The sequence below is a fragment of the Lissotriton helveticus genome, chromosome 4_1, assembly GCF_964261635.1.
Source record: "Lissotriton helveticus chromosome 4_1, aLisHel1.1, whole genome shotgun sequence".
Lineage (NCBI taxonomy): Eukaryota > Metazoa > Chordata > Amphibia > Caudata > Salamandridae > Lissotriton > Lissotriton helveticus.
Window position 1 is genome coordinate 610,135,521 of NC_136063.1, and position 288,358 is coordinate 610,423,878.

The window sequence follows — 288,358 nt, forward strand, 5'->3', positions numbered from 1 at the left end:
GAAGCCGAAAAGGTAGCGGCTGTCTGAGTGGATGGGGATGGAGAAGAATGCGTTCTTGAGGTCGATTACCGTGAAGGTGGTGCAGTGGAAGGAATCAGGGTCAGAATGGTGGTGATGTCTGAAACTACAGGGTACTGAGGTACAACTACTTTGTTGACTTCTCGTAGGTCGATGATGAAACGGTACGCTCTTTCATCTCCCTCACCCTGCTTCTTTACAATGGGTAGGATAGGGCTGTTGCAAACATTGCTAACTACTTCTTCTACCACACCTGCATCTACCAGGGACTGGATAATTTTTACCAATGCCTTCTCACCTTCGGGCGATATCCGATACTGTGGAAGTTTTGGGAGCACTGCGTCCTGTCGAACAGTTATGTGTACAGGGTCTATCATCATCATCATCATCATCATCAGTGAAGTAGTGTGGCTCACTGGTTAGAGGCGGCAGACCCGAGAGCAGAGGACGGCCCGGGACCAGGGTTCGATTCCCGGCGCGGCAGGTTTCTGGACCAGGGTCAACGGACTCGATAATTCTCTCGCCTCGGTGCCCACTCTGATCAGCGTTCACACTCGGCAACTCTGGGCATTAGCTTGCCTCATCTTCACTAACGGCCCCACCAGACCGCCGGGGATGCCTGGTCTCACCCTGGAGATACCCATTAAGGGACCATCTCTCAGGGAAGCCAGGAAGGGTTTCGCAGCGGTCGAAGCGCCTTGGGACCCTACGGGTAAGTAGTGCGCTATATAAATGCCTATACATACATATCATCATGCGTCCTACGTCCGAGTCAGTCTTTGCCCACAGGTACAGAGGTAGGGTGTCGAGTAGGGACAAGTCAGCGTCAGTGATGGAAAACATGCATCGCGTGCGACAAGATCTGAGCAGCGTTGGGTTGTCGTACAGAATGACTCAAACTCCGTCTTGTGAACACCTAATAGTAGCTCGAAAATGTTTCACCAAGTCAAGTCCCATAATAGCGTTGGGGGTGTTGGAGGAGAGCAAAAACGTCGTGTCAGTGGTGTTATTGTCCAAGTTAAAAGAGATCGGTGTGGACAAGGGATTAGTGGAGGGCGTTCCATCAAAACCTATTGATGTCACATGTGAGCCAGACAAGGGTGCCCTGGGAATCAATCGTTTAGACAACGCACTACGTGTTGCACCAGTATCTACCAGAAATGGAGACTTCGTACCTAGGACCTTAGCGGTGACATAAGGACCTTGCTGGTCAACATAGAGCTCGACTGGATCCCTTCCTTGCCCTTGGCAGTCCTATGCAAAGTCGTAGGCATTGTCGCAGTCAGACTGTTGGCACTGATTCTGTCGGGGACGGTCAAACGTGTTCGGTCTGCCAGGTCTGTCATTGTTGGTGTCGTTTGTGTGCCCTCGTCCCTGTCCTCTATTTCTCGGGCCGCCCGCTACGTCTCTCGTGTCTTTATTCGAGTGCTTCTTGCAGAACTGGACATTGAGACTTCCAATGGCCAAATCCTTTGCAAAACGCACACTGGTTCTCATCGAGGTCTGTTCGTGGAGCGCCGGGTGCGGGTGTGCGGTCTCTAGGGGGTGGATTTCTAGGAGCATTCGACTGGTAGTTCCCTCTGTACTGTTCCCTTCCTATAGTCACCCCTTGCAACTGAGCAATCATCACCCTCTCTTTCAAGTCCTTTTTCTTTTTCTCAGTCGCTCGATCGTTCTCGTTCTTTTGTCGCTCATAGTATTGAGCCATCTGAAGGATAGCTGTGGGCTTGGAGGCCGCCCAACTACTCTCGCTAGTCTGTAGTTTCTGCGAGACTTCTGGTGTCAGGCCTTTCACATAGTTCTGGACAAACAAGTGATGTCCGGTTGCAGTGGTAATGTCCTGGCCGCTGTAATCGGAGAACACCGTTTCAAACCGGGAGAAGTATTCTGATACGTCTTCCTGGGGTTTCTGGCGACAGGCCGTTACTATCGACCAGTCCACCTTCCTTTCTGGGACTAGGGTTTTTAATTTCTGTACGATCTTATCTGGTAGGTCTGGAATGGCTTTCAAAGGTTTCTGTCCCGGCTCTCGCTGTTTGTCTACATCACCGAGTTGTATCCAGGTATGTCCGAACAGCTCAAGGTGGTCGATTTTCCGGATTTGCTTCCACGCATCAGCTGGCAGACATAACCCGAAAAACAAATCGATATCTGCTAGGGTCATGATCGTCGAACCCAAAGCGGTGGCTAATTCTGTATAGAAGGCTGTGGGGTTCTTTCGCAGATCAGGCAAGGACTTTCGGAAAGTCAGGATGTCTTGCCGATCCCATGGTTGGTAAACCCAGTTGTAAACTACCCTCCCTCTCGCATCTTGGTGGTTAATATCGTCGTGTGTTCCCTGTCCTCGTGGGGGGACCCAATAGGGAGCGGCCTCCTTTATGGGCATCATTGTGTCAATTTTTTCTACTCTGGCTTCAGTCGCTACAGGAGTCGTGGTGTTTGTCTCTGGTTTCTGTTCAGTGAGGTGGTGAAAAACTTCAAGCGTACGCGTGAAGAGGTTCGTCACATCACACTCGTCTCCATCTCCGACATCAACTTTCCTATACAGAGTCGTTAGGTTTTCAGGGCCTTTTCCTTGGTATCGGTCCTCATAGGCATTAAGGGTATGGTAACAAAGGCGTACGACAAAGTGTCGTCTGTGGCTATTGGCATATGTATTGTACATATCCGTTACATAATCCTCACTTTCCTTTCGCACCACCAGTGTCTTGGCAATCTTATCGATCCCAGCTCGTTTGTCCTTACTTAATCTATTCGATCTAGCGGGGTCTTTCCTCCCAGCTTCGGGATCGTCTGAAGTCGCTGCTCGCGCTGCGCTGAGTACGAGGGGTTCGGTCGGCGCAGAGGCCATGAGGACCGAGGCTCCGGCACTACTCTCGCCCGTCGTTGGGGGTTGCGGGTGTTGTGCTAAGGGTTGGGAAGGGGCATATGGAGGGGGCATGTAGATGATCGGGGGACCTAGTAGTAAATCATCGTTCGTTCGCTGTTTCGAAGGTAGCTCGGGGTAAAGCGTGGAGGTTGTCCTACCGGGACACTGGCCCGAGGTTTCGGATTCTTGTTTCAGCTTGGCTTCCTCTCTTTCTTTTATTTCTTCCTTCAATTTGTTAGCAGTTAGGTGAGCTGCTTTGCGTAATTCCTTTTCTAACCTGACCTCATTTCTCTTTTTCCGTTGTTCTGTTTCTTTGTGCCACATGCCGAAGCTATCAAGCATAGTGGGTGTTGTCTTATTGTTATAAAGGGCTGTTCCCAGTGCATTTATTTTATCGTTATCAAAGGATCCTATCAGTGGCCACTGATTTTCCCGATCCTTTCTCGTGTATTTATGCCACAGCCTACTATAAGCCACGGTGACTAGTCCATATTTAGTAAACATGTCCTTATTAGGGGTGCCCTCCAGTGGAGCCGGATGGTTCACCTCTAATAAGCGGTCCGGGCTGAACCAACTACCAACAAACGGGGCGAAGATAGGCATGACGGGTTACAAAGGGGATAAAAGTCTGCACTACCTATCCTTCACTATCCGCAAAGACTAAACAGAGTATTGCAACTCTGTGCTTGTTTGTGAATAGAGAATAACCCAAAGAGAACCAATTCCGAGCGATCAATGATCGGATAAACAATCAATCAAATGAGGGATAAAAATAGGCACGACGGATTACAACGGGGGCAAAAGCCTGCGTTACCTATCCTTCACTATCTGCAAAGACTAAACAGAGTATTGCGACTCTGTGCTTGTTTGCAAATAGAGAATGATCCAAAGAGAACCAATTCCAAAACAGTAAATGCTTGGATAACAATCAATCAAATGGAGAGGGAAGCAGGCACGACGGATTACAACGGGGGCAAAGGCCTGCGTTACCTACCCTTCACTATCTGCAAAGAGAGAATACTCCTATCCTTCCCTGTTTGCAGACAGAGAATCTCTCAGAAACAATCAAATGAGTAATACTAGTATTTTCAAACAATCAAACAATCAATTCGCAATTCGTCGTGTTACACGACCTTACCCGGACCGCATGGACAGTTTCTCATCTTCCGCTTCCAGCGCCTGATCGTCCTCTATTCTCCGTAATTGCTGTGGCACTCCTGATGGCTCCCAGTCAGGACCGTAGATCACTCGAGAGAGGTCTGCTCGGAACCGGTGAAGTTCGGATAATCGGCTGCCAGACGAGGGTCTATCGGGCAGGAGCTCTTCCCAATCGTTGCAGTCGTTCACACTGTCGTCAGGACCTCTCCCACTGGATCCACGTGTCGCTGATGGGCCCCACGTTTGGGACGCCAATTGTGGAAAAAGGGATGGCAGGTCAGATCGATTACCCCTTTTTCAAGGTCTGCCCGGCGATAGTCGCCTCTCACCCAACTCAAGGTTACCAAATGAAGAGGCAGGCGCTGGAGACTGGAAGGCAGGAAACAGGAGTTTATTCCGACGGAGCAGAACACGTCAAATCAGACAACAGGGTATCTTCTCGAGGTGCTCTAGCCGCATTTCTGAGGCCTGGCCTCTTATACACAGGTTTATGGCTTTATTACATACATTGCATCCGTAATGTTTCTTTGAAGGACAGAAAAGACATCCTCGGAATCCCCGGTCCAGGCCCGTTCCCACACACATCTACAGTAGAGTTCCCACCCCGATCTCAGCATGTGGTGGTTATCGCGCAGCTGGACATTCCGCTGGGAACGGGGATGTGTGTGATCAGTCGGATCTTCGGGGTGCGAAAGCATTGATTAATCCCCGCTCCTTTGATGTGAGGCGAGGTCCTACTGTAGGGGGCAATAAACTGCGTCTGTTGGGCTAGGTGATGGCCTGGGATCAGGCTGGACAATCGGGCAGGGAGGAAGAGGTTATCAAATAGGAGTGAGATGAAAGGAGTGTGGGGGTTCAGCACGGGATGTGGCTCTGAGACAGGGTCGCGCTGGAGGTGCATTTATGGCTCAGGCAGGAGAGACCGGGGGCTGTCGGGGCGCGGGGAATGCTTGCGAGGCCGGGGAGTGAGGGGGAGAGACGCTCAGGCTATTGGCAGTGGGCAGAGAGGCCAAGGCACACAAAATGGCTGCTGCTTATGTGCATGATGGGGCCTAAAAGGGACAAGATGGCACCGATAATGTTTACGCCACAATCCAGATTTTAACATTTGGGGTCACTATAGCTAAATCATCTGCATATGCCATAATTTTTGTACTTATACCATGTCTAATATAGGCTGGTATCTCAGAGTTGGTCTCTATTTTGTAGATAAGTGGGTTAATGAATAGGGCAAAGAGTAGAGGGGAGCAAGGGCATCCCTGTCTGGTCCCTCTTGTGATTTCTATTGTGTATGTGAGTTTACCATTCACCATAATTTTGGCCCTTGGGTTTCTATACAGTGCCGGGACTGCTTGCATCATAATAGGGCCGAAACCCGCCCTCTTCATGACTTCCCATAAGAAATGCCAAGAGACCCGATCGAATGCCTTCTCGGCATATAGCAATATTAAGGCGATCGGGTCCCCTGCTATCTTTGCGGCGTCAAACAACATAATTGTTCTTCGCACATACTCGGTGGTACCTCTTTTGGGGATGAAGCCATGTTGCCACTTGTAGACCAAGTCCTGTATGTGTAGGTTAATCCTAGTAGCCAATATTTTAGAATTTTTTTAGAGTCCGTGTTGATCAGGGTTATTGGCCTATATGAAGACATTTTATGTGGATTTTTATCTTTTTTCGGAAAGATGACTATCTTGGCAAGGCACCAAGAGAGAGGAGGATGGGTGCCACCAAAAATGGAAAGCACGACTGCAGTGAAAATTTCCTTGATTTGCCCAATAAATGTTTTATAGAACTCGGCCGGGATACCGTCCAGGCCAGTTGCTTTACTATCCGGTAAGGATTTTATTGAATTTTCTATTTCTTCCCAGGAGGGGGGAGTTCCATTAATTCTTGTTTGTCAGGGCTAAGTCTTACGATGGGTGTGGAGTCTAAGTAGTCTGTGATATCAGAGCTCCTGATCGCTAGAGGCCTAGTATCTGTTTCAACATAAAGGTTCGAGTAATATCCTTCAAAGGCCTTGCTAATCTTCCCTGGATCTTTGGTAATTCCCTCAATCTCTGTGTTGATTGCCGTTATTGTATTTATGGTTGATTGCTGTCTAATAGCGAGAGCTAAATGTTGTCCTATTTGGTGACACTACCCAGTCACCTCTTTATACAATTGCAATGTAAATATGATCGCAAATGTACTCTCTATGTTTTAATCCAGCCCTGAAGATTTGCAGTCTGTTTCCCTACGATGAAACACGTGTTGGCCTACCTAAAGGAACAATAAACCGAACTTTTTTCACACCAGCAACGGACTACATTCTAAACCTCTTTCTCTATTTTGTCTCACGATGGTCACCCACTATTGAACGATTTGTATGAATTGGATGTTGTTCTATCTGTTCTTCAAACTGAGCATAAGTGACATTTTAGTATCCAGACACCTCTATAATATTCTGTACAAGTGCAGGGGCATTGTGGCTTTCTTTTGTTCTTGTATGGACCAAGCTTGGTCCATCTTTGAGCGGTTGTGAGGTTCTACCGTTCGCCCTATTGCCTGTACTAACCATTGAATAACCTTCATTTCTACCTTTAAACTTTACGGATACTCTGGCTGTGCGCCTTGTAATTCTGGAACACTCTTAAAAACCTCCTAGTTGTTTGCATACTTCATGATTTCCAGAGAGGGCTGCCCCCCGTATATCACTACAATAACTAACACTACATCTTAACCTTGAACACATCCTCCTGACCAGATCTATCTCACCATGAATAGAGACAAAATAGCAGCAGATTTATTCGAAAATCTAGCAAAAGGCATGCCTACTTACACCGCCACGGCCAATGCCGGTCCCCCTCGTGTAGAGGGTCTAAAAGATAAATGTAAAAAATTAGAAAGATTGAAGAAGCAAGAAAGCTCACGGTGGTGGGATGCCACCACGCTTAAACAATATATGCGACTCAAACAGATACCTAGAGGCTTACGCTCCCAAATCTTTCCAACCTACGACAATTTAGATGCTGATCTTCTAAAAAAATGGGAGGATTCAGTTACCAATAATTCTTTTGTTCTCATGGACATCTTAATAAAGAGCGCGGATCGCAAATCAGTTAAACTACTAGAAGAGATAGCGATCCTGGAAAAAGAGATAAAAGACCTGAATCTACCAGAACCTACCGTAAAAAACTATACCATCCTAGACGAATTCTTAGCCAAACATCAAGATGAAATTAAAGAAAGGAAAGCCAGACAAATAAAGAGAGATGATGGGGATTACCGTAATGGTAGAATTTTCACTTATGATCGTAAATACGATGCGATGATTCGATCAACCAATCCTACTAGACCTAGCGATAACATATCTGCCCCAAGCTCAGTGTCGTCCAGCAACACGTCCCTGAACAGCGCAGGTACAAGCGAACCTGGAACAGAGACAGGTGATATCACAGACACAAACAGCACTCCTTTTTTAGTGGAAATGGAGCGGATCCGAAAAGGGTACAGGGCTCTGCCTCAAAGGAGACCACAAAATCCAAGACCCATAGAGGCAGCAGGGGTGGTCAACGAAGACTACCGAAAAAAACTAAGATCAGGAACGACAAGGAAGTAGGAAATGAAGATAAGGAGGTACAAGTAATTAACCTTTCCTCTTTTCCCCTAACCACTGACATGACCAATCTTCTCTCTAAAGGCCTTAATTTCAACCCATACTCGACAGGCGATATCTGTCAAATCAAAATAGACCTTTTTAAATTTATTCGTAGCCTGAAACTTAAAAAACATTTCTTAGGTAAAACAACTAGCGACAAAAATGTACAAAATATCTCAAATATTGTGGCAAATGATGAGCTTTCAATAAAAGATGTTCAAGCAATTCATCTACTGTTATCAATTACCGAACGGGAAGATAGTCCTATGGAAATGGGACAACTTCTAGAGGAACTGAACATAGAGACTAACCTGGATATGGTTAGCGGTTTGAAAAACAAATCCACCTGGACACCTACCTTACCGGGTGGTAATAGCATCGACACCTTTCATAGACATGTTCTAGAAGATCTGAACAAAATTAATACAAAAAAACACAATGAGACTTTCACTTATAAAGACAATCTGACCAAAGGGGAGCGTCTTGCACTTACCACACTTACAAAAACTCCCACCATCGTCATTCGTGAAGCAGACAAGGGAGGCAATATTGTGGTTATGAACACAGACGACTATAACAATGAAATACTAAATCAACTAGCAGACCAGTCTTGCTACGAACCCATCGCCAACAACCCCATGGGCACTCTGACAATCACCATTAATGACCACCTACGTACATGGAAAGAGAAGGGTCTCTTGAATGACGACGAATACTTATATCTCAAAGTACTCAAACCCACATACCCGTGGCTGTACACTCTACCCAAAATCCACAAAGATCTACCCTTTCCCCCGGGAAGGCCGATCGTCTCGGGTATTGGAGGTCCTACCGAGAGAATTGCTGAGTATGTGGACATGTTTCTAAACCCACTGGTGAAGAACTTGCCCTCTTTTATACAAGATTCTAAGCACATACTAAGTGTTTTGGGAGACCTTGAATGGCAACCGAACAGCATTCTAGTCACCATGGACGTCATCGCACTTTATACCAGCATCAATCCAACTTTAGGTATGAAAGCAATCACCCAAACCTTGTCCAAACGACCTGCGTCTCTTTGGGCACACACACAAATGCTGATTTCCATGATGAATCTCATCCTGAACAATAATTTTTTCATTTTTCACAAAAAATGGTACCAACAAAAACGCGGAGTGGCTATGGGCTCGAAATTTTCCCCATCTTTCGCTAATCTATTTATGGGTGCCTTCGAAGATGACCACATTTGGGGCCCGAAAGGCACTATATACACTGATTCAATCTTATTTTGGGGTCGCTACATAGACGACTGTATTTTAATATGGACAGGAACAGAGGAACTTCTGAATGACTTTTTCACTCATCTCAATCACAACGATTGGGAAATCAAGTTTACTATGAAATCAAGCAGAACTAACATAGAGTTCCTAGACCTGGAGTTCTATGTAGAGAAAAACAAACTCCAAAGTAAACTATATAGGAAACCGACCTCTTGTAATGCTATCCTAAGAGCCGACAGTTTTCATCCGTATCACCAAATCAAATCAATTCCCTTTGGAGAATTCCTCCGCGCCAAGAGGAACTGCAGTGATAACAAGAATCTTGAAACTACCATACACGATATGGAAACCAGATTTGAGAAAAGAGGATACCCTAAAGGCGTTCTCACTCAGGCCAAGAGGAAACTCCATAAAATCAAAAGATCGGATACGCTGATTCCCAAAACTCAACCAGTAGCGAAAGACTCTACAGTGAGATTGATTACTGAATTCAATGCAATGCATCACTCACTCAGACATAGCATGACGAAACATTGGGGTCTGCTTAAAAATGATTCAACCTTGAAAGCTGTAATACCTACAACCCCTCAGATTACCTTTCGAAAGGGGAGAACATTGAGAAACAGACTGAGTCCAACCGTCCCACGAAGTGACATGACAGCAACCTGGTTAACCCAGCGTAGCAATGGTTTCTTCAAATGTGGCTTTTGCACCATGTGCAAATGGGCCAAACACAAAACGAAACACTTTTATGGTCCAGACAAAGAGACTTATGACATAAGAGTCAACATCAATTGCGTCACTAAATATGTCATATATATCATTGAATGCCGATGTGGCAAACTCTACGTAGGAAGCACCATCAGAGCACTAAAAGAGAGAATAGCTGAACACATGAGAGCCATCCAAAAACAGGATCCCAGATATCCGGTGGCTCTACATGTGGCCACGTGTCAGGCCAACACAGAAGATTTTTCGGTTTCTTTCTATGGAATCGAAACCGTACCTGTACACATAAGAGGAGGTAACAGAGAACTGACACTCAGACGCAAAGAAGCCACATGGATAATGCGTCTGCAAAGTATCGAACACGGTTTGAACTATGACCCAGAGATGCAATTTTTCCTAGGAAACTAGCAAACCCAATGGATCAAAAACCCAGTTTTTTGTATTCCGAAAAGTCATACAACTAATAATGAAAGAAAGAAAGAATAGCAATGTATTTTGTGTGCTTTTTACTTTATTTTATTTTTTTTTTAAATTTTTTTGAAACAGGTTGCACATCGGTCCTTAACTTGATTTCATTAAGCGAATCATTCGAAATACTCATCAAAGTGACACAATTTCGTCTTTGTCTAATGTTTAAACTTGTAGATAATGACGTATTGCTAAGAATGTGAGGGCATAACAACCCCCCCCCCCCCCTAAAAATGCTTTGTATAATTATCTGTGGGGACGTTATGTTTGGAAAGTTATGTATATAGAATTTTTTTTTTGTTTCTCTTGCACTTCTTGGATAAATAGAACTATGTATATCAAATAAGCAAATAATAGCAACAACAAGTACTTTATGTAATCGCATTATTGGATCTTTTTACATATCCTTATATAACATATTTATTTTGCGGATTAGATAATCTAACTAGGTTGGACATACATAAATTATACCTTGCTTGTGGGTTCGTAACGTTAATCAGTACACCTCCTGTGCCATTACAATACTATACTGTATGTGAGGAACATTCACAAAAAGATTCCTCCTTCCTCTAATAGCAATCGATAAGCCTCACATATACAACAAAACATTAACAAACAACGAAAGAATTTGTTGTTTATATAATAATTTTACTATCTATGAGCGTCTTTGCACGCATGCTCGCTACATAACTAATTATCCACGTAAAACTAGTACCATAGAACCGCCAAAAAATTAAAAAATTAGCAAATCTCGTTCAACATAGATTTAATTGCACAAGACTTACGAATATTTAAATAAAATAGCCCCTAGGACAAAAGAGAGACCTTAGACAAGTCCACTTAGGCCCACTATTACCAATGTGGACTCGTAGTATTTCTTCTACATTGCCCCTCATTCATACTGGAACTACTTAGGTTAGACGGTCTAGTTGTTGTCAGGACAGGAAACCTCCAGCCGGTATATCTTCAGGCCGGGTTTCCTGTCACGTGACCGTCCTCGGAAAACGGCGCCGGGAAAATCAAGAGGGAGAACTACTGGGAAAAGGTAAGCGACCGGTTCTTGGCGCTCCCTTCCTCCTTTAGAATCGTAATTGCCTTGTCCACTAACCAGACAGGAGCTGAAAGGCTTAACAAACCGCTTTTGCTTTATTTATTTTTCGTGCCATACAAATATAGGTGTACCCGCCTTTTCTTTGTTTATGGACATCGTTACATGATGGGAGTCACCTGTTAATCCTCTCCTCCCGGTTTAAATTTGGGTGCTATACTAATGAGGTAGGTCTGTCGTCCTTTTTCAGTCTCTCACGTGGTTTTTCAACCCACCTGGTTTTACTGCTGAAATGGTCCATGCTACTGAATAATCCACCGGGTTACGTATTTTATTAAATAAAACTCCCGATCTCATCATCCACAGACTTATCAGGTCTTACGGAGTGTGTTCACACACACAGTGAAACTCCGCCTTACAAGATCCCTTTGAACTAATCGAGCCGAGGTGGCCTCCACACCTCAATAAATAGGGTGAGTGTTTACGTGTCCCCTATTTAGTTCTTGAGTATATCCACTGAGCATGCGTTGCACGGTCCGTTTTTTCACTTATTTCCAGACGAATACTGGGACTAATGATCTCGTATACAGACTTTTTAGAACTAAGTAATTTAAGATCTGTCGCTTTTTCAATCTTTGACTTATTCAGATTCAGACGAATGAATGTCTGTAGGGTAGACAGTTGGTACAATCATCGAATAACCCTTACGCAAAAGTATAAGCAAAACATCAAATATATAGCTGGATCTCCAAAACGCATAAATATAAAAATTAAGAAATATTCAGCTATGCAGTTTTGAACAGTTGTGATTGACAATATAAACGAGATAACCCCTGTTTAGAGGATGAGAAATATTCACCAATTACTTCTGTCAGGATATAATTATTTTAGGAGTTATCAGATATGTACGTTTACTCACTATTACAGTCACGCGGGATTTCGTACTATCTTGCCAGACACCTCACTATTGTACACAACCTTTTCACGTATAGCACTATATATGTTTCCACGGCCACTTTTTGTCAACTGTCCACAACGCACCACTAGAAATAATAAGAACAGAAATCACAGATTGGCACTTTGTCACCCCACACAAAAAAATGTCTCCATACACTCAAACACTGAGTCACCTACAGTCACATGTTGGCATGTCTTCCTTTTCACCATTGGTGACACTACCCAGTCACCTCTTTATACAATTGCAATGTAAATATGATCGCAAATGTACTCTCTATGTTTTAATCCAGCCCTGAAGATTCGCAGTCTGTTTCCCTGCGATGAAACACGTGTTGGCCTACCTAAAGGAACAATAAACCGAACTTTTTTCACACCCGCAACGGACTACATTCTAAACCTCTTTCTCTATTTTGTCTCACGATGGTCACCCACTATTGAACGATTTGTATGAATTGGATGTTGTTCTATCTGTTCTTCAAACTGAGCATAAGTGACATTTTAGTATCCAGACACCTCTATAATATTCTGTACAAGTGAAGGGGCATTGTGGCTTTCTTTTGTTCTTGTATGGACCAAGCTTGGTCCATCTTTGAGCGGTTGTGAGGTTCTACCGTTCGCCCTATTGCCTGTACTAACCATTGAATAACCTTCATTTCTACCTTTAAACTTTACGGATACTCTGGCTGTGCGCCTTGTAATTCTGGAACACTCTTAAAAACCTCCTAGTTGTTTGCATATGTATTGTACATATCCGTTACATAATCCTCACTTTCCTTTCCCACCACCAGTGTCTTGGCAATCTTATCGATCCCAGCTCGTTTGTCCTTACTTAATCTATTCGATCTAGCGGGGTCTTTCCTCCCAGCTTCGGGATCGTCTGAAGTCAATGCTCGCGCTGCGCTGAGTACGAGGGGTTCGGTTGGCGCAGAGGCCATGAGGACCGAGGCTCCGGCACTACTCTCGCCCGTCGTTGGGGGTTGCGGGTGTTGTGCTAAGGGTTGGGAAGGGGCATATGGAGGGGGCATGTAGATGATCGGGGGACCTAGTAGTAAATCATCGTTCATTCGCTGTTTCGAAGGTAGCTCGGGGTAAAGCGTGGAGGTTGTCCTACCGGGACACTGGCCCGAGGTTTCGGATTCTTGTTTCAGCTTGGCTTCCTCTCTTTCTTTTATTTCTTCCTTCAATTTGTTAGCAGTTAGGTGAGCTGCTTTGCGTAATTCCTTTTCTAACCTGACCTCATTTCTCTTTTTCCGTTGTTCTGTTTCTTTGTGCCACATGCCGAAGCTATCAAGCATAGTGGGTGTTGTCTTATTGTTATAAAGGGCTGTTCCCAGTGCATTTATTTTATCGTTATCAAAGGATCCTATCAGTGGCCACTGATTTTCCCGGTCCTTTCTCGTGTATTTATGCCACAGCCTACTATAAGCCACGGTGACTAGTCCATATTTAGTAAACATGTCCTTATTAGGGGTGCCCTCCAGTGGAGCCGGATGGTTCACCTCTAATAAGCGGTCCGGGCTGAACCAACTACCAACAAACGGGGCGAAGATAGGCATGACGGGTTACAAAGGGGATAAAAGTCTGCACTACCTATCCTTCACTATCCGCAAAGACTAAACAGAGTATTGCAACTCTGTGCTTGTTTGTGACTAGAGAATAACCCAAAGAGAACCAATTCCGAGCGATCAATGATCGGATAAACAATCAATCAAATGAGGGATAAAAATAGGCACGACGGATTACAACGGGGGCAAAAGCCTGCGTTACCTATCCTTCACTATCTGCAAAGACTAAACAGAGTATTGCGACTCTGTGCTTGTTTGCAAATAGAGAATGATCCAAAGAGAACCAATTCCAAAACAGTAAATGCTTGGATAACAATCAATCAAATGGAGAGGGAAGCAGGCACGACGGATTACAACGGGGGCAAAGGCCTGCGTTACCTACCCTTCACTATCTGCAAAGAGAGAATACTCCTATCCTTCCCTGTTTGCAGACAGAGAATCTCTCAGAAACAATCAAATGAGTAATACTAGTATTTTCAAACAATCAAACAATCAATTCGCAATTCGTCGTGTTACACGACCTTACCCGGACCGCATGGACAGTTTCTCATCTTCCGCTTCCAGCGCCTGATCGTCCTCTATTCTCCGTAATTGCTGTGGCACTCCTGATGGTTCCCAGTCAGGACCGTAGATCACTCGAGAGAGGTCTGCTCGGAACCGGTGAAGTTCGGATAATCGGCTGCCAGACGAGGGTCTATCGGGCAGGAGCTCTTCCCAATCGTTGCAGTCGTTCACACTGTCGTCAGGACCTCTCCCACTGGATCCACGTGTCGCTGATGGGCCCCACGTTTGGGACGCCAATTGTGGAAAAAGGGATGGCAGGTCAGATCGATTACCCCTTTTTCAAGGTCTGCCCGGTGATAGTCGCCTCTCACCCAACTCAAGGTTACCAAATGAAGAGGCAGGCGCTGGAGACTGGAAGGCAGGAAACAGGAGTTTATTCCGACGGAGCAGAACACGTCAAATCAGACAACAGGGTATCTTCTCGAGGTGCTCTAGCCGCATTTCTGAGGCCTGGCCTCTTATACACAGGTTTATGGCTTTATTACATACATTGCATCCGTAATGTTTCTTTGAAGGACAGAAAAGACATCCTCGGAATCCCCGGTCCAGGCCCGTTCCCACACACATCTACAGTAGAGTTCCCACCCCGATCTCAGCATGTGGTGGTTATCGCGCAGCTGGACATTCCGCTGGGAACGGGGATGTGTGTGATCAGTCGGATCTTCGGGGTGCGAAAGCATTGATTAATCCCCGCTCCTTTGATGTGAGGCGAGGTCCTACTGTAGGGGGCAATAAACTGCGTCTGTTGGGCTAGGTGATGGCCTGGGATCAGGCCGGACAATCGGGCAGGGAGGAAGAGGTTATCAAATAGGAGTGAGATGAAAGGAGTGTGGGGGTTCAGCACGGGATGTGGCTCTGAGACAGGGTCGCGCTGGAGGTGCATTTATGGCTCAGGCAGGAGAGACCGGGGGCTGTCGGGGCGCGGGGAATGCTTGCGAGGCCGGGGAGTGAGGGGGAGAGACACTCAGGCTATTGGCAGTGGGCAGAGAGGCCAAGGCACACAAAATGGCTGCTGCTTATGTGCATGATGGGGCCTAAAAGGGACAAGATGGCACCGATAATGTTTACGCCACAATCCAGATTTTAACATTTGGGGTCACTATAGCTAAATCATCTGCATATGCCATAATTTTTGTACTTATACCATGTCTAATATAGGCTGGTATCTCAGAGTTGGTCTCTATTTTGTAGATAAGTGGGTTAATGAATAGGGCAAAGAGTAGAGGGGAGCAAGGGCATCCCTGTCTGGTCCCTCTTGTGATTTCTATTGTGTATGTGAGTTTACCATTCACCATAATTTTGGCCCTTGGGTTTCTATACAGTGCCGGGACTGCTTGCATCATAATAGGGCCGAAACCCGCCCTCTTCATGACTTCCCATAAGAAATGCCAAGAGACCCGATCGAATGCCTTCTCGGCATATAGCAATATTAAGGCGATCGGGTCCCCTGCTATCTTTGCGGCGTCAAACAACATAATTGTTCTTCGCACATACTCGGTGGTACCTCTTTTGGGGATGAAGCCATGTTGCCACTTGTAGACCAAGTCCTGTATGTGTAGGTTAATCCTAGTAGCCAATATTTTAGAATTTTTTTAGAGTCCGTGTTGATCAGGGTTATTGGCCTATATGAAGACATTTTATGTGGATTTTTATCTTTTTTCGGAAAGATGACTATCTTGGCAAGGCACCAAGAGAGAGGAGGATGGGTGCCACCAAAAATGGAAAGCACGACTGCAGTGAAAATTTCCTTGATTTGCCCAATAAATGTTTTATAGAACTCGGCCGGGATACCGTCCAGGCCAGTTGCTTTACTATCCGGTAAGGATTTTATTGAATTTTCTATTTCTTCCCAGGAGGGGGGAGTTCCATTAATTCTTGTTTGTCAGGGCTAAGTCTTACGATGGGTGTGGAGTCTAAGTAGTCTGTGATATCAGAGCTCCTGATCGCTAGAGGCCTAGTATCTGTTTCAACATAAAGGTTCGAGTAATATCCTTCAAAGGCCTTGCTAATCTTCCCTGGATCTTTGGTAATTCCCTCAATCTCTGTGTTGATTGCCGTTATTGTATTTATGGTTGATTGCTGCCTAATAGCGAGAGCTAAATGTTGTCCTATTTGCTCTCCACATTCGTAGATCTTTACGCGAGTTGAGGCCCATTTTGCCGCTATTCTTTCCGCAAATACTGAACCAATTTCAGCTTTTAACTTAGCTATCGATTGCTGAGCTGTCTCAGTTCCCCCACCGGTTTTAATGGCCTGTGTTAATTTGGTTTCTTCTCCCTTTAACCTTTCCTGGAGTATCCGCACCTGCTCCCTTTCAATTCTATTCTTCCTTAGTGAATAACTAATAGTCTCGCCCCTGACTCCAGCTTTGAATGTGTCCCAAACAGTCATAAGAGGAGCAGTTCCCATGTTTGTTTGTAAGAATTCAGAAATCCAGCTCTTCATTTGCGTTTTATAGTTGTCATTTAATAATAATGCTTTTTAAAAGTCCATGTTATGCTTGGAGCTTCTGAATTTATACCTTTCAGAGTTAGTATAATAGGGTTGTGAACTGATAAAAACCGGGGGCGACATTTCCACTTGTGAGGAATCAATCAAACCAGCAGTAATAAAGAAATAGTCCAGTCTAGCAAGTGACCCATGAGGGGCTGAAAAAAACGTATAGCCATCATGCATAGGTCTTAGGTATGCCCAGACGCCCATGTGTTTCAATCAAGTTTAGTATAGCTTGATATACCCTCGGTTTTCTCCCCGTGTATTTCCAATTCCTCTCAGTTTGCCAGTGGCTTGGTAGATTTAAACTTAGATCTCCACATAATATAATAGGAGTTTGCCAATGAGCCTGTTATCCAGTTGATTACCCCCGGGTCGTCTGAATTGCTCCCATAAACGGAGCATATTGTGAATGAGTATTGTGACAGTAGAGAGCATCGGGCGATTACCCATCGTCCCAAACTATCTGATTTGACCTTTTCTATTTTTAGCGGCAGCCTGTGACTTACTAGAATCCCAACTCCTTTCACTCTGACCCCCTGGGTGGTAGCCCCGATTAGTTTGAATCCCATCGAGTTTTTGAGCCCCTTCAATGTGTGTCTCTTGTAAACATATTATATCTGGGCCCATTGTCCGCAATTCAAGTGCAACCTTCTGCCTTTTCTTGATATCATTCAGCCCGCAGATGTTCAGTGTTACTATTTTCAGATTATTTATTCCACTCATTCTTCTTTATTTACTTTTGTCAGCTTAAGTTTCCTAGCCTCAGCTTCTACTAACATCTTCAGTACATACCATAAAGCCCCTGTGTGTGATAATGTTCTTCCTTTCTTTTCCCCTTCTTTAAAACCTAACCTACTGTGTCTAAGTGCTCCCCTTCGTGCCTGATTTTTAGGTGTGCCCACCCCCCTCCCCCCTCCCTTGCTGAGCAGTCAAGATGGTCTTGTATGATGGAAATCATGTGTGGTTTCCAGCCGCCCGCCACTATTTGGTTTGTAGAAGCAAACAACGGTAAATCAGAACCCCAAAACAAAAATAGGCAGCCAATATAGTAAAATAACCACAACAAACAGCAACAAAAAAAAAAGAGAGAAAGAAAAGCAATCCACTAAAAGAAAAAAAAAAAAAAAGACTGGAGTCCTTAATGTCCCGACCAGGAAATCTTAATCTAATTCGTGACTAGACTCAGCTTCTCTGAGACCTCCGTTCAGTAATGTCTTTTAGAAATTCGCCTGCCTTGACTTCTGAGAGAAAAACGTGGGTTTTCTCCTCGTGCAGTACTTTTAGCCTTGCCGGGTTCATGAGGAAAACTTGTGCTCCTTGTTGTTGTAGGGGCGAGATTAATTGGCGAAGTCTCCATCTGCGCTCAACTGTGGCGTGGCAGAAATCAGGTTTAGAGAAGAATTTAACCCCGTTCGCTTCTTTCTGCGCATTTGGTCTTGCCTGGTCCTAGACCTTCTGTCTCAGTAAAAAGTTTGCAAAGAATACTAGGAAGACACGGGGTTTTGTATTGGTATTGGTATGGGTCTCCCCCCTTCTTGCTTTGATGTTGAATGGGAATCTGTGCGCTCTCTGTACTTCGAGATCCCAGTCTCACTTTGTCTCTTCTGGGAATGCGGCTTGAAGTAATCTAACTACATACCCCCTTGGATCATCCCCTTCTACCCCCTCCGGAATACATAGCGGTCGCAAGTTGTTTCCGCGTTGTCTATTTTCCTGATCTTCGAGCTTTGTCATCAAATCGATCAGACACGCTTCGTGAGAGTTTCCCTGTTCCTTGACTTTGGTTACCTCTGCTTCCAGTACCTCCGTCCTGGCTTCCACCATTACCACCCTGTCCCCAATTTCAGTACACGCTTTGTTCAATTTCCTCATACCAGACTGCAATTTCTTAACAGCATTTCTAGCTGTAAGGCTTTCGTTTCGTACCTCTTCTTTTAAATGTTTGATGGATTTAAAGATGGAGGCAAGTGAGGGTGCTTCTATCTCTGGGGTGGGCGTTGTACTAGGTAACTGTGCCATAGCGCCTTCCTCGTTCGGTGCCAACCTAGGAGAATCAGTGTAGTCCCATTTTAGTTGTCTGTGTTTTCTTCTAGACTATCTTTTCCTTCGTACCGTATCCATTGTTTTGCTTTGAGAGGCCTCTTCTTCACTCAAGAGCCCTTCTGTCTGGGGGTCTTCTGAAAACGACGAGCACTCTTGATCGTTTTCGGTTTCAGAACCGTCAGACACTGAGTAAAAATACTCCATGGTAGGGTCTGGGGTTTGGGAAAGCAAGTTGTCTCGGCTGCATGTGAGGGTCTCTCTATTATCATTGTCTCTGCTCCCTTCTCCGGTTGCTCCGACTATGGGTGTCGTTTGCTCCAGATCCCCGGTTGGATTTCCCTCTGCAGTATTGTCTGGCCCTGTCTTTGTGTGTTCATTTAGAGCTCTTGATGGTGGCTGCGTTATCTCCTCAGTTGAGGGATCTTGGGGGGTGTTATCCTGGTGGTTCTGTCTGTCACTCCCACTCTTTTTTGGGTTAGCACCTGCCGTAGGGGTGTTTAACCGCTTGCGTGCGGCCGCGATTTTTGCGCTGTGCGGCTATTTACGAAAAGCCGCGTTACATGAAGAGCTGAGCTCGCCATGAGCATGCGAGCGGCGCAACTCATGACGAGCTCAGCTCGTCATGCGCATGGAAGGGGTTAAAGTGGTTGTGGACTTAGTTCCCAAACTTGAAAAATGTTGGCTAATTGAGGGAGGGTGTCCCGGAGTGTTCACAGTTACCTCCTTAGCAATGTTAGGCTTTACAATAGTCTTTGCATTAGTTGCATTAGTTTTGTCGTGTATTTCTATAGGTTCTGAATCGATCCCCCTATTCCTGACCCTATTCTGGTTAAACTACCTAGCTAGTTAACTAACAGTCAGCCCATGAGGCAAGAAAACCCCCATGATGCAGATACCGTTATCTGACGCAGTCACACTACGGCACAGGAACGTGTTATCTGATTAGGTCATAACGCTTGAGATCTAATTAGACAAGCGACATTCCTCCAGCCCCTGATAAGGCATACGACGTTCTCATAACAAATCAAACCTATGACAACCTGGATAATCCGTGCGGCCATTGTTTTGATTTCACAGAGAACTTTAGTAAAGAATGTGCTAACGAGCAAGTCGTATGACATCTTTATTGACGTACCTATGTCCATCCTTACGTCAATCCCGGCACCTTTAAGGTATAAATATTGCCGACCTTGCCCTATGCAAACACACGCGTGGTGACAAGACGGAGCAGCCATACTTGCCGAAGCCGAGAGCAGAAGCAGACCCCGCAGGCAACAGCCCCGCCTTCCTGACGCGCTGAGAGACGCGCTGCTATCTCAAGCCGAGAGACCCAGCACCGGCGCTTCCGGGTAGCCCTCGCAGGCAGCCTGGAATATCGAGAGCAGAGAAAGAGATACCATTCCTCATTCATCCTAAATTCCAGGTACAGAACTGAATAACCCCTCACAGAGAATTCTTTAGTTATTCACTTGGCAAAAACAAACTTAACTTAAACTGTAACTTTCTATTCCCGCCCACGCATTAGACTTAGGTCAGGTACACGGGGTAGGCGTATTTAGAAACACCAGTTGAGTACGTTTAGTCAAATGTATATGTGTATGTAAATATATTTTAATCATTTTAAACATCATATGGCTCAGAAACCATATCAATGTTTTTACAGTATTATTTTATACTATTGCTTCTAATGTATGCACTTTACTTAACTATAAGTATTGCAATAATATCGATCCATTTCTCTTGTACGAGAAAAGAGACTGATCAATAAATAACATCTTTTATTGAACACGCCCGTCTCTTCCTTTTCTCTACATTCTGATGAGACTAAGAATGCACGTACTGACTGAGTAAAATAATTGCCTTGTGCTCACACGACTCTTGAGATTGACTCTTGATTAGGGGAGAGCAAAGTTGTCATGTTCTATGGTTGTCAGAAACTAAATCCCTTCTTGTCTAATCAGGGGAGTTAATCCTTCCTTGAACATTCGAGAAAGTTTCTAGCGAACTCTGAGCTTAGCTGGCAAACCCAAAAATTAAGTCTAGTATCGACAGTAGTAGACCTAGTTAACGTCTGGCCTAGGCCTTTACTGCTGTAGGTACTATTCCAATGCGCAGAGCCTATTGGGAAAATAGGAACTACACTACATGGCGCCCAACGCGTTTGGAAAGGGCGATAAAACTAACGTAAGACATTTAGAGTAACTCAGTCGTGCTTTCTCACTCAGACCCCTTTTCCCAAATACTCCAAAGACGTCTGGAGTGGGTGAAAGGTTATTATATCCTCCAAAACCTCGCAGGAGGGAACTCCTATGTATGGTTCTTGGTCTAGTCAACGTTGAAGGATAAAACAGTTCCAGAATATTGTGCATCTAATCTCTGATTCCATAAGAAACCTGATCTGCAAACAAAAATAATACCATCCTGTCAGTAAAATGGGAGACAGTGATGGAGAAAGAGAGGCAATTAGATTAGCTACTGAAATAGCAGATGCTGATGCTACCATGCAAACAGCAGACCCGGATATAATACTCATCCAGGTCGCCAAAAGGAGATCTATAACCTTAAAACTTATAGAAAATGGACTGACACCTAGAGGTGGCACAGTCATATTCGTAATTGAGGCACACGAATATCGGCAGACAGAGGTATACTATACATGGATACATTTTCCAGCAGCAAATGCTGTAACAAAGTACTTCCACTATTACAAAGTAGAGGAACCTCCTGAAACGTACACTCCTTTCGAGGAGGTGGAAGTACCACTCAAATTCCAAGAGCATTTGCTCTTATTTGATGGCGCCCTAATACATAACAATCACATTACAAGGCTCGGTCCTTTAGGAAGACCAGGAGCAACGTGGCCGGTCTTAGCCGGATACACACCACATCCAGACATCGAAAGAATGCCTGCAGCAGAGCTGTTAATACAGCTAAAACAACTACTAAAAATTCACAGACAATTAGTTCAGTATGTAATGCGGACTTCAACAATTCAGCCAGCGATTAAACTTCCACAGCTGACCCCTCACCAGGGGAACACAAATAAAATTACACCACAGAACATCCAATCCTGCCTAGGTAAAGTTCCAGCTAAACGGGAACAGATACCATTCTGGTTGGCACAGAAAATTACCCAAATAGAGGCGGTGTTTCCTGACACCACCCCATTAGAAAAACACAGGATTCTGACTATATGTCTCCCAATGGGAATCGCACCACACATTGAGGACTGTGACACTTGGGGTACAGTCTTTGCTTCCATCTATACAAAAACGCACGGTGTTCCATCCATTTCGGTAATACCAGATGTGCTAAAACAAATTCAAGATGAATACGGTCCAGAACCTGCTTTAACTCTTGGTATGAAATTACTGAAAGACTTCAAGCAGGTCTCGGCTATATTATTAGCCAACATAAAAGGTGAAGCAGCAAACGTGGCGATCCGCCAGAGGTTAAAAGAGACAGATATAGCAGACCAACCAGCTGAAATTGCCAGAATCATAGAAAAATCCTATGAAGAACTAGGCAGAGATAGTCTAGGTGGAATACCGGTAAAACCGCAACTGACTACAAGTCCAGAAAAAATATTTTTTAATAATAATAATAATTCACCAAAAAAGAACTGGGATGGAAATAAACAATCCAATCCTAAAGAAAAGAAATTCCAGCCCAGAGGAAGGTCTCCTAGGCGAAGAGAGAAATCTCCAAACCCGAGACAAAGGTCACCCCAGAGTGACCCCTCTGGGAATAGATATAACCTTAGAAATAGGGATAATATTAAAAAACCTGATAGATATCAAGACATTGATACACGTCCCTCTCAATCTTTTCAGAATTCCTCGCAGAAATCGGAAAGAAGAGGACGATCAGAAGAGCACGCCAAGTCCAAAGACAAGGAACCTGCGCAACTGAAAAAGAAATCACAATTTCCAAAAAAGAAGGTAGCCAGTATCAAGGTAGTTAACAATGCCGAGAATACTGAGGACACAACTGAAAAACGGAGAGTGGGCTCAGACAAAGCTAGACAGCGCAGCAGAGGTGAGCATAGCTCGCAAAGTCCTTATGAATCATCTGGAGACAGTGGACACGAATGAATACCTTCAAGTGGAAACTGCAGATACCAGAGTTAGCAAGCCCCACAAAATATACGAGATAACATTACGTATAGAGGGAGATAAGACTAGGAAAATTAGGGGACTATTTTGGGATAACCTCTCCAAAGGCTATGACATCCTTCTAGCTGAAAAAGACTGGCCACCAGAGTTTGTCAGGGAGTGCCCTCATGGCGAAGAAGTAATTATGCCTGCCTTCTCGAATCAAATACCGATTCATAAAAAATATACACTTGCTAGAAAGTGGGCAGTGGCCTTAGCACCTGCTTTATATAAAAATCATGTAGGATGGGATGAGGATTCTCCTCCTCACAAAGTCCAGTTAAAATCACAACCAACTGCACAAAGGCAGTACCCAATTAAGCAAGAAGCTAAAAAACAAGTAAATGAAATACTAGATCAGCTAGAATACCAGGGGGTGATTGAAACTTGCACCTCACAAATGAACAATCCTTTGTTTCCGGTCGCCAAACCAGACAACTCATATCGTCTAGTTTTGGATTACCGACACCTTAACACATGTTGCAAAACCTTTGCAGTGCAAAACTCACACAGTGCTGCACTAATGAATAACATAGTGCGCAAAAAATACAAAACAACCTTGGACATCTCCAATGGATTCTTTTGTCAAAACATAGCACCAGAGAGCAGATATTTAACAGCTTTCTCAGTAAATGGCACTCAAAAACAATTCTGTCGGTTAGCCCAGGGGTACAAGAACAGCCCGGGGGTATTCTCAGCGAGAGTAACAGAATTACTACAACTATATGATGATGAAGCATTATCTTATGTCGATGACATTTACTTAACAGATGATGACTTGGAGACTCACTTGAAAAGAGTGAACACCATAATACTTGGTTTCGCTGCAGAGGGTTACAAATTCAACTTCAAAAAGTCCAGAATTGCCCATCTGACGGTCCTATTCTTAGGATATGAGTTATCAAGTGAAGGTAAAAGCCTGGCAGACAATTTCCTAGAGAAATGTGCCGTAATCCAAGCTCCTAAAACACTAAAAAACCTACAGTCAATTCTAGGCTTCCTAAATTTCGGAAGAACATATATTGCAAATTACGCAGAAAGGGTCAAACCCCTTTATGATCTAATTAAACCAGACTTTAAAAGATCCAGTTGGACTCAAGCACACACAGAAATTTTGAGATCCTTACAAACAGACATGCTAATTAAAACAAAATTAGAAACCCGTGATAATACACGCAACCTTGTGATCCGAGTCATCCCAGGGAGATGCGGATTCACATACCTAACCTCTAATGAGGGAGATAAGGTACCAATTGCATTCAAATCACACTTGTACACTAAGGCTGAAATGAAATTTAGCCCAACGGAAAAAATTCTTACAGCAACACAGACAGCTATAGCAAAAGAACGAGCCCTGGCACAAGGTAAACGAATAGTAATCGTGACACCAATACCAGCCTTAGAGGCGGTAACAAAGGCAAGCATTCCAAATGCTAAAGCACTCCATCCGAGATGGATACAATGGGCTAACTCTCTTGCTGCAACAGACGTGGTGTACGAATTTGATCCTTACTTAAAAACACAAGAATTTCTCCAATATGAATTTGAATGTCCTCCGCCAACCGAAATTCTGCCTCTAGAACACTACGGCTGTATAATATATACAGACGGATCAGCACAACCCGCAGTAGGGGGTAAACAAGCTTACAGTGCTGCGTGCGCGATTGTTAAAGGTCGTTGGCACGAAGGGAAATTTAAACCAACCCTCACTAAAACACAATCTCTAGGAGATTGCACAGCTCAGCGAGCTGAACTACTAGCATTCAAGATGGCGCTTGAAAATACCGATCGAGAATTCCCCACACTTATAGTGTGCGATTCGTATTATTGCGTTCAGTCTTATAATGAATACTTGCAGATCTGGCTTCAGAACGGTTTCAAGGATGCGAAAGGTGGCACAATCAAGCATAAAATGCTCTGGGAACAAGTAGCTCTTTTACAAAAAGAACTACCAAAGACTCACGTGATACATACACTGAGTCATCAACGTGATGGCGTTCACGTTGCAGGGAATTCATTGGCTGATGAGGCCGCGAAAGCAGCTGTGCAAACGGCTTCCGTAGCAGCCGTCACCCGGTCAAAAACAAAAATAGACAGCGAAATATTACAAGCTGTCAGCGCTTCAGAAAAGGATTCGATAGAACCACTCCCTAAAGGCTTTCCAGTAAAATACTCATACATAACTGATGAAAACAATGTTCCTTTTGCTCGAATCCCTGGAGTGGGGGATAGGGCAATTCCAAACATGGAACACAGATTAGGACTAATAATAGCGGCACACGAAGGGCTTGCTTCTACCCATGCTGGCGTTTCAGCCACAGTATCATTATTAAAACAGAGATACTGGTGGCCACAAATGAGAAGACAAACAAGGAACTATGTTCTAGCATGTGAAATATGTCAAAAAATGAAAGTATCAACTGTGAGACGTCCAGCACAGACGCCCCTTCTAATCTCGGATAAACCATTAGCATGTGTTTATCTAGACCACTGCGGTCCCTTACAAAGGGATGGTAACTATAAATATATCTTGGTCGCAGTGGACTCATGCACGAGATTCATATGGATGTGGCCCCAGCGAACGGCTGACGCCAGAACTGTTATAAAAGATTTGCGGGTCTTTATCGGCACATACGCAATTGGCATTCTGCATTCGGACAATGGTCCTGCTTTTAGCTCTCGGGCTTATAAGGAGGCCATGGTCAGCATGGGCGTGCAATTGCGGTACTCTTGTCCATTTCACCCTGAGGGGAACGGAATTGTTGAAAGAAAAAACCGTGACATAAAGCAATCTATAACGGCAAAGGTATTAGGTTCGGGAGCTGGGTGGGTCAAACATCTAATAAGTGTCCAACGTAGTCTAAATAACTTGCCAAGAAATTCTCTGAAGGGATTCAGTCCGTACGAATTATTATTCGGAACTAGGATGTTGATCTCTGACCTTGATAATCAGACTTCAGTGGTAATAGAAAAAACCTTTGATGTCAAAGACCGTTTGGCTATTTTGCAGGACTTAAACAAAACAAGAAAAGACCTGAGCAACATACAGTTGAAACAACAGCCAACGACCACTGAAGATTCACCACCTGTCCCAGCAAGACCTGTCTGGATTCCAAAAGTCGGGGATCTAGTCAGGGAGAAGATCGCGGTAAAGAAGGAATTTGGGCCTTCTTACAGAAAAGCAGTTCCTGTCTTGTCTGTCAACGGGACAAGATCAGTTGTACTACCGCCACTTGCTGGAAAAAAGGAGAACCGAGTTGTATCCATCGACCTGGTAAAACCACAACATGTGGCCGATAACAAACAGTAGGCCAAGTGGACTCCCAATAAGTAGCAGAACACCAAGGTTTGCTACCAGTACAGAGGTCCTATCAAAGAGGCTCATCACATTCGAAACGCCTACAGAAGAACAACAAGGACTATGCAACAATGCAATAGAACTAAGACCTCTGAAAACCCAAATAAAGACATTTAGCAGAGAGACACCAATCTATACTGAAGTACCAAGTGAAAATGCAAAAAACAAAAATCCTGAACCAATTGGAACAATTGACAGAACTGCATCTGGTTACTTCATCAACTTCGATGATTCCTCTGACGGCTTCAGTGAACAAAAGACACAGCCATCATCAAAATCCTTTAAAGACAAAGCAAAGGAACTTTTGAAACAACTAAAAGAAACATATCTGATTTCTCCATGGATTGAATTTTGGGTGGGTTTTGGTGCATTTATCCTCATACTTTGGCTCATCATGGTATTTACCTTGGGACGCTTCATTGAGGGAAAATATGCTAAAATGGACACAGCAAGTCAGAACATCAACTTGGTCCTCAAACCACACACATCTTCACACGTCAAGAAACGAGAACTTTCTTCAGAACTTTCTTCAGCCAACTTCACAGCAATTCCAATACCTGGTGGGGTAGCCTGGGACAACACTGACTATGAAATTTATGGTCCGGTCGAGATCCTGAAATATCCACACCAAATCAAGATCTCCTTGAGTGATTTTGCAAAACCAAACTCATTTGCTGATGATTGGGACTTTGAAAGTATAAATAATATGATGTCTGACTTAGTAATGTCTGCTAAATTTACAAAACATGATTATTTGCAGGGTTCTACAAATTATGATAGTATGTATTGCTATAACCATTATGGTAACCATTTCTTGCATAAATCTGCACAACCTAGAAATGTTTTAAATTATAATCAATGGGAACATTGTGCTACACCTCCAAAAGGGAGCTCTAGAACCGTTTATGACAAATATTCATATTTTTCAGGTTTTAACATAACTATTGCTGAAACATTTTATTACAAATTGTCAAACAAGACAGGGATGAAAACCATGATAACCAACACAAAATTGATTTATTCTGATTCGTTCTTTGAAAAAATGAATACTTTTGGATTTGATTATTGGGACAAAAATGTTGATTTGAAAAGTGTTTGGGGTACAAAAGAATGGCAAGTACAGGGTTTAGAAGCTTTGTTTAGAGCCTGCATGATCCCAGAACAAATGATATTTTTAAATGACACTGTTCAACAAACCACCTGTCTTGGCTTAGCCAAAATCAAAGATTTAAATAACCTGTCTATTCCAAAGCCAACAATGTTTAGCAATAGCTCTGAAACAGATGAAGAAATAGACATAAACCATATACTTAACCAAAACAGAACACATCCTAATTTGAAACAATGGTTGATCTGGCCCACAGATACAAATAACTGTCAAGATAGATTCCTGAATAAAACACAGGGTTTCAAAATGACCAGGCCAGACCCTAGATATCCCCAAAGACATCACCCAGGGATAATAACAACCTACAGTGTGGGCAAATTATGCCTTCAATGGCTACAAACTTCCACACTGCCTGAAATTAAGCAACACCTAACTTTACTTACTGATGGTGCTGACTTGCGTGATTTCATACTGGGACCACGCAAACAGCGTCATAAGCGTTTCATAGCAGCCTCTGTATATGCAGCATACAATGAGGCCTGGAAGGTTACTCAAATTGAGACAGCAGAGAGAATACGTGAAATTGATCGTATTAATTTGGAAAAATCACTTTCTGTAGTGGACAATGGGTTAATGACTCTGTCCTCCAGAATTTTTTCATTGGACAGCATTGTGTCTTCAGCAATCGATATATTATCGCAAGACTTACTGTTATTACAACATGGACAGTCACAATTGCGTTCTATTGTACAGCTTGGCTGGACGTTACAAAATCTGCGTTCAGGCTACGTGCCTTGGCGTTTAATCAACACAACGTCACTATTCCAAATCTTTAACCTTACTGATAGACAAATCGGTATGGCGCAGAAGGGTGCTGATTATACAATCTTGAGCATTGAAAAACTAGAAAGATTACCAATGACAATGTCAGAATGACCTGTCAGTGAATGGCTAATCCACGGAATCATAAATATTCCAATCTCAACCTTCAGGTTTCAATACTGCCAAAAATATATACAGGCTGGCATGTACGAGAAATTGGGAAAGGGGTACCTTAAAACAACTTGGAACCTGCCCTATTCACATGCATGTGTCAGTAACAAAGGACAGAAAGTGTTTCTTAGTGGCAACAATTGTGCTATGTCACTAAGCGGCACGCTTCTGTGTAACGGTATTAGTTTGCACGGAGCCTGTGAAGGGAATTCATACAACCTTTCATGTCACCAGCAAGGCGCACCTGCAACTGAAATAGAACCATTCTTTCAAAGACTCTATAATGGGAGTTACATTCTTATTGTAGACCGCAGATGTTGTAGTCTTATGCCCGGGACTCCTTATCTCGTCACTATGACGGCGAAGGTCAAGTGCTGTGGACGTTCTTTGTTCCCCAGCTCCTTTCCAGACAGGGAGGCAAGGGCATGGCCCGGTTTGAAAATTACTTCTATTCGAATAGATACTTTAAGCAGAATGAAAACAGTGCTTCTTCAGACGCCTACAAGGCTCACGTCATCTAAAGAAACGTATGATCTACAAGTCGCAAGGACGACTGCAGAGATACATACATTATTATCAACTAATTCCCCCGTACATTTCGCGGAAATCCTAAACGAAATCTTAAATATTTCTGATACCACTGGGGTCTCAAAGGTATTTAAGACAGTATTTTCGATGGCATTAACACCATTCAAAGCCATACTGGGTATTTTTCCAGATTTCGTCCATTCGATTTTTGGCGGACTTCCCCTGATCCTGGGACTAATTGCTGGAATCCTATTCCTAGTCCTTATTTTCCGTTATGGCAACCCATGTCACAGATCAAACTCTCGCGACAATGGAAGATACGATCCTAGCCATTGGATACCGGGACCGGATATCAAAAATCCTGGGACTCTCCCGGCTTAGAGACCTAAACATGACTTGGTTTCTATCATTTCGACCAATGTGGCAAAGGTGTGTTTTACCTGTACTAAGGTGTCTGCTATGCGGAGAAGAATGCGTGTTAGACACCTGTCTGACGCTACAATCGGATGCGCCGGTGGATGCAGATACACTGTTGGTTCCTACCAAGGTTCACGCACTGTGCTGCCCTCAAAGGCTGCCAATTCTGATGACGGCATTCCTGGAATCTTCACCACTACGATTGAAGAGTAGTGAAGTTCAAGATGAAAGCAGCATCGAACAGGTACGACCTTCTGTCAGCAATGCAAATCAGAATGTCAATGGAGACAATCATGCGCACGAATGCATGGTTACCCCTATTTCCGACTTAGAGGAACTTTCCCATGAAGCTGTTGACAGTTTTTTCGAAAGCCTGAATGATATGATGTTCTCTCCGGAACAGAAATAGAGACTTTTGAGTAAACTCGCACACGGCGTTCCCTGAATTCGGCCTTCATCTTTAAAAATAAAGTCACATGAACAATTACAATCCAGTTCACGGACAGCAACTTTTTTCAGCAAGCCCTTAAAAAAAAAATTTTTTTTTCTATATATTTTTTCCCCGGGACACTGATCTTCTGCTTAAAGTAAGAAACTATTCCTAGAGAACTAAGATTTCTATTTTTAGATACTTTATATAGACTTTAGCTGCCCGCTGGTATGTTCACAAAATATATTATGTGATGAAATGGTTTCGACTTTTCTTTCTGTATAGCCATATTAAGAGCCATTTCATGTGTATTTCTCATATACCAACAAGCAATAATGCATAAAATGCGTGCTTACTTTTGCATTTAATTCATAGCTTAAGTGCATACAATATATGACTGCAATTTTTCAGTATATTTGAAAATTTCAAAATGCATTTATGTATTTTGGGGTGGTAAGGTATACACTATACTCTATAGTATGTTGTACTATGTTATACTATGCATAGATTAGTAGATATGACCATAGTTAGCGTGGAGTGGGTGTCGTGTATTTCTATAGGTTCTGAATCGATCCCCCTATTCCTGACCCTATTCTGGTTAAACTACCTAGCTAGTTAACTAACAGTCAGCCCATGAGGCAAGAAAACCCCCATGATGCAGATACCGTTATCTGACGCAGTCACACTACGGCACAGGAACGTGTTATCTGATTAGGTCATAACGCTTGAGATCTAATTAGACAAGCGACATTCCTCCAGCCCCTGATAAGGCATACGACGTTCTCATAACAAATCAAACCTATGACAACCTGGATAATCCGTGCGGCCATTGTTTTGATTTCACAGAGAACTTTAGTAAAGAATGTGCTAACGAGCAAGTCGTATGACATCTTTATTGACGTACCTATGTCCATCCTTACGTCAATCCCGGCACCTTTAAGGTATAAATATTGCCGACCTTGCCCTATGCAAACACACGCGTGGTGACAAGACGGAGCAGCCATACTTGCCGAAGCCGAGAGCAGAAGCAGACCCCGCAGGCAACAGCCCCGCCTTCCTGACGCGCTGAGAGACGCGCTGCTATCTCAAGCCGAGAGACCCAGCACCGGCGCTTCCGGGTAGCCCTCGCAGGCAGCCTGGAATATCGAGAGCAGAGAAAGAGATACCATTCCTCATTCATCCTAAATTCCAGGTACAGAACTGAATAACCCCTCACAGAGAATTCTTTAGTTATTCACTTGGCAAAAACAAACTTAACTTAAACTGTAACTTTCTATTCCCGCCCACGCATTAGACTTAGGTCAGGTACACGGGGTAGGCGTATTTAGAAACACCAGTTGAGTACGTTTAGTCAAATGTATATGTGTATGTAAATATATTTTAATCATTTTAAACATCATATGGCTCAGAAACCATATCAATGTTTTTACAGTATTATTTTATACTATTGCTTCTAATGTATGCACTTTACTTAACTATAAGTATTGCAATAATATCGATCCATTTCTCTTGTACGAGAAAAGAGACTGATCAATAAATAACATCTTTTATTGAACACGCCCGTCTCTTCCTTTTCTCTACATTCTGATGAGACTAAGAATGCACGTACTGACTGAGTAAAATAATTGCCTTGTGCTCACACGACTCTTGAGATTGACTCTTGATTAGGGGAGAGCAAAGTTGTCATGTTCTATGGTTGTCAGAAACTAAATCCCTTCTTGTCTAATCAGGGGAGTTAATCCTTCCTTGAACATTCGAGAAAGTTTCTAGCGAACTCTGAGCTTAGCTGGCAAACCCAAAAATTAAGTCTAGTATCGACAGTAGTAGACCTAGTTAACGTCTGGCCTAGGCCTTTACTGCTGTAGGTACTATTCCAATGCGCAGAGCCTATTGGGAAAATAGGAACTACACTACAGTTTTTTTAACTGCCCCCAAGTCCCTTTTACCTTTCAGTGTCATGTCCGACTTCTCTCCTTCGGCCTGTATTACGTTCAGCTTTGTTTTTTGCTGTCTCATCGTCATCCACTTTTCCAGGGCTCTGCTGCTCCCGTCTAGTTGCCAGGAGTGCCGTTTGATCACCGCCGATGATCGAGCGTTTAGGACCGTAGAAATCGCCACTCCAAGGCACCCCCGATGCCGGCGTCTAAAGAGGATTGTCACGTGGAGTATTAGGGTGCCCGCTGCTCCGCTGCGGATCGTCCGGTAATCCTGCAATCCGGTCATGAATCGACTTCCTCGCCGCAGCGCTGCTCTGCTGCCTTGCTGCAGCGCTGAATGACAGACTGTGAAACAATCCAATAGCCGAGCTTCAGGGATTCTCCCAGCATGCAACAGCGGCAAGGCGGCTGGATCGCGGCTCCTCCTCACACGACTTCCATCACTGCTCTCCTAAATATTCCAGTTGCAGTTTCTATGTAAACCAGGAAAATTTCCCTCTGAAACTGCTAGAATAGCCTTAATTATATTCTAACTTGGGAGTACAGCAGCTAATTTGGCTATTCCACTCATTGAAAATAATGGCTGAGTTTTAGATGATTTAGGAAGATATAAAGAGACAATGTGTCATCTCTCTGCTGTGCACACTTTTGTCCAGGCCAGTAATAATGAGTAGCTAAAACCCCGTCAGGTCAGTAAGGGCCTCCTTACCTACATTACTAAGCTAGGTATGGAAACCCAGTTGGCAGAGGAAAATAGGACATTCATATTTAATAGAGGATTATGGGATAAATCGAAGAATTCCTTGGTGCACATTGTAGAATTACCCCCAGATTGTGCAGAGTTCATTAACTTAAATGTCAGGCTTGACAATAGTTTAATGGCACTTCCCTGGGAGTAGCCCAGACTTCCAGTTGGCTGGTCTGAGAATAAAGGGTCAGAGTCTAGGAATCAGGATAACGCAAAACCCCTGCAGATAGGGGGCTTGCGCGGTACTTTGATCGCTGAGGAAAAATAAGAGGAAAAAAATTAAACCTGTGTTGGTATTAGCACTTTTTTGTATAATTACTGGGTCTCTGACCCAATCAATTCAGAAAATTCTGGATTTTGAACTGACCCACTGTCAGGAGGATTGCTGTGCTGCTTCAAGGACTCATCTTTGGAGTACAGATTTTGGAAGGCCTGCTTTTCTCTTGTGTTGCGCTACTGCCTTCTGCTCTCTTACTCTGCTAACGGAGAGCTGGTTTCTGCTTTACCTCCAAGTAACCCCCAAAAGCTTTTTGGCTTGCCACCTGTTGCTTGAGACTCAGGTAAATCAAAGTCTCTACTCCTGCTCTTGTTTATGGCTCACTGGAAGTGGCCCAGATACTTTCAACATGGATTTCAATGCATCTCCTGTGTGTGTGTAGCAGAACCGGCACATCAACACACTTGCGTTTGTAACATCAGTACAATTTATCAGAATCAGCACTTTGCCTCCAGAGATCAATGCATCTAAAAGCATATAGCCACTGCTACAGGTTGGTGAGATCAACGCATCCCCTTGACTGCGTGGAAGAAACTGGCGAATCATTCAACACCTCTCGACTCCGACAACTGTCTTACAACTGATGCATCACCTTCACTGCATGGAGAAGAACAACGTAGCCAGGAAAGGTAGTTATTCACTGGGGCCTGCGGGGGTACTGCAGCCTGCTGGCCCTCCGTTGTGGTCGGCCGGAACTTTGGCTTTGTCCCCGCCCAGCGACCTAAAGAAACCTTTTACCTCTACTTACTTATAAGTACTTTGTTTAATTTATTCTTTTCAAATTCAATATCTCTTTTATACATTGGATATTTGTCACGTTGGTCTTGTTTTGTTTTTAATATTATAACCTGTTTTCATAAGCCTGTGTGGAGTATTTGTGTGGTGCACTCATTGTGTCACTGTGTGTGTGTTGCACAAATACTTTACATATTGCCTCTTTAGATAAGCCTGACTTATCTGTGCCAAACTACCAGAGGGTGAGCATAGGCTATCTTTTAATGTGTACTTAGCTTACCTTGACTAGTATTGTGGTTTCTACTTGGACAGGGTGCATCCCTTTGCCAACTAGAAACCCAATTTCTAACATTGGTGATCAGCAGTGAGGATAAGACTTGTGTTTGTGCAGCGCTATCTACTAACTCGCTGTTCACTACAACTCTATACTTACACCATTTTGATTTTTTAAATTTTCCCTGACTGGCCTATTGATTTTTCTTGCTAAATTGTGTCACAATCTGGAGAAGCTACACCTGCAACTGCAACTTAAAGTTTTGGAGTTTGATCTGGCCAGGTTAGAGTCTTACACTGTGGCTCAGATGAAATTTGTTTGCAAACATTTTCAGGTCTCCATGAGAGGCTTCACTCGGAAGGTGGAGCTGCAGAAAGTCTTAGGGGCTTGAGTAGAGTCCCAAGTAGCAGGGGATGAAAGTCTAGAAGAGGAGCAGAAAATTCCCGAGGAGGAGGATGAGCTGATTCTGGAGTCTGCTGTGGCTCTGAACCTGCCTGTAGAAGGGGCCAACACTTGCCAGGAGCAGTAGTGAGTCCCGGAGCAGAAAGCAGTATTTCCTCCTAGAATCTGTCCCCAGTGGAGCTGGCAATCAATCAATCAAAGTACTTGTACAGCGCGCTACTTACCCATGAGGGTCTCAAGGCGCTGAGGGGAGGGGGGGTGCTGCTACTGCTCGAAGAACTAATTACTAATTACTTCAGGGGACAGAAGGTTGGGGAGAAAAATATTTGAATTTTTTTCTCTGTTCTCGGATTTCTTCCTTTGTTTTGTTGATGCCGTTGAAAATTTGTTGAAAGAGAGCTTTGTATTCGGGTTGTGTGCTGAAGGGTGACCCAACTAGCGCCGCCTTTGACTCATGACTGCTCGTTGTAAGATCATCGGGCTGGGGGGCGCCGCAGGAGTCTTCTGAAGGCGAGTAGGTCTTGGGTCTGCCGTATGTGGGTAGGGAGGGTGTTCCAGGTCTTGGCGGCGAGGCAGGAGAAGGATATGCCGCCGGAGGTCATTCGTTGGATGCGGGGGATAGCGGCAAGGGTGAGGCTGGCGGAGTGGAGCTGGTGGGTGGGGGTGTAGAAGCTGAGTCTGCTGTTAAGGTAGGCCGGTCCGGCGTTGTGGAGTGCTTTGTGTGCATGGGTGAGGAGCTTGAAGGTGATCCTCTTGTCGACGGGGAGCCAGTGTAGGTCTCTCAGGTGGGGAGTGATGTGGCAGCGGCGGGGGACGATGACGATCAGTCGGGTGGAGGCGTTTCGGATGCGTTGTAGTCCTCGTAGGTGTTTGGCTGGGATTCCTGCGTAGAGTGTGTTGCCGTAGTCCGGTCTGCTGCTGACGAGGGCCTGTGTCACCGTTATTTATTTATTTTTAAAAACATTTTATTGTTATTGTATTTTCATTTACATCCACATGAACAATAACAATAAACATCTCCATCTGAAGTTAAGTTGTACATAGCACATCTTATGGCATACACGACAAATACCTCACAGCGTAGAAACGTACACTACAACAGGTGACACTATTCTTATAGCATCCCTCCCATAACCAATATCCTCTAGTCACATCCATAGTTCGGCCTATGTGTTCCTTCTTATGTTCACAGGCTTGCTTCAGGGGTTGAGGCCGTTTGTGGAGGCTCACATATATTCCCCCGTAATTCATTCCACTTTCCCCATATTCTGGACCATTTTTTGGGACACACCCTGTGGGTGTAAACCGCCCTTTCAGCCACCATTGCGACATCCATGTCCCTTTCACATTTTTGATGCGTAGGTAACACCCCAGTGCCCCAGGTCTTGGCTATATTTCGTTTGTGTCACCGTTACTTTTGTTTCGGTTGGGATCCCCTTGTAGATCCTGCGGAGCATGCGGAGGGTGTTGTAGCAGGAGGAGGAGACGGCGTTGACCTGCTTAGCCATGGAGATGGAGGAGTCGAGGATGAATCCTAGGTTGCATGCATGGCCGGTGGGTGTTGGTGCTGTTCCCAGTGTGGTCGGCCACCAGGAGTCGTCCGAGGCTGAGAGTGTTGGTCCGTGGATGAGTACCTCCATCTTGTCCAAGTTCAGCTTCAGACGGTTGCTGCTCATCCAGTCGGCGACGGCAGACAGAAGGGAGGAAAGAAGGTTAAAACTGGAGCTTGCCAAGCTAACAGTAGAGAAGGAACAAGCTCTGGAGGAGAAGAGGATAGCTCTGGAAATAGAGGAAACGTACCCATGAATTCAACCTCAGTGAGCTAGATATTAGGGCCCTGCAAGTATTGTCCAGCAACAGTAATGGTGGCAGCATACTTACAATGTCTTTACATGCGTCAAGGATACCCAAGGATTTGGTGCCTCGCTATGTAGTGGGGGATGAGCTTGACAAACGGTTTGGAGCCTATGAAGTGGCTCTAAGAGTGCACAAGCTCCCAGAGGAGTTTTGGAGTAGTAGTCTATTGAGAGTTGCATGTCCATGGTGGGGAGGGATGCTCTTCTTACACTAGAGGTGGGGGGGCCAGGCATGCTACACAGCTATGAAGGCCATCTTGAGCAGTAAGTTTGGGCTGACAACTGAGAAACACCGACAGAGGTTCAAGGTCAGTCACAAGCTATCCACATAAAGCTGGGTTGACTGCATAGACTATACTGGCAAGGCACTGAACGTTGGGTGAGGCACAACAAAGTAAATGATTATTCAGGGCTGAACAACTTAATTTTAAAGGAGCATATGCTTGATATTTGTTTTACAGAGCTGTGCCAGCACCTAGTGGACAGTAAGCTTACTGACCCAATTAATCTTGCTAATTAGGAGACATATATCTGGCTCAGCACCAGTTAATTGAGAAAGGTACCTGGGGTGACCCAAGAAGGGTGGGTCAAGTTCCTCTCAACAGAGTGAGGGGGGCCCAGAGAGACCTAGACAGGTTCCAGGGGAAGGGGGAAGGAAGAGGTTCTCATATCCCGTCAAAGAAGATAGAGGGAGGTTCTGGTGGGCAGTTGCCCCGGGCGCCCCATTTCCAACACAGCTGCTGTGATTGTTCTCAATTTAGACACAATCAGGGGGATTCTGTAAGTCCAAAGCAACCCCCCACTGTTGGGGACCCTGCAGTTGTAGCCAATGTAGACATACAGGAAAGTAGTCCCCAGGGGCAGGCCGTAGAACTTGTTGTGATCTCCCTCAGCTGGGAGATATATTCTCAGAGAGTGCTTTGATTATCCCTGAGGGCGGGAGTCATCACTTTCATCATGTGAGAGAGAATAAGGTCCCAATCACTGCTCTGAGGGACACTGGGACTAGCAGGTCCATGGTTGTGCAAGAGCTAGTTTCCCAAGAGCAGTAATCCAGCAAGGTGTGTAGAGTGACTCTAGCCCAGAGGCAGGACTTTTTCCACCCTATGGCCCTGGTGCTGCTATAGTGGGGTTGAGAGGTGACACAGAGAAGGTCATAGTTAGTTCCCAGATGCCCATTGACTGATTACTGGGGAAAAAGTTGCCCCCAGTTTTAGGAAGACTAGGAGGGTTGGCCACCACAGGTGCCCTGACAGTTCAGTTTTCTGGGGGAACCACTCCCAAAAGGAGAGTACAGACCCTCAGGGATGGAGGACTCCTGTCCAGCCCCAGTGTATAGCCCCCAGGGTTGGAGGACTCTTTAAGTGGTGTGAGGTGGAGTGGAGAAAGGATGTAAGACACCTGGGTCTACAGCACCCTACTTCGAGAAACCACAAAGGAGAAAGACCCCTTGAAGGCGTGGGGCCTGGCTTTTGACACTGACAGCTGTCAGTGGACTACGTTGGTTGCAATATCCTTGTGGACGGGGTTTTCAATGGGTAGAAGACAGAAGTCAGACCCAATTTGTGGAATAGGTCACATCACTTTTTTGAGCATGGTGTTTCTGTCTACAAATTGGGATGGATCTGTAACCAAATTAAGGTTATACACTGCACCGATACGATAACCAGGTAAAGAGAAGGATTCTCAATGAATTAGCTTAGTGGCCCCAGAACCTATAGACGGGGGGATCAACTGGGTTCAGAGAGGTGTAGAACTGGCAAGTATCCCTGCAGTAGATGGCCATTGTCCATGTTCTATCACTTCACGCAGGATGTCCATCAAACTACTGATTAGGCTACCCTGGCATTGGGCTACGGGGGTCGGGTTGGAAAATGGCACTCTCTGAAGGGTCACCCCAAAAATGTTGCCTTCCTCCCCCTATTTTTCTGACCTTATCTGAGCACTTTACCACTGCTGATCAGTGCTAAAGTGCTTGTGCTTCTTCCCTACACATGTGTGTAATTTGTGTATATCTGAGTGGCCTATTTAATTTACTTGTAAGTCTCTTGTAAGTAGCATACCCTATACCCAGAGGCCTATAAGTTAAATGCACTCATTATTCCACCCACAGAAGTAGCCTTCCAAACCTGACTTAGGGCTGCCCCCGCAGTGCCTGTAAGTACAGTTCACTGCCACTTCGGGAGGCATTTAGAACTACTTGCCAAGCCTTAAACTCCCCTTTTTATTTACTTGTCACTCCTATGGTAGTAGTTTCATGCCTCTCGACTCTGGCACATTTCTTCTGCATTTACACGTTGCCTTCACTGCTTGAAGAAGATCGACTCATCTCATTGTTTGCAACCAGGAGAGGTAGTTGTTCACCAGGGCCTACTTGAGTCCATCGCACTCAGCCCGAACTTTGACTTTGCCCTGGACCAGTGCGACTTAAAGTAACCTTTTAGCCCTACTTACTTATAAGTGCTTTATTGCATTTATTCTTTTAAAATTCAACATCTAAAATTCTATACATTGGGTTTTTTCTTTTTTGTCTTGCTTTGTTTAAAATAAAATGACCTGTATTTATAAACCTGTGTTGAGTCTTTTTGTAGTGTATTCATGGTGTTGTAGTGTGTGTTTCTTGCACAAACACTTTACACATTGCCTCATTAGATAAGCCTTACTGCTCTGTGCCAATCTACCAGAGGGTGAGCACAAGCTATCTTTTAGTGTATAGCTAGCTTACCCTGCCTTGGATTGTGACTTCTGCTTGCACAGTGTGCATACCTCTGCCGACTAGAAACCCAATTTCTAACATGCTGACACAGAGATTTCCTGCCCATTACATCAAAAAATGAGGGTGCACTTTGTTCTTTACACCCTATGCACTCATGCATTCCCCCTTCACAGTCTCATTATCAGGATTTGCAAAACTTGAGCGTCAGAGTCTGATAACAATCCACCCCGTTCCGCATAAGGTAGTCCTGCCCGTTTATGAGTAAGCATGGATAGCAGGAGGGTCAGTCTCTGAAGTGAAAGGGGAATGGGAATGAGGGGTAAAAGCGGCAGTCGGAGCCCACAGGCTTGCAGTAGCAGCTCCTGGAGGGAGTGCTGCGGGCGGTGGGACGGGGCAGGGGAGGGGCAAGGTGGGGACAGTAAACTCTGGCATACGGCCAAATGGAGGTAAGCACATAAATAAATAAAATTAATTACATTGCGCACGCTGCATCGCCATTTGTCATTGCAGCGTGCTCAATGAAATTTGTTATATTTATTTATTTATGTGCTTACCTCCGTTCGGCCATATGCCAGAGTTTATTACCCCCCACCCTCGCCCGCCTCACCTCCCCGCAGCATGTGCTCCAGGAGCCGCTACTGTAGTCTTGTATGGTCTAAATCTCTCAAACTTCAGCAAGCCCACTGCAGTGTTCTCACAGATGTGAAAGACAAACCATACATTCACTATAGTTCCAAGTCAGAAACAATGAATAATAAAGATGGTTTTCATTACCATGCTTACTCGCTTTAGAATGGGGGGCCGCAGCAAGCCTAAGCCAATGTGAAAGAAGCTAGTAGTGGAAATGATGACCACCAGGTTGAAAGCAATCCTACGAAATGGTAAGAGAAAGAAATGAACAAAGCACAGCACACCAAACCAAACCATCTTCCACAAATATGTCAACGTTAAGGCAAGGCAAATGTCAGGAAACAGAGGTAACATCCCAGGAGCAGAGCACAACAATAGACATGAAGGGCTAGTAATATGGTGAACAAACCATCAATAAAAGAGCCAATAGAACACAAGCTGTTGCCAATCACCTTCCCAAGGGAAATGAATGACTTGACAGCTACTTTAAAAAAACAATTCAAAGGATTAATCTTGAAGAACCAAATGTTACAAAATACCAGGGGCCTCATTTATGAGAAATGATGCATCGGTGCGTGAAAGCAGCGATGCTTCACTTCTCAGTGCGCACTCCTTGCGACATACTTGATGCGACATATTTAATGTATGACGCATCACGTCGCAAGGAGTTATAGATACGTCAGTATTTCTGATGTATCTGTAAGCGCAAAAGTGACGCATTGCTGGAGTGTGTCACAAAAGTGACACAACTCCAGCAATGCGTCCTTTCACATGGGGCAAGTCCCATGTGAAAGGGCCTGCGTCAGTCTTACGCCTGCTGTGAGGCAGGCGCAAGATTTTGACGCAGCAGCGTCCTAGAAGTAACACAGTGAAATCTTATAGATTTCACTGCGTCACTTCTACGAGGCTTTTTGCGTCACTTCTAGGAGGCTTCTACAGGTATAATGTAGAGCAGGGGGTTACAAAGTGATGCGTCACTTTTTAAATAGTGTGCAACAGGAGGCATGTTTTACGCCGCAGATGCGTCACCAAAAGTGACTCATCGGAAGCGCAAAACTGATGCAAGGCCTCATAAATGAGATCCCAATTGACTCCCTTAGTAACTCTTACACTTTCTACTTCTGGCCAACCATACTACTACTCATTTTGTGTATTTGTAACCTTTTATTTGTTGTATCAGTTTCTTTTGTGCCAGCTTAATGTCTATGATTAGATGTACAGAGCTCTGATAACGAAGCGGGTTTTAAGATAAGACCTCGGATCCGGAACTACAAACTTATCTGCAGAAATTTGACATCATATCGCTCCAAGAAACATGGAGTGGAGAACCAACTGCACTGCACGGTTTCAACTTGCTCTATCTACCGGCAATAAGAACCTCCAAATTTGGCCACAATAAGGGAAGCCTAGCGACATACAGCTCCTTAAGTAGCATCAATGCAGCAGAATCGCTGCCATATAACTTATCCCCACCCAACGCAATGCAAGTTATTCGAATCACCCCACAGGGGAAAATAAACAAAGAGTTCATAATACTCATAAACTTATATCTGCACCCACGTGATAACATCCGAGGAAGTCAACGGTTGGAGGATGAACTTGTGAAAATAATAACAGAAGAGAAAGCAAATAGTTGGATAATCACAGGGGACTTCAATCTAAACATGCTAAGTAAAAGATCAGATGATATTTACTCAGAAGAGGATCCTTTCGCGTGGGAGGAAATGCCTCAAGACAACAACACCCAGGGTATACCAACAAAAACCTCAATAAATCTACTGGCATTCCATGAACAACTGGGCTCCCGTGCAATAAATGGTAGATTTCCCGGAGATCGGCCACAGACAGCAACATTTAACAGCGCAATAACAAGGACCACAATTGATTATACCTTCTGCTCTCGCTGCATGTTCTCAAAAGTAAAAGTATACTGTATTGGGAGCGTGGATTTCAGTGATCATCTACTCCAGGAATTCACGGTAGAAGAGCCATTAACACGCACATTGCCCCCAGCAATACACTCTGCTTAGAATTCACCAATAACGAGAAAAGAGTCAAATGTAGTACCAAAGACCCCAAAGGCCTCCTTTTCCTTGCAAAACAAGTCTTGGAAGAAGTGTAAACGACCAACCCCGATACAATAGGAGGCATTTACAAAAGCCCTACAGATCAGCTATGGAGATACAAAGGGATGCTCTCGAAATATAACAGCTCGCCCCCGAAACGGTCAAGCTCCAACCGATGGGATAATGCAGAACTAAAAAAGTTAAAGGCACAGATAAAACACACACCTTGGAGGCTGAAGAAGGAACCAACGGCTTTGCAAGAACTGAGGCAGCTAAAAGCCACCCGCAAACAGTTAATCTAGCAAAACAAAAAGGATGCAAACTTCTGCATGATATCAAAAATAACAATAGCGCAAATTCTGGAAAAAGATTAATGCTCTGTTTAATCCACAAGGTCAGTGTATTAACTCCAACTTCACAGAAGGAACATGGATAACTTACTTAGAATCACACTTCAACAAAGACCAGACTCCCCAATTTGGCTTAACTAACTCGGCGACAAATTTGAAATCTCTATCATTACATTTAAACTCCAAAGCAGAACTCGGACAGGACTTTACCATCACGAACACACGTTTATAAAAGAATTTTGAAAGGCAGACTTGAGGGAGCTCCTGGCCCAAACGGTATCCCACCCATACTGTTTAAACAAATCCAGAATTTTGGGCTTCAGTTCTAATGCGATCTTCGACACAATTCTGCAAACGTCAACAGTACCATCATCATGGAGTGGCTCGATAATCTCTCCCATCTACAAAAAAGGCAACAGGAGCGACCCAAAGAGCTACCAGCTGGTAGCCCTTCTGGACAATGAAGCTAAATACTATGCCGGTGTACTCCTCCAAGAATTAACAACATGGGCCACAAAAATCAAAGTAATACCTTACAACAAAACCGGATTCTGCAGAGACATGGGCACTGCCACTAACATCTCCGCCCTCTCATTATTGATAGATGCTGCACTTGTAACCAAACAGCACCTGTACATCTGCTTCATAGATTATAGCTCGGCGTTTGATCACATAAACAGAAATATTCTATGGAAAAAACTAAAAAGGCTAAGTATTCCACCATTGCTCCAAAAACAACTACTCCTTTTGCATAGTAACACCTCGGAACAAGTAAAATTGGGGGCAGGAGACCAATAAGAAAATAAACACAACCTCAGGATTAAAACAAGGCTGTGTTCTTGCCCCTATACTTCTTAATCTCTTCATGGCCGAGCTTTCAGTCCAACTCAATGAAAGCAACTCACATGCGCCGAAGCTAGGAGGGTGTCAGCTATCTAACCTCCTATATGCAGATGACCTGGTATGCATCAGTCAGACACCTATAGGACTACAACGCTTGCTTGACATCACATCTCAATATTCGGAGACCAACAGATTAAGCATTAATCAAGATAAAACAAAAATCATGTGCGTAAATTACTGGAAATAACAAAAAGCACAGCTGGTACCTGACAAAAGTCAAGCTGGAGGTTGTACAAGATTACAAATACCTGGGGGGTATGATTGAAAACAAAGGCAATTACAAAGCACACTGCAAGGCAATAAAAAAGAGGGGACTAATGACAGCGGTGGCATTACGGAACCTGAAAAATATGACCGCGGCACCAAGCCTTCTCCCTCCAATCAGTGTGATGCAGGCCAAACTTATTCCATCAATCACTTATGGAAGTGAAGCCATGAGAGGGAGAGATGCGGAAACATTGAATGGTACCATTGCAAGAGAATTCGGGATGCAAAGACAAGAGCTGGCCCAAAAAGGAGCTTTCATAAAAACCTGGTACAAAATTAAAAAAGGGCAGCCAGAAACCTTAAATTCCTACTTGTGGGGGGAACTAGAAGCCTCTGAAACATGCCAAGCAAGGCATTTCTTGGATACTGCATAAGAACAGCTGGGGTTACGGCAACTATGGGAATCGTCAGGGACCATGGCAAGCTTAAATTTTTTTTTTAAATAACATTGTCAAAAAAGAATCTATCTTACAAGAAAAAGTGGTCCTGACATAACGCACACATGGCTGGCTCACTGTACAATCCTACAGTACAGCGGCTCCTCAAGCATACTTTCTTTCCAATTTCTCCAAAACCACCAAAGATTAGTTTCTGAATCTCCGGTTAGGTTTATTACCATCTGCATACCAGCTGCCCCCATGGCTACGCCCTCCAAAGCCAGCAATTTGCCGTCTTTGCAGGGAAGGAGAGGAGAACATAGTCCACAATAAACCATATTCTGGCAACTGATGCAGGACCGCCGGTCACTGTCTTCAACAGGAAACAAATACCGTTGTGCAGACAAGCGGTGCTTTCAAGCTTCTCTGGTGAAGATATTCAACTAAGCTGCTGCCTGGTAACATTTTTAACTGCTGCTGATTTCCGATTGAAATGGATGCCGCCAGATCATCAGAGAAGTTGCATTGGAACTGGGATGGAGCCGGCCTGTTAACCCTTTGAGTAACAACAGCAACACCGCTTTGTGCACAAAGCATTATGCACTTTTGCACATTTAAGCCCCAAAGAAAAGCATCTACAGGCTAATCTTCGGACATTTTTGCACAAATCAATTTATGTTGATGCAGCACTATGCACTTTAAACGTGCACCAATTTGCCAGCCCTCATTCTGTAGAGAAGACTGACAAGGGGGTTAACTCTATCTCATGAACTGCTGCTAACCTCCACAAACAAAAATGAAGAAGCAGGACTATGGGTCACCAGGGCCTGGGGAGTGGATCTTATCTGTAATTTTAATGTGTGTTCTTAACTCTGGCTATCAGCCTTTTTAAATTGATGTTTTACTGTTTATAAGAGATGGTTAATTTGTGTAAAAGTTTTAATTAACTGTACAATAAACACATTACTTACTTACTTACTATCCCGCCCAGCGGGCCAATCGACCAACACCTCTTAACTCTTTCAGATATCAACTGTGTTAAGAAACTGATGGCACTGAGAAACCCTTAAGGACTAAAAAAAATGTTTGAGGAGCTAACTCCGCCCAATCAGGATAGCTTTGTCACAAAATAACATCGTGGGAGCCATAAAGGGTTATACAAGAAATATTCACTTTTCCTAACATTCTTACTATCGAAAACAGGCGGCTTCTATGAGATCTTTTCCAAGGCCGCCTTATGACTACTCAGTTAGGACATATTAAATGGGTAATGTGCGAGATTTCTGTTAGTAGCAGGGTGCTCTGATGATCTTTTTATGCTTCTCAATAGTTTGCAATGCGTCAAAAGCTTTACTATAGTTCTGATGTAGTTTCTTACCCTCTGTGACAGCTGCTTCAGGAGGGACCTTCACCCTGTGTTTTCAGAAGAACTTCTAATCAATTGCGGTGTCTGCTCACCTTCCTTAATGTGCAATGTAAATCCATCTGTGTGGGGTCTCCTTCCTTGGCTGCAGTCAGGTTTGAGGTACCAATCTGCTCTGCTTGTGGCTCACCAAAATGATGCTTGAACATGAAATACCTTGCAAAAAACAAGAGTCAAGAGAAGTTTGGCAAAACAGGAACAGTTTGTTCAACTAAACAGTGAGGCCGGTAAAACAGTCAAAGGCATGAGGTCTGAGGACTGTCTTAACTTGCAATTGATCTGAAATGGGATTTTATACAATTCATTGAATGACATAAACACTTCTGGTGCTCCTGTTTTGGGAAGGAATGTGAACCGCTGTATTTGGAGTTGTAAATCAATGTATCTGATAGGGAATTCAGTTGGGCCTCGACCTTGTATGGACACACTGCAGCCAGTGTGTAACGTCTCCGGATATCTGGCATGGCGAGTGCGTGATCACTGCATGTACTATGTGTGCTGTGTCCTGACTGGCTATATGTTCCTACCTTTATGTGGCAACTGACTGTATGGTGTTTTTGGAGCTTGCTTACCCCTCTGGCCATGTGTGCATTATTGTGGCCAATCTCCGTGGACCATTGTGATGTTGCTGTGCCTATAAGTTTGATCTGGGATTTCCTATTTGTCTGCTGGCTATGTGCCACTCCACCTGTGACCTGTAAATCAGAGACCTCAGACATGGGTCTCAGTGCCAGTCTAGCTACGTATATCTGAGTAGGGGTTCATAAAGGGCGAATTTGTTAATAAAGATGCCATTTTGTTTTTATACATAAATGTATCGTTATTCATATTGACATCAACTTATATACTCAATATTAAAAGTCTAAACGGATTGCATTCTATCCCACCAAACATACCACGGGAAAAGAACCTACAAAACGAAGTTCAAAATCAGGATGAAGACTGGACAACATCAGGAACCAACCAAACCAAATACCCTTTCTTGTTAGTCCATGTTTTTTACCAATTACTATCAACAAACTGTTTGTAATCAGGTTTTGCTTGCTGTAAAATAAGTAGTTTGCTGACATGAATAGGGGAGATCTGAGATAATAGGGCTGTAACTGATGGGGTTGAAGTGAATGGTGCATTATCAGGAAATAGTTAAGGGTGAAAGCCAAAGGAACAGAATAAGGGAGAGTTTCCTAAAGACGAATGCAGAGATTACTGTACGAAATTCTGCTAATAATAACCACAAGACCGATTGTTCTTTTTGGTTTATGGTGTAACATTATACAAACTGTTCTAGAAACTGATTAATTTATGAAGAAACTGTTCTGGAAACTGATTATTTCACTTAATCGGACTTTCAATCTGGAGTTGATAACTGTTGGATTTTAAATTGTTGGTACCCCACCTACAAATCAGTGTGTTCCAAAGCTTCAAGATATACTGGTAACCTCTGTCAGTGATTATTTCAGAAGACAAATCAAGTAATCATACTACTTCCTTCAAGAAATATATATTTAAACGAGGGACAGTATGGAGCTTATGCAACAAAATGAAATGAGCATACATAGTGAAGCAATCTAACACTAGTAGGCACTACAGCATTTTTATTCGAAGGAGGCAGGTCAGTAATAAACTCCACGCATATATTTTTAAAGTCTCTTTCTTGGATAGTTGAGAGAAGTAGGGTGCCTGAATGCATTTGATAGGAATATTTCATCTATGCACAAATTAGCATTTTTTTCAAATACCTGTTAGTAGGTCACCAAAAATATCTGACCTCCAGATCATAAGTCTTTCTTCATCTGTGATGTCCTGTTAAAGGAATATCATGAGACCAAAAAATTACTTTTCCTCACAGTTCAGAGAAGTGAATAAACAGTTTGTTTTATGATAACACATCCTCTCCATTATGGTGCGGTCATGCTATTCTTCCCTGAATCCATTGCTGTTGATCAAAAGAGCACAAACATAACAAGTAATCCTCTAAATGAGACACATTGAAATTTTGCACAGTCAAAGTAAGAGGTGTTTTCATTTGATGTTTTTCGGGTTCCTGTTGTTGAGACAAAGCTTCAACTAGTCATGCCTTTTTTCTAGTCTTTGGTCTATAAGTGATTAGATACTTGAATCTTACGAAGAACAACATCCATCTTGCAGGCTATACTGTCACTAAATGCAAGAACCCCTCCAGATGATAACAGCAGTGAGCAAAGTCTTCTTTGATTGGTAGTAGTTGTTTGCCATATATGGTGTAATTCTGCTCAGTGGTTGTTAGTGTTCACGGGGAAAAAAGGCTGCAGTGTGCACAAATCAATTTTGAATGTTTTCTTTGAGACTATGCGCCAGAAGTACGAGCGTTAAGAATAGCTACTCGCAAATTGCGTTAAAATGCGACTTGCAATTTGTGAGTCGCTAAATGATACCTACGAACAAAGCAGATCCCATGATTGTGTGTGGCATATGACTTGCATCATTATTTTGAGTTGCGGCTATTTGTGTGTCGGTTAACGCTCGCAAATATGGTACTCCTCAGAAAAGCCCTTTTTGCATACGCAAATAGCGAGCGTGGCAAAAACAAGCCCATATTGCGCATGCAAATTGCGATTGAGGGAAAACATGGAAAACACTTCCTCAGAAAAGCCCTTTTTGCACATGCAAATAGTGAGGGCAGCAAAACAAGCCCATATTGCGGACGCAAATTGTGATTGCGAAAAAAACAGGGAAAACATTTCCTGGTTCAGCTCAAGGACTCCAAAAACAGAAAGTGGTGTCCAAGGATAGTTCTGAGAGATCCCATGATTGTGTGTGGCATATGACTTGCATCATTATTTTGAGTTGCGGCTATTTGCGTGTCGGTTACTGCTCGCAAATATGGTACTCCTCAGAAAAGCCGTTTTTGCATACGCAAATAGCGAGCGTGGCAAAAACAAGCCCATATTGCGCATGCAAATTGCGATTGAGGGAAAACATGGAAAACACTTCCTCAGAAAAGCCCTTTTTGCACATGCAAATAGTGAGGCCAGCAAAACAAGCCCATATTGCGGTGTAGTACTTGAAATTCTGGACCCATGTTATAAACATCATCGTATCATGACGATTTTGATATCAGAAGACCGAGAATGGCTAGTACACAATGCACAAGCATTTTCGCCATATTCGAGTGACGATTTCACCTTGAAATCACAGTTTTCGTCCTGAACCCTCGGGTTCCATTTTGTGTACGGCAGCCATTTTGTGAGTTGCCCTCATATAGGCCAATGATTAAGGCCAAACACGATCCTGAAGGACACGTACACCTTTCCTGACTTCTCTGCGACCTGGGCAAGCTGACTCCACTGCCCAAGGCCAAACCTGTTTGGTCAGTTCCTCTCCCAGTGGCCGAACGAGATAGTATCAAGGCACAACATGCCATAAACCTTTCATCGCACACAAACCACGCCTAATCTTGCACACACCTGTCCCTGTTCCCTACTTTATGACTTGCTTTTCGAGGAGGAGGTGCCCGTTTTTATTGGGGGTCCGTCGATATCTGATGAAAATACTGGGCCTTGCCGGGTAATTGATTGTGGGCTGAACAAACTGAAATGTGGGATTGTCATCATGACTCTGCTTTTCCTTTGTAGTGAAAATATGTGAATGGTCAACTGTAAACTAAAGAATGTTTGCCAAAAGCGTAATATTTTGTATAAAAAGAGAAGGCTGGCTTTGTAAGATTGTCCCTGGCACAGCTGGGTTACCGGTTCGGTACCGGTTCTGAAAAACCCAGTACTTCAGTTTGTGCCCAACGTGGGGCGATATCAGCGGTACCGGTCCAAGCCAGAGGTTCGTGAGGAGCTTCGTGTGAAAATTCTGGAGGAAGGCCGCCACTTCATCGACCCCTGCATGTCGACGTGGTCCGAAAGTCTTTGCTGCGAGGTTCCCCGCTTCCCGACGGCTACGAAGGACTGCTGCCCTGACTATCGCCCTGATTTGGACCCTTGATGTTGGTAGAGCGAAACGATAGACGAGTCTTCTGGTGACATCATCGATACCTCAGTTAAGTATAAGTGGAGCGTCTCCCAGTCCTTACTTGGTTCTTAGTTTGGGTATCCTTTGGGATCTTTGATTTGGAACTTGCAAGTACCAAAGCCGAGGGACTCGTGTATTCACGAGAATATCGTATTCGATAATCCTTTGAAGTTTGAAGCTAGACTAGTGAGCGAAGATGCCTGGTCTTAGCAGACTTGGAAATTTGTTTTGTCTTGGTTGTAATAGGGATTCCCGATTGGAGGACTCGTGTCCGGTTCCTCCGATTGGAACTCCAACATATGAATTGTACGTGAAACATGGCGTAGGCCCCATCACATATAATGAAGTATGGATCCGATACACCAGAAAAGATGGTGTTTTAAAATGGCCCCAATATGGTAGCTTTGACACGGAGGTTTTGGATAATCTTGAGGTGAAACTTTTCAAGAAGAAAGCCCGGCCGGCGATGTTTGACTCTTTCCGCCTATGGCGAAAGAACAAACAGAAAGAAATTAAATTAGAGAAGAAAAATAAAAGAGAAAAGGGTATCTCGATAATGCAAGCTGCTATGCAGTTTAAAGATAACGAAGAGGAACAGATGAGCGAACAGTTGCACAGGCAACGTCAAATGGTCATTGATAAATGTTATCCCGTTTTGCCACCTCTTCAGCAAGATGCAGCAAAAGAACTTGAAAAAGACCCCTAATGTCGCATTTATTGAGTTCGCCACCCCCCTATGCGCAGAGTGCTACTGCACCTCCATAGCCTTTAGTTGTGCAACACCCGATTGTTGTGCCTCAAGTTCTTCCACAACAGCCAGCTCCTTTTCAGTTGGTTCCTATTCCTCCGGTGCAGCCTCCTCAAGGGCCACCGACTTTGACATCTGCTCTGCCTTTACTTCCTACAACTTTGACAACTATATCGACTACCACTCCTGGTATTCAGTACGTTGATGATTTACTTGTTGCTGCAGATACTGAGAAAATCTGTAAAGAAGCCACGTTGTCGTTGTTGCGTCATTTGTCTGATTTGCACCACAAAGTGTCTCTTTCAAAATTGCAATATTGCCGACAAGAAGTGACCTACTTAGGTCATCTCCTATCGAAGGAGGGAAGGAAACTGACTCCAGAAAGAATTCAGGCAATAGCGAAATTGAGTGTGCCAAAGACACAGAGAGAAGTGCGTGCTTTCTTAGGTATTACATCATATTGCAGACAATGGATACCAAATTTTTCTCTGTTGGCCAAACCTTTGGAGGCATTAACCTGTAAAGATACACCGAATCCCCTTCCATGGTCTGAAGAGTGTCAGAAAAGCTTTTCCGAATTCCGCAATGCATTATGTTCGGCTCCTGTGTTGGGTACCCCCGACTACAGTAAGCCCTTTACATTATATGTCCATGAGTAGGAAGGTTGTGCATTATCAGTGTTGACACAGTTGTTCGGAGACAAGCAGCGTCCATGTGCGTATTTTTCGTCGACTTTGGATCCGGTAGCTAAAGCATTGCCGAGTTGCTTAAGAGCCACAGCGGCAGCAGCTGTTTCTATTCGACAGTCTGCTGGTTTAGTGATGAATAATACATTGATTGTGATGGTTCCACATGCAGTGGACACGTTGTTAAACCGGACCAAGACACAGCATTTAACTAGTGCTCGGTTGTCAGGTTACGAGTTGACACTTTTAGCGAGCCATGTGCACATAAAGAGATGCAACACGCTTAATCCAGCTACGTTGTTGCCTATTGTAGCAGAGTTAGATGCTTCTGAACAACATGATTGTTTTCTCAGAACAGAAGAAGAAACGAAAGGGAGAATAGATCTTAGTGACACTCCTCTTGCAAAGTGTGATGGTACCTTATGGGTGGATGGTTCATGCTTCAAGCTTCCGAATTGAGATACGACTGCGGCATATGCTGTTACGACTTTGCATACGATTGTTGAAGCTGCACGTATCCCACACAATTCAGCCCAAGCAGCAGAGTTGATTGCACTTACAAGAGCGTGTGTGTTGTCAAAAGGAATGAAAGTGAACATATATACCGACAGCCAGTATGCGTTTGGTGTGGCTCACAGTTTTGGACGATTGTGGAAAGAACGTGTGTTTCTGACTTCGCATGGGGCTAAGATACAGCATGGTCAGTTGGTGAATGAGCTTCTCAAGTCACTTACCTTGTCGTTGCAAGTTGCCATTGTGAAATGCAGTGCGCACAAGAAGGTTACTGACGATGTTGGTCGTGGAAATGCATTTGCCGACGAAGTCGCAAAAGAAACAGCGAGGGATGTGATGAGTCGAATGTATGTTGCAGGCCCTGCAAGATGGGTTGGTGACGTTGGAATGTGTGAAGACACGATAGAGAGTGTGAAGTCTATTCAAGCTCAAGCTACAGCAAAAGAGTTGAGTGTGTGGAGAGAGAGTATGGGTAAATTGGATGCGAATGGTTGTTGGGTTGAATTATCAGAGCATCAAAGATGGTTGTTACCCGATGCGTATGTGCTTGCAGTGGTTATAATGGCGCATGGAATGGCTCACATCAGTGTGAAAGGGATTTGTAAGTTGTTGGCTCCAGTATGGCAAAATGCTGGAATTCCTAATTGTGCAGAGAATGTGGTCAAGAATTGCATGGTGTGTCTGAAATACAATCCTGGTAGGGGAACCCCAACTCCAGCTGGTCATTTTGCGCCTCCTACATATCCGTTCGAGGTTTTGCAGCTAGATTTCATCCACATGGAAAGGTGCAACAATTTGAAATACGTACTAGTTGTTGTTTGTGCCTTTTCGAGATGGGTAGAAGCATATCCCCTGAAAGACAACACTGCCTTATCCACAGCTAAAGCCCTTGTCAAAGAATTTTTCCCTAGATTTGGAATGCCAAGAATGGTCTGGAGTGACAATGGGAGTGAATTTGTGGGTCAAGTGATGAAGAAAGTATGCGAAGGGCTAGGCATCCAACAGAAATTCCACGTTGCAAATAACCCCCAATCAGCTGGACTAGTAGAATGTTACAATGGCAAGTTAAAACTAAAGTTGGCCAAAATTCAAGCGAGCTCTGGTCTTAAATGGCCTGACGCTCTGCCTTTAGCACTCCTCTCAACCAGAATGACTGTGCATTCGCGAGTGGGACTTAGTTCATATGAGATTGTGTTTGGCCGTCCGGCCAACATATGGGGAGTGCCAAGGCCGACAAAATTCAGTGAGATCGAACACCCTGTCCTGCTTGATTATTTGTATGAATTGACGGCTAAATTGCGTGTTTTACACCAACAGGTTCACGATACTCTGCCTCAGGTCTCTGAAGCTCCAGGTCATCACATCGACCCTGGATCCTGGGTGCTGGTCAAGAACTTCCAGCGAACAAAGAATGACCAGCCCCGGTGGACCGGCCCTCGTCTAGTTCTCCTCCCAACAAGATCAGCCGTTCGAGTGGAGGGGAAGAAGCACTGGTTCCATGGTGTACACTGCAAGAGGGTGCCTTTGCCTCTACTGTACGACCGGTGGGTCCAGGAGGGTATCGCTGACTCAGAGACTGAAACTGTGCCTCGCTTTCTGCCTTTCAATGATGCAAGTGTAAAAGGAACAATTTCTGAAAAAGAAAGTGACAATCTCTTGCAAGAAGCTGTGCCGCCATCAATTCGATTGGACACTACAGAGCCTGAACTCCTGTTTCAAGACCAGACAGTACCTGGGAAGAAACGTAATAATCTGAGGCCGAGAACTATGGACAAATAAATAAAATGTTTTCCTTTTCTTTGCTAAATTTTGAAAGTGCAGCTCTCTCATCTGAGAAACTTTTTTATTTGTGTTTTTCGAACCACCATCCGGGTTCTGCTGTAGGGTCGCGGTTGCCCAAGTCTTTGGGGTGCAGCTGAAGACGTTAGGTCGACAGTTCTGGTTGGTCTAAGGGAGTTGCCCTGGACTGACAGAAGCATTCCTTAGCATAGAACACCCTACCATCGCGAGCAGCATTTTAGAGAGGATGGAGTTTCCCGAGATGGAGAGACCTGCCAAAACAATGAACTTTAAAGCCAGAATATGTAAAATGATGACCACGAAACGCTTTTTGATACTATGCATTTTTATGTTGTTCAGTGTAATGATGTTTTTTATAGGATATGTTTTATTCTCTTTTCAAGTGACATTTACACCCACTACATCGCCCAGACCTCCTTCTACTGTTTCCTCACATTCTTTTCAACCTCTTCCTGAACATGAATCCGCTAGGAGATTAGAGTTTATTAATAACTCCTTAGTTCAGCTTTTGCACCAACACCAACTAGTAATGAACACGACTAACTGTTGGGTGTGTGGTCTTATGCCTCACACAACGGATAAAGGTATCCCTTATCTGGTTCTGCCTTTCAGCCATAATGGTTCTGTGTGGGCATACAGAACAATGTTTATCTACGCACATGAGACCTACCCCCTACGTTCTGTGACAGACAATCCTAAGAATAGTGCTCTAGTTAAGGGTATAGTAGATATGATTAAGGAAGATATTTCCTATGAGACTATCCCGAGAGATGAGACACTAGTATATATAGGATGGAACGTGACCGGATATGGAGTTACTCTGAGTGAGAAACAGCAAGCTAAGAGATCTTCCCCGATTTGGATTGTACCCCATCAGGGTCACTTATGTCTGCAAGGTATTGGCAAGAATCCAGGAGCTCAGTTAGGGAAAAGTATCTGTACTGAGACGTATGTTTTTGCGTCCCAGACTTCCCCTTCGCTCCTAGCAGCTAAGGGTACCTATTTCATCTGCCATGATAGAGCATATACATGGTTGCCCCCTGACTTTTCGGGCACATGCTTTGTTTCGTTCCTGTTGCCTCCCACCTATACAGCTGCAGCAGATTACCATAAGACAAGGATAGTTAGAGGTGTCCTCAGCAAAGAAGACACTGCAGGACAAGAATTTGGAGACTTTGTGAAGGGTTTTCTGCCGTTCTTGGCGCCCATGGTTAACAGCAGGAACATAAGACAATTGACAAGGGTGGTTGAATCCACCGTAGTTGAAACTGCCGGTGCCCTTAGTAACTTGACTGCTGAGCTCCAGTCGGATCGTCTTATGACCCTTCAGAACAGGGTTGCGTTAGACGTCATACTTGCAGACCGAGGTGGGGTATGTAAAGTGATCCAATCAAGTTGCTGTGTTTTCATTCCAGATAACGCTCCAACAGTGTACCAGGCCATTTCCAATCTGCACAAGATCTCTGACTCTATCCACGTAGACAAATGAGATTGGTCGTTAATGGGATGGTTCTGGGAACTGGTATCCGGCTGGGGATGGAAAATTCTGATGGTCATTGGGATGATCTTAGCCATCCTTTTCCTGTTCTGTCTGTGCGTAAAGTGTGCTCCTGCTATATGTGGCCTCTGTGCTACATCGTGTGTAAGGAAGCCTGTATCGAGGGACGAGCTAAGTAATAGGATGATGCTACAGCAACATCTCAATGACTGTACGAATATAGACCTGGACTCAGATTAGCATGAGTATAGGTTATTGCCTATGTAAGGGCAAAAGGAGGGCCTGTAGTACTTGAAATTCTGGACCCGTGTTATAAACATCATCGTATCATGACGATTTTGATATCAGAAGACCGAGAATGGCTAGTACACTATGCACAAGCATTTTCGCCATATTCGAGTGACGATTTCACCTTGAAATCACAGTTTTCGTCCTGAACCCTCGGGTTCCATTTTGTGTACGGCAGCCATTTTGTGAGTTGCCCTCACATAGGCCAATGATTAAGGCCAAACACGATCCTGAAGGACACGTACACCTTTCCTGACTTCTCTGCGACCTGGGCAAGCTGACTCCACTGCCCAAGGCCAAACCTGTTCGGTCAGTTCCTCTCCCAGTGGCCGAACGAGATAGTATCAAGGCACAACATGCCATAAACCTTTCATCGCACACAAACCACGCCTAATCTTGCACACACCTGTCCCTGTTCCCTACTTTATGACTTGCTTTACGAGGAGGAGGTGCCCGTTTTTATTGGGGGGTCCGTCGATATCTGATGAAAATACTGGGCCTTGCCGGGTAATTGATTGTGGGCTGAACAAACTGAAATGTGGGATTGTCATCATGACTCTGCTTTTCCTTTGTAGTGAAAATATGTGAATGGTCAACTGTAAACTAAAAAATGTGTGCCTAAAGCGTAATATTTTGTATAAAAAGAGAAGGCTGGCTTTGTAAGATTGAGCAGTCTCCTGAGAATATACACCGTGTTGTACTTCTAGGACGCCTGTTACTTGGTTGCAGCCAATAAATTCGATCTTTGACTTCACCTAGAAGACTCTGTGTTTCTGTAGTCTGAATCAGGAAGAACCCGAAGTCTTAGGGTGTTGTCCCTGGCACCGCTGGGTTACCGGTTCGGTACCGGTTCTGAAAAACCCAGTACTACAGTGGACGCAAATTGTGATTGCGAAAAAAACAGGGAAACACTTCCTGGTTGAGCTGAAGGACTCCAAAAACAGAAAGTGGTGTCCACGGATAGTTCTGAGCAAAATCTCTAGCACATGGTATGGTCAGGTGCAGCAGCACAGTTCAACACTGCTGTTTGGCTATCACAGAAACCATGAGCAGCAAGGCCAATGGCAAGGGTGGCAAGGAGCGGCTGAGGAAGCTCAAGTTCTCGGAGTAGGAGCTCAACATAATTATCCCAGACTGCTGCAATCATCATGAGGAGCTATTTGGGAGCGTCTCACACAGTGTTCCTGGGAAAAATCAGGAGTGGAATGCAGCAGCCACTATCACAAAAGGGAAAGCTAGGGAGTGAGCCTTTTCTAGCTCCCCTCACAAGTACACTTCAACTCACAACAAGAGGGGCACTAAAATACATAACAGAGAAGACCCTACTCTGAGCAGTTACGTCCGACTGAGGACACGGATTAGCGTGTTTCTGAAACACCGTCACTTGACAAATGTGTGACTACAGGACAATGTCCCCAAGATGATCCCGGGTTAGGAGATCACATTAGGAAACTTAGAGATTAATAGCGAATGTGTTACAGAGAAACAAGTAAGGTTAACTAAACCACTTAGTAACAATTGATAACATAGTGATATATACCAACTCTTTCTAGGGATATATTCACCCTGAAGAAGGCCAGTGACCCAGAAGGGCAATTTTACGATAAACTTTCATTTATACACCAGGTACATTCCGTAGTCTCTGCATCTTTTTTTACTTTGAAAATGATCAGAAAATTGTTACCCTATCTTCCTATAAACACCATAAAAACTTGATCTCCACCTTGTTAATGTCTCGAGTTGACTATTGTAATACCCTTTTACTTAATGCCCAAGAAAAGGTGCTAAACAAGCTTCAGCTGGTGCAGAACGCAGCCGCTAGACTTATCACCAGAACACCGAAATTCAAACCAATTTCAAAAATCATTCGGAAACTCAATTGGCTGCCAATGAGACACAGAATCAAATTTAAGGCTCTGTGCATAGCTGTCAAAACTATTCATGAAAAGGGACCATCCTTTTTAAAGCACTCCCTCTGCCCTTATAGGCCAACTCGCACTCTTCGATCTTCCAGGGCAAATCTTCTTGAGATAGCCAAATCAAAGAAATATTTATAACAAGGGGTGGTGATGGACAGAGTCACTGAATTAAGCAGAATACTCTCACCCAGTCAAGAGATCAGGGCTAGATCCAACACCGTTTTTTAGCTCATTGCACCATCCCAGTTTCAGAACCTGGCTGTATGCAAATTAGTCTGTCCCTGGCCCAGTGCATCATGGGAACAGGGCAGACCAGACTACAAAAGCCAATTCTTACACTGGGAAGGAAACAAGCTTCCGGGGACCGGTTTCTGGCATTTCAGCCGTCTTCGGCCCGGCTTGCTTGAATCCTGATGGTGCAATGAGCAAGGGACTCACATCTGAGTATACCCTTCCACGCTTAGGGTGGACAAAAATATTTATAACAAGGGGTGGTGATGGACAGAGTCTCTGAATTAAGCAGAATACTCTCACCCAGTCAAGAGATCAGGGCTAGATCCAACACCGTTTTTTAGCTCATTGCACCATCCCAGTTTCAGAACCTGGCTGTATGCAAATTAGTCTGTCCCTGGCCCAGTGCATCATGGGAACAGGGCAGACCAGACTACAAAAGCCAATTCTTACACTGGGAAGGAAACAAGCTTCCGGGGACCGGTTTCTGGCATTTCAGCCGTCTTCGGCCCGGCTTGCTTGAATCCTGATGGTGCAATGAGCAAGGGACTCACATCTGAGTATACCCTTCCACGCTTAGGGTGGACAAAAATATTTATACCAAGGGGTGGTGATGGACAGAGTCTCTGAATTAAGCAGAATACTCTCACCCAGTCAAGAGATCAGGGCTAGATCCAACACCGTTTTTTAGCTCATTGCACCATCCCAGTTTCAGAACCTGGCTGTATGCAAATTAGTCTGTCCCTGGCCCAGTGCATCATGGGAACAGGGCAGACCAGACTACAAAAGCCAATTCTTACACTGGGAAGGAAACAAGATTCCGGGGACCGGTTTCTGGCATTTCAGCCGTCTTCGGCCCGGCTTGCTTGAATCCTGATGGTGCAATGAGCAAGGGACTCACATCTGAGTATACCCTTCCACGCTTAGGGTGGACAAAAATATTTATAACAAGGGGTGGTGATGGACAGAGTCTCTGAATTAAGCAGAATACTCTCACCCAGTCAAGAGATCAGGGCTAGATCCAACACCGTTTTTTAGCTCATTGCACCATCCCAGTTTCAGAACCTGGCTGTATGCAAATTAGTCTGTCCCTGGCCCAGTGCATCATGGGAACAGGGCAGACCAGACTACAAAAGCCAATTCTTACACTGGGAAGGAAATAAGCTTCCGGGGACCGGTTTCTGGCATTTCAGCCGTCTTCGGCTCGGCTTGTATGAATCCTGATGGTGCAATGAGCAAGGGACTCACATCTGAGTATACCCTTCCACGCTTAGGGGGGACAAAAATATTTATAACAAGGGGTGGTGATGGACAGAGTCTCTGAATTAAGCAGAATACTCTCACCCAGTCAAGAGATCAGGGCTAGATCCAACACCGTTTTTTAGCTCATTGCACCATCCCAGTTTCAGAACCTGGCTGTATGCAAATTAGTCTGTCCCTGGCCCAGTGCATCATGGGAACAGGGCAGACCAGACTACAAAAGCCAATTCTTACACTGGGAAGGAAACAAGCTTCCGGGGACCGGTTTCTGGCATTTCAGCCGTCTTCGGCCCGGCTTGCTTGAATCCTGATGGTGCAATGAGCAAGGGACTCACATCTGAGTATACCCTTCCACGCTTAGGGTGGACAAAAATATTTATAAAAAGGGGTGGTGATGGACAGAGTCTCTGAATTAAGCAGAATACTCTCACCCAGTCAAGAGATCAGGGCTAGATCCAACACCGTTTTTTAGCTCATTGCACCATCCCAGTTTCAGAACCTGGCTGTATGCGAATTAGTCTGTCCCTGGCCCAGTGCATCATGGGAACAGGGCAGACCAGACTACAAAAGCCAATTCTTACACTGGGAAGGAAACAAGCTTCCGGGGACCAGTTTCTGGCATTTCAGCCGTCAGTTCATCACCACCCCTTTTTCTGAATCTTTTTTGGCCACTATAGGTGTGGCAGGGTATACTCAGACATGAGTCCCTTGCTCACTGCTCCATCAGGATTCAAGCAAGCCGGGCCGACGAGGCTGAAATGCCAGAAACCGGTCCCCGGTAGCTTGTCTCTTTTCTGGTGAAGAATTGGCTTGGTAGTTTGGTCTGCCCTGTTCCCATGATGCACTGGGCCAGGGACAGACTAATTTGCATATAGCCAGGTTCTGAGCTGGGATGGGGCAGTGAGCTAAATAACGGTGATGGATCAAGCCCTGATCTTTGGACTGGGTAAGAGTGGTCTGCTTAATTCAGACACTCTGTTCATCACCACCCCTTTTTCTGAATCGTTTTTGGCCACTATAGGTGTGGCAGGGTATACTCAGACATGAGTCCCTTGCTCACTGCTCCATCAGGATTCAAGCAAGCCGGGCCGACGAGGCTGAAATGCCAGAAACCGGTCCCCGGTAGCTTGTCTCCTTTCTGGTGAAGAATTGGCTTGGTAGTTTGGTCTGCCCTGTTCCCATGATGCACTGGGCCAGGGACAGACTAATTTGCATATAGCCAGGTTCTGAGCTGGGATGGGGCAGTGAGCTAAATAACGGTGATGGATCAAGCCCTGATCTTTGGACTGGGTAAGAGTGGTCTGCTTAATTCAGACACTCTGTTCATCACCACCCCTTTTTCTGAATCGTTTTTGGCCACTATAGGTGTGGCAGGGTATACTCAGACATGAGTCCCTTGCTCACTGCTCCATCAGGATTCAAGCAAGCCGGGCCGACGAGGCTGAAATGCCAGAAACCGGTCCCCGGTAGCTTGTCTCCTTTCTGGTGAAGAATTGGCTTGGTAGTTTGGTCTGCCCTGTTCCCATGATGCACTGGGCCAGGGACAGACTAATTTGCATATAGCCAGGTTCTGAGCTGGGATGAGGCAGTGAGCTAAATAACGGTGATGGATCAAGCCCTGATCTTTGGACTGGGTAAGAGTGGTCTGCTTAATTCAGACACTCTGTTCATCACCACCCCTTTTTCTGAATCGTTTTTGGCCACTATAGGTGTGGCAGGGTATACTCAGACATGAGTCCCTTGCTCACTGCTCCATCAGGATTCAAGCAAGCCGGGCCGACGAGGCTGAAATGCCAGAAACCGGTCCCCGGTAGCTTGTCTCCTTTCTGGTGAAGAATTGGCTTGGTAGTTTGGTCTGCCCTGTTCCCATGATGCACTGGGCCAGGGACAGACTAATTTGCATATAGCCAGGTTCTGAGCTGGGATGGGGCAGTGAGCTAAATAACGGTGATGGATCAAGCCCTGATCTTTGGACTGGGTAAGAGTGGTCTGCTTAATTCAGACACTCTGTTCATCACCACCCCTTTTTCTGAATCAAATCAAAGAAAGTCACTTGGGGCGACAGATCCTTTTTAATTGCCACTGCCAAATTGTGGAATACTCTTCCACATCAAATAATAAGTATTACAACCTTGATACCTTTTCGAAAACAACTAAAAACCTGGTTATTCAATCAACAATAACGCTACTTAATCAAATATCCTACAGCTATTCTTTGATTGTCTGTCTGACCAGCACTGAGACACCTCCCGGTATTCATGTGCTTAACAAGTTTTATAAATAAACTAAATTTGGCCAAAACATGTCGGTCCATAAAGTGGGGGATAAGGAGTGGGAACTCCTCCTATATACCCCGCCTTTTTTAATTTAGGAGGAACCTCCTTAGGCAGGTTTAGCACACTTTTTTATGCACCAGTGTTCCCTCATGAGGGAAACTTTTCCTTCTCTTTTCATTCACCTCACAAAAAAATCAGTGCTTCATCCAGTAAGTTGGTCTGCACCTGGGCGTTGTAAGTGGCCCTCTGATGAAGCATGCCATTAATTAGTGGGTGAGGGCAGTATTCAAAAATCTATTGATTTTCCCTTCTATCTCTTTCTCCCAACCCTCTTTGTTCAGTTTTCTTTAGACAGAGATACAGACATAAATGCTCGGAGTAGGGTTTTCTATGTTATATATTTTAGGCCTTCTCTGTTTGTGAGTAGAACTAGAATGAAGCAGCTTATCAATGCCCTGGGGGTTGTACACTGGTCCCTGGATGACATTAGGAAGCGCTGGTACGACCTGGTCTCCAGGGCCAAGAAGAGGGTGGCAGCACGTCTGCAAGAGGCACAAGGCGCCGAAGGAGGGCCATCCGCTGCATCAGAACCATCTGGAGCTGAGTCCATGGTGTAGAGTACCCTCGAGAGGGCGGCAGTTGCAGGATTTGGGACTATTGACACACTATAGCCAGCACCAATCTCTGGTAAGTGTGAAATGTGTTAGAAATGTTCAAATCACCAATAAAGCCTGTTCGGCGCATGCATACTAATCATCCACAACCAAAAATCCATTGCCACAAAACAAATAACCCAAGTGGTGCATCATGGAAGATCTGACATATAATATGTAGTGAAGGAATAACAAGCTGATAAACATTGCAGCACCACTGAGATAGTGACTAAAGGGAAGCCCGGATCAGGCCAAGATGGAGGAAGGACAGGATGGGGGAGTATCAAGTGGGCCAAGTTGCCCAGAAGGCCCAGCCACAGCTGCAGCAACCATATCCCAGGCTACAGCCAGTGTGACACTAGCTTAACGTCAGTCATCTCCAGCCAGACACTCTCCTGCCACGAGATTGCGGCAAGTGCAACCAACCCAGCAGTCCATACGGCGTCTGCAAAGTCAGTCCCCTGCTGTAGCACCCAGTCAGGTCTTGTTTGGAGGCCTGGAACAGGCGATGGTGAGTAAACAGTGCCTGCAACAGAGGCTAAAGAATATGAAGCTGACACAGGGCTTCCCACAACACAACTGACAAAATGACAGAAAACCAGTGACGGTTGGAAGCCCAATTTGATGCCCTACCAGGCACCATTGCCGATCTAGCCAAAGAATTGTCAGAAGAAAGGGTGCAGCACAGGCGCATGGAGTGCCACTGGAGACACAAATTGGACACTTTGAGCAGGGCCATTGGGAGGCTTGCCCATTCGACAAGTCAACACACCAAACGCACCCTGAAGCTCCAGGTGGAGATGGGCCACTTTAGTGGGGATGTGGCGTGGGGCCTTCAACCTATCACTGCAGCAGTGGAAACACTGCAAACCAATATGTTGGTCAGTGGATGTGCTACGGAGGGAGCAGGCAGTGAGGTGTCAAGCCACAGTAGCATCTCATATACGAAAACACATCTGTTGGAGCAGCAGTTGCCAGGTTGGGATTGGAATTGGCACCTCTGGCCAGTCTGGAGGGAGGGGCAGAAAGTGTTTTTTATAAGGTCACTGCACAATTTATGGGCCATATATCAGTTATGAATTTTGGTGATGTAACCACGAGGTAGTTACTTTTTAGTTCAGGCCTTCATTTGGAGATTGACAAGTTGTCCTGATTTTGTTTGTGCAAGCTTGCACAATAAAGCACCAATTGAAAGTCACTATTTTTCCTGTCTTATGTAGAGGGTAGTGGGTAATTACATTGGACGTACCTTTAAAAATAATGATTGGCCCCTGCGCCTTCTTCCCTCTGCTGCAGAGCTACCATCCCTTTGCTATTGGGCAGGTGGTCCTGGGTCCTCATCCCCGGAATTCGAGTCAGACTCATCCATGGGCAATCCACCCCTGCAGGCCATGTTGTGAAGCATGGTACATGTAGCCACTATTTTGCAGACAGTCTCATGTGCATAATGCAGAGCTATGCCACTCCTGTGGAGGCACCAGAAGCGTGATTTTAGTATTCCAAATGTGCTCTCGATCATGGTCCTGGTGCACCTATGTGCCCTGTTGTACCGCCTTTCTTGTGCATTGTTGGGAGACAGCTACAGTGGGAGAATCCATGGCCTGGTGAAATATATATGAAGGTGAGACAACATGCATGCAGACATAAAAGTGCAAATACGTTTATCTGGGGACCTGAAAAATCTATGAATAGTAAGTATCGTTCATCAAAGTCACATCTTTCTAATTTCTGGTATATGCCAGTGTGTCTGAAAATGTGTGAGTCATGATTGCTTCCAAAATATTTGACATCTAGACCTGTGATGATGTGTTTTGTGTCACAGACAACTTGGATGTTGAGAGAATGTGTGATTTTCTTATTATGGAATATGTATTCTATGCGGGATGTGGTACGTATGGGCAAATGGGTCCCATATATGCACCCCATTAACTGTGGAAACCTTGCTTTTTGTAAAATTCCAGTGTTGTATTTTCAAGTTCCTGATCATCCTTGGGCTGGTAGATGTGTTGATGGATGTGGTGTAGCATGGCATCTAGGAGTTGTGAAGGAAATGCGAAAGTGCACTCTGCAACACATCTCCGGCCACTGCAATGACATCCTGGTAGCTACCAATGGCCAATAGGGGGAGGGAGCACAACACCTGCACATGAGTGGGGATTGCATTGCTGTGCAGGGTTCTGCTTTCCAGTTGTGGGTTCAAGGTGTCTACGAGGTCTAGGATGACAGCGCTACTCGGCCTGTACTCGTCATAAATCTCTTCCTCAGTCTCCTCAAGCAATGTTAGTCTAACTCTGAATATCCTCTCCTGTCTCTGCCTCGTCTGCTGTGCAGCTAGTATCCGCATTCTCCTCGCTATCACACACAGTGCAGACATTGTGGAAAGATTTCTAATGTGTTATGGGCCTGTTTTTATAGGTTGGGACTGGTTACTACATGGTTCTGGTTAGTGGTAAATTGCATGCACAAATGGACCTATTTGCGCAAATTTGCTATTTGCAACTGCTCTGTAATTTGCGACTCGCTATTTGCAATTCACAATTTTTGGATCGCAAAAAGCGGTTACATTTTTGGCGAGTTGGTATTCATTCACATTGCAATTTTGTATTTTGTGAGAGCCTTTTGTACATTGCACAAACCCTTTTTGCATGCGCAAGTCGTTTTGTGAACGATTCTGCGTATGCAAAATGGTCATACATCTGACTCCTAGGGCAAGTGAAAAATCATCAGTTTCTACATTGAAAGGCTGTGTTTGAGCTGCCCGTCTAAGAAAATGGGCCGTTGTGAATGTTAATGTTAATGTTAATGTTAATGTTATGAGTACTTATAGAGCGCAAACTGACACCAGAAGGTGTCCTGGTGCTATGTGAAGAAGCCCTGGGCTGGGGCGGGAGAGAGAGAGAAATACAGCGGATCAATTAGCAAAAAGCCATGTGTTTAGTGCTTTTCTAAATGGCAGAAGCATGGTCATCTTTCGAAGTTCCAGAGGAAGAGCATTCCAAGCTTTGGCTGCATTGACCATAAAACTTCGGCCACCCTAGTTGACTTTTTTTACCCGTGAGCCATTTAAGTTTTGGGTTGGCGGGCCGCAGCATTTTCTTAGGTAAATACCACTCGAACCGTTGTTTGAGGAATTCAGGGCTGATTCCATACAGGGCTTTAAAAACCAAGCAGAGAGGCTCAAATTGAGTTCTTTTTCTGACTGTTAACAAGTGAAGCATTTTTATTTTGGCTTTGATTGACTCATACTTTGGTGTTGCAGTAATGAGTCTAGCCGCTGCACTCTGCAACATCTGTAGTTTGTTTAACGACCCTTTATGGATGGAAAGGTACCAACTATTGCAGTAATCTAATTTGGACATTATGAGAGCAGTGACTACAGTTTGTTGAGAGTCTATCGGCAGAAGAGGCAATATTTTTTTACAAGTTTTGAGGATAAACGATGTTGCAGATACAACATGATTAACCTGATCCCTAAAATGGAGTTTATTGTCAATCAATACTCCTAGGTTCTTCACTTTCTTGATCGGCGTAGGTAGAGGACCCATGTCCTACGGCCAACATTTAGGAATCCGGAAAGTAGGGTTGTTACCAAACAACACCACATCATTTTGCTGGAGTTCAATTTCAGACAGTTTTGGGCCATCCACCCCCTACTGCTTTCATTCAGTTCTGTAGCCTTGACGCGGTCTCGGGAGTAACCCCTGGGAGTAGTGTCACCACTATTTGGGTGTCGTCCACGTAGGATGTTAGTGTAAACCCAAAGTTCTGGATTAGGGGTGCTTAAGACGAGACATAAACATTGAATAGGGTTAGGCTCAGCGAGGAGCCCTGCGGCACCCCACAGGGTAGAGAGAAGGATTCCGCTTCAAATTCCTCCAATGCCACTGTTTGAGTTCTATCAGTGAGGGATATTTAATGAGCTTCAACGCCCTGCCCCTAACTCCTTTCTCGTACAAACGGTCCATCAACAAGGTATGATGGACCGTGTCGAAAGCCGGGGACAGATCCAACATAATTAGAACTGCGTGTCCGCCTTGGTCTAGAATGGTTCTGATTTCTTCAGTAGACTTCAAGAGTGCAGTTTCGGTACTGTTGCCCTCTCTGAACAAGTACTGAGTTGGATCTAGAGCATGGGAGTCCTACAAGAATTTGTTAAGTTGGATATTCAAGTTGCTTTCAATAATTTTAGCTGGAAGAGGTAGCCTGGAGATCGGTCTGAAATTATTGGGATTTCTAGCGTCCAAGTTGTTTTTTTCTAGAAGAGGTAGGATGGATGCATGTTTTCAATATTTAGGAAAGTAACCTTCTTGATACATATTATTGATGATAAGGGTCAGTTGCCGTGAAACTGGCTCGGCCGCCAGTTTTAGTATTGAGATAGGACAGGGATCATATGGGGAGCCTGGTTTCATTTTCTCCAGTAGTTTTTGAGTATCGAAAATGTTCGGGGAGGAAAAGCTATTCAGGATGGGCACCTTTTGGTATAATTTGACCTGATCAAACTCCAAGTTTGAATTGGTATTGGAAACCTGACCTGAAAAGCTTAAGAAAACACTAATAACTTTGTCAAAGAAAAATTTGACAATAGTATCACAGAGCTCTTGACTGGTTGAAAAAGGCGGCGTGAGGGGATGGGCTAATACATTTATAATTCTAAAGAGCTCTTTAGGAGAAATTTTAGCCGTTTTAATTTTGTTACTGAAATATTCTTGTTTAGTATCTTTCAGTAGCTGTTTATAAAGTGCCAAACCTGCTTTGTATTCTTTTTTATCTTTTTCCTTACAGCTCTTTCATCAAATTTCTTTACAAATATTTACAAGTCAAGTTTTGATCCCTCAGTTCCCTCGAACACCATGGAGAGGAGGGCTACTGTCTCGTGTGACTAAGGTGTTTGGTAGGAGCTAGCTTGTCCCATGCGGCCTTTAAACACTTAGGGGTCCATTAGGATGACGGGCGGACTTTGCCTGCCCGTCATCCTATCGTAAATCGGGACCGCCCGCCATAAGGGCGGGGGTCCCGGGGGTGCCATTAGGATGTGCCCGCCACAGTGGCGGGCACATCCTGTATTTTCAGCATTGCGGCGGGCGGTGCTCTCTGGACCGCCCTCCACAATGCTGAAAATGCACTTTCACATTTTCATTTGCAAAGCGGCAGGCACCGCGCGGTGCCTGCCGCTTTGCAAATGAAAATGAAGGGGGGTACCACAGGTACCCCCCATGTGCACACCCCCACCTGTACTTCACTCTGGGGGCCCGCAGGGTGCCCCCAGAGTGAAGACCGCATGCCTTTCCGTGGCGGCAGCGCCGCCGCGAAAGGCACCTAACAATGCCCATTGTAATATGGCTTGCGGTGTCTAATAGACACCGCCACCATATTAAACATTTTCCGCCCCGGCTGCAAGGCGACCGGGGCGGAAAAGAGGCGGGCGGTGTTTTGGTCCACTGCGGTCCCCCTCGCCATTGTAATATGGCGGGGGGGAATTCAGGGAAGGATGTCGGGCAGATTGCCCCCGCCAGGCTGGCGGTAGCCACCGCCAGCCTGGCGGGGGCAATCCACCCGACATCCTAATGGACCCCTAAGTGTATGAGCTGGTAGCCTCATCTAGATTAGTGGGAGTTGGTGTGGAAGAAGAGATTAAGAGGTTGTGAAAGTCCTCTGCCTTAATCTTATTCCTGGCCCTGTTCTCGGAATTATTTGCAATTCATTTCAGCACCATGCAGTCCAGCACACTTTAACCAGTCAAAGACTTCTTGCTGAGATGAACCCACTGAATGCAATACTCTTATGAGTCAATTGGATGCATATGCACTCCTGCAACTAAGCACAAAAAGGATTGAATTCATGAGCGCAGAACTGCTTGTGCTTGTTGGTTTGTTTTCAGATCTTGAGAAAAGATGTTCTCAAGATAAAAAATGACAGATGTGTCCAAGATGTTCCTAAATATGTCATTGAACAGCTGTTGAAAAGAGGCTGGTGGGTTTCGTACACCTAATGGCATGACCTAATATTTGAAGTGAGCATTCCTCATTTTAAAAGCAGTTTTTGTTAAAGTTAATCACCAGCTTTTATTTGAGCAAAATGTATGCTACTCATAAATCATACTTGGTGAACATTTTGATGGTGAGGCTTGATCTATAAATACAGCAATCAATGGCAATGGGAAAACATTCCTTACAGTGAAGTCATTCAAATCTTGTTAATCCATACTTGGCCTCAGAACGCCATTTGACTTTATTATCAAGAAAATAGGCACACCTTCTGGTAATGTGAAATGTCTAATGAAGCCTTTAGCTAAATTTGCATAAACATATTTCTTCAACTGGATATCCTCCTTAACAGTCAGTGGATACATCTGACCATGTGAAATGTTAGCAATCAGAAGCAACTATTTTGCTCAGTTGTACTGCTTATCGGAAGGCAAGGAGTTAATGCCCTTTACGCTGAATACGTACTGGAATTTTACATAAGCTTCCGGAATATGACATCCAGTTTCAGTAGCATTGAAAATGGAGAATCCTGATAATTAATTCATTTTTTAGGACAAATCTCATAGAAAACAATGCTCCTTGCAATATTCTGAGGTAAACTGTAGTTTAGACTGTGTCCAACCCATTGCCAGATTATGTTGGTGTAGTGAAGTTCATAGGACAATGTATCCTCTAAATCAAAACTTATATGTTCACACTGTCCTAAATTGGTGGCCATTAACAATTCTAAAATCTTTTTAAATACCTCACCCAAGGAAAATGCTGCCTATGCCTCTAATGAATTCAAGTTTATGCTTTCTTCTTGTAGGGATAGCGTGTAATTCAGGTACTAAAATGTACATAAATCAGACAGCTCACCGCAAGTGTACTAATTCTCAACATTCAAGAGGGCCAGACAGAGTGAATTCATCACCTTTAACAAAAACATGATCTACTCTTAGCAGAATCTTGTAGAGTTTAATTGCCTGGCCTTGTTAGTGCAGTTCTCGGTTCCCTCCAGCTGCAGGCATTTCATCACAAAATGTCCTACTTTCCCAGAGAATACATAATATGTTTTTCTTTCTCTGATCTATTTCTTATTGGTAGCAAGACTTCTGTGCATTCCTAATTTGAAAGGGCTCTTCAGAACATGTGGCTTGTGCGGTGTCATTAAGTGTAGCTGGAATCCAGTAATGCTGCTAGTGATCAATCTGCAACAGTAAAATAAAAAATTCATTAGACATAATTGGTCACCAGCTAAAGAGCAACTTTAACCCTCACATTTCATGACACAAAGCAGTAACCAAAATTCCATTAGTCCATGTTGCTTATGACTTAAATAGTATGAATTGACTAATGCAGGCAATAATATCTTCACCACCTTATTGTAAAATTAGTAAGCCATAAGTGTGTTGCTTGTATTATCAGTCACTGACTGAAGACCACTAAATTCTGTTCTAAGAAGGTTGTATTGCTTAGGTTAATGACTTTCATTTAAGATGAAGGGCATAGCCAAGATTAGAGCGTCCTTCGACAAATATGATTAAATAACGGTAACTGAAGCATCATCGGAGGGAAACTAGGTAGGTCACATTAAAATGCAGATTTAACTGCATAGAAAGACTAAAAAAGCTGTAGAGTCCTGTGAATTTATTAGGTCATACCATGTTAGCAGTCCCCCTAATGAAGGCTACTGCAGCAAGTGCTGGTTCACATATTGCACAAAACACTCGAAGTAATGAGAAATAGATTACATAAATCTCTTGGAGTGAGAGATATTTGCTTCAAGCAATTTAGTAAATATGTGCATTTATCATTAGTCCTCTTAAATATCAGTAATGGCCTTCATCCCAACTTGCTGCCGTTTGAGATCAGAACTCATGCTGAAGTATGTTACAGCCTGTCACACTGTCAGGATTTGCTGGACTTGAATAGCATGGTCAGATCACAATCTGCCCTCCTCCCCATGATACTGTTCTTCCCGTACAAAAATAAGCATGGATAGTAGGACTAAACTCTGCAGGGATGATGGAATGGGAATAAGAGAGAAAAGAGCCAGCCAGAATCACACACTACTATCTGTTATACGTCTCTCAAACTTCAGGGGACTCATTGTAGTGTTCCGTAGGCTGGTCTGTCAGTGTCTCACAGGGATTTTAGTGCAGATTCTGTTGCGTCTTTTAAAAACAGCAACTTCCTGTCACCATACATCTTTCTTATTCCTAGGACTCTTGCATCTGTTTCTCTGGAGAAATTCCAGGAGGTCAAGAGACAGTTGGAGGAGGGGCATCCAGCCATCTTGCATCACCTTGAGCATGTAGCTGACAACATTACTACACTAAAAGCCCGTCAAGATGCCTAGGCAGCTCAGCTCTACAAACTTGCTTGATGTCTTTATGGACTTGTGCCCTGTCTCTCACTTGTCCAACCTGCTTCTCCTCACCCACTGCCATTGTCAGACACTACTTGTCTACCACCACTTCCCCTTTAACTCACCCTCTGTGCCCTAATATGCAGGAGGTATTGAGTTTCAGCTCTGACAACCACCATGTCTACACTGACTAGGCAATACAAGTGACCTTCACTTCTGACATTGAACATAGTAAAGAGCTCCTGCCTCCAGTCCAGAACATGAATGAGAAGACCGTGCCTAAGTTGGAGAATGGACCATTTTTGACTTTTGTTTTTGATTGACTTTGCCTTTGGACATTTGGCCTGTCGTTGAGACTTTTCATTCGGATGTCTGATTTTTGTTTGAATACCTTCCCCCTTTAGATAATACAAATATTATACATACTTCTCCTGACAATCCCTACATTTATGTATTTTTAAGGTTTCCCAGGTCCTGGAAATATTCTGTCTTGTTATTTCCCACCTTAGGGACAGTTTTCACGGATCCACATGCACCTGGATGTTCCACTTTTTAAAATGTGTTTTCTGTATTCCCTATGAGCATGCCTGTTAATGCAAGCATGTGATTACCTGAAAGTATAGACCACAACAGCCCACACTTTACTTTCCAGTTGTAAAATATTCACATATTTATATTGATGTATATATGGGATGACACATAACAATTGGATGGTTGGAGACATATGTAGAAGTATAATTTGTTCAAATGCGGTAGTCCATTTTGATTTAATTGTTCATGATGGGTGTTGTCCACATATGTTGTCCATGTGTTGATGAGGGTCAGCTTGTCCAAAGTGGCAGCTTAGTTAGGGGACGGGCCCTGCAGGTAATTGTTGACCACAAGTTGCCTGATGCACCTGACATAGAACTGCAGATTGAGATAAGCCCATTGATGCATTACGTCAGCATTGCCTTAGGCATTCTCTTCACTCAAAACCCAAAGAAGATCTAAGTGCAACTCAATGAGGTCCTGCACCCCTTTGTCTACGTTCTTTAAAACTCAGGTCTATCTGTCAATCAATATTTGTATGTACTGCGGTTGATTGATAAAAATCTCAGGTACACATTCCACTCCCCACTTATTTCAAAGATTACACACTGTGCAGAAATAGGAACCTATTGTTCAATAACACATCATTCCAGGTGGCTGTACTTGCCCAGGCATACTCTCTTTTATGCATGACAGTCTCACACTGACAACTGCCTAGTGGTTAAGTAGTCTGGGTTGCCTTCTTGCATGGATCCCACAATGTCCTCAGCCTCTACATTATTGGGGTAGCCAAGATGGTGGTCTTCAGAAGCAATGGGTTTTCTCTCACTATTGCATACTGTCCTCTGCCACTGTCGCCTTCTCATGGATGGATGGTTGTCTGGCTCTCTGTCCTGAGGTGGTACAAAAACTGTTGCCTGGAATATATTCAAGACCTGAGAGAGAGTAGTGTCTTTCCTGTTATTGCCTCTTGCTTGCTATCAGAGATGAACCTGGTATGCAGGTGGCTAACCAATTCTGCTTGAAGGTGGCTGTGGATATTTGTCAGTTGATGTAGCATCTGTCTAAATGAATAATACAAAATGTCATAGTTCTGAAGATGTGACAGAGAACAGCCCTGACAGGTGTGACAACTTGTGTTAATGTTGGTAAATATCAAAGGAGAGCATGACATATTCCTTGCACCTAAACAAATTAATAATCAGACAGACATTTACTCAACATAGAAAACCATGTCAAAAATATTCATTTGGATTTATATTGTAGTGAATGTGCCAGGGTTAAATACTTAGATAAGTGATAAAAGACTGAGAGTCGAATAGCTGATTGCAGCATGTATTCTTATAATAATTAAAGGATGGTCCTTTGTGTGGTGACCAGGGAACTTCAGCACACTGCAGCTGCGAAAAAAGCAAAACTCAGAGTAACACTAACAGTATGTGGCTGTAGGAGCATGCTATCGCTAAGCAGTGAATAAAATCTGCATATCTGTTTCTTGGCTAACAGCTATTCGGACAATGGGACGATTTGTAAACCCTCAATCACATAATGTGTGACAGTGGTAGGTATCGTGACTAAAGATATATCACTCGATGATTGATTGTAATGGGGAGATGAGTACATTGAGGGGGTGAAAGGAAAAATATACATATACTTGCCAATCATGTTGTGAATGTGAAAGGTGCATGTCATGCCCTAAAAACATAGGCATGAGACCTGTTATTTCACCCATTTCCCATGTTGCTAATACCTTATGATAATTTACTTATTCTCATGTCAAAGAGATTGGGCCTTTTTCACAAAGGTAAATTTATACTGCCACTGTTCATTTTCTACTTTTTTTTTCACAAACTATAAGTGTAGTTTTATGTTTAGTATGTGTCCTATCATTTTATGTGCCGAGTTTTCTGCAGTCGTAAAGATACTGCACGCAAAACTATACTTGTTAATTGTGAATAGTAAAAAACTTAGTAAACCTACATAAAAAGTGTAAGCTTGCAACTGTGAACAAGGCTCTTACAGTGTTCTCCCATTTGTGCAAAGGGATAGATGCATAGACTAATAATGATTGAAATGGGTGTTGGCTTACAGGCCAGTCATCTGACTGGTGTGAGAGTCTACCCAAATAACAGAGTATGCTGTGCAACAGCAATAGAAGCGGTAGCAGATGGCAGGGAAGGTGACATTGTGGATATACATGTAGGAGTCTAATATGAAGAATAAAACATTTAAGTCAGTTGTGAGTTGAGAGGATGTAAGGTGGACATACCTGGGTTGATAACAGGGATGTGATTTGATCCCAGTCCTGATTGGGGCTCTGCCACATGATAAGGTGGTGCTGCTGAAAATGTTGCCTACAATGCAGCAGGCATGGAGAACTTAGAACGGAAAGACGGTATGTGTCTCCATAAGTGTATTCAGTCTTCACTCTAGATGTGTGTGGCAGGACAGCCTGGGTGTCAGTGATGTGTTAAACAGTGGAATTTGTGAGATGTCTGTGGATATGTGGGATTTCCTGAAATTTCCTGAAATTGGCAGGACATTCAGTAAGCCAAGGTGTATGGAATGTCCTAATAGTGAATTACCGCCCTTTTCGTTCTTCACTATTGAAGGGCTACCTGTTATCTTAGGCCAAGATGAGCTGCTGGAATTATTACACGCTATAGTACCAGCAGGCTTAGGGAACACGGTGGCACGTCAAGTTTAGAATGCCTGAACTCAGAATAATAAAATACTTCCTTTAGCAAGGTTTATTTTAATATCCTGTGTTTGCAAATACTACTTTTAGAAAGTTAGCATTTGCTCACCTAACTATTTTCAGCCCGCCTCTGCCAGGATGTGTATCCGCTGTCTGGTTTGTGTGAGTGACAGGGCTGGGGGATTCCCGGGGACAATCTGGGCTACCAGGTGGTGAATAGGGTGCTTACACCAGGATGGGTGGGCGGAGTAGTCCTTGACTCTGAATAGGGTTGTGCTCCACCACCATAATGCTGGCTCCACCTCCTGCGGAGCGTCTGATGTCCCTGCCCTGCACCCTGAAAGAAGATGGCAGCTTCCTGTCAACAGAGTGCTCCAAAACCGGGTTGAACTAGGCTCAGGCCCCCTGGCCTGCAAAGACAAAAGAAACTGTGTATAAAAGTAGGAGCCCTGCTCCTAGAAAATCAGATGCAGTTTTGACCACGAAGAGCCTCTGCCTGACTAGAAGGACCAAGAGAAGCTGAAGGACGGAAACCGGTCTGTATCCTGTAAGACTGGCCTGCAGTGGTGCCTTGCTGAGAAAGGAGAGGAAAACACCAGATAGGACTTTGCAGACTTGTGCCTGAAACGATCTCCAAGGGCTTGATCTCGAGCTTGCCCCCTGAACGGAACCCCAGGACCATTGGGTTCTATTCTGCTTGTGCCCTTCTGCTGTTGGGCCTTAGTTCTTATTCCCTCGCCGGAGTTGTGACTCGGGTGCCTTCGCCCCTCCTAAGGTCGTGACAGCTCGGAGCCTGGTCGCCCCGCCGCAGAGAGCCCCGCTCATCCCTGAGCCGCTCTTCGCTTCAGTGCCGGGCCGCCCACTCTCCTGTCACCTCGCCTGCTAACGGAGCGCGTTGTGCGCCTCTCATCTTCTCCCGTCTGAATCTGCACGGAGCGCATTCCATAGCGTGGACGGTCCATACGTCGATACGTACCCGACTGTCTCACTTAGCCCTCCTGCCTGCCAAAGCTCCTCCTGCATCTCAAGAAAGGCCTTCCGTACCGGTACCGGAGGCCCGGTGTTGCACCCGCCTGCCCGAGAACGCGATACCCCTCACAGATCCACAAGCACGACCTGGCGTGCTAAGAAGTAGTACGCCCCGCAGGCCTGAACGGCGCCTTGCCCCGTGAGCTGCATCGACCCCAGATCGCTGCAACCCTCCACAGTCCTGCGCACCCGCCTCGCACCTCGAGGGGTCTCCGAGCTGGAGAGATCCTCTGGAGAACCGTCGGCCTCGTCCCGGGTCCGCCCTCACCAGTAGCCGCGCCTGAAACACCTCGGACATCCACAAGCAAGGTACACGTGAACTCTGTCTCGAGTTCACATCGGATCCAGGGTCCGCAACGTTCTGTTTTCCCTGTCATCGTACCTTACTGAACAACGAACATTTAAAGACTAATTGCCTATTTAAATCTGGTGGCCTCAAATCGCTAAACGTTATATGGTCTTGTGATAATTCTGCACATGAGTATATGTTTTATATAAAGTCTACGTATTTTTGATACAACGTTACGACTGGTGTCCATTTGTGGTGGGTCAGTGGGTTTACTGTGCATGATCATAAATGCTTAACTAACTATCGCCCTGAGGATAAGCCTTGTCTGCTCGCGCCACGCAACCTAGAGGGTGAGCAGGGGTTATTCGAAAGAGTAGTTCCCTTGCCTTGACTAGAGGAGAGGGTCCCTGTTTGTCACAAGTGCATACCTGTACCAGCCAGAGACCTCCGATTCTAACATGTATGATTGTTGATATTAAAATGAATCCTGGTAAAATGTACACACCTGCATTGACACTTATTTTTTTTTTTTATTTGGTGGTGGTGGTTGTGGGTGTTGTGCTTGTGGTGCCTGTGGGTTTACATACTATAGTGTGTGTATGGTGTTGGTGTACTATGTTATTTATTAAAAAAGGCTATTACACCTTACCTACATATACATTTTGACCAAATAACAACAGATATGTGTAGCGACTCAAGAATAAGTAGTACTTAACTGTCTCCAGATCACCAGGGACTCACCCTCTCAGGAATCTGCTGGCAGGACATCGTCTGCACAATAGAGACCTCTAAATCAGTTAGGCACAAATCAGCCTGTTTAATGGCAACTCAGTACTGTTAGCCAGCAGGGAAGGCTACCGGCACGGCAGGAAACAGTCTGTTGATGCTACATCTAAATACACCAGACGGCAAAAGTGTCAGCACGATGGAGTACTTGGAACCGTTGACGCAGTGGGATGACTGAAGTGCTACCATGATCTATATTAAACTATTAACACTCTATTGCTTGAGTGATGTTTTTATTCACATCCTCAGTTGTAGACCAGTTGCGGGTACATTTTCCGAAATTACACACTAATATAATTGCCCAAAAGTGAAGGCGTGCGAAGGAGGGACAGGTGAAAGCGGTATAGTTTTGGTGAGGGTGGTGTAGATATAAAAAGTTTCAAAAGAAATCACATGTGGTCACATAAATACACTTGGAAGTTGACATCACATGGGCATATTCCAATTGCCATCAGAGTATCTCTACACATTTATGCATTCCTATCCCAATAAATTTAACACAGCCAAAAATGATCTGTTGCTTTTGGGTAGGACAAACAAATGGTATGTCGACGTTTCGACCCCAGTAGTGTAGGCTGGCTTGCACCTTACTGCGGGGTCTTCATCAGGACTAGTGAGGACGGGGATTCGGGGAAGTGAGGGAGGGCACCTATAAGTAAAAATATTGGAATCAGATGCAAAGTACCTAGTGATATTCCCTAAAGAGGCTTGAACAAATGCAAATAATTACTAAGAGGGCCACAGTGGAATATGTGGCACCGTCTAGAGAAAGGAATGGGCCCAGGGGCTCCGGACATCAGGGAGAGCTCCAACCTAAAAAGATTTAGGTTACTATCAAAAGGTGGACGACAGTCAAATTCGTCCCACACATATTGTTGCCTAAATGCTTAAAAAGTGCTTGAGAAAAAAAGCATCAGGGTTACCCAGCCGGGTTAAAAATGAAATATTTATCACATAGAAGAGGACCAGATAGCCAGTACACATCAAGTTCAAGATATACATAAAAAATACCAAAATACAGGGTGTTATAAAACCTCCGTAACTCATTATGGAGATGGACATTAATGGCGAGATGTAGGCCCTTTGTAAAACGGCCTATTTCTGTTAAGGTCACCGCATAGTGCGGATGTCCTGGTAGGACATTCTCATGACTCAACAGACAAAGTAAAAAACATACTAGGGCCTTATATACAAGATTGAAAATTACCCGAAGGTTCAAAGCAATCCGACACCTCTTCATGCATCGATATTATTAACAGTAAAAACCATTGTCGATTCCGTGTTATTCATCTAGGTAGGAGGAGAGAAGGGTTCAATCAAAGAACACCAACGTACAACCACTGGTCCTACATGCAGATTAGTACTAGAGGAGGGTTGGCTCATCACAAAAAACTCACCACGAGCATGGCGGCTGACAACCTCGGCCAGATCCGAGCTTCAATCTAGATGGGAAAAAAAGATGGGAAAAAGGGAGGGGTGTTCAGTACGATACTCGTTATTGTGCCTAATGTCAAACAACTTTGCCACAGACCGGCCTACAGTGGTTAACTTACCACGGAAGTTTCGGCTGCTGAACCTCACGCACGCATCATTCAGAGTGAATGCAGGCGGGGCACTAGGTTATACTTAAAGTGGAGACAGTGCGTCATCGGCGTGTGTGCTTGCAGCAGCTAAATGCCTGCCACTCACGTTGCCGGTATCCGTTACTGGCAGAGCCATAGAAGAAAGACTTGCTCAATGTCCATATTTAGGGGAATTGACTGAAATAAACTATTGTATCGTGGATGTCCTGGACATACAACTGGATTTGCAAGGTCCTATTTTATGCATTGAGATAATGTTCAAAAAGGAGAGTATAGGTGGCTGTCAAATTTTGAATATTGATATAACTCCCACAAAACGATAGAAGACATATGCTGGCAGTCAAATCACCTTAACACATATAACACATATAATTTAAAGGTCGAAATAATTTATACATAATCATTACCAATCTATATTATGTGTTCATCTGTGAATGACCTGTAAGGGGTACAAAAAAGGGAGAAACAAGCCAAATAGGTACAGACTTAATTGTTAAAACAGAGACAGTTCTCATCCTATAAATACGGGTTTTTCAACGAAGGCATGCTAATTGGGCATAGCTTGTATCCTGTTTATTAAGCCCATTCTGGATGGTATCCAGACGGGTCATCCATTTACTTTCTCTCACATTGAGGACTGAGCATATGTTACCGCCCCTAGGGCCTAGAGAAACTTTTTCAAGGACCACCCAGTGCAATTCTTCTACTGCATGGCCGGCACTCTTGTCATGATCAACTAATGGTGCCCCTACAACCTCGCCTCTAATCCTGCTCTGGTGCTGAAGAATGCAGGCTTTTATCTTCTGCTGAGTTTGTCCGATATAGGCCAAACCACACGGGCACGTAATATAGTAAATTACACTGTTAGTGTTACAATTTGTAAACATTTTTAGATCTATGATGTGGTGTTTGTAATTAAACTGTTTGGTTTGTATATACATTGGGCAAGCCTTACAGTTACCACACCTATAGTGTCCAATAGTCACAGACAGGTTCCACATAGTTTGTATGGTCGGTGGTTCTGGGGTATCCAAACAGGAGCACACAACATTATCTTTTATGCTCTTGGATTTCTTAAAAGAGTGCATAGGTAACTGGGGTTGTCCAATATCCTCGGCAATCAATGGCCAATGCTTGTTAATGATCTTACGTATGGTGTTGCTTTGTGTGCTGTATGTAGTAACACAGATCATCTTGTCCATACCCTCATCTTCTCTCACATGTGGTGTGAGAAGTTCCTCACGGGGGCGATGCCACGCCCGTTTTTGGGCTCTCTTGATGAGTCGTTGTGGATACCCTCTTTGGCCATTGATTGCAGCACCTACTCCAATGTAATTTAGACTGGAGTGGGAATAGTAAAATAAAAATAATTAGTGTCCAGCACCTACCCCAATTTTATGTAGACTGGAGTGGGAATAGTAAATTTAAATTAATTAGTGTCCAGCACCTACTCCAATGTAATGTAGAATGGAGTGGGAATAGTAAATTATAATTAATTAGTCTCCAGCACCTACCCCAATGTAATTTAGACTGGAGTGGGAATAGTAAAATAAAAATAATTATTGTCCAGCACCTACCCCAATTTTATGTAGACTGGAGTGGGAATAGTAAATTATAATTAATTAGTGTCCAGAACCTACCCCAATGTAATGTAGACTGGAGTGGGAATAGTAAATTATATTAAATTAGTGTCCTGCACCTACTTCAATTTAATGTAGACTGGAGTGGGAATAATAAATTATATTTTATTAGTGTCCAGCACCTACCCCAATTTAATGTAGACTGGAGTGGGAATAGTACATTATAATTAGTTAGTGTCCAGCACCTACCCCAATTTAATGTAGACTGGAGTGGGAATAGTAAATTATTTATGACTATGAATAAATGTATACAATTTTTGTGTAGTTTGAAATTTTTATTTTTTTAATAACATGGAAAAAATGTAGGAAATGTTAGTATTACATTTTTATTTTATACTAATTAATTTTGTTACATATATTTGAGAAAAAATGTCATGTTCATTTTACATTTTTATACTTTTTTCAAATTGTACATTTTATTTAAAATAAAATGTATACAGATGTAAGTTTGGTTAAAAATGATAAAAAACCCTCATACACGTGTTGGAAATTTTCGATGTTTTAGCGGTATATCTTGGTTCTCCGCTATCCCTCACACGTGTTCGCATAATCATGGGGTTTAGTGGTTTATGCGACCTCCATCCAGGAGGTATTACCCTTGTTAAAAACAGTAGTGATCAGAAATCGTGATTGTGACGTGAAGTAGTGAAATCATAATGAAAATAACAATAAAAAAAGCTCTCTAAGCCAGACAATTATTTTAATGGTTCTGATCTTTAGAGGCCCAATTTAAAATTCAAAGTGAGTGAATAAGAGCTATTAGGACTCTTTCACAATAATAACGTGGTATAGGTCGACATGTTTCAGCCCTCCAGTCGCCAATAGGTCGATGGGGCTTTCATCAGGACCACAGTGCTCAAGTGAATAGAGACCTCTCACGTCTATATATGTAATGAAAGAATTCAATAGAACATATCGTTGCGTTGTTCTTTGACAGAGGTAGCGGCGTTACAGCGATAAGCGTAATGTACCTTTTGTTTTGTTTTAAAATCAGCCACTAAACAACTACTTGTTGTCGTAGCGTACCTCCCTGACCCGGCTGGATCCTGTTGAGGTGTATTACAACCACGAGACAAGGTACTCTCTGACCCTGTCAAAGAACAACGTATTCCTATTCTCCCCCATCACTGACTTTGGTTAAAAATGATAATAGAAAAGTAAAAAATTTTCACATAATATATAACATTTTTATATTGTTATACATGTTGGTTGTACATATAGTTTTTAAATTAATATTAATATTTACATTATTAATATTTAGGGGTCCATTAGGATGGCGGGTGGACTTTGTCCGCCCGCCACCCTAACGGAGATCGGGACCGCCCGCCTAAAGGGCAGGGGTCCTGACATTTGCATTAGGATGCGCCCGCCACAGTGGCAGGCGCATTCCTCAAGTTAACATTGTGGCGGGCGGTGCTCACTGCACTGCCCGCCACAATGTTCGAAACAAATGCACGCATTTGCATAATCGAAGCTGCAGGCACCGCGCGGTGCCTGCCGCTGCGAATATGCAAATGCAGGGGGGTACCACAGGTACCCCCCCATGTGCCACCCCCTTTGGCCATCACTCTGGGGGCCCACAGGGGCCCCCCAGCATGAACACCGCATGCCTTTTCCGCCACGGAAAAGCATTGCACAATGCCCATTGTAATATGGCTGGTGGTGTCTCATAGACACCGCCACCATATCCAACATTTTCCGCCCCGGCCGCAAGGTGACCGGGGCGGAAAAGTGGCGGGCGGTGTTTTCTTCCGCCGTGGTCCCCCCGCCATACTAATATGGCGGGGGGAATTCAGGGAAGGATGTTGGGCGGATTGCCCCCGCCAGGCTGGCGGGGGCAATCCGCCCGACATCCTAATGGACCCCTAATTTTTTAAACAATATATTGAAATGAAATTAACATTTTAACACAGGTATATTTATAAACAAAATTTAATTTTGACTCACAAAATGTTTAACAATTTTTCAACGTTTTAATAATTATAATATTAAATATTATGTATTTTATAATATTTATTTTTATAATTTTACACAATATATACATTTTGTAAAGTATTTTAACACCTTGACTGCTGCAGCAATTCCCTCTCTGTGCTGACATTTGCATGATCCCATTGTTCATGACGAGCTCAGCTCATCATAAGCACACGAGCAGTGTACTGCATGGCGAGCTGAGCTCGTCATGAGCATGGAAGGGGTTAATACAAATTACAAAAACAGATTTTTTTTTTACCTTGTATTTATTTTTCATTTAGTAAAGGAATATTTTTGAAAATTAAATTATATGTTTGTAAGGTTAATCTATTTTATTAGTTTTGGGTGTTTTATTTTGTAACCGCTTTAGGTCGTTTTGTGTCATTTGGATGAAGACTAGCTCGCGGTTGGGAGACACTTCACGTCGCTAAAGGTAAGGTTTGTTTTGTATGTTTTAAGTGTGTTTTAAACTTATTTTGATAGTAGTGTGGTACTATTTAGTGTTCTTAGAAGTAAATTAGTTATATTAAACTGATTTATATGTTGTATTTACGTATGGTGGATGTACGTATTTTTAGCTTGTTCTAGGCTTCTTTGTATAGTTAGTATTTCGATGTTAAAAGTACATTTAGGTGAAATATAATGTTACTAGTGGTGTTAGTATGTGTTTATGTGTTGTTTTATGTGGGTGGGAATGTATGTTTTTTATATTTTTGTTGCAGGTGTTCGTGATATCGGAAGCAGTCGTTTTTTTTTTTTTAAAGAAGTGTTTGTTAGTTTTATAAGTAATGGATTTTGAACACTTCTTTAAATTTTTCGGGTTTCCTGGAGCGTTTGTTTTATATTAAAAAAGAAATCTGGATTTTTATGGTTACTCGAAGGACATTCGTTGAGTGGATTACTCACTTTTGGGACAGTTGTATTTTTTCATTTTTTGGAGGGCAAATTTTTTCCTAACTGGATTGTTTTGGTCAAGATGGATTCTACAGTACTTGGAATATGGTTGGTAAGTTTTTTAACTTTTATTTATTGTGGGTGGGTAATGTTATTATTATAATTGTTATGTTTTATTTATTTCATATTTAATTAATGTGTGTATATATTTAAAAAAAAATAACATATATTGCACACATTAATTTTGAATGAAATAAAATATATTATTTTTTTATATTGTATTGGTTTTAATTTTTAGGACTGGTTTGTTCTTCACAGTAATTTAGAGTAGTGTTTTGGCTATTATGTTGAGGTATTCAATGCCTTTTGTGCTACGGTACAACTTTACTTTTTGTTCTAGGTATTTGTGCATTTGTTTTGTTTGTTTAGATGTTTTGGGAGTTAGTTCAGTAATAGATTGTTCCATTCTAAACTCTTGATAGCTTTGTTCTTTTTATAGGCATTTTATAAATGTATCTAAACTTGGTTTAGTTCGGCCAGTTGATTGTAGGAAAGAGTTGTGCCAGCCTTCTACAGCATTGTTTGTTTTTGATTCAGCATTAATGGTGCTTCGGTAAACGTTCCACCAGGGTATTAGGAATTTTGGATTTCTTCTGTGGCCAGATCTGTGGAGTCTGCCTACCCAGGTATCTTCAAAGTAGTCTAAAAGTTGACTTAATTTAGCTTTATTTTGTTTATAATAGGTGCTATCAATTAAAAGGTTGTAGTGTTCTACTACCTCAGTTTCTGGAACGTAAGCCAGTGCTGTGAGTTTTTTTATTTGATATGCAAAAGATGAGTTTGTTGCATATTCTATACTTAAAGTTGTCTTTTGTAAATGTCTCCATAGACACTGGTTAAAATGATAATAGCAGCCTTGAATACAGGTATGGGGATGTATTTTTAAAATACTTGAAAGCATTGCTTGTTCAAAATCAAGTATTATTTTTTCAGGGGAATAGTCATTAGTTTTTTGTTTGATTGTGTTTAATAATTCCATATATGTGGAATTAGTTTTATTTGGTAGTAGTGCATAAAGTAGAGGTATGTTGCAGTTTTGGTATAGGCCATGTATTGTATATAATTGGAAAGAAGGTTTGGGACAGATGTTAAAAGTCCCATCCATCATCCAATATTGGCTTTGCTGAAGTTTTCTCAGGTTTATATTTGTGCAAAACATTATGAGTCTTTTATCATTGCTTTCATTGTCGTAAATAACAAATGGTCGTTTGTTTAAAGTTATAGTTTGGTTAGGATTTAAATTCATATCGCTATATGTTCTAGGAGGTGGAGTGGTAGTAGTAGTTGTTCTTTTTGTTTGGGCTATTGTTCTTTTTAGGGAAATAATATTTGGCATTTGAGTAGTTACAGTTTTAGGTTTTTTGGGAATTTGTTCTTTTAAGATGGTGCTTGTTGCTTTTTGAGAACCTGTGCTTGCCTCTTTTATGTTTTCTAATGCTGTTCTAACTTCTATTTCTGTTACGTTTGGTGGGTGATTGTGTTCCCTAGTATAAAGTACTGTTGCTTCTCTAGTTGTTGCCCTTCCGTAACATTTGTTGGAGTAATATTTGCAACATTTCCCATTAACTTTCATCCCAAATTGTTTTTCTTGGGTATAAGTGTAACCCATGTATTAGAGTAATAGTTTTCCTTTCTGGCTGGTAACAAATTCTGCTCCTTCACTCATTTTGTTGTTTGTTGTTCTACAAGAAATATATTTTGTAGTTATTAAAAAAATAATGTCTGTATTTTAAGTTAATTTAATAGAATTTTCTATAGTATATACTTACATTTTTAGAAAATCTGTCTTTGAATTTGATGTACTTGACTGTTTAGTTGTGGCCTTTATTTTCTGTGTTTTCTTGATCTGTTAGGAAAAAAGCATTTATTTGTGTTAATTGTTCAGAGATATTTTTTAGGTTGCAATTACAGTTTTTGTGAAACATTTAGCTTAAACTCAATTTATGTGTTTCAGAAAATGTTAGAATATACTTACTTAGATAGTTTTATCTTGGTTTTCGGAATTTTGTTCTCTGTTATTTGTTAGTAGAGTATTCTGTAGTGGTAGGAGAAAATAAAAAGTAGATATGTTTTAGTGATTTGAGCATGTTTGTAATTTTGAACATTTTAGCAGTCAGTTTAATGTTTGAATATACTTACTTTGTTAGTTGTATCTTGTTTTTTTAGAATTCTGTTCTCTGTTCTCTGTTAGTAGAGTATTCTGCAGTGGTAGGAGAAAATAAAAAGTAGATATGTTTTAGTAATTTGATCATGTTAGTAATTTTTACCATTTTAGCAGTTAGTTTAATGTTTGAATATACTTACTTTGTTAGTTGTATCTTGGTTTTCAGAATTTTGTTGTCTGTTCTTTGTCAGTAGAGTATTCTCTAGTGGTAGGAGAAAATTAAAAGTAAATATGTTTTAGTAATTTGAGCATGTTTGTAATTTTTAACATTTTAGCAGTTACTTTAATGTTTGAATATACTGACTTTGGTAGTTATATCTTGGTTTTCAGAATTCTGTTCTCTGTTCTTTGTTAGTAAAGTATTCTGTAGTGGTAGTCGAAAATAAAAAGTAGATATGCATTAGTAATTTTATCATGTTTGTAATTAATCACATTTTAGTAGTTACTTTTATTTAGTTTATTTTAGTTACTTACTTTTAATCCATAGAATTTTCAGTTCAATCTCGATGTTCTTGTAGGTTTAGTCGAATTTATCCAAAGTGTTTTCTCCTGGTTTTTTTTCTTCAGGTGGTTTGTGTTTAGTGTGGAATTGTTTATACGGTAGTTTGGAGTTAGTAATTAGTTTGCTATTGGTTAATTTATATTTTCAGTGTTTTCATTGGTCAGTTTGTATTTTTGAATATGTTAGTTTTTTTTATATATAAAGCAAAAGTAAATAGTAGGTCTTCTTAATCACCAGCCTTGGTAATTTTACTGCCTCCTTGCCCCGTTTCACGAGTAATTCCCTGAGCCACGCTGTTTACCATTAGCTCCGCGGCTCCACCTATCCCGCTCTGTGGCATCATGCTACCTAACCTCCCTACTGTTTACAAACGGTATCCTAGCTACCGCGAGCACGTCACTGCGCACTGCGAGCCACGCCCCTGACTCAGCCCTGGCCGCGCCCCATCCCGGAAACGGCCAACTCCTTATTACCGCGACTTGCTGCCGGCGTAACCCACTAGCCGAGCAGAGGACGCTAGGAGTAGGTCTGAGCTGATCTTGTTGGCCTGTAACTGTAAGTAGATCTTCTCTGTCAGTGCCCCGGTACACATTTATGTACCGGGCCAACGAGGGAGCCGCCCCCCATTGTCAGGGCTCACTGCGCTGTACAGAGGTTTAAAACGCTCGCGCTTTCTTTAATCTTTCAGAATATGTTACGTGTAAGGCATTTAACCTACGCCCTGCCCGTTGAAGCCCTGTGAGCTCATAATCGAGTAAGCCTCCATTTATACCATTTGAGCTCTAGTTTGTTCCTCATTGTTACGTGTGTGTTCGTTTTGTATGTACACTTATTGTTATTCACTCTCACGTGTGGGTCAGATGCTGTCAAATGATTATAGCACTACCGAGATACCGATATGCCTTATGTCACCCCACTGCATATTCACCAACCATGGCAGAGCTACCGCAGGTATCCTCTATCCTGCTAGGAGCATAGGCATCACGTGATATCCACAATTCAGCTCAAGTTGGCATGCTTTAACCAATACTGGCACTCAAAATACTGAATGATTAGACTCAGATATGCCGTATTCACATCGCATGCAACCCGTGTGTACCATTAATTGGCATAAATGTTGATTAGTATCTCACCCCATCACCACGGTATCAAGATATTTGGAGATCTACCCCTTTTGGCACCATATATTATCCCACTGAGACACTGCACGACGTTACAGGAGAGTAAGTTAACATTGAATCTGATCATTTTTACCCTCCTTTTCTTTCCTTACAGGTCTCTTTTTCACTCTTTCATCTGCTCACTTATTTTAATGAGCAGTATACACCACTGGCCATTTTGCCAGTAGGTACACAGGGGATCAAGGTACGGGTGTGCTTTTTAGGGAGCACACACCCCCTGTCCACCTGTTCTTCTGGTCCTGATGAATACCGGGCGATTGCCCTTAAGGTAGAAACATGTTGACCACTCAACACATATAGAGATCCTTTTGGCCGTAACTTCCCTCCCAGGATCTCGCCAGTATTTTTTAAACATTGTTCAGTTGCTCTACAATTAAAACTATATTTTTGAGTACAACCAGGACAATTTTTAACACTTTTTTTCACATTTACAGTCACAACCCGCTCCACTGTAGTACAGGTGTCGCAGCACACCTTGGTGTCGCTAGGACGCCAAGGTGGACCCCGATGATGAAGCATGTCACCACTAGGTTGGTGAGTGAGGGGTTTTAAACAAAAGGATGAATTTTCTCCTTCTTGCCAAAATCCTGCCCTCCAGATACGTCTGTTCTTCAACTTCATAGGGGATACTCCTCTCATTGTTTTTGACACGTTAACAGATTATCCCAAAGTTTAATTTTTTCAGACTCTATACTATCCTTTGCACCCACTAATGAGTTGTACCAGAGTGCGACCTCCCCTTTCCACCCTTTCCCTCTATTTATTGAGTCTAGGATCTGGATCTCCTCCTCATTCCCCCAACCCTGTCTCCCCCACCAAGAGGACAATTGATAGTATTTGAATCTTGTGAGGGACCCTCCCGTTAAGTTTGAGTTATTACAGAGGTCACCCCATTTCACAAAACCCGCCTCTCTTAGTGGAAGAGCCAGTCGATCTAATAGATGCTCTGGAGTGCCCGGTGAATCCCATATTGGGGCTTGAACATTATAGTATGGAATCCCCAGAATCTTGCATATAGACTGCCAGATCTTGAGTGCCGCCTGTAAAAGCTTCAAGCGGACCTTTTTATAGTATTTTTGGTCCCCGAATTTGTAAAGGAAAAATTCCAGACCTTGTGGCTGGTCTGATAACATTGCTCGAAAGAGACGGCCATGCGAGGAAGAGTCCAACTTGTTAGCCAGGAGTCTAAAATTCTTAAACTGAAAAGCATAACAATAAAAAATCAAATCAGGGAGAGCCAAAGCCCCCAGCTTTAGTCCCCTTCTTAATTTCCTCCATGCTATCCTAGGGGTTTTGGTGGACCAGATAAAGGACCCAATCTTCCCTTGAAGAATGGCGATGTCTTTATGATTAAAAATCAGGGGGATGTTATTAAACAAAAAGGTGATTTTAGGGAGAATAATCATTTTGATTAAGTTAACTCTACCATAAATATTCAAGGGTAGACTACCCCATCTAGTTAACAGCTTACTTATCTCCTTTACCACTATCTGCCAACTGGTTTTTGAAACGTCCGCTAATTTCTGTGTAAGGTATATGCCCAGATATCTAATTTTTTGTTTGGCCCCAGGTACCGGAGTCGGATTATTCCAACTCATTATGTCAGTTTTTTCCTTGTTTATTTTATACCCTGACTCTGTGCCAAATTCTTCTGCTAATTTAAAAAATCTAGGAATGGCCTCAGCGGGGTTGGCAGTATAAAGGAGAAGATCATCAGCACATAATGCTGTCTTTAACTCTAATTCTCCCATTTTAAATGGTGTAATTACAGGATCCAGTCTCCAGCAGCGGTGCGTCCATTGGGGCGTAGGGGCGTAGCCCTACCAGCCCTGCTTGGACCCGCGGCTGCCGTAAAATAATTAAAATAAATGTTTACTCACTCTGTGTGTATTTTAAATATATTAGCCCGATATTTATCCGGCGCCGCCGGGCAGCACCCGACTGAAACGGGAGTGCGGGGGGAGGGGGGGGCGGGCTGGTGTGGTGATTGACAGTGAGTCCTGAGTCGACGACGAGTCTCCAAGTTGTTTTCCCGCATGTATGCTTCGGGCAGCAACTTGCCAGAGCATGCGCATTAAAGTCCCCAGGGCCCCTCAGATAATCCATTAAGGTAGTAGGGGGGGGTGCAGGTTATTGGTGCGGCAGCCCCTGGCAGCAAAAGGGTGACAGGGCGAGCTGTTAATGTGCCCTCCAAGCCAATCCTGGCGCTGATGCAGGGCCAGGATTGGCCGGTCTCCTCGCAGCACAGCAGGGGCAATCCATATTGGATGCCGAGTGTGGGTGTCTCAGCCGCCCTGCACAATGGCCAATCACTGTCTCTGACTTAATGTAGTCATGCAGTGATTGGCCATTTGCGGCACGCGGCGCTGCAGTGTCATTGGATCCGGTTCAGGTTCACTCGCCTCGTGGACTGTGGAGTGGAGACAGACAGTGCCTTTGATTGCCTGACGCCGCCGCCTGTTGCCTTTCTTTCTGGAGTCTCATTCTTCTATAGTGTGATGTGAGTACACTACAGCTCTCCAGTCTCTGTCTTCCTTTTTGTCTCCTATCCTTGACCTTTACCCCTTTCAGTTTCTCTCCTTCGCCTGCTTCTCCCCATTTTCTTCCGGGCCCTTCTCCTCGTTTCTCGACCCACTCTTCATCAGTGCTGACTTCTTCCCTCGAGTTGTAAGTACTGATATCTCCCCTTCCTTTGCAAGTGCTCCGAAGGGACAATGTGTTGTGGCTTCCACTGCTACCTCCGTGACCAGGTGAGGCTAGTTTGTAAAGGCAGTGAGTTAAACACCAGGCCATATCTGCGAGACTGCGACCATGTGGGGTGACCACGGGAGCAGCTCTGACTCCTGTGTACTAGTTTGTATAGTCAATGTATTTTGAACTGAACCCATACCTTGTGGATGTATCATTGTATCGGTGTTATGTTGACTGAAAATCAATAAAGAAAAAAAAGATGAACATTATCTTGGTTGGCTAGTAGTAGTTCTGACATGAACCTTTTGAATGCAACGACAATCCAGGATTGGCATATTATACATGCCAGATGTACATATTTGTATATTATTACATAAGAAGGGATATTGCAATCGTCCCACCCACAAGCAAATATAAATTATGTTTAAATTAACGAGGTGTTCTCACGTCAGAATGTGCCTCCGTTCCTGTAATCAACAATTGGCTAATGTAAGTGAAAAATGAACTGTAAAATGTACTATTAAACCCATTTTGTCAAAATTGTCACAGGTGACAACATTCAATACCACTGCTTTTGCTGTTGACCTTGCAGGCAGTGGCATTAACGAAAGTGGGCGATGCCCACGGAGGAAGTGGGCTGCGTCAATGGGCAAAGTGGGTGGCGGCCTCCTTAGAGATAAACTGTGCACCTGCACTTAAGCTTTTTTACAAATCAAGCACTGACAATGGCCGACGGCAGTAGGCGCTCCCCATTGCCCAATCTATCTTATAGATGTATCTTGCATTGGCAAAGCTGCCTTGCCATTGTTTTAAGCTCTTGCAGACTGGCACAATAACTTATGGCGACAGCGTCTGAGCTGGGCACGTCTCCACCATTGAAGTGTGGCCCGAAGTCCCCGCGGTTCCCCCATGACATATTGTAAACTCTAAATATTAATATTAATAGAGCCCTAAAGGCACGTGAGGGACTGGGAGCCGTGAGCAGCAGCTGATATGAAAGCGCAGCCTTTACCAGCGGCCTGCTCTTGCGTTATTAGGACAGTCAGGCTTCAATACTCCACGCCGCTGAGAAAGAGAAGCCAGCGGTTACAAAATCTCATATTTATATGCAAAGCCTTTTATCCTGGGACAGTGTTTCCCAATTCATGAATATACATTGCACAGGGCTGTTAATTTCTCTTGTCAGACCTCCTCGCTCTTTTAACCACCCAGACATAAATTTCCAACAGGTTCAGGTCTCCAAAACAGTTTCAGTAAGAGTGCCCTAAATTGGGCAATTATTGTTTTCCTATTCTTCTTAGCTCCCTTAAATGACTGACCGAGTTACATGCGGCCATCTCACAGGTTTCTTACTGTCAGCTGTTCTTGAAAGGTAGAAAAATGCCTTCCCATGTCCTTTCTCTAAGTGTGTGCGAAGGGACATTTCTGAAATGGCTCGTACCCCGGGGGCATTAACACTCTCGGCAACATTCGCTGGTATTTCCATCGATTGGAGGCTCTATTAAAATGTATACTTGTAAAATGGCATCAGACATGGAAACTGTTTTCCCCACGGCTAACAATTCTATTAAGGTTGTAGTCTGCACACTCCCAACCCAAGGGATATATGATAGGATCACAGGCAGCAGCATGCAAATTGTCATTGATAAATAGCTAAGAGTCACTGCTGACTAATCACCACCAGATGCTCTTTAAGATTCTGCCAAACTATTGCCACTTCTTGTGCTCTCTCCAGAAGCGCTATTGCGGTTGCCTGGGTTCCATTACGCAGAAGTATCCATAGTGTGTATGGCATGTTTTTTAGTAGGTTTAGCCACTTTCTTCTTTTTAAACTGAGTTTTGGAGGCTGATCACTTCTCTTTCTTTTTTACACTAATCTCAGCTTCGCATCCTGATTCCCCTATTTACTTCAGAGGTGGTAGAATGTACACCATGTTTCCCAAACATTTTAAACAAGCTCAGAGTTTTAGATTGTTGCGGCGTGCAACCTATCGATTTGCACAAAGTATTTGGAAATAATAGTGGAGCCTCGTCAGGTCCCAACAAAGAGTGCATTGCCAAGAGAGAATTTGACTAAAAAATGAATTTCAAAGATTTCTTCCTCATTTTAATCCATTTGATTGCTTCCAGATCTCAGTTTGCAATCAATTTATGTCCATGCGTGATTCAAATATTTTAATCCATATTCAACGAATGCCTATCCAGGCCTTTCTGAACAACGCATGGGGATTCACCCCTCCTTATAGCGTGATGTTAATTTTGTTGTTGGACCCAATGCATTTCGGGCAGAGTCCGCGATCATTGCAGGTCTGCTCTAGTTCAGGGTACAGACTGGCGTGAACTACCGTTTTATTTAAGCCTATTTCTTCCTGACGCCCTTTATTTAGCCCCATACGGTAGATGTGCCTCGTGACTGGTGACGTCTGCCTGTACATTGCAGGCTTGATCTACAAACGTTCTGACTGAGCCCTGCTCTAGAGCTGTGTGACAGCAAAGCATGGAAGCACAAAACAATAATACGCCGCATTTCCCTGCTGTACTAGAGAGCTTGGAGACTGGTTTTGGAAGTCCAGGACCGCCCCTGATGCCTCAGTCACTTTCCACAGCTCACTGATAATAACTGCAGCAAGCACAGGAAGGCTTCAAGACAGAGAGAAAGGGAGGAAGGAAGAGGAAGGTCGGGAGAAAGCAATAAGAGAGAGGGGAAGAGAGAATGGAGAGAGAGAGAGAGAGCATGGATGGATGGAAAGAGAGAGTGGGAACATGAGGTGACATAGGCATTAGATTAGGACTGATTTTAGTATTTTTGTCAGGGATGCTTTTGGTTCCCTAGTCCAGCCCAGATGAAACTATAGCTCACTGAGAGATTGCACGATAGGTCAGAGAATGATCAAAAGAGATAGACGAGAGCAAAACACAGAGTTGTCATAATAGCAGAGCAAGTTTAGGTGCACCACTGGGTCATGCATAGAAAGGCTGGAGCGGGCAGGTGCATTTCATACTAGCGTGACCAGCTCAGCTTTCAAATCCACAACATACTTGCTCAATCCAGCAATAAACATTTCCATTCATTTTCCATGTGTTGATTCTATTAAATAGAATCAACACATTAGTAACAGACGTGGATTGCCTTACAGTGCAAGAGCCAATGTACACGGGTTGGTATTGTATCCGTCCATCTACCGCTCCATACATTCAGATGAATGTGGCACTTGAAAGCGCTGGGTTCCGCAGGCATCTGATCTCTGAGTCCGATAAACACAAGGTTATTTATTGATGTGATGGGGCAGCGGCAGGATTTCACTGAGGCTAGCGGGAGATAAGCACCAAACCAGACGTCAAATGAAATTTAGAGAAGGAGGTTGATTTCTGTAGCTGGGACCCTACTCTTTGTTGCTTTCTCATGCTGAGAAATGTGTGATCCTTTTTCTGGTTTCTTTGTACTGACAAGATGTGTGATTGGCAAATTGCAGACCTGTTTCTGCAAATTGCATAGCTACTGGCTGTGACCTGCTCAACATTTTGTGATGAGGCGGGTATACTAACTAGTCACATCACAAATTGCATATTTGCAGGTGAATGCAACACCTCCTGCCTAAAGAATCTTAAAGCGGCTGGAGTCCTTTGTGAACTTATAAAAGACAGACCTCAATACCTGCGCTTGTATTACTTTAATGTGGATAAGTTTATGTAAAATCAGCCAGTGCCCCTTGAAGGGATACAGGATGCTTTTAAAAGAAAAATAAATCACATAGAGCGAAATACATAATTGGGACAATGCATTGGTGACCACTGTCTGTTCCCACAGAGTCCACCCAATACAATTCACAGCTCCGTCTTTGAACGAGGATGGCCCCTGTGGTGACGTCAGAAGGGAGGGGGACAATGGATGGAATTCAGCTGCCTTTGTACCAAGAAGGTCGTTTCTGACTCGAGCCAGGTGCCACATGCGAGGATACAATTTATTAAAACTTAAAAGTGGTCTTCTTAAAGACTTTTAGCTACGTGGAGCAAATGGTCTCCGTGTAGTGAGTGACTAAGGGTGGGTGCTGTGGATTTCAGTTTTGCTTTTGGCCTGAAACTTCACCCTCCCCAAACGCTACCACCACCAATCCTGGTGAAACATGCATAGTTTGGATGCTTTTAACACAGTGCACTGAACTAGCACCTCAAAGAATTTAACACATAGCATGAATCTTTGATCTAAAATGGGAGCGAGAAACTAAGAATTAACAATGTAGTAGAAGCCAAATTACACGGGCGGCTGGTGGAATGCAAGCAGGTCAGATGATTGGCACGGGCGCAGCCAGGTGAAAAAAAAGTTGAAAGGTACATTAAATCAAGATTTGGACCGTTTAAAAAGACCTCCCGGGCTTGACGGATTTACAGGGAAAGCGCTCGTGCGGACAACACCCTGCAGAGGCATTCGTTGTTCTAATTACGGAGTTTGACTTGTCGAGAATTAATGGCGAAAAGTAGAAGGTTGGCCTTGACCGGGCCTTTGAAATAAAGAGTGTATATTACCTAGAAGTAAAGGCACTGGGTAAGTAATAATGCAACAAACAGAACCGCTTTGAATTCATACACTTTTGCTCCTATGTCATTTAAAAAAATAAATCTGTAAATATTTTCAAACTGTATTTATTTAGCAACGAGTTTGTATAGCTGCGCAATAACCAGTAGTACCTATGTGAGTTAGGTACGGCTTTGGAAGCAGGATTTTCATGGTCCAAGGAAAAATGGCAGCTAGTCGTTTGGGCGCTCCCTTTCCCTGGCAACAAGGCAGTTTTTCAGGCAAACGGTTGTATTCTAGAAACTTCTTGGATTTGCACCATAAATAACACAGCTGCCTACAGTGACATATCTGCAGCACCATACTTTATTCTGTACAATGTTTAAAAGCACATAATTCAACTAAGATACAATAGCAACATAGAAACGTTGTGCTATACAGAGTGGTCAGACCCCCGGCTGGCTTTGATAGGTGCTGCAGTGTGAGTTGCATTTCATGAGAAGGGTGACTTAAAAAAGAGAATTCTGTGTGCTTTACCTTACACTCAGGAAACAGAAAGATGATGGGTGGAATGACTTGGTGATGGGTGAAATTAATCTTTGTTACTTGTAATTATTCAGGGTGCTTTCCACACCATCGGTATTTGATCCACCGTGCCATGGCAGTGGCTTTTTTCACATAAATATGGCTATGCCGCATTTGCCTCATAATCCTTCACCTGCTGCATAATCTACAAATTTTAACAAAAATTGTTTATAGCTCAAACGGATCAAAAGTTAATGAAAACATGACAACGTAGGTTCACAGGCAATGCTTTTGTCAGAGAGATCCTTTTGTTACTGCAGTTTCTAAGTTAAAATCCTAACATACAACAGCGAGCTATTAACTGTCATCTGAGAGCTGGATGCAAACTGCAAGGAAAAAATTGCAGCGTTTTGTTTTTTCCCCACAGTCTTTGTTTCATTACCCTACTGTTTCTAAAATAAATTGTTATCTGATCATTTTCAGCACCTGACAACCTGAAACATTACCGCATTTTGGGGCAATTTTCCAGCAAACAACAAGAGGAATCCAACCTCCTTTGCTGCTCTCACCCGACCCCGGCTACAACCCAGCAAACACCAGTGACCAGTGTTAAAGGTAAGCAAACTGATGCTATATATTTTTTTACATGGGAGTTAGGGCTATGTAGTATGTGGTCACTCTCCAGGCGCTGAAGCAGTGTCTCTTTCAGTGCCTCCAGCAACCACTATGGCACAGAGAGGCAGGAGGCAGTACGGCTGTATTTTAGCAGTCATTTTGTGGGAAGGGGAGCTGTTGGAGATGTATTTGTATTTGTACTGAAATTTCATATTATTGCACTGCACCTTATACGTTGTACTTTGATTATTGACAGGTTTCATTAATATATAATAAGCAGCTACCTATGTTATGCCATCTATTAATGTAATAACTGCACTTTCACAATTGCTTTATTAACCGTCCTGCTTTCTCAAATTTGCTTGAAAATGCACAATTTTTCTTTTTTTCCCCAAAATTTTCTTGGGGGGGTAACCCCCCCGATCCCCCCTTTTGGGGTTCGGGCTCGCTCGCTGCGCTCGCTCGCTACGGTGCTGTATGCTAATTAGTTTGCGCCCCCACCACTTTAAAATCCCACCCACCGCCCCTGCCAGTCTCAAAGAGCAGACGAAGGGCTCGATATATATATCAAAAAGAAGCGGTGAGAGAGGACAGCCCTGCCTCGTACCTCTGGAGATATTAAACCAGTCAGTCAGGCCACCATTTATCAAAACCTTGGCAGGGGGGCTCCTATATAGTGTTTTTATTCCTTCGATAAAGGGAGATGGGAACCCAAACTTTACCATAGTCTCCCATAGGAATACCCAATTGACCTGATCAAATGCTTTTGCAGCATCGATCGCTACAATAGTAAGTGGCAGTCCTTTCTCCTCAGCTATATTGATTGCTCCAATCGCCTGAAATGTAAGCTCATTAAGCTGTCGGCCTGGTATGAATCCCCTCTGGTCTGAGTGAATAATAGTCTTGATCACTTTAGCCAGTCTGGTTGTTAATATTCCAGAAAATATCTTAAGATCCGAATTAGGAAGGGAGATAGGTCTATACGGTTCTATCTTTTTAGGGTCTTTATTTGGTTTTACTATCAAAGCAATGGTGGCTTCTGACCATGAGGGTTGGATATCACCTCCATGTCGAAAAATTCTGTTAAAGAGTGAGAACAATACAGGTAAAATTTCATCTAGATTATCCTTATAGATCTCCATCAGCAGCCCGTCCGGGCCAGCAGCCTTGTTTCTGCTCATCTTATTCACTTGTGCCCTTATCTCCCCCTCTGTAATGTCACTGGCTAAAACGGTCCTATCAGAATCACTCAGTTGGGGTAGGTCCCTCATGTTCCACCACTGCTCCAGTTCCTCAACTCCCAGACTGCTAATTTCTTGGTATAGTTTCTTCATGAAATCCCTTGCTTCTTCCCTGATCTCCTCATCCATCGTTAATAACACCCCCGTATCTCGCTGGATTAAGGAGTTGATGTTATTCCTACTCCTCTCAGATCTTGCTTTCCAGGCCAAAACAGCACCGCACTTTTCTCCATACTCAAAGTTTTTCAACTTGCTGGTCTCCCATCTATTCTTAATACATTTTTCCGCTCTTGCTTTAAATTGTGATTGTAATTCTAAAAGTTCCTTTTCTAATTTCGGAATTTTTTCCCTATTCTCCAGGACAGCTAGCTGTAACTGTTGCTCCTTTTTTTTTTAATGGAATCAAGGTCGTTAATGTCCATTTCCTTGATAAATCTTTTTTTATGAGCAATCTGAGAACCCAAAATCCCTCTCATATAGGTCTTAAATGTTTGCCAGACTATTTGTTCTGTGGCTGTTCCTATGTTAAATAGAAAAAACTCAATAACACTATCCTTGACCTTAACTGTAATTTCCTCATCAAGAAGAAGTGTTCTATCCAGAGTCCATCTACAGTCTAGAGATCTGGCCTTAGAGTTAACCTTTAATTCGACCATGGAATGGTCGGAGAGACCTGCTGGGGTATATGAAATTGAAGCTATGTCTGGCAAAAGTACACGGTCTGCCAAAAAATAATCAATCCTGGAATATTGTCTATATTTTTTACTGTAAAAGGAGTATTCCCTTAAAGCTCCATGCTTGGCTCTCCATGTATCCTGCAAGTTAAAGTCCTTCATAATGTTTTTAAGAGCCGAGAGCGAATTTTTTGGGACATTATACTTAGCTTTGGAGGTACGATCTAGCTGACTGTCAAAAAGTAAAATAAAGTCACCTCCAAATATTACAGGCGCCATGTGCTGTATCAAGGTTCACTCTAACTTTAAGAGGAAGCTGGAATTATCCTCATTAGGACCATAATATACCGTACACGTATAGGATGAACTACCTATAGAAAGGACTGCCACCAACCATCTTCCAGAGTGTTCAGTATCCCAACAATGAACCCTAATCCCCTTATTTGCTTGAACAATTAAGGCAACCCCCCTTGTAATTCCTTCTTGCCTGGAACATAGGACATCCTGAACCCAACTGAGTTTCACAAAAACTTGATTACATAACTCAGCCTCTAGATGTGTTTCCTGTAATAGATAGACATGGGCTTCAGCATTTTTTTAAAATTCACAGACCATTATTTGTTTTTTACGACTCCCCAAACCATTTAAATTCCAGGAGAGAAATGTGTTACTTATTGCCATACTAACAGCCGTTATCTGGCTTGATCCAGCAGATCCGGCAAGTGGCCTCCCTCTGCAGCTTAAACTTCTGACATGACAATTTTGTGACATATGAGTACATTTTTATTTTTTCACCCCCTCCCCCATGACTCCCCCCAACCCCTCCCCTGTTTTTAGTTATGTATAGGATGTCGATATTATTGTGTTCGATATTTTTGAGCCGATATTTATGTAGGTCGATATTGTGTCTATTGATAATATGTCAGTGATTCGTACTGGCTATATGGTCCTCTTCTATGTGATAAATATTTCATTTTTAACCCGGCTGGGTAACCGCATTTAGGCAACAATATGGGGCCCATTAGGATGTCGGGCGGATTGCCCCCGCCAGGCTGGCGGTAGCCAACGCCAGCCTGGCGGGGGCAATCCACCCGACATCCTTCCCTGAATTCCCCCCGCCATATTAGTATGGCGGGGGGGACCATGGTGGAAGAAAACACCGCCCGTCACTTTTCCGCCCCGGTCACCTTGCGGCCGGGGCGGAAAATGTTGAATATGGTGGCGGTGTTTATGAGACACCGCCAGCCATATTACAATGGGCATTGTGCAATGCTTTTCCGTGGCGGCACGGAAAGGCATGCGGTGTTCACGCTGTGGGGCCCCTGTGGGCCCCCAGAGTGACGGCCAAAGGGGGGTGGCACACGGGGGGTACCTGTGGTACCCCCCTGCATTTGCATAATCGCAGCGGCAGGCACCGCGCGGTGCCTGCAGCTTCGTTTATGCAAATGCGTGCATTTGTTTTTAACATTGTGGCGGGCGGTGCAGTGAGCACCGCCCGCCACAATGTTAACTTGAGTAATGCGCCAGGCACTGTGGCGGGCGCATCCTAATGCCAATGTCGGGACCCCCGCCCTTTAGGCAGGCGGTCCCGATCTCCGTTAGGGTGGCGGGCGGACAAAGTCCGCCCACCATCCTAATGGACCCCTATGTGTGGGACGAATTTGACTGTCGTCCACCTTTTGATAGTAACCTAAATCTTTTTAGGTTGGAGCTCTCCCTGATGTCCGGAGCCCCTGGGCCCATTCCTTTCTCTAGACGGTGCCACATAATCCACTGTGGCCCTCTTGGTAATTATTTGCATTTGTTTAAGCCTCTTTAATGAATATCACTAGGTACTTTGCATCTGATTCCAATGTTTTTACTTAGGTGCCCTCCCTCACTTCCCCGAATCCCCGTCCTCACTAGTCTTGATGAAGACCCCGCACGTCGAAACGTCGGCATACCATTTGTTTGTCCTACCCAGATGCAACAGATCATTTTTGGCTGTGTCAAATTAACTGGGATAGGAATGCATAAATGTGTAGAAATACTCTGATGGAAATTGGAATATGCCCATGTGATGTCAACTTCCAAGTGTATTTATGTGACCACATGTGATTTCTTTTGAAACTTTCTTTATATCTACACCACCCTCACCAATACTATACCGCTTTCACCTGTCCCTCCTTCCCACGCCTTCACTTTTGGGCAATTATATAAGTGTGTAATTTCAGAAAATGTACACGTAACTGGTCTACAACTGAGGATGTGAATAAAAACATCACTTAAGCAATAGAGTATTAATAGTTTGATTTTTCTCTTTTGAATTTCTGTCTCTGTGCTCAAGAGATTTTGCAACTGGGACCCCTTTGTAACACTTACTACCCAGGTCCCAGCGCCGTTGGGTTAACCCTTATTCTGTAACGTAACAAGATCTATATTAGGCCCCAAATGTCCCCTTATGTCAGTGTCCAATGCTCACATGACTGTGAACGGCTCTCTTGTGGTGTGTTGTGTATTCCTTCCAGACATGTGGACAAAAGGGCATGTGTGTGGGACAGGGTGTTTCTCTCTTGAGTAGGATGTCCTGGGTTTGTACTCAGCCCTTCCTGAGCTTCAGAAAATAGGCTGAAAACTGTGGCTATCACATTCTTGACTTGTGAGGCTACCTTCTCTGTCACCAACAAATGCATCTGATGTCTGGGCCTGCCAGTCCTTTTTTACCCCAGACAGTTTGTAGCCAAACCCAGGGTAAAGGACAGAACTGACCAAACCAGTTTGGGGTAGACAAAGAAGGGACCCCCACACACACAAGCCAGTACTAGGTATAAAAGTGGCACCATCAACGCCTGTCAATAGAACACTCCTGGACCTGTGGGGCTGGGGAAGACTCAGGACAAGGACTATCCTGTTCTCCTGCGTGCCTTGAACCCAGCATGCTCAGAAGTGACTCCAAAGGTCAGTTGGCTAACCTCCTGTTGAGTTGCAGGCACACACCAAGCTTCCATGGACGTTTCCTACAACTGTCCAGCTGACCAGCACCAACTGGACCCGCCTGAGCCATGCTGCGGAGTTCTGATGGAGTGAGTCATGATCCCCAAAGGGTGCTCCCCAGGTCCTGGATCCTTGGCTAGAATCAGAGTGTACACCTTCCGCTTGAACACTGCAGCCCAAGTGAAAATCCAGAACGTTGTCGGTCTTTGCGATTGTGAGCTAGCTACCTGCATCAGCACCTGAATCAGTGCATCACCCACCAATGCAAAGTTCTGATGACAACCTGCTTTTCCTGCCAAAAAGCTACCTCCTGCATTACTGACCAATGTTAAGCTTGAGCGACGACCTGCGCCGTGCACCGACAATGGCCTCCTGGTGGTGCCTGGCAATGTGAAGTTCAAGCTGAAGCTCCATTCATGGACTTGGACTTTATGAAGTTAAAATCTACAATGGGAAGAACCTGGTCCCTGTGTCTGACCCATGCTTCATCACAGTCAGCCTGGACTTGTGACTATGACCCAGTAAAGTGCTACCAGATACACATGAAAGATGCTTTGTGCTATTTGGTGCTATTTTCATCTGAAACTTTAAAAATGAATAACTGTTGTTCTACTGATTGTTTTTTGTTGTTTTGGTATAATGTTATTTGTTAATATTGATCCTATTTATCTTAATTGGTTTGGGGTTTTTCTGGTGCTGTGTTTACACTTTATTACTGATTCAGTGCTGCATACATACTTTACACATTGCCTCTAAATTAAACCTGACTTCTGTTGTGCCAAGGTTCTAGAGTGTTTAGCACATGTTTATTTAGGGCTGTGAGAAGCAAAGCATTGGTGCCTGGTTGGCTGTTAGAATGTGAGAAGCCTTCGGTGGTTGTTTGTCTCATGGCCATGGATGGGTTGTTGTAAGTCTTGAGTTAGATTGCAAGTTCAACTGTCAACCACATCTCACTTTCAAAGCCAAATATGAGGTGGACAGATGGGTTCTCTATGTGCTGCAATGTATGGCAGATTGTGGCCTGCATAGAGTTGCCTGTTGTAAATATGAACTGGAAATGACTTCTTTGCCAGTCATTGTGATGCTTTCAGGAATCGATGGAGTAAAAGAGTAACGAGAAGACTCATGGCTGAATACTACCTTAAACATGCTATTGATTTATAAACCAGTGTCAAGTTCGACCATCCTGTCTGTGGAGCAGTAGATGTAGTATTATGCAAGCAGTGTGTGCGCACACAAAGGGAGGGCAACTGAGTGTTAATATCCAAGTAATGGCATCTCAATCTTTGAGTTTTCAGGAAACTGAAATTCATCCTATTAACTTTTCTAATGTGTGCTTAAGCATAGAATTGCAAGCAATGTTAATATGCTATGTGAGTTTTGCTGTGTTTATGTGAGAGTGTGTATTGGGTTTGCCTGTTCCTGTTTACTAGAGCATACACAAAAACATAAGACGCAACAATGGAGGAATTCCCACTTTAATAAAGGTAGGATGGTTTTTAACCACAGTTGAAGAATCAGTCATGAAAGGAAAAATATATTTCTTGGGAAAATTCAATAGACCGGTAGGAGAGCTTCACTACTGGAGATACAAATATTGGAAAAATCTTGTAGCAGTACCAAATGGAGTGTTAACAGATATATTGTGTTCCACTCCTGGATTTCAAGTTTCAAGTTTCAAGTTTATTGCATTGATTAATTAAAATCTTAGCAGTCCACACATCAGTATAATATTTGTAAATGAATACATATATAGCTTGATTTAATATTTCCTTAAAAACGTGGTGGATATGTTTTAAAATCGAACAGTTAACTGGTTAAAATACATACAATATGTTTGCGGTAGAGGGGTGAAGTTTGAATAAGGGCTGTGGGTGAGTCCAGATCTGGTGGCGATGCCAGTGCCCATAGATCTGATAGTCTACTGTGTGGTCTTGAACGACTGGACATAGAGTAGGAGTGTGGGGGGAGTTGGGGAGAGTTGCCGGACAAAGGGGCTTGGGCGTGCGCAATTATGCTCAGGCTGCGGCGAAAAGTTTTGTTGGGCAGTTTTCATGAAGCGGACGAAATTGCAGGTTAATTTAACGTTGGCCCCGCTGAAGCAGGTCTTCATTGCCTGTCTACAAGACCAGATATGCATTTCATTTATATGCGGTTTTAACAGCTCTCTCCTCTCCCGGTCTAGGAACTTGCATATGCATAGGAGATGCAGCATATCTTCTTTAGTTTCGCTGCATAATCTGCATAGTGTAGATGCAAATGTACATTTCCAGTGGGGGCATGTGGGGTTTGGCAGGTAGAATCCCCATCCTCAGTGCCAAGAAGCCTTCTTTTAGTGGTCCTCAAAAGCTGGTGCCAAAATACGATTTTGGTGAGCATTTTGGGTAGCTTTGTATCACGAACCAGCTGTGGGCCCTTTTATTTAGGCATTCTTTATCGTTTTCAGTAGAGACGAGCCTTGTCGACTTATTTACCAGATCTTTGATGTTGTTAAATGGAAGTCCTGACTCCCAAATGTTCTCCTGGGCTAACATGCTAATCCCTGATTGAAGGTAGGCTTTGGCCGGTGAGGCGTTATTCCTTGATATTTCCTTCCATCGGAATGAGTTCAGTGAGCCCGCCTCTGCGCGCTTTATTTTATACCAGCTTTTTACACTCCTGGATTTATCATTATCGGGATTCTCCCTAGTCAAAGAACAATGTTTACACCAGTGTAGTTGCAGGGAAAATATAAAATGTGGGGTGTAAGCTATAATTTAGCCGCTGACATATCCTGAACACTGCCACAGTCTGTAATCACTATAGTGTACAATGGTGTGCCGCCAAAACATAAGCCATAAAGTCAAAAATCCTAGATCAGTAGAAATGTCTGGAAGTGCACCCGTTTTTGAAAAAAAGAAGTATCTGATAAGCACAGAAAAATATTTACTCAGTGTGTGTCAGTCCAATTAAAAAAGTGAAAAGTCTTTGCAATGCATGAACACCATTCAAAATTGTGTTAATGTTTCTGTGAGACTTCATGAGGAATGCATCTGAAGGGCTGTTTTAAACAGGTGGGTCTAATTGGACTAAGACGGAACATAAAATGACATCAAGATATCAAAACTCCCACACGCACTCACTTCGGCGCCCAGAAATGGCGTCAGGATGTATGAATACCGCACCAGGCCCGTACTCAAAAATAGCCCTCCGAAATAAATACAGAATAACAATACATCGAGTTGGGGAAAGAGGGATGAGAAGAGAATAGAGCGAGAGAGAGGGTTTCTGCTACGGTGTGCCAAGTCTCACAGTTTGTCAGGGACAGTCACATTGTTTGTAGTTTCTTAATGTTACTTGACTCTGTTAATGACGTTACATCTAGCCTTTCTAATGAATGTCGTAGCACTCCCAGAATCTGTGTCTATTCTGAGATTAATACAGCAAACTCTCCCACAAGCTGCAAGTCAAGATCTTCCAATGATATTAATTATCCTGAAAATGTGAAATAGAACTTCAGTTCAGAAACAAAAAATTCATTCAGCAGTTAAAAAAAACAGCCATAAATGTACAAATTAATAGAACAGAGCAGAAGAACATTCCATTGAAACCTTGTAATATACTCAAAAGTGTACAATACCAAGTTATTTTTAGTACATAAAGCTTAGTCTCCATTTCATAGCTTTCTGAAAAAAAAAGACAACAGCATTTAGTGATTGAGCCTGCCCCTTTCGGACTCACAGTGGACTCTTATATTTGTGAGCCCTGCCAGGGGCGGGGGTATGTGCTGGCATCTGTCACATACGAGATCAGTGACAGGACCGCATTACTTTTGTGAGATTTCTGTATGGGACCTATGCCCGCACCATTCCTGCACCCAGTGTTATGGTTTGGGAAGAGAGCCACGGGTACATTATTTTGACTACCCTGACATCCTGCCATATTACCTGCCTTACCCGGTATGGTTGCAATGAGATTTGTTTGCCATTTTGTGTTTGGTTAATGCAGTATTTTATGAGGTATAACCCTCCCCATCTGTTGTATTTTTTCTCATGACAATCAGACATCTTAATACAGATGTCACTACATAGTGCTGTATCAGATGGGGCACATTCTTGAAGTTTACTAGGTGAGTCTGGGATTGTATACTTCACCACTCCTCACCGAAGCACTAACAATGGCATACTTTGGGTATGTTGCACACCCTCTTCATTGTAAATAGTCCCTTTTCATGGTCCTGAAGAAACGCCACCAGATCCATGGGGCAAATTGGCGTGAAACATGTCGACCAACAAGAAGTAGAGCGCCTTTTGATCCTTGTTAGCTTGTTGTCGCCTCTCCTAATTATTTCCAAGTAAGTAGGGATCCACCTAGAATAAAAATTGCTCTTATGATTCTCCACTTGTTTTACTTTCACTATTTCAGAACATCTACATGCACACTAGGTCCCTCACACCCACAGCACCCAGAAGATCTCCGGCAAAGAGCCCCTTTATGGGTGCCTGTCGGGTATTGTAGCGACGACCCGACGAGGAGCAGACCCATATGATGAAGCATGACACCTAGCTTGCTGGGTGTGTGAGGACCTTAGTTCCGAAAGGAGGATTCCTCCTCCTCCTTGGGTGCCTGGGTCACTACCTGCATGTAGAGGAACTATGTACCTCTTTTTTGCATATAACTTTGATGGGGCTAGTAGGCTGGACCTCTTGAAAAAGCCCTTTGACCCTCCCCCTTTTTTAACACTACATTTAAACATGCCAGATGGTTATTCAGTGCAAGCAAGAACTTGAGGGCTTCTTTATGAGTTTTAGTATTCTGTGCAACAAACAATGGTTTCCAATAGTAACGCCTAAACTGAGTGTAGAATTTGCAATACAGCATAAAGTGCAATGTGATTTGTTTACTAATAACGTCTCATGTACAAGGGGTCTCTTATGAGGGGCAGGACCTCATGACAGGATAAGCAACCAAATAGTGCACAATTCCAAGTCTATACCTGGATAAGATGAAATGGTGCTGAGAGCTGGTAACATGAGGTAAATAGTTTTGGATTCCTTCCTCCAGCTCAAGAGACATGTAAAGCGCTACTGTTGGCTTCAACTTCTCAATACCCACCGGATGTTTAGTTCAATCTTGTTGAAAAACAACCTTAATGCTTTTCTTGGATAGGGATAACACCTGAAGTTGGTTGGACCACACTGTTAAGTTAAACAGAGAGCTAAAAGAAGAATGTATATATACCGACCAAGGAATCTTCTAAAAACACTAATTATCCTGAAAATGTGAAACACGACTTCAGTTATAAATTAAACTTTTTTTCTACGACTCTCCACCTTATCCAGTTCCACCATATGCAGCTCAGTGGCACACTTCGGAATGTTATTTCAAAATCCTCTGTGAATAGTCTCTGTTAGATTTATGAGTAGTTCGAAATAAATATTTTCTGTGCTGGCTCATTTAAATTTCTTGCCTTCTTGTCTTGTCTTTCTTGCTGCCAGAGCCCTGGGAAGCAGACAAAATGAGTAGGGCCCCCTTTGACAAGCTGCATTCCAAAGAAACAGTATTGTCATTGAGTAAATGTGTAACCTGCTTCTCTTGAATTTTATCCACATGTCATCTGAAACGGTTGTCCCTGCAAGAAACAGGGTAAAGGTATTCACACAGAAACCAAAAGGAATCTGGAACCAGCAATCCAGAGATACGATATCATGCGTTGAGAGAATTATGGTAAGATCCTGTTCCCACACCTGTTGCAAAACCTGGCAACCAATGAGTCCTGATTCACAAAGATAACCCACACTTTTGAGCAAGTTTACTATTTTTCAGTATTCACAAGCTGCACTTTTGTAGTAACTTACAGTTTTGAAGTAAGTCCAGTACTACACGTGGCCATCCACTGACACTGCAACACCCTCCCATAGAACTTAAACAAGGTAGGGACTTCCAAGTTAATACAAAGTGCCTTTGTAGGTTTTGGGTGCACCCTTATACAACAACACCCAAGATGGCCACCTAAGCCATGTGACTGTGTGAAGTTAGGCAAAACTTCTTGTGGAACCACTAAGTCACTCCCAATGTTCCTGATGCAAGGAGGGATGGCAAGGCCACTAACTTTCCTGTGGAGGATTACTTGCAGAGACAACGACATGATCTCTCAGGAGAGGTCAGGCTGAAATATAGGCATCCATTACAATATATCTTGAGGGGCAGGGAGGGCAGATGCAGGGGTAGAACACAAAACACAATAGATGCTCTTCTAAACACCTACAGTCAGTAGGTAACAGATCATTCTAAAATAATTACAAATACATTTTAATTCAGTCCTGAATCTAAGAGTTACAGTTAGTCAACATTATCCGAAAAAAAAGTCAATTACATTTTCACAACAAGTCCAAAAGCTAGTTGAGACTACATTATGAAAGCAATGGTTACATCTAGGAAGCCATTATATGTCCCAGAATAAGCGTATGGATTGGTTATTTTTTCCATAGCAAACCCTCACATTTAGCAATCAAATTCTATAAAGCACACTGAAATTCCTAAATGGTAATTTTCCCATGCTTCTCTAAAAATGGCTCCCTATAGGAGCAGCAGATGTTGACCTACAATGAGCTTCCCATTGCTTACCTAGTTAAAAAGAGTGTCTAGCTTGGTGAAGTGATAGATGGCTTTTAGGCTAGTATTATACAATACTTGCTTTATTGCTATTACTCACAGAATTTCCTTTAAAGACCAAAAAAGTCATTGACATTCTAGAGTTTAATAAACACTCTGAACACACAACCTTCTCCCTTCTTTTATTGCTGCTGTTCCCTAAAATAAATGTCAGAACTTTTCCTGTTTGAATGCGCCCTTGCGTATGCTTATTGTTTATAGGAAGTCATTCATGAATCATTGTTTTAGGAATAATATTCTGTTTACTGAGGGACGTGTTTTTTACTGAGTATATGAATTGGTAAACAGAACAGTCAACAGTTTCAGGAAGATTGAGTTTGTAGGATTCGTTTATGTTTTACTACTGCTTTGTAAGCACCCATTTTATTTCCTTCTCCCATGTCTGTGTGCACCTGATGGACTGTAGCTCTTGTCTCTAGTGTGGATGCAACTGGAATAGTAACAACAAGTTCACTCATCAGTCAGTGTTGGACTTTTGTTTTTTACTTTGTTAAAAACAAAAACCAGTCTCCCGTATAATATATATTTTTTAAAGCGCTTACCTGCTGCTGCTCTAATGGCCACCATATACAGATTCCTCTGCGCCCGGCTTGCACACTGCAGGCTCCTAGACACCAATCAGTATGCTGATCTCATCAGAGCAGCACCGTGGTTCACCTGAGCAGGTTTGTTTGACACTCGTACATGTCCAAGGAGCTTGTGCCTCTACTCAGTTCAACACAGCTTGGGTGGAAAGAGATCAGAGTGTGCATGATGGTTTGGACAACCGGCCAAACCGTCATGCGCACTTACAATGTGCACTACTCCTCCCCCTGGTATCATTATGGCCCCTCCCTAGACTTGGCTGTCTTTAGCGGATAGAAAAATAAAATTATTATAAAATGGTTTTACTATCATTTTATTTTTCCCATTTCTATCTGCTGCCTGCCACTCAGGGGCGGATGGTGATGCTCTTCCATCATAGGGGAGGAGCAGCTGTTGCTTTGCACACCTCTATGATCCACTGAAAGGCACTGTGAGTAACTCGCACAGGGTTTTGTCTAAACTTCAGAGCTCTCAATCTTGCCCCCTCATGAACAACTCACAACCTCAACTCACTCAGGTGGCTCATTTCATAGTATAGACTATACAAAAGTCATATGTTGCATGAAAACAATTACTTACCCACACTATATTTGAAAAAGTAAAGTCTTTTATGGAATGCAAGATGAAGTAAAATGTGAAACATTGGAAAAGCACTGGTAGAAGTCCAAGACAACAAAAAGCTTTCCTTAGATAAAGGGGCACTCAGCGATGATAGTGTTATTAGATCTCTATGCAGCATTCAACATCATTTCCCACTTGATCTTAATTCCAAGACTGAAGGAGATAGGTGTCGGTGCGAAGGCCCGGAAATGGCTTAAGAATTTCCTGAATGAGCGCACCCATGCGGTACAGTTGGAGTATTTCTGCTCTCGACTCTAGTCTTGGACAGGGGGGGTGCCACAAGGGTCTTCAGAGAGTCCCATTCTTTTTAATATCTATGTGGGCCCACTGGCACAAGTAATAAAATCATTTGGTTTAGAGGTAATCTCCGATGCACATGACATCTAACCTGCCATTCCAATGGGACATAATCCTGACTCTACCAAATATAGATTCGGTGACTTTATGGATAAGATTACCTCTTGGATGCAGTCCAACTATCTCCAACTAAACGCAAGCAAAACAAATATTGTACTCTTTGGAAAAGCCCATTTTGTGTTCGGCTGACTGGTGGCCTCAGGGTTTGGGCCCAGTTCCCTCCCCAAGAACAACTGTAAGAAACCTGGGAATCTTGGTAAATGAAAACCTTTCCATGATGGAATATGTGAATGCCATTGCAGGCTCCTGGTGTGGAGTAATTTGCCTTCTCTAAAAGGTTTTCCAGAAGCTATAACTGTAGACAAGGAAATCCCCTATTCTAGGCCGTCATTATCAGCCATCTGGGCTATGGTAATGTGCTAATGGTTGCCATGAAGGATGGACTATTTCCAATCTCCAGGTTGCTCAAAATACTGTGGCACGACTAATTGGTCATCTTCCGCCTAGCTCACCCTCAGAACCCATTCTCAGAACCCTTCATTGGTTTTCCATAAAAAGCATGCTGTGTTTTAACTCCTTTGTTTGGCCCATGAAGACCTATGCAGAAGTGGGCCTCCTTATCTGCAGGGTAAACTGCAATGGTATGCCACCATTGGTGTCTTAGATCCAGTGGGAAACTCCATTTACAACCTGTGTGTATTTTCCCCACCAGGTATGTGGGTGTTTATTTTCACGTGTATCATGAACTGGAATCTGCTTCCACTGCATCTACGTCCATGTATGGATTTTAAACAGTTCAAAAAAACTCTTAAGACCTGGCTCCTCTAGTCTCTGATTTTTTTTCTTCACTTTGGGCCTAAAGAACCTTTAGAGCTGCAATAGTGCTGAGAGACCCCATGTAGGGTAAAACATGCGTGTTATAAGCCAGCCTAACATAACAAAATGTGAAAACCTTATCAATTTTTCGAGCCATTATTGAGAAATCAATACGTCTTTTAGCTAATATATTTAAGCGCATAAATATAGAGCCTTATAGGGAGCCATTTTCGACTTAAATCCCTGATTGCAGTTATAACGGCATGCTACATATGTAAGCTTCAAGTGTTGTGTAGTAGACTTATCTTTCACCTGCACAGGGTAATACTCAGAATGCAGTACTCATCCTCTGTTTGTCCAAAACACTGTGACTGTATTTTGATCAGTATTTATCTTCCATTATTGTTTCTAGTACAATACACTCACACCTGAGTAGGTACTGAATTACACTGATTTCAAATATTGTCTTCAATTCTGGCTGTATAGAAACAGAAATGTATATTCTTCTGACTTGTTTTTGCTATCGTATGGTGATCTGTGTGAAACACAGCATGAAAGCAAAAACAACACTGCAGAGTGCATCACCCCAACATCTCTTATTGCTACTCTGTGAAAGGGACAGCAAGACCCTTCTATCATATGTCATTCGATAGTTCATCAAAGCTTAGAGGTCTCTATTGCATTCTAGAGACATGTAACTGTCAAAAATGTGCAGGCAAGCTATTTCATAGTCTCTGCAAAAGCTAGGGTCTCTGTGCTCCCTTGGGCCTTGGGAAATGGTGCATAATTTAGCCAAGATGTGCTAAGCAATCAGTTGGAGTATGTCATTTGATTCTTGGTGCTGCCTTTCTTCTCCCCTATCTATTTTATTTAAAATGCTGCAGATTCTACTTTCAAGTTTGATGTAGAAGAGCGTTAGGAGCTAGATTTGGGAATCTGCCACTTTATTCTGATTCACAGACTCTCTTTCCTCTCCCTCTAACATTTGTAAAACCATCACAATGGCAAGCTCCCTTTTGTAAACCTTATAGATCAAAGTAAATACCTAGGTGAGGAACAGTGGCATGGCAGTGTATGCACACCTCCACTTTTGGTACTGAGTAAACCGATGTAAGAACCTGGCACTGGCTAAACAGATTTAAGAATCTCTTGGTGTGTTGCTACAGGTTGGGACTAGCACGAAGCTTATGGACTTATAGTAACTGAACCATCATAAAGATATGACAATCATTTTATATTTTGCAATACGTTGAAGTGAATTTTATCTGAACCACACTTTGTCACTTTGTCACATGTATGCTTTGTGCCCAGCCTGCTACTCAAAACTGAAAAGCTTGGTAACTGCGAAGAATCCTCTGTTTCATGGGAACTCTGGGAACAAACTTTAAATCTATGGTATTCAGTAGACTAACAGTCCCTACCCTTGAAAGAGTCATATGAAGGATAAGAAAAGACCTCATAGTCACCTTCATCCTCATCTCTCAGCATGAAAATACTTACTGCCACAAATAGTCTGCGTAGCTGATAAGGGAATTTTACAACACTTTCTGCAATTGGGAATGTTTCTGCATGACCTAAAACTGGCATTATTAAATTCATCTTATAAAATATGGTACTAACAGTTCTTTATATCTACCAATTTGCAATAATACTCTACTCAAAGAGCTCATTATGCAAAATTATCAACTTCTAGTTTTTTCTTCAATATCAAAATAGAATTCAGCTTTGGTGGAGCATGGAATTGCTTCAATTGTAAAGGTGGTTAACATCAAAAGTGCTGTATATTGAAGTGGTGTAATTATAACTTTGAGGTGGTCCACATCTTACGCTGCTGTGAGGACATGACTTCATAGGGATACAAGGCAGTGCCATTCACTGAAATGCTTCCTTCCTTAATGACAGAACCCCTATTTCATCCCACTGCGAGAGGCTACCACTTCAATCAGCTTCACTTTCTTCAGATATACCAATGACACTAAATTAGACTACTTCTTGATAAAACAGTGTATACTCCAGAGACTTTTTCGAGGTGATTCAGAAAATACAGAAACTATAGAATGCTCTTTTTAGACTACTGCATAATCTAGTATTCACTTGTGAGTTTCACTTGCCCTCTGTCAGTGTCTATACTGGTTACCTGTAGTTAGGTGAATCACTTTCAAAGAAATGTGTATTATGCTTCATGACATTCACGGAGGTGCGCCTCTTTTCTTTCAGCACAAGCTCTGAAGATACCAACTAACGACAGCTCTACATTGCAATCTGGCCCTATCAGTTTTGATCCCTTCAAAAACTGCTGATGTGGCAAAATCTCTGAGTTCAAACAGCTGAGATATAGAACCCACTCTCCATTAAAATGCAAAAAACATGCATCCATCTCAAATTCCGGAAACATAATAAACATAGTGCTATCCACAATAGTACTTACCTCCTAAATATGAATTATAGAGCATGCCCTACTCCATTTTCTTCAACACACCTGTGCTCTAAATAGAGCACATCCTTAAACCTCACAGACCTCACGCAACATCTCCAATATTGACCTAACCACAAACAACGCCCTGTTGCAACCACTCACTCTTAATCCCTTCCATGCCACAGTGGGTGTGTGCGGAGGACGGCCGGGGGCCATCAGAACCCCCCACTCAATAAGTCACCAGCACCGCGGCGTAATTCGCGAAGCGGTCTAGGTGTTTATGAACTGTGGAATCCTCCAGGGCAGCATCTGGGATTTAGAGTGCTAAATCAATGCTACAGTACAACACAATATAAGACAATGCCAATCTGGAACCTTTGGGACAAAGTATTATTTACCATTCACTGCCCATTTGTTCATTTGCACTGCATGCAGCAATGACTGCACATGGTGGCTGTGTGTATATGCGGGTGTGGGCGGGTGTGTGCGTATGTGTGTGTGTGTGTGTGTGTGATTGGCTGTGTATTCAATTCAATTCAATACAAGAAAAGCTTTATTCGATTGTTGAAGCAATCATAAAAGCATACAAGTAATTCATACAAAGACAATTTCATAAAAAGCCATAATAATAACATTATACATAATGAGACTAAAGGATTACAGTGTGAATCCTAAAATTTGACCACCATTACTGTGCAAAATGAGCATTCAAGTGACCAGAAGTTTCCTTTGGTAAAGCACTTTTTTCAGTAAGGATAAAATTCTTAGCACACATTTTTCATTGGCTAGTAACTGTAAAAGTAACAGTGCCGGGCGACATTGTCGTAATCCAGATCTCTTTAAAAAAGGAACTAGAAACATTTGCCTTTCACTGAAGTACTTTTTGGTACGGCTAAAATGTATTTTAAGAAGGAGTTTTCAGCTGTCTGTAAAGGGGGAAGATCAGCAAACCCCCATATTCCACCCCCATAAAGTGCAGCAGAAACACATTTAGCCTTATATACTTTGATTAATTCTTCTGTTGGTCGCTTGCCGAATTTCCTGGCGAAGATAATAAGTGCAGATGTAGAGAGTAAGAGGGCTAATTTTTTTGCAGCCACTACTTGTACCCAGGAATCATTCTGGGAAAAAAGAATACCAAGATAGGAGAATTTTTTAGTAGCCTCTATCCTTTTACCTTCAATAAAAATATCTTTATTAATCCTAAAGCCATTGCCACAATGAATAATAAAGGATTGGCTGTGTAGATATATATATATATATTCACTAAAAAAACCATAGGTTTCACAATCGTTATAGTTAGGAATTAGCATTTAAAAAACCTTTGAAATTCACTGAAAAAACCATAGGTTTCACACCAGTTATAGTTAGCTGAACATTTTACTCATACAAAACCATTGAAATTCCCACGTTATAGTTAGTTGGACTCACTATAACTCGCGTGCCCGCAATCCACTGCTGATGATGTCACACATTACATCATTCATGGCATGGTCAGTGACATCACTGATGACATCACTGATGACATCTCAAATGACATCACTGAGGTGTAAAACTATAACTACCTAATATATTTTTATATATCCACTGAGAACTTGGAAACTTTTATGCATACATTTGTTTCCTTGTATTTGGCATATGTGACTAAAGAATCATATGAAGATTGCCGAGTGAGAGTAGGTGTGCTTGCTATTTATCTCAGCTGGAATGCCAGAAACCGGTCCTCGGAAGCTTGTTTCCGGTCCAGGAAAGACATGGCTTGGCAGTTCGGGCTGGACTGTTCCCAGGATGTTCCCATGAGGCACAGGGTCAGACTGATTTGCATATAGCCATGGCTGAACTGGGGTGGCAGAGTGGGCTAAAGAACGGTGATGGATTAAACCCAGATCTTTTGACTGGGTGTGAGTGTTTGATTGATTCAGATGCTCCGTCCATCACCACCCCCTTTTGTACTGCTTTTTATCGCAAGCATTCAAATCCCCATATTTATGTAGTAGGTCCCTTCTCTAGTACCATCTCTCAGAATACTCATGTAAGGTAATCCAGGGCAAGGCATGATCCATGTCCTGCAACTATGGATGTTTTACAAGACTGTATGGAAAGTGTAGGCTGGCTAGTTCCAGCAGCATTTCAGTGAATATTAGTAAAGGACTTTCAAATTCAAAAGCTTTATTCAACAGCATTGTCATAAAAGCATTAACGCCCTAACCTATACATCAGTAAATACTATTCTAAAATACAATCACATTTTTAAAACACACATTAAATTCAAAACGCTGATGAATCATGACTAAAAGGAACGCATTTACTTCTAAAAACTCAAGTTCACTACACATGATTAATTATAATCTACATAAAATCACGTTACATTTCCTCTAACACCACTAGCTAAAGTGCGAGCGCGAATGATCCATGCCCATCCCAGGTATTTTGCTACTGCAATTGCTAAAGGAGGGGAGCTGTTTGATTCCAAAATTCTAAGTGCTTCCTGGCACCTACTTGTCCCTAGTTTCTGACACGCTGGTTTTAACCACCCCCTTCTTGGAGAAGCATAAAGAAGACAGACAAACAGAAATTGCGAGATGTCCTCAACCAAGTCTTTGCAATGGTTGCATATATTAACATTGCTAGGCAACCACTTTTGTGTGAAAGCGTTAAGGGGCAAACTACCAGCTCTAAATTGGAAGTACAACTTTCTATCCATAGGTTTTGTAATAAAATCCCAGTATAGTTCACAAAATGGAGTAAATTTGATTTCCAAATACCGGGATGTTAACATGGAATGTGGGTTAGAGGTCAAAACAGATTGCAAAGTCATATCCCAGTAAAAAATTTTCACAATCTCCTTTGATGGAAAGGCAGTTGGGTCAGTATTAGTCCATAAATGGTCTAGATGGAGTTTTGTTAATAGGTTCCGGATCTCGTTGAGCCATGTTATTGTATGGAACCGATCCTTCTTAATAATGTCCATGAGGGCGGAGGCATAATGACCTAGCTCCGGCGTTGACATTATTCGTCTCCAGAATAGTAATGGGCGCAGTCGAGCCAGGTCCTCAATCTTTTTCCTCCCCAGGTCATACAACAGGGGGATTGTTGGTGTGCTCTGTGGAACGCCAACCAGACATCGCAAAAACTTGTTCTCAGCAGTAGACAAAATATTCAAGTTGGCCAAACCCCACAACTCAGAGCCATACAAACAGGCACTTAGCACCTTCATACTATAAATCTCTAACACAGGATGGATAGGTTTGGTTAATGAAGATTTATGTTTAAGTACTAGGGCCCCTGCTAGTTGATGGAACTTTAAAACTGATAAGTCAATATGGGACTTCCATTTCATATTGCCCTGTAGGGAGATACCAAGATAAGTAAAAGCCTCCACCTGTTCTAAGGCAGCCCCATTAAAAGTTATTGTGCCCCTAAATGGCTTTGCTGGATTCGTACTCATAAACTTAGTCTTTGAAGTGTTTAACTCCAAGCCCCGGATCTGGCAGAAATCCCCGAAAGCATTAATTGCCTTCTGGAGGCCACTAGGAGTTCGTAATACCAGCAACGTGTCATCAGCAAACATTAATACTGGTACACGAACCCCGTCCAGTATTGGGGCATCAGTAGGGGATTTCTTCAGGTAGTCCACTATGCCATTGATATATAATGAAAATAAGGTGGGAGCCAGGACGCATCCCTGTCTAACCCCATGCTCTACAGGGAAAGAATCAGTCACCTCGCCCTGGGCCCCCCACCTGATCCTAGCGTAGTTATTTTCATGCATGCGGACTAGCAATGTCAATAGTTCGGGGCTGATACCAATTTCCGCGAGGACACTCCACAATTTTTGTCGCGGGATTAAGTCGAATGCTGACTTTAGGTCAACAAATACAGTATACAATGGACCATTGATCAAGGTCACATTTCTCCAGTATAAAGTTAGAAAATAAAAGACCTGGTCAATAGAACTTGTTAGGGGGCGGAAACCGGCTTGGAAGGGGCAGAGAACATCCTTCTCATCTATCCAAGCTTGTAGTTTGTTTTGTATCAGTCGACCCATCAATTTTTGTGCAGAATCGATAAGACTGATGGGTCTGTAGTTGCTTGGGAGTGTCTTATCACCTTTTTTGAAGACTGGGATGATCTCCGCACCCTTCCATGAATTGGGAATGAAAGCTCCATGGGCGATGGAATTTGCTAGCCAGACAAAGTATTGGCACCATGAAGCCCGGTCGCTTAAGAATACATCGGCCGGTATTCCGTCCATTCCTGGCGCTCTCCCCACAGACACCCCATCCAACGCTATGTTTACATCACCCAAGGTAAACACTTCGCCTTTGAAGGAGACCATCGGGGGAGGTAGGTAATGGCCTGGGTCCAGATTACATGCATATTGTGGCTTAAAGAAGTCTATCCATAAGTTCTTTGCAACGTTGTTTTGTGGACGCTCTGCTACCCCCCGTCCCATTTTACGATTGCCCAAAACTCGTTTTGCTTATTAGCTGCACATGCTGATTTGAGGTCAAGCCAGTGATTTTCGTCCCAGAGCTTTTTCGCTTTGGTTTGTGCTTTTCTGTAGACATCCCTGGCCTTCCTCACTCCTTCACTGTTTTGACTCCTTAACTCAAGACTAAGTTTCTGAGGTGCTCTTCTGCATGTTTGATCATACCACCCCTGTTTAGTGGGTGATTTTACCACTTTTTTTTGGCCTACTGGTTTTAGAAAGAAGCCCTGAATTTTAGAAAAAAACTCAGAGTGTGCCTCCTCCATAAATCTGGAGAAGTTGGGTTCGGTACAATGTTCTTTCATAATGTTAATCTCAGAGACAACTAACTTCCTTAGATCTTCTAACATCTCTGGCTCTCTATCAGTCTACCCCACCTTACATGGCATTGGTTATTTGTGGAGATAATATCCAAAGTCACTGTGCCCCTTCCCGGGCTTGAAGCTGGCACCTCCTGGTTAAATTGTATGCTCAAACATAGTGGGTTATGGTCACTCTCTAATCTAGATGCAATGCTCATATCTACCAGCCTGTGCCAATCCCTCACATCCACTAGGATATAATCTATTCTGCTTTTTGCCCTTCCATTATCGAATGTATGGACACCCCGTCGTTCAGACGGGGTGCGCCCATTAGCTGCTCTTAAGCCCCTTGCTGAGCACAAGCTCTTGATTTGAATTGCTACCTCAGACCATCTCTTGACAAATGACAGGTCCAACTGGGGAATTCCCCGTTTATTGTCCTCTTCTAAGGACATTTCAGCGTCCTCCGAGCCCAAAGGTTCGAAGGTCGTATTCATGTCTCCACCCAACAAGATAGAAAGATGAGATGGAAGGAGGTCAAGATCATTATCAAGTGCTGTTATTACCTCTGAGGTTTTTCCCCCTGCAACTCCCCTAGCATATATGTTATAAATGGCCATCTCTTGGCCATTGGCCCAGGTGATCGTAATTGACAATATGTCACTATTATTGAGGGATCTTTCCTGGATATTACAATGCAAAGATTGGCGCACCCAGATAATCAATCCCCCTGGTGGCCGCCCTTTGGGGTTCTTTTTTGCTGGGACATAAAAATTTAGGAAACCATGCCGATAGACTGGGTTCACTGCCCAGGTTTCCTGAAACATAATTATGTCATGGTGCTCTATGAATTCACACCATTCTGGGGAAATCATTTTGTTAGAGATACCAGCAAGGTTCCATGATAGGAGGTTTAGACTTCTATTATCTGGTATAGCTATATCCTGAGACGGCACTACATTTTGCCTACTGGATACTAGGCCAAAATTAGATAATAACCTGCGTGTCCTGTTGCTACTGGGATTATTAGAAGTAGATTCGAGGATCCCATCAATGTTTTCCGGAACTCTATGCACAGAATGTACATCCGCGTGTCGTTTCTCTTTGCTACCAAGCAGGACAGGCTCATTGGCCCTTTTCTCGACACTACTTGACCTAGTATTTGTGAGGCTGACTGAATTGTAATGAGCTGCAGCTTCTGTCCCATGAAGTCAGTCGCACTCATTGAGATCTGATAGAGCTGAGAATCTATTTTCAAGGGACACACCCCAACTATTTTGTGGACCAATCGTATTTCCCTTTTTTGACACAGTGTTACATTTGGTTCTTAGGATTGTAGGATTCAAGATGTTACCTCGTCTGGCATAGAAAAAATCTAATGTTAAAGGGATGATCTCAGCGGTTCGGCGTTGGGGAGGATATATATTTGACAGAATGTTTGGCAGAACTACCAGATCTGTAAAGTGCAGCACCACGCAGTCCCCCCTGAATTTTTTATGGCCACCCCCAATCCATTCCACTCTCCTTGCCTTCACTATCTCTTCTGCCAACTCATGCATACCCCCGGGTGAGAATGCCATGTTTTGAGATAGCCAGTGCAGGGCCTTACTCATTAGGGAGGGTGTATTTTCTATTTGCCCAGGTTTCAAATAAGGGACATTGGCCAAAACCAACACTAAAGGGGAGGCCTCCACAATTAGCTCTACTGGGCCCTTCTCTGCCCTGAAATCTCCATTCTTGTCCCTTTGGCCTGATCCTGGGGGTACCCTATTTTCTAGATCCTGACCCCCTCCCCCCGAATGAGTAGTCACTGTTGGGAGGGGAGATACATTCTCAGTTTACCCCAGGCAGGAAACTGTTGGGACCTTTTCGGTTTCTACTCTAGATGCTACTTGAGTGGGGGTATTTGCCACCTCTTCTAATGTCTTCTGTAAGAGCCCCCCTAATCTATGCACCTCCTCTGTAAGATGGTCAATTTTTGCCAGGAGAGGTTTTGTAATGGTCTTAATCTTAGTATCTAGGATATTTACTCATTTCTTGAGCTGGTCATCATCCAGGAGTATTTTTCCCCCATTTAGACCCCTTTCATCTACTTCCCTATTGGGGGGTGGGGTATCTAGTCTTTTCTTGCTTGAGCGTAACCCACCACGTTTGGGGAGGCCCTTGTCCCCCCCTCTAGCACCTCTAGGAGCTGGAACCGGTGCCGCGGGCTCGTCCTCTAATAACCCTAACTCTTCTTCATGTGTATTCTCTGTGTCCGACTCTGCTAAGGCCACTATTAACTGTGTTAATGTATTATTATCGTGCTGATCCTGCAAGAAAACCTCATTGCTATCATCTGGCTCGGGTGTTTCGACAAGCATATTTTCTACCATAGACAATGAAGGGGATGAGCTCAAGCCCAGTGAAGATCTTCTATCATTGTTAATTTTGGCAACCACCTGAACGAGATAGTTGACGAGGGTGTTTACTGCTAAGGGGGTTTTTGACTTTGACATGCTACACAAACACAGTAGGTGACCTTTTCCCCAAGTGACACACTAGATAGTAAGCAAAAGAGAAAATGGGACAATGTGTCGCGCTAATGTTAGAGAGCAATACTCCAAGGGTTCCACAATAATAACTAATAGCAACAACGACAACTCACGGCTAATATTTTGGGCAGCGTTCTTGGCCCAGTCCAGTCTCTGCCAGTCTCGGACTGTCTCAGACTGTCCCGCCCTTGTCCCTGGCTTCTCCCGGGCTTCTCCCGCGCGCTCCCGTGCAGCGGGGTGCAGCAGTTCCTAATAACGGAAGGAGGTGGCTGGGGGGCGGGCAAACAGGGAGAGCGTCCAGGTGCAGGTGATGAGCACACAGGGACTCCTGGGAAATGGAGTCCCTGTCCTGGCGCTCGCAGCCCTGCTGCTCTACTCTATGCCCTTAGTCGCCTGGTGTTGTAGCCTCGGTACAATGTTCAATGCCCCAGCAAGATCAGCGATGCGGGACCCGCGCAGCGGGTACCGCGAGGTTCTGAGGTTGTGGAAACGGAAAAGCAGCAGCCAAATGGAACTCTCCACAGCGTCTTTCAGCACAAACGGTAAGGCGTCTCCCAGCAATGCAAGAGCAGGCAAGCACTTTTCACTCGGCGGTCGGGGGGCGGGGCAAACAGGGAGAGCGTCCAGGTGCAGGTGATGAGCACGCAGGGACTCCTGGGAAATGGAGTCCCTGTCCTGGCGCTCGCAGCCCTGCTGCTCTACTCTATGCCCTTAGTCGCCTGGTGTTGTGGCCTCGGTACAATGTTCAATGCCCCAGCAAGATCAGCGATGCGGGACCCGCGCAGCAGGTACCGCGAGGTTCTGAAGTTGTGGAAACGGAAAAGCAGCAGCCAAATGGAACTCTCCACAGCGACTTTCAGCGCAAACGGTAAGGCGTCTCCCAGCAATGCAAGAGCAGGCAAGCACTTTTCACTCGGTGGACGGGGGGCGGGGCAAACAGGGAGAGCGTCCAGGTGCAGGTGATGGGCACGCTGGGACTCCTGGGAAATGGAGTCCCTGTCCTGGCGCTCGCAGCCCTGCTGCTCTACTCTATGCCCTTAGTCGCCAGGTGTTGTAGCCTCGGTACAATGTTCAATGCCCCAGTAAGATCAGCGATGCGGGACCTGCGCAGCGGGTACCGCGAGGTTCTGAGGTTGTGGAAACAGAAAAGCAGCAGCCAAATAGAACTCTCCACAGCGTCTTTCAGCACAAACGGCAAGGCGTCTCCCAAAGGACTTTCACTTCAGGCAGAACATAGATACACCTAATCTAACAACATTTAAAGAATAATTGTTAAGCCTTCTTTCAGTAGAGGTTCTAACATTCAGTCAAATTTATCATGTGTACACTTAACAAGATCCTACAGAAAAATCAAGGACAGAGATTAGACAACCAATGACTTTGCAAGGTCACACTCATCTGGAAACAAAATGATCCCAGTTGTCAAGCACAAGGCCCAATCCAAAGAGGCTACTCAGCTGGGGACTGGCCACTAAGCAGTACGAAAGCCGGACCCTCTCTCCAAGAATCAATCAATCATATAACTTTGATGAGGCTAGTAGGCTGGACCTCTTGAAAAAGCCCTTTGACCCTCCCCCTTTTTTAACACTACATTAAAACATGCCAGATGGTTATTCAGTGCAAGCAAGAACTTGAGAGCTTCTTTATGAGTTTTAGTATTCTGTGCAACAAACAATGGTTTCCAATAGTAACGCCTAAACTGAGAGTAGAATTTGCAATACAGCATAAAGTGCAATGTGATTTGTTTACTAATAACGTCTCATGTACAAGGGGTCTCTTATGAGGGGCAGGACCTCATGATAGGGAAAGCAACCAAATAGTGCACAATTCCAAGTCTATACCTGGATAAGATGAAATGGTGCTGAGAGCTGGTAACATGAGGTAAATAGTTTTGGGTTCCTTCCTCCAGCTCAAGAGACATGTAAAGCGCTACTGTTGGCTTCAACTTCTCAATACCCACCGGATGTTCAGTTCTATCTTGTTGAAAAACAACCTTAATGCTTTTCTTGGATAGGGATAACACCTGAAGTTGGTTGGACCACACTGTTAAGTTAAATAGAGAGCTAAAAGAAGAATGTATATATACTGACAAAGGAATCTTCTAAAAACACTAATTATCCTGAAAATGTGAAACACGACTTCAGTTATAAATTAAACTTTTTTCTACGACTCTCCACCTTATCCAGTTCCACCATATGCAGCTCAGTGGCACACTTCGGAATGTTATTTCACAATCCTGTGTGAATAGTCTCTGTTAGATTTATGAGTAGTTCGAAATAAATATTTTCTGTTCGGGCACTTTTAAATTTCTTGCCTACTTGTCTTGTCCTTCTTGCTGCCAGAGCCCTGGGAAGCTGACAAAATGAGTAGGGCACCCTTTGACAAGCTGCATTCCAAAGAAACAGTATTGTCATTGAGTAAATGTGTAACCTGTTTCTCTTGAATTTTATCCACATGTCATCTGAAACGGTTGTCCCTGCAAGAAACAGGGTAAAGGTATTCACACAGAAACCAAAAGGAATCTGGAACCAGCAATCCAGAGATACGATATCATGCGATGAGAGAATTATGGTAAGATCCTGTTCCCACACCTGTTGCAAAACCTGGCAACCAATGAGTCCTGATTCACAAAGATAACCCACACTTTTGAGCAAGTTTATTATTTTTCAGTATTCACAAGCTGCACTTTTGTAGTAACGTACAGTTTTGAAGTAAGTCCAGTACTACACGTGGCCATCCACTGACACTGCAACACCCTCCCACACAACTTGAAGAAGGTAGGGACTTCCAAGTTAATACAAAGTGCCTTTGTAGGTTTTGGGTGCACCCTTATACAACAACACCCAAGATGGCCACCTAAGCCATGTGACTGTGTGAAGTTAGGCAAAACTTCTTGTGGAACCACTAAGTCACTACCAATGTTCCTGATGCAAGGAGGGATGGCAAGGCCACTAACTTTCCTGTGGAGGATTACTTGCAGAGACAACGACATGATCTCTCAGGAGAGGTCAGGCTGAAATATAGGCATCCATTCCAATATATCTTGAGGGTCAGGGAGGGCAGATGCAGGGGTAGAACACAAAACACAATAGATGCTCTTCTAAACACCTACAGTCAGTAGGTAACAGATCATTCTAAAATAATTACAAATACATTTTAATTCAGTCCTGAATCTAAGAGTTACAGTTAGTCAACATTATCCCAAAACAAAGTCAATTACATTTTCACAACAAGTCCAAAAGCTAGTTGAGACTACATTATGAAAGCAATGGTTACATCTAGGAAGCCATTATATGTCCCAGAATAAGCGTATGGATTGGTTATTTTTCCATAGCAAACCCTCACATTTAGCAATCAAATTCTATAAAGCACACTGAAATTCCTAAATGGTAATTTTCCCATGCTTCTCTAAAAATGGCTCCCTATAGGAGCAGCAGATGTTGACCTACAATGTGCTTCCCATTGCTTACCTAGTTAAAAAGAGTGTCTAGCTTGGTGAAGTGATAGATGGCTTTTAGGCTAGTATTATACAATACTTGCTTTATTGCTATTACTCACAGAATTTCCTTTAAAGACCAAAAAAGTCATTGACATTCTAGAGTTCAATAAACACTCTGAACCCACAGCCTTCTCCCTTCTTTTATTGCTGCTGTTCCCTAAAATAAATGTCAGAACTTTTCCTGTTTGAATGTGCCCTTGTGTATGCTTATTGTTTATAGGAAGTCTTTCATGAATCATTGTTTTAGGAATAATATTCTGTTTACTGAGGGACGTGTTTTTTACTGAGTATATGAATTGGTAAACAAAACAGTCAACAGTTTAAGGAAAATTGAGTTTGTAGGATTCGTTGATGTTTTACTACTGCTTTGTAAGCACCCATTTTATTTCCTTCTCCCATGTCTGTGTGCACCTGATGGACTGTAGCTCTTCTCTCTAGTGTGGATACAACTGAAATAGTAACATAAAGTTCACTCATCAGTCAGTGTTGGACTTTTGTTTTTTACTTTGTTAAAAACAAAAACCAGTCTCCCGTATAATATATATTTTTTAAAGCGCTTACCTGCTGCTGCTCTATTGGCCACCATATACAGATTCCTCTGCGCCCGGCTTGCACACTGCAGGCTCCTAGACACCAATCAATATGTTGATCTCATCAGAGCAGCACCGTGGTTCATCTGAGCAGGTTTGTTTGACACTGGTACATGTCCAAGGAGCTTGTGCCTCTACTCCACCCAGCTGTTCAACACAGCTTGGGTGGAAAGAGATCAGAGTGTGCATGATGGTTTGGACAACCGGCCAAACCGTCATGCGCACTTACAATGTGCACTACTCCTCCCCCTGGTATCATTATGGCCCCTCCCTAGACTTGGCTGTCTTTAGCGGATAGAAAAATAAAATTATTATAAAATGGTTTTACTATCATTTTATTTTTCCCATTTCTATCTGCTGCCTGCCACTCAGCGGCGGATGGTGATTGTCTTCCATCATAGGGGAGGAGCAGCTGTTGCTTTGCACACCTCTATGATCCACTGAAAGGCACTGTGAGTAACTCGCACTGGGTTTTGTCTAAACTTCAGAGCTCTCAATCTTGCCCCCTCATGAACAACTCACAACCTCAACTCACTCAGGTGGCTCATTTCATAGTATAGACTATACAAAAGTCATATGTTGCATGAAAACAATTACTTACCCACACTATATTTGAAAAAGTAATGTCTTTTATGGAATGCAAGATGAAGTAAAATGTGAAACATTGGAAAAGCACTAAGTCCAAGACAACAAAAACTTTCCTTAGATAAAGGGGCACTCAGCGATGATAGTGTTATTAGATCTCTATGCAGCATTCAACATCATCTCCCACTTGATCTTAATTCCAAGACTGAAGGAGATAGGTGTCGGTGCGAAGGCCCGGAAATGGCTTAAGAATTTCCTGAATGAGCGCACCCATGCGGTACAGTTGGAGTATTTCTGCTCTCGAACTCTAGTCTTGGACAGGGGGGGTGCCACAAGGGTCTTCAGAGAGTAATAAAATCATTTGGTTTAGAGGTAATCTCCGATGCACATGACATCTAACCTGCCATTCCAATGGGACATAATCCTGACTCTACCAAATATAGATTCGGTGACTTTATGGATAAGATTACCTCTTGGATGCAGTCCAACTATCTCCAACTAAACGCAAGCAAAACAAAGATTGTACTCTTTGGAAAAGCCCATTTTGTGTTCGGCTGACTGGTGGCCTCAGGGTTTGGGCCTAGTTCCCTCCCCAAGAACAACTGTAAGAAACCTGGGAATCTTGGTAAATGAAAACCTTTCCATGATGGAATATGTGAATGCCATCGCAGGCTCCTGGTGTGGAGTAATTTGCCTTCTCTAAAAGGTTTTCCAGAAGCTATAACTGTAGACAAGGAAATCCCCTATACTAGGCCGTCATTATCAGCCATCTAGACTATGGTAACGTGCTAATGGTTGCCATGAAGGAAGGACTATTTCCAATCTCCAGGTGGCTCAAAATACTGTGGCACGACTAATTGGTCATCTTCCGCCTAGCTCACCCTCATAACCCATTCTCAGAACCCTTCATTGGTTTTCCATAAAAAGCATGCTGTGTTTTAACTCCTTTGTTTGGCCCATGAAGACCTATACAGAAATGGGCCTCCTTATCTGCAGGGTAAACTGCAATGGGATACCACCATTGGTGTCTTAGATCCAGTGGGAAACTCCATTTACAACCTGTGTGTATGTTCACCACCAGGTATGTGGGTGTTTATTTTCACATGTATCATGCACTGGAATCTGCTTCCACTGCATCTACGTCCATGTATGGATTTTAAACAGTTCAAAAAAACTCTTAAGACCTGGCTCTTCTAGTCTCTGATTTTCTTTTTCACTTTGGGCCTATAGAACCTTTAGAGCTGCAATAGTGCTGAGAGACCCCATGTAGGGTAAAGCATGCGTGTTATAAGCCAGCCTAACATTACAAAATGTGAAAACCTTATCAATTTTTTGAGCCATTATTGAGAAATCAATACGTCCTTTAACTAATATATTTAAGCGCATAAATATAGAGCCTTATAGGGAGCCATTTTCAACTTAAATCCCTGATTGCAGTTATAACGGCATGCTACATATGTAAGCTTCAAGTGTTGTGTAGTAGACTTATCTTTCAACTGCACAGGATAATACTCAGAATGCAGTACTCATCATCTGTTTGTCCAAAACACTGTGACGGTATTTTGTTCAGTATTTATCTTCCATTATTGTTTCTAGTACAATACACTCACACCTGAGAAGGTACTGAATTACACTGATTTCAAATATTGTCTTCAATTCTGGCTGTATAGAAACAGAAATGTATATTCTTCTGACTTGTTTTTCCTATCGGATGGTGATCTTTGTGAAACACAGCATGAAAGCAAAAACAACACTGCAGAGTGCATCACCCCAACATCTCTTATTGCTGCTCTGTGAAAGGGACAGCAGGACCCTTCTATCATATGTCATTGAATAGTTCATTAAAGCTTAGAGGTCTCTATTGCATTCTAGAGGCATGCAACTGTCAAAAATGTGCAGGGAAGCTATTTCATAGTCTCTGCAAAAGCTAGGGTCTCTGTGCTCCCTTGTGCCTTGGTAAATGGTGCATAATTTAGCCAAGATGTGCTAAGCAATCAGTTGGAATATGTTATTTGATTCTTGGTGCTGCTTTTCTTCTACCCTATCTATTTTATTTAAAATGCTGCAGATTCTACTTTCAAGTTTGATTTAGAAGAGCGTCAGGAGCTAGATTTGGGAATCTGCCTCTTTATTCTGATTCACAGACTCTCTTTCCTCTCCCTCTAACATTTGTAAAACCATCACAATGGCAAGCTCCCTTTTGTAAACCTTATAGATCAAAGTAAATACCTAGGTGAGGAACAGTGGCATGGCAGTGTATGCACACCTCCACTTTTGGTACTGAGTAAACCGATGTAAGAACCTGGCACTGGCTAAACAGATTAAAGAATCTCTTGGTGTGTTGCTACAGGTTGGGACTATCATCAAGCTTAGGGACTTAAAGTAACTGAACCATCATAAAGATATGACAATCATTTTATATTTTGCAAAACGTTGAAGTGAATTTTATTTGTACCACACTTTGTCACTTTGTCACATGTATGCTTTGTGCCCAGCCTGCTACTCAAAACTGAAAAACTTGGTAACTGCAAAGAATCCTCTGTTTTATGGGAACTCTGGGAACGAACTTTAAATCTATGGTATTCAGTAGACTAACAGTCCCTACCCATGAAAGAGTCATTTGAAGGATAAGAAAATACCTCATAGTCTGGCATTATTAAATTCATCTTATAAAATATGGTACTAACAGTTCTTTATATCTACCAATTTGCAATAATACTCTATTCAAAGAGCTCATTATGCAAAATGATCAACTTCTATTTTTCTTCAATATCAAAATAGAATTCAGCTTTGGTGGAGCATGGAATTGCTTCAATTGCAAAGGTGATTAACATCAAAAGTGCTGTATATTGAAGTGGTGTAATTATAACTTTGAGGTGGTCCACATCTTACCCTGCTGTGAGGACATGACTTCATAGGGATACAAGGCAGTGCCATTCATTGAAATGCTTCCTTCCTTAATGACAGCACCCCTATTTCATCCCACTTCGAGAGGCTATCACTTCATTCAGCTTCACTTTCTTCAGATATACCAATGACACTCAAATTAGACTACTTCTTGATAAAACAGTGTATACTCTAAAGACTTTTTCGAGGTTATTCAGAAAATACAGAAACTATAGAATGCTCTTGTTAGACTACTGCATAATCTAGTATTCACTTGTGAGTTTCGCTTGCATTCTGTCAGTGTCTATACTGGTTACTTGTAGTTAGGTGAATCACTTTCAAAGAAATGTGTATTATGCTTCATGACAATCACGGAGCTGCGCCTCTTTTCTTTCAGCACAAGCTCTGGAGATACCAACTAACGACAGCTCTACAATGCAATCTGGCCCTATCTGTTTTGATCCCTTCAAAAACTTCTGATGTGGCAAAATCTCTCAGTTCAAACAGCTGTGATATAGAACCCACTCTCTGCTAAAATGCTAAAAACTTGCATCCATCTCAAATTCCGGAAACATAAAAAACATAGTGCTATCCACAATAGTACTTACCTCCTAAATATGAATTATAGAGCATGCCCTACTCCATTTTCTTCAACACACCTGTGCTCTAAATAGAGCACATCCTTAAACCTCACAGACCTCACACAACATCCCCAATATTGACCTAACCACAAACAACGCCCTGTTGCAACCACTCACTCTTAACCCCTTCCATGCCACAATGGCCGGGGGCCATCAGAACCCCCCACTCAATAAGTCACCAGCACCGCGGCATAATTCGCTCAGAGGTCTAGGTGTTAATGAACTGTGGAATCCTCCAGGGCAGCATCTGGGATTTAGAGTGCTAAATCAATGCTACAGTACAACACAATATAAGACAATGCCAATCTGGAACCTTTGGGACAAATTATTATTTACCATTCACTGCCCATTTATTCTTTGCACTGCATGCAGCAATGACTGCACATGGTGGCTGTGTGTATATGCGGGTGTGGGCTGGTGTGTGCGTGTGTGTGTGTGTGTGTGTGTGTGTGATTGGCTGTGTATTCAATTCAATTCAATTCAATTCAAGAAAAGCTTTATTCGATTGTTGAAGCAATCATAAAAGCATACAAGTAATTCATGCAAGACAATTTCATAAAAAGCCATAATAATAACATTATACATGATGAGATTAAAAGATTACAGTGTGAATCCTAAAATTTGACCACCATTACTGTGCAAAATGAGCATTCAAGTGACCAGAAGTTTCCTTTGGTAAAGCACGTTTTTCAGAAAGGATAAAATTCTTAGAACACAGTTTTCATTGCCTAGTAACTGTAAAAGTAACAGTGCCGGGCGACATTGTCGTAATCCAGATCTCTTTAAAAAAGGAACTAGAAATATTTGCCTTTCACTGAAGTACTTTTTGGTACAGCTAAAATGTATTTTAAGAAGGAGTTTTCAGCTGTAAAGGGGAAAGATCAGCAAACCCCCAAATTCCACCCCCATAAAGTGCAGCAGAAACACATTTAGCCTTATATACTTTGATTAATTCTTCTGGTGGTCGCTTGCCGAGTTTCCTGGCGAAGATAATAAGTGCAGATGTAGAGAGTAAGAGGGCTAATTTTTTTGCAGCCACTGCTTGCACCCAGGAATCATTCTGGGAAAAAAGATACCCAGATAGGAGAATTTTTTAGTAGCCTCTATCCTTTTACCTTCAATAAAAATATCTTTATTAATCCTAAAGCCATTGCGACAACGAATAATAAAGGATTGGCTGTGTATATATATATATATATATAGAATTGGATAGCAAGGTCCCTAATGGACTCAATACTACGGAGGACCTTTACCATTTTCTATAGGGCTCTATAGAAGATGAGGGGATAGCGTCATTTGAAGAATAGCTTAGGGCAGATTCTCTACATATATTATTCCCTGTTTTTTGAGCCTCCCTTACCCACATTATCTGTATTTTGTGACATTATGTATTTTCATGAATTATCACATTTATCTTATTCTTTAAGAAAAATTATATATATTTTTTCTTTTTCACAATGGGGTAATACAGTTTTGGTTTATTAAAACCGGCTGTATAGGTATTTTTTGACTTTCCTATGGTATACCTTGTGTGTTTTCCATATTTATTTATTATGATTGCCACTATTTCTATTTAATTATTCAATTACAGGGTTGTCCAGGCTCTATGGAAACTTGGGGCTGCCATCTATTATAGATGTCCCCAGCAGTTACAATCAATTGATTATCAATTTCCAATTTGTTCAGCACTTGATTTCATAAGACTTACGTTGTGTGAATCAACCTGTTTACATTGCGATATTTTGCACATTCCATTCATGGAAGTAATAGTTCACAGGAATTATTGTATTTATACTGCTATGCGATAGTTTGCACATCAATTTTTTGCTGCTATATATTCATACTGTGTGTTTTTGATTTATCAAGTACTGTTTGTATTAAGTCTGTTATTACCCGTAGTCATTTAAGGCATTCATGCAGTTATATACATTATCTGTTGGAAGGTATATAATTAGAAACAAATGTGTTCAAATAGTGGTATCAAATTATATATTTATTTATATTATTTCTCTATAGGAATATGGGATTGCTTTTCTTACATGGTATCATGTTCACTTCTGAAGTATCTTTTATGTTTATTAGTCACATGGTGTACCTCACAGCATATAAGAATAAGGCATTTGCATTTAAATTTTATTGTGATCAAGGGCATCCGCCCGAAAGGCGGTTTGCCGTTTGCCGTTCTGAAACTGGTGCAATAAATCATCTTGCCTTACTTTTGGATTCGCTGGTCTTTGTTCGCCACTGGCTGGAGGTTCAAGATCGTGTGTTTGGATCTATATATATATATATATATATATATATATATATATATATTCACTGAAAAAACCATAGGTTATAGACCATATATAGTTAGGAATTAGCATTTACAAAACCTTATTTTACTCACACAAAACCATTGAAATTCGCATATATAGTTAGTTGTACTAACTATATATCGCGCACCCGCAATCCACTGCTGATCATGTCACATATTACATCATTCATGACATGGTCAGTGACATCACTGATGACATCTCAAATGACATCACTGATGACATCACTGATGACTACATCCAGTGACTGTATAATTCTGTAAAGTTAAAATATGTCTTACAAATTGAATAATGAGTGGATTTATAAGTGTCTGGATGAAGGATTTAGTAGGTGCATGACTGACTGTATGAGTGAGTGATTAAATGTGTCTCACTGAGTGCATGGGTTAGTGACTAAACTGTCTTAATTTGTGCATCATTGTGTCTGTTGTTCTGTAATCTGCTGCATGTGTTGATCATTAGCTATATGAGAACCTATATGGGTTATTGATTGGTTGCCCAAGTATTTGTATGGGAGACTGAGTGTGTGTGTGGGTGGCTGGGAGGTGTATGACTCTGTGCATAAATGTGTGAACAGTTGATTCACTAGATGTATGGGTTCAAAAGTGCATGTGGAAACAGCTGTATGGGCGGTTGACTGTGTGCATGAGTGTATTGGTGAGTGAATGGATATCTCAGTGCTACATGTCAAAATAAGTACATATGTAAAACACAGTACATGTGAGAGTTGACATATATAAATAACTGTGCATAAGAGTCAGTGAATGTGTGAGTGGCTGTATGGATCATTGTGAACTTGTATCAGGGATTGTATAAGAGAGTAAATATGTGTTAGTATATGTTTGAATAAGTAAGGTGTGTATAACTGTATAGTTGAGGAAATGGAGGTGTGATTGATTCTTTGCATGACTGACTAGGTGTGTGAGTAACTCCATGGATGAGTGACAGTCTGTGAGTGTCTGTTTACACTGAGTGTATCTAAGGTTATGTTAGAGTCTGAAGAGGTTCATCGTATTATCACATGAATGATGTCATCAGTGATGTGCTCAGTAATGTCATCAGTGATGTCATCAGTGATGTCATTTGAGATGTCATCAGTGATGTCATTTGAGATGTCATCAGTGATGTCATCAGTGATGTCACTGACCATGTCATGAATGATGTAATATGTGACATGATCAGCAGTTGATTGCGGGTGCGCGATATATAGTTAGTACAACTAACTATATATGCGAATTTCAATGGTTTTGTGTGAGTAAAATAAGGTTTTGTAAATGCTAATTCCTAACTATATATGGTCTATAACCTATGGTTTTTTCAGTGAATTTCAATGGTTTTTTAATAGCAAATATCAAAAGCTTTAAAATGTATTCTTCTTTAATTCGAAAAATATATTTTATATGTTTTTAATACACTTTGTTTATGTATTTTTTTATTATTTTTTTTTGTTTCGCTCCCGGTCCGCGAACCGGGTAGCTTCCCGTTAACTCAATTTGGTGCCGCGACCCGGTCCGCGAACCGGTAAACGTTCCGTTTGTGCAACTGCCGCGTTAGAAAACAACATCGTGACGCGTCGCGTAATCGCGACGTATGGCGTTCTCACGTAATGCGTCTTATGATGCGCCGCGTTAGCGCACCCAGAAGTGCTCCGGAGCGCGAACCGAGGCGTGAAGCGCAGCGCCCCGGAAGCGATCCGGGGCGCGGCGCGGAGCGCGTAACGTAAGCGTAACAGGTCATGTGACTTGTTAATAAGACTTTCTATTGGTTCATTTCACTTTTGGTTTGCTAATGATGTAAGGCTAGGTCATGTGACCTAAAAATAACACTTTTCATTGGTTTAGAACATTTTTTTTTCCCAAATGATGAAAGCCCCCACCTTCTTTCCTCACTCTGACTTTCATCTTTGTGAGAGGAAGACCTGTTTTTGCTTATTAAAATAATGGCATCTGTAGTAGCTGCAGCTGGTGGACCCCCACCACCACCACAACCACCTAGGAAGGAAGGACCACCTCCACAGTTCCATCCCAACCCAGAGGAGGAAGAGGAAGAAGAAGAGGAAGAGGAAGTAGAGAGGAGGCAGTTCTTACGTGAAGAGCCCCAGAAATCCCACCACAAAGACAGTTTTATTTGGCAGTTTTATTCTTTTCCTCGAGGCCAAAAAAAAGTGAATGCCCGACATGTGACATGCCTCATTTGTAAAGATGTTTTATCTAGCGGTACAGACAAAAAGTATAGTTATGGTAACTATACTATGCACCGTCATATGCAGAGGTGGCATCCACTGAATTACAGCGTTGCAGAGATGCGTCACCTCCAAGACAACCCACCAACTCCTGTGGCCAGTACATCGGCACAGGTAACTCTGTCGGGACCAGAGGCGAGGGAAACGGTCCCAAACATCCAACAGAATTTTGTGCACATGAAGATAGTGTGCCTTTATTGTGGTGACCTACTCTCATGTGCAAATATGAGTATCAATTTGATAAACAGAGCATTTGAAAACCACAAGTGCTCAAAACGCCCCATAAAAATATATATTTTTTTTTGCTCCTGTTGAGCCCTTTCTAATGCCTGTTTTTCGTTGTTCCCCTCAAAAAAAAATTTTTTTTTAAATCGTTCAAAAAATACAAAAAAAGTAAAAAAATGTTCAGAAAAATAATAAAAAAAATATAAAACAACAAAAATAATAAAAAAAAAAAGTTATTTTCAGAACTACCTCCCCTTTATAAAAAATTGCTAGAATGTTTAGCACTCTGGCAACCTCTATTTCTTTTGATTCGCTTCCCGGTTCGCGCGCCGGTACCGGAACCGGAAGCGAAATAAAAAAAAATGTTTTAAAAAAAGGAAGAGTGAGTATAAGGGAAGGAAACAGAGAGTAATGTTAAAAGAAAGACAGCTAGAGGGACTAACACAGAGATACTGTTTAATACATCTATTTACCAAAGAAAAGATGGAAGAGGGTATAATTGTGAAAAACAAAATAGATAAGGAGTGAAAGAAAAAAAAGAGAGTAGAAGAATAATAAACAAGAGTTTCTTAGAGAATGTGAGTGAATGTTCAAAATAAGAAGAAAAATAGTAAAGGATGTGGAATAAGAGGTAGGGATAGAACCGGACTAAAAGAACAATCCTGAGGGAAAGTGTTAAGAAAACAGTGAGCAAAAGTAAATAGGAATAAAACAAGATGTATGATAGTGACTAAGGTTAAAACATGTGGAATAACAGAGAGAAAAAACAGAAAGCAGAAAAGAAGAAGTGACAGAAAAGGAATGATTGAAACAGCAAAGAAATGTAAATAACATAGGGGCATATTATCAACACAGGCGATAAAATTATCGCTGCTTTTATCGGCAGAAATCTGCCGCTAAAGCCGCTTTTGCAGCAGAAAACTGCCGCTAAAGCCGCTTTTGCGGCAGTTTTCTGCCGATAAAAGTAGCGATAATTTTATCGCCTGTGTTGATAATATGCCCCTTAGTGTGCTTGAACTACAGGGAGAAAGCATAATGAACAAGTAGTGAAAGAGTGATCAGTCAGAGACAGTGAGAGTAATAGAGACGGAGTGAGTGAACAGGAGTGAGGAACTATGAGAACAGAGGGACTGAGAAAAAGAGTGGAAGGAGTAGAGTAAGTAAGTAACAGAGAAAGGAATGAGGGAATTAGCAAAGGCAGGAAACTGAGGGTTAAAGAAATGAAGCAGTGGAACTAATAGAAGTTAAATGTGATAGAAATGTAACGAAAAGAGTACAAAACATTTACCTTATAATTGTCGTTAACTTAGTCACTTGTTATTTTTATACTTTCAATCTGTGAAAGAAACAACAAAAATTTGAAAAATATTAAAACATGTTTTTAAAAATTAGAAAAGACAAGGGAAAAGATTGACAATCATCCAATTTTACAAAGAAATAAAGTTACAGATAAACATGCAGAAAAAAAAGCGAAAGAAACGGTGATAGACAGTCAGAGACAAAAAGAAATTGAAATAGAGTAAATTACTAAGAGAAAAAAAAAGAAGATACTTTCAGTGACAGAAAAGAAGGATAGAAGAGAAAACTAAATTGAAGTTGTGAAAGCTACTAAAAGAAACTGAGTAAGGTAAACTATATAAGGAAAGGGTGAATAAGGAAAAGAGAGTGAGGGAGAGAGGAGACAGAGGAAGTGAAGGAAAGAGTGTCAGATGCAGACTGAGTGAGGCATCTACACAATGTGATTCATAATGTTAGGAAACACAGGTAATGTAATTGAAAAACGTTCAATTGTTTTTGTTTATTCCACAATCACATCACTTATGTTTCCTTTGCTTAGGTATCTCATTGTGCAGATGTAGTCTAGTATACGAAAGACTATGCAGAAGGTGACCACTGTATGCAACAACTTTGACACTTACAGAAGCCTCTGCTTCTCCATGCCCCCTACACAGTCCTAAATATATACATTTTAAACTAACAGTATCTTGTTGCAGATGAAGTGAGGCCTATCTTGCAACATGGTGCATCTTTTGCACTGCCGCTGTGTCACAAAAGTGACACAACGGCAGCGCAAAAGAGGTGCACGGCCATCATAAAACTGCCCCTAACATTTTAAATGATTGTTTCAGGATGCCGATAAGGTGTGGCCTATCCAGAGATTTGTTTGAGGTGAGGTCTACTCAGAGTTACAGATTAAATTTAGGCTTGTTGAAGAGTACAGAGGAGATAATACATGTGCAGGCCTACCAACGAAGTGAGTCATGTCCACTGCACTCTTGAACAAAGGCCAGACCTCCTCTGTCTCCCTGGACAGGCCTAAACCTCATCTGCACAATGTGATTCGTAATGTTAGGAAACACAGGTGATATAATTGAAAAACATGCAAATATTTTTGCTCATTTAACAATCACATCACCTGTATTTCCTCAGCTTAGGTATCTCATTGTACAGATGTAGTCTAGCATATCCAAGAGTACGCAGAAGGTGAGGACTGTATGCAACAGAGCAATGTACATTACTCACCTCCCTTGACACTTACAGAAGCCTCAGTTTCTCCATGCCTCCTACACAGTTCTAAATGTATATCATAAATACAAAAAGTACAGAATTAATTATACATGTTAAATAGTTTATTTTTGCTGTTCTCAGAATATATCAAATTTCACTAAAAACAGTGACTTGAAGGTATTCATCATATAACAGCGGGGGAAAAAAAAACACAATCAAAATGATTGTGTTTAAAAAACCCATATAACATAACCAATCAGAAATCAGAACTCCTCAAAAGTAACTTACTTTCCATGACGTCGAAGGATGTCCTATGAACAGCTTATACTCTGTTGTGCTGTTATTATTTTCAGCCCGCCACTTTCTGAAAGAAAAGCTAAATCGTTTTGACAAATATGTTACATACAATAAATGACTTCTCGCTCTCTACCACACTTCTCCTCAAGGCCAAATCGTGTAAGAGCCATTTATAACTCTTGGAATTCTTCTAAGCAAATCCCGTCATTTTCTTTTTCCGCAACTTTCAGAAAGAAAACGTTCAAGATCACTTTCACAATCCTGTACTAGTAATATCTCACCCTTCTTGCTCACTCCACATTTCCTATGACACTGATACTGCTTACTATGAAGCAGACTTACACTACCTCTATAACTACTACAATTATTTAATTCTCTACATCACTTTTAATCACAAAGCAATTTAAAACAGTACATAAAATTATATCAACTCCTAGAATCATTATAGGCCAGTTACCTACCCTAAATTCTTTCTTCTGAAAACAGAAAGTAAGAATATTTTTAAATAAAAAGGCAACATTGTTTCATAGTGAAATGTGAATTATTTCCGGAACATCAGCTTTTTTTACATTTTGAATAAGATGTGTAATAAGTGGATGTTGTCAAAGGACCATCATGTCATATAATAGCTGCAGTTAGAAATGTTCTTCCTAAAATCAACGACTGTGTAGCCACAACATTTGTAATTAAAGTTGAAAACTTATTTTCATCAGGTTTATATAGTTGGAATTTTTAAATGACATTATAACTAAAAGTTTGTTCAAAATATGTCGACAGCATTGCAGACTTACATTACCTCTACTCCATGTTTTGATTGGCTGCTTGAATTAGCTTATTAAAAGAAACAGTTTTTCTGAACTCATTCAAAGTGCAGTTATTTTTCCATGACGTCAAGTGTTATGGTAAGAACACCGTTTGCTTTGGGAAATACTCTGTTGTCCTTTAACTAATCCGTGCCCACCACTTTCTGTAAGAAAACCTTCTTTTTTTTCAGGAACTACTTAAAACTCAAAAATAACTTTTGACTCTGTACTACACTTATCCTCAAGGCCAAATAGTGTAGGAGCCATTAGAACCTCTTGAAATTCCTCAGAGCAAATCCCGAGATTCTTTCCCTAAAATTTTGGTTGTAAAAACACCAGGTAAGAATTTTTAAGGTCAAAAGGCAATTTTTTTTTTAAAGTTAAAACAGAATCATTGCAGAATGACCAGCCGTTTCTAGACTTCAAATAAGCTGTGTAATGTCCTGATGTTGTTGAAGGACTGTCATGATATATAATTGCTGCAGTTACAAAAGTCCTTCCTGATATTGACAACTGCGAAGCCACAAAATTTTTAATTAAAGTTGTCAATTTTGTTCCATCAGGCCTACATCGTTGGAACATTAAAATGACATACTGGCCATATGTTCGTATAAATAATGTGGACAACATTTCAGACTTACATTGGCTACACTCCATGTTGTGATCGGCTGCTTTTACTAGCTTATTAAAGGACACTGATTTACTGTCTGGCAAAGTTAAATATATAAATTTTTCTGAGTCTACACTAGTAGTACTTGATACCCTACAGTTCTCGCAGTCATGCTGCCATTGATAAGAAAGGCCAAACAGGTGATCTACATCTACACCTTCATCTTGCAATACATCAAGCATATACATTAAAAACTCCTGACAATCTTGCTGAATATTTTGATAGAATTGCGTTTGACCTGAACATTTGTCTAACAGATTTCGAATTTCAGACACACTTTCTATTTTTGTTCTATCAGTGCTACATTTCTCTAACACAGAATTCAACAAACTGCAAAATCTTTGATCTGAATTGACCACAATCTCTTCTTTTAAAGTTTCTAGAGAAAAGACAACATTAACCACAACATTAGCATAGCAGTTGACACCAGAACTATTTTCAAATTGAAAACCAACAACATCTTCAACAGAATCCATTTTTTTTCTGCTTATAATTTCGGGTTCATCGACTTTTCATCTTTTTGCTACAACCTCCCTACTATTGGTCATATTTCTTCGTTTCCGGCCTACCACACGTTTCTCAAACAAAGGATATTCAGGCAAATGTGGCGCATACTCTCTTCTTAACCTATTGTATTCCTTAACACAATCTAGATCCGCACAAATCACAATCAATCAAGTACAATCCGATAAAGTTCTGACTCGTGACAATGCCACATATGCCATACACTCCTTGAACACAGAACTGCCAATATTCACCAATGCACTGTCTACACTTAAACCTTGCGATTTATGGATTGTCACTGCATATGCCAAGCAAACAGGAAACTGCTTACGGCGAACATATAAGTCTTTTATAAGCAAAAACCTAGCAGAGCAACGACCAATTAGCTCTACTTCCTCAATGCCATCAAATTTAATTTTTAAAAATTCAATTCCATCTCTATTTCTGTATTTCTCAAAATCAACAACATTACCCATTGATCCATTTACCAGACCTCTTTCAACATGTAAATTCCTTCTTAAAATTATACGGCAATTTAAGCACACATTCAGAGTCTTTTCAAAACCAGCAGTTTTAGATATAGTCTTCTCTAATGAATCCAATTTTGATTTCAAATTCTCAGACAAAATAATTGTTGCTCCCATATGCTCTATTCTGTCAATAGCTTCCAGTTTCACAATCTCTTGGTTTTCTAAATTCAACATTTTGTTGTTGAAGATGGCACATTCTGCAAGAGTTGGCATCAAACATATTCCAGATTTCTTCTCAGTAATTTTCCAAAAAATATTCTCAGGCACAACGTCTTCTTCTGGATACAAATTTGATAGTAATCGTGCATGTAAAGCTTCTTTCCCATGCCGGTCACTTTTCCGATTCTAACATCTTGTAGAATATTCTTATAATCTTCATCCTTCGCTTGACGCATATTTTCACGCAGTTCAGCATAATTGAAGTTTAACCATATATTAACGTTGCCAATGCTCCCTAGGCACTTCCTGGTATCTTCATGCGTGAGCGTTTTGAACACAGGTTGTCCTTTCACTGGTGTCAGCTGCAGAAGATCACCGAAAACAATGATGTGTTTGCCACCAAATAACACATCATACTCTGTTTTGAGAACTTCTGGCATTCTCAAATGCACAAAGGCAAGCATGACATTGGAAACCATGCTTACTTCGTCAATGATAAGAAGTTTCATTTTCCTCAAGACTCTTGAAACTTCACAACAAGCATCTCCAGATAACTTGTGGTATTGTAATTTGTTATCATGCTCCACTGGCAGCATCAGTAGACGATGCAAAGTAATACCTTTAATGTTATGTGCTGCCAGTCCAGTTGGAGCGGTGACAACACAAGACAGCGATGACTCAGTCCTTTTCTGCAAATAACATGAAATTGCTTTAATAAGGAAACTTTTTCCAGTTCCCGCTTCTCCACTCACGTACAGTCGGACAGGCTTCAACGACGTACATGAGCACTCTTTCTTCTCATGACTTAATCCATGATCTATTTGGTTGGTAACTTTGTCATATATTTTCCTCTGCTCAACGTTGAGTTGTCTTTCCAAGTCTTCTAAGTTAACCGCATCCTCCTGAGCATGTGCCATTGCTCTGTCCACTTCAATCATGGCAGTGGCAGCTTCATTTTCGATAACTGGTCCTCCTAGTGGATCCTGACTCAATGAAACAGAACTCTGACTGTCCTGAGAACTGTCTCTAGCAATCTCGGCTGCAATCGTTGCTTCCTGCTCGATTTCCGCATTCAACATTTCTAGATATTTGGGAAAAACAGGACATTCTATGGTCTCCTTGGCGGCATTGAAAGAATCTTCATAACAGACGAAATCTCCAAGCAGTTCCTCTTCTGCACGCCAAGGCTTGAAAAGTTGCAAAAGTGCTAAATAGAAAAAATCTTTTCTTTCAGGAGATTCGCCACTCAATTTTCGATGGTTTACCAATTGGCATTTTCTTTGCTTGACCAGACATCCCTCACTTCCAATTACAGCATACACTCCTTTATCAATATCTTCTTTGATGTTCCTCTTGAATATGTAATTTTGTAGAACCTCATACAGACAAACATTCTCGAGGTGACTGCTTCTATTTGGATAATATGTATCCAACATGTTGGTCTTCAAAATATCTGTACTGTTTGGCTCCTTTTCCGCCAAATACTCAATTTCCCGTACAGGTTTCAGAACTCGATTACGCGTTGCAGCAAGACCAAGACTCGCCCAAATGATACTCCTGAATTTGGCATAGAGACTTGCTGAAGACAACCGGTTAGAACATTCGTAAGCTCCGATTTCTCGATGCGACAACATCTTCAGACTGAAACTGTACAACTTCTTACTGAGGCTCTTTTCATGGGAAATGTCCTCCCACATATCCTTCAATTCTGTATTTTCTTTTTTGGTGATGTAAGATGTCACATACCGAGCCACAGCCATACAGTTATCAGCCACAAACTGTATATCCATGTTAGCATTCCACATGGACAAAATCACTTGGTTGTAGTCATTGATGTACTTGGACTCTTCGTTCCTTTTCAAATTGTAGGTATTTTTGGGTGATTTCTTCATCACATTTTGTTGCAGCGAAGACATCAAACTGTTCACTCTTCCTTTAGAAATCACCGGTCGTGGAAAGGCGAAACGACATTTTGTGTAGAACTTGTCCTTGTTTCTGAATTTACGAAGACAGTACTTTCCACAACGATGGCTTTGGAAGCGTAAACTTGTTCTCTTAGGCTTTTGTCTTCCTTTGCCTTTGGAACAGCACATGTAGAATACTGTTCTATGAAACTCATCACTAAGTCATCCGGATCTGTTCCAAATTTGGGTGCATCTTTGATCCACAGCAGCATATGTATATGAGGAGCACCTCTTGCTTGGTACTCCTTTCTCCAAAAGAAATCCAACACCTCTCCAAGAGGTGGATTTTTCTTGTTCATGATGAAAGACATCATAGCTTCAAATCTATGATTGAAGTACCTGCATACATTCACTGGATCCAAAGAGCACAGTTCTCCGGGTGTCTTGAATTCGATATTTTCAATGTTTCCATTTGCCTCTCGTAGAAATTCAAGTAAGTCTTCCCAGCCATACTCGGCACAGCTGAGAGTGAGGAACCATGTGGGAGTTCCTAAGTTCCTCAGCATACATTTTAAATCACCATGACGACGGTACCAGTACTCATTAGTACCACGCTGACACGCCATGAGATTAATCAGGCGAGAATCCAAAATACTGTCTTGCACATTGACTTATCCATAAAGTCCCTTGCCGAGATATTTTGCATCTGTACACCACTTTTCAAGATGTGGTTCACTGCATATGACAGTCCAGACAGATCGCTTTCAAACAGTAGATGAAACAAATAGGGAATGCATTGACGAAGCCTAGGATCTTCTGCATACAATCGTAAAGTCCGGTATTCAGAAGCAGGAATTTGATCAGGTCGCTCATCATATCTTCCTCCTTGACCTGTTGGAAATAGCTGTGGGAAACACCGAGCTTCCAAACTTTCCTCCCAAACACTAATGGGACTTCCTTTGGCTTGTTTCATTTGAAACAACTCAATAGCATTCCCCATGACTTCCTTGGAATGCAAAGGATGAACACTATAATGTTCATATATTTCTTCATTTTTAGAGGCTATCGCTATCCTCTTTTTCACTTACTTCCTCTTCTGCAACATATACATTCTTGTAGTACTTATTGTTTTTCTTCAAATACAATGTTGCCTTTTTGACTTTCCTAACATCCACTAAATCTTGCCAGATTTTCTTACTCTTTGTCGGAACCCCATTAACTAAGATAACCAGAGGTTCCTCTTCCACTTTCTCTACTCCAATTGTATTAAAGTTTTTCTTCAAATCTAGAGGCAAATAAACCTACTCTTCCCTTTAATACTCTCTGTAAATCTGATGGAGGCAATTTCCCTGTCTTTGGCTCCATTCGCACAATAGCCTGAAAGGGATGGATACTTTGAATCAAAATAGATTCATAAGTATTTAAATCCTTCAATTCAGAAGGAATCTCAACCAATTCCAGATTATTATGAACCGCTCTAGCAGGCTTCCGGTTTTGATTTAATTTGTTACAACAATAAGTACACACACGTTGATCCGATCCCAAATCAAAACAATTTTCTACCATCAAGTATCTTGCAAAATCCTTCCATTCACTATTATTTTCCCTTTCACTTTTCGCATATAAATCCACTAACTTAGTCTGATTCTTATAATAAGTGCGTCGACAACACACACAAGTGAAATTAGGCCTCTCACTTGATTTCACATGAAACGTGGCAATTTCTTTCTGAAAATTATCTGTACTGGAAACCTGTACACTATCTTCCACATTACCTTCTTCTTGTGGGTCAATTTCAACATTCTCCTCTTTACTCGCAAAGTAACAAAACTCAATTTCTTCACAAATATTCTTCACATCTACTTCAGAACCATGCAAAAGAGCAGTGCATAGTTGTTTAAGCATAATTGCTGGACTCTTAGCATAATACAACATTCTAACTAATTTCCTCACTTTATTATGATGCACTGCTAGCATCCTGAAATGATGAAAAACACTCTGGCATACTCTCCTGGAAAGACAAGCCAGTGAATGACCATGCAAACCTGTCACTTCTCTCACTCTGCAAGGATCTAATTCTTGCAACAACTTTATTTTCTGTTTTAAACTTTTCTTATTAAATGTCCGTACAAAATCACAAAGCAAATTGATGGAATCCTGTCGCACACTGCAAATACGACTACACTTCCAGGTATACACTGGTCCTAAAACCTCATTACCTAACACCTCTTCTGCCTCTGTTGTCACAAGTTTTTCTTTTTCAACTGGACAACCATCTTTCACCCTATAAGCTCGACCACTTGTGTCAACTGCATGCACCAAATCATTATCCTGGAAATAACTCTCCTCATTAAAAAATGCCTCACAACTTGAACTATGCATCCATTCTCCTGAAAAAACTTCACAAAAATTACTACGATTAACTGTTCTCTTCCATCTACTATTTGTTTTGAAATCATAAATTGCCTTGTTTCGTTTCCTAATTCTATTGATTATCAAAAAAAAAACTTTCGCTTAATTTCGAATGCCTGATCAATAATTTTCTCAACTTTTTTTTTCTCTTATAAAAAAACACTTTCTGTTGACCTTTCTTAATATTTTTTAACAAATTGCCAATTATCCTGTTGCGAAACATTCGTCTACGAATGTCCCTAAACTGATTTTTCCTTCTACTACCATGCACAGAGTTATCTCCTGCTCTAGCAGTAACATTTTTGATTGGCCTTTCCTTTCCGTTTAAATTGGCTCTCTTTTTCTGGACTAAAACATGTTCTGTAGTGATACTTTTTTTCCACAAATGTTTCTTAGGAATGATTTCGTTGTCTTACCCGGAGCTTTCTTGGTGACTTGACGAGTTTTTATTGTAGAGGACTGCTGCAAGCATTTAGTAATCTGCTGTCTTTTACGTTTTGTAGCCTTTCGGCTTCTTTCTTTAGATGGCATATTGTAGTTTTGAAATGATCTGCAATTGAATCTGTGGTAAAATATAATAAAAAATTTTATTATCCACTATTACCAAACAGTAAATCAATAACAGTTGTCAAAAAATTAACACACTAGTTGTCAATTCTACATACAATAATTTTTAGTGCATTTACAAATTTAAAACTCACAAATAGTAGCAAAGAAATGGAATGCTTCTACATTTGACCTGTGCTCTTTTATATGTGAATCTGAACTAATTTTATGAGCATATTTGACTATTTTATTAAAGACACTACACACAAGCTGTTTTTGAAGTTGTTTTTAATTTTAAATTAAACGGTTTACATGGTTACTTTTCATTTCCAGGAACTTAAATTCATTTTTAAAAGTCTTTATAATTCAATAGGCTCGAGCAGGTCAGCTTCCCACCCTAATGTCATACAATTCTGACAAATCGGCATCTTCATCATATTCTTCCTCATCCACAGGATATAAATCATCCAAGGAATCTACTTCCACTGACGTTTCAATGACAAGTTCAATGATAAGATCAACAGATTGCTCATTATCACTCATGCTTGATGTTGTCGTTATCTTTAAAGAAAGAGAACAACAATGAGATGTTGCAGAGTAAGAGACAAATCTCAGAGACTATAATTGTAAAATTGTTTAACAAGAGTAACATTTTGCAGATATTATTTAACCATGTCCAGCGATGCTGAGGAGGTGAGGCCTATGTCCAATTTTTCAGTGAACAGGACTCATCTCTTCTTCACCTTGGATAAGCCTCACCAACACTGTGTCCCCTGCTAATACTTAAATTTAAAGGAGCAGATTTATGTTAGCTGGCGCATCCCCAGGGATGCACCAGTTAACGTGCGCCACTGCTCTGCCACCCATGATGTGCCGCATTTACAATGCAGAGCACCATTGAGCAAAAACAGCACAGATGCGTCACGCATCTGTTCCACAAAAACGGCGCATTGCAACATATCTACTGCAATGCACAGGGGCAAGCCACACATTGCATGGTGCATCACTCCTTATGCCTGTTTCAAACAGGCGTAAGGATTTGATTCAGCAATGCCATAAATGTGACTCAGTGAAATCTTCTTAATTTTACTGTGTTAGTTTTACAGGGCTTTCATGCAAATGACTGCCCACCCTACAACAAAACGCTCACATGAAATCTGACGCAGGTTTCATGTGGCACAGGACTTTACAGCATGACACATCTGCCTAGATGCATCAAGTTGTAAATATGTCGCAACATAGCAAATCTTTTGCACCGCCGCCGCGTCACAAAAGTGACGCACAGCGGCGCAAAAGAGGCATACGGCTATCGTAAATCTGTCCCTAACATTTTAAATGATTGATTCAGGATGACGATAAGGTGTGGCCTATCCAGAGGTTTGTTTGAGGTGAGGCCTACTCAGGGTTGCAGATGAAATTTAGGCTTGTTGAAGAGTACAGAGGAGATAATACATGTGCAGGCCTACCAATGAAGTGAATCATGTCCACTGCACTCTTGAACAAAGGTCAGACCTCTTCTGTGTCCGTGGACAGGCCTTAACCTCATCTGCACAATGTGATTCTTAATGTTAGGAAACACAGGTGATGTAATTGAAAAATGTGGAATTTCTTTTCCTCATTTCACAATCACATCACCTGTGTTTCCGTTGCTTAGGTATCTCATTGTGCAGATGGAAACTAACATATCAAACACTACGCAGAAGTTGAGCACTGTATGCAACAATTTTGACATTTACAGAAGATTCAGCTTCTCCATGCCCCCTACACAGTCCTAAATGTTTACAGTTTAAACTGATGGTATCTTGTTGGAGATGAAGTGAGGCCTGTCTTGCAACATGGTGCATCTTTTGCATCACTGCTGCATCACAAAAGTGACGCAACAGCGGCACAAAAGAGGCGCACGGCCATCATAAATCTGCCCCTAACATTTTAAATGATTGATTCAGGATGACGATAAGGTGTGGCCTATCCAGAGGTTTGTTTGAGGTGAGGCCTACTCAGGGTTGCAGATGAAATTTAGGCTTGTTGAAGAGTACAGAGGAGATAATACATGTGCAGGCCTACCAATGAAGTGAGTCATGTCCACTGCACTCTTGAACAAAGGCCAGACCTCCTCTATCTCCCTGGACAGGCCTAAACCTCATCTGCACAATGTGATTCGTAATGTTAGGAAACACAGGTGATGTAATTGAAAAACGTGCAAATATTTATGCTCAATTCACAATACCATCACCTGTGTTTCCTCAGCTTAGTTATCTCATTGAGCAGATTTAGTCTAGCATATCCAAGAGTACGCAGAGGATGAGGACTGTATGCAACAGAGCAATGTACATTACTCACCTCCTTTGACACTTACAGAAGCCTCAGTTTAATATTTCTCAGTTCAATATTTATTTAAAGAAGCAGACACCAATATGACCTTCTCATAAATGTGAAAAGCGTTTTTTTTAAAAAAACGATTTTCTGGTCATAATTTGAAAACACAACACAGGTCCTATGTAGAAGCACACCCTATCAGTACTTAAATTAGCCAAGCACACATGGGGGCGTATTTACAAGGACCTTGCACCACGGGGAAATAACTTAAATTAAAATGGGGAAAATAACATCAAAGGGACTCAAAGGCCTTTTAAATATGCCCCAAGCAGCCTATGAAACTCTAGCAGTACATATCAAGAAACTTAAATGACTTCAATAAACGTTTTTAAACACATCAAGTAAAGCAGTTATTCAACTACATTCAAGGGGAAGTGACTTAAAATGCCCTAACACACATGAAAGAGTATTTTGAAGGCCCTTGCACCATTTTTCCATCACTTTTAACATGGCTATGTAACTCAAAGAAACAAAATCTAAATTTGCCAAGCACACATGGGGGCGTATTTACAAGGACCTTGCACCACGGGGAAATGACTTAAATATAAATGGGGAAAATAACATCAAAGGGACTCAAAGGCCTTGTAAATATGCCCCAAGCAGCCTATGAAACTTTAGCAGTACATATCAAGAAACTTAAATGACTTCAATAAACGTTTTTAAACACATCAAGTAAAGCAGTTATTCAACTACATTCAAGGGGAAGTGACTTAAAATGCCCTACACACATGAAAGCGTATTTTGAAGGCCCTTGCACCATTTTTCCATCACTTTTAACATGGCTATGTAACTCAAAGAAACAAAATCTAAATTTGCCAAGCACACATGGGGGCGTATTTACAAGGACCTTGCACCACGGGGAAATGACTTAAATTAAAATGGGGAAAATAACATCAAAGGGACTCAAAGGCCTTGTAAATATGCCCCAAGCAGCCTATGAAACTCTAGCAGTACATATCAAGAAACTTAAATGACTTCAATAAACGTTTTTAAACACATCAAGTAAAGCAGTTATTCAACTACATTCAAGGGGAAGTGACTTAAAATGCCCTAACACACATAAAAGCATATTTTGAAGGCCCTTGCACCATTTTTCCATCACTTTTAACATGGCTATGTAACTCAAAGAAACAAAATCTAAATTTACCAAGCACACATGGGGGCTTATTTACAAGGACCTTGCACCAAGGGGAAATGACTTAAATTAAAATGGGGAAAATACCATCAAAGGGACTCAAAGGCCTTGTAAATATGCCCCAAGCAGCCTATGAAACTCTAGCAGTACATATCAAGAAACTTAAATGACTTCAATAAACATTTTTAAACACATCAAGTAAAGCAGTTATTCAACTACATTCATGGGGAAGTGACTTAAAATGCCCTAACACACATGAAAGCGTATTTTGAAGGCCCTTGCACCATTTTTGCATCACTTTTAACATGGCTATGTAACTCAAAGAAACAAAATCTAAATTTGCAAAGCACACATGGGGGCGTATTTTCAAGGACCTTGCACCACGGGGAAATGTCTTAAATTAAAATGGGAAAATAACATCAAAGGGACTCAAAGGCCTTGTAAATATGCCCCAAGCAACCTATGAAACAAAGCAACATTTTAAATACACAACTTTCTTCATAATTTTCTCCCTAAAGCATACTATTCTCTATCTAAATTAAATGAATCTTTTCTCACCTTAGCAAATACTTTTTGAGTTTCAAAACAGTCTCAGACACACCAATTTGTCTTCAGCAGAGCAAAAGGTATGCACTCCAGAGGCTGCAACCAACAATGGCACAGAAATGCTGTAATTCATCACACATATCTCTCATGTCACCCAATCAAAACTCTTCCCTCACTTTTTTCAAATCAACACCCTTCCCCCTTCTGCCCTTTCTGCCTTTTTTCCATAGCAACCACCTCCTGAAAGACCTCTCATGTTTTGCAAGTTCACACAACAATGTTTCAATTGAACTCTGAACTCTCAGTACACCTGCGTATCCAGTGCAATCTTTCATAAAATGATTTTTTCTTGACCATTCAAATTACATCTTTCAAAGAGCTCATCCGTGCGCCCCTAACTTTCTGTTTTCAGCAATCAAAATCCACCAATCACTGCTACTGATTAATTACCACAGAAACTCCACAGTTTTTTTCATTACATACTCCTACTGTTCCAACTGCCATTTCATTCCCACACATCATCTGACTGCAGCAGAACCTCCTCTCACCATGTGTTCTGTCTGGATTATTGGACATAGTTACATCCACTGGGCTCAAAGGTATGCTAATAACAGAAATTTAGACAACCTCAATTTACAAAATGTGGAAATCAACTGGATTGGCCACAGAGGATTAAGATGTCACCAATTGCATTTGCCAAAACCTGACCTGTTAATTGTGCACTGTGGAGGAAATGACTTGGGCACTTTGACTGGGGTAGGTCTGGAAATGCTTTTAAAAGACACCTTTGACCAATTGATGGCACTTTTTACTCAAACTGCCTTGGTATATTCAAATATATGCCAAAGACAGAAATGGAGGTGGTCCGAACAATTTTGTCCACAAATTGAGAAATCGAGGAAGCATGTAAATAAGTCTGTTTCAGCTTACATGAGAGACCATGGAATGGGCTCCATCTACAACAATAACTTGCGTTACTACATGCAAGATATCTACAGAGCAGATGGAGTTCACTTCTCAGATGAAGGGAACAGAATTTTCATCCTGAATTTAAGACTGTGCATTGGTACCTACTTGTAGGTACCTAAATCAGCCACAGGACCCAAAAGCTCTTTTCAGAGCTACCCTACATCTGATCTCTCACAATTATTATTTTTTCACTAATTTTCACCAAAGTACGCTCCCCGGAGCGCTACCCGGTACGCGCACTGGACGCTAACCGTGCGAAAATTTGAAAAAAAATGATTTTTTTCTCGCACATATGGGCCTCCTCAGCCACCCTCAGAGAACCTAGGGGGTCAGGATACGTCTACCGTGCTCCCTTCTACCCATTCTCAACATTATTTGCCCTCCATCTTGTATCTCAATTCTACCGAAAAACAAAATGGAGGACTCCCGTAACGCTGCCGGGTCGCGTACCGGGGCGCGCACCGGGAAGCGCTCGCTCAAAAAAGGTGGGAAAGTAATATACAGAAAACCCACTGGAGACACTTTCACCAAATAAAGATTAGCTCATACTACATACCAATCCCTACCATTTTCACAAATTTGGTTGGAATTCCATTTAGCCATTTAGCCTGTAGACCTCTCTAAATACCCTGAGGTAAATTACTTCACAAAACACATCTGAATTGTTGGAATTGACAACCAATTAAAATGTTACTTTCATTTTCTACTTTTTTTACCTGACATTTGATGTATGTACCTGAATATTTATAAAGAAAGAGAGAGAAACACAGCCATTTTGACTACTACTTCCTGAAGTACATTGCAAGAGCATTTTCACTGACAACTTAAACTTGTTTTTAAAAGGTAAGATGTTATTTTGTAAATTTGAAAGGAGAACTATGTCATGCACTTTAAATTAATTTGGGAAAACATTTTTAGATAGTTATATACTGTCCCTCTGTAAGAGTTAGACATTGAGAAAGGCTTGTTTATTATAATTATGGATTGATTTAGGTTTCTGTGGTATAATTATGAATTTACTTAGGCTTCTTCACAGGCACTTTTTAATAGTACTACTTCACGCCTGAAACCATACAGTGCCCATAGATTACTTCTCTGTTATAAACTCACAAGTCCCTGTCTGAACTTAAACCCAACAGTGCCCTATCTCTACTGATATATGAAAAAGATATTGAGGACAATGATGACTCAGATTTCATGGATGAATCACGGGACCATGAATTAGTTCAATGTGTAGATGCAGTAGATTCGCTGATTGAAAATGAGGACATTTCCAACAATGTGTTGTTAAATGTTCTGTTAAATTTGGAAAAAGAATCACAAAAATAAATGTATATTTAATAAAAAAAATAATAAAAAAAAAAAAACAACAAAATGAACAATCAATAAACATACAATATTTAAAAAGTCTATCATTCTTTTTTCCTTATAGTACGCTCCCCAGACCGCTTCCCGGTGCGCGTACCGGGCGCTCCCCACGCAAAAAAAACGAATGTCTTTTTTTTTCCCCCACGCGGGGCCCTTTTAAAGCCTCCACATCAAACCTAGGGGGTCAGGGAGGATCTGCTATGCCCCCTTATGGTCATTTACCCCTTTGTTTTGGCCTCCTCTTGTCTCTCGATCCTACCGAGAGACAAGATGGCGGCCGCTCCGGACTGTTTAGAATGTTGACAGACACCGGAGAGCCAATCAGCTTCGCTTCGCGAAGTTCCGATACGCGTCAGGTACGCGAACCGGGGCGCTGCCCGGAGCGCGCTTACAGATATATATATTTTTTTGAACGTTAATTTCTCAAAATCCACTGGAGCACATATATTGAGACCTAGCAAAGGCACATCGGGCTACCAGTCCCTACAATTTTGATAAGTTTCGTGGAAATCCATTCAGCCGTTCGTGCTAAAAGTGAGTCCAACCGCCCTATGGAAAATTGCATGGGAAAAACGCGTTTTGGGACCCCCATTTGTTCTCGGCCCCCCCTTGACAAAACCCCCCCAAATTTTCAAGGGCTGCTCAGAAACAAAATGTTCCATTTTCCTGAAAATTTCAGCCAATTCCGTACTCAAATGCCAAAGTTATTCGACATAGAATTTTCAAAAATCCCATAGCGACCGCCAGTAGGTAATATATATATATATATATATATATATATATATATATATATATATATATATATATATATATATATATATATATATATATATATATATATATATATATATATATATATATATATATATATATATATATATATATATATATATATATATATATATATATATATATATATATATATATATATATTCACTGACCATGTCATGAATGATGTAATATGTGACATGATCAGCAGTGGATTGCGGGTGCGCGATATATAGTTAGTGCAACTAACTATATATGGAATTTCAATGGTTTTGTGTGAGTAAAATAAGGTTTTTTAAAGGCTAATTCCTAACTATATATGGTCTATAACCTATGGTTTTTTCAGTGAATTTTCAAGGTTTTGTAAATGCTAATTCCTAACTATATATGGTCTATAACCTATGTTTTTTTCAGTGAATTTCAATGGTTTTTTAATAGCAAATATCATAAGCTGTCGAATGTCAAGTACGTGGTAAGTGAAAACATTTTCGTGTTTATGCACACTGATCTGCTTTGAATGGTGCCCCCCCCTCATTTCTATTAGGAGTACTCTCTCTTTGCAGATAGTGAAAGGTAGTTAACGCAGGCGTTTGCCCCCGTTGTAATCCGTCGTGCCTGCTTCTCTCTCCATTTGATTGATTGTTATCCAAGTATTTACTGTTTTAGAATTAGTTCTCTTTGGTTCATTCTCTATTTACAAACAAACACAGAGTCGCAATACTCTGTTTAGTCTTTCCAGATAACGAAAAATCGTGTAAAAAAAAAGAAAAGGAATCGAGCAAAATCAGTAGGCCACTAATGGGATCTCTTTTTGACCTCGCTAAAATAGAAACATTAGGAACAACCCCTCATGACAAATACAAAACTAGTGAGATGAACTGAACTCCACACAATGATGGCTGCAAAACAGCTCGGCTCCGCCACCCACCCCGCCCAAAATAACGATAAAGAACGGCTGCCATGATTGGTTGCGGAATGACCACGACGGAGCTACGAAATGGTGCTGCTCTCATGCTAACCCCAGCTTCAGTCTGAAAGATCCAGAAACACTGTAGACTACCAATTCGATCAGTTCCGGTAGCGCCCCAATGTAACCCGGTAGAGAAGAACTAGCCCTCCCCTCTTTGACTGATGGTTCTTGTTGCCTGTCCCTTCTGTTGCCATTTAACAGAACTATTTAGCCTGCTGAAAGGGGTTGTGTTCCGACCGCTGGTTGGTGGAGACATTTTGACTATATTCTGTACCTGCGTTGTCGCGTAATGCGTCATATGACGCGCCGCGTTAGCGCATCCGGAAGTCATCCGGGGCGCGCAGCGCGTAACGTAAGCATAACAAGTCATGTGACTTGTTAATAAAACTTTTCATTGGTTCATTTTACTTTTCTTATTGTAATGATGAAAGGCTTGGTCATATGACCTAAAAATTACGCTTTTCATTACTTCCGAACATTATTTTTTCTTAAATATATGTTATAATGTTCCAGGCTAATGTACTTTCCCGGAAATTTTACAACTGTCCTGCAAGTAAAATATATTCTTTTTTCGAAAAAAAGAGCGTTTCTTCGTCCCATGACGGAGCCGTTGAGCAAAAGAGGGTCGACCTGCTGTCTTAGTCGCCGATACGCCTGAATATGAGATTCTTATCGATCACTTTATGTTACAGGAATAGAAAACACAACAGCCCTTGACCATTTATCTTTACTGCGTTCCTTCGTATTATACCTTTTACCCTTCATGTAATTGGTCTGCTTTATTTCACTTGCCTTTTAATGATTCTAAAACAGTCACTATTATTAAAAACTTTACCAATGTATATACTACTACCATGTTTTCTTTTAAAAACCTTTATTGTGAAAATGTCATTATACAAATACGAGCCTATAACCACGTGGGCCTGCCACAGAGCAAACTGTAATCGTATATGATGAATAGACATTTACACTGTAGAGGAACGTAACGGGTGGGCCATTAGGTTGCAAGAACTAAGGTGTCTAACAGTTACGGAATCGGTGGACGTACATTTTATAATTAAAATACGACAGGGCCAGTTACAATAAAATTATCTAGATATACATTTGCGGGCAAGTACCATGGGTGACGTTAATTCGAACTTTCAACAGTACAGTAATCAATAACACATCAGAACTTAATATCAATAGGGATGTCGAAATAGTCAATCAATTCTCGTCCCCGCCCGCCATGTGCTTCAAAACTGCATACGTATCTCGTGATTTCAAGGTTCTGCAACCAGTACACAACAAGGAGTTACGAGTCCCATTTATTCCGGCGCCATTTTGGGCGAGGACGGGCAGGTCCAGGATATAGTCAAAATGTCTCTACCAACCATCGACTATGATGATGTTCATATGCTGTATTTATTAGAGTAACACTCATCTGTCCACATGAAATTAATTTGCCACAATCTAAACATGTCATTTTAATCTTTCCAAAGTTCTTCTAAATATTTGGGCCCGTTTCCCTTGCCTCTGAAGCTCTCAGTGCCACTTCTTTGATGAATGTACTAGCAGGTCAGGGGTTCTCCTCCAAATCTCTCTTTTATGCAGCACTATAATTAATTGGTGCCACCTCTCCATATGACGATGCATGGTATAGTTACCACAACTATATTTTTTTTCGGTTCCTCTGGAGAGTTCATCGTGGCAGATGAAGCGTGTAACGTACCGGGCATTTACCTTTTTTTGCATGTACAGGAAAGGAAAAAAAAATCGAGCGTCCGAGTTCTAAGGTGTCCCAGGGCCATTTTAGTGGACCAGGCCCAAATCCAAAGACAGGCCGCCATTTTGAGAGTCCTCTTGCAGCCGCCTGTCGCTGTAGCATCAAGAGCAGCCGAAACTCAGCTGAATGGCAACTGAAACGGTAAAGGGGCGCCCCACTACAGCAGACGAGCCTCCACCTAGGAAGGCCCATTCACGCCGGCTCCCCCCCCCTTCGGGCACCCCACGCCGTTATTTGGAGCAGTATTGTAGGATGGCCACACCAGTGCAGCAACTTGCTAGACATCACCTCGGTGGTAACCGAATCTCAACGCCTTGTGGTGTCTTCTATTCAAAAAACATTGTTATGCTGCCTTCGACCTATTCGCCGCAAGTGCGCACACAACTCAACTGCATAGCTTGCTAGACACCACCTCGGTGCCATCCGGATCTTGGAATGTCAGCACCTTTTGGTGTCTTCTCTTCAGAAAATATTGTTGCGCTGCCTTTGGCCCCATTCGCACATCAGTCCGCTACTGACGCCATCTCACAGGCTAATGGGGCGCCCCACGCCGACTTTCAGCATTGTAGAATGACCACACCAGTACAGCAACTTGCTAGACATCACCTCGGTGCCATCCGGATCTCGGCGCCCCACTGCAGATGAAGTGCCTCTCAACTATGAAACCACCACGGTGACATCCGGATCTTGGCGCGTTGTGCTGCCTTCGGCCTATTCGCACATCGGTCCGCTACTGACGCCATCTCACAGGCTAATGGGGCGACCCACGCCGAGTTTCAGCATTGTAGGATGACCACACCAGTACAGCAACTTGCTAGACATCACCTCGGTGCCATCCGAATCTTGGCATCTCAACGCCTAGTGGTATCTTCCATACAAAAAATATTGTTACGCTGCCTTTGGCCCCATTCGCACATCAGTCCGCAACTTAGACATCACCTCGGTGCCATCCGGATCTTGGCATCTCAGCGCCTTGTGGTGTCAGTCAGAAAATATTGTTGCGCTGCCTTTGGCCCCATTCGCACATCGGTCCGCTACTGACGCCATCTCACAGGCCAACGGGGCGCCCCACGCCGACTTTCAACATTGTAGGATGGCCACAGAAGTGCGACAACTTACTAGACACCACCTCGGTGCCATCCGGATCTTGGTGCGTTGTGCTGCCTTCGGCCTATTCGCACATCGGTCCGCTACTGACGCCATCTCACAGGCCAACGGGGCGCCCCACGCCGACTTTCAGCATTGTTGGATGGCCACACCAGTGCGGCAACTTACTAGACACCACCTCGGTGCCATCCGGATCTTGGCCCGTTGTGCTGCCTTCGGCCTATTCGCACATCGGTCCGCTACTGACGCAAACTCACAGGCCAACGGGGCGCCCCACGCCGACTTTCAGCATTGTAGGATGGCCACACCAGTGCTGAACTTGCTGGACACCACCTCGGTGCCATCCGGATCTTGGCGCGTTGTATTGCCTTCGGCCTATTCGCACATCGGTCCGCTACTGACGCCGCCTCACGTGCCAACGTATTTTCTACGCATTTTATACCCTATGCCGCATAACAGGTCATGTGACTTGTTTATAAAACTTTTCATTGGTTCATTTTACTTTTGGTTTCCTAATGATGGAAGGCTTGATCATATGACCTAAAAACAACACTTTTCATTGGATGAAAACTTTTTTTTTTTCCCCAAACGATGAAAGCCCCACCTTGTTTCTGGATGTTTCAGACTAAACTGGCGTCAGCATGAGAGCACCACCATCTCGTAGCTCCGTCGTGGTCATTCCGCGAGCAATCATGGCAGCCGCTCCCCACCAGAAGCCTGCAGGAGTCGGGCCCCCAAAACTTTTGATGAATTCTCAAGGCGGAGGGGACGCTTTCGAGAATGGGGTCCAAGACCTAGCAGACAAGCGTCCGATTTCCAAGGTGTCCCAGGGCCATTTCAGTGGACCAGGCCCAAAAAGGAAAGAGCCTGCCGCCATTTTGAGAGTCCTGTGACAGCCGCCTATCGCTGCACCGCAAGAGTGGGCGCAACTCAGCTGAATTGCGGCTTTTGACACAGTGGACCAAAAACGGACGGAATGGCAACTGAAACGGTAAAGGGGCGCCCCACTACAACAGATGACACTCCACCTGGAGAGGCCCGTTCACGCCGCCTCCCCCGGGGCGCCCCACGCCGTTATTCGGAGCAGCATTGTAGGATACCAAAACCAGTGCGGCAACTTACTGGACATCACCTTGGTGCCATCGTTCTGCTGCCTTGGAACTATTCGCACAACAGTTTGCTACTGATGACCCACCCCCCGCGACGCCCCACGCCGTTATTTGCTGGGTGGCAACTTACTAGACATCACTTTCGTGTCATCTAGATTTCGGCGCGTTCTGCTGCCTTGGAACTATTCGCACAACAGTTTGCTACTGATGACCCACCCCCCGCGACGCCCCACGCCGGAAATCTGGACGTTGTGCTGCGTTGGGACTATTCGCACAGCCGACCGCTACTTCGTTGTTTTTCCCTAAAAATGTTTATATGTTATTACTATTTTTGTTTTCTTGTATATATTTATAAATTATTAAAGTTTTATAATCTTACTACTTTGTCGGAGTGCTATATATTTTTAATGTGACACATAATTGTAAAAACTTTGATGTACAAAGAGTCATCCCTGGAATCTTCCGCTTCACGCTCGGTCCCCTCCCCAATCACAATACAGGATGGTTTTCAGATAATAGCAACGCTTCTGCTGTGACGGATCTCATCGAGTGTGGGCCTTGATCTACTATAACTCCTTTGAAGAGGGGTGATTCTTTACAGCTGTGGCCATAAACTACATCTGCAGGGCTAGCTGATAGCCTAGGACCGGCCTGGACAATCGGACACAGAGGAAAAGAAGTGTCAGAGGGTGCGGTAGTGAATAGGGCGAAAGGGAGGTGTCGGGCGGGCACAGGGTGTGATTCTCAGGGAAGAGCAGCGCAGATGGGGGGAGGTTTATTACCCATGCATAAGACAGAGAGCGGGGGTGACCACTGCCTGGGTGAGATGCTTGCGAGGGTGGGGAGCCATGCTAAGGATCGACAGCGTGCACAGAGTGGGTCTGGTCAAGGCATCTAAAATGGCTGCCGTGCACGACAAAAGTGTGGCATTTGAAAAAAGACAAGATGGCGCAGACAATGTTTTTCAACACTTCCTGATTTCCTTCGAATCGAACGTTAACAGACGTTGGGACATATTACCAAAGTTAAGCGATATTTATCCCTAACGATGCATTGCAAAGATTTTTTTACCGTCAGAAATTATCGCAGATAAACCTTGCTATTATCAAGGTTTATCGCAAATACGATAAAAAACGACCGCAATGCATTAATATCGCTGAAAACTCCGCGATATTCATGCATTACCGAGCTAATGCTCTTAGCCATGTTATCCACCTCCCATTGGATAACATGGCTAAGAACTGCTCAGGGCAGCTGTTACTTTTTGGAGATATTCGCGCTTATCTCGAATATTTCCAAAAGTTGATAATAGGAGATAGCGCTGTTAGCGACTGTTTCCAGTCGCTAACATCTTGGCATGCCCACTTTGCATGTCATTAGTGATAAATATCACTCACATGCAAAGTGGGGCCCAAGATGGTCGCTATCTCCTACTAGCCGTCGCTAACTGGTGTTAGCAACAGCTAGGTAATACAGATATAATTTTATCTCCGCGAAGCGGAGCGCTGTTACAGATATATATCTTGTTTTTGAACGTTAATTTCTCAAAATGCACTGAAGCACATATATTGAGACCTAGCAAAGGCACATCGGGCTACCAGTCCCTAATATTTTACCAAATTTCGTGCAAATCCATTCAGCCGTTCGATTATTATTATTATTTTTTTTTTTTGCCCCGCGGGGCCCTTTTAAAACCTCCACATCAAACCTAGGGGGTCAGCGAGGATCTACTATGCCCCCTTATGGTCATTTGCCCCTTCGCTTTGGCCTCCTCTTGTCTCTCGATCCTACCGAGAGACAAGATGGCGGCCGCTACGTACTGTTTGGAATGTTTACAGACACCGGAGAGCCAATCAGCTTCGCTTCGCAAAGCTCCGTAACGCGAAAAGTACGCGAAGCGGTGCGCTGTTACAGATATATATCTTTTTTTGAACGTTAATTTCTCAAAATCCACTGAAGCGCATATATTGAGACCTAGCAAAGGCACATCGGGCTACCAGTCCCTACAATTTTGCCAAGTTTCGTGCAAATCCATTCAGCCGTTCGATTATTATTATTATTATTTTTTTTTGCCCCGCGGGGCCCTTTTAAAACCTCCACATCAAACCTAGGGGGTCAGCGAGGATCTACTATTCCCCCTTATGGTCATTTGCCCCTTCGCTTTGGCCTCCTCTTGTCTCTCGATCCTACCAAGAGACAAGATGGCGGCCGCTACGGACTGTTTGGAATGTTGACAGACGCCGGAGAACCAATCAGCTTCGCTTCACAAAGCTCCGTTGCGCGAAAAGTACGCGTCCTGGAGCGCTGCCCGGTCCGCTGTTACAGATATATATCTTTTTTTAAACGTTAATTTCTCAAAATCCACTGTAGCACATATATTGAGACCTACAAAAGGCACATCGGGCTACCAGTCCCTACAATTTTGCCAAGTTTCGTGCAAATCCATTCAGCCGTTCGGGCTAAAAGTGAGGCCAACCGCCCTATGGAAAACTCAATGTTAAAAACACGTTTTGGGACCCCCCTTTTTTCTCGACCCCCCCTGGACGAACCCCCCCCCAATTTTCAGGGGCTGCTCAGAAACAAAATGTGCCATTTTCCTGAAAATTTCAGCCAATTCCGTCCACAAACGCCAAAGTTATTAGACATAGAATTTTCAAAAAACCCATAGAGAAAAAATCCTAACTATATATACCTACTGGCGACCGCCAGTAGGTAATATATATATATATATATATATATATATATATATATATATATATATATATATATATATATATATATATATATATATATATATATATATATTATATATACCCACTGAGAACTTGGAAACTTTTATGCATACATTTGTTTCCTTGTATTTGGCATATGTGACTAAAGAATCATATGAAGCTTGCCGAGTGAGAGTAGGTGTGCTTGCTATTGCATTCAAATCCCCATGTTTATGGAGTAGGTCCCTTCTCTAGTACCATCGCTCAGAATACTCAAGTAAGGTAATCCAGGGCAAGGCATGATCCATGTCCTGCAACTATGGACGTTTTACAAGACTGTATGGAAAGTGTAGGCTGGCTAGTTCCAGCAGCATTTCAGTGAATATTAGTAAAGGACTTTCACTTCAGGCAGAACATAGATACACCTAATCTACTAACATTTAAAAAATCATTGTTGAGCCTTCTTTCAGTAGAGGTTCTAACATTCAGTCAATTTTATCATGTGTACACTTAACAAGATCCTACAGTAATATCAAGGACAGAGATTAGACAACCAATGACTTTGCAAGGTCACACTCATCTGGAAACAAAATGATCCCATTTGTCGAGCACAAGGCCCAATCCAAAGAGGCTACTCAGCTGGGGCCTGGCCACCAAGCAGTACGAAAGCCTGACCCTCTCTCCAAGAATCATTCAGGAACACCCAGTTCCCCATCCTAACCTCCTCTCCCTTCCCAACAACAACTGTGAGCACAGTACTAAATGCTTCGTTTTACATAAGAATTTCCTAAATATAATTGTTACACATCCATAGTTGTTAGATGCTGTAACAACCAAGAGCTTAGCTGCCTGCATACATAAATCATGAGCCTTCATGAAAATTGGGCCCCTCGTGCATTGCTGCTTTCAGGCTGTAAATTGTGACTACATTTAATAAGTTTATTAAGCAGCATAATACCCACCAAAATACCAGTTTATCCTATGACCCACATAGGCAGTGAAGCCAGAGGCAGTTTAATACCTCTCTTAAATGTCTTTTTTCTTTTTTACTTCCTAAACCTGAACTTTTTTTATGTCTAGGCTCATCTGTAATGACTGGTTCTAATGGTATATTTTAGAATTGGACATTAACATTTTTAGGCCCAGTTAGATACATCTTCAACTGACTTTCTAATCTTACTCTCCCAATACATGGAACGAGAAAACAATAAGTTAGCGTCCTCAGCTATTGCATGTTGTAAGCAACAATAATATTTTTGCTCTGAATAAATAAAGACATTGTGTGTTATTACTCTCCATCTTGACGTATTGAGGTTTCCAGCCTTGCCAAGAACAGGAGTTCCACTAAACAAATCCGATATCTCCATAGGCGCTAAAAGGTCCATGTGTATCACACCCAGGGGCCAGGCATACCATCTCTATCCGGCCGAGTGGTTCAGTCAAACAAAACCACTCACTTCTTTCAGATACAAACGGTATTAGGAAAGCATTGGCACTGAGAACACGTTTTGGACTAAAAAATTGAGACTGAAGTGCCCAATCAGGATAGCTTTCTCACAAAAATAACATCCTGAGAGATATAAAGTGTTACACAATAAATATTCACTTTTCCTAGCATGCTGAGTATAAAAAAATCAACTTCTGTGGGAAATCTTCCAAGGCTTCCTCACGACTACTCAGTTAGGACATATACAATAGGTAATGTGCCAGATTTCTGTTAGTGTCAGGGTGCGTGGTTATCTTTTTATGCTTCTCTCCAGTTTGACATTCTTCCTATGCTTTACTATGGTTCTGATGCAGCCTCTTACCCTCTGTGACATCTGATTCAGGACGGACCTCCACCCTGCAGATTCAGCAGAATTTGCAATTAAATGCGGTGTCTGCTCACATTCCTTGGTGTGCAATGTAAATGGGTCTGTTTCCTTTGGCTGCAGTCGGGTTCAAGGCACCAATCAGCTCTATTTGTAGTTTTCCAAAATGATGCTTCAACATGAAATACCTTGAAAAAACAAGAGACAAGAGGAGTTCGGCCAAACAGGAGCTGTTTGCTCAATTAAACAATGAGACCGGTAAAACAGTCACAGGCATAGGGTTTGATGACTGTCTCAACTTGCAATCAATCTGAAATGGGATTTTATACAATTCTTTGAGTGACATAAACAGTTCTGGTCATCGTTTCTTGGTAAAGAATGTGAACCGATGCCTTTAGACTCGTAAGTTAATGTTTCTGATAGGGAAATTCAGTTGGGCCTCGACCTTGTGTGGACACAATGTGACCAGTGTGTAATTTGTCCACATGTACGGCAAGGGGAGTGTGCGATCACTGCATGTACACTATGTGCTTTGTCCTGACTGGCTATATGTTCCTAACTTTATGTACCAACTGACTTTATGGTGTTTTGGGAGCGTGCATATGCCTGCGGCCATGGGTACATTATTGGGGGGCAATCTCCCAGGACCATTGTGGTGTCCCTGCTCCTATCTGTTTGATCTGGAATTTTCTGTTCGTGTGTGCCACTCCACCTGTGACCTGGTAATCAGTGACCTTAGACCTACAAAACTAGGTTTAAAATCAGGATGAGGATGAGACAATGTCAGGAAAAGAGCGACCAACCAAACCAAATACCCGTTCTTGTAATTCAAAGATTTTTACCAATGACTGTCAACAAAGTGTTTGTAATCAGGTTTTCCTTGCTGTAAAAAGAGGAGTTTGCTAACATGAACAGAGGAGATTTGAGATAATAGCTTTGCAACTAATGGGGCAGAGGTGGATGGTGCAACATCAGGAAATAGTTATGGGTGAAATCCAAAGTGGTCCTCCACTGTATGTTGGCGGATCTATGGTGGTAAAACTGCCGGGGTCCCGCTGTCTCTATCAGAATCTTCCTCCCGCCAACATTACCGATGTGCAGATTGTGATGTACCTTTCTGTTGAGGTAACCCTGGATGGGGATCTCCAAACTCCAGTTGACAGAATTGAAGAAAAAACATACCTTTTTCAGTTCCCACATCCGTTTCCATCTTGTATATCATTGTCCAGGCCTTCCTGTGCTGATGCTGCTGAACCACAATGCTAAGCACCCCTGTTGTCCCTAGAATATGAGGTAGCTGTAAAGAGCCTCTTTCCAAAAGGATTTAGGAAGACAGGTATCTTTATCGAAGAGTAGGTTAAAGCACCTCCAGCTCAGCTTCACAGCTTTCAGCAATACAATGCTATCCAAATGATAACATTCTAAACTAGCAACATGATCAACATTCTAATGTATGCAGATAATTCAACACATCTCCCTCCTTATACATGCATATAACATTAATGAAATTATTAAAATAACAATAAGCATTTAAGAGCAAGTTAAAGAACGCAATAGTTGTATAATGTTGACTTCAATTTACATAAGTAATTGATTTTCAAGAGCAGATGAAGGAGCACAGCATTTGCAAATGTTACCAGTACTCTAAGCGGAACCATCAGACGGAACAACAATATTTCTTTTTACAGACTTTACTTGAATTGGTACAAAGAACTTGCTATTACCCTTTGTGACAATTCCACCGCGCTCTATAACAGCCCAATCTCCAACATTAATATCAAGACTTTTAACACTTTTCTTCGTTTTATAATATTTAGATGTGGCACGTTGTTGCTGAACCACTTTGTTTTCAACAGCAATGTAAATGTAAATGTAGATGTAGTATACTTGTAAAGCGCACAGCTGCCCCAGCAACGGGGCGTCCCGGCGCTGTATAACTCTGGGGAACCCGTCCTGGCTTTCCCTGTGGGATGGTCCCTGCTGGGAGTCCCCAAGGTGGAGCCAGGCATCCCCGGAATTGGTGGGGCCGTTGTGGAGATTAGGCAAGCTAATGCCCAGAGTTGCCGAGTGTGATCTCTGATTAGAGTAAGCACCGAAGCGAGAATTATCGAGTCCGCTGACCAAGGTCCACGACCCTGCCGCGTCGGGAATCGAACCCTGGTCCCGGGCCGACTTCTGCTCTCGGGTCTGCCGCCTCTAACCAGTGAGCCACACTACTTCACTACTCCACACTAATCCGATCAAACCATACACGATTCCTATCTTTTAGCCAGCCCGGAACTTCTTTCACCCCTGGTTCACGTCCATTAAGAGATATAAATAGTGAGACACGTGTTATTAAACATGGTGTTACTCCTTATGACCACACAAGCTTTTTGAGGTCTTCACGCCATGGTAACCCATTAGCAAGTGATAATTTAATGTTCTTCATTATCAACCGGTTGATTCTTTCAACTAAACCATTTTCTTGTGGTCTAAACATGGCAAATCTCTCATGACTAATTCCAAACTTGCATAGAAATTCTTGCCTTTCTCTCGACACTGGCTGGACACCATTATCCGACTTTAACAATATAACCAATAGTCAATGAATTGTAAGAAGGTAGCCTGTCAGTGAAGTAATGGCAGGTCTTCCCAATTAGGTAATCCTGTTTGGAAAAGAAAATTATTTTCTTTAGTCCCCTCACTCACCAGAGGTTGCCCTTAGGTGACATGCTTCATCATTGGGGCTTCCCAAGCATCTACTGCTTGGGGCGTGCTGCGACTTGTGAAGGATACGTAGGAGCACTTTTGTTTGAAACTATGTGTGGTGCGGTGTATGGTGGAGTGGTAATTAGTGTGAGTTAAAAATACCTCGCTAGTAAGCCAACACATTTATTCTTGCCTCTAGTTGGTATGCTAAAAAGGGGTTAGATATAGGATTTAGATCATTAATATGGTCAAAAGCCTAGTTATCTTGTCAACATGTTTTCAGGTGTCCCTTACACCTTTTCTTCAGGACCACATGGGGACCAGCCCCATGTATGCCACTCCGGTTGTGAACCTAGAAATGAGGTTAACAATTAAATGGAAAGACACACCTAATGTGTGGATCTATCTTGTATACATACTGTTTAATGATGAATGCGTAGTATTTGGGTATTAGCAATAATATGCCCCATGGTCCACCTGGGTGGAGGGGCGTGGAGGCCATTGGCTCAGCATCCCTCCGTCTTCTCAGAACCTAGTTTCCCACAGCGGCCGTATCTTACCATTGAGTCAAACCACCGCCTATCCCTACTACACTGGCATTGGTTGTAATGAAAGTTTTATCCCTGACATTAAAGTAACCAAGGGTAGGAGCACTAACAATACTATTTTTTAGTTTGTTAAATGCATTGTCGCAATCTCCATTCTAGTCAAACATGACCCCTTTTTTCATTTGTAACCTTAACGGTTCAACTATCTCAGTAATTCTGATTCTTATTTTGAGGAGCAGGAGCATCCTTGACAGCTGAAACAATGTTCTTCTAGGGCTTGATACCATCTCTACATATTTCATGTCCCAGATATGTTACATTATTACTTTTCAATTGGCATTTCTTTCTTTTTATGGTCAGTCCATTGTTTTCCATCCTTCTTAAAACCTCATCTAATATGATGTCATGATGTTTGTCGTCTTTCCCTACAAAAAATACGTCATCTTGAAAACACAAGACATCATTCATACTTCCAAAAATTCGTTCCATCACCCTTTGAAACACAGCTGAGGCACAAGCTAACCCAAAGGGCATTCTACAACAGCGAAACACCCCCAACGGTGTGACAAACAAAGTACGATGTCTTGATTCCACATCTAAATCAATTTGATGATAGGCTGCTGACATATCAATTACACTAAACACAGTACCACCACCCATAGCTGTCAACATCTCAGAAGTGTTGGGCAGAGGTTGACTGTCCACCCGAATATTTCTGTTCAAGTCGCGCAAGTCAATCACACAAGCGGATTTTATTACCATCCTTGGGCGCGACCACAATGGGAGCCAACCATTCAGAGTCCTCGATCGGTTCTATAATGCTTTGAGCAAGCAGCTTTTCAAGTTCACATCGTAATGGTTCTCTCATCAAATAAGGTACAACTGGGATAGCATTATTTTTCAAGATTATCCTGTGTGAAAAATTCTTGAGCTTACCAATATCTTCACAAAAAACTTTAACATACTTTTCAGACAAATTAGTTTGGTATGTTGTATTAACATTATGCACAATTGCGGACATGACAAGTTCCTCAGCATTAGGATTAAGAATAATGTTTAAGTCTTTTTGATGACACCAACCTAATAGGTTGGACCATTGCTTAGTTAAATATACTCGCCCGTACACTTTTTTTCATTTGAATGAAATTACCATCGATTTGAGGCCCAAAATATCAATAGTTTTCCATCTATACCAATAGCCTTAATGTCAGGTTTGGTCCAGGACTCAACATCACTTTCACTCATCCATACCTTGGAGTACATCTCCAGAGATAATAACGTATACAAACTCCCCAAATCGACTAGCATAGTAACATCATGTTTGTCCAAGTTTATGACACAATGAGGTTTGCTCAGTACAGAGGTATTCTCTCTAACAACATCACATTCTAAAATTACATGATCATGACATGATTCTACTTCGTTCTATCACGTTTCAGTAGAAATATGAACCTCACTGAAATCATCAACCGATAAGTTGAGTTCTTGAACATTCTTGCACGTGTCGTCCAATTCTTGTATCTGACCAAACTGAGTCTTGGTCCTGCAAGCTTTAGCAAGATGACCTCTCTTCCCACAAGCTCCGCATAATGCATTTCTCCCCATGCACTTGGGACTGGACGCTATGGGGCAGATTTACAAGCCCCATGCGCCGCTGGTGCATCGCGTTGCGTGACGCACCGGTGGCGCAGCCTGCTAAGGGATATTTACAAGCACAGGTAAAGTCATCCTGCGTGACTTAACTTGTGCTTGTAAATATCACCCCTGTACAAACAGCACTTTGTGTGTTAGAGGTTGGACATGGGTGTTGTTGCGGGTGTACCCACGCGACACCCATGTCCACTGATGCATTTCCAGATTTACGAGAAATCGTAAACCTGGAAATGCGTCAGTTTGCTGCGCCACCATAGAGGTGGCATAGCCAAGAGAAATGTTTTCATTTTTCCTCTCTCAATGTGTGCTGCAATCTACAGCACGCATGGAAAGAGGAAAATGCCTGCAGTGATTGCTTTTGTGCAGGAAGGGTCCCCTTGATTCACAAAAGCAATCTCCTCATAGCGCAGGCATCCTTGCACCATGGTACAAGGGTGCCTGCGCAGGCGCAGAGCAGCTGTATCTGCGCCAGCTCTGGGGAGAGCACAGGAATGCAACATATCATTGTAGATTTGTCGCATTCCTGTGCTCTGAAAGTGCAGCAGTGTGGCGCAGCCAAAGGGCTTGCGGTGCCGTGCTGCGGCACTTTCTTGTAGATCTGCCCCTATATGCCCAGGAGCACCACAACAATAACATTTAACAACTCTCAAACCCGTTCCTGAAGTATTACCATTCACACGTGGAGTTTCATTTGACTTATTTGGAATCCTATTAGGGTTTTTTTTAAATTTGTTTAACAGTTTTGGTTTCATCCAAGCATGCTTTCACTTCACCTCCCTTTCCAACTTGCTCCTTTGGCACTATGGAATTAATACAATTTTCCATCTTCGTAATCCACAATTGAGTATGTTCTAAATCTCTAGCAATTTGTATTGCCTCTTCTAAAGTTGGATCTTTAATAAGTAATTTCTCTTGCACTCTTTTATTACTAGTGCATCTTACAATCCGACAGCGTATAACAGAATCTGCCAATCCCTCAAAACTATACCTCAGTGAAAGAATTCTTAAAGCAGCAACATATGTCCCAATATCCTCATCTACTTTTTGTTTACGACAAAGGAACTTGTGTCTTTCTAGTACAACATTCACATTAGTTAGTCAATCGTAATTCTAACATTTGCATTGTCATCTCATAGACATTGTTAGTTTGACCGTCTCTCATCCCAAGAGAAATCCTAGGTAAATCCTCATACAAATGGTGTCCTTCAACACCCAAATGATGACATGGACCATACTTATCTATACCAGTGTCCAGAATATAAGTTAAAAACATTTTTTTCCACTCCTTCCAAAGGATTGCTGGATCACCTGAAGTACAGCAGTGGTGCGTCCATTGGGGCGTAGGGGCGTAGCCCTACCAGCCCTGCTTGGACCCGCGGCTGCCGTAAAATAATTAAAATAAATGTTTACATACTGTGTGTGTATTTTAAATATATTAGCCCGATATTTATCCGGCGCCGCCAGGCAGCACCCGACTGAAACAGGAGTGCGGGGGGGGGGGGGGCGGGCTGGTGTGGTGATTGACAGTGAGTCCTGAGTCGACGACGAGTCTCCAAGTTGTTTTCCCGCATGTATGCTTCGGGCAGCAACTTGCCCGAGCATGCGCATTAAAGTCCCCAGGGCCCCTCACATAATCCATTAAGGTAGTAGGGGGGGGGGGTGCAGGTTATTGGTGCGGCAGCCCCTGGCAGCAAAAGGGCAACAGGGCGAGCTGTTAATGTGCCCTCCAAGCCAATCCTGGTGCTGATGCAGCGCCAGGATTGGCCGGTCACCTCGCAGCACAGCAGGGGCAATCCATATTGGATGCCGAGCGTGGGTGTCTCAGCCGCCCTGCACAATGGCCAATCACTGTCTCTGACTTAATGTAGTCATGCAGTGATTGGCCATTTGCGTCGCGCGGCGCTGCAGTGTCGTTGGATCCGGTTCAGGTTCACTCGCCTCGTGGACTGTGGAGTGGAGACAGACAGTGCCTTTGATTGCCTGACGCCGCCGCCTGTTGCCTTTCTTTCTGGAGTCTCATTCTTCTATAGTGTGATGTGAGTACACTACAGCTCTCCAGTCTCTGTCTTCCTTTTTGTCTCCTATCCTTGACCTTTACCCCTTTCAGTTTCTCTCCTTCGCCTGCTTCTCCCCCATCTTCCGGGCCCTTCTCCTCGTTTCTCGACCCCATTTTTCTTCAGTGCTGACTTCTTCCCTCGAGTTGTAAGTACTGATATCTCCCCTTTCTTTGCAAGTGCTCCGAAGGGACAATGTGTTGTGGCTTCCACTGCTACCACTGTGACCAGGCGAGGCTAGTCTGTAAAGGCAGTGAGTTAAACACCAGGCCATATCTGCGAGACTGCGACCATGTGGGGTGACCACGGGCGCAGCTCTGACTCCTGTGTACTAGTTTGTATAGTCAATGTATTTTGAACTGAACCCATACCTTGTGGATGTATCATTGTATCGATGTTATGTTGACTGAAAATCAATAAAGAAAAAAAAGATGAACATTATCTTGGTTGGCTAGTAGTAGTTCTGACATGAACCTTTTGAATGCAAAGACAATCCAGGATTGGCATATTATACATGCCAGATGTACATATTTGTATATTATTACATAAGAAGGGATATTGCAATCGTCCCACCCACAAACAAATATAAATTATGTTTAAATTAACGAGGTGTTCTCACGTCAGAATGTGCCTCCGTTCCTGTAATCAACAATTGGCTAATGTAAGTGAAAAATGAACTGTAAAATGTACTATTAAACCCATTTTGTCAAAATTGTCACAGGTGACAACATTCAATACCACTGCTTTTGCTGTTGACCTTGCAGGCAGTGGCATTAACGGAAGTGGGCGATGCCCACAGAGGAAGTGGGCTGCGTCAATGGGCAAAGTGGGTGGCGGCCTCCTTAGAGATAAACTGTGCACCTGCACTTAAGCTTTTTTACAAATCAAGCACTGACAATGGCCGACGGCAGTAGGCGCTCCCCATTGCCCAATCTATCTTATAGATGTATCTTGCATTGGCAAAGCTGCCTTGCCATTGTTTTAGGCTCTTGCAGACTGACACAATAACTTATGGCGAGAGCGTCTGAGCTGGGCACGTCTCCACCATTGAAGTGTGGCCCGAAGTCCCCGCGGTTCCCCAATGACAAATTGTAAACTCTAAATATTAATATTATTAGAGCCCTAAAGGCACGTGTGGGTCTGGGAGCCGTGAGCAGCAGTTGATATGAAAGCGCAGCCTTTACCAGCGGCCTGCTCTTGCGTTATTAGGACAGTCAGGCTTCAATACTCCACGCCGCTGAGAAAGAGAAGCCAGCGGTTACAAAATCTCATATTTATATGCAAAGCCTTTTATCCTGTGACAGTGTTTCCCAATTCATGAATATACATTGCACAGGGCTGTTAATTTCTCTTGTCAGACCTCCTCGCTCTTTTAACCAGCCAGACATAAATTTCCATCAGGTTCAGGTCTCCAAAACAGTTTCAGTAAGAGTGCCCTTAATTGGGCAATTATTGTTATCCTATTCTTCTTAGCTCCCTTAAATGACTGACCGAGTTACATGCGGCCATCTCACAGGTTTCTTACTGTCAGCTGTTCCTGAAAGGTAGAAAAATGCCTTCCCATGTCCTTTCTCTAAGTGTGTGCGAAGGGACATTTCTGAAATGGCTCGTACCCCGGGGGCATTAACACTCTCGGCAACATTCGCTGGTATATTCATCGATTGGAGGCTCTAGTAAAATGTATACTTGTAAAATGGCATCAGACATGGAAACTGTTTTCCCCACGGCTAACAATTCTATTAAGGTTGTAGTCTGCACACTCCCAACCCAAGGGATATATGATAGGATCACAGGCAGCAGCATGCAAATTGTCATTGATAAATAGATAAGAGTCACTGCTGACTAATCACCACCAGATGCTCTTTAAGATTCTGCCAAACTATTGCCACTTCTTGTGCTCTCTCCAGAAGCGCTATTGCGGTTGCCTGGGTTCCATTACGCAGAAGTATCCATAGTGTGTATGGCATGTTTTTTAGTAGGTTTAGCCACTTTCTTCTTTTTAAACTGAGTTTTGGAGGCTGATCACTTCTCTTTCTTTTTTACACTGATCTCAGCTTCGCATCCTGATTCCCCTATTTACTTCAGAGGTGGTAGAATGTACACCATGTTTCCCAAACATTTTAAACAAGCTCAGAGTTTTAGATTGTTGCGGCGTGCAACCTATCGATTTGCACAAAGTATTTGGAAATAATAGTGGAGCCTCGTCAGGTCCCAACAAAGAGTGCATGGCCAAGAGAGAATTTGACTAAAAAATACATTTCAAAGATTTCTTCCTCATTTTAATCCATTTGATTGCTTCCAGATCTCAGTTTGCAATCAATTTATGTCCATGCGTGATTCAAATATTTTAATCCATATTCAACGAATGCCTATCCAGGCCTTTCTGAACAACGCATGGGGATTCACCCCTCCTTATAGCGTGATGTTAATTTTGTTGTTGGACCCAATGCATTTCGGGCAGAGTCCGCGATCATTGCAGGTCTGCCCTAGTTCAGGGTACAGACTGGCGTGAACTACCGTTTTATTTAAGCCTATTTGTTCCTGACGCCCTTTATTTAGCCCCATACGGTAGATGTGTCTCGTGAATGGTGACGTTCGCCTGTACATTGCAGGCTTGATCTACAAACGTTCTGACTGAGCCCTGCTCTAGAGCTGTGTGACAGCAAAGCATGGAAGCACAAAACTATAATACGCCGCATTTCCCTGGTGTACTAGAGAGCTTGGAGACTGGTTTTGGAAGCCCAGGACCGCCCCTGATGCCTCAGTCACTTTCCACAGCTCACTGATAATAACTGCAGCAAGCACAGGAAGGCTTCAAGACAGAGAGAAAGGGAGGAAGGAAGAGGAAGGTCGGGAGAAAGCAATAAGAGAGAGGGGAAGAGAGAATGAAGAGAGAGAGAGAGAGCATGGATGTATGGAAAGAGAGAGTGGGAACATGAGGTGACATAGGCATTAGATTAGGACTGATTTTAGTATTTTTGTCAGGGATGCTTTTGGTTCCCTAGTCCAGCCCGGATGAAACTATAGCTCACTGAGAGATTGCACGATAGGTCAGAGAATGATCAAAAGAGATAGACGAGAGCAAAACACAGAGTTGTCATAATAGCAGAGCAAGTTTAGGTGCACCACTGGGTCATGCATAGAAAGGCTGGAGCGTGCAGGTGCATTTCATACTAGCGTGACCAGCTCAGCTTTCAAATTCACAACATACTTGCTCAATCCAGCAATAAACATTTCCATTCATTTTCCATGTGCTGATTCTATTAAATAGAATCAACACATTAGTAACAGACGTGGATTGCCTTACAGTGCAAGAGCCAATGTACGCGGGTTGGTATTGTATCCGTCCATCTACCGCTCCATACATTCAGATGAATGTGGCACTTGAAAGCGCTGGGTCCCGCAGGCATCTGATCTCTGAGTCCGATAAACACAAGGTTATTTATTGATGTGATGGGGCAGCGGCAGGATTTCACTGAGGCTAGCGGGAGATAAGCACCAAACCAGACGTCAAATGAAATTTAGAGAAGGAGGTTGATTTCTGTAGCTGGGACCCTACTCTTTGTTGCTTTCTCATGCTGAGAAATGTGTGATCCATTTTCTGGTTTCTTTGTACTGACAAGATGTGTCATTGGCAAAATGCAGACCTGTATATGCAAATTGCATAGCTTTGACCTGCTCAACATTTTGTGATGAGGCGGGTATACTAACTAGTCACATCACAAATTGCATATTTGCAGGTGAATGCAACACCTCCTGCCTAAAGAATCTTAAAGCGGCTGGAGTCCTTTGTGAACTTATAAAAGACAGACCTCAATACCTGCGCTTGTATTACTTTAATGTGGATAAGTTTATGTAAAATCAGCCAGTGCCCCTTGAAGGGATACAGGATGCTTTTAAAAGAAAAATAAATCACATAGAGCGAAAGACATAATTGGGACAATGCATTGGTGGCCACTGTCTGTTCCCACAGAGTCCACCCAATACAATTCACAGCTCCGTCTTTGAACGAGGATGGCCCCTGTGAGGGGGACAATGGATGGAATTCAGCTGCCTTTGTACCAAGAAGGTCGTTTCTGACTCAAGCCAGGTGCCACATGCGAGGATACAATTTATTAAAACTTAAAAGTGGTCTTCTTAAAGACTTTTAGCTACGTGGAGCAAATGGTCTCCGTGTAGTGAGTGACTAAGGGTGGGTGCTGTGGATTTCAGTTTTGCTTTTGGCCTGAAACTTCACCCTCCCCAAACGCTACCACCACCAATCCTGGTGAAACATGCATAGTTTGGATGCTTTTAACACAGTGCGCTGAACTAGCACCTCAAAGAATTGAACACATAGCATGAATCTTTGATCTAAAATGGGAGCGAGAAACTAAGAATTAACAATGTAGTAGAAGCCAAATTACACGGGCGGCTGATGGAATGCAAGCAGGTCAGATGATTGGCACGAGTCCAGCCAGGTGAAAAAAAAGTTGAAAGGTACATTTAATCAAGATTTGGACTGTTTAAAAAGACCTCCCGAGCTTGACGGATTTACAGGGAAAGCGCTCGTGCGGACAACACCCTGCAGAGGCATTCGTTGTTCTAATTACGGGGTTTGACTTGTCGAGAATTAATGGCGAAAAGTAGAAGGTTGGCCTTGACCGGGCCTTTGAAATAAAGAGTGTATATTACCTGGAAGTAAAGGCACTGGGTAAGTAATAATGCAACAAACAGAACCGCTTTGAATTCATACACTTTTGCTCCTATGGCATTTAAAAAAATAAATCTGTAAATATTTTCAAACTGTATTTATTTAGCAACGAGTTTGTATAGCTGCGCAATAACCAGTAGTACCTATGTGAGTTAGGTACGGCTTTGGAAGCAGGATTTTCATGGTCCAAGGCAAAATGGCAGCTAGTCATTTGGGCGCTCCCTTTCCCTGGCAACAAGGCAGTTTTTCAGGCAAACGGTTGTATTCTAGAAACCTCTTGGATTTGCACCATAAATAACACAGCTGCCTACAGTGACATATCTGCAGCACCATACTTTATTCTGTACATTGTTTAAAAGCACATAATTCAACTAAGATACAATAGCAACATACAAAGGTTGTGCTATACAGAGTGGTCAGACCCCCGGCTGGCTTTGATAGGTGCTGCAGTGTGAGTTGCATTTCGTGAGAAGGGTGGCTTAAAAAAGAGAATTCTGTGTGCTTTACCTTTCACTCAGGAAACGGAAAGATGATGGGTGGAATGACTTGGTGATGGGTAAAATTAATCTTTGCTACTTGTAATTATTCAGGGTGCTTTCCACACCATCGGTATTTGATCCACCGTGCCACGGCAGTTGCTTTTTTCACATAATTATGGCTATGCAGCGTTTTGTTTTTTCCCCACAGTCTTTGTTTCATTACCCTACTGTTTCTAAAATAAATTGTTATCGTTTCATTTTCAGCACCTGACAACCTGAAACATTACCGCATTTTGGGGCAATTTTCCAGCAAACAACAAGAGGACCCCAACCTCCTTTGCTGCTCTCACCCGACCCCGGCTACAACCCAGCAAACACCAGTGACCAGTGTTAAAGGTAAGCAAACTGATGCTATATATTTTTTTACATGGGAGTTAGGGCTATGTAGTATGTGGTCACTCTCCAGGCCCTGAAGCAGTGTCTCTTTCAGTGCCTCCAGCAACCACTATGGCACAGAGAGGCAGGAGGCAGTACGGCTGTATTTTAGCAGTCATTTTGTGGGAAGGGGAGCTGTTGGAGATGTATTTGTATTTGTACTGAAATTTCATATTATTGCACTGCACCTTATAAGTTGTACTTTGATTATTGACAGGTTTCTTTAATATATAATAAGCAGCTACCTATGTTATGCAATCTATTAATGTAATAACTGCACTTTCACAATTGCTTTATTAACCTTCCTGCTTTCTCAAATTTGCTTGAAAATGCACGATTTTTCTTTCAAAATTTTCTTGGGGGGGGGAACCCCCCAAAAACCACCATTTTGGGGTTCGGGCTCGCACGCTGCGCTCGCTCGCTACGGTGCTGTATGCTAATTAGTTTGCGCCACACCACTTTAAAATCTCACCCACCGCCCCTGCTGAAGTAGGGAGAAAACTTGGGGGTGCAGATAATGCTTGATCAGCCATAACAATAAAACAGTATTAAAACAACTATATAAAGTAGGCAATATAATTACAGTTAATTTACCTGCAAGAAAATAGGATTCATTAAATAATTAATTAATATAAAAAATCAACATAACAGACTAAAACAACAATGAAAATAATAAACCAGAAGATTTCCCAGAAGAGGTGTTCTTAGTTCTTTATATTTTTTCTTTAGATATGATTGAAAAGAGCAAGGAATAACAACAGAGAAGCCTTGCTAGAAGTGAAACAAAAAGAACCTAGTGATTTCCTAACATGTGTGACTTCATTTACACCAGGGTCCAACAAAATAAAGAAAACCATAAATAAACTCTGGAATATCCTCAATACAGGATCTCTTGATATCCCCAAACCAATGTTTGCATTTAAATGCACGAGCAACTAAAAAGACATGCTCGTACATACACGACCTAAACCAGCAAACACAAGCACGCAAAGAACCTTATGGAATCTTCCACCAGTACAAGGTCACTATCCCTGTGGCTCTTGTGCAGCATGCCCTCAAACCAAACACACTAGGGAGATAATATTAACAGACTTTTTCACCTGGAAGATGTACACCGACACCAACTGCAACACATCTCAGTGCATTTATTACTTGATTTGCCCTTGCGATAAAAAATATGTGGGCATGACCAAGTTAAAAACAGGATTTTGGAACATAAAAGTAATATCCGCTGTTGAAAACCACTACCAAACTTTACACACATTTTAAGGAACATCACCACGTCCCGGAGAGTTTACAATGGCTAATTCTGGAGGCACACCCATGCATCACACAGTCAGCTCTATTTAAGATGGAGTAACGATGGGTGCACCGACTAGGGCTAGACCACCAGGGACTAAGTGATGAAATACCATGGAGCTCTTTGTCCTAGATGGATAATCAACAATGATCTTCCTTAATGGAAAGTTAGCGTTACCACTGAATGAATAATACCAGCATCTAATCCCGTCATGTAATATGTTAAGAGGGGGTGTTGAACATGAAATATCTCCTTAGCCGTTCTCTCTTCAGAACTGAGACAGAGTGGATCTAATAGTTAACCTATAGACAATAGCCAATCCAAGATGGCCGACATGTCACCACTGCTCCGGTATTCACGTGATCCGCCACAATAGCACCCCCCTTTATTAAATATACACGCAAGTTGAGCTATCATTTAAATATACAAGCAAGTCCGGCTATTATTTTCTTTTTTTAAGCGGGTTCACCGTTTTTTATCACAAAGCGAACTGCATGACTGTTTACCCCAATAGTTATCTTGGGAGTCTCCTTCCGTATCCTTCACCTCTAGCCTCTCCAAGATGGTCAATACTCCAGCGTGATGAGCATTAACAGACTTGAACAAGTCACATGACACACCGCAGCAGCAGTTGGAGCCGATTAGATTCCCGCCAGCCCTTAATGGCGCACCATTTGGCGCAATAAAACAGATCATCACCGACCGTTTGGCACCATCCCGGTTTCAGCACAAAGGGGTAGGTGGTTTGCGCGTCTTTCAACAGAGGCAGGTGAGTATTATGTAAACCCCAAGAGGCGCCTGTACTCAACAGCGACTTAAAACCGGTAAGCGGCTGGATATTTTGACAGTGGAGTTTGCGGGCATTTAGTGACTGAGCCTGCCCCTTTTGGACTCGTAATGGACTCTTATCTTTTTGAGCTGCACCTGGGGCGGGGGTATGTGTGGGCATCTGTCACATACGAGATCAGTGACAGGAACGTATTACTTTTGTGAGATTTCAGTGTGGGACCTATGCCCGCACCATTTCTGCACCCAGTGTTATGGTTTGGCAAGAGAGCCACAGGTACATTCTTTTGACTACCCCGACATCCTGCCATAGTACCTGCCTTACCCAGTATGGTTGCAATCAGATGGGTTTGCCATTTTGTGTTTGGTCAATACAGTATTTTATGAGGTATAACCCTCCCCATCGGTTGTATTGTTTCTCACGACTATCAGACAAATTAATACAGATGTCACTACATAGTGCTGTAACATATGGGGCGCAATCTTGACGTTTACTAGGTGAGTCTGAGATTGTATACTTCACCACTCCTCACCGAAGCACTAACAATGGCATACATTGAGTATGCTGCACACCCCCTTCATTGTACAAAGTCACTTTTCACGGTCCTGAAGAAACGCCACCAGATCCATTGAGCTAATTGGCATGAAACATGTCGACCAACAAGAAGAAGAGCATCTCTTGACCCTTGTTAGCTTGTTAGTCGCCTCTCCTAATTGTTTTTAGTTAAGTAGGGATCCACCTAGAATAAAAATTGCTCTTATGCTTCCCCACTTGTTTTACTTTCACTATTTCAGAACATCTACATGCACACTAGGTCCCTCACACCCACAGCACCCATATGGCATGACAGAAGATCTCCGGCAAAGAGACCCTTTATGGGGGCCTGTCGGGTATTGTAGTGACGACCCGACGAGGAGCAGACCCATATGATGAAGCATGACACCTAGCTTGCTGGTGGTGTGAGGACCTTAGTTCTGAAAGGAGGATTCCTCCTCCTCCTTGGGTGCCTGGGTCACTACCTGCATGTAGAGGAACTACGTACCTCTTGTTTGCATATAATTTTGATGGGGCTAGTACGCTGGACCTCTTGAAAAAGCCCTTCGTCCCTCCCCCTTTTTTTAACACTACATTAAAACATGCCAGAGGGTTATTCAGTGCAAGCAAGAACTTGAGGGCTTCTTTATGAGTTTTAATATTCTGTGCAACAAACAATGTTTTCCAATAGTAACGCCTAAACTGAGAGTAGAGTTTGCAAAACAGCATAAAGTGCAATGTGATGTGTTTACTAATAATGTCTCATGTACAAGGGGTCTCTTGTGAGGGGCAGGACCTCATGATAGGGAAAACAACCCAATAGTACACAATTCCAAGTTTACCTGGATAAAATGAAATTTTGCTGGGAGCTGGTAACATGAGGTAAATAGTTTTGGATTCCTTCCTGAAGCTCAACAGACATGTAAAGCGCTACTGTTGGCTTCAACTTCTCAATACCCACCGGATGTTCAGTTCTATCTTGTTGAAAAATATCCCTATTGCTTTTCTTGGATAGGGATAACACCTGAGGTTGGTTGGACCACACTGTTAAGTTAAATAGAGAGCTAAAAGAAGAATGTATATATACTGACCAAGGAATCTTCTAAAAACACTAATTATCCTGAAAATGTGAAACACGACTTCAGTTATAAATTAATCCTTTTTCTACGACTATCCACCTTATCCAGTTCCACCATATGCAGCTCAGCAGCACACTTTGGAATGTTATTTCACAATCCTCTGTCAATAGTCTCTGTTAGATTTATGAGTAGTTCAAAATAAATCTTTGCTATTCTGGCACTTACAAATTTCTTGCCTTCTTGTCTTGTCTTTCTTGCTGCCAGAGCCCTGGGAAGCAGACAAAATGAGTAGGGCCCCCTTTGACAAGCTGCATTCCAAAGAAACAGTATTGTCATTGAATAAATATGTAACCTGTTTCTCTTGAATTTTATTCACATGTCATCTGAAACGGTTGTCCCTGCAAGAAACAGGGTAAAGGTATTCACACAGAAACCAAAAGATTAGGCATCTGGAACCAGCAATCCAGAGATATGATATCATGCGATGAGAGAATTATGGTAAGATCCTGTTCCCACACCTGTTGCAAAACCTGGCAACCCATGAGTACTGATTCACAAAGATAACCCACACTTTTGAGCAAGTTTACTATTTTTCAGTATTCACAAGCTGCACTTTTGTAGTAACTTACAGTTTTGAAGTAAGTCCAGTACTACACGTGGCCATCCACTGACACTGCAATACCCTCCCATAGAACTTAAAGAAGGTAGGGACTTCCAAGTTAATACAAAGTGCATTTGGAGGTTTTGGGTGCACACTTGTACAACAACTCCCAAGATGGCCACCTAAGCCATGTGACTGTGTGAAGTTATGCAAAACCTCTTGTGGAACCACTAAGTCACTCACAATGTTCCTGATGCAAGGAGGGATGTCAAGGCCACTAACATTCCTGTGGAGGATTGCTTCCAGAGACAACAACATGATCTCTCAGGTGAGGTCAGGCTGAACTATAGGCCTCCATTACAATATATCTTGAGGGGCAGGGAGGGCAGATGCAGGGGTAGAACACAAAACACAATAGATGCTCTTCTAAACACCTACAGTCAGTAGGTAACAGATCATTCTAAAATAATTACAAATACATTTTAATGCAGGCCCGAATGTAAGAGTTACAGTTATCAACATTATCCCAAAACAAAGTCAATTACATTTTCACAACAAGTCCAAAAGCTAGTTGAGACTACATTATGACAGCAATGGTTACATCTAGGAAGCCATTACATGTCCCAGAATAAGCGTATGGATTGGTTATTTTTCCATAGCAAACCCCCAAATTTAGCAATCAAATTCTGTAAAGCACACTGAAATTCCAAAATGGTAATTTTCCCATGCTTCTCTAAAAATCGGAGCAGCAGACGTTGACCTACAATGTGCTTCCCATTGCTTACCTAGTTAAAAAGAGTGTCTATCTTGGTGAAGTGATAGATGGCTTTTAGGCTAGTATTATACGATACTCGCTTTATTGCTATCACTTACAGAATCTCCTTTAAAGACCCAAAAATTCATTAACATTCTAGAGTTCAATAAACACTCTGAACACACAGCCTTCTCCCTTTTTTTATTGCTGCTGTTCCCTAAAATAAATGTCAGAACTTTTCCTGTTTGAATGCGCCCTTGCGTATGCTTATTGTTTATAGGAAGTCTTTCATGAATCATTCTTTTAGGAATAATATTATGTTTATTGAGGGATGTATTTTTTACTGAGTATATGAATTGGTTCACAAAACAGTCAACAGTTTCAGGAAGATTGAGTTTGTAGGATTCGTTGATGTTTTACCACTGCTTTGTATGCACCCATTTTATTTCCTTCTCCCATGTCTGTGTGCACCTGATGGACTGTAGCTCTTCTCTCTAGTGTGGATGCAACTGGAATAGTAACATCAAGTTCACTCTTCAGTCAGTGTTGGACTTTGTTTTTTTTACTTTGGTAAAAACAAACACCAGTCTCCCATATATTATATTTTTTTAAAGCGTTTACCTGCTGCTGCGCTTTTGGCCACCTTATACAGATTCCTCTGCGACCGTCCTTGCACACTCCGGGCACCTAGACACCAATCAGTATGCTGTTCTCATCTGAGCAGCACCGTGGTTCACCTGAGCAGGATTGTTTGACACTCGTACATGTCCTAGGAGGTTGTGCCTCTACTCCACCCAGCTGTTCAACACAGCTTGGGTGGAAAGCGATTAAAGTGTGCATGATGGTTTGGACAACCGGCCAAACCGTCATGCGCACTTACAGTGTGCACTACTCCTCAACCTGGTATCATCATGGCCCCTCTCTAGACTTGGCTGTCTTTAGTGGATAGAAAAATAAAATTATAATAAAATGGTTTTACTATCATTTTATTTTTCCCATTTCTGTCTGCTGCCTGCCACTCAGCGGCAGATGGTGACGCTCTTCCATCATAGGGGAGGAGCAGCTGTTGCTTTGCACACCTGTATGTTCCACTGAAAGGCACTGTGAGTAACTCACACTGGATTTTGTCTAAACTTCAGAGCTCTCAATCTTTCCCCCTCATGAACAAATCACAACCTCAACTCACTCAGGTGGCTCATTTCATAGTATAGACTATACAAAAGGCGTATGTTGCATGAAAACAATTACTTACGCACACTATATTTGAAAAAGTAAAGTCTTTTATGGAATGCAAGATGAAGTAAAACGTGAAACATGGAAACAGCACTGGTAGAAGTCCAAGACAACAAAAGACTTTCCTTGGATAAAGGGTCACTCAGCGATGGCAGTGTTATTAGATATCTCTGCAGCATTCAACATAATCTCCCACTTGATCTTAATTCTAAGACTGAAGGAGATAGGTGTCGGTGCGAAGGCCCGGAAATGGCTTAAGGATTTCCTGAATGAGCGCACCCATGCGGTACAGTTGGAGTATTTCTGCTCTCAAACTCTAGTCTTGGACAGGTGGGTGCCACAAGGTTCTTCAGAGAGCCCCATTCTTTTTAATGTCTATGTTGCCTCACTGGCACAAGTAATAAAATCATTTGGCTTTGAGGTCTTTCTTTCAAAATCTTTATTCAAATTTTTGCAAATTCATGAAAGCAATTCACACAATCCCAAATCAAATTACCATAGTTACAAAATACAGCATATTATTAAATACAATCAATTATCTGTAAAGTCGGAAGTTTACTAAGGGTACTCCATTGTTTTCCGAACATGAGTAATAACCCTTAGAAAAGTGCTAGTGCGAAATATCAACTCTTCATTATTCAAAGTTAACATCATCAAATTTGTTTCCTCCAAAGAAAGTGGTCTATGTTTTTTAAAATACGGTGCTAAAAACCATTTAAAATATTTTTGATAAAATTTACAAAAGAAGAAAAAGTGTAATTCAGTTTGCAAACTCATATCATCACATGGGCACACATTATTTCCAGATTTTAGGTATGAATAGCCTAATGGGAAGCATAATAAAAATCTGACTGAGCCTGCCCTAAGGCGAAAGAGTAAGGATCTTTCCCAGTTTGTCATTGGCAGCGTGAGATACTATGGGATTGGTTGTGTATACAGATCTTTATTCACATAAGCCTTGATTGTTGGTTTGGTTAATTCCCTTGCCAATCTTTCTTCTCTATAAAGTGCGTACAGTGCAGATTTTAAAATATTTTTATCTTTAAACTCAATTTTCCCAGGGTCAAGGAAAAGATATCCTTAGTCTACGCTACTCAATTTTTAAAAACTACAGAAAGTTAGGGGATTAACATCCCTTTTTCACAATTAAGGCAGTCTCTTATAATGTCATGGGTTAGGCCAGCCGAGTTGTTCTTCCAAATAGCGAACCAAAACATTGCTGGTCTAGAGGCAATAAAATCTGATATATAGTGCAAATTCAGTTCGCAGTGGCAGATGTATTCTGAAGAGGAAATGGGTGCTCCGAGAATTTTCCTACAGAAGCGGTTTTCCTCAGTCTGAATACTCAGTGTTTTGCCCAGACCCCAGATCTCTGCCCCATAGGTGGCTACTGGCACACATTGTGATTTAAAAAATTTCAAGATTGCTTTTGTGGCATCTACTTTCTTAGGCCGTGGAAGGCTAATAATAGAGTTAATGGATTTTGAGAACTTGCTCGTGCCGTGGACCAGGTGTCCACTCCACGAGCCGCTCGCAGCAAAAAACATTCCTAAATAGGGAAAAGTGTTAGTGGAGTAAAGTTTATCAGGACCCACCGCAATAACACTTAGTTGTCTCTTCCCCAGGCCACAAGACATAATAAAAGATTTTTTAAAGTTTACTTTAAGATCAAGTTTTTCCATGTATTGAGCAAAATCTTTTACCAGACTGTGTAAAGCGTTCGGAGTAAGACCCATGAGCACCGCATCATCTGCATAAAGCAGAGTCGGTAGCAATCCCCCCCTTATTTTTGGGACATCTCTAGTTGCTAATTTTAGGGATTTATTTAATCCATTTATGTAGATAATAAATAACAGGGGTGCTAAAACGTACCCCTGTCTAACTCCTCGTTCGACCTTTATGGGCTCTGACACTTCCCCCCCATCCCAATCCTTACTTGTGCCCTTGTGTCAGTGTGCAAATATGCAAGAAAGTGTACAAGCGGTTCATCTAAGCCGTATTCCAGGAGAATTGACCACAGTTTGGACCTATTTACCAGGTCAAATGCGGACGATAGGTCCATAAATGCTAGGTAGATTGGTGCTGACCGAGCGATGGTATATTTGCCAATGACTAAATTTAAATTTAGGCACTGCTCGGTTGTTCCAACCCCGCTCCTGAACCCCATCTGGCAGGAGTCTATAATCCTTGATTCATCTGCCCATTCATTAATTCTATTGTATAATACTCGCCCCAGGATTTTAAGAGTATTATCCAGGAGCGAGATGGGTCTGTAATTTATTGGATCTGTTCTTTCTCCTTTTTTATATATGGGCACTATATAGCTTGTGGACCATGTATCAGGTATTGGTGCTAGAGGTAGGCTATTATAGACATTTTTCAAAATGGGTGCCCAAAGTTCAGGTTTCCATTTAATAATGTCTATTGGTAGGCCATCTGGCCCAGGGGCTTTATTACCGAGGCTTTGTTTAATGCCCACGATAACCTCTCCTAGGCTAATCTCTAAAGGGCGTAAGTCGCCTAGTGCAAAGTTATTACTGACATTTGCATACACTTTAGAAAAATGATCGTCCCACTGACGGCTGGAAATGGTACAGCTTATTACTGACATTTGTGCGCCCATGTTGCGCATATTTTTCACTGCGGCCCGAAAAGTAGTGCCTGTTTTCCCAGATGTGGAATCTGATAACTCCTCCCAGCGTTCTGACAAAATAATTGCCTTACATTTCCCTATTGCTAATTTGTACTTCTTTCTTGCCTCCCTGACTTCAGTTTGGCATCTAGGCTTAGCGTTCAGTGCCTTACGTAGGGCCCTGTTTGCAGCTGAACAGTTATTATCGAACCACTTAGGGTCCGTGTTGATTTTACGATTGGGAACAGTTAAAAGTGTTTTAATCACTGTGCACAAGTTGGTAAAATCTGATGTCACCCGTTGGTGATTCCCATCAGATAATGTGCAGGAATCTATTAAGTTTTGATGTTTAGTTATGAGCTGATTAGTTATGTTTCCACTGTCCACCCCTCTCCATTTCAATCTTAAATTGTTTGTGGCGGGGGGTTATATCCCTGGCCCCCGCAGTAGTTTTGAATACTGTCGCGGACCCTAGTCTGATGTTAGCAGCCAGGGCATTATGATCCCCGAATGCGGTCTCAACCACCTTGGCCTCCACAAGGCTGTCGATAAGTTCAGGTGACATAAAAATGTAATCTATGGTTGTAGAATAATCTCTGCCTCTGAAAGTAGGAACATAATTATTGTTAGGGGTAGGACTTACGTCCATAATGTTAGTTAGCATGTGTTCGTGGACAAGCAAGTCCAGTTCTTGTCCCCTTTTGGCAGCTCGATCATTTCGGGTATCTAACCCTGGTCGATCTGAATTAAAAAAAATTGCATTGAAGTCCCCAGCCAGGATAATCCTTTTACATATACTATTTTCTGGGATTTCAGTTATGTCATTCAGAGTTTTAGACAAATCAATCAAATTTTTGTTTGGGATGGAGTAAAAATCATTATTATAAAAATTAATTACATAAAAGGGAACTTTTCTTGTATATTCAATAATCTGGATGTTTGGGCTTTTAGTGGGTATTACCTTAATATTACCACCTGCAGTAATCCTGATACCGATTAGTAATCCACCCATCGGTCTACCAAAATCCGGTTTAACTGCGTTTATGCTGTTACAGTAAAAGCCCTCAATATGCAGATTGGTGGTAACCCATGTTTCCTGGAACATGATTATGTTTTTATCTGAGAGAATCTTTAACCAATCTGGGTCTAATAGTCTTGGTTCTAGTCCTGCCACGTTCCAACTAAGGATCGCAAGGTCAGATTTAGCTGGTGTATTAGGGAGTCCTTTTCCGATACATTCATTGGTTACAATTACAGACCCCTCACTGAAGGATTTCCTAACGTATGGCGGACTATCTAAGCCCTCACCACTACTTACAGTTGATGCTACAGTTAATGCTATCATCTCCCCTCTGTTGTTATTTGTCCATGTAAGTGAGGAGAATCCTTCTGTAGGGGATACTATTCCATTTGCTCCTTTTGGGATCAGTTTGGGCGGCTGACAGCTGTTAATCAGCTGATTGATTCTACTTTCATGCTTTCTAGGGGCTTCCTCATTTTTGTTGGGATTGGTAGTTGGTATCAGTCAATCAACCATCTCTAGACAGCTATATCTGTTAGAGGTCGGTACCCCTATAAAATTGTCCGTGAAACCTACATCTCTTCCCCTGTTCCCTCCCCAGTTTCCCAAGTTCCCTCCCCAACGTCCCCATTCTTCATCCCATTCTTGATAGCCCGGTCTACTCAAATTCCTGTCGTGACCTGGCCAGGCACGACTCCTACAGGGAAAGAAGAAGGAGAGTCATTTTGTTTCTATATGTTTGTAGGTGGCCTGTGTGTTCCAGGAGCATATGTAGTCTACAGTACGGGGGTCCTCAAAATTAATTATGACACAGTTACCCTGGATACTTTTACGCTCTTTCCCTATCCAGGGTACTCTGCGCACTGTGAGGATCCTACTTGTGCAATGTGGGGGGAGGGGACGGTTAGCGTTAAGCCAATAGTGTACTTTATTTTTTAGGGACCAACTTGTTTCAATAATATGGTCTGCTACCTCTGGGACCCCAGTCATAACTACTACAAGTGGGCTTGCTTCTGGGGGTAGATGAACTGTGCGTCTATGCTCTTTTTCTCCCCTCTTCTGGTCCTTGTCAGGGGGCATTAGAGTTGTCCTAGTTTGGCTTTCTATTTGTTTAGTATGTTGGGGAGGTGCAGAATCATTTGTCGACTTGACTGGGTTTTTATTAACTTGGGCTGCTGGTGTCTTTGATATTAGAGTTGTATTCAACACTTGTGCCGTCGTCTTCTTAGTCCCTGGGTCTACAATGTTGCTATTTCTAGGTTTTATCCCACCTGGTAAAATAGCCCCGGGGTTAGATATATTCGGGGCTTTATTAGGGATGTTTTTGAACGGAACATTGAGCCCAGCCAGTTGTTTCTCTATGTTTAAGAGTCTAGTCTCGATTGGGGAGAGATATAATTTGAAAAGTTCCCCAATTATTTTTTTTTTTTTAAAACCTTTATTTCAATTGCAGTGTTTTATTTGCGGGCCTACAACCACAGGGGCCGGCCATCGCTAAAGCAATAGAAACAGTCAACATTGCATATTTACACAGCTTTCAGCCGACAGCCCGGAGGCCCGGCAGCGATTCAACATATCGTATCAACAGAGCAGTTCCCCAATTTTTACTAACAAATTACTAGTTGCTTCACAGCAATTACGTGTATCCCCCCTGTGGTCTGGATCTCTATGTTTCCTGAGTCAAAATCCTCGTTTGTTTCATCATTATTTAGTTTGCTATTCCTGTTTTTTAGATGAGAGTCTTTAGCTTTACTTGGCTTTTTCTATGGTGCACTCTTCTCCTTGACCATTGGTATCTTTACTTGTTTCTTTTGCTTCTGCATGGCACCCTCCCTCCTACCCCTTAACTCTCTATTCCTTACTTCGTCTGGTGTGTGGTTGATAACTAAGTCAGGTGTCTTTTCTAGCGCCAGACTTAGTTGGGAATCAGATAAAACTTCAGATGCAGACAGGTCCACTATATTTGGCATACTAAGTGTTTCTATCCTGTCATCATTTAGGGGCCCGGAGTCCTGGGTTTGTATTGGGGTTCTGGCTGGAGCAAGGAGTCCCATGGATGAACACCTAGCTTGTTGTAGATCTTGGGATACTCTACGTTCAAAGAGAATAATACCTTGATCTATGACATCATTTGCTCTAGTTATGAAGCTATCCAAGGGGCCAATTATCTGCCCTCTTTCCGCTGCAGTTTTGCTTCTACTGCCCCTCGTAGACATAGTGTGTATCGAAGTGTGTTCAGCGATAGTCAACTAATACCACAGGGTGAGGCAAAACATACAAACAAAGAGTCTTTATAGAAAATACACAAACCAAGAGGGGGGGCCCGGTCCGGTCACAAACGGTCTCTAACGGGCTAAAACGGGCCTGCCCTTGGCCCGGGCTTCGCCCGGCACTCCCGCGCCGCGTGGGGATGGACTTGTAATATAGATGGAAAAAGGCGACCAGGGGGCAGGGCAGTCAGGGGGCGCAGACCAGATGACACAGGTCAAGCAGGGAGTCCTGGGAATGCGAGTCCCTGCAGCGCTCCACCCCTGATTCCCTCACACCTCTCTCCCCAGACAAACGACAAGGTGATGACCCCAGGCGGTATTGCACACCGCGCAGCGGCACCCGCGAAGCGTGTGCGGCAAGACGTAGAGGAGGGGCTCCCATCCAGGAGGAAGCGTCCCAGGTACGATTCCTTGCGAGTGAGTTTCAGGCGTCCAAAGTTCCCGCCAATGCCTAAGAGACCGATTGATTTTGTAGGCGTTTGCCGTCCAGGAGGCGGGGCAGTCAGGGGGGCGCAGACTAGATTACACAGGTCAAGCAGGGACTCCTGGGAATGCGAGTCCCTGCAGCGCTCCACCCCTAATTCCCTCACACCTCTCTCCCCAGACAAACGACAAGGTGATGACCCCAGGCGGTATTGCACACTGCGCAGCGGCACCCACGAAGCGGGTGCGGCAAGACGTAGAGGAGGGGCTCCCGTCCAGGAGGCAGCGTCCCAGGTACGATTCCTTGCGAGTGAGTTTCAGGCGTCCAAAGTCCAAAGTTCCCAGTAATCTCATATGCAGATGACATCTAACCTGCCATCACAATGGGACCTAATCCTGACTCTACCAAATAAAGATTCAGTGACTTTATGGTTAAGATCACCTCTTGGATGCAGTCCAACTATCTCCAACTAAACGCAAGCAAAACAAAGATTGTACTCTTTGGAAAAGCCCATTTTGTGTTCGGCGGACTGGTGGCCTCCGGGTTTGGGCCCAGTTCCCTCCCCAAGAATGACTGTAAGAAACCTGGGAATCTTGGTAAATGAAAAGCTTTCCATGATGGAATTTGTGAATGCCATCGCAGGCTCCTGTTGTGGAGTAATTTGCCTCCTCTAAAAGGTTTTCCAGTAGCTATCACTGTAGACAAGGAAATCCCCTATTCTAGGCCGTCATTTTCAGCTATCTGGACTATGGTAATGTGCTAATGGTTGCCATGAAGGAAGGACTGTTTCCAATCTCCAGGTGGCTCAAAATACTGTGGCAAGACTAATTGGTCATCTTCCGCCTAGCTCACCCTCAGAACCCATTCTCAGAACCCTTCATTGGTTTTCCATAAAAAGCATGCTGTGTTTTAACTCCTTTGTTTGGCCCATGAAGACCAATACAGAAGTGGGCCTCCTTATCTGCAGGGTAAACTGCAATGGTATGCCACCATTTGGTGTCTTAGATCCAGTGGGAAACTCCATTTACATCCTGTGTGTATTTTCACCACCAGGTATGTGGGTGTTTATTTTCACATGTATCCCCCCAGCACTGGAATCTGCTTCCACTGCATCTACTTCCATGTATGGATTTTAAACAGTTAAAAAAAACTCTTAAGACCTGGCTCTTCTAGTCTCTGATTTTTTTTTCACTTTGGGCCTATAGAACTTTTAGAACTGCAATAGTGCTGAGAGACCCCATGTAGGGTAAAAAGTGCGTGTTATAAGCCAGCCTAACATAACAAAACGTGAAAACCTTATCAATTTTTCGAGCCATTATTGAGAAATCAATACATCTTTTAGCTAATTCATTTAAGCACATAAATATAGAGCCTGATAAGTAGCTATTTTAGACTTAAATCCCTGATTGCAGTTATAACGGCATGCTACATATGTAAGCTTCAAGTGTTGTGAAGTAAACTTATCTTTCACCTGCACAGGGTAATACTCAGAAAGCAGGACTCATCCTCTGTTTGTCCAAAAGACTGTGACTGTATTTTGTTCAGTAGTTATCTTCCATTATTGTTTCTAGTACTATACACTCACACCTGAGAAGGTACTGCATTACACTGATTTCAAATATTGTCTTCAATTCTGGCTGTATAGAAACAGAAATTTATATTCTTCTGACTTGTTTTTCCTATCGGATGGTGATCTGTGTGAAACACAGCATGAAAGCAAAAACAACACTGCAGAGTGCATCACCCCAACATCTCTTATTGCTACTCTGTGAAAGGGACAGCAAGACCCTTCTATCATATGTCATTGGATAGTTCATCAAAGCTTAGAGGTCTCTATTGCATTCTAGAGGCATGTAACTGTCAAAAATGTGCAGGGAAGCTATTTCATGGTCTCTGCAAAAGCTAGGGTCTCTGTGCTCCCTTGGGCCTTGGGAAATGGTGCATAATTTAGCCAAGATGTGCTAAGCAATCAGTTGGAGTATGTCATTTGATTACTGGTGCTGCCTTTCTTCTCCCCTATATATTTTATTTAAAATGCTTCAGATTCTACTTTCAAGTTTAATGTAGAAGAGCGTCAGGAGCTAGATTTAGGAATCTGCCTCTGTATGCTGATTCACAGACTCTCTTTCCTCTCTCTCTAACATTTGTAAAACCATCACAATGACAAGCTCCATTTTGTAAACCTTATAGATCAAAGTAAATACCTAGGTGAGGAACAGTGGCATGGTAGTGTATGCACACCTCCACTTTTGGTACTGAGTAAACAGATTTAAGAACCTGGCACTGGCTAAACAGATTAAAGAATCTCTTGGTGTGTTGCTACAGGTTGGGACTAGCATGACGCTTAGGGACTTAGAGTAACTGAACCATCATAAAGATATGACAATCATTTTATATTTTGAAATACATTGAAGTGAGTTTTATTTGAACCACACTTTGTCACTTAGTCACATGTATGCTTTGTGCCCAGCCTACTACTCAAAACTGAAACGCTTGATAACTGCGAAGAATCCTCTGTTTTATTGGATCTCTGGGAACGAACTTTAAATCTATGGTATTCAGTAGACTAACAGTCCCTACCCTTGATAGAGTCATTTGAAGGATAAGAAAAGACCTCATAGTCATCTTTATCCTCATCTCTCAGCATGAAAATACTTACTGCCACAAATAGTCTGCGTAGCTGATAAGGGAATTTTACATCACTTTCTGCAATTGGGAATGTTTCTGCATGAGCTAAAAACTGGCATTATTAAATTCATCTTATAAAATATGGTACTAACAGTTCTTTATATCTACCAATTTGCATTAATACTCTACTCAAAGAGCTCATTATGCAAAATTATCAACTTCTATTTTTTCTTCAATATCAAAATAGAATTCAGCTTTGGTGGAGCATGGAATTGCTTCAATTGCAAAGGGGGGTAACATCAAAAGTGCTGGATATTGAAGTAGTGTAATCATAATGTTTAAGTGGTCCACATCTTAAGCTGCTGTGAGGACATGACTTCATAGGAATAAAAGGCAGTGTGATTCACTGAAATGCTACCTTCCTTGTTGACAGAACACCTATTTCATCCCACTGCGAGAGGCTACCCCTTCAATCAGCTTCACTTTCTTCAGATATACCAATGACACTCAAATTAGACTACTTCTTGACAAAACGTTGATCTTGACTACTGTGTCATCACCCAATACCTCCTAGGTCCTGCCATCTAGCTGCTAAGGAATCACCTTAAGCTAGACACATCAGAAGCAGAAATAGTAGCATGTCACATGCTCACATTTCACCCATCCCCTTTATGCTCTTAGAGATGGGTCACCCCCAAACCATTGTCCCATGTTAGCAATTAAAGCAAGAAACACTCATATCAACCTAGTACTCACCTACCTAAAGTAAGCTAACAGTGCATACTCTTGAGAATTTTTCGAGGTGATTCAGAAAATACAGAAACTATAGAATGCTGTTGTGAGACTACTGCATAATCCAGTATTCACTTGTGAGTTTCGCTTGCCCTCTGTCAGTGTCAATACTGAATACCTGTGGTTAGGTGAATCACTTTCAAAGAAATGTGTATTATGCTTCATGACATTCACGGAGCTGCGCCTCTTTTCTTTCAGCACAAGCTCTGGAGATACCAACTAACGACAGCTCTACATTGCAATCTGGCCCTATCTGTTTTGATCCCTTCAAAAACTGCTGATGTGGCAACATCTCTCAGTTCAAACAGCTGAGATATAGAACCCACTCTCTGCTAAAATGCTAAAAACTTGCATCCATCTCAAATTCTGGAAACATAATAAACATAGTGCTATTCACAATAGTACTTACCTCCTAAATATTAATTATAGAGCATGCCCTACTCCATTTTCTTCTACACACATGTGCTCTAAATAGATCACATCCTTAATCCTCACAGACCTCACCCAACATCTCCAATATTGACCTAACCACAAACAACGCCCTGTTTCAACCACTCACTCTTAACCCCTTCCATGCCACAGTGGGCGTGTGTGGAGGACGGCCGGGGGCCATCCGAACCCCCCACTCAATAAATCACCAGCACCGCGGCGTAATTCGCGCAGCGGTCTAGGTGTTAATGAGCTATGGAATCCTCCAGGGCAGCATCTGGGATTTAGAGTGCTAGATCAATGCTACAGTACAACACAATACAAGACAATACCAATCTACAACCTTTGGGACAAATTATTATTTACCATTCACTGCCCATTTATTCATTTGCACTGCATGCAGCAATGACTGCAATCGGTAGCTGTGTGTATGTGCGGGTGTGGGTGGGTGTGTGCGTGTGTGTGTGTGATTGGCTGTGTATTCAATTCAATTCAATTCAAGAAAACCTTTATTCGATTGTTGAAGCAATCATAAAAGCATACAAGTAATTCATACAAGGCAATTTCATAAAAAGCCATAATATTAACATTATACTTAATGAGATTAAAAGATTACAGCGTGAATGTAGATTTTCCACAGCCTTGGTGGGCTGAAAATCTGGATTTTATTAGGGACACGGAGTTTGGAATGTTCTCAGATGTTCTGTATTCTGTATTATAAGAACATGTTGTGTTTTTTTTCTTGCTGCTGAGTGGTGGCAATAAAGGATTTATTGCATAATGTTGGCCTCCGTGTCGTGCCATAAAATCCTAAAATTTGACCACCATTACTGTGCAAAGTGAGCATTCAAGTGACCATAAGTTTCCTTTGGTAAAGCACTTTTTTCAGAAAGGATAACATTCTTAGAACACAGTTTTCATTGGCTAGTAACTGTAAAAGTAACAGTGCCGGGCGACATTGTCGTAATCCAGATCTCTTTAAAAAAGGAACTAGAAACATTTGCCTTTCACTGGAATAAAATTTACAGAATAAAATTACATGGATCGTAGATTGGGGGGAGATAGAATCACAAGGACAGGGTCGAAGATCAAGTGACCAATCGTTCATGACAGGGAAAGTAACTAAACTATGGAAGCTCCCCAGCCTAAAGCGGGTCAATAAAAATCTATCGTAGGCTCCTGGGATGAAAGACAGATAGGGTTGAATATTAAAAGTTGTTAAAATTAATTGATGATGGAGGACAGAGAGCTTTAAAATCTCTACCATCATTCTCTGGGTATCAAGCAGCATTAAACACTCTTTTCTCAAGTCGTTTCTGGATACTGCTTCAATAGAAGAGGGATTCGTGTAATAAAGTAACTGGCCCATATCTTTAAAAAAGTTATGGACATATCTCAGCCAGTGAATCTTCATGGCTCCTACCAATTTCAGTATGGCTATTTAATTTAGTTTGGAGTTTCGTCCACAGCCTGTGCCACAATAGCACAGGCTTTATCCTAATTGAATCGGAGATGAACTGAATACCCAGTTCAGCGTGACAGACACATCCTGAAGTACTTTTCGGTACGGCTAAAATGTATTTTAAAAAGGAGTTTTCAGCTGTCTGTAAAGGGGAAAGATCAGCAAACCCCCATATTCCACTCCCATAAAGTGCAGCAGAAACACATTTAGCCTTATATACTTTGATTCATTCTTCTGGCGGTCGCTTGACGAATTTCCTGGCGAAGATAATATGTGCAGATGTAGAGCGTAAGAGGGCTAATTTTTTTGCAGCCACTGCTTGTACCCAGGAATCATTTTGGGAAAAAAGAATACCCAGATAGGAGAATTTTTAGTAGCCTCAATCCTTTTACATTCAATAAAAATATCTTTATTAATCCTAAAGCTATTGCCACAACGCATAATAAATGATTGGCTGTGTGTATATATATATATATATATATATATATATATATATATATATATATATATATATATATATATATATATATATATATATATATATATATATATATATATATATATATATATTTATATATATCCACTGAGAACTTGGAAACCTTTATGCATAAATTTGTTTCCTTGTATTTGGCATATGTGACTAAAGAATCATATGAAGCTTGCCGAGTGAGAGTAGGTGTGCTTGCTATTTATCTCAAGCATTCAAATCCCCATATTTATGGAGTAGGTCCCTTCTCTAGTACCATCGCTCAGAATACTCATGTAAGGTAATCCAGGGCAAGGCATGATCCATGTCCTCCAACTATGGACATTTTAGAAGACTGTATGGAAAGTGTAGGCTGGCTAGTTCCAGCAGCATTTTAGTGAATATTAGTAAAGGACTTTCACTTTAGGGAAAACATAGATACACCTAATCTACTAACATTTAAAAAATCATTTTTAAGCCTTTTTTCAGTAAAGGTTCTAACATTCAGTCAATTCTATCATGTGTACACTTAACAAGATCCTACAGAAAGATCAAGGACAGAGACAAGACAACCAATGACTTTGCAAGGTCACATTCAACTGGAAACAAAATGATCACAGTTGTCGAGCACAAAGCCCAATCCAAAGAGGCTACTCAGCTTGGGCCGGGCCACCAAGCAGTAAGAAAGACTGACCCTCTCTCCAAGAATCAATCAGGAACACCCAGTTCTCCATCCTAAAATCCTCTCCCTTCCCCAAAACAACTGTGAGCACAGTACTAAATGCTTCGTTTTACATAAGAATTTCCTAAATATAATTGTTACACTTCCATATTTGTTAGATGCTGTAACAACCAAGAGCTTATCTGCCTGCATCCGTGAATCATGAGCCTTCATGGAAATTGGGCCCCTCATGCATTGCTGCTTTCATGCTGTAGATTGTGACTACATTTAGTAAGCTAATTAAGCAGCATAATACCCACCAAAATACCACAGTTTATCCTATGACCCACATAGGCAGTGCAGTCAGAGGCAGTTTAATACCTCTCTTAAATGTCTTTTTCCTTGTTTACTTTCTGAACCTGACGTTTTTTTATGTCTAGGCTCATCTGTAATGACTGGTTCTAATGGTATATTTTAGAATTGGACATTAACATTTTTAGGCCCAGTTAGATACATCTTCAACTGACTTTCTAATCTTACACTCCCAATACATGGAACGAGAAAACAACAAGTTAGCATCCTCGGCTATTGCTTGTTGTAAGCAACAATAATATTTTTGCTTTGAAGAAATAAAGACATTGTGTGTTATTACTCTCCGTCTTAACTTATTGAGGTATCCAGCCTTGCCCAGAACAGGAGTTCCACTAAACAAATCCGATATCTCTATAGGCGCTGGAAGTTCCACGTGTAACACACCCAGGGGCCAGGCATACCTTCTCTATTTGGCCCAGTGGTCCAGTCGAACAAAACCTTTCACTCCTTTCAGATACAAACGGTATTAGGAAAGCATTGCCACTGAGAAAACGTTTTGGACTATTTTGGACTAAAAAAATTAGGCTGAGGTGCTAACTCCGCCCTATCAGGATAGCTTTTCCACAAAAATAACATCCTGGGAAATATAAAGTGTTACAGAATAAATATTCACTTTTCCTAGCATGCTGAGTATCGAAAAAAAAGCAACTTCTGTGGGAAATCTTCCAAGAATTCCTCACGACTACTTAGTTAGGACATATAAAATAGGTAATGTGCCAGATTTCTGTTAGTGTCAGGGTGCGTGGTTATCTTTTTACGCTTCTCTCTAGTTTGACATTCTTCCTATGCTTTACTATGGTTCTGATGCAGTCTCTTACCCTCTGTGACATCTGATTCAGGACGGACCTCCACCCTGCAGATTCAGCAGAATTTCCAATTAACTGAGGTGTCTGCTCACTACCTTGTTGTGCAATGTAAATCTATCATGGTGGGGTCTGCTTCCTTTGGCTGCAGTCGGGTTCAAGGCACTAATCAGCTCTAGTTGTGGCTTGCTAAAATGATGCTTCAACATGAAATACCTTGAAAAAACAAGAGCAAGAGGAGTTTGGCCAAACAGGAACAGTTTGCTCAATTAAACAATGAGACCGGTAAAACAGTCACAGGCATAGGGTTTGATGACTGTCTCAACTTGCAATCGATCTGAAATGGGATTTTATACAATTCATTGAGTGACATAAACAGTTCTGGTCATCCTTTCTTGGTAAAGAATGTGAACCGATGCCTTTGGACTCGTAAGTTGATGTATCTGATAGGGTATTCAGTTGGGTCTCGACCTTGAGTGGACACAATGTGGCCAGTGTGTAATTTGTCCACATGTACGGCATGGGGAGCATGTGATTACTGCATGTACTATGTGTGCTGTGTTCTGACTGGCTATATGTTCCTAACTTTATGTGCCAACTGACTTTATGGTGTTTTGGGAGCGTGCATACGCTTGCGGCCATTTGTACATTATTGGGAGCCAATCTCCCAGGAACATTGTGGTGTCCCTGCTCCTATCTGTTTGATCTGGAATTTTCTGTTTGTGTGTTTTTCTGCCGGCTATGTGCCACTCCACCTGTGACCTGGGAATCAGTGACCTCAGACCTTCAAAACTAGGTTCAAAATCAGGATGAAGATGAGACGATGTCAGGAAAAGAGTGACCAGCCAATCCAAATACCCGTTCTTGTCAGTCAAAGATTTTTACCAATGACTGTCAACAAAGTGTTTGAAATCAGATTTTCCTTGCTGTAAAATGAGGAGTTTGCTAACATGAACAGGTGAGATTTGAGATAATAGCGTTGCAACTGATGGGGCTGAAGTGGATGGTGCAACATCAGGAAATAGTTATGGGTGAAAGCCAAAGTGGTCCTCCACTGTATGTTGGCAGGTCTATGGTGGTATAACTGCCGGGGTCCCACTGTCTCTATCGGAGTCTTCCTCCCACCAACATTACGGATGTGCAGATTATGAGGTACCTTTCTGTTGAGGTAACCCTGGATGGGGATCTCCAAACTCCAGTTGACAGAATTGAAGAAAAAAACATACCTTTTTCAGTTCCCACATCCGTCTGCATCTTGTATACCATTGTCCAGGCCTTCCTGTGCTGATGCTGCTAAACCAAAATGCTAAGCACCCCTGTTGTCCCTAGAATATGAGGTAGGTGTAAAGAGCCTCTTTCCACAAGGATTTAGGAAGACAGGTATCTTTACTGTAGAGTAGGTTCAAGCACCTCCTGCTCAGCTTCACAGCTTTCGGCAATACAATGCTATTCAAATGATAACATTCTAACCTAGCAACACAATCAACATTCTAATGTATGCAGATAACTCCACACATCTCCCTCCTGATACATGCATATAACATTAATGAAATTATTAAAATGAAAATAAGCCTTTGAGGGCAAGTAAAAGAACGCAATTGCTGTATAATTTTGACTTCAATTTACATAAGTAATTGATTTTCAAGAGCAGATGAAGTAGCTCAGCATTTGCAAATGTTACCAGTACTCTAAGCGGAACTATCGGACAGAACAACAATATCACTTTCTACAGAATTTACTTGAATTGGTACAGAGTACTTGCTATCGCCCTTTGTGACAATTCCACCCCGCTTTGTAACAACCCAATCTCCAACTTTAATATCGAGACTTTTAACACTTTTCTTAGTATTAAAATATTTAGATGTGGCACGTTGGTGCTGAACCACTTTGTTTTCAAAGGCAGTCCGATCAACCCACACACAAATCCTATCTTTTAGCTAGCCCGGAGCTTCTTTCACCCCTGGTTCACGTCCATTAACCCCTTCCACACTCATGACGAGCTGGGCTCGTCATGAGGTAGCCTCCTGCTACGCTCATGACGAGCCCAGCTCGTCATGTAACATGTGTTTTTGTTGCTTCCAGCACACAGCGGGAAAATGCATAGCATCGATGTGGTTAAGAGATATAATTAGTGAGACACCTTTTATTGAACGTGGTGTTACTCTATTTGACCACACAAGCTTTTTGAGGTGTTCACGCCATGGTAACCCATTAGCAAGTGATAATTTAATGTTCTCCATTATCAACCGGTTGATTCTTTCAACTAAACCATTTGCTTGTGGTCCAAACATGGCAAATCTCTCATGACTAATTCCAAACTTGCATAGAAATTCTTGCCTTTCTCTTGACACTAGCTGGACACCATTATCCGACTTTATCAATATAACCCATAGTCAATGGATTGTAATAAGCTAGCTTGTCAGCGAAGTAATAGCAGGTATTCCCAATTAGGTATTCCTGTTTGGAAAAGAAAATTATTTTCTTTAGTCCCCTCACTCACCAGAGGTTTCCCTTAGGTGACATGCTTCATCATTGGGGCTTCCCAAGCATCTACTGCTTGGGGCGTTCTGCGACTTGCGAAGGATACGTAGGAGCACTGTTGCTTGAAACTATGTTTGGTGCGGAGTATGGTGGAGTGGTAATTATTGTGAGTTAAAAATACCTAGCTAGTAAGCCAACACATTTATTCTTAACTCTAGTTGGTATGCTAAAAGGGGTTGGATATAGGATTTAAATCATTAATGTGGTCAAAAGCCTAGTTATCTTGTCGACATGTTTTAGAGTGGTCCCTACACCTTTTCCTCAGGACCACATGGGGACCAGCCCCATGTATGCCACTCTGGTTGTGAACCTAGAAATGAGGTTAACAATTAAATGGAAAGACACACCTAATGTGTGTATCTATCTTGTATGCATGCCGTTTAATGATGAATCCGTAGTATTTGGGTATTAGCAATAATATGCCCCATGGTCCGCCTGGGTGGAGGGACATGTAGACCATTGGCTCGGCATCCCTCCGTCTTCTCAGAACCTAGTTGTCCCACAGCGGTCGTATCTTACCATTGAGTCAAACCCCTGCCTATCCCTACTGCACTGGCATTGGTTGTAATGAAAGTTTTATCCATGACAATAAAGTAACCAAGGATAGGAGCACTAACAATACTATTTTTTATTTTGTTAAATCCATTGTCGCAATCTCCATTCTAGTCAAACACGACCCCTTTTTTCATTTGTAACCTTAATGGTTCAGCTATCTAAATAAATCCCTTGACAAACTTCCAGCAATACTCAGCGAACCCTAAAAAAGACTTCAGCTGAGTAGGAGCATCCTTGACAGCTGAAACAATGTTCTTCTTGGGCTTGATGCCATCTCTACATATTTCATGTCCCAGATATGTTACATTATTACTTTTCAATTGACATTTCTCTCTTTTTATGGTCAGTCCATTATTTTCCATCCTTCTTAAAACCTCATCCAATATGATGTCATGATGTTTGTCGTCTTTCCCTACAATCAATATGTCATCTTGAAAACACAAGACATCATTCATACTTCCAAAAATTTGTTCCATCACCCTTTGAAACACCGCTGAGGCACAAGCTAACCCAAAGGGCATTCTACAATAGCGAAACACCCCCAACGGTGTGACAAACGAAGTACGATGTCTTGATTCCACATCTAAATCAATTTGATGATAGGCTGCTGACATATCAATTACACTAAACACAGTACCACCACCCACAGCTGTCAACATCTCAGAAATGTTGGATAGAGGTTGACTGTCCACCAAAATATTTCTGTTCAAGTCGCGCAAGTCCACACATAAGCGGATTTTATTACCATCCTTGGGCGCGACCACAGTGGGAGCCAACCATTCAGAGGCCTCGATCGGTTCTATAATGCTTTGAGCAAGCAGCTTTACAAGTTCACATCGTAATGGTTCTCTCATCAAATAAGGTAAATTCCTCACCTTATGTACAACCGGGATAGCATTATTTTTCAAGATTATCCTTTGTGAAAAATTCTTGAGCTTACCAATCTCTTCACAAAAAGCTTTAGGATACTTTTCAGACAAATTAGTTTGGTATGTTGTATTAACATTATGCACAATTGTGGACATGACAGGTTCCTCAGCATTAGGATTAAGAATAATGTTTAAGTCTTTTTGATGACACCAACCTAATAGGTTGAACCCTTGCTTAGTTAAATATACTCGCCTGTACACTTTTTTTCCTTTGAATGAAATTACCATTGATTTGATAGTTTTCCATCTATACACAATAGCCTTAATGTCAGGTTTGGTCTAGGACTCAACATCACTTTCACTCATCCATTCCTTGTAGTACATCTCCATAGATAATAACGTATACAAACTCCCCGAAACGACTAGCATAGTAACATCATGCTTGTCCAAGTTTATAACATAATGAGGTTTGCTCAGTACAGAGGTACTCTCTCTAACAACATCACATTCTAAAATTACATGATCATGACATGATTCTACTTTGTTCTTGCACGTTTCAGTAGAAATATGAACCTTACTGAAATCATCAACAGATAACTTGAGTTCTTGAACATTCTTGTACGTGTCGTCCAATTCTTGTATCTGACCAAACTGAGTCTTGGTCCTGCAAGATTTAGCAAGATGACCTCTCTTCCCACAAGCTCCGCATAATGCATTTCTCCCCATGCACTTGGGACTGTACGCTATGGGGCAGATTTACAAGCCCCATGCGCCGCCGGTGCATCGCGGTGCATGACGCACCGGTGGCGCAGCCTGCTGAGGGATATTTACAAGCACAGGTGATAGAGCGCGCGAGGCCACCCGACCAATAGTTTTCGCCGTTTCCGGCTTCAGGGCCCATATACTTTTCAAAAAATCACCATATACCTCGATCAGGTGACTTCACGAGCTCTACCAAGTTGTGTGTGTGTGTTCCCTACTAATATTTCAGTGCACCCGACTTACCATCCACCAATGCGGGTACCTAATGACCACAATGAATCAGGGAGCTAGCTGTAAGAAAGGCAAACAAAATACAAACCCAACCAACAACATTCAAATACTGTTTTTAAATGACCACGGACAACTGGAAGTTTTAAAATGTTTATCTAAAGTTCATTATTTTCTTGCATGAGGTACAGTAAAATAAGGCAATCAATAACCAAGATAACGTAAATTATATAGGCATAAAGAAATAATGACAGAGTAATCATTAAAGTACTGATAAAATGTAACGAGAAGAATACTATGCAATTCAGTATTATCTAAACATGGGCAGACTAAGTGTGGGTAACTATAGGAGGGCCTACAATGTGTAACACGCTTCACTTAAGGTGAATGGGCCTTTGAACAATCTAGGCAATGAAGTTCTAGACCATATCAGAAAATGACAAACTGCAATGCAAAATATAATTTCTAACAAGTGAGAAGACATAGGAACAAACTTATGGAAAAATATGTAATTGACTTTCAATAGTTGCGGAAAGGCATGGAAAATATAACATATGCAATGATGAACTTTATTAAAGCAAAAGTTAGAAATTCAGAAGGTGCAAGATTTTAAGAGTTTTCAGAGCAATATTTACCTAGAAAGGTGTGGAAACCAAACCCTGGCCACGGGTCAGTTAAGGACAGGAAACCCTCAAGGAAGGATACCCCTCAAAGGACAGCAGGTGCAGAATGGACACCCAGGACAGAACAGGATACCCTCGGAATAGGAATCAGGACAGGACCCTCAGGACAGGACAGCAAACCCTCAGGACAGGACCCTCTTCAGGACAGGACCGGAACCCACAGTTCGGAAGCAACGCCTGCGCTCCACCCGCTCTGCAGCTATCGATCAAGACCCCGATTGGGTCAGCGAACTCCCAGCTAAGTGCTTTGCCAGCACTTTAAGGTTCAGTAGAACCTTAGTCTATGGTCAAATTCGGACAGAGTGCTCCGCAGCTCTCTGTATCTTCAGTCACCTATTGAGTGCGTTGGGTCAGTGACAGGTCAGCTAAACCAGACAAGTCGGACGGTTCACTAGGTGAACCCAGGGTAGATATACAGTTTGGGGACAGTGTACCACCCCCCAATGTTGCAAAGTGTCAGAATCCCTTAATTTCGATTGGTCCTAAGGTAGGATTTGGGTAACACACCAATCACGACATAGTGTTTCAAGCCTACATTTGCATAATAGGGTACCGCCTAACTAGATTGGGGTTCTCATGAGAACTGGTGCAGAAATACAATGGTAACTTTAACATTGTTGCTCTGTGAGCACATATGATTGGTTCAGCCGAGTTTTCGGGTCGTTTCTCAGGAGCATCTTGCTCATCACTGCCAACTGGCTGTGTTCCATCAGTCAAGGTCTGTCATGCCTCGGCAAGTCGCGCAGGCGCAGAGGGACCTCCAAGATGGTTCTCGGCACAGACAAAACCCCATTCCCCGCGGTACATGAAAAGTAAGCGAAAACAAATTAATACATAGTAATGTCATTATGAAAACACATCACAGGATTTATACTTTTAACTCATCATCAAGAAATAAAAATATTGCGTTTAAATGATAGCCACATTGATACAGTCACAAGAGCAGTGGCACGAGCAGTACCACATGATAAGCACAGCTATGAATTACGCATGCGCATAACTTTCCCTCCACTTCTGCAGACGCGTCAGGACACGTGAGTGTGGCTGACGCATGCGCAGTAACTAAATACAAGCGGCGGCCATTTTTAGATGACTCGAGTAAATTATTTTAGTAAAACACATGTGCAAGCTTCACGATCCTTGTCCCAACTAAACATAAATGTTAGTAAAACATACACTTGTTACTGTATTACACATAAACGAGGTTCTTGACTTCGGCAAGCTGCAAATATGCGAAGCTTTGCTTCATCAATCCCCTCTTTGATGATATTTACTATCATCACAAAGAATATGGAACCAGATGCCAACTTTCTTTCATACTTTATATAGCTCTATCTCTTCCAGCAGTCGTTCTAACTTTTCTCTCTCAGTTTTAGTAGGGTGAGAAGTCTTCACCTTTTTGTATATCTGATCATTCACTTCCTCCAACTCAATCTCATCCACACTCCGTTTCAACCCTCTTGCATTTACCTCGTGCTTCTTGGTGCGCTTGCGGCATTTACAACAGATAAAAATGAAAAATATAATAAGACCTATAATACCAATTGGCATCAGTATTTTGAACAATAAGCTTTTACCTATGCTAGCAAGCCAATGACCTACATTTGAGAGACCATCTACCAGTCTCTTCCAGGCACTATCAACCTCGAGTGGTTTGAGTTCCTTTGTCAAATTAGTAATGTTTTTCACATATCTTTTGATCTGTACACTTTTATCCGGAATATAAGTGCAACAATGTTGCGCCTTCAACATCCGGCAGACTCCGCCCTCTTTCGCTAATAAGGTGTCAAGAGCAAGTCGATTCTACAAAACCATTGATCTGATCGCAACCATTTCAGTATTGACCAGCAGAAATCCATGAGCTGTTTCAGTAGACAGCACATCTACTATAGTAGACAATTTGCAAATTCTGTGAGTGTTCAGAACCACTCCCACTCCAGGTATCAGTGCACTGAAAATACTACCCATAATTTCACCTATACTTTCTCTTTTACTACGCACTAAGCCATTAGTATCTTCATTGCTTCCAGCTTTCCCATTCACATGGTATATTTTCGGGAAGACAATGCCAAAGTAGCAGCTTCCATACCAGTGATCCGGCAATTTGAAATAAGCCTTGTCCCCACAAATATAATAAATTCCAGGAAACACAGGCTCTGACCCATTTTTGAAACCCCAACCTCCAATTACCTTGTAATTATGTTCGCATTCACTGGAACCAATGAAAACAATATTATAATAGCTAGTCTTCTCGCGGTGAAGACATAGCTTGCCTTTCCTTTCATTATCCGGCAACAGAGCAGGACCCGCTCCACCAGATGAGGTGCCTTCCATGTTCTCTGCCCACTTTGGCTTTTTCTGACTTTCGTCATTAGCCTTCTTTTGAATTTTAATTCTTCTTTTCTCTGCCATGTTCAGGAACATCTTTTCCTGCTCACGCAAAGAACAAGTCAAGTTATCTCTGTGTGCGTCTGCTATGTCAATGTTACCTATAGTCAGAAAGTAGTCGCCCATATATCTTATGGAGTCACTTTTTGTATGTACAGGATTCAAGTTCCCACGTATTGGAAGTTCAGAAAAGATCACGTCATTATTAGAGTAATAGTACTGTAATGGTCCTCTTTTGTAAAATAAACTAGCTAAAATGCTACAGGAGATTCCATATGTCAATGGCAGGTGATGGTATGTCACGCCTTCAGCCACAGAAGTAGGTAGCTTCATGCAGACATAGCAATCTTCAATTTCCATAGTCTCTACATAGTGTATTAACAAGTTTGCGAAAACATTTAAATGTGTTTTATTCTTAACTCCATGATAATGTAGTCCTCCCTCATCTGATGCTTCTAAGTCTCGTTTTGTTTGTCTCAGTGCTCTCTCAGGTCTTGCTACACTCTGTGTTGTCAACTCCTCACTGTCAGTATTTACAGTTTCAGTAGGGACAATGTTAGTATCATTACTTACAGCAAAGGGAATGAAAATTGTTAGTCCTATCCAGATGACTATCAGTACTACTACACTACATATACACACCTTGCAACACGTCTTAAAACGGCTGCAACTAGGTCTACCATTCACTGTTGAATCAGACATTTTGGCTCAGAAGGAGTTTCTCCACCCCTCTTTTTGGCTTTTCACAACTAGCTTACTTTGTACAAATTCACGGTGGTTCGTCTTCTTCTTCAGCTGAGTACTCAGGGACGGGCTCTCCGTCGCTCACGTCAGTTATATCAAGATCTTCAAGTTCTTCCAAAACGAGTGTCCATTCAGGAGACTTGTATTTCTTGTTTTGTCTTTTTAATCGTTCACTCCTTCTTTTGGAAGAGTTTTCTTCTTGCTCTGCTATCCGTGCACTTCTCCTTGCTTCTGCACGTTTCTCTTCCACCGTCTTTATCCTTAGCCTTAGTCTCTTTATGAACCTAGGCTCAAGGTTGTTTCTTTTCTTTAGTCTCTTAGATGGTACTTGGACTTCACCTCCTTCTCTTATTCTCTTGTTCTCTTTGGCTTGTAGCAATTCTTCTCCACTTTCTTCTTCTACTTCCCCTATCTGGCTAGTTCCAGGGCTAGCATCAAATTCTTCTGCCTGGTTGCTAATCTGGCCTTGTTCAGGAATATTTTGTTTTTGGCTTTCGATTGTCTCTGTTTCTGTTTCTGTTTCCTGAACCCGTTCTCCTAACCCTCTCTGATCCTGTTCAAGCACTTCGATCTCTTGATTTTCTTCTGCTCGAACTATCACTCTATTTCTAGTCTCTCCCTTATCTGCATCAGGTGTTAGAGGTGGTGTATCGAACACCTGTTCTGTCCCTGTCTGACCTTCTCCTTCCTCAGTTTTGATGTGAATCTCAAGCGGCTGAGGTTCTTCGCCTGTGCCTTGCTTTTCCTGGCTAATCCACTCTCTACCTTCACACAGTCGTTCTCTTGTTCTGATGGGATCTTCGGTCAGATCAATCATCGGTATCCATTCTTCTGGCCATATGCTTGGCAGCTCGTCTTCAGCTACTCCTGGCTCAGTTTCCTGGACCTCTTCAGCAGGCTGGATTCTTGGCAGTTCGTAGTCAACTACTCCTGGGCCAACGTCTGCTGTTCCTGCAACCTGACTGGTGCTGGGCTGCTCGTTGTCAGCTGCTTCTGGACTGGCTCCTGCAGGGTCCTCTGCTGGTTGCCCTTCTTCTGCAAATTCTTTGTCTGGTAATACCTTCTGGGTGTGTCCAGCGTGGATCCACTGGGGAACACCTGCGACCTTCACTGCAGTGGTTGTTACCAGGATTACTTGGCGTTTCTTTCCCCACCTTGGTGCCAGACAGCTTGATCGAGTGTGCTTCTTTATTTTGACCCAGTCTCCTGGAACCAGGCTGTGGAGAGGAGTCGTTGGATTGAGGATGCCGTCGTCTCCAATCTGGCGAGAGATAGAACGCACTTGGTCACCCAATCTTCTGCAGTATTCAAGCACCAAATCATCAGTAATACTCAACAGTTTGCTTCCTGGCACCCATGCTTGTCTCATTACTCTTCCCATAATGATTTCATGGGGACTTAGGCCTGTCTTGCGGTCAGGAACACTTCTCAGTCCCATCAGGACCAGGGGCAGGGCCTTCACCCAGGTCATGCCAGTTGCATCAGTCAGCTTTGCTAGTCTGTTTTTGATAGTTCCATTTACTTGTTCCACTATTCCAGAAGCCTCTGGATGGTATGCACAATGCAGTTTCTGCCTTATTCCAAAGGCTTTACAGAGTTCAGCCAGTATTTCATTCTGGAAATGTCCACCCTTATCTGATTCAATAATGTATGGTATTCCGAATCTAGGTATCAGTTCTTTTAATAAGCACTTCGCTACTGTCAGTGCGTCACTTTTGGGAGTAGGGTAAGCTTCTACCCATTTCGAGAATACGCACACAATGACAAGGACATATCGCTTTCCTTCACAACGGGGCATGGTGATGAAATCAGTCTGTATTTTTATAAAGGGACCCCCTGATCTCCCAATTTTGCTCAGTTCAACCATTGTCCTCTTGCCTGGGTTCATCTGTTGACATGACAGGCACCTCTGGCAGAGGGACTCTGCTACCTTCCTGAACTTTTTACTGTACCAAGTCTGTTGAAATACCAGAATCATGGCATCCCTACCAATGTGTGATCCTTCGTGTATTAATCTTGCCATTGTGCCAAGCAAGTGTCGGGGTAACACAGGCATACCAGTTGGGCCCAAAATCACACCATCCACACGTCTCGGTCTACACCCATCCTCCTTCCATTTCTCTCTTTCTTGCCAAGGAGCCGATTCCTGCCACTCTCTCACTTCATCCCAAGTAGGCACTTCCTCAAACACCTGAAGCTGGCAGCTGGTTCCTGGCCCCCCTCGTTTTGGATTTACAATATACCGATCTTTGGCGCACCATTGGGCCACTCGATCAGCATAATCATTTCCCAGGGATACTTTGTCCATGCTCTTTTTATGAGCAGCACATTTTACCACTGCCAGTTCTTTGGGCAACTGGATGGCCTCTAAAAGGTCATGAACAACCTTTGCATTCCGAATGGGAGTTCCTGAGGAAGTCATGAATTCCCCCTGTAGCCACAATTGGCCAAAGTCATGCACAACTCCATAACAGTACTGACTGTCAGTATACACTGTTATGCGTAAGTCCTTCCCAATTTTGCAAGCTTTTATCATAGCAATTAATTCGGCTACTTGTGCAGACTTGATGTTATATAGGTAACCTGCTTCTTCAATTTTTGTAAAAGAGACTACTGCATAAGCAGCACTCAGGCCTCCTAGTTCATGTCTTAGACAGGAACCATCCACAAATAGTTCTTTATCATGTTCAGGCAATGGCGTTTCTTTTATGTCTGGGCGTGGTTTAGTACTGAACTCTGTCAGGTCAATGCAGTCATGTTCATCATCATCCCCACCTTCCATTTCCAAGGGGTCGGGGAGCAAAGTGGCAGGGTTCAGAATACCGCACCTAACAATGCTTACATTTGCTGCACCCACAAGAATCCTCTCGTATTTAGTCAGCCGACTAGGGGTGAGATACTGCGTTTTAGTTCTGGTCAATAGAATTACCACTCCATGTGAAACATACACAGTCACAGGATGTCCCATGACAATGGACTCACTTTGTTCTAAACTTGCACAGGTAGCAGCTACTGCTTTCAGACAGCCTGGTAACCCAGCAGCTACTGGGTCCAAAGTGGCAGAGAAATAGGCCACAGGCCTTCTGGTCGTGCCATGTTCTTGAGTCAGGACTGACAATGCGCAATTATCGCGAGTGTCACAGAATAAGGCAAATTCTTTGGAATAATCTGGCATTCCCAACGCAGGGGCTGTACACAGACAGTTTTTCAGTCTTGTGAAAGCCATTAGGCTTTCATCGTCCCACTCTACAATATCTGGCATTCCTCTCGTGGTCATTTTTATCAAGGGCCTGGCTAAGGCTGCAAATCCCAGAATCCACTGCCTGCAGTACCCTAGTACACCCAGGAACATTCTGACATCTTTTTGAGTACGGGGCAACTGCATCTTTTGAATTATTCTCACTCTTTCTGATGTGACTTTTCTGACACCCTTTTCTATCTGGTGTCCTAGATATTTCACTGATTTTGCACAGAACTGTAGTTTGTCAGGGGCCACTTTATGCCCTTTCTCACACAGATGATTTAGGAGGGCAATGGTGTCAACTACACTGTCCCTATGACTTTTAGACGCCAGTAGAAGGTCGTCTATGTACTGCACTAACACAGAGTTCCCAGGTAAGGTCAAAGTCTCTAGACATTTTTTCAAGATCTGATTAAAGATAGAGGGGCTCTCTGTATACCCTTGAGGGACCCGGTTCCAACAATACACGTGACCCTCGAAGGCAAATGAGAAAAGAAATTTGCTGTCGGGGTGCAGGGGTATCGAAAAGAATGCATGACATAAATCAATCACAGTGAACCACTCAGCATCCCAAGGAATCTGGTACAGAATCACTGCAGGGTTCGGGACAATAGGGCAGCAAGGAACTACAATTTTGTTAACCTTTCTCAGGTCTTGCACTACCCTATACTTGCCACTAGGCTTCTTGATGCCCATAATCGGTGAGTTGCATGGGCTGCTCATCACTTCCTGTATGATGTCTCCTTCTAATAATTTTTGTATTTCCAGAGTGACACCTGCTTTCACTTCAGCATTCATTCGGTAGGGCTTAGTGTTAGGATATACTGCATTGTCCTTGATGGCTATCTGTATGGGGTCCACATCTTTCATTAACCCCACATCTTTTCCAGTGAAATCCCACACCTCTGGCTTTACTGCTTCCTGGAGTTCTTGGGGCAAGTCCTGCAGGGTCAATCTTTTAATTTCTGAGTCAGGTCTAAGTAACAATAATTTATAAATGCCATCTTCATCTGGGGTCTGTATTTCAACACCTTTTGGTGTGCAAAAGATGGTACAGTTAATTTTGCACAGCAAATCACGACCCAGTAGATTCACTGGACTGGTGTCACAGACGACAAATCTATGCATCTGTTTAAAATTTCCAATTGAAATCTCCATTGGTTCGGTAACAGGAGTACTAATCAATTGATTAGATACACCCACTACTTGGATATTTTCTCCCGAGAGGGGTAGGTTTGGAACGTCCACTGTTCTTACAGTAGAACGGGTAGCGCCAGTGTCCAACAGAAAGGTGACATCATTTCCGTCAACCTTTCCTTCAATATATGGTCCAGACTGGTCTACCGGCAAGGAAGCGCCAAGTACGCACTCCTCGTCCTCCCCTCTCAGGCCCCGTCAGTCCTGATCATTACAAAGGAAGGTATCATTTAGCAGATACTGCGAAGTTGCTGTATTTCTGTTCTCCCCGCTTTCCCAAACTTCTATCTCCTCACCCTCTGCCTGTCTTCCCCTGTATACCTGTTTGGGTGCTCGAGGCACCTGAACTGTTTTTACCTGGGGTTGAGTCTTTCTTGGTCTTTCTTTCTGCGTCTGTGGAGTTAAATCAGGAGTTTTTGCATTATCATCTAATAATTGGGGACACTCGTTACGCCAGTGTCCAATTTCGCCGCACTGATGGCAGGGAAATTTCTTCATAGCCTCTTCCCTGCTAAATTTGGGCCGGGGCTTTCCTCCACCCCCTCCCCCAGGACTTTTGTTCTCAGCATTCTTAACCATGTTACTCAATTGTTTTTCCTGCTGTTCTGCGAGCTTCACCTGAGCCCACATCACCTTTTCCTTAAGGGCCTTTTTCTTTTCTGCCATCTCGTCCTCGCAGTACTTAGCGTACCGCAGGACCTCATCCATTTTCTTAGTATGCCAACAGATTTTATTATCTTTTATCCACTGACAAATTTCAGGTCTTAAACCATTTACAAACCTGTAAATAAAGTGCGTCATGTCCTTCAAATCGATGTTATCAATACCACTGTATGTTTTAAATACCTGCAATAACCTCTCATAGAAGGAGTGCACTGTCTCGTCCCTTTCCTGTGTTGTTCTATCTATTTTTGTCCAATCAGTTTCTTTTGCGGGCACCTTTTCTTTCAAATGCTGAATTACCTGCTCATATTTTCGCATGACATCTTTTGATGGCTCCCCTGTTTCCTTATTTCTTGGGTACTCCTCACTGGGCCAGTCTATGGCTATTTTACACTGGGTCCACAAATCTACCGGAACCACAATGTCGAAAAACCCATCCAGGTCTTTCCACAGACATTTCTGTACCTTCACGAACCTCTCCACCTGCCTGTACCAGTCAACTGGTTTCTCTCGTAATTTTGGAAAATCGTTCGTGAAGGACACAATATCCTGCCTAGACCAGGGGACATGCACATATTTCCCTCCTGGAACTTCGCGCATGGGGCATAACTGCTCAGGTTTTTCTACCTCCCTTAAAGCAAATTCAGGAGTCACTTGTCGGGAGCGAACCTCTTCCCTCTTTTTCGCCCACCTGCTTCTCCATCTCTCCACATCTCCCCATTTCTGCAGTACCCCCATTAATTCTTTAATCTGCAGCTTTTTCCCCGCCACATTCAGGTGCTCTATATCTTTGTCTGAGAAGTCTGCTCTGTACGGTTTCTGTAAGGGCTTGGATTTTGAGATATCTACCCCCATACTAACTGCTGTTTCGCTCAGTTTTTCGTGGAGCACTCTGGTGTTCCTTGTAAAGCTTTTACATATGAACGACAATTCTTCTTCAGAGTAAGTGTTCAATCGATCCAACCCCACATTTCCTGCCATTAATTCTTCTATTTCTACCCTCAGTTTGTAGAGGTCTAAAGGTTTCGTTTGCGGAGTCTGTTCTCTAATTCACGACTCCAACTCTCAATTTCGTCCGGAGTTACCAGAGAGACATTCCTAGTACCTGTTGCTGACTCTAATTTGATTTCCTTTGTATTAAAAGGGTTATGCCTCTGCTGCATTCCCTTTCCGGTCTGTTTGTTTGGCAAGTCCAAGAACGCAACTTCAGACTCGCACTCACTGGACTGATCATCTATGATTATCGGTTCCTGTCTCGGGGGCGCCATGACTGGGGTCATAACTGGAGTAATCGGATTTCCCTGACCATTTCCGTACAATGGGACCACCGGTCCAATAGTTACTGGAATAGTCAATGCCTCAGGACTGGTATTTAACTGGGAGATTTTCTGAATTATTTCTGTCCTTTGTCTATTTAGAGCCTCTTGCTCCTTTTCCACTAGTATCCTTCTTAAAGTGGTGTCATGTAATATCTGTGGGGTCAAGGGAGGAGTAAAACTCGGGGCAGTAGGATGCGTTTCACTTGGTCCCCCACCATAATTTGGCTTCGGAAATAAAGTTCCAGTGTTAAAGGACCTGCGTTCTTCCCCATATGGAGGTTGAACAAAAGGCAGTCCTGAATTCGATGGTTTCTCTTCGCTTTCATACAAGGGTCTGGGGAAAAAAACTTTCGTACTTGAATATTTTTCTTCCTGGTTTGCGGGCACTTTGGGATATATATCCCTTGTTTCCGCCGGTTCGGGTTTCTCAGGATAGGGCAATACTTGACCACCCCCTCCCAGTCCTAAGAATCTGTCTTCTTCCTTGAGGAAGTGGCGTCGGGGAGCATCTCCTACACTGGAAGGGCGGGTTCCCTCATTATAAGGTGGCGGACTTCTGGTACAAATGTCATCTAGCAATTCATCATCTGATTCCCCCGGACCCCCCCAATGTTTACACTTTTCGGTGCTTTTCTCACCTGCTCCAACGTTATGACATGCCGGCATCATGGGAAACAGACCCTCAACAATCATGCTCTGCCTCCACTGTTTCATCCTTTTATCCCGGGACTCCTGTTTCTGCCTGGGGTACCACTTGGTCAGACCCTTGTCCATTCGGGGTCTCTCTCTTTCAAAAGCCTCAATCTCCCATTCCTCTAATGCCTCATACTGCGTTAGTCTCGGTCTGGGATGCAGTTCATTCATTCGGGTTCTTAAATTAAATAAAATCCTTCCATTGAAAGTACCATCTAACGGAAAAGCCAATACTCCGTCATCTTTTGTGTACTTCACCCAATTCTCCAACCACACACAGGTATTGTACCCTCGGTCAAACATCATAAATGAGGCAGGAGTATTAGGTGGTGGGACAAGAACACCTTCTCTAGATTTAATCGGTTTGTCCGTTTTAAAATAATTTTTCACCTTACTTACAAGGGACATTTTTCTCTTTGTTCCGTACATAATATCGTATCTATTAGTCTTCCACTGATCCCTTTCAAACCCTAGGTGCCTTGGATCAGGTCGAGTTCCTGTAGTCTGCGAGTGCCACATACGACTTCTACGCTAAACTTTGTTTACAAACTACCTCCAATCAGAACGCGCTTCAGAAATTCGTGCAACCAATGAGTGCGCGACACTAAATAAGCTCCGCCAATGGGTGCGCAGCCCCTTCGTGAGACAGTTCCCACGCTCCGGCGCTCACCCCTCCTTTACAATTCCAGCTCCGCTACCCGCCCGCTGCTTCTACCAATCCCAGCGCGGCACAGAGTGACGTCAGAGACGCTTCGCGGCTGACCCCCTCCCTTCACAAGGTAACGGAAACTTTCTTTCTTTTAAAGTGCTCAGTGCTTGGTTATTTTACAACAAATACACATTCGCCACAGTGCTCAAGTGTCTAGACAGAGAAAGAATTTGTTTTACTGCAAGTAAACTACTTCCATTTACTTTTCACTCGCTGCGGGCAGATCCCTTCCGCCTACCCTTCACTCTAGCATCGGTGAACCTGTTATTCCCCTAAACTCATCCACTTCTTTCCGGGATATATTCCGAGTTTAAGGTTTCTCAGCGAACCCCTCTGCTTTCACACTAGCTCCGAGGAACCTGCTACTCTTCCGATGTGACCCTTACTAGGTTACGCCACTATGGGAATTTTGCCAATGAACCCCGTTACTGTCATATATTCACACATGTATTCAGAAAACCCTAGTTAGTGCTTCCCGGTTATCCTAACCTGCACCTAACTTTCCTCGAGCCTGTGACCTCAGGACAATGGATTCTATTCACCACTTGCCCTTTCAATTCCCCGGGGAGTTCGGACAACATGAAACGATACGGTTTACAAATGCATGGATTAGTACATATAACAATATAAGAACAAGAATAATAACAATGCAAAAATTCATGAGTTTCAGCAGCGTATTCACAAGAGAATGATCAGGTCTCTTAGAACAGCCGCTCTTCTAGCAGCATCAATATACTAGCAGCTTCCGGCTCAACTAGTCCAACTAATCCCTGCCTTACTCTCAACTAGTCCCTAACCATCCTCTAGCTACCAGAAAAACTGATAGAGCGCGCGAGGCCACCCGACCAATAGTTTTCGCCGTTTCCGGCTTCAGGGCCCATATACTTTTCAAAAAATCACCATATACCTCGATCAGGTGACTTCACGAGCTCTACCAAGTTGTGTGTGTGTGTTCCCTACTATTATTTCAGTGCACCCGACTTACCATCCACCAATGCGGGTACCTAATGACCACAATGAATCAGGGAGCTAGCTGTAAGAAAGGCAAACAAAATACAAACCCAACCAACAACATTCAAATACTGTTTTTAAATGACCACGGACAACTGGAAGTTTTAAAATGTTTATCTAAAGTTCATTATTTTCTTGCATGAGGTACAGTAAAATAAGGCAATCAATAACCAAGATAACGTAAATTATATAGGCATAAAGAAATAATGACAGAGTAATCATTAAAGTACTGATAAAATGTAACGAGAAGAATACTATGCAATTCAGTATTATCTAAACATGGGCAGACTAAGTGTGGGTAACTATAGGAGGGCCTACAATGTGTAACACGCTTCACTTAAGGTGAATGGGCCTTTGAACAATCTAGGCAATGAAGTTCTAGACCATATCAGAAAATGACAAACTGCAATGCAAAATATAATTTCTAACAAGTGAGAAGACATAGGAACAAACTTATGGAAAAATATGTAATTGACTTTCAATAGTTGCGGAAAGGCATGGAAAATATAACATATGCAATGATGAACTTTATTAAAGCAAAAGTTAGAAATTCAGAAGGTGCAAGATTTTAAGAGTTTTCAGAGCAATATTTACCTAGAAAGGTGTGGAAACCAAACCCTGGCCACGGGTCAGTTAAGGACAGGAAACCCTCAAGGAAGGATACCCCTCAAAGGACAGCAGGTGCAGAATGGACACCCAGGACAGAACAGGATACCCTCGGAATAGGAATCAGGACAGGACCCTCAGGACAGGACAGCAAACCCTCAGGACAGGACCCTCTTCAGGACAGGACCGGAACCCACAGTTCGGAAGCAATGCCTGCGCTCCACCCGCTCTGCAGCTATCGATCAAGACCCCGATTGGGTCAGCGAACTCCCAGCTAAGTGCTTTGCCAGCACTTTAAGGTTCAGTAGAACCTTAGTCTATGGTCAAATTCGGACAGAGTGCTCCGCAGCTCTCTGTATCTTCAGTCACCTATTGAGTGCGTTGGGTCAGTGACAGGTCAGCTAAACCAGACAAGTCGGACGGTTCACTAGGTGAACCCAGGGTAGATATACAGTTTGGGGACAGTGTACCACCCCCCAATGTTGCAAAGTGTCAGAATCCCTTAATTTCGATTGGTCCTAAGGTAGGATTTGGGTAACACACCAATCACGACATAGTGTTTCAAGCCTACATTTGCATAATAGGGTACCGCCTAACTAGATTGGGGTTCTCATGAGAACTGGTGCAGAAATACAATGGTAACTTTAACATTGTTGCTCTGTGAGCACATATGATTGGTTCAGCCGAGTTTTCGGGTCGTTTCTCAGGAGCATCTTGCTCATCACTGCCAACTGGCTGTGTTCCATCAGTCAAGGTCTGTCATGCCTCGGCAAGTCGCGCAGGCGCAGAGGGACCTCCAAGATGGTTCTCGGCACAGACAAAACCCCATTCCCCGCGGTACATGAAAAGTAAGCGAAAACAATTAATACATAGTAATGTCATTATGAAAACACATCACAGGATTTATACTTTTAACTCATCATCAAGAAATAAAAATATTGCGTTTAAATGTTAGCCACATTGATACAGTCACAAGAGCAGTGGCACGAGCAGTACCACATGATAAGCACAGCTATGAATTACGCATGCGCATAACTTTCCCTCCACTTCTGCAGACGCGTCAGGACACGTGAGTGTGGCTGACGCATTCGCAGTAACTAAATACAAGCGGCGGCCATTTTTAGATGACTCGAGTAAATTATTTTAGTAAAACACATGTGCAAGCTTCACGATCCTTGTCCCAACTAAACATAAATGTTAGTAAAACATACACTTGTTACTGTATTACACATAAACGAGGTTCTTGACTTCGGCAAGCCGCAAATATGCGAAGCTTTGCTTCATCACAGGTAAAGTCACCCTGCGTGACTTAACCTGTGCTTGTAAATATCGCCCCTGTACACACAGCACTTTGTGTTTTAATGGTGGGACATTGCTGTTGTGGGTGTACCCACGCGACACCCATGTTCACTGATGCATTTCCAGATTTACGAGAAATCGTAAACCTGGAAATGAGTCAGTTTGCTGCGCCACCATAGAGGTGGCATAGCTAAGAGAAATGTTTTCATTTTTCCTCTTTCAATGTGTGCTGCATTCTACAGCACACATTGAAAGAGGAAAATGCCCGCAGTGATTGCTTTTGTGCAAGAAGGGTCCCCTTCCTTCACAAAAGCAATGTCCTCATGGCGCAGGCATCCTTGCGCCATGGTGCAAGGGTGACTGAGCAGGCGCATGGCAGCTGTATCTGCAACAGAACTGGGGAGAGCACAGGAATGCGACTTATCATTGTAGATATGTCGCATTCCTGTGCTCTGAAAGTGCAGCAGTGTGGCGCAGCCAAAGGGCTTGTGGTGCCGTGCTGCGGCACTTTCTTGTAGATCTGCCCCTATATGCCCAGGAGCACCACAACAATAACATTTAACAACTCTCAAACCCGTTCCTGAAGTATTACCATTCACACATGGAGTTTCATTTGACTTATATGGAATCTTTTTAGTTTTTTTTTAAAATTTGTTTAACAGTTTTGTTTTCATCCACGCATGCTTTTACTTCACCTCCCTTTCCAACTTGCTCCTTTGGCACTATGGAATTAATACAATTTTCCATCTTCGTAATCCACAATTGAGTATGTTCTAAATCTCTAGCAATTTGTATTGCCTCTTCTAAAGTTGGATCTTTAATAAGTAATTTCTCTTGCACTCTTTTATTACTAGTGCATCTTACAATCCGATAGCGTATAAGAGAATCTGCCAATCCCTCAAAACTATACGTCAGTGAAAGAATTCTTAAAGCTGCAACATATGTCCCAATATCCTCATCTACTTTTTGTTTACGACAAAGGAACTTGTGTCTTTCTAGTACAACATTCACATTAGTAGTGAATCGTAATTCTAACATTTGCATTCTCATCTCATAGCCATTGTTAGGTTGACCGTCTCCCATCCCAAGAGAAATCTCAGGTAAATCTTCATACAAACGGTGTCCTTCAACACCCAAATGATGCAGTAAGATTGCTTGTCTATGTACGGGACCATACTTATCTGTACCAGTGGCCAGAATATAAGTTAAAAACAATTTTTTCCAATCCTTCCAAAGGATTGCTGGATCACCTGGAGTAGGGAGAAAACTTGGGGGTGTAGATAATGCTTGATCAGCCATAACAATAAAACAGTAATAAAACAATTATATAAAGTAGGCAATATAATTACAGTTAATTCACCTGCAAGAAAATAGGGTTAATGAAATATTAAATTAATATAAAAAATCAACATAACAGTCTAAAACAACAATGAAAATAATAAACCTGAAGATTTCCCAGAAGAGGTGTTCTTAGTTCTTTATATTTTTTCTTTAGAAATCATTGAAAAGAGCATGGAATAACAACAGAGAGGCCTTGCTAGAAGTGAAACAAAAAGAACCCAGTGATGTCCTAACATGTGTGACCTAATTTACACCAGGGTCCAACAAAATAAAGAAAACCATAAATAAACTCTGGAATATCCTCAATACAGGATCTCTTGATATCCCCAAACCAATGTTTGCATTTAAATGTACGAGCAACTAAAAAGACATGTTCGTACATACACGACCTAAACCAGCAAACACAAGGACGCAGAGAACATTATGGAATCTTCCTCCAGTACAAGGCCACTATCCCTGTGGCTCTTGTGTAGCATGCCCTCAAACCAAACACACTAAGGAGATAATATTAACAGACTTTTTCACCTGGAAGATGTACACCCACACCAACTGCAACATATCTCAGTGCATTTATTTCTTGATTAGCCCTTGCGATAAAAAATATGTGGGCATGACCATGCGGCCAGTTAAAAACAGGATTTTGAAACATAAAAGTAATATTCGCTGTTTGAAAACCACTTCCAAACTTTACACACCTTTTAAGGAACATCACCACGTCGCGGAGAGTTTACAATGGCTAATTCTGGAGGCACACCCATGCATCACACAGTCAGCTCTATTTAAGATAGAGCAACCATGGGTGCACCGACTTGGGCTAGACCACCAGGGACTAAATGATGAAATACCTTGGAGCTCTTTGTCTTAGATGGATAATCAACAATGATCTTCCTTAATGCAAAGGTAGCGTTACCACTGAATGAAAAATACCAGCATCTAAACCCGTCATGTAATATGTTAAGAGGGAGTTTTGAACATGAAATATCTCCTTAGCCGTTCTCTCTTCAGAACTGAGACAGAGTGGATCTAATAGTTAACCTATAGCCACTAGCCAATCCAAGATGGCCGACATGTCACCACTGCTCCGTTGGGTCACGTGATCCGCCACAATAGCACCCCCCTTTATTAAATATAGACGCAAGTTGAGCTATCATTTAAATATACACGTGAGTTCGGCTATTATTTTTTTTTTTAAGCAGGTTCACCATTTTGTATCACAAAGCGAACTGCATGACTGTTTACCCCAATAGTTATCTTGGGAGTCTCCTTCCGTATCCTTCACCTCTAGCCACTCCAAGATGGCCAATACTCCAGCGTGATCATTAACAGACTTGAAAAAGTCACATGACACACCGCGGCAGCAGCTGGGGCCGATTAGCTTCCCGCCAGCCCTTAACAACGCACCTTTTGGCACAATAAAACAGATCATCATTGACTGTTTGGCACCATCCTGGTTCCAGCACAAAGAGGTACATGGTTTGCGCAGCTTTCAACAGAGGCGGGTGAGTATTTTCCAAACCCCAAGAGGCGCCTTTACTCAACAGTGGAGTTTGCGGGCATTTAGTGACTGAGCCTGCCCCTTTAGGACTCGTAATGGACTGTTATCTTTGTGAGCTCCACCTGGGGAGGGGGTATGTGCGGGCATCTGTCACATACGAGATCAGTGACAGGACTGCATTACTTTTGTAAGATTTCTGTGTGGGACCTATGCCCGCACCATTCCTGCACCCAGTCTTATGGTTTGGGAAGAGAGCCACGGGTACATTCTTTTGACTACCCCGACATCCTGCCATATTACCTGCCTTACCCAGTATGGTTGCAATGAGAAGGGTTTGCCATTTTGTGTTTGGTCAATACAGTATTTTATGAGGTATAACCCTCCCCATCTGTTGTATTCTTTCTCACAACTATCAGACATCTTAATACAGATGTCACTACATAGTGCTGTAACAGATGGGGCGCAATCTTGAAGTTTACTAGGTGAGTCTGAGATTGTATACTTCACCACTCCTCACCGAAGCACTAACAATGGCATACATTGGGTATGTTGCACACCTCCTTCATTGTACAAAGTCACTTTTCACGGTCCTGAAGAAACGCCACCAGATCCATAGGGCTAATTGGCATGAAACATGTCGACCAACAAGAAGTAGAGCGTCTCTTGACCCTTGTTAGCTTGTTAGTCGCCTCTCCTAATTATTTTTGTTAAGTAGGGATCCACCTAGAATAAAAATTGCTCTCATGATTCCCCACTTGTTTTACTTTCACTATTTCAGAACATCTACATGCACACTAGGTCCCTCACATCCACAGCACCCATATGGCAGGACAGAAGATCTCCGGCAAAGAGCCCCTTTTTGGGTGCCTGTCGGGTATTGTTGTGACGACACGACGAGGAGCAGACCCATATGATGAAGCATGACACCTGGCTTGCTGGGTGTGTGAGGGCCTTAGTTCTGAAAGGAGGATTCCTCCTCCTCCTTGGGTGCCTGGGTCACTACCTGCATGTGGAGGAACTACGTACCTCTTTTTTGCATATAACTTTGATGGGGCTAGTACGCTGGACCTCTTGAAAAAGCCCTTCGTCCCTCCCCCTTTTTTAACACTACATTAAAACATGCAGAAGGTTATTCAGTGCAAGCAGGAACTTGAGGGCTTCTTTATGAGTTTTAATATTCTGTGCAACAAACAATGGTTTCCAATAGTAATGCCTAAACTGAGAGTAGAATTTTCAAAACAGCATAAAGTGCAATGTGATTTGTTTATTAAACATCTCATGTACAAGGGGTCTCTTATGAGGGGCAGGACCTCATGACAGGATAAGCAACCAAACAGTGCACAATTCCAAGTCTTTACCTGGATAAGATGAAATGGTGCTGAAAGCTGGTAACATGAGGTAAATAGTTTTGGATTCCTTCCTCAAGCTCAAGAGACATGTAAAGCGCTACTGTTGGCTTCAACTTATCAATACCCACCGGATGTTCAGTTCTATCTTGTTGAAAAATATCCTTAATGCTTTTCTTGGATAGGGATAACACCTGAGGTTGGTTGGACCACACTGTTAAGTTAAATAGAGAGCTAAAAGAAGAATGTATATATACCGACCAAGGAATCTTCTAAAAACACTAATTATCCTGAAAATGTGAAACACGACTTCAGTTATAAATTAAACATTTTTCTACGACTTTCCACCTTATCCAGTTCCACCATATGCAGCTCAGTGGCACACCTCGGAATGTTATTTCACAATCCTCTGTCAATAGTCTCTGTTAGATTTATGAGTAGTTCAAAATAAATCTTTTCTGTTCTGGCACTTAAAAATTTCTTGCATTCTTGTCTTGTCTTTCTTGCTGCCAGAGCCCTGGGAAGCAGACAAAATGAGTAGGGTCCCCTTTGACAAGCTGCATTGCAAAGAAACAGTATTGTAATTGAGTAAATGTGTAACCTGTTTCTCTTGAATTTTATTCACATGTCATCTGAAACGGTTGTCCCTGCAAGAAACAGGGTAAAGGTATTCACACAGAAACCAAAAGATTAGGAATCTGGAACCAGCAATCCATAGATACCATATCATGCAATGAGAGAATTATGGTAAGATCCTGTTCCCACACCTGCTGCAAAACCTGGCAACCCATGAGTCCTGATTCACAAAGATAACCCACACTTTTGAGAAAGTTTACTATTTTTCAGTATTCACAAGCTGCACTTTTGTAGTAACTTACAGTTTTGAAGTAAGTCCAGTACTACACGCGGCCATCCACTGACACTGCAACACCCTCTCATAGAACTTAAAGAAGGTAGGGACTTCCAAGTTAATACAAAGTGCCTTTGGAGGTTTTGCGTGCACCCTTATACAACAACACCCAAGATGGCCATCTAAGCCATGTGACTGTGTGAAGTTATGCAAAACTTCTTGTGGAACCACTAAGTCACTCCCAATGTTCCTGATGCAAGGAGGGATGGCAAGGCCACTAACTTTCCTGTGGAGGAGTGCTTCCAGAGACAATGACATGATCTCTCAGGAGAGGTCAGGCTGAAATATAGGCATCCATTACAATATATCTTGAGGGGCAGGGAGGGCAGGTGTATGGATAGAACACAAAACACAATAGATGCTCTTCTAAACACCGACAGTCAGTAGGTAACAGATCATTCTAAAATAATTACAAATACATTTTAATTCAGGCCTGAATGTAAGAGTAACTTTCAAAAGAGAGAGTTTCCCAAAGTACCAGAAAGGACTGGGTGTAAAGCAACAAAAAAGAGAGAATTCCTTTCTGTGTATCTAGCTTTCTGTTTATGACCCAAAGGTCTGCACACAAATATGACCTTTTTAGTGTTGCAACGTGACATGGATAATTATATCTGCACAAGAATAAATTGTATTTTTGTCTCACAAAATTTATTTTGATTGTATTAAAAACATATAAATTCATTTGTTACATAGCATTTTCTAAAAAACATAACATCGATCAAAGTTAATCTAATGCATAAAATTTAAGCAATTCTGCTTCAATTAAAAACAATCAGTGCAAAATAATATTCACATATGGAGAAATTTTAACAAAACATTGTAACATAAAAACAGAAGAAAGTCCTTAGTTTGCGCGTTTCGGTGCCTTAAACTGTTTAAACACCTTCTTCAGGACAGACTTTTAATTAAAACCAAATATCTTCAATCTAAAAACAAATGCATACAATTAGTATCAAATATTTCAGTGAATACACAATACATTACTATAGTGCGCATGGTTGCCCACGTGTCACGATATCAGCAAAGAGAGATTGTCTTACTTGCTAATGTATTATTGCGGATCTATTTGTCTTATATTTGGATCCTCTGTGTAATATATGTTTCTTTCTTATTCCGTTTCTCTAAGGGTAGAGAAATGCCATAGTCAATTATATGTGGTAAGATGAATTTTGAGAGTGCATGGCTAGACTTTATCCCGTTACACTTACTTTGAACTGGGAGAATAATATTATTTGTGTCTTTTTTTCCAATTTTACGGCTTTCAATCAGCGTCGGGTCATATGGAAATAGTGGCTTCCGCTCAGTCTAAAAAGGAGAGCATTAATGTTTATACGCCTCTTTATCATCTACTTTTAAGGTATCTTCATTATTAGCCAAACACTGGTTCACCACATACCTTCAGATTTGGTCGGTACTTGGAAACTGATTATCCTTTCGTCTTGGTGATAACTTTACTTCATACCCTAGTACCCGGATGCCTCTATGTTTCTTTTTGCAGGGTATCCTGGATAAGAATATTCTTATATAACACTAAAAAGTTCATATTTGTATGCAGACCTTTGGGTCATAAACAGAAAGCTAGATACACAGAAAGGAATTCTCTCTTTTTTTTGCTGAATGTAAGAGTTACAGTTAGTCAACATTATCCCAAAACAAAGTCAATTACATTTTCACAACAAGTCCAAAAGCTAGTTGAAACTACATTATGACAGGAATGGTTACATCTAGGAAGCCATTATGCGTCCAGAATAAGCGTATGGATTGGTTATTTTTCCATAGCAAACCCACACATTTAGCAATCAAATTCTATAAAGCACACTGAAATTCCTAAATGGTAATTTTCCCATGCTTCTCTAAACGCCTCCCTAAAGGAGCAGCAGATGTTTACCTACAATGTGCTTCCCATTGCTTACCTAGTTAAAAAGAGGGTCCAGCTTGGTGAAGTGATAGATGGCTTTTAAGTAACCCTGGGCGTAGTTCGCGTAGCCGCACTCCGCGACGCTACGCGAAGACGCACTTGCACTCCGCGAGCTACACGTAGCTCCGCGGACATGCGTAGTAGCTTGCTAGACCCGTTCGCGCGCCGTTTTTCGTCTTCGGGAGCGCGGTGCGCGTGTTCGGGGCGCTGCCTGCATGCTCGAGATAGCTGGCGCGCTAAGTTACTCAATGAAGTTTGTCCCGCCCGCTTGCGTTCCCTTATTTCCGGTTCCGGGTCACAAGTAACGTGTTCGCGTTGTGTTAGACATGTTCGGGAACTCATCTTCTCGTTCGCACTGCCAAAGTGCGTGATCGCGTCAAATATCGCGCGAACTTACCGCGGCGGTCGCGACGGGCAGAGCCATCTTCGATTTCACACTCTGGCTATGGTTTTGGGCCTACTTTAGCATCTCACTCCTATCTCTTCCATCCTGGTCTTTTCCCTCAGTTTTTCTAACTTTCTTTACTTATTACCTATTTCTGTCTGTGCCTAGGTTTATATTTCTCATTTTATTTTTACTTTTACAACTTTTTTTGCAACTTTTCTCTTGTTTTATATTACTTCCTTCTTTTATCTTTCTTCTTTCTTCCCCTAACCTTTTAGTCTTCAAATTTCCTTCTCCCCTCCACCCAGAACCATGGTGAAGGGTGCCAGCAGCATCGGCGGCTCAAAGGGCAAGGTGGCTGTGCCGAAAAAAACCCGGCTGCCTTGCGGCAGAATGCGCCCGGCAGGAGTGACGCCCCGCCAACTTTTTGGGGAGGAGGAGGTGGCCGCCCTGGTCTTTTTTATCCAGCGTCACCTCCCCTTGACTTTGGCAGCAGGCGGCAGGCCCGGCTCCGGCTACCAGCGCATTGAAGAGCGTCTCCGGCGGTGGGCGAAGGTGCGCCGTGCAGTCTTCCGCTGCTCCGGTATCCGGCGTACCCACCATCAGCTGTCCCACCGCTGGGCCGACATTTTGGACCGGGAGCAGGACCTGTTGGACCTGCTTGGTGTGGAGGTTGTGGGTCTTGGTGAGTGGCTACCCCAAAAATAAAGTGTGTATATATATATATATATATATATATATATATATTCACTGAAAAAACCATAGGTTATAGACCATATATAGTTAGGAATTAGCATTTAAAAAACCTTATTTTACTCACACAAAACCATTGAAATTCCATATATAGTTAGTTGCACTAACTATATATCGCGCACCCGCAATCCACTGCTGATCATGTCACATATTACATCATTCATGACATGGTCAGTGACATCACTGATGACATCACTGATGACATCTCAAATGACATCACTGATGAGATCACTGATGACGTCATCCAGTGACTGTGTGTTTCTGTGAAGTTTAAATATGTTTTACATATTGAAGAATGAGTAGATGTATAAGTGTCTGGACGAAGGATTTAGTAGGTGCATGACTGAATGTATGAGTGAGTGATTAAATGTGTCTCACTGAGTGCATGGGTTAGTGACTAAACTGTCTTAATTTGTGCATCATTATGTCTGTTGTTCTGTAAACTGCTGCATGTGTTGATCATTAGCTATACGAGAGGCTATATGTGTTATTAATTGGTTGCCCAAGTATTTCTATGGCAGATTGAGTTTGTGTGGGGGTGGCTGGAAGGTGTGTGACTCTATGCATAGATGTGTGAGCAGTTTATTCACTAGGTGTATGAGTTCAAGACTGCATGTGGAAACAGCTACATGGGCAGTTGACTGTGTGCATGAGTGTATTGATGAGTGAATGGATATCTCAATGCTACATGTCATAGTAAGTACATATGTTAAACACAGTACATGTGAGAGTTGGCATATATAAATAACTGTGCATGAGAGCCACTGAATGAGTGAGTGGTTGTATCGATCATTGTGAACTTGTATCAGGGATTGTATAAGAGAGTAAATATGTGTTAGTATATGTTTCAATAAGTAAGGTGTGTTTAACTGTATAGTTGAAGAAATGGAGGTGAGATTGTTTCTTTGCATGACTGACTGGGTGTGTGAGTAACTCCATGGATGAGTGGCAGTGTGTGAGTGTCTGTATACACTGAGTGTATCTAAGGTTATATTAGAGTCTGAAGAGGTTTATTGTATTAGCACAAGAATTATGTCAAATGAGATGTCATCAGTGATGTCATCAGTGATGTCATTTGAGATGTCATCAGTGATGTCATCAGTGATGTCACTGACCATGTCATGAATGATGTAATATGTGACATGATCAGCAGTGGATTGCGGGTGCGCGATATATAGTTAGTGCAACTAACTATATATGGAATTTCAATGGTTTTGTGTGAGTAAAATAAGGTTTTTTAAATGCTAATTCCTAACTATATATGGTCTATAACCTATGGTTTTTTCAGTGAATTTTCAAGGTTTTGTAAATGCTAATTCCTAACTATATATGGTCTATAACCTATGGTTTTTTCAGTGAATTTCAATGGTTTTTTAATAGCAAATATCATAAGCTGTCGAATGTCAAGTACGTGGTAAGTGAAAACATTTTCGTGTTTATGCACACTGATCTGCTTTGAATGGTGCCCCCCCCCCCTCATTTCTATTAGGAGTACTCTCTCTTTGCAGATAGTGAAAGGTAGTTAACGCAGGCCTTTGCCCCCGTTGTAATCCGTCGTGCCTGCTTCTCTCTCCATTTGATTGATTGTTATCCAAGTATTTACTATTTTAGAATTAGTTCTCTTTGGTTCATTCTCTATTTACAAACAAACACAGAGTCGCAATACTCTGTTTAGTCTTTGCAGATAACGAAAAATCGTGTAAAAAAAAAGAAAAGGAATCGAGCAAAATCAGTAGGCCACTAATGGGATCTTTTTTTGACCTCGCTAAAATAGAAACATTAGGAACAACCCCTCATGACAAATACAAAACTAGTGAGATGAACTGAACTCCACACAATGATGGCTGCAAAACAGCTCGGCTCCGCCACCCACCCCGCCCAAAATAACGATAAAGAGCGGCTGCCATGATTGGTTGTGGAATGGCCACGACGGAGCTACGAAATGGTGCTGCTCTCATGCTAACCCCAGCTTCAGTCTGAAACATCCAGAAACACTGTAGACTACCAATTCGATCAGTTCCGGTAGCGCCCCAATGTAACCCGGTAGAGAAGAACTAGCCCTCCCCTCTTTGACTGATGGTTCTTGTTGCCTGTCCCTTCTGTTGTCATTTAACAGAACTATTTAGCCTGCTGAAAGGGGTTGTGTTTCGACCGCTGGTTGGTAGAGACATTTTGACTATATTCTGGACCTGCGTTGTCGCGTAATGCGTCATATGACGCGCCGCGTTAGCGCATCCGGAAGTCATCCGGGGCGCGCAGTGCGTAACGTAAGCATAACAAGTCATGTGACTTGTTAATAAAACTTTTCATTGGTTCATTTTACTTTTCTTATTCTAATGATGAAAGCCTTGGTCATATCACCTAAAAATTACGCTTTTAATTACTTCCGAACATTATTTTTTCTTAAATATATGTTATAATGTTCCAGGCTAATGTACTTTCCCGGAAATTTTACAACTGTCCTGCAAGTAAAATATATTCTTTTTTCGAGAAAAAGAGCGTTTCTTCGTCCCATGACGGAACCGTTGAGCAAAAGAGGGTCGACCTGCTGTCTTAGTCGCCGATACGCCTGAATATGAGATTCTTATCGATCACTTTATGTTGCAGGAATAGAAAACACAACAGCCCTTCACCATTTATCTTTACTGCGTTCCTTCGTATTATACCTTTTACCCTTCATGTAATTGGTCTGCTTTATTTCACTTGCCTTTTAATGATTCTAAAACAGTGACTATTATTAAAAACTTTACCAATGTATATACTACTACCATGTTTTCTTTTAAAAACCTTTATTGTGAAAATTTCATTATACAAATACGAGCCTATAACCACGTGGGCCTGCCACGGAGCAAACTGTAATCGTATATGATGAATAGACATTTACACTGTAGAGGAACGTAACGGGCGGGCCATTAGGTTGCAAGAACTAAGGTGTCTAACAGTTACGGAATCGGTGGACGTACATTTTATAATTAAAATACGACAGGGCCAGTTACAATAAAATTATCTAGATATACATTTGCGGGCAAGTACCATGGGTGACGTTAATTCGAACTTTCAACAGTACAGTAATCAATAACACATCAGAACTTAATATCAATAGGGATGTCGAAATATTCAATCAATTCTCGTCCCCGCCCGCCATGTGCTTCAAAACTGCATACGTATCTCGTGATTTCAAGGTTCTGCAACCAGTACACAACAAGGAGTTACGAGTCCCATTTATTCCGGCGCCATTTTGGGCGAGGACGGGCAGGTCCAGGATATAGTCAAAATGTCTCTACCAACCATCGACTATGATGATGTTCATATGCTGTATTTATTAGAGTAACACTCATCTGTCCACATGAAATTAATTTACCACAATCTAAACATGTCATTTTAATCTTTCCAAAGTTCTTCTAAATATTTGGGACCGTTTCCCTTGCCTCTGAAGCTCTCAGTGCCACTTCTTTGATGAATGTACTAGCAGGTCAGGGGTTCTCCTCCAAATCTCTCTTTTATGCAGCACTATAATTAATTGGTGCCACCTCTCCATATGACGATGCATGGTATAGTTACCACAACTATATTTTTTTTCGGTTCCTCTGGAGAGTTCATCGTGGCAGATGAAGCGTGTAACGTACCGGGCATTTACCTTTTTTTGCATGTACAGGAAAGGAAAAAAAAATCGAGCGTCCAAGTTCTAAGGTGTTCCAGGGCCATTTTAGTGGACCAGGCCCAAATCCAAAGAACAGGCCGCCATTTTGAGAGTCCTCTTGCAGCCGCCTGTCGCTGTAGCATCAAGAGCAGCCGAAACTCAGCTGAATGGCAACTGAAACGGTAAATGGGCGCCCCACTACATTTCAGCATTGTAGGATGACCACACCAGTACAGCAACTTGCTAGACATCACCTCGGTGCCATCCGGATCTCGGCGCCCCACTGCAGATGAAGAGCCTCTCAACTATGAAACCACCACGGTGACATCCGGATCTTGGCGCGTTGTGCTGCCTTCGGCCTATTCGCACATCGGTCCGCTACTGACGCCATCTCACAGGCTAATGGGGTGACCCACGCCGAGTTTCAGCATTGTAGGATGACCACACCAACTTGCTAGACATCACCTCGGTGCCATCCGAATCTTGGCATCTCAACGCCTAGTGGTATCTTCCATACAGAAAATATTGTTACGCTGCCTTTGGCCCCATTCGCACATCAGTCCGCAACTTAGACATCACCTCGGTGCCATCCGGATCTTGGCATCTCAGCGCCTTGTGGTGTCAGTCAGAAAATATTGTTGCGCTGCCTTTGGCCCCATTCGCACATCAGTCCGCTACTGACACCATCTCACAGGCCAATAGTGCGCCCCACGCCGACTTTTACCATTGTACGATGGCCACACCAGTGGCACAACTTGCTAGACATCACCTCGGTGCCATCCGAATCTTGGCATCTCAACGCCTAGTGGTATCTTCCATACAGAAAATCTTGTTACGCTACCTTTGGCCCCATTCGCACATCGGTCCGCAACTTAGACATCACCTCGGTGCCATCCGGATCTTGGCATCTCAGCGCCTTGTGGTGTCTTCTACTCCGAAAATATTGTAGAAAATATTGTTGCGCTGCCTTTGGCCCCATTCACACATCAGTCCGCTACTGACACCATCTCACAGGCCAACAGGGCGCCCCACGCCGACTTTTACCATTGTACGATGGCCACACCAGTGCCACAACTTGCTAGACACCACTTCGGTGCCATCCGGATCTTGGCATCTCAGCGCCTTGTGGTGTCTTCAAATCAGAAAATATTGTTGCGCTGCCTTTGGCCCCATTCGCACATCGGTCCGCTACTGACGCCATCTCACAGGCCAACGGGGCGCCCCACGCCGACTTTCAACATTGTAGGATGGCCACAGAAGTGCGACAACTTACTAGACACCACCTCGGTGCCATCCGGATCTTGGCGCGTTGTGCTGCCTTCGGCCTATTCGCACATCGGTCCGCTACTGACGCAAACTCACAGGCCAACGGGGCGCCCCACGCCGACTTTCAGCATTGTAGGATGGCCACACCAGTGCGGCAACTTGCTACACACCACCTCGGTGCCATCCGGATCTTGGAATCTCAGCGCCTAGTGGTGTCTTCTATTCCGAAAATATTGTTGCGCTGCCTTCGGCCCCATTCACACATCGATCCGCTACTGACACCATCTCACAGTCCAACGGGGCGCCCCACGCCGACTTTCAGCATTGTAGGATGGCCACACCAGTGCGGCAACTTACTAGACACCACCTCGGTGCCATCCGGATCTTGGCGCGTTGTGCTGCCTTCGGCCTATTCGCACATCGGTCCGCTACTGACGCAAACTCACAGGCCAACGGGGCGCCCCACGCCGACTTTCAGCATTGTTGGATGGCCACACCAGTGCGGCAACTTACTAGACACCACCTCGGTGCCATCCGGATCTTGGCGCGTTGTGCTGCCTTCGGCCTATTCGCACATCGGTCCGCTACTGACGCAAACTCACAGGCCAACGGGGCGCCCCACGCCGACTTTCAGCATTGTTGGATGGCCACACCAGTGCGGCAACTTACTAGACACCACCTCGGTGCCATCCGGATCTTGGCGCGTTGTGCTGCCTTCGGCCTATTCGCACATCGGTCCGCTACTGACGCAAACTCACAGGCCAACGGGGCGCCCCACGCCGACTTTCAGCATTGTAGGATGGCCACACCAGTGCTGCAACTTGCTGGACACCACCTCGGTGCCATCCGGATCTTGGCGCATTGTGTTGCCTTCGGCCTATTCGCACATCGGTCCGCTACTGACGCCGCCTCACGTGCCAACGGGGCGCCCCACGCCGACTTTCAGCATTGTAGGATGGCCACACCAGTGCTGCAACTTGCTGGACACCACCTCGGTGCCATCCGGATCTTGGCGCGTTGTGTTGCCTTCGGCCTATTCGCACATCGGTCCGCTACTGACGCCGCCTCACGTGCCAACGGGGCGCCCCACGCCGACTTTCAGCATTGTAGGATGGCCACACCAGTGCTGCAACTTGCTGGACACCACCTCGGTGCCATCCGGATCTTGGCGCGTTGTGTTGCCTTCGGCCTATTCGCACATCGGTCCGCTACTGACGCCGCCTCACGTGCCAACGTATTTTCTCCGCATTTTACACCCTATGCCGCATAACAGGTCATGTGACTTGTTTATAAAACTTTTCATTGGTTCATTTTACTTTTGGTTTCCTAATGATGGAAGGCTTGATCATGTGACCTAAAAACAACACTTTTCATTGGATGAAAACTTTTTTTTTTTCCCAAACGATGAAAGCCCCACCTTGTTTCTGGATGTTTCAGACTGAAGCTGGCATCAGCATGAGAGCACCACCATCTCGTAGCTCAGTCGTGGTCATTCCGCGAGCAATCATGGCAGCCGCTCCCCACCAAAAGCCTGCAGGAGTCGGAGCCCCCAAAACTTTTGATGAATTCTCAAGGCGGAGGGGACGCTTTCGAGAATGGGGTCCAAGACCTAGCAGACAAGCGTCCGATTTCCAAGGTGTCCCAGGGCCATTTCAGTGGACCAGGCCCAAAAAGGAAACAGCCTGCCGCCATTTTGAGAGTCCTGTGACAGCCGCCTATCGCTGCACCGCAAGAGTGGGCGCAACTCAGCTGAATTGCGGCTTTTGACACAGTGGACCAAAAACGGACGGAATGGCAACTGAAACGGTAAAGGGGCGCCCCACTACAACAGATGACACTCCACCTGGAGAGGCCCGTTCACCGCCTCCCCCGGGGCGCCCCGCGCCGTTATTCGGAGCAGCATTGTAGGATACCAAAACCAGTGCGGCAACTTACTGGACATCACCTTGGTGCCATCGTTCTGCTGCCTTGGAACTATTCGCGCAACAGTTTGCTACTGATGACCCACCCCCCGCGACGCCCCATGCCGTTATTTGCTGGGTGGCAACTTACTAGACATCACTTTAGTGTCATCTAGATTTCAGCGCGTTCTGCTGCCTTGGAACTATTCGCACAACAGTTTGCTACTGATGACCCACCCCCCGCGACGCCCCACGCCGGAAATCTGGACGTTGTGCTGCGTTGGGACTATTCGCACAGCCGACCGCTACTTCGTTGTTTTTCCCTAAAAATGTTTATATGTTATTACTATTTTTGTTTTCTTGTATATATTTATAAATTATTAAAGTTTTATAATCTTACTACTTTGTCGGAGTGCTATATATTTTTAATGTGACACATAATTGTAAAAACTTTGATGTACAAAGAGTCATCCCTGGAATCTTCCGCTTCAGGCTCGGTCCCCTCCCCAATCACAATACAGGATGGTTTTCAGATAATAGCAACGCTTCTGCTGTGACGGATCTCATCGAGTGTGGGCCTTGATCTACTATAACTCCTTTGAAGAGGGGTGATTCTTTACAGCTGTGGCCATAAACTACATCTGCAGGGCTAGCTGATACCCTAGGACCAGCCTGGACAATCGGACACAGAGGAAAAGGAGTGTCAGAGGGTGCGGTAGTGAATAGGGCGAAAGGGAGGTGTCGGGCGGGCACAGGGTGTGATTCTCAGGGAAGAGCAGCGCAGATGGGGGGAGGTTTATTACCCATGCATAAGACAGAGAGCGGGGGTGACCACTGCCTGGGGGAGATGCTTGCGAGGGTGGGGAGCCATGCTAAGGATCGACAGCGTGCACAGAGTGGGTCTGGTCAAGGCATCTAAAATGACTGCCGTGCACGACAAAAGTGTGGCATTTGAAAAAAGACAAGATGGCGCAGACAATGTTTTTCAACACTTCCTGATTTCCTTCGAATCGAACGTTAACAGACGTTGGGGCATATTACCAAAGTTAAGCGATATTTATCCCTAACGATGCTTAGCAACGATTTTTTTACCGTCAGAAATTATCGCAGCTAAACCTTGCTATTATCAAGGTTTATCGGAAATACGATAAAAAACGACCGCAATGCATTAATATCGCTGAAAACTCAGCGATATTCATGCATTACCGAGCTAATGCTCTTAGCCATGTTATCCACCTCCCATTGGATAACATGGCTAAGAACTGCTCAGGGCAGGTGGTAGCTTTTGGAGATATTCGCGCTTATCTCGAATATTTCCAAAAGTTGATAATAGGAGATAGCGATGTTAGCGACTGTTTCCAGTCGCTAACATCTTGGCATGCCCACTTTGCATGTCATTAGTGATAAATATCACTCACATGCAAAGTGGGGCCCAAGATGGTCGCTATATTCTACTAGCCGTCGCTAACTGGTGTTAGCAACAGCTAGGTAATACACATATAATTTTATCTCCGCGAAGCGGAGCGCTGTTACAGATATATATCTTGTTTCTGAACGTTAATTTCTCAAAATGCACTGAAGCACATATATTGAGACCTAGCAAAGGCACATCGGGCTACCAGTCCCTACAATTTTGCCAAGTTTCGTGCAAATCCATTCAGCTGTTCGATCCTACCGAGAGACAAGATGGCGGCCGCTACGGACTGTTTGGAATGTTTACAGACACCGGAGAGCCAATCAGCTTCGCTTCGCAAAGCTCCGTAACGCGAAAAGTACGCGAAGCGGTGCGCTGTTACAGATATATATCTTTTTTTGAACGTTAATTTCTCAAAATCCACTGGAGCACATATATTGAGATCTAGCAAAGGCACATCGGGCTACCAGTCCCTACAATTTTGCCAAGTTTCGTGCAAATCCATTCAGCTGTTCGATTATTATTATTTTTTTTTTTTTTTGCCCCGCGGGGCCCTTTTAAAACCTCCACATCAAACCTAGGGGGTGAGCGACAATGTACTATGCCCCCTTATGGTCATTTGCCCCTTCGCTTTGGCCTCCTCTTGTCTCTCGATCCTACCGAGAGACAAGATGGCGGCCGCTACGGACTGTTTGGAATGTTGACAGACGCCGGAGAACCAATCAGCTTCGCTTCACAAAGCTCCGTTGCGCGTAAAGTACGCGTCCTGGGACGCTGCCAGGTCCGCTGTTACAGATATATATCTTTTTTTAAACGTTAATTTCTCAAAATCCACTGGAGCACATATATTGAGACCTACAAAAGGCACATCGGGCTACCAGTCCCTACAATTTTGCCAAGTTTCGTGCAAATCCATTCAGCCGTTCGGGCTAAAAGTGAGGCCAACCGCCCTATGGAAAACTCAATGTTAAAAACACGTTTTGGGACCCCCCTTTTTTCTCGGCCCCCCCTTGACGAACCCCCCCCAAATTTTCAAGGGCTGCTCAGAAACAAAATGTGCCATTTTCCTGAAAATTTCAGCCAATTCCGTCCACAAACGCCAAAGTTATTAGACATAGAATTTTCAAAAAACCCATAGAGAAAAAATCCTAACTATATATACCTACTGGCGACCGCCAGTAGGTTTTATATATATATATATATATATATATACATATATATATATATATATATATATATATATATATATATATATATTATATATATAGTTATATAAATATATATATATATATATATATATATATAGTTGTATAAATATTGTTATTGTATCTTTGTAAATATTGGCTGAATAAGTAACGCGATGACTGTTGCTCCTAGTTACATTTCCGATGTATTCCGGTATATCTACTGTCATTGTATGACAGTGTTCTTCTTCTTCACTGGCTCTTGCGTGTTGTTTCAACTTGGCGCTAGCTGTTGCTGTTTATTGATGTGAGATTTTCTTTATTGTTGAGAACTGAAGTTAGTTAATGCTATTAATAGAGTCTTGTCCTTCCTTTGTCCGTCAGTGAAATAGCGGTGGATGGATAATTCTACGTAGTTTGCATATTGTAGCATTTTTTTCACGGCCTTGTCTTCTGCATGAATCGAATCCTTTTCTTGCAAAGAATGCTAACGTTACTTTGTTCTTCTTACCTCAGCCAGGGCCGGCTCTAGGGGGCATGTGCAAGCTGTGCAACTGCACAGGGGCACCAAACTTCAGGGGCCACCGCACCAATAGATATCCTTAATTTAATAATACTCTAAGGATGGATACATATTTGCGTTGCGGCCCCTGGCATGGATTTGTTGCCTCCGGCTCTGTTCCACTGTAGCAGTGTTTTTTGCAATGATGTCTATGTTTCACAGCACTCAATGTTTTTCTCTTTGTTTATTATTTTTTACATGAACCACAGAACCCAGGGGCAAGCAGATTACAGGGACCGAGTCGGCGGGTGAACCACCACTTACACAGAGCTCCTCTACTGAGGATCCTGCTGCTGTCCCCAGTAAGTCCAACAGTGCTTGTTTTTTCCTCTGTAATGTGTCTGCTTTGCCAATTGACAGCAACCAAGTATGCATCCAGAATGATGTTTGTCTAGTATTTTTGTAAACGTTAGTATACCACTACTAGTCTTGTGGGTATTCTATCTCCTATGGAGTTATATACATATTACACAACTATGTAACTATGCACACGAAAATTGGATGTTGGTACTGATAGGCAGGTTGGACCTTACTTACACCTCAGTCACAGAACTCTGAGGAACGCACAATTCACTGAACGACAGCCTATATGGCCTGAGTCATTGGTCAATTATTCAATTCACACTCCTGAACCCCAATACCAAGATGCCGAATGCTTTTAGTACACAAACCGTTACCTAAGAAACCCCCTTTTGCTCACTCACTCGTGTGAGTCTCCAAGACAACAGACACTGAAAATAAAATTCAGAGTCAAAGTGGTCATTCAAAAGCTTTATTTTGTTAGAAGTAAGTAAGTAACATCAATGTTTTTAAGTTGTTCCGTCAAATACGTTGAAGGGCCCACCAGAAAAAATCCAGAGTTAAAAAAGGCATAATAAAGTAATCAACATTTTTACAGCTATTAGTGCACAATAGGGAAATGTGGCAACTATCGGAGACCTCTCACCAACGTATACTGGTCAGATATTCCTCTTTTTTTGTAAGCTATGGAAATGTCCGCTTCGTAGAAGGCAATCTTCTCATCTGCCGAAAAATAATGACAAAAGTGGTGCACGTTAGACAGTATGAAATACATTTATGCCAGTTTTATGCAGCCATGCTAAAAAGAAGTTATAACCTGTAAGCAAACTCTATTCCACAATCCACATAGAAAACTTAAATACGGGCCCTTTTACTTTCCCACCTCTTCAGGTGTATGCATTGAACAATGATGTGTTGCCTCAGAGCGTCTTCTCGTACTGCGCAACAAGCTGCGAGTTAACATGCGCAAAACTGGATACATTGATGTACAAAGGTTACATAGTTCACTTCCAATTCCCAAGGACTAGAGTAGCAGGACAGATGAGATGAGCTTGGGTACCATACTATAACAATGAATGCTAGTAATATGTGTAGTGACTCTGCTGTACTATGCAATGTGGACTCATACTGATTACGTACGTTGTACTTAACTGTTTTGAAGAACTCCATTCTTGGTGAACAAGTACAAAGGGGCCTGTGCATCCATCTAAAAAGGTGTACTTATTTTTATAGGTGCAGAACCCTTACCATCGACCAGTGCCGACGGGGACAGCGGCGCAGCTTCAGCGATCCCGGCGGGGACAGGAGGAACAGAGGCACCTACACCAGCAGCAGTGGGGGGGGAGCCAACAGCGGCGGGCGATGGTAAGTTACATTCAATAGTGATCTGCATTACTTGGTGGGAGGGGAAAACTTTCTCACTGTACTCTACTGGAAAATATATGATGTTACCTTTACTTGTCATTAGCATGCTAAGCATTACCACTACAGTAATGCAAGTGGCTGATAGCAGTCGGATGCATGGGTTGTTGTTAAAGCATGTAAAGGGGAAAACACAGCTGCCAGCGTGGTTGGGAGACACACCCAATACCGGTGGTTAGTGGATAGTCTCAGCAGCAGCGGTGTTTTGGGCAAACCCAAAGGCAAGGGAAGGAGGGGACGACTGGGTGCATGGGTCGTTGCTGGTGAAACACAAACCAAATAAGGTTTGTTGCGCGGTACAAAGTATTATAGTCTTTACTAGACATGTACTACTAGCTGCCCCCTGTTAATTAATGTTACTTTGAGAGTGTTCCCGCCTTCCCGGAATCAGAGTATATAATACAAAAGGAGATATGAAAAAGACAGGTGTTCGTTCTAATGTGTGTGACCGTTGAAGTACACCCATGCTAATAGGGCAGGCATAATGCCGTGACAAAAAGTCCAAAAAATTAATAGAGGCTGTAGAATGTTCAAGATAGACGCAACACAATTTTTGGTACTCAGCTTGCTTGCTAGTGCTACTGTGCCGCCCACTATGTGTTGAATCAATGTTGTGTTCTTGATTTGCGGGGAGTTTGGATTACAACAATTCTGTTTCTTTCTTTATAGTTACTCCTTCCCAAAAACCAACAAGGAAGGAGTTGGCAGTCCGGGCCCGGCAGCGGAAACTGCAGGCAATTGTAGAGGCCTACCGCCGGCTGGTGGATCAGGCCGAGGAGGAGGAGGAGGAGGCGGCGGCAGCAGCTGCTGCCTCTTCCAATGCCCCGGGCCCCAAGCCTGCAGGACTACGTCGCCGTGGTCAGGCAGCCGCCCGCCGCCGCGTTGTTACATCTTCGGCGGCCCCCCCACAACAACAACAACATGCATGCAAGTGTAGGTGCCGTGATTTCCAAGCGAAGATTCTCCGCCGGGTAGCGAGTAAGTTGGAGGAGGAGCGGAAGAAGCTGGAGGACGGTCTAGAGGAGCGTGTGAAGATAATGGTGGACAAACACCTGAAAGCCCGCCGGCTTTGAAATGGACCCTGTTTTTTGCCCCTTTTTTAATCCTTTTGTTGGTGGGTGGGATGTGGGAGTTGGGGTGTACATTTGGGTTGAAATTTGGTTGGGGTTAGGGGAGGGTAGGGACAGCTCTGGGTCAGGGGGTTACATTTGTTATATATTTTATTTTTCTATTATCATTATGAAAAAATAAAAATAAAACAAAGGTTTTTTCACAAGAAAACATTTGAAGTTCATTTGTGTTTGTTGGGGGGTGGAGGGGGGACTGTTTCACCAAATAATGTACGTTGTGCAACATGAACATGAACTACGAACGATAAATTAAGTACTGACTGCACCTGTAGTAGTAGGGTCACAAGTGCATAAATAATTTATATTATTAAATAACATGGGAAAATTGCCCATCACGTGAGTCTGCAGTTACTAGTATACTTTAATTCCATGCACATTTGCTCAGAGTCCGCTAAACAATCCTATGCAATGCATTGCATCATTCCTTTAACATACCTGTCCTAGTTGTCAGGGAAGAGGAGCTCGTCCTCAAACTCTGTGCGTTCAGACAGAAGTAGGTCATGTAACCCAGTAGTGAGGACGTCTTCGCACTCGCTTTCTTCATCCGGCGGTGATTCACGTACTTGATAGTCTGGTGGTATGAAGCGTTGATTCATTTTTATCATTGTCAGCCGCTCCACGCTTTTGGGGGAGAGACTAGTCCTTTTCGATGTGACAATGGCACCAGCAGCACTGAAAACCCGCTCAGAAGAGACACTGGCTACAGGGCAAGCCAGATACTTTATCGCCAGCCTGCTCAGCACTGGCCACTGTCTCCTTCTTTCATACCAATAGACCAATGGGCTTTGCTCCATGAACACCTCTGTTGTGTCATCCAGATAGGCCTGAACCATCCGCTCAATGTTCATTGGTGCTCGGCTTTGCTGGTCCTCTTTTCCCTTTGCAACAGCAACGGACTTACCCATCCCTTTCTGTAGAAAAAAAGCAGTTATGCTTTTGGTTGGGTCTGCTGAATCAGATCGTGTAGGTGCTGCTTTTGGTACTGTTGGTGCCTGCTGGAAAGCAGACGCACTGCTCTCATGCTGTGAAGAACTTGCGTCAGGAGTACTTGGGCTGGCCTGGGCTGGCAGTGGCAGGACTTTAAGTAACAGCCGTTCAGTTTCTAACTCATTAGCTTCCGCAGCTATGGAAGTTTTGTACTTGTCAACATCCTCATCTGAAAATGGAATTACTGCGTTACTGCTGACAAATAATTTGTACCGTGGATCCAAGATTGGTGCAGTTATGTAATGTTCACCTGACACAATATTGTTGAGCCTTACATTTGCACACAAGCGGTTGCCTAAGCCCTTGGCTAAGGTATATGCATCAACTTTTTGTTCGTCACCTTCGTATGTTTGACAGACCTCCTTCACCTGTTGCTCAAGCATGTACAACAATGGGATGGCTTGGCCCATAGTACAGTCCTCCCTGCTAACTGCACGTGTGAAGACCTCAAAGGGTTGTAGCATCTCTGTGATGCATTTAATGAGGTCCCACTGCCACATCTCAATGGTCAGGGCTTTAAGATTAACAGTAGGATCCCCTAATCTTCTTGACATGACATAAGCATTCAGTGGGATGTACTGCTCAAAGAGACGCTCAAGCATGAAATAAGTTGAGTTCCAACGTGTTGGGACCTCCTGGATGAGTGCTTTGACTGGCAACTTATGCTCATGCTGAATGACCCGTAGCAGCTTCCGTCCTTTGAAAGAATGGTTAAAGTGCGTGCATATTCTTCTGCAGATGGCCATTATGTTGCTGACTTTGGCTTCATTTTTCAGAAAGTCTTGCACGACTAAGTTTATGCAGTGTGCCAAACAGGGTACCCTGAAATAATGTCCTTCTCTCATTGCCTTCACTACATTACTGCCATTGTCGGTGGAAACAAAACCAATCTTAAGGCCTCTTGGTTTCAGCCATTCAAAGACCTTGTCGTTAAAGTCAGAGAAAATGTTTTCAGCAGTATGACTTTTGTCCATACCAAACATGGCTATAGTTGCATGTCTGCGCGTATCATTGAAAATTCCAGCAACGTCACGGAGGCCTGAAGTTAACTTGTCTTTAACACCTGCAAAAGAGATCCAGTGTGCGGTGATGCACATGAAATCTGTAGCATCGCAACTGCTCCACATGTCTGTTGTCAGGTGGATACAATGGACAACACTCTGTTGTAAGGCTTTCCCAATCAATTCCAGCACGTCGTGGTGTAGTGCTGGAACAGCCACTCGGGCAAAATAGTAGCGACTGGGAACGTTCCATTTTGGGCAGAGGGTTGCCACTAATTCCAGAAATCCAACAGCCTCAACAAATGAAAATGGGAGAAGGTCCAGTGCTAACATTTTCGCAAGTTTGGCATTGTACAAACGTGCTACTGGGTGGTTCCGCTCGTACTTTCCCTCCTGCCTTAACATGCTAGGAATGGTAAGCTGCTTTGCATGTCTTTGAGTTATGCTAGACGGACCACCTTGCATCGCAGACTTTGCACTCCTTGGTGTCTCCAGCTGACTCTGGTGCCACTGAGAAGTTGCTGATGCGGCGGATGTGGACTTTACCACGCCAGTGCTGGCGACAGGGGTCCATTGTGTACCACTCCTAGATAGAAGGTCATCGTCTCCCTCTTCTTCTACCTCCTGGTCAACCATGAGTGGACCTTGTACCACTGTATCCCCACCAACACGAGTGCTAACATTTTTTAAGCTTGCAAGGTGGTTCTCCCACCTGATCAAGTGTGTTTTTTTCAAATGGGTCGTTTGGCCTCCAGTCCCATAGTTTGTACCAAGCTTACCACGACTAACATTGACATGACAAATGGTGCATACAGCAATGTTCTCCTGAACTGGGTGAACCGTAAAGAAGTCCCACACTGGGGAGGTAAACTTTTGTCTCCTGCCATAGGAAGAGGCGGACCCACTGCCAATGCCGGATGGACTGGAGGATTGTGGAATTTCACTATGGGACAGCTCAGTCCTAGTACTGCCACTACCTCCTTCTGTTGAAGTGGCGCTTCTGCTGGATGTCGGATGCTGCCGGGCCTTCGCTGATGAAAAAATTGGAGCTGGTGTTACTTTGGGTGTTGAGTGTGTAGGAGTTATGCGTGGTACCTGCTCATCAGTCATTGCAGCATTTCTGGATAGGGTGAAAATGTTGGTCTCTACATCCTCTGCACCAGGAATAACGCTTGTGATGATGACAGTGTCAGACCCGTCTTTATCACCAGCAGTATCCTGCTCACCTACATCGACCTCCATAAGTTCAAGCCTGCCTGGAAACTTCCTTTTTCCTAGCATGGTCTTCTTGGGATGTCTCTCCTTTGAATGCGCAGATAGTTGTGGCTGCCAATCCGTATCAAGGTCATCGGAAGGGATGCTTTGCGAAGAACTCGATGCACTAACCCTCCTTTCCCTTGGTGAATTCAAAGGAAATAGATCACCTACAGAAGTGGCTTCCTCTTCTTCTTGCTCGGAAGGAGGCTCTACTTCCTGAACTGCCCCGACTTCGGGAGGAACAACTACTACTATTTGGTGCGGAGATGGTGGTTGTTGTTCTTGAGGAAGTACTATTGCGGGCTGGGGTTTTTCAACAACAACTGTTGCGGGCGGTGGTTGTGGTTGTTCAACAACTGTTGCGGGAAGTGGTTGTGGGTGAACAACTCCTATTGCGGGCGGTGGTTGTGGTTGTTGAACATCTACTGCTGGGGGTGGTTGTTGAGCACTTCCATCTTGCGTGGATTGTGTACTACTTTGAGACAGCGATAAGTTTAGTTCTGGCTCAGTATCACTGCTCGCAAGCAGAAGGCTGGCTACCTCTTTGACCCTCATCATGTGCTTGGCCCTGGGATGCTGGCTTGCCCCCACTAATGCAGATGTGCTGGTCTCAGCTTGCACCCCAGACCCCGCTGCTGCAGGCGTACCTTTTGGGGTGCCAATAAAGGTTTTGGGGTCCATACCAGACTTAAGTGACACTTCCTTCTGCTGTTCCTTCTTCGCAGCAACTTTCTTTGTGGTGGAGGACCTGGTAGCTTTCTTAGGGCCCATCTTCTTCTGATGTCAGTCAGCTCACAGCAGCACAAATTGCAGAGATGTCTGGTCAGATGAGTCACACACCACACGTGGCGTACAACTGAAGGACGTCCGTCTGGCAGTAGAACGAGCGATGGATGAAAAAACAACCAGCACCTCCTCAGTCTTTTTTGTGCACCTACAAGTAAAGAAGGCAGAACAACATCAGTCAAACAAGCAGTAAGGCAACATGAACAATTGAAAGACACACAGGCCAATGTATAAAAGACAAAACAGAAGACTAATAATACCAGTCCAGCAGCACCACAGCTCAAAGGCCACATGAAGTCCAGAAAGAACCAATAAAGTCAAGCAGGCCTATAGATACCAATATGGACAGAAAAAGGAGGATGCCTGCTGCACATGACAGGTTAATGTGCAAGGAATAAGTAGCCCATGGCTAAGACAGAGGTTGTAAACCTAACACCGCAAAAACACATACAAACAAACCCCTGCCCAGACAACACATTGTTGAATGCAATGCCATACACACACATGCCCTAATGATGTTAATTGCATACACCGAACTGAAACAGCTACATAAAGGCAGCACCCCCGCTAACTACTACCTCTGGGACTCTGGCCTACTGTGAGATCAGACAGAAAGCTGGGAGTCCAATGATAAATGCACAAAGGAAGTACCTTCAAAATGGCCGCCACCACATGGCCTAGCCACCACCAGCAACATGAAAAGTAAAAGAAAAAAGAAGACAGACAATAAATGCCTCTGGGAAAGGGACAATGCTTTGTTTGGTTTCACAAAGTAGCCGCAACGCTGCCCACGTGGTCAGCCCACCCACAAACAAGAAGACAGACACAGTAATTGTTCCAGGCTCCAAAAACTACAACCAAATGACAAATTCTGTTTTTTTGGGTGCACAAGAAAGACCTGCAACATTTTCGAGAAACTTTTATGCAACTCGGGACATATTGTCCGCGAGAATGCAAAATCGGCGGGTTCGGCAGCGCGAAAAGAAGAAAACGTCGTTTTCGCGTTCCCGAGCAAGTACATTGAGCGCGCGAACAAGACAAAAAATGTAATGTCGCGTCAAGAGTTGATTAACTTTAATGCACCTATGGGTATGAGTAGTAGTAACTCTGCCCTACTGCCACAATACAATAGTCAAAAACCTTGGATGCCTATGGCAAAAGCACAAAGGAAGGACACACAAAATGGCCTCCACCACATGGCCTGGCCACCAACAATAACATGGCCAAATAAATCACAAAGGAAGCATACACAAAATGACCACCACCATAGGGCCTGGCCACCAACAACAACATGGACAACTTTACAAAATGGCCTCCACCACATGGCCTGGCCACCAACAACAACATGGCAAAATGAATCACAAAGGAAGCATACACAAAATGGCCGCCACCACATGGCCTGGCCACCAACAACAACATGACAAGAAAGAGAAGACAGACAATAATGCCTATGGCAAAGGGACAATGCTTTGCTTCACAAAATGGACACACCACACCACTGCCCAAATTGGTCACCCCACCCAAAAAAAAAAAAAAAATTACATAGAGGACAGAAAATGGAAGTGGTCCATGCTCCAAAAAGAGAAAACTACAAACAAATGACAACATAACATAAATGAGGACTTTTTGGGTGCACAAGAAACACCTGCAACATTTTCGAGAAACTTTTATGCAACTCGGGACATATTGTCCGCGAGAATGCTAAATCGGCATGTTCGGCAGCGCGAATGGAATAAAAAGTCGTGTTCGCGTTCCCGAGCAAGTACATTGAGTGCGCGAACAAGACAAAAAATGTAAGTTCACGTTCTCACACTGTGCGAAGTTACCAAAACTACCCAAGCTGTATTCCTAGGGTTACCTAATGGCAGAAATTGACAGAGTATTTAAAGTTTAAAAAACACACCCAAAACCAGAAATACCCCACACATAAAAATAAGATTTTCTATATCAATCCAAGCCATCCATGATTTTCACATTAAGGGTACACCACAAAAACAGTTGATTAACTTTCATGACCCTATGAGTAGTACCTATGGCCTACTGCCAGAGTAGGCCACAAGGTTGGAGGCCTATGGCAAGAGCAAAGTGGCTGGAAACATAAAATGGCCGCCAACACATGGCCAGGCCAACCACAGAAAGTTAATACAATGAACTCAAGCATGCCTACACACTAACTACATGGGGTACTAGGGTCAGATATTGCCTTAAAATTTAGAAACATTTTAAATTCCACAAACAGAAATTCCACAACAGACATTGCTAGTGCATAATGAACATAATCCAATGCCATCCATGATGTTTGTTTACAAACTGGAATAAACATTTAAACACAGACTACAGAAACATGATTGGACCCATGGGTACCTCTATATGAAGCCTGGATGCAAGTTAAAAAAAAAATACAATTTGGGACCTCATGAAAGTACAGGCCTCCATCAATAATTTAATTCCAGGATTGAATACTGTAGTTAAAAAAAAAATCAAATCAAACAAGCACAAGTCTACATCACTCATACATTACACAAACTTACTTGAAAAAGAGAATTCCAATTCAAAAAGTCCTCATTAAATCCAAGGTAAATCAGTAATGCAGCCAACACAGACAGAAAGTGATCCTTCCAGCTCAAAATCCAAAGGAAAGTGAGCACCACATGGACAAAGCACTGGGAGGAGCCTGGTGGACAGGAACAGGAAGTTGTAAACTCAAGAGCCCTTCCTCCTTACTCTTCAAAACAAGAGTAGAAACAAAAAGAGGGGTCCTTCCCCCCTAAAAATAAAGCCAAAGGTACAACTTTAAGGTTTTTTGCTTTTTTTTCCTAACCAAAATGGTAATTTATTATGGTTTTAACATGCTCGCGAGTTATTCTGTGCAAGAATGCAGTTTCTGCGTGTTCGGCAACTCGATCTTACCAAAAAGCATCCTCGCGCATCCTTATGACGCTATCGCGCATCCAAATGACGTTATCGCGTTCGCACAGTCGCACGGGACTGTGCGAGAGTGTTTCCAAACATGGTGGCACAAGCGACCAGGAAAAAACGAACGCAGAACGAAGGTAAGCCATTGCCGCGCACGCGATAATGTTATTCAGCGTGCGAGAACTACGCTACGCACCGGATCGCGGAGTAATCGACAGCTACGCGTTCTCCGCGGAACGCGGAGCTGCCGAAACTCCGCAAGCTCCGCGAACGGAGCGTAGTTCTTCGCCCAGGGTTACTTTTAAGCTAGTATTATACAATACTTGCTTTATTGCTATCACTCACAGAATCTCCTTTAAAGACCAAAAAAGTAATTAACATTCTAGAGTTCAGAGGGCATGGCTTGGCTGCCGAGCGGAATGGCTGCCTAATTCCGCAGCTCCGACATTTATCTGCAATATCTGACGCTGCAGCTCGGACCCCACGGACCCTACGGACAGCGGAGAGCGACTGCTTAGCCCTGCGTAGCCCTTGATGTGGTGAATCGCCCAACATCCGAGAGTGTGCGGCAGCCGGATCTGCAGCCGCGGTGAGGCCTGGTGAGGCGCCGGAGGCCGGGTGCTCGAGTGGCAGTGCGACCAGCGGGGAAACGCGGTAGCCGGTAGAAACGCATCGGGCCTGCGACGGAGCGCCACCTGATTTAGGCGACCGGCTGCGGGCGCACTATTGTGGGGGCGAAGTCGCTCGCCTGTGAGCTCAAGGGGATGGAGCCCGCTCCCCACAACCACCACTCCATGCGGGAGAAATCACTGGGGCAGCGGCGAACCGGCAGGGGGATCGGTAAGCAGCTGAAGACAAAGCGCTGCGGATGAGGGATGATTGCCGTGCCTCTGACAGCGCACTGCAAGTAAGTCTCTGCTGGCACTGGAGCAACCCTACCTCTGAGAGGACGGGCCAGATTGGCCATCACACTTGAAGTTGAACACTGTCCGAGGCCCCACGCATGCAGCCAGGACATCTGAACGACCAGCTGGGGTGAAGAAGACGGCGCAAACCGCCATCTTGGATTGGGATCGGAAGCATGAGACAGGCTGGGCTGACGGGGGCTCCATGACCAACACCACAGGTATCAATTGTCGTCGTGTTGCTCCCATTAGACTGCGAAAGTGCTAGAAGAGACAATAATCAATGATCAGAGTACCTGTGCACCTCACCGGAGCAGATCCTAAGCCCCGGAGTGCAACGGTCCCGAGCGAGCACTAACGCATAGAACCTGTCCTTCTGGTTCCACGCCACACGAGACGGAGTTAAATCTGTTCCCTGGGTACTACGCTGAGCGAAAACGCTTCGGAGCACCCGCTCACGCAGCACCAGCACCAGCACGGTGCGCCAGCTTCCCCACACGATTATCCAAACGCATCGTGCCTGGGAGCCATCATGGGTAAACCCAATACGCTGCAACCAAGGCTCACATTCGATAAATCCAAACAGAAAACGGCAAACCCGGACCAGCCTGAGCAGGATGCAACGGGAGGTGACCAGGACAGATTGCCGGCGGAAGACATCCGATCCATGTTCCAGGATCTCAAAACGAGCTTGCAGGGAATTGACACTAAAATGGATGCCCTGGCTGCTCGTATGGATAGCATGACGAAGAGGATGGACAAACAAGAGGGCAGAGTTGGAGTGCTAAAGACACGCGTAACTGAAACGGAAGAAAGCCAAACGGACCTCGACAAAAAAGTGCGGGGCATGGACAAAGTGCTAGCCCTGATTCAACAGAAAAATTAGGATTTGGAAGCGAGATCGCGCCGCAACAACGTCCGCGTCACGGGCGTTGCGGAATCCACGGATTCTCTTCCACTGGCGCTACGCAGCACCCCCAATCTGCTTCAGTTTAGGAAGAGCCTGAAGACTTGGCTTTTTAATCTCTAGTTTCTTTTTGGCGGGCCTTTTCTGTTTCTTGTATCTGTTTTTCACTGTTATGTTATTCTACATTGAGCTGCCTGTGGAAAGCGCCGGGACACTCTTTTAGAGTAGCCGTGCGCTATATAAACTTATTTTAACATAACATAACATAACGGACATAGCAAACATGGAACGCTACGTTGAACAAATGTTGCGGGACATCTTTGGAGAAGAACTATCGCCGATGTTCCTTGTGGAAAGAGCGCATAGATCTGTAGGGCCCAAGCCCAAACCAGGAGCACAGCCAAAACCCATATTGGCACGCATCCTAAATTACAGAGACCGCGACACGATCTTGCAACTGTCAGGTGGCATGGCGGACTTGCAATATAAAGGAAATCGGATCGCTATGTACCCTGACTTCACCCTCCAGGTACAGGCGGCTTGACGGGAGTTCCTACCGGCGAAGAAGGTGTTCCAACAATCCTGCACGAAAATAGTTACATCTAGGAAGCCAATGTATATCCCAGAATAAGCCTATGGATTGGTTATTTTCCCATAGCAAGCCCCCACATTTAACAATTACATTCTATAAAGCTTACTGAAATTCCTGAATGGTAATTTTCCCATACTTCTCCAAAAACGGCTTACTATAACAGCAGCTGATGTTGACTTACAATGTGCTTCCCATTGCTTAGCTAGTTAAAAAGAGTATCTACCTTGGTGAAGTGATAGAAGACCTATAGGCTTCTTTTATTGCTGCTGTTCCCTAAAATAAATGTCAGAACTTTTCCAGTTTGAATGCCCCCTTATGTATGCTTATTTTTGAGAGGAAGGCGTTCATGAATCATTGTTTTAAGAATAATATTATGTTTGCTAAGGGGTGTGTTTTTAACTGAGTATAGTAAAAAAAAAGTCATCAGTTTCAGGAAATATGAGTATGTTGGATTTGTTGATGTTTTACTGCTTTGGTTTATGCACCCATTTTATTTCCTTCTCTCCTGTCTGTGTGCAGCTGATGGACTGTAGCTCTTCTCGCCAGCTGGGACGCAACTGGAATAGTAACATCAAGTTCACTCTTCAGTCAGTGTATGACTTTTATTTTTTACTTTGGTAAAAGTGTCCCAATGGGAACAGTCCAGCCCGAACTGCCAGGCCAGGTCCTCCCTGGACTGGAGACAGCCAGATGGCTTGACTCCAGTGGCATGGAGCGCGCGGGACCCAACGTCTGGGCATACCTGTCTTACTCGGGGTGACAAATGCAAAAAGAACAATTGATGGACAGAATGCAGAACAATGTTTCAATTTCTTCTGTATTCCGTCCATCAAATGTGTGTCTTTTGCTTTCTCGCCTTAAGTGCGCCGGGTATGACCAGACGTGGGTTCCGGGCTCACTGTCCCACTGGAATCAAGCTATCTTGGTTGAAGAGGGGTGAAACCCCAAAAACAGTTCTAGGATGCTTGTTTCCAGTCCAGGAAGGACCTGTCTTGGCAGTTCGGGCTGGATTGTTCCCATGAGGCATAGGGTCAAGACTTATTTACTTATGGTCAGCTATATATAATGTTATGGCAGTAGGGAACGCTGTGCAAAATAGTATAATCAATATCTATTTCTTATATATCAATCTAGTATATGCTCTAAGGCGGAGATACAACCCCTGCCATGGGTTGTAACAATAGGTATACAATGTATGCCAACAATTATCACAACAACTCTCAACCTGAGCAACTCTACTTTTGGTCAGATTTAAACAGGGGTGGCATGATGAGCAAAAAGAATGATGGATTTAACCCAGATCTCTTGACTGGGGGTGAATGTATTGATTTGTTCTGCATTCCGTCCATCAATTGTGTGTCTTTTGCTTTCTCGTCTTAAGTGGGCCGAGTATTCCCAGACATGGGTTCCGGGCTCACTGTGCCCCTAGAATCAAGCTATCCGGGCTGAAGAGGGTTGTGACCCAGAACCCGGTCTTAGGATGCTTGCTTCCGGTCCAGGGAGGACCTGGCTTAGCAGTTCAGGCTGCACTGTTCCCATGAGGCACAGGGTCAAGACTGATTTGCATACGGTCGGGTCTAACTGGGGTAACATGGTGAGCAAAAGAATGATGAAGAAGATATTTTGACTTGGAGCGAATGTTTTGATTTGCTCTGCATTCGGTCTATCAATTGTGTATCTTTTGCTCTCATAAGAGCAGCTCCGTGATTCATCTGAGCAGTTTTGTTTAACACTCACAAAACCAAGGGGGATGATCGACGGAGTGTTGAACATTGCACACACTCATCCCCAGTCAACTGATCTGGGTTTAATCCATCATCATTCTCTAGCTCCTTCGCCACCCCAGTTCAGACATGGTCATATGCAAATCAGTCTGATCCTAGCCATGTCTGAACTGGGGTGGCGGAGTGAGCTAAAGAATGATGTTGGATTTAACTCAGATCAAATGACTGGGGGTTAGTGCTTACAATGTTCAAGCACTCCGTCCATCATCCCCTTTGGTTTTGCTTTGATCGCCCTAAGTTTGCAGGACATGCCCAGACGTTGGTCCCTTGCTCGCTTTGCCACTGGATTCAAGATAGCCTGGCTGATGAGGGCTATGAGCCCGTACATGGTCACAGGATTCTTGTTTCCGGTCCAGGAAAGACATGGCTTGGCAGTTCCGGCTGGGCTGTTCCCATGAGGCACAGGGTCAGACTGATTTGCATATAGCCATGTTTGAACTGGGGTGGTGAAGTGAGCTAAGGAATGATGATGGATTAAACCCAGATCACTTGACTGGGGGTGAGTGCTTGCACTGTTCAACACTCCGTCCATCATCCCCTTTGGTTTTGCTTTGGTTAACACTTGTGACACAGTAGGCTTCTGTGTCACTTGTCTCACCATCAACCGTGTGACAACATTTGCTTTAACCTGGTGTTTTTACACATTGCTGTCACATGCATTTTTTTATGTAATGTATGAGTGTTGATCTATTATTTCTAGTAAAAGGTACACACCTGCAGTGACACTTAATTGTTTTTTTTTATCTGGTGGTGGTGGTTGTGAGTGTTGTGCTTGTGGTGTCTGTGGGTGTACATACAATAGTGTGTGTATGGTGCTGTTGTACTATGCTATTTATTAGAAAATATGGCATTACACATTACCTACATATACATTTTGACCTAGTAACAATATATATGTGTAGTGATTCAAGAATAAGTAGTATTTACCTGCCTCTAGATCACCAGGGACTCACTCTGTCAGGAATGTGCCGCCAGGACACCACCTGCACAATGGGGACTCCTTAATCAGCTTGGCGCAAAGCTGCAGTCTTGATGGCAATGGAGCACTGTAAGCCAGCAGGGAAGGTGACTGATGCGGCAGGAAACAGTTTGTTGATGCCACATCAAAATCTGGCACATGGAACGGTGTAAGCTCAATGGAGTACTTGCAACCGCCGATGCGGTGGGATGACTGAAGTCCTGCCAAGATCTAGATCAGGCCCCAAATGTCCCTTACTGTCAGTTTCCAAGGGCCACATCCCTGTGAATAACTTTCTTGTGGTGTTTTGTGTTTTTCTTCCAGACAGGTGGACAGAGGGGCATACTTTTGGGGCAGGGTGTTCCTCTCTTGAGCTGGATGCCCTGGGTTTGTACTCAGCCCTTCCTGAGCTTCAAAAGGTAGCCTGATAACTATGGATATCCCCTTCTTGATGTATGAGGCTACCTGCTCTGTCACTGGAAAATGCAGCTAACGTCTGGGCCTGCCTGCCCTTTTTTACCCTCCACAGTTTGGAGCCTAAACCAAGGTAAAGGACATAACTGACCAAACAAGTTGGGGTAGACAAAGAGAGAGAACTCCACATATAGGCTGGCATTGTGTATAAAAGTGGCCCCATCAGAGCTTGTCAATAGAACACTCCTGGAACTGTGGGGCTAGGGAAGATTAAGGAGAAGGACTGCCCTATGCTTCAGCATGCTTTGAACCCGGGATACTCAGAAGTGACTCCAAAGGTCAGTTGGCTAAACTGGAGCTGCAGGCACACACCAAGCATCCAAGACATTTCCTACAACTGCCCAGCTGACCAGCACCAACTGGAATTGCCTGAGCAATGCTGCTGACTTCTGATGGAGTGAGTCATGATCCTCATAGGGTGCTTCCCAGCTCATGGATCATTGGCTACAATCAGATTGCACACAAACCCCGCTTGAAAACTGCAGCCTAAGTGAAAATCCTGAACTTTGGGTGTCTTGTGAGTGAGCTAGCTACATCATCACCTGAATCAGTGCATCACCCGCCAATCCAAAGTTCTGCTGAGATCCTGCTTTTCCTGGAAAACTGTGACCGGTCGATTCTCCCAAGAATGTTATGCTTTAGCGACTACCTGGACCTCGCAGCGACAATGGCCTCCTGGTGGTGCCTGAAAATGCGAAGTTCAAGTTGAAGCTCCATTCATTGACTTGGACTTTAAGAAGGTAAAATCTTCAATGTGAAGAACCTGATGCCTGTGTCTGACCCGTGATTCATCACAGTCAGCCTGAACTTGTGACAATGACCCAGAAAAGTGCTACCAGATGTGCATGAATGATGCTTTGTGCTTTTCGGTGGTATTTTCATTTGGAACTTTAACAATTAATAACTGTTGTTCTACTGATTGTTTAAGTTGTTCTGGTATAATGTTATTGATTAATATTAATCCTATTTATCTTAATTGGTTTGGGTTTTTTCTGGTGCAGTGTTTACACTTTATTACAGTTTCAGTGCTGCATAAATACTTTACACATTGCCTCTAAGTTAAACCTGACTTATTTTGGGCCAAGGTTCCAAAGTGTTTACCACATGTTTATTATGGGTTTTGGGAAACAAAGCATTGGGGCCTGGTTGGCTGTTAGAATTTGAGAAGCCTTCAGTGTTGATCTCATGGCCATGGATGGGTTGTTGTAAGTCTCTAGTCATATTGCAAGTTTAATTATCAACCACATCTCCCTTTCAAAATCCAAATATTAGGTGGACAGATGGGTTCTCTATGAGCTGCAATATAAGGAAGACTTTGGCCTGCATAGAGATGCATGTTGTAATTATGACCTGGAAATGACTACTTTGGCAATCACGGCGATGCTGTCATGAAACGATGTTGGTGAACTGTCACAGGAAGAAGACGCATGGCTGAATACTACCTTAAACATGATATTGCTTAGAAGCATCATGACTAAATCAGTGTCAAGTTCGACCATCTTATCTGTGGAGCAGAAGGTGTAGGATTGCATTGTGCAATCTGTGTGTGCGCATACAAAGCGAAGGGAACTGAGTGTTAATGTCCAAGACATGACATCTCAATCTTTGAGATTTTCAGGAAGCTGAAATTCATCCTATTGACTTTTGTAATGTGTGCTTAAACATATGTTATTATACTATGTGTGTTTCACTGTGTTTATGTGAGAATCTGTGTAGGGTTTGCATGTTCTTGTTTACTAGAGCATACCCAAAAACATGGAATGTAAAGATGGAGGAATTTCCACATAAATACAAGTAGAATGGGTTCTAACCAAAGTTGTAGAAACAGTCAGAAATGAAAAAAAAAATATTGGGAAAATTCGATACACCAGTAGGAAAGCTTCACAACTGGAGATACAAATACAGGACAGACCTCATAGGAGTACGAAACGGAATGTTAACAAATATATTTTGATTCACTCCTGGACTTATCATCATCAGGGTTATCCCTAGGCAAAGAACAATGCATACAATATTCTAGATATAGGGGAAATCTAAAATGTGGGGTGGGAGCTATATTTAGCCTCTGACATATCCTGAACACTGCCACGGTCTGTAATCATTATAGTGTACAGTGGTGTGCAGCCCAACGATAAGCCGCAAAGTCAAAAATCATAGATCAGTGATATTATCTGGAAGTGAAACAGTTTTTGAAAAAAAAATGTATCTGATAAACATGGAAAACTATAACCCTCCCCATCTGTTGTATTCTTTCTCACGACTATCAGACATCTTAATACAGATGTCACTACATAGTGCTGTAACAGATGGGGCGCAATCTTGAAGTTTACTAGGTGAGTCTGAGATTGTATACTTCACCACTCCTCCCCGAAGCACTAACAATGGCATACATTGGGTATGTTGCACACCCCCTTCATTGTACAAAGTCACTTTTCACGGTCCTGAAGAAACGCCACCAGATCCATAGGGCTAATTGGCATGAAACATGTCGACCAACAAGAAGTAGAGCGCCTCTTGACCCTTGTTAGCTTGTTAGTCGCCTCTCCTAATTATTTTTGTTAAGTAGGGATCCACCTAGAATAAAAATTGCTCTTATGATTCCCCACTTGTTTTACTTTCACTATTTCAGAACATCTACATGCACACTAGGTCCCTCACATCCACAGCACCCATATGGCAGGACAGAAGATCTCCGGCAAAGAGCCCCTTTTTGGGTGCCTGTCGGGTATTGTAGTGACGACACGACGAGGAGCAGACCCATATGATGAAGCATGACACCTAGCTTGCTGGGTGTGTGAGGGCCTTAGTTCTGAAAGGAGGATTCCTCCTCCTCCTTGGGTGCCTGGGTCACTACCTGCATGTGGAGGAACTACGTACCTCTTTTTTGCATATAACTTTGATGGGGCTAGTACGCTGGACCTCTTGAAAAAGCCCTTCGTCCCTCCCCCTTTTTTAACACTACATTAAAACATGCAGAAGGTTATTCAGTGCAAGCAAGAACTTGAGGGCTTCTTTATGAGTTTTAATATTCTGTGCAACAAACAATGGTTTCCAATAGTAATGCCTAAACTGAGAGTAGAATTTGCAAAACAGCATAAAGTGCAATGTGATTTGTTTATTAAACATCTCATGTACAAGGGGTCTCTTATGAGGGGCAGGACCTCATGACAGGATAAGCAACCAAACAGTGCACAATTCCAAGTCTTTACCTGGATAAGATGAAATGGTGCTGAAAGCTGGTAACATGAGGTAAATCGTTTTGGATTCCTTCCTCAAGCTCAAGAGACATGTAAAGCGCTACTGTTGGCTTCAACTTATCAATACCCACCGGATGTTCAGTTCTATCTTGTTGAAAAATATCCTTAATGCTTTTCTTGGATAGGGATAACACCTGAGGTTGGTTGGACCACACTGTTAAGTTAAATAGAGAGCTAAAAGAAGAATGTATATATACCGACCAAGGAATCTTCTAAAAACACTAATTATCCTGAAAATGTGAAACACGACTTCAGTTATAAATGAAACATTTTTCTACGACTTTCCACCTTATCCAGTTCCACCATATGCAGCTCAGTGGCACACCTCGGAATGTTATTTCACAATCCTCTGTCAATAGTCTCTGTTAGATTTATGAGTAGTTCAAAATAAATCTTTTCTGTTCTGGCACTTGAAAATTTCTTGCATTCTTGTCTTGTCTTTCTTGCTGCCAGAGCCCTGGGAAGCAGACAAAATGAGTAGGGCCCCCTTTGACAAGCTGCATTGCAAAGAAACAGTATTGTAATTGAGTAAATGTGTAACCTGTTTCTCTTGAATTTTATTCACATGTCATCTGAAACGGTTGTCCCTGCAAGAAACAGGGTAAAGGTATTCACACAGAAACCAAAAGATTAGGAATCTGGAACCAGCAATCCATAGATACGATATCATGCAATGAGAGAATTATGGTAAGATCCTGTTCCCACACCTGCTGCAAAACCTGGCAACCCATGAGTCCTGATTCACAAAGATACCCCACACTTTTGAGCAAGTTTACTATTTTTCAGTATTCACAAGCTGCACTTTTGTAGTAACTTACAGTTTTGAAGTAAGTCCAGTACTACACCCGGCCATCCACTGACACTGCAACACCCTCTCATAGAACTTAAAGAAGGTAGGGACTTCCAAGTTAATACAAAGTGCCTTTGGAGGTTTTGCGTGCACCCTTATACAACAACACCCAAGATGGCCATCTAAGCCATGTGACTGTGTGAAGTTATGCAAAACTTCTTGTGGAACCACTAAGTCACTCCCAATGTTCCGGATGCAAGGAGGGATGGCAAGGCCACTAACTTTCCTGTGGAGGAGTGCTTCCAGAGACAATGACATGATCTCTGAGGAGAGGTCAGGCTGAAATGTAGGCATCCATTACAATATATCTTGAGAGGCAGGGAGGGCAGGTGCATGGATAGAACACAAAACACAATAGATGCTCTTCTAAACACCTACAGTCAGTAGGTAACAGATCATTCTAAAATAATTACAAATACATTTTAATTCAGGCCTGACTGTAAGAGTAACTTTCAAAAGAGAGAGTTTCCCAAAGTACCAGAAAGGACTGGGTGTAAAGCAACAAAAAAGAGAGAATTCCTTTCTGTGTATCTAGCTTTCTGTTTATGACCCAAAGGTCTGCACACAAATATGACCTTTTTAGTGTTGCAACGTGACACGGATAATTATATCTGCACAAGAATAAATTGTATTTTTGTCTCACAAAATTTATTTTGATTGTATTAAAAACATATAAATTCATTTGTTACATAGCATTTTCTAAAAAACATAACATCGATCAAAGTTAATCTAATGCATACAATTTAAGCAATTCTGCTTCAATTAAAAACAATCAGTGCAAAATAATATTCACATATGGAGAAATTTTAACAAAACATTGTAACATAAAAACAGAAGAAAGTCCTTAGTTTGCGCGTTTCGGTGCCTTAAACTGTTTAAACACCTTCTTCAGGACAGACTTTTAATTAAAACCAAATATCTTCAATCTAAAAACAAATGCATACAATTAGTATCAAATATTTCAGTGAATACACAATACATTACTATAGTGCGCATGGTTGCCCACGTGTCAAGATATCAGCAAAGAGAGATTGTCTTACTTGCTAATGTATTATTGCGGATCTATTTGTCTTATCTTTGGATCCTCTGTGTAATATATGTTTCTTTCTTATTCCGTTTCTCTAAGGGTAGAGAAATGCCATAGTCAATTATATGTGGCAAGATTAATTTTGAGAGTGCATGGCTAGACTTTATCCCGTTACACTTACTTTGAACTGGGAGAATAATATCATTTGTGTCTTTTTTCCCAATTTTACGTCTTTAAATCAGCGTCGGGTCATATGGAAATAGTGGCTTCCGCTCAGTCTAAAAAGGAGAGCATTAATGTTTATACGCCTCTTAATCATCTAATTTTAAGGTATATTCATTATTAGCCAAACACTGGTTCACCACATACCTTCAGATTTGGTCGGTACTTGGAAACGGATTATCCATTCGTCTTGGTGATAACTTTACTTCATACCCTAGTACCCGGATGCCTCTGTGTTTCTTTTTGCAGGGTATCCTGAATAAGAATATTCTTATATAACACTAAAAAGTTCATATTTGTATGCAGACCTTTGGGTCATAAACAGAAAGCTAGATACACAGAAAGGAATTCTCTCTTTTTTTGCTGAATGTAAGAGTTACAGTTAGTCAACATTATCCCAAAACAAAGTCAATTACAGTTTCACAACAAGTCCAAAAGCTAGTTGAGACTACATTATGACAGCAATGGTTACATCTAGGAAGCCATTATGCGTCCAGAATAATCGTATGGATTGGTTATTTTTCCATAGCAAACCCACACATTTAGCAATCAAATTCTATAAAGCACACTGAAATTCCTAAATGGTAATTTTCCCATGCTTCTCTAAAAACGCCTCCCTAAAGGAGCAGCAGATGTTTACCTACAATGTGCTTCCCATTGCTTACCTAGTTAAAAAGAGGGTCCAGCTTGGTGAAGTGATAGATGGCTTTTAAGCTAGTATTATACATTACTTGCTTTATTGCTATCACTCACAGAATCTCCTTTAAAGACCAAAAAAGTAATTAACATTCTAGAGTTCAGAGGGCGTGGCTTGGCTGCCCAGCGGAATGGCTGCCTAATTCCGCAGCTCCGCCGATCGGGCACATTAATCCAACATTTATCTGCATTATCTGACGCTGCAGCTCGGACCCCACGGACCCTACGGACAGCGGAGAGCGACTGCTTAGCCCTGCGTAACCCTTGATGTGGTGAATCGCCCAACATCCGAGAGTGTGCGGCAGCCGGATCTGCAGCCGTGGTGAGGCCTGGTGAGGACCGGAGGCCGGGTGCTCGAGTGGCAGCGCGACCAGCGGGGAAACGCGGTAGCCGGTAGAAACGCATCGGGCCTGCGACGGAGCGCCACCTGATTTAGGTGACCGGCTGCGGGCGCACTATTGCGGGGGCGAAGTCGCTCGCCTGAGAGCTCAAGGGGATGGAGCCCGCTCCTCACAACCACCACTCCATGCGGGAGAAATCACTGGGGCAGCGGCGAACCGGCAGGGGGATCGGTAAGCAGCTGAAGACAAAGCACTGCGGATGAGGGATGATTGCCGTGCCTCTGACAGCGCACTGCAAGTAAGTCTCTGCTGGCACTGGAGCAACCCTACCTCTGAGAGGACAGGCCAGATTGGCCATCACACTTGAAGTTGAACATTGTCCGAGGCCCCACGCATGCAGCCAGGACATCTGAACGACCAGCAGGGGTGAAGAAGACGGCGCAAACCGCCATCTTGGATTGGGATCGGAAGCAGGAGACAGGCTGGGCTGACGGGGGCTCCATGACCAACACCACAGGTACCAATTGTCGTCGTGTTGCTCCCATTAGACTGCGAAAGTGCTAGAAGAGACAATAATCAATGATCAGAGTACCTGTGCACCTCACCGGAGCAGATCCTAAGCCCCGGAGTGCAACGGTCCCGAGCGAGCACTAACGCATAGAACCTGTCCTTCTGGTTCCACGCCACACGAGACGGAGTTAAATCTGTTCCCTGGGTACTACGCTGAGCGAAAACGCTTCGGAGCACCCGCTCACGCAGCACCAGCACCAGCACGGTGCGCCAGCTTCCCCACACGATTATCCAAACGCATCGTGCCTGGGAGCCATCATGGGTAAACCCAATACGCTGCAACCAAGGCTCACGTTCGATAAATCCAAACAGAAAACGGCAAACCCGGACCAGCCTGAGCAGGATGCAACGGGGGGTGACCAGGACAGATTGCCGGCGGAAGACATCCGATCCATGTTCCAGGATCTCAAAACGAGCTTGCAGGGAATTGACACTAAAATGGATGCCCTGGCTGCGCGTATGGATAGCATGACGAAGAGGATGGACAAACAAGAGGGCAGAGTTGGAGTGCTAGAGACACGCATAACTGAAACGGAAGAAAGCCAAACGGACCTCAACAAAAAAGTGTGGGGCATGGACAAAGTGCTAGCCCTGATTCAACAGAAAAATGAGGATTTGGAAGCGAGATCGTGCCGCAACAACGTCCGTGTCACGGGCGTTGCGGAATCCACAGACATAGCAAACATGGAACCCTACGTTGAACAAATGATGCGGGACATCTTTGGAGAAGAACTATCGCCGATGTTCCTTGTGGAAAGAGCGCATAGATCTCTAGGGCCCAAGCCCAAACCAGGAGCACCGCCAAAACCCATATTGGCACGCATCCTAAATTACAGAGACCGCGACACGATCTTGCGACTGGCACGTGGCATGGCGGACTTGCAATATAAAGGAAATCGGATCGCTATGTACCCTGACTTCACCCTCCAGGTACAGGCGGCTCGACGGGAGTTCCTACCGGCGAAGAAGGGTGTTCCAACAATCCGGCACGAAAATAGTTACATCTAGGAAGCCAATGTATATCCCAGAATAAGCCTATGGATTGGTTATTTTCCCATAGCAAGCCCCCACATTTAACAATTACATTCTATAAAGCACACTGAAATTCCTGAATGGTAATTTTTCCATACTTCTCCAAAAACGGCTCCCTATAACAGCAGCTGATGTTGACCTACAATGTGCTTCCCATTGCTTAGCTAGTTAAAAAGAGTAACTACTTGGTGAAGTGATAGAAGACCTATAGGCTTCTTTTGTTGCTGCTGTTCCCTAAAATAAATGTCAGAACTTTTCCAGTTTGAATGCCCCCTTATGTATGCCTATTTTTGAGAGGAAGGCGTTCATGAATCATTGTTTTAAGAATAATATTATGTTTGCTAAGGGGTGTGTTTTTAACTGAGTATAGTAAAAAAAAGTCATCAGTTTCAGGAAATATGAGTATGTTGGATTTGTTGATGTTTTACTGCTTTGGTTTATGCACCCATTGTATTTCCTTCTCTCCTGTCTGTGTGCAGCTGATGGACTGTAGCTCTTCTCGCCAGCTGGGACGCAACTGGAATAGTAACATCAAGTTCACTCTTCAGTCAGTGTATGACTTTTATTTTTAACTTTGGTAAAAGTGTCCCAATGGGAACAGTCCAGCCCGAACTGCCAGGCCAGGTCCTCCCTGGACTGGAGACAGCCAGATGGCTTGACTCCAGTGGCATGGAGCGCGCGGGACCCAACGTCTGGGCATACCTGTCTTACTCGAGGTGACAAATGCAAAAAGAACAATTGATGGACAGAATGCAGAACAATGTTTTAATTTCTTCTGTATTCCGTCCATCAAATGTGTGTCTTTTGCTTTCTCGCCTTAAGTGCGCCGGGTATGACCAGACGTGCGTTCCGGGCTCACTGTCCCACTGGAATCAAGCTATCTTGGTTGAAGAGGGGTGAAACCCCAAAAACAGTTCTAGGATGCTTGTTTCCAGTCCAGGAAGGACCTGTCTTGGCAGTTCGGGCTGGATTGTTCCCATGAGGCATAGGGTCAAGACTTATTTACTTATGGTCAGCTATATATAATGTTATGGCAGTAGGGAACGCTGTGCAAAATAGTATAATCAATATCTATTTCTTATATATCAATCTAGTATATGCTCTAAGGCGGAGATACAACCCCTGCCATGGGTTGTAACAATAGGTATACAATGTATGCCAACAATTATCACAACAACTCTCAACCTGAGCAACTCTACTTTTGGTCAGATTTAAACAGGGGTGGCATGATGAGCAAAAAGAATGATGGATTTAACCCAGATCTCTTGACTGGGGGTGAATGTATTGATTTGTTCTGCATTCCGTCCATCAATTGTGTGTCTTTTGCTTTCTCGCCTTAAGTGGGCCGAGTATTCCCAGACATGGGTACCGGGCTCACTGTGCCCCTAGAATCAAGCTATCCGGGCTGAAGAGGGGTGTGACCCAGAACCCGGTCCTAGGATGCTTGCTTCCGGTCCAGGGAGGACCTGGCTTAGCAGTTCAGGCTGCACTGTTCCCATGAGGCACAGGGTCAAGACTGATTTGCATACGGTAGGGTCTAGCTGGGGTAACATGGTGAGCAAAAGAATGATGAAGAAGATATTTTGACTTGGAGCGAATGTTTTGATTTGCTCTGCATTCGGTCTATAAATTGAATATCTTTTGCTCTCATAAGAGCAGCTCCGTGATTCATCTGAGCAGTTTTGTTTAAAACTCACAAAACCAAGGGGGATGATCGACGGAGTGTTGAACATTGCACACACTCACCCCCAGTCAACTGATCTGGGTTTAATCCATCATCATTCTCTAGCTCCTTCGCCACCCCAGTTCAGACATGGTCATATGCAAATCAGTCTGATCCTAGCCATGTCTGAACTGGGGTGGCGGAGTGAGCTAAAGAATGATGTTGGATTTAACTCAGATCAATTGACTGGGGGTTAGTGCTTACAATGTTCAAGCACTCCGTCCATCATCCCCTTTGGTTTTGCTTTGATCGCCCTAAGTTTGCAGGACATGCCCAGACGTTGGTCCCTTGCTCACTTTGCCACTGGATTCAAGATAGCCTGGCTGATGAGGGCTATGAGCCCGTACATGGTCACAGGATTCTTGTTTCCGGTCCAGGAAAGACATGGCTTGGCAGTTCCGGCTGGACTGTTCCCATGAGGCACAGGGTCAGACTGATTTGCATATAGCCATGTTTGAACTGGGGTGGCGAAGTGAGCTAAGGAATGATGATGGATTAAACCCAGATCACTTGACTGGGGGTGAGTGCTTGCACTGTTCAACACTCCGTCCATCATCCCCTTTGGTTTTGCTTTGGTTAACACTTGTGACACAGTAGGCTTCTGTGTCACTTGTCTCACCATCAACCGTGTGACAACATTTGCTTTAACCTGGTGTTTTTACACATTGCTGTCACATGCATTTTTTTGTGTAATGTATGAGTGTTGATCTATTATTTCTAGTAAAAGGTACACTCCTGCAGTGACACTTAATTGTTTTTTTTTATCTGGTGGTGGTGGTTGTGAGTGTTGTGCTTGTGGTGTCTGTGGGTGTACATACAATAGTGTGTTTATGGTGCTGTTGTACTATGCTATTTATTAGAAAACATGGCATTACACATTACCTACATATACATTTTGACCAAGTAACAATATATATGTGTAGTGATTCAAGAATAAGTAGTATTTACCTGTCTCTAGATCACCAGGGACTCACTCTGTCAGGAATGTGCCGCCAGGACACCACCTGCACAATGGGGACTTCTTAATCAGCTTGGCGCAAAGCCACAGTCTTGATGGCAATGGAGCACTGTAAGCCAGCAGGGAAGGTGACTGATGCGGCAGGAAACAGTTTGTTGATGCCACATCAAAATCCGGCACACGGAACGGTGTAAGATCAATGGAGTACTTGCAACTGCCGATGCGGTGGGATGACTGAAGTCCTGCCAAGATCTAGATCAGGCCCCAAATGTCCCTTACTGTCAGTTTCCAAGGGTCACATCACTGTGAATAACTTTCTTGTGGTGTTTTGTGTTTTTCTTCCAGACAGGTGGACAGAGGGGCATACTTTTGGGGCAGGGTGTTCCTCTCTTGAGCTGGATGCCCTGGGTTTGTACTCAGCCCTTCCTGAGCTTCAAAAGGTAGCCTGATAACTATGGATATCCCCTTCTTGACGTATGAGGCTACCTGCTCTGTCACTGGAAAATGCAGCTAACATCTGGGCCTGCCTGCCCTTTTTTACCCTCCACAGTTTGGAGCCTAAACCAAGGTAAAGGACATACTGACCAAACAAGTTGGGGTAGACAAAGAGAGGGAACCCCACATATAAGCTGGCATTGTGTATAAAAGTGGCCCCACAAGAGCTTGTCAATAGAACACTCCTGGAACTGTGGGGCTAGGGAAGACTCAGGAGAAGGACTGCACTATGCTTCTGCATGCTTTGAACCCGGGATACTCAGAAGTGACTCCAAAGGTCAGTTGGCTAAACTCCTCTGGAGCTGCAGGCACACACCAAGCATCCAAGACATTTCCTACAACTGCCCAGCTGACCAGCACCAACTGGAATTGCCTGAGCTATGCTGCTGACTTCTGATGGAGTGAGTCATGATCCTCATAGGGTGCTTCCCAGCTCATGGATCATTGGCTACAATCAGATTGCACACAAATCCCGCTTGAAAACTGCAGCCTAAGTGAAAATCCTGAACTTTGGGTGTCTTGTGAGTGAGCTAGCTACATCATCACCTGAATCAGTGCATCACCCGCCAATCCAAAGTTCTGCTGACATCCTGCTTTTCCTGGAAAACTGTGACCGGTCGATTCTCCCAACAATGTTAAGTTGAGCGACTACCTGCACCTCGCAGCAACAATGGCCTCCTGGTGGTGCCTGAAAATGCGAAGTTCAAGCTGAAGCTCCATTCATTGACTTGGACTTTAAGAAGGTAAAATCTTCAATGTGAAGCACCTGGTGCCTGTGTGTGACCCGTGATTCATCACAGTCAGCCTTAACTTGTGACAATGACCCAGTAAAGTGCTACCAGATGTGCATGAATGATGCTTTGTGCTTTTCGGTGGTATTTTCATTTGGAACTTTAAAAATGAATAACTGTTGTTCTACTGATTGTTTAAGTTGTTCTGGTATAATGTTATTGATTAATATTAATCCTATTTATCTTAATTGGTTTGGGTTTTTTCTGGTGCAGTGTTTACACTTTATTACAGTTTCAGTGCTGCATAAATACTTTACACATTGCCTCTAAGTTAAACCTGACTTATTTTGGGCCAAGGTTCCAAAGTGTTTACCACATGTTTATTATGGGTTTTGGGAAACAAAGCATTGGGGCCTGGTTGGCTGTTAGAATTTGAGAAGCCTTCGGTGTTGATCTCATGGCCATGGATGGGTTGTTGTAAGTCTCTAGTCATATTGCAAGTTTAATTATCAACCACATCTCCCTTTCAAAATCCAAATATTAGGTGGACAGATGGGTTCTCTATGAGCTGCAATATAAGGAAGACTTTGGCCTGCATAGAGATGCCTGTTGTAATTATGAACTGGAAATGACTACTTTGGCAATCACGGCGATGCTGTCATGAATCGATGTAGGTGAACTGTCACAGGAAGAAGACGCATGGCTGAATACTACCTTAAACATGATATTGCTTAGAAGCATCATGACTAAATCAGTGTCAAGTTTGACCATCTTATCTGTGGAGCAGAAGGTGTAGGATTGCATTGTGCAATCTGTGTGTGCGCATACAAAGCGAAGGGAACTGAGTGTTAATGTCCAAGACATGACATCTCAATCTTTGGGATTTTCAGGAAGCTGAAATTCATCCTATTGACTTTTGTAATGTGTGCTTAAACATATGTTATTATACTATGTGTGTTTCACTGTGTTTATGTGAGAATCTGTGTAGGGTTTGCATGTTCTTGTTTACTAGAGCATACCCAAAAACATGGAATGTAAAGATGGAGGAATTTCCACATAAATACAAGTAGAATGGGTTCTAACCAAAGTTGTAGAAACAGTCAGAAATGAAAAAAAAATATTGGGAAAATTCGATACACCAGTAGGAAAGCTTCACAACTGGAGATACAAATACAGGACAGACCTCATAGGAGTACCAAACGGAATGTTAACAAATATATTTTGATTCACTCCTGGACTTATCATCATCAGGGTTATCCCTAGGCAAAGAACAATGCATACAATATTCTAGATATAGGGGAAATCTAAAATGTGGGGTGGGAGCTATATTTAGCCTCTGACATATCCTGAACACTGCCACGGTCTGTAATCATTATAGTGTACAGTGGTGTGCAGCCCAAAGATAAGCCGCAAAGTCAAAAATCATAGATCAGTGATATTATCTGGAAGTGAAACAGTTTTTGAAAAAAAAAAAATGTATCTGATAAACATGGAAAACTATTTACTCACTGTGTGGCAGTCCAATTAAAAAAGTAAAAAGCCATTGCAATGCATGAATACCATTCAAAAATATGTTAATGTTTCTGTGAGAGTACATAATTAATGCATCAGAAGGGATGTTTCACACAGTTGGAGACTAACTGGACCAAGAAGGAGCACAGGATGACATCAAGATATCAAAACTCCCACACACACTCACCTAGGCATCCAGAAATGACGTCAGGATCTATGAATACTGCACCAGGCTCCTGCTCTAAAATAGTCAGTCTCAAATGAATACAGAATACCAATATACTGAGTTGGGAAAAGAGGGATGAGAAGAGAATAGACTGAGAGAGAGGGTGTCTGCTACTGTGTGCCAGGTCTCACAGTTTATCAGGGTCAGTAACATCGTTTGTAGATTCTTAATATTACTTAAATTGAATAATGACGTTACAATCTTATCTAATAGTATGAATGAGTTAGGTTTAGTGCATAATTATCTTGCATACATCTAGCCTTACAAATGAATTTCATATCATTCACAGAACTTGTGTCTATACCGAGATTAATACAGCAAACTCTCCCATAAGCTGCAAGTCAAGATCTTCTAATGATACTAATTATCCTTAAAATGTGAACCAGAACTTCAATTCAGCTCAGTTAATAAATCTTCATTCGGCAGTTAAAAAAAACAAGCCGTAAATGTACAAATTAATAAAGAAACTAGAACAGAGCTGAAGAACATTCAATTGAATCTATATAATATATTCAAAAATAGAAACATGTGTCCAGTAGGGTACAAAACCAAGGGGCATATTAGCAAGAACCTTGTTAAAATGATCGCCATTTTAGCGTCAGGACATTGCTAAAACGGCGATAATGGGCTTGCTTATATGCGTTTTAGAATTCCAATAGAAGCCCATGTTAGATGTGCAGGACATCTAACCTGGGCTTCTATTGGAATACTATAACGCATATTAGCAAGCCCATTATCAGCGTTTTAGCGGCAGTTTCCTTAACGAGGGTCTTGCTAATATGCTAATATGTCCCCAAGTTAATTTTAGTACATGATGTTTATTCTCCAATTCATTGCTTTCTGAATAAAAAAAAAACGACATTGAAACATACTTAAAATCGTACCTCCAAATAAATTTATTATCAGAAAGGTATCTAATACATAGTACTTTTCCTCCAGTTTATAACTTTCAAAATAAAAAAGCAACGTTAAAACATGCCTGATGGTTATTTAGTGCAAGCAGGAATTCCAATTCTTTACCTGAATAAGACGAAACAGTTCTGGGTGCTGGTAACATGAGTTAAAAGGTTTTGTAGTCCTTCCTCAAGCTCAAAAGACCTGCAAAGTGCTACTGTTGACTTCAACTTCTCAATACCCACCAGATGTTCAGTTCTATGTTGTTGAAAAACATCCTTAATGCTTTTCTTGGATAGGAATAACACTTAAAGTTGGTCAGACCACACTGTTAAGTTAAACAGCGTGCTAAAAGAAGAATGTATACATACCGACCAAGGGATTTTCTAAAGACACTAATTGTCCTGAAAATGTAAAACACGACTTCAGTTATAAATTAAACTTCTTTCTATGACTTTCCACCTTATTCAGTTCCACCATATGCAGCTCAGTAGAAGATGTTGGAATGTGATTTCACAATCCTCTGTGAATAGTCTCTGTTAGATTTATGAGTAGTTCAAAATAAATCTTTTCTGCCCTTGCACTTTAACCATGTCTTGCCTTCTTTTCTTGTCTTAGCCCTGGGAAGCCAACAAAATGAGTTGGTCCCCCCTTGACAAGCAGTATTGCGAGGGAACTGTGTTGTCATTGAGTAAATGTGCAACCTGTTTCGCTTGTATTTTATGCACATATTGGTCGTCCCTGCAAGAAATAGGCTAAAGGTATTCACACAGAAACCAAAAGATTATGAAACTGAGACCAGTAGCCGAGAGATACGATCTTATGCAATGAGAGAAATATGGTAAGATCCTGTTCCCACACCTATTTCAAAACCTTGCAACCCATAGGGCCTGATTCAGAAAGATAACTTAGCCTTTGAGCAACTTTACTATATTTCAGTATCCACAAGCTGCACTTTTGTAGTAAAGTACACTTTTGTATTAAGTCCAGTACTACATGTGGCCAATCATTGGCACTGCAATACCCTCCCATAAAGCATAAAGAAGGTAGGGTCTTGCAAGTTAATACAAAGTGCATTTTGTAGGTTTTGGGTGACTCCTCATACAACAACACCCATGATGGCCACCTAAGTCTTGTGACTGTGCAAAGTTTTGCAAAACTTCTTTGGAACCACTAAGTCACTTCCAATGTTCCTGATGCATGGAGGGATGTCTTGGCACTTGCCAGTGGGGGAGGGCTGGCAGAGACACGGACATGATCTCTCAGAAGAGGTCAGGCTGAAATATCGGCATCCATTACAATATATTTAGAGGATACAGGGAGGGCCGAGGCAGAGGTATGACACAAAACACAATAGGCGCTCTTCTAAACACCTACAGCCAGGAGGTCAATAGAGCATCTGAAAATAATTACAAAAACATTTTAATACAGGCCCAAATGTGATAGTTACAGTTAGTCAACATTATCCCAAAACAAAGTCAATTACATTTTCACAAGTCCAAAAGATGATTGAGACCGCAATCTGACATCAATAGTTACATCTAGGAAGCCATTATATGTCCCAGAATAAGCCTATGGATTGGTTATTTTCCCAAAGCAACCCCCCACATTTAACAATTACATTCTATAAAGCACACTGAAATTCCTGAATGGTAATTTTTCCATACTTCTCTAAAAAACGGCACCGTATAACAGCAGCTGATGTTGACATACAATGTTCTTCCCATTGCTTACCTAGATAAAAAGAGTATCTAGCTTGGTGAAGTGATAGATGACCTATAGGCTAGTGATATACAATACCTACATTATTGCTATCCCTCACAAGATCTCCTTTAAAGACCAAAAAAGTCATTAATATTCCAGAGTTCGAATAAAACACTGAACACACAGCCATCTCCCTTCTTTTATTGCTGCTGTTCCCTAAAATAATGTCCCCTTATGTATGCTTATTTTTGATAGGAAGTCTTTCATGAATCATTGTTTTAAGAATAATATTATGTTTGCTAAGGGGTGTGTTTTTAACTGAGTATAGTAAAAAGAAAGTCATCAGTTTCAGGAAATATGAGTTTGTAGGATTTGTTGATGTTTTACTGCTGCTGTGTATGCACCCATTTTATTTCCTTCTCCCCTGTCTGTGTGCAGCTGATGGACTGTAGCTCTTCTCGCCAGCTGGGATCCAACTGGAATAGTAATATCAAGTTCACTCTTCAGTCAGTGTAGGACATTTATTTTTTACTTTGGTAAAAACAATAATCAGTCTCCCTTATAATAAAAGAATTTTAAAATCACTTACCTGCTTCTGCACTGTTGGCTGTCATTTCTGGGTTCTTCTGCACCTGTTCCTGCACACTGTGGGCCCCTAGACACCAATCAGTATGCTGCTCTCATCAGAGCAAAAAGAACAATTGATGGACAGAATGCAGAACAAAGTCGTACATTCATCCCAGTACAGAGATCTGGGCCTAAATCCATTGTTTGTTTTCTCACCATGCCATTCCAGTTTGGAACCAGCCATATGCAAATCAGTCTTGACCCTGCACCCAATGGGAACAGTCCTGCCCAAACTGCCAGGCCACGTCCTCCCTGGACTGGAGACAAGCATCCTAGGTCCGGTTTCGGGCTTTCAGCCCTCATCAGCCAAGATAGATTGACTCCAGTGGCATGGAGAGCACGGGACCCACGTCTGGGCATGCCTGTCCCACTCGGGTGACAAATGCAAAAAGAACAATTTATGGACAGAATGCAGAACAATGTCATTCATTCATCCCAGTACAGAGATATGAACCTAAATCCATCGTTATTTTGCTCACCATGCCACTCCTGTTTGGACCCAGCCATATGCAAATCAGTCTTGACTCTGCACCCAATGAGAACAATTCAGCCCAAACTGCCAGGCCAGGTCCTCCTTGGACTGGAGACAAGCATCCTGGGACCGGTTTTGGGCTGCATGCAAATCAGTCTGATCCTAGCCATGTCTGAACTGGGGTGGCGGAGTGAGCTAAAGAATGATGATGGATTTAACTCAGATCAATTGACTGGGGGTGAGCGCTTGTAATGTTCAACACTCCGTCCATCATCCCCTTTGGTTTTGCGTTGTTCGCCCGAAGCTTTCAGGACATGCCCAGAAGTGGGTCCCTTGCTCACTTTGGCACTGGATTCAAGATAGCCTGGCTGATGAGGGCTGTGAGCCCGGAAATGGTCCCAGGATGCTTGTTTCCCGTCCAGGAAAGACATGGCTGAGCTGTTCCTATGAGGCACAGGGTCAGACTGATTTGCATATAGTCATGTCTGAACTGGGGTGGTGGAGTGAGCTAAGGAATGATGATGGATTAAACCCAGATCACTTGACTGGGGGTGAAGAACCAGGCCTTTGAGGGCCTGGCGGCTCAGGGCACGCCTAAATCTCCGAGTTCACCTGCCTTTTTGTACAGAGACACAGGACAATCTGTTAAGCGTAGACAACAGGATTTATTACCTGCAGCAATGCACAGTTATCCTAGAAGTACACCAATGGTATGTTCTCAGGAGACTGCCACTTTACTCCGTGGCTCACGGTCTTTTATATTCTTTTTACACCTGCATAAGAACACTCCCAATGCGCAAAATTTAAACCAATGAAAAGATGTGTTTTTTGGGAAAAACAAGACGTCACATGATTAAATCATCTACTCCTTAGGTCATGTTTTGACTGACCCCACAAGTAATTTAGTAATGGTGTCCCTAGTTTAATCAACAGTGGTAGACATGTTTGTGTATTGCAAAAGGCCAATTTGCAAGGCAGGATAAGGTGGGGAGAAGGACAATGAAAACCAACAGATGGTTTGAAACACGGATTAGTGAGTCGGGAAAAAGAATACTGGAGGCCAACAGGTAGTTTGGAGAAGGATTAGTGAGTTGGACTGGTTCTTGGAATCGACTTCACCTCAAGGATAGAGGGGTTATTTGATACGTGTCAGTACGAAGGGCTGCCTGAGTGAGGGCAACAGAAGATGGCGGTGAAACACAAAATGGAGTCGGAAGCAAATTTCCTCAGACTCTCCTTTTGCCATCACGCAGGCAATACATAAACTCACGTTAATCTGAGTCTATTTCAATAGCCATAATGTCTTTAAGCTGTTGTTGCACCATCATTTTTATGTTCTCTGTTTTCTGTGGAATAGGTCTTAGCACACACATGGTGGCACAAAGGCCACAGATAGTGGCACCACATTGTATACAGAGGCAACATGAAAGGACGATGGCAAAAATCGCTCCAATGAAAGTCAGTACCTTCCATCCCCATGTGGACAGTAATCCCCAAAACCATCCCATCAAAGACCAACTTCCTTCATCCTGGTGGATGGACTCAGCAATGTGGTGCAATTTAGAGATGGCCTGGTATACTGTAGGTGTGTTATCAGGTATGTAATCGCAACAACTGGATCCGATCAATTTACAGACTCCACCACGGTCTGCAAGAATGATGTCTAACACCATCCTGTTCTGTAATGTCATAATGCGATCCGCCTGAAGCTCAGCGGTGATGTTACTAAGTGCCCCGGCAGTTTCATTTATTGTTGCTTCAACAACTCGAATGAGATGCCTGATGTTTTTGCTATTGGCCATAGGGCCCCAGAATGGGAGGAATCCTTTGAAAAAGTCACCTCCTTCTAGTCCTGCTGTGTCTTCTTGATCAAAGACACCTCTCTTGTACTTATTTCTGTGATGTCCTGAAGGGGCGGTATATGTCGGAGGGAGAAGAAAAGCCATATAACAGGTTCCTAAGAAATCGGCTGGTAGCCATGTATAGGCCCTATCATAGCAAACGAAATATGTTCCCTGAGATGCTACCAATGGTGGAGAAGTTTGGGATGCATAGGTATATGTGATTGTACAAGAGCTTTTTCCCAATTGGGCCTTAAGACTCTGACCATTTCCTTGGAGACATAGGTGACCTTGGTGGGGTACATTATATATAGGTTGGGATCTTTTTCTTTTGGCTTTGTCTGTAAAACTAGTGACATAATGTGTCACGTTCCAATCAATGTATGCCCGTCGTTCGTCAGCGGGGAACTCATTAAGTTTATTATAGTGTTTTGACATAGCCACTATTCCTTTTATTAAAGTGTTATGACTAACGTCAACTCCATCCCTATATGGACCAATAGAGTGTTGGTGTTGGTTCTCATAAGCATTGGCGATCATAGAGGTATAAGCCCAAGCGGATCCTTTTAGGGAGAAGGGTAGAACTAAATATGGTATTCCTTTATCTGTATTATGGGGTAAAAGTCCACAAACCCAACAATCGGTGGTATTGATCACCAATTGATGCTGGTGTAACAACTGAATCAATGAATTGCTGAGATATTCCATTCTCCTAATTTGCTCATGTTCTGGTAGTGTGCGAAATTGGTGCAGGGAAGCAGTAGTGCGAAAAGGCATGGGCTGGGAGGTAGGTATAGGTTTGTGCTGTATCGTATGAACAATCCAACCCACACAAGCTAATATAATGCATAAAAAGATTAAAATACACAATGTTCTACCACATCTATTATATAATTATTTGCAATATTTCTTTTTCATCATATTCTTTTCATCATTTTTCTCTAACATAGCAGAATCCATCTTCTAGGTGTTGCTCGTGGAAGTCTTCCTTCTTCACTTAGCTGTGATTATCAGCCGTCCTATGACACTGCAAGTCCCGCAGACCTATTGCCACGACTCGGGTCACTAACTAAGGCTCTTACCATGACCCTGTAACCTAATTAGATGATCAATGTCACCAAGAAAGAAATACAAAAAGAAAATCTTTCAATTGTCTTTAGTCACTCTAGATCTCAAATTGTATCTAGTTTTCTTCGGCACAGTCTGATTCTGAAATAGTGTCTCTGGATTAGTCGTATTCAAACTCATATGTGATGGGACAGCTTCCTGCAAGACGTCATCATCTTCTTTCTCAGACTGAGTCCAATACAGGTGTGCATTGCTAAAAGGTACAAATCGAGGGATCCTTCCACCTTGAAAATCACCAATACCTTTGCGGACCCACTGGTCATAAGACAAAGGCAAGGGTACCTTTTTGCAATACACACCATGGATCCAGTTCTTCTTGGCGACCACTTTTATAGCTGTTCGTGTCGTCAGCAAGACTTGGCAAGGCCTTTTCCAGCGAGGAAATTTTTCACACACACCCAGTCCCCTGGGTGTATGGCATGTCCAGGATCAGTCGAAGCTTGTGGCAGGGCGTCTTGTACCTGTTGGTGAAGGACACGCAATTTAGTGGTGAGGTCATGTAAATAATCAATTAACAATGGGTACTCTATCTCATAATATTTCTTAGGCCTTTGGACTCCCCAAACATTTGCTGGGCGTCCAAACACAACCTCGTAAGGACTGAGTCCCATACGGGAATGAACAGTTGTTCGAGGGGACAATAGTCCTAAGGGTAAAGCATCGAGCCAGGCAAGACCCGTGCTGGCCTGTATCTTTGCTAGTTTGAGTTTAGGAGTACCATTATAGCATTCCACTAAACCTGCTGACTGAGGATGGTTTGCTGCATGAAATTTCTGTCTTATTCCAAGAGCTGCACACACTTTCTCGATTATCTGACCTACAAATTCACTTCCATTGTCGCTCCAGAGGATTCGAGGCAGGCCGAACCTCGGGAAAAACTCCTTTAAAAGGATTTTAGCCGTAGATAGAGCAGTATTATCCTTTAGGGGGTAGGCCTCTATCCCTCTAGAAAAGGCACACACTACCACGAGGACATACTTCAAATTATTACATCGCTCCATGTGAATATAATCTATTTGCAACACATCGAAAGGATATGTTGGAGGAGCAAAATGACCTGCTGGTGTTGGTGTTCCCTTTCCTGGATTATGCATCAAGCAAACAATACAATGTTTAACTAGATTGTCTGCACATTTGAGAATACCCTCATTCTGCCATACAGGAGCCAGACGTTTGCATATTCCTTTAGCGCTGATGTGAGCTGGACCATGTGCCATGGTAACTACTGGAAGCACATAGGCATCTGGTAGCAGCCAGCGCTGATGTTCCGACAATTCTGTCCAACACCCAGTTGCGTCTAACATTCCTGTAGTCTCTCTCCACTCGTTCAATTCTTTCTCTGTAGCCTCTTCCTGAATCATTTTCACACTTTCTATTGTGTCCTCACACATCCCTCCTTGTCTAACCTAACTAGCAGGGCCTGCAACATGCATGTGGCTCGCAACGTCTCTGGCTGTTTCTTTCGCTGTCTGATCTGCAAATGCATTTCCTTGACCCAGATCATCAGTAATCTTCTTTTGAGCACTACCTTTGATAATTGCTACCTGAATAGGCAAGGTAAGTGATTCGAGAAGGTCATTTACCAACTCGCCATGCTGTACCTTAGGACCATGGGAGGTGAGAAATCCTCTCTCCCTCCACAAGCGGCCAAAACTGTGGGCCACTTCAAATGCGTATTGGCTATCGGTGAACACATTCACTCTTTTTCCTTTAGCCAATACACAAGCTCTAGTTAGAGCTATCAATTCAGATGCCTGAGCTTAATTTTGCCTAATGCGTGCGGTTTCCACAAATGTATACAAAGTGGTAACTGCATAGGCTGAGGTTGTCTCACCATTGGGGAGCTTAAAACAGGAACCATCAACCCATAAGATTCCATCTGGATTCAAGAGTGGAGTATCTTTTAGATCAACTCTACCTTTTGTCTCTTCCTCTGTACCGAAGAAACAATCATGCTGTTCCTGAGTACCTGTTTCTACTGGGATCGGTAACAATGTGGCTGGGTTTAGGGTATTACATCGTTTAATATGCACATGACTAGCCAAAAGTGTCAGTTTGTACCCTGACAAACGAGCACTAGTGAGGTGCTGAGTCTTTGTCCTATTTAGGAGGATATCTACCGCATGTGGCACCATGACAATAAGAGCATTATCCAACACCAATCCAGCAGACTGACAAATGGAAACTGCCATTGCTGCTGTGGCTCTCAAACAACTGGGTAAGGCTTTGGCCACTGGGTCTAATCTGACTAAAAAATAGGCACCTGGGCGTTTCTTGTCCCCAAATTGTTGCGTTAATACTGACAATGCACAACCTTCTCTCTATGGAGGATCGTATCGTGTTTAAAATCTTGTGTTTGATCTATAGGGCTCTGGCAAGAAACAGGCTTATAGGAATTGGATCTATCCTGTCCTGTTATAGTCCTTGCAGGAACTTACGTTCCTCTAACAAGGCTCTTCTATCAGTCCCGCGTATCCGAAAAGCTAGATGGGGAGGCAAAGCCTTTTCCAATCTGGCACCCAAGTGGTGGAATGTTCTTCCTATAGAACTTAGGTCCCTCCCTACTCTGCAGATATTCAGAAAGGCCCTGAAGACCCGTCTTTTTGCGCGCGCATATCTGTAGTCTGATTTGCCATCTTTTGATTTATTTTGTTAGGCGCCTTGACACCTTAGGGTTTTAGTTGCGCGATATAAATTATTTTCATTCATTCATTCATTCATTCATTCATTCGTGGACGTAAAGCCTAAAAGGCTTACTGTAATCAGGAGTACCTAACACAGGAGCAGAACACAAGGCAGTACGTCAGTCATTAAAACTTTTCTGACATTCTGCAGTCCAAGGGAGAGGTTGGGGTGTATCTTTAAGAGTGAGTGTAATTAGGGGTTTCGCTAGCAGAGAAAAAATTTGAATCCATTCTCTACAATAAGAGGTAATACCCAAGAAAGCATGTACCTCCTTTTGTGTACTTGGTACAGACATTTGAGCAATTGCTTGAATAGGTTCTGGAGTCAATTGTCTTCCCTCCTTTGACAAGAGATGACCTAGATAGGTAACTTTTTGGTGACAATATTGCATTTTAGAGGGTGAAACTTTGTGATCAAGATTAACCAAGTGTCGTAACAATGTAATAGTAGCCTGTTTACAAATGTCCTAAGAATCAGCAGAAATCAACAAATCATCTACATATTGAATAAGGGTGGCACCTGGAGGCAAAGTGAGAGTATCGAGCTGTGTTTTCAACGCTTGACTATAAATGGAGGGACTCTCATAATAACCTTGTGGAGCGCATGTGAACCGGAAGCTTCGGCCTCCTAAAGAGAAGCCAAAAATATCCCTACTTTCTTCGGCAATGGGAATAATGAAGAAAGCTTTTTTCAAATCAACAACAGAAAACCAAGCGGCAGAAGCAGGTACTGTTGTCAATAAGGCAGTGATATCTGGGACGACTGGAAATTGGGGTACAACAATCTTGTTGACCTCCCGGAGATCGATCACAAAGCGATACACGGGTGGCTGGGAAGAATCAGTCCGTTTAACAATAGGTATAACAGGACTATTGCATACATTTCCTCTTGTTTCTTCGACCACACCTTTCTGAACCAAATCATAAATAATAGCCAAAAGAGATTTTTCACCATTACTGGAAACCTTGTACTGGGAAATGCGTGTTAACTCTTCTTTGGGTTTGAGGGTGACAACGTAAGGCGGGATTTGCAGAAGGCCAACATCATTAGGACCTGTAGCCCAGAGAGTATTAGGAAGAGAATGCAATTCAGAGGTAAGTTTGTCTTTAGACAAATAAACTGGGGAAACTACTTCCCTATTTAAAGTGAGGTGTACACCAGAAGGGGAACAACGTAGTGTCGCATACAGTCTTTTTAATAAATCCAAACCCAACAAATTTTCACCACAACCAGTTGTTAAAATAAGTGGAGCCTCTAGATCATAAGGACCTATCGAGATGGGCAAAGGTTGTGAAACTGGGTTTTTAACCGGTAAGTTTGGTCAAGGGTGAATCCGGGAGGGTGATGTCTATTCCACTGACGGTAGGAGCACTCCCCTATATAATATAATATATCATTCCTTTCCTTTTTCTGATTAAACAGATCATTGTACACGATCCAAACAGACTACGCATATTGCTCTCATAATGACGGGGTAAGTGCCCTCGGGCTCTCTGCTGTTTTACCGCTATATTCACATGCTAAATTGGTCTGAACGTATACTAAATTATTTATACGTTTTCTCATAGAAACATCGCTCAGGATGTCCGCTAAATTTTGCTAGATCCTAAGTCAGTTTCATCAAGGTAATTGACGTATTTTCCTGGGTACACTTGCCAGTAACGGTTAACGGTCACGCTGGCACTATACCACCTGTGTGCGGTCCGCTATTTTTCCACGCCCACGTTCCAGGTTGAAATATAATTTACTGTTCACTGATATAATCACGTTAAGACACCCACTGCTCAGGGGGTCACTGCACGTGATGTACCTATAGCTATTCACGATGTCAATTTATAAAGGATATTCACCATAAGACTAATATTATGTCTTGGGCACCCCACTATTCGGGGATCTCACTGCCTATCTACATTGGTGTAAAGGTTCCCTTCTATCCTAATTCGATCAGTGTGCTTTTCCATACAAATCAGTGTGATTCATCTCACTAAATTCAATTCATTCAATAACACTAGCTATTATATATCGACATAGGTGGTCTGCCCCACTCCCGTGTCCTGAAGAAGACCCCACCGCAAGGATTTAATAGGACCTGCAATGTAGAGAGGGTCGAAACGTCGACAACCGTTTACAATGTCAACTCCGTGTCCCAATTGTTCATATAATGTACTGGATGGAGTATGATGTATCTTGATTTGAAATCCAATTTTTCTTTTGGTTTTCTGTGTACATGTGTGTAACTATCAAAACTATTGTGGCTTGAAGTTTTGATTATTCTGTCACCTCAACCCGTCCTTATCACAATATCCTCACATCATCACGCACTCCCCCCTTCCCAGGGGCACAGCTCCACCTTTCCCACTTTTAAAGCATGATTATAGTTGCTATTTGCTATCTTCATCCCCATTGTGATTAAAACATGGTGGTTTGATTTAATGTTTATGTAATTTTGTTTTGTACTATGTTACAATTTGTGTTTCACATCCCTATGGGACCCCTTCCTCGTAATACTTAGACAACCCAGGTCCCAGGGACTTAGATTGGGTAAACCCCCTCCTTATATACGGGTTTTTAACTGGGGCGCCAGAAAATCCTACGGAAATATTTGTTAAGCCAGACAAAGGTGCCCCAGGGAGTTTAGAGTGGATGATAGAACTCTTTGTTGCACCAGTGTCCAATAGAAATGGCTCTGAAACACCTAATGTAACTACCTCAACATAAGGCCCGTTCTGGTCCACTGAAACTGATATGACTCCTTCACTTTGTGTATGGCTGTCATAGCTAGTATGAAAATCTTGACTCTCATTCTCATTATAATAATCATCATTGTAGTATTGTAGTAAGTGGAGAGGTGTGGCTCACTGGTTAGAGGAGGCAGACCCGAGAGCAGAGCACGGGCTGGGACCAGGGTTCGATTCCCGACGTGGCAGGGTCTTGGACCAGGATCAGCGGACTCGATAATTCTCGCCTCGGTGCCTACTCCATCCAGGGACCACACTCGGTAACTCTGGGCATTAAGCTTGCCTCATCTTCACAACGGCCCCCCACAAACGCCAGGGATGCCTGGTTTCACCTTGGAGACTCCCAGGAGGAACTATCTCACAGGGAAAGCCAGGACGGGTTCCCCAGCGGTCTATAGCGCTACGAGGCCTGCGGTGCGGGTAGCAGTGCGCTTTACAAGACACACTTTCATTTCATTTCATTTCAGTATTGAGCAGAGTGAGTACTTTGCTGATCAAAATAGTTTATGGAAGTTTTAGGGGAAAAAGAACGTTGATGCTGATTATAAGATGATTTACCTAGTCCCTTTCCCCTAGGTGCTGACTGATAGCCACCTCGGGTAGGTGGCCCAGACATATCACCATCACGGTGTAACAAAACCGGGCAATTATTCTTGAAGTGACCTTCTTCCTTACAATAAGCGCATTGATTAGGACCTAGTGGAGACCTTGGAACAAAGGGTTCAGGTTTCTGTAACAGCCTCCTGAATTGGGGGAATGGCTGATACGGACGCTGAGCAGAACGAGGAGGATGAGCTTGCTGTAAAAGGAACTTTCGTTTTGAGGGCTTTATTTTTCTTCTCTGACTTCTCTTTCTCCTCTAAATCCCTATTTTCATAATATTGAACCATCGTCAAAATTCCCAAAGGCGTTGCCACAGGCCACGCACATTCGGACAGTTTGAGTCTCGTTGATAATTCTGGCAATAAATTAGACACAAATTTATCTACAAATAATCTCTGGCCACCTGGCATAGCAATATCTTACCCACTGTGATCAACAAATGATTCCTCGAAACCCGTAAAGAAATCAGACACTGACTCATCCTTCTTTTGCTTACAGGCGGACAACTTATCCCAATTAACTGCTTGTGCTGGCATTAGAGTCTTCATTAGTGTTATTATTCTGTCAGGCAATTATGTAATCATTTGGTCTGCTTTGGCTCCTCCCACTTGCCCTTGGTCTGCTTGTAGAGAAGCGTGGCTCAGTGGTTAGAGGCGGCAGACCCGGAAGCTGAAATCAACCGTGGACCAGGGTTCGATTCCCCGCCTCGGCGGGTCTCGGGCTCAAAAATTCCACGGACTCGACAATTCTCGCTCTGGTGCCTACTCAACCCACGGGGTCACACTCTGTGACTTTGGGCAATAGCTTGCTTAATCTCCACTACGGCCCCTCGCGGCGGGATGCCTGGCTTTCACCTTGTGGACACCCTGCCGGGGTTTCTCACAGGGGAATACCAGGACGGGTTCCCTAAGCAAGCGCCGGGACGCTCACGGGCAGCCGTGCGCTTTACAAATCCAGCACATTTACATTTACATTTATTTGTAAGATGGCGGCCCAATTACCACCTAACTCTACAGCGTGATCCTCTTTACGAATTTTATTCCATATCTCGGATGGAACTACTTGACCCATCAACACATCTATATCTGCTAATGTTAGAGTGCACAAGGACAACGTTTGCGTTCATTCTTTATATTATCCTGCTGGATTTTTATGTGGATCAGGCAATGCTTGTTTTGATGCAATAACCTCTGATCTTTTCCACGGAACATGTACCCAAACTTGCTGGAAATGAGCAGGCATAGGGTTAGCTCCTACCACAGCTTCACGCCATACTGGTTGTACCTCTCGCATAGGATATAATTTGTCTGTTGTAACAATTCCTTCTGCCCCGGAGTTTTTACAAGACAGAAGATCTCTATATGCTACTAAATTCGATATTGCATCTTTATAATCCTGTCCTATCACTGCTCCAGAAGCTACTTCCCTTCCTAATTCTATTAATCCCCCAGGTGGGCCATTCTGGATTTCACTCTCCCACATTTGAATCAATATCTCGCACATGAGATTGAAGACATAACGCTGAGTGGATGTAGGCCATTGCATAGCTAAGTCTTGGATATCAGATGACCCATACATATTACCATTTGTCATCCATTTTCGAGCCTGAGATTGGAGTACTGTTGATTCATGAAGTTCAAGATGGCTCTGACTTCTAAGAGTTCTCTTCATAATAGGGGAGTTAAGTACTTTATTTATAAAAGGAGCAAAGGCTGAAAAGAACCCACTTTCTTTTCTTCTAACCGATTGTGGAGTAGAGGCTTGTGTCACAGGGGTGGAAGCAGAGACAAGTGTCGTTACTGGAGGTATTTCAACAGGACCCCCGAAAGTAAATGGGATCATAGGTTGAGGCACAGGCAGAGGTGGAGGTGGAGGTATAACAGGTAACATAACAGGTACTGGTGGAGGAGCCAAGGCTGGTACATAAGGCGGTGGAGCAGACAACATAAGGGACATTAAAGGATCTTTTTCATTCTCCTCATCTAATGACGGAGAAGTAGGCAAAACTGGATAATATTTATCTACTGCCATACAATGTTGTCTATCTAAAACCTCAATCGCACCTTCAGTTTCATTGTCTTTAAATTGCTGAGCAGCCTGTATAACAGACATTTCCTTTTCCTTTCTCTCTCTTTTTGCTTGTTTTATTTCTTTCTGTTTTGATTCCTTTTGCCAAATGCGAAATGAGTCAAACATTGCCGGCCGGGCTTTTCTCCTAAATAGTCTTTCCTCTAAATTGTCCAACACACATGGCTCAAAACTACCATCCTTCGGTCATTGTAAAATACCGTCATTCTTAGTGTATTTTCCCCAAAGGTCGAAAAAGATTATAGGACCAGATCCATGTTTGGAATAAACTTCATATTTTGGAGTCCCTACTGAAGGCACCGGACAAGTGTCTTCTAGTCAGGAGTCCCTTGAACAACCACAACAACCCCATTTTTTGAACTTACTGAAACCAGGCATCGTTATTTCACTGGCCTCCTTACTAACATCAAGGGGTTAATTAACCAACACAGTACAAATGTACTCACCCCTCGACTTCAATTATTGCAACAATCGAATAAAAGCACAATCAAAAACAAAGGAAGTGGGAGCTACCCACTATTGCTTACCTAAGTATTCTCTCACGCCAACAGAGGCCCGTCTATCGTCTCGAGATGCCAGTCATCAGCAGCCGTCAGAAAGGAGAAGCCGCGCTGCAAAAACCTTCGGTCCACTTTTGACATGCAGGGGTCACTTGTGTGGTGCACTTCCTCCGGAATTTCCTCACGTGACTCCTCACGACCCTCGGGCTTGACCACGACCTTTGAAGCCACCCCGTTGGGCGCCAATTAAAGAATCATGCCTTTAAGGGCCTGGCGGCGCAGGGCACGCCTAAATCTCCGAGTTCACCTGCCTTTTTGTACAGAGACACGGGACACTCTGTTAAACGTAGACAACAGGATTTATTAGCTGCAGCTATGCACAGTTATCCTAGAAGTACACCAATGGTATGTTCTCAGGAGACTGCCACTTAACTCCGTGGCTCACAGTCTTTTATATTCTTTTTACACCTGCATAAGAACACTCCCAATGCGCAAAATTTAAACCAATGGAAAGATGTGTTTTTTGGGAAAAACAAGACGTCACATCATTAAATCATCCACCCCTTAGGTCATGTTTTGACTAACCCCACAAGTAATTTAGTAATGGTGTCCCTAGGTTAATCAACAGTGGTAGACATGTTTGTGTATTGCAAATGGCCAATTTGCAAGGCAGGATAAGGCGGGGAGAAGGACAATGAAAACCAACAGATGGTTTGAAACAAGTATTAGTGAGTCAGGAAAAAGAATACTGGAGTCCAACAGGTAGTTTGGAGAAGGATTAGTGAGTCGGACTGGTTCCTGGAATCGACTTCACCTCAAGGATAGAGGGGTTATTTGATACGTGGCAGTACGAAGGGCAAGAGTCTTCAGTTAGCCGAGCTGCCTGAGTGAGGGCAACAGAAAATGGCGGTGAAACACAAAATGGAGTCGGAACCGAATTTCCTCAGGGGTGAGTGCTTGCAATGTTCAACACTCCGTCCATCATCCCCTTTGGTTTTGCTTTGTTCAACACTCATGACACAGTAGGCTTCTGTGTCACTTGGTCTCACCATCAACCGTGTGACAACATTTGCTTTAACCTGGTGTTTTTACACATTGCTGTCACTTAATTGTTTTTTTTTATCTGGTGGTGGTGGTTGTGGGTGTTGTGCTTGTGATGCCTGTGGGTGTACATACAATAGTGTGTGTATTGTGTTGTTGTACTAGGCTATTTATTAGAAAACATGGCATTACACATTACCTACATAATTATTTTGACCAAGTAACAACATATATGTGTAGTGATTCAAGAATAAGTAATATTTACCTGTCTCTAGATCACCAGGGACTCACTCAGTCAGGAATCTGCCGCCAGGGCACCACCTGCACAATAGGGACTTCTTAATCAGCTTGGCGCAAAGCTACATGCTTTATGGCAATGGAGCACTGTAAGCCAGCAGGGAAGGCAACTGATGCGGCAGGAAACAGTTTGTTGATGCCACATCTAAATACGGCACTTGGAACTGTGTCAGCTCGATGGAGTACTTGCAACCGCCGATGGGGTGGGATGACAAAAGTCCTGCCAAGATCTGCCCTTTCTGTCGGTTTCCAAGGGTCACATCACAGTGAATATGACTCTCTTGTGGTGTTTTGTATTTTTCTTCCAGACAGGTGGTTAGAGGGGCACACGTGTGGGGCAGGGTGTTCCTCTCTTGAGCTGGATGTCCTGGGTTTGTACTCAGCCCTTCCTGAGCTTCAAAAAGTAGCCTGAGAACTATGGCTATCCCCTTCTTGACTTATGAGGCTACCTGCTCTGCCACTGGCAAATGCAGCTGACATCTGGGCCTACCCGCCCTTTTTTACCCTCAACAGTTTGGAGCCTAAACCAAGGTAAAGGACAGAACTGACCAAACCAGTTGGGGTAGACAAAGAGAGGGACCCCCACATATAAAATTGCATTGTGTATGAAAGTGGCACCCCCAGAGCTTGTCAATAGAACACTTGTGAAACTGTGGGGCTTGGGAAGACTCAGGAGAAGGACTGGCCTATGCTCCTGCATGCTTTGAACCCAGGAACCTCAGAAGTGACTCCAAAGGTCAGTTGGCTAAACTCCTGTGGAGCTGCAGGCACACACCAAGCATCCAAGGACATTTCCTACAACTGCCCAGCTGACCAGCACCAACTGGAATTGCCTGAGCCATGCTGCTGACTTCTGATGGAGTGAGTCATGATCCTCAAAGTGTTCTCCCCAGCTCCTGGATCCTTGGCTACAATCAGAGTGCACACACCCCGCTTGAAAACTGCAGCCTAAGTGAAAATCCTGAACCTTGGGGGTCTTTTGAGCGAGCTACCTACATCATCACCTGAATCAGTGCATCACCCACCAATCCAAAGTTCTGCTGACATCCTGCTTTTCCTGGCAAACTGCGACCGATCGCTTCTCCCACCAATGTAAAGCTTGAGCGACTACCTGCACCTCGCACCGACAATGGCCTCCTGGTGGTGCCTGACAATGCGAAGTTCAAGCTGAAGATCCATACATTGACTTGGACTTTAGGAAGGTAAAATCTTCAATGGGAAGAACCTGGTGCCTGTGTCTGACCCGTGCTTCATCACAGTCAGCCTGAACGTGTGACAATGACCCAGTAAAGTGATACCAGATGTGCATGAATGATGCTTTGTGCTTTTCGGTGGTATTTTCATTTGGAACTTTAAACATGAATAACTGTTGTTGTACTGATTGTTTTAGTTGTTCTGGTATAATGTTATTGATTAATAATGATCCTATTTATCTTAATTGGTTTTTTTTTCTGGTGCATTTTTTACACTTTATTACAGTTCCAAAGTGTTTACCACATGTTTATTTTGGGTTGTGGAAAAGAAAGCATTGGAGCCTGGTTGGCTATTAGAATTTGAGAAGCCTTCGGTGTTGGTCTCATGGCCATGGATGGATTGTTGTAAGTCTTGAGTTATATTACAAGTTTAATTATCAACCACATCTCCCTTTCAAAATCCAAATATTAGGTGGACAGATGGGTTCTCTATGAGCTGCAATATATGACAGACTTCGGCCTGCATAGAGATGCTTGTTGTAATTATGAACTGGAAATGACTACTTTGGCAATCACGGCGATGCTGTCAGGAATTGATGTAGTAGAACTGACACAGGAAGAAGACACATGGCTAAATGGTTAAACATGATATTGATTAGAAGCACAATGACTAAATCAGTGTTAAGTTCGACCATCATGTCCGTGGAGCAGTAGATGTTGGATTACATTGTGCAAGCAGTGTGTGCGCATACAAAGAGAAGGGAACTGAGTGTTAATGTCCAAGACATGGCATCTCAATCTTTAAGATTTTCAGGAAGCTGAAATTCATCCTATTGACTTTTGTAATGTGTGCTTAAGCATAGAATTGCAAGCAATGTTATTATACTATGTGAGTTTCACTGTGGTTATGTGAGAATCTGTGTAGGGTTTGCCTGTTCTTTTTTACTAGAGCATACCCAAAAAAAGGATTTGGAATTCCCGCATTAATAAAAGTAGAATGGGTTCTAACGAAAGTTGTAGAATCAGTCAGAACTTAAACAAAAACTCTTGGGAAAATTCGATAGACCAATAGTAAAGCTTCACTACTGGAGATACAAATACAGGACAGACCTTATAAGAGTACCAAACTGAGTGTTAACAAATATATTTTTTTCTACTCCTGGACTTATCATCATTGGTGTTATCCCTAGGCAAAGAACAATGTACACAATATTCTAGATATAGAAGAAATCTAAAATGTGGGGTGGGAGCTATAATTTAGCCTTTGACATATCCTGAACACTGCCACGGTCTGTAATCAGTATAGTGGACAGTGGTGTGCGGCCCAAAGATAAGCTACAAAGTAAAATATCCTAGATCAGTGATATTATCTGGAAGTGAAACCGTTTTTGAAAAACAAAAGTATCTGATAAACATAGAGAACTATTTACTCACTGTGTGTCGTTCCAATTAATACCATTCAAAATGATGTTAATGTTTCTGTGAGAGTACATGAGGAATGCATCAGAAGGGATGTTTTAAACAGGTGGAGACTAACTGGCCCAAGAAGGAGCACAGAATGACATAGAGATATCAAAACTCCCACACACACTCACCTAGGCGTCCAGAAATGACGTCAGGATCTATGAATACTGCACCAGGATCCTGCTCTAAAATAGTAAGTCCCAAATGAATACAGAATACCAATACACTGAGTTGGGGAAAGAGGGATGAGTAGAGAATAGACCGAGAGAGAGGGTGTCTGCTACTGTGTGCCAGGTCTCACAGTTTATCAGGGTCAGTAACATCGTTTGTAGATTCTTAATATTACTTAAATTGAATAATGACGTTACAATCCTACTGAATAGTATGAATGAGTTAGTTTTAGTGCACAATTATCTTGCATTCATCTAGCCTTACTAATTAATTTTATATCACTCACAGAACTTGTGTCTATCGTGAGATTAATACAGCAAACTCTCCCAAAAGTTGCAAGTCAAGATTTTCTAATGATACTAATTATCCTGAATATGTGAACCAGAACTTCAATTCAGCTCAGTTAATAAATCTTCATTCGGCAGTTAAAAAAACAAAGCCATAAATTTACAAATTAATAAAGAAACTAGAACAGAGCAGAAGAAGATTCAATTGAATCTATATAATATACTCAAAATAAAATCATGTGTCCAGTAGGGTACAAAACCAAGGGGCATATTAGCAAGAACCTTGTTAAAATGATCGCCATTTTAGCGGCAGGAAACTGCGGCTATACGGGCGATAATGGGCTTGCTAATATGTGTTTTAGAATTCCAATAGAAGCCCAGGTTAGATGTGCAGGACATCTAACCTGGGCTTCTATTGGAATTCTATAACGCATATTAGCAAGCCATTATAGCCGTTTTAGCAGCAGTTTCCTGCTGCTAAAACGGCGATAATTTAACGAGGGTCTTGCTAATATGCCCCCAAGTTTTTTTGGTGCCTGATGCTTCTTCTCCAATTCATTGCTTTCTGAATAAAAAAAAGAACAACAATGAAACGTACTTAAAATCGTACCTCCGAATAAATTTATGATCAGAAAGGTATCTAATAGATAGTAATTTTCCTCCAGTTTATAGCTTTCAAAATAAAAAAGCAATGTTAAAACATGCCTGATGGCTATTGAGTGCAAGCAGGAACTTGAGGGTTTCCTAATGAGTTATAATATTCTGTGCAACGAACAATGGGCTCAAATGGTAGCACCAAACTGGGAGTATAATTTGCAAATCAGCATAATGTACGATGTGATTTGTTTACTAATACCGTCTCATGGACAAGGGGTCTCTAATGGGGGGGCAGGACCTCATGACAGGAAAAGCAACCGATTAGTGCACAATTCCAATTCTTTACCTGAATAAGACGAAACAGTTCTGAGTGCTGGTAACATGAGTTAAATAGTTTTGTAGTCCTTCCTCAAGCTCAAAAGACCTGCAAAGTGCTACTGTTGACTTCAACTTCTCAATACACACCAGATGTTCAGTTCTATGTTGTTGAAAAACATCCTAAATGCTTTTCTTTGATAGGAATAACACTTAAAGTTGGTCAGACCACACTGTTAAGTTAAACAGCGTGCTAAAAGAAGAATGTATACATACCGACCAAGGGATCTTCTAAAGACACTTATTGTCCTGAAAATGTGAAACACAACTTCAGTTATAAATTAAACTTCTTTCTATGACTTTCCACCTTATTCAGTTCCACCATATGCAGCTCAGTAGAACACTTTACAATGTGATTTCACAATCCGCTGTGAATAGTCTCTGTTAGATTTATGAGTAGTTCAAAATAAATCTTTTCTGCTCTTGCACTTTAAGCATTTCTTGCCTTCTTTTCTTGCCTTAGCCCTGGGAAGCCAACAAAGTTAGTTGGTCCCCCCTTGACAAGCAGGATTCCGAAGCAACTGTGTTGTCATTGACTAAATGTGTAACCTGTTTCTCTTGTATTTTATGAACACATTGGTTGTCCCTGCAAGAAATAGGGAAAAGGTATTCACACAGAAACCAAAAAATTATGAAACTGAGACCAGCATTCCAGAGATACGATCTTATGCAATGAGATAATTATGGTAAGATCCTGTTCCCACACCTGTTTCAAAACCTGGCAACCCATGGGGCCTGATTCAGAAAGATAACTTATCCTTTAAGCAACTTTACTATTTTTCAGTATCCACAAGCTGCACTTTTGTAGTAACTTACACTTTTGCATTAAGTCCAGTACTACATGGGGCCACCCACTGGCACTGCAACACCCTTCCATAGAACATAAAGAAGGTAGGGACTTGCAAGTTAATACAAAGTGGATTTTGTAGGTTTTGGGTGCCTCCTCATACAACAACACCCATGATGGCCACCTAAGTCTTGTGACTGTGTGAAGATTTGCAACACTTCTTTGGAACTACTAAGTCACTCCCAATGTTCCTGATGCATGGAGTGATGGCAAGGCACTTGCCAGTGGGAGAGGGCTGGCAGAGACACGGACATGATCTCTCAGAAGAGGTCAGGCTAAAATATGGGCATCCATTACAATAAATATAGAGGGGCAGAGGCAGGGGTATGACACAAAACACAATAGGCCCTCTTCTAAACACCTACAGCCTGGAGGTTAACAGAGCACATGAAAATAATTACAAAAACATTTTAATACAGGCCCAAATGTGATAGTTACCGTTGGTCAACACTATCCCAAAACAAAGTCAATTACATTTTCACAAGTCCAAAAGATGGTTTAGACCGCAATATGACAGCAATAGTTACATCTAGGAAGCCATTATATGTCCCAGAATAGGACTAAGGATTGGTTATTTTTCCATAGCAAACCCCCACCTTTAAAAATGTCATTCTCTAAAACACACTGAAAAATCTGAATGGTAAGTTTTCCATACTTCTCCAAAAACGGCTCCTTGTAACAGCAGCTGATGTTGACGTACAATGTGCTTCCCATTGCTTACCTAGATAAAAAGAGTATCTAGCTTGATGAAGTGATAGTTGACCTATAGGCTAGTGTTATACAATACCTACTTTATTGCTATCCCTCACAAGATCTCCATTAAAGACCAAAAAAGACATTAACATTCCAGAGTTCGAATAAAACACTGAACACACAGCCATCTCTCTTCTTTTATTGCTGCAGTTCGCTAAAATAAATGTCAGAAATTTTCCTGTTTGAATGCCCCCTTATGTATGCTTATTTTTGATAGGAAGTCTTTCATGAATCATTGTTTTAAGAATAATATTATGTTTGCGAAGGGGTGTGTTCTTAACTGAGTATAGTAATAAAAGCCATCAGTTTCAGGAAATATGAGATTGTAGGTTTTGTTGATGTTTTACTGCTGCTTTGTAGGCACCCATTGTATTTCCTTCTCCCCTGTCTGTGTGCAGCTGATGGACTGTAGCTCTTCTCGCCAGCTGGGACACAACTGGAATAGTAATATGAAGTTCACTCTTCAGTCAGTGTAGGACTTTTATTTTTTACTTTGGTAAAAACAATAATCAGTCTCCCTTATAATAAAAGAATTTTAAAAGCACTTACCTGCTTCTGCACTGTTGGCTGTCATTTCCGGGTTCTTCTGCACCTGTTCCTGCACACTGTGGGCCCCTAGACACCAATCAGTATGCTGCTCTCATCAGAGCAAAAAGAACAATTGATGGACAGAATGCAGAACAATGTCGTACATTCAGCCCAGTACTGAGATCGGGGCCTAAATCCATTGTTTTTTTGCTCACCATGTCATTCCAGTTTGGACTCGGTCATATGCAAATCAGTATTGACCTTGCGCCCAATGGGAACAATCCAGGACAAACTGCCAGGCCAGGTCCTTCCCGGACTGGAGACAAGCATCCTAGGACTGGTTTCAGGCTTTCAGCCCTCATCAGCCAGGATAGCTTCACTCAAGTGGCGTGGAGAGAACCGGACCCATGTCTGGGCATACTCATCCCACTCAGGGTGACAAATTCAAAAAGAACAATTCATGGACAGAATGCAGAACCATGTCATACATTCATCCCAGTACAGAGATCTGGGCCTAAATCCATCGTTATTTTGCTCACAATGCCACTCCTGTTTGGACCCAGCCATATGCAAATCAGTCTTGACCCTGCGCCCAATGGGAACAATCCAGCCCGAACTGCCATGCCAGGTCCTCCCTGGACTGGAGACAAGCATCCTAGGACCGGTTTCAGGCTTTTAGCCTTCATCAGCCACGACAGCTTGACGCTAGTGGCATGGAGAGGACGGGACCCACTTCTGGATATACCCGCCCCACTCGGGGTGACAAATGCAAAAAGAACAATTGATTGACAGAATGTATAACAATGGCATACATTAATTTCAGTACGGAGATCTGGGCCCAAATCATTGTTTTTTTGCTCACCATGCCATTCCAGTTTGGACCCAGCCATATGCAAATCAGACTTGACCTTGCGCCCAATGTGAACAGTCCAGGACAAACTGCCAGGCCAGGTCTTCCCTGGACTGGAGACAAGCATCCTAGGACTGGTTTCAGCCCTCATCAGCCAGGATAGCTTCAATCACGTGGCTTGGAGAGAACGGGACCCACGTCTGGGCATACCCGTCCTACTCGGGTTGACAAATTCAAAAAGAACAATTGATGGACAAAATGCAAAGCCATGTCATACATTCATCCCAGTACAGAGCCTAAATCCATAGTTTTTTTGCTCACCATGCCACTCCTGTTTGGACCCAGCCATATGCAAATCAGTCTTGACCCTGCGCCCAATGGGAACAATCCAGCCCGAACTGCCATGCCAGGTCCTCCCTGGACTGGAGACAAGCATCCTAGGACCGGTTTCAGGCTTTTAGCCTTCATCAGCCACGACAGCTTGACGCTAGTGGCATGGAGAGGACGGGACCCACTTCTGGATATACCCGCCCCACTCGGGGTGACAAATGCAAAAAGAACAATTGATTGACAGAATGTATAACAATGGCATACATTAATTTCAGTACGGAGATCTGGGCCCAAATCATTGTTTTTTTGCTCACCATGCCATTCCAGTTTGGACCCAGCCATATGCAAATCAGACTTGACCTTGCGCCCAATGTGAACAGTCCAGGACAAACTGCCAGGCCAGGTCTTCCCTGGACTGGAGACAAGCATCCTAGGACTGGTTTCAGCCCTCATCAGCCAGGATAGCTTCAATCACGTGGCTTGGAGAGAACGGGACCCACGTCTGGGCATACCCGTCCTACTCGGGTTGACAAATTCAAAAAGAACAATTGATGGACAAAATGCAAAGCCATGTCATACATTCATCCCAGTACAGAGCCTAAATCCATAGTTTTTTTGCTCACCATGCCATTCCAGTTTGGACCCAGCCTTATGCAAATCAGTCTTGACCCTGTGCCCAATGGGAACAGTCCAGCCCGAACTGCCAGGCCAGGTCTTCCCTGGACTGGAGACAAGCAATCTAGGACTGGTTTTGGGCTTTCGGCCCTCATCAGCCAGATGGCTTGACTCCAGTGGCATGGAGAGCACGGGACCCACGTCTGGGCATACCCGTCCTATTCAGGGTGACAAATGCAAAAAGAACAATTGATGGACAGAATGCAGAACAATGTTTTGATTTATTCTGTATTCCGTTCATCAATTGTGTGTCTTTTGCTTTCTCGCCGTAAGTGCGCAGGGTATGCCCAGACATTGGTTCCGGGCTCACTGTCCCACTGGAATCAAGCTATCTTGGCTGAAGAGAAGTGACACCCCAAAACCAGTCCTAGGATGCTTGTTTCGAGTCCAGGGAGGACCTGGCTTGGCAGTTCGGTCTGGACTGTTCCCATGAGGCATAGGGTCAAGACTTATTTACTTATGGTCAGATTTCAACTGGGGTGGCATGATGAGCAAAAAGAATGATGGATTTAACCTAGATCTCTAGACTGGGGGTGAATGTAGTGATTTGTTCTGCATTCCGTCCATCAATTGTGTGTCTTTTGCTTTCTCTCCTTAGGTGCGCCGACTATGCCCAGACGTGGGTTCCGGGCTCACTGTGCCCCTGGAATCAAGCTATCCTGGCTGAAGAGGGGTGTGACCCCAAACCCGGTCCTTGGATGCTTGCTTCCGATCCAGGGAGGACATGGCTTGGCAGTTCAGGCTGGACTGTTCCCATGAGGCACATAGTCAAGACTGATTTGCATATGGTCGGGTCTAAACTGGGGTAACATGGTGAGCAAAAGAATGATGAAGAAGATCTTTTGACTTGGGGTGAATGTTTTGATTTGCTCTGCATTCCGTTAATCAATTATGTGTCTTTTGCTCTCATAAGAGCAGCTCCTTGTTTCATCTGAGCAGTTTTGTTTAACACTCGCAAAACCAAGGGGGATGATGGACGGAGTCTTAAAAATTGCACACACTCACCCCCAGTCAACTGATCTGGGTTTAATCCATCATCATTCTCTAGCTCACTCCGCCACCCCAGTTCGGACATGGTCATATGCAAATCAGTCTGACCCTAGCAATGTCTGAACTGGGGTGACAGAGTGAGTTAAAGAATGATGATGGATTTAACCCAGATCAATTGACTGGGAGTGAGTGCGTGCAATGTTCAACACTCCATCCATCAGGTTTTGCTTTGTTTGCCCTAAGTTGGCAGGGCCCAGACGTGGGTCCCTTGCTCACTTTGCCACTGGATTCAAGATAGCCTGGCTAATGAGGGCTGTGAGCCTGAAAATGGTCCCAGGATGCTTGTTTCCGGTCCAGGGAAGACATGGCTTGGCAGTTCTGGCTGGGTTGTTCCTATGAGGCAGAGGGTCAGACTGATTTGCATATAGCCATGTCCGAACTGGGGTGGCGGATTGAGCTAAGGAATGATGATAGATTAAACTCAGATCACTTGACTGGGGGTGAGTGCTTGCAATGTTCAGCACTCTGTCCATCATCCCCTTTGGTTTTGCTTTGTTTAACCCTCGTACATGCCCTAGGAGCTTGTGCCTTTACTCCATCCGGCTGTACAACTCAGGGTGGGTGAAAAGAGATCAAAATGCGCATGATGGTTTGGACAGCCTTAGATAAACGGCCAAACCGGCATGCGCACTTACAGTGTGCACTACTCCTCCCCCTGTCCTCATTATGGCACTGTCCTCCTAGAATTGGCTGTCTTTAGCGGAAAGAAAAATAAAATGATAATAAAATGGTTTTACTATAATTTTATTTTTCCCGTTTATGTCTGCTGCCTGGCACTCAGCTGGGAACGGTGACAATCTTCCACCACAGGGGAGGAGCTGCTGCTGCTTTGCACACCTCACTGATCCACTAAAAGACACTGTGAGTAACTCATACTGGCTTTTGTCTAAACTTCAGAGCTCTCACTCTTGCCCCCTCATGAACAACTCACAACTTCAACTCAATCAGGTGGCTCATTTCATAGTATACGAAAGTCGTATGTTGCATGAAAACAATTACCTATGCAGACTATATTAAGAAAAGCAAATTCTCTTATGAAATGCAGGATAAATAAAACATGAAATGCAAACAGTAATTGCATCGCTGACACAGAAACAGCACTGGTGGAAGTCCAAGACAACAAAAGACTTTCCTTAGCTAAAGGTTCACTCAGCGATGCTAGTGTTATGCGATCTTTCGGCAGCATTCAACACCATCCCCCACTTGATCTTAATTCAAAGATTGAAAGAGATAGGTGCCCGTACGAATGCCCAGAAATGGCTTAGAAATTTCCAGAGTGAGCGCACCCATGCGGAACAGTTGGAGTCCTTCTGCTCTCAAACTATAGCCTTGGACAGGGGAGTGCCACAGGGTCTTCAGTATCTATGTGGCCCCACTGGCACAAGTGATAACATCATTTGGTTTAGAGGTCCTCTCATGTGCAGATGGCACTTAACCTGTAATCAGAATGGGAACTAATCTGGACTCTACCAAAGAAAGATTCTGTGACTGTATGGATAAAATCACCTCTTGAATGAAGTCCAACTGTCTCCAGCTAAACACAAGCAAAATGGAGATTGTGCTCTTTGTAAAAGCCTATTTTGTATGGTCGGCGGACTGGTAACCTCAGGTTTTGGGCCCAGTTCCCTCCCAAAGAGCGACCGTAAGAAACCTGGTAAACTTGGTATATGAAAACCTTTCATGATGGCATATGTGAATGCCATCACAGGCTCCTGGTTTGGAGTCATGCACCTCCGTGAGAAGGTTTTCCAGTGGATATTGTTGTAGACAAGGAAATCCCTATTCCAGGCCGTCATTATCAGCCGTTTGGACTATGGTAATGTGCTAAATATTTCCATGAATGAAGGACTGTTTCCAAACTCCAGGTGGTTAAATATACTTTGGCATGACTAATTGGTCCTCGTCTGCCTCGCTCGCCCTCAGAATCCCTTTCTCAGAACCCTTCATTGACTTCCCATAAAAAGCATGCAGTGTTTAAACTCTGTTGTTTGGCTGACAAAGACCTATACAGAAGTGGGCCTCCTTATCTGCAGGGTAGACTGCAGTAGTATGCCCCCATTTGGTGTCTTAGATCCAATGGGAAACTGTTTATTTCCTCGGTTTACCACCAGGTATGGTGTACTTTTATTTTCACATGTATTCCCAGCACTGGAATCTGCTTCCCCTGCTTCTATGTGCATGTACAGATTTTAAACTGTTAAAAAAACTCTTAAGACCTGGCTCTTCAAGTCTCTGACATTATTTTAACTTTGGACCTTCAGAACCTTTGTAGTTGCAATAGCGCCGAGAGACCGCACTTAGTGTAAAAAGCGTGTGTTATAAGCACCCCTAACACAACATAACATGAAAACCTAATACAGTATAAAAAACTAGAATGGCGGACTATTGGTTCCACACCTCATGCCAGTTTAATTGATTCAGAGAGTCCTGCGCAACAAACCCCGGCACCAGCCGTTACGTGATGCCTCTGTGTCCCAGATCTTAAGTGAAGCTGTAAGTGGGTGTGCACCAGGTAATAAAGTCCAAGGTATGGTTGTTGTATAAGGAAAGTATATATTTAAAAAATAAAATCACACAATAAAAGAACATACAGCGCAGACAATGCATTTCGTTCTCGCTTTGGGAACTTCATCAGGGCTTAAATAAAACGAGGCAAGATATCGAAATAGTCATGTAGAGATAGTCCAAAGTTAATGCTCCAGTGTATAGCGCTGGATGCAAGACAGGAATTCCCAAGTTCAAACCGGCCCAGAAGCAAAGATCCTTGCAGTGTTGAAGTACGGGTCAGTTTACGGGCCGGATTTGGCCTTGGGAATTCCCTTCCTGCGTCCAGCGCAATACACTGGAGCATAACCTTTTGAAAATTGGTTTGAAATAAAGACTTTCCTTATACAACAACCATACCTTGGACATTATTACCTGGCGCACACCCACTTACAGCTGCATGACAAGAAAACCTTATGTATATTTCGAGCCACTACTGAGAAATCAATGTCTTTTAGCTAGTACATTTAAGCACATACATATGGAGCCTCATAGGGAGCAGTTTTCGACTTGATGCCCTGATTGCATCATAACGAAATGCTGCATATCTAAGCTTCAAGTGTTGTGTGCTTCTGAAGTAGACTTATCTTTCACATGCACTGGGTAATACTCAAGATGCAGGACTCGTCATTTGTTTGTCCAAATGACTGTGACTGGATTTTGTTAAGTATTTATCTTCCATTATTGTTTCCAGTCATATACACTTTCACATATGAGAAGGTACTGTGGTACACCGATTTCAAATATTTAATTCTGTCTTTATAGAAACAGAAATGTATATTCTTCTGACTTGCTTTTATGGTGATCTGTGTGCAACACAGCATGAAAGCAAAAACAACACTGTCTGAGTGCATCATTCCACCATCTCTTATTGCTACTCTGTCAAAGGGACAGCGTGACCCTTCTATCATATGTCATTGCATAGTTCACTAAAACTTAGAGGTCTCCATTGCATTCTAGAGGCATGTAAATGTCAAAAATGTACAGGAAGCTATTTTATGGTCTCTGCAAAAGCTAGGCTCTCTGTGCTCCCTTGGGCCTTGGCAATTCCCGATTTAGCCGAGATGTGCTAAGCAATCAGTTGGAGTATGTCATTTGATTCTTGGTGCTGCTTTTCTCCTCCCCTATCTATTTTATTTAAATGCTGCAGACTCTACTTTCTAGTTTGATGTAGAAGAGAGGCAGGAGCTACATTTGAAAATCTGCCTCCTTACTCTAATTCACAGACTCTCCTTCCTCCCCCTCTGAGATTTGTAAAACCATCACAATAACAAGCTCTCTTTTGAAAACCATATAAATCAAAGTAAATACCTAGGTGAGGGACAGTGGCATAGCAGTGTATGCACACCTCCACGTTTGACACTGAGTACACAGGTGTAAGCAATTGGCTACAGACAGGTTGGGACTAGCTTGACGCTTTGGGATTTAGAGTAACTGAAACATTATGCAGATATGGCATTTCTCTCATGCTCATTAAAGAAATGTTTCTCAATCATTCTATTTTTTGTAACATGGTGAAGTGTATTTTATTTGAACCACACTTTGTCACAGAGATGCCTTGTGCCCAGCCAGCTACCCAAAACTGAAACGCTTGGTAACTGTGAAAAATCATGAAAAAATACGAGTTGATGCAGGGCTAGAGGGATGTTTAACGACCAAACCTAAGTATTATCCCCCAAAGGAATCAACAAACAACAACAAACTTAGGGGTCTAAATTGAGGATTCAACCGTAGTCCTCTACTCTTCAAAACCTTGTCATTAGTACAGAGGTATGAATGCAATGTGCTAACAAACCAGATCACCAGATGTGAAGAACCAGTAACGTGAGTCCCCCCTGGTGTAGGATTCCCATCAACGGTCTTGTGATGATCAATATTATCATTTGGTAGTCCTAATCGGGTATTGTGTCTCTAGATCATTGAGACCGGCATACCCCGAAAACCAGATAGGGGGTGGCGACCCACAATCACTTGGTACTACCACATGTTGTTGATGTGGTGGGAAGTGCAGTGTAAAAATATAATCAGTGGTGATTTAAAAAAGGATAGGGAGCTCAACCCAGAAAACTTTAATAATTGTTTGCCCCTTCCTTGCTAAAAACAAGAACAGTGAATTTCGGGGTATGCCGGTCTCAATGATCTAGAGACACAATACCCGATTAGGACTACCAAATGATAATATTGATTACACATCTGGTGATCTGGTTTGTTAGCACATTGCATTCATACCTCTGTACTAATGACAAGGTTTTGAAGAGTAGAGGACTACGGTTGAATCCTCAATTTAGACCCCTAAGTTTGTTGTTGTTTGTTTAACTGTGAAAAATCCTCTGTTAATATTTCATGGGAACTCAGAGAATGTGCTTTAAATCATTGGTATTCAGTAGACTAACAGTCCCTACCCTTGATAGAGTCATTTGAAGGGGAGGAAAAGACCTCTGAATCACCTTCATCCTCATCCGTGAGTGACAATGTGCATGAGTGAGGTCTTGAGGCGGAAAGCCGGGACCTGGTGCGTGTGTTTAGGCAAGTGTATATTGTGATTTTAAACCTGCACTTGTGTGAATATTTTGTGGCACTCACTTTGCCCTTTTAACAAAAGACCTTCGTTATCATTTTTTTATTTTATAATTTGCGCAAAAATTGTTTGTACTGTCGGGCACTGACCCACGTCTTGCATTTGCTTTGTCTTACCCGCTAACCCCCTTTGCAGCCGATCGGCGCTGCCTGGGGTCCTGACCACCATCCGCCATCTTAGGTGAGGATCAGGGCGAGCAGACTAGTGCTCGGCCCCTCCCGCCCTCGACGGCATAAAAATCCCAGAAACGCTACCAGCACACGATTGACAGTGTGCACGAGTGAGGTCTTGAGGCGGAAAGCCGGGACCTGGTGCGTGTGTTTAGGAAAGTGTATATTGTGATTTTAAACCTGCACTTGTGTGAATATTTTGTGGCACTCACTTTGCCCTTTTAACAAAAGACCTTCGTTATCATTTTGTATTTTATAATTTGCGCAAAAATTGTTTGTACTATCGGGCACTGACCAGCGGTCTACCATTTGCTTTGACTTACCCGCTAACCCCCTTCGCAGCCGATCGGCGCTGCCTGTGGTCCTGACTACCATCCGCCATCTTAGGTGAGGATAAGGGCGAGCAGACTAGTGCTCGGCCCCTCCTGCCCTCGACGGCATAAAAATCCCAGAGACGCTACCGGCACACGATTGACAGTGTGCATGAGTGAGGTCTTAAGGCGGAAAGCCGGGACCTGGTGCGTGTGTTTAGGCAAGTGTATATTGTGATTTTAAACCTGCTCTTGTGTGAATATTTTGTGGCACTCACTTTGCCCTTTTAACAAAAGACCTTCGTTATCATTTTGTATTTTATAATTTGCAAAAAATTGTTTGTACTGTCGGGCACTGACCCGCGGTCTTGCATTTGCTTTGCCTTACCCGCTAACCCCCTTCGCAGCCGATCGGCGCTGCCTGGGGTCCTGACCACCATCCACCATCTTAGGTGAGGATCAGGGCGAGCAGACTAGTGCTCGGCCCCTCCCGCCCTCGACGGCAAAAAATGGTCCCGCCACCTAGGAAGCGCAGCGGATGAGCGCAGCGGGCGCGCCGGCGGCGCTCCAAAGGCGATCCTGTCTGCGCCCGTCCGCGACGGGCCGGGTCCAGGGGCCACAACCCCTGTTTCTCCAACCATCGACAAATCTGGTATTTCCGCACTGGTATATTCTAGAGGGGAACTTCTTAATCTTAATACAACCGCATCACTGGGTCATTCCCAATGTGCTAAAGTAGGACCCTTAAACACCATGGGCCCCTTTGCCTGCCGGAATTGTAGATGGGATGGTAATTACATAGACCGTCCAACATTCGAAAAAGCCCCTACTCTCGATTTTTCTTGCATTTGTCTTAATGCAAGGTCCCTTCCTAAACACTCTATAGAAATATGGGACATGTTACAGGAGATTAAACCAGATTTAGCTTTCCTCACGGAGACTTGGCTTGGTAAGCACAGTACCCTTGACATTGTAGCAGCACTCCCTATGGGGTATAAAATTGTAAACCTGAATCGATCGAATAAGAGTGCAGGTGGGGTGGCTATGATATTTAAAGACACTTTCATCTGTCACCAAGAAGCAGCCACTCAAGTGGGTAAACATGAAGTCCTGATCTTCTCTATTTCTATAAATACTCAGGTGATGCTGGGTGGCGCAATTATTTATAACCCTCCGGGGAGCACGGCAGATTTTAGTACCCAACTCCTTGAACAAATTCTCCCTGTCTGTCTCAAACATAAAAATATTCTAGTCTTAGGAGACTTTAATGTC

The 288,358-nt window shown here is 43.0% G+C and overlaps 1 protein-coding gene across 1 annotated transcript; it reads left to right on the forward strand.

Moving 5' to 3' along the window:
• The first annotated feature begins 116,753 nt into the window (after positions 1 to 116,753).
• On the forward strand, positions 116,754 to 229,498 carry LOC144828037 (uncharacterized). Its single transcript, XM_078686174.1, has 4 exons — positions 116,754 to 116,853; positions 226,896 to 226,988; positions 228,220 to 228,351; positions 229,078 to 229,498. Exons 1-4 carry the CDS (start codon positions 116,754 to 116,756, stop codon positions 229,479 to 229,481), a joined length of 729 nt encoding a protein of 242 aa, XP_078542300.1. The 3' UTR covers positions 229,482 to 229,498.
• The last annotated feature ends 58,860 nt before the right edge of the window (positions 229,499 to 288,358 follow it).

Coding starts and splice junctions, on each gene's coding strand:
- LOC144828037 (XM_078686174.1), top strand. CDS start 116,754: ATGCGGGACCCGCGCAGCGGGTACCGCGAGGTTCTGAGGTTGTGGAAA. Junction 116,854..226,895: donor AGCGTCTTTCAGCACAAACG/GTAAGGCGTCTC, acceptor CATGAACCACAG/AACCCAGGGGCAAGCAGATT. Junction 226,989..228,219: donor GGATCCTGCTGCTGTCCCCA/GTAAGTCCAACA, acceptor TTATTTTTATAG/GTGCAGAACCCTTACCATCG.